This window comes from Rattus norvegicus, chromosome 5 (genome assembly GCF_021556685.1).
Source record: "Rattus norvegicus strain SHRSP/BbbUtx chromosome 5, alternate assembly SHRSP_T2T, whole genome shotgun sequence".
In the NCBI taxonomy this organism is placed as follows: domain Eukaryota; kingdom Metazoa; phylum Chordata; class Mammalia; order Rodentia; family Muridae; genus Rattus; species Rattus norvegicus.
Genome location: NC_141538.1, coordinates 79,604,259 through 79,892,500, shown reverse-complemented (window position 1 = coordinate 79,892,500; position 288,242 = coordinate 79,604,259). Strand labels below are relative to the sequence as shown.

The 288,242-nt window shown below is 43.5% G+C and overlaps 4 protein-coding genes, 1 long non-coding RNA gene and 2 other non-coding genes across 15 annotated transcripts in view; 1 reads left to right on the top strand and 6 right to left on the bottom strand.

The window, feature by feature from the left end:
- The window catches only part of Snx30 (sorting nexin family member 30), a 127,039-nt gene extending 123,061 nt beyond the window's left edge, over positions 1-3,978 (bottom strand). For 2 of the 3 annotated variants that reach the window (XM_087547969.1, XM_087547968.1), the window contains exon 1: positions 3,597-3,978. In XM_087547969.1, coding sequence (XP_087404095.1) covers positions 3,597-3,752 — 156 coding nt within the window. In that variant the 5' untranslated portion in view covers positions 3,753-3,978. 3 annotated transcript variants of the gene reach the window in all.
- Positions 3,979-4,568: 590 nt separating this feature from the next.
- LOC148005818 (uncharacterized) lies at positions 4,569-26,641 on the bottom strand. 3 transcript variants are annotated; one of them, XR_015620909.1, is made up of 2 exons: positions 25,354-25,820; positions 4,569-4,717 (listed from the first exon to the last, which is right to left on the bottom strand). It is a non-coding gene; the product is annotated as an uncharacterized LOC148005818 (long non-coding RNA). The 3 variants fall into 3 exon arrangements; XR_015620910.1 differs by lacking the exon at positions 4,569-4,717 and adding an exon at positions 23,484-23,858 and having other exon boundaries at positions 25,354-26,641; XR_015620911.1 differs by lacking the exons at positions 4,569-4,717; positions 25,354-25,820 and adding exons at positions 23,484-23,858; positions 26,519-26,641.
- On the top strand, positions 25,412-39,655 carry Inip (INTS3 and NABP interacting protein). Of its 2 annotated transcripts, NM_001305282.3 has the most exon segments (5): positions 25,426-25,554; positions 26,969-27,049; positions 34,386-34,488; positions 35,466-35,556; positions 36,793-39,655. In NM_001305282.3, coding segments are annotated over 4 exon segments (315 nt in total). In that variant the 5' UTR covers positions 25,426-25,554; positions 26,969-27,024; the 3' UTR covers positions 36,889-39,655.
- A 10,448-nt stretch (positions 39,656-50,103) lies between these two features.
- Kiaa1958 (KIAA1958 homolog) lies at positions 50,104-196,272 on the bottom strand. 4 transcript variants are annotated; one of them, XM_087659930.1, is made up of 7 exons: positions 195,999-196,272; positions 129,825-131,019; positions 88,172-89,827; positions 83,179-83,279; positions 76,847-76,942; positions 72,037-72,209; positions 58,502-59,565 (listed from the first exon to the last, which is right to left on the bottom strand). In XM_087659930.1, exons 2-3 carry the CDS (start codon positions 130,993-130,995, stop codon positions 88,785-88,787), a joined length of 2,214 nt encoding a protein of 737 aa, XP_087516056.1. In that variant the 5' UTR covers positions 130,996-131,019; positions 195,999-196,272; the 3' UTR covers positions 58,502-59,565; positions 72,037-72,209; positions 76,847-76,942; positions 83,179-83,279; positions 88,172-88,784.
- A 3,580-nt stretch (positions 196,273-199,852) lies between these two features.
- LOC120103243 (U7 small nuclear RNA) lies at positions 199,853-199,911 on the bottom strand. Its single transcript, XR_015621533.1, has one exon. It is a non-coding gene; the product is annotated as a U7 small nuclear RNA (small nuclear RNA).
- A 4,609-nt stretch (positions 199,912-204,520) lies between these two features.
- Positions 204,521-204,580, bottom strand: LOC120103353 (small nucleolar RNA SNORD75). The gene has a single exon (XR_015621622.1). It is a non-coding gene; the product is annotated as a small nucleolar RNA SNORD75 (small nucleolar RNA).
- Positions 204,581-208,927: 4,347 nt separating this feature from the next.
- On the bottom strand, positions 208,928-244,069 carry Hsdl2 (hydroxysteroid dehydrogenase like 2). Its single transcript, NM_001025697.1, has 11 exons — positions 243,938-244,069; positions 235,516-235,679; positions 234,531-234,629; positions 233,134-233,248; positions 229,921-230,024; positions 229,528-229,626; positions 225,524-225,718; positions 220,880-220,951; positions 218,624-219,091; positions 217,017-217,145; positions 208,928-209,362 (listed from the first exon to the last, which is right to left on the bottom strand). Exons 1-11 carry the CDS (start codon positions 243,952-243,954, stop codon positions 209,250-209,252), a joined length of 1,575 nt encoding a protein of 524 aa, NP_001020868.1. The 5' UTR covers positions 243,955-244,069; the 3' UTR covers positions 208,928-209,249.
- Positions 244,070-288,242: the final 44,173 nt, after the last annotated feature.

The window sequence follows — 288,242 nt, the reverse complement described above, 5'->3', positions numbered from 1 at the left end:
CTATATTAGTAAGCTTTATTTATAATATGTATTTATTATTGTTGTTGCTGTTGTTGTTGTTGATTGGGCTTTGGTGGTGGTGGTGGTTTGTTTTAAGACAGGGTTTCCTGGCTGTTCAGTCCTGAATTCATTGTATAGCATTGGGTTTAAAGGTTAAAGATTTAGGGGTTAGAAGAGATGGCTCAGCAGTTAAGAGCACCGGCTGCTCCTCCACAGCCCAGGGTTCAACTCTCAGCACCCACATGGCAGCTCACAACTGTTCACAACTCCAGTTCCAGGGAGTCTGACACCCTCGCACAGACATACATGCAGGAAAAACACCAATGCACATAAAAAAATATAATTTTTTTTTAGAAAGTTAAAGGTTTAAAGAAAAGCTGTCAAAGAGGACAGAGGAAGATCTGGAGTCCCATACCCAGGGATTGAAATGTAAAAGAAAGACACATTGGTGGCAGGAAGGGTCAGGAAGTAGGTGGTAAAGAAGGTGGGGGTGTGAGAAGTCCTAACCAAGGACTGGAGGCTGAGAGGGATCAAGTATTTCGTTTCAGAATGAACACCCAGGCACGAGGTTGAACCACTGAAGAAACTGCTCAGAATACGTGGACAAAAGTAAATCAGCAGAGAAATAGGTCAAGTGGTTTTATTTACATTTTAGCTGGAGAGGAATAATGAAGGGATACCAGGCCTGGTGGGTTTGGGTAGCACCAGGAGAATGCTTCCATCCAGCCCTCGGTAGACAAAAATTTATCCCACTGTACCACCATTTGGACAGTATGAGAAGACGATGGACGGAACATCACCACAGCCGCTCTTTCCTACGCCCAGAACAAAAAAGGCCATTTGGAGCTGTCAGCTACGCTGCTGGCAACACCATCTGAAGCCAGAGAAAGCAATTCCCTTCTGTGCAATAACCTGACAGTTTCTGGCCTGCCAATGCCTTCGTGCCCCTTACCCAGGACCAACCCTAAAACCTTGTCCAGGATGAAACCCCACGTCTAAAGAGGCAGGGAAAAAGCCCTTTGCGCAAGACTGAGCACAGCCCCTGACTCTACTCCTGCCCTCCAAGGGCACTTATGCTACCTAAACAAGGAAAAGACGGGCAAGAGGAGCTCCCCACAACTATCCCCATGTTTGCAGCTCTCTAGCTTCTCTTAACAAATGTTTGGGAGGGGTTGGAGAGATGGCTCAGCAGTTTGAGTACTTCCTACTGGTCCAGAGGAACTGAGCTGGGCTACGGGCACCCATGTCAGGAGGCTCACAGAGCCTGTGACTCCATCTTCAGGCAAACCAACATCCTCTTCTGGCCTCCCAGGGACCTGCGTACATCCAGTATCCATTCACACAGAAGCACACATCCACACGCATACAAATGCAAAATAAGTCTTTTTTAAAAAAATGCACGGGAACACATGTATGTCAAAATAAGAGAATAAAACCACAGAGAGAAACTGTAACGCTGAGCCTCGAAGGAAAAGTGACTGACTGTAAATTGGGCCCTGGAGACTTGTGTCATTTTGATGCTCTCCGCAGTTGTTGGGATATTTATTAAATGTTAAATAATTAACCATAGTGCCTTCAAGACTCTCAAAGAATAGATCATGTGGAGGAAACCATTCATAATTAGGTAAGGGTCTCACTGCCAGCCAACCAGATCTCAGTGAGACAGAACAGTTACCTTCCCAAGTACTTATTAGTAAAATGGCTGTAAGACTGGATCATAAGGAAATACTCAAAACATCTATACAGCCCAGTGGTAGAGCACTTGCCATGAGTTCAATTCACAGCAACACATACACACACACACACACACACACACACACACACACACACACAGTAGGTTAGAAGCAAGATGGCCACTCCATTCCTAGTATTCTCTAGGATTCACACCCTCTTTTCGCACTGTACCAGTGTCCCTCTATAAGCAATAGACACAGCAGAGGTATGTCACTTTGAGGATCAAAGTGCTGGAGACTGGGGCTGCCTTGGATCACCTTCTCTGGCAGAAACCAGTTACTATGTTGTGGTTTGCGAAGAACCACACGAGAGCCTAGTATTGATAAGAGTACTCCCAACCCAGCCTTCAGATGATGGCAGCTTCCTAAAGGTCTGACTCAGAACCACCCAGGTTCCTGACTCACAGATAGTATTTTCAGGTGCTAAATTCTGAAATAATTTCTTACACAGCAGTAAGGAAATAATTCAATTTCCTATGGAGAACCGAGACAGCAACCAAAGATTTAACCTTAGTTCTTTCTCATTCTACATCCATTCAAAATCAATTTCTCTGCTAATACGGGAAAAAATTATCATTCAGGCATTTAACGATCACTTTTTGAATGTCAAATATAAGGAAGGGTTTGCAAGCTGCCTATGTATTCACATAGTCTAAAAATCTATAAAAAGCAATGACCACAGAGGTATGGGTATGAATGCAAGAACGTATTTTGTGCTGTTCAATTAATCCATTTCATTAGCTTATGCTTTATAAACCCCTATCACTCCCTGATCATTCTGAGGGCTCAGGGCCAGCAAGTCACACTCTCCCACAGGAAATGTTACCTCCCATATGCCCTCCCATCTAAGGGAAGAAGTTAAGTCTCCCGGTTCCATTGATTCCATTAATACTAGGGAAAGGAAGAATTCATTTACCATTTTAGTAGGAGGAAGAAACCCTGATCTCAAGTGCTAAGAACAATCGGAATGTCTGCAACTCATGACTAAGTGGCAGCAGGAGCGTAGATACAATCGCTGCTCAAAATCCTGGTCATAGCCGAAATGGCGATGGGGGCGGGGGAGATGCTGTCTCTTCCTTCTCCTCACTGGACTTTGCTGTCTCTCAATGCAGCAGGAGAGTAGTATACCTCAACCACCAAGAGCCTCCCTCTGCACAAAGAAGGTCAAAGGGCGAGCTTGCTTTCCGTCAACCACAAAACCAGCCACTGCCAAACCTAATCAATGTGGTCTGCAATAGGAGGTGAATGAAGCCCTAGACCGAAAACCAGAGTCTCTCCTCCAGCCGCCGTTGAGGTCGAAGTCAGGTGACTCCTGGGGCAAACAGCAAACCTAAACAAAGATCACTCCCCACATGACCGACTGGGGAGAAGAAGAGCAAGGCTACTCAGACCCACCCCGGAAAGTCATTAGCCATTAACTCTTGTTTGTTTGTTTGGTTTTTTTTTTCAGCCCGGAGAAACTGGAGGCACCAACAAGTTATTTCTATTCTGCAGCTCCTCTTCAAGGAATGCACCTGGAGGGTGAGGGACCTCCTTCCCGGGACACAGAAGCGAAGTACCGCAGCACACGCCTCGGGTCCCCACATGCTCCCTGCCAACCCGAACCCCTCCCCACCAGCTGTCACCCGCGCTCAGGGCTACTCTCAGCCAGGGTAACACATGCCCTCTGGCCGCTCAGCCTGCAGCTGCGACCCCGCGGGGGCAGTGAGAGGACAAGCTTTGGCCAAGGGCTGTTGGGGCCAAAACACGCCTAACCTTCGGGAAAGGGGTTCCAGGGTGAGCGCGGCCCAGTGTCAGGGGTGGTCCTGGATCCATCCTCGTCTCCCGCTCCGCCCCAGGAGTCCCCAGCCCCGAGCGCCCCACCTTGTCACCGAAGCTGCGGGCCATCAGTAGGTCCGGGCTGGGCGTGCTGTCGCCTCCCACGGCCTCCTCGCTGCTGGAGCCCGCTAGCGGGTGGGGCATGTCGCGCAAGGACTGGGGCCCCGTGGACGGCAGGGCCTTGGGGGGCCCGCCCGCCATGGCGCGCTGCGCTCGGGACCCGCCGCCGCTTACTCCCGTAGCTCTCGGCCCTACTCGGCCTGAGGCCCCGCACTAGTCGGTGGGGGCAGCCTTCGCCCGATGCTTCTCCTGCCCGGGAGGATGAGCTTTCCTGAGCAACACACCGCAGATCCGTGGGCTAAGTCGCCGCGATCCCCAGCACCTACGGCCCTGCGCCCTGGTAGCAGCGCCACGCCGCCCACGGCTCGCAGCCCCGCCCCCACGGAGCCTCTGCGGGCCCGGAGGGAGGGCGGGACGCAGGGTGGGGCGGGGCTTAAGGGAGGAGGTGGCCCGCCCCGCCCACCTCCCGGCAGGAAGTGCGCCCACCGGCAGCTGCTCCCGGCAGCGGCGTGAGTTAGGGTCTTCGAGCCACACTGCCCGCGCAGGAGGAAATAAAAATGTGGAGCGTATCTTAGTAACGTAAAGGGTTACGTGGCTCAGAGGAACTAGAGAGCACTGAGTAGAAAAACTACAAGGACATTTAAAGAGGCAGCGTCGTATGTCTTCAAATCCACACTGAAGTCCCCATACCGGCTGGCTTCTGCAGCTAAGCTGGGTTTATGTAAGGCGAAACCTCAGAAGCGTGAGCATCCGTAAATAGCGCGTGCTACAAATGATTTATGGTCCTTGCATGCACACTTAGCCAACCAGTCTTCTGAAGAACCGTGAGGTTCTAGTCGTTTTTCATGCATGGATGGTTCCTATACTGGCCTCGAGCTGAACTGAATTGTTGGCATGGTGGAGACAGACCAGGCTTTTTTACTTCCAGCTCACTAAAGTGTATGTGCGTCCCTTTTTCCACTTACCTGTCACTGGCGCTTCTGTCTCAAAGGCCAAGTTAGAGGGTCATCTGCCCATCTAGCAAACACTTAAGAACTGCGTGTGGCTCACTGTGAAGAAACACATTTTTTTCCGATCCTTGAACTTCTTAGGTTTGTCCAGTGTACCTGTTTAAAAACGATGACAGGTTTTAACACTGAGATTCACAAAGGGCTCTATCTGTCACACTTTCTCTGGAAACAAGTCGTGTAGAATGCAGAACTGAAACCAACCCAAAATAACTACCAGAAGTCTCATGTAACTCCAGTGGTCCTCTTCTGACATAGTCCAGAGTTGAGTCCTTAGTACAGTAGCTGTTGTCTTTTATCTCCTTCAGAGCAGTCTGCCTTGGTTGAGAAAATAATATTGAAAGGGCACTAAAGAGTAATTTTAAATGCAACATCTGTCTCAGTGGGAGTGCTAGGGTCTGACCCCCCTGAGTTGGGCAAAATTGTCACTTCATTTAGGAGCTGCTCAAAGCTATTATATACCCACAATGTCTTCATTAAAACAGACGATACAAATATAACTAGAAATGACTGATCTATAGATATCTGGCAGATCTTCTTCTTGAATGTTGTTATTTATCTAAACAATTAGGCCACCTCAACTTAACGGTGCTCTTAAGATTTCACAGAAGTGGAGCTGAGGAGATGGCCCAGCGGTTAGGAACACTGCTTTTATAGAGGACCTAGATTTGACAACAACAATAAAATAAATATCCAAAGAAAACTCCATAAGAAAGCAAATCTTGTGGTTCGGTAAGCAAAAAGACTTGCCACCCATTCGACATGCCGCGCAAGGACTGGGGCCCCAGAGTTTGGTCCCCAGGATTCACATGAGAAGCCAGATGTGAAGGCAGATGCAAGAAAATAACCCGGAAGCTCTCTGGCCTGCTAGCCTAGAGTACCCAGTGCTGCAGCATCAATAGAAACATAAGAAACTGCCTCAGTGAGGTGAAATGAAAGAACCCAACCCCCTAAAAGTTGTCCCTCTCACCCCACACATGTGCATGCAATAAAATAAAACTGTCTCCCAGCCTGCCAAGTAGGGAGAGGGACGCAGAGGGTCGTACATGAGACGGCTATGGGAGTTAGATGGGATTCGCAGGATCACGGCCTTTGCTGAATGTTAAGAGCTCCTCAAATGTTAACTCCCTTCCTTTTCCCTCAGGTTTTTCTCTACTATTCTTATGAAACAACAACCACAGAAGAGCCATAATTATATGATGCCTTCCGAACTCCATTTCCTTAGTCTGAGTCAGGATGAGACTCTTTTATGCCTCACCACAGAGGAAGGGGAGGAAGAGAAGGAGAGAGGAGAAGAAAGAAAGAAAGAAAGAAAGAAAGAAAGAAAGAAAGAAAGAAAGAAAGAAAGAGAGAGAGGAAGGGAGGGAGGGAGGAAGGAAGGAAAGAAAAAAAGAAGAGAAAGAAAAGAAAGAACGAACAAACCCTGGGGCTGGAGAGATGGTTTAGTGGTTAAGAGCACTGACGGCTCTTCCAGAGAACCTCAGTTCAAATCCCAGCAACCACATGGTGGTTCACAGCCATCTATTCTGGTGTGTCTGAAAACCGCTACAGTGTACCCATATCAGAAAATAAATAAATAAATAAATAAATAAATAAATCTTTAAAAGAAAGAAAGAAAAAAGAAAGAGCTAATGAACCAGGGCTCCTAAAGGGCCATATGAAAGTTTTTTTGTTTGCTCTCCTGGTGCATCAGAGGCGTCCGGCACAATGATCCTAGAAGAGGTAGTCATCAAAACTAAAGAAAGCGAACGATGGAAAATATTTTGGTGGAAAGTTCCAGCATTCATTTTCAGCTGAGGCCTGCCTGTCCCGTCACCATTTCCTGATTCATTGCACTGTTCCTTGCAATGAGGAATAGTTCCTGAAATAACCCAAGTCCCAGAGCACATGACTCTGTGTCTGTGGCAACAAGGTGGCGAAGAGGAAACTCCATCAGAGCAAAGGGCTGTGATCTCGGTTGGAATTTATGGAGGGAAATTTGAATTTCTAAGGCTGAGCTCCGTGAAAGACAAGGAGTTTGTGGGATGTCCCCAGGGTCATGACAGTCCCCAAACATCTTGGGAACTGCACTTCCCTGGAAAAGCCTATTTCTGTTGAAAATTCCACAGAGTAAATTTTTACAACTTTGTGGTGTTGGAAGGTTGCAGATCACTTTTGGCTGCCTTTAGCCCCCTTAAATAGTCATGTATTGCTGGGTGTGCTGGCTCGGGCAGAGGCAGTTGGATCTGAGTTCAAGGTCAGCCTGGTCTACAGAGAGTTCCAGAGCAGCCAGGGCTGCACAGAGAAACCCCATTTCTCTCTCTCTCTCTCTCTCTCTCTCTCTCTCTCTCTCTCTCTCTCTCTCTCTAAAAAAAAAAGGTTGCATTACTAGCCTCTGTATCTGACCTAACGTTCTTTTGACTATCAAGTAAAAATCTTTAGGATGTATTAAGTCTCCAGACCACTAGCTTCACCACCCCAAAAGCTGAAAAAGAGAGCCCCTGAGGCCCATAGCAGAAATGCCCCTAAGTTTACTATAGCCTGCCTAGCTGATATCACCAGCTTGGTCTACATAATTCCAGGACAGCCAGGGCTACATAATGAAATCCCGTCTCAATTAAAAAAATAAAGTCATCTATTAACGTCCACAGTAGGACATGTCACTCAGAGTACCCTCAACCCACGTTGTTCCTCGGGACATGGCCAAACATATTAGGCCCAGAAAAACTACCAGTGAAGCAAGAGCCGGTCGCCCGGGCCCTTTCCCACCCACGAGGAATGTCAGGCTCTTAGCCTGAGACCTATCAGGATTCAGGGCCCTGGGCTCACAATTTAGTTAGTGTGCCAAAGAGGAACCCTGTCACCCTTCCTAGCAACTCTGTCAGGGCTGAATGTGAGTGCTGAGTGCCCGGTGCCAACAAGGCCTTGTCCCATTTTCTCCCTTGGTACAGCAGGTGCTTGTATTAGCTGCTTATCCTCCTCTGGCTGTTAATACAATCATAGCTTTATTCTATATAGCACCCCAAACCCTGCCTCAAAATAATGCCACCACTTCTGAAGTGGACGGCTGGCGAGGACAAAGGAGGTTTTCAGAGGACATTCAGAGTGACATGCAACAAACCACAGAGGGCTGTCTCCAACAAGGGGAGGGGGAGTGTACCCAGCTGAGGAGACGCAACCCCAACAGAGAGAAATTTGTGTGGACAATTTAATTCAGCTGGTGATGTCCCCGGAAAGAAGCAAATTCGCTTGAAGCCAGAATCTGAAAGAGTTTTGCAAACAAGAAAATTAGATCGCGCTTCAGAGGCAGCAGATGAGCATTGGGGTAAACGGCAGGATCATTTTACCTGTCCGGGTCAAAACACCCTGTGGCAGGGTAGGTCAGCATGCTATACAAGCATGAAGGCCTGAGTTCAGATCCAGCTCTCCCAGATGCAGGCGCTGGAGCGATGGCGCAGTAGTTAAGAGCACTTGCTGCTCTTGCAAAAGACCCTCGATTGATTCACACACCCATGTGACAGCCTATAACTGCCTATAACTGCTGTTCCAAGGGATCTGATGTCCTCCTCTAGTCTCCATCGGTGCCAGGCACACACACAAATATAAGTGAATCCTAAAATAAATAATAAATAAATAAATAAATAAATAAATAAATAAATAAATAAATAATCGGATGAGAGGGAAACAAGGGGAGGCTCACTGGCAAGCCAGGCTAACCAAATCCCTGAGCTCCAGGTTAAAGTGGAGATCTTGTCTCTGAAGAAGGAGGGAAGGAAGAGGAGGGAGGGGGAGGGGAATGGGAGAGGAGGGGGAGGGGGAGAGGGAAAGAATCCTATGGTGGTGGTGGTGGTGGTGGTGGTGATGATGATGATGATGGTGATGGTGATGATGATGATGATGCAAGGGCTTGTAGACCAACGCCCATCATCCACCTCTGCTTCATCCATGCTCACACACATGAGCACAGGGTAGGGTGGGGAAGGCTGGAAGTCCCCCTCCATTTGGGTATATGTGTGAAGGTTTACATGTATCTGTGTGCATGAGCATGGAAGCCGGAAGAGGACATCAGGTGTCTTCCTCCTTACTCTCTTGAGCCGGGTCTCTCAGGGAACCTGAAGCCCATGTCAGCCAGGCTAACTGAGCAGCATGCTCCTAGGATCCACCTACCCCCAGCACTGGGGTTACAGGCACTCAGACCACCTTTAATGTGGGCGCTGGGGCTTTGAACTCGGGTCTTCCAGCTTGCACAGTAAGTACTCTTCCCCACTGAGCCCTCTCCTCAGCCCCTCCCACTCTACATTTTTTTTTTTTTGAGGCAGGATCTCAACTGTTCCAGGATGGACTCAAACTTCTATTTAGCCAAGAACTTCCTCATACCTCATACCCACCTAGTGCTAGATTACTTGAACCATACGTGGTTTAAGAGGAGCTGGAACAGAAGGCTTCCTGCATGCTAGGCAAGCTCTCTACCAACTGAGCTGCATCTCCAGCCCACCTTTAAACCATCACAGTTTGTTTTGGTTTGTTTTGTTTGAACATTTATTAGGTGCGTAAATTTTAGAAGAAGTCAGGTGGTGGTGGTACATGCCTTCAATCCCAGCACTATGGAGGCAAAGGCAGGTAGATCTCCATGAGTTCAAAGCCAGTCTGGTCTACAGGGCGAGTACCAGGACAGTCAGGGTTGTTAAACAGAGAAACCCTGAAATCCTGTCTCAAGGGGGGGGGGGCAGGATGGATGGGCAGGAGGGGGAGGGGATAGGGAGGAAAGAGGAGGGGGGAGAGGGGAGGTGGAGGGGGAGAGAGAGAGAGACCATATCTCAGGCTGTGAAGTATATCACAAAGGGAAGGAGAGTTTCTAGAACTCTGCTGTAGACTTAGTAGCTGGAGGCCTCAGCTGGCCATAGAAATGAAATTTGCTGCCATGACCTAAGGATGTCTGCTCCCCAGCTTTATTCTCAAGCAAGTGTTGGCTGGGAGTGGGGTAGGCGTGGCTGTGTGCTCCTCGGCTCACCATAGACCAGGCTGGACAAGGTGTGGAGCTAACAAGCATCTGGAAAGGCTGACACTGAGTTGTATTAGCAGTGACTCTCAGGCTTGGATGGATAAGCCTTATGATGACATAGGCTGTCACTAGGAAACGTAGAACTAGAAAAGGCATCTCAAAGTTCAACTTTTGCACATTATAAGACCCCTATAAAGCAGAAAACATAAATGCATATTATAGCCTGGTGTAGCGGATCAAAGCTATGATCTCAAGGGCCTGAGGCTGGTGGACTATGAGTGGGGGAGCGGCCTGGGCTACAAAGTGATGTTCGGATCAGTCTGGGCTATATATGGAGATGATGTCTCAAAATGGAGAAAGTTCTGGGTCTTGGGCACACGCCTTTAATCCCAACACTCAGAAGGTGGAGGTAGGAGGCCTGCCTGGTGGTCTACATAGCAAGTTCCAAGACAGTCAGGGCAACATAGGGAAACCATACATCAAAAATCTAAGGAGGGGGGCTGGGGATTTAGCTCAGTGGTAGAGCGCTTACCTAGGAAGGGCAAGGCCCTGGGTTCGGTCCCCAGCTCTGAAAAAAAGAACCAAAAAAAAAAAAAAAAAAAAAAAGCTGGGCATGGCTGTGTACTGCCGATAACCCTACACTACAGGCGTGAGAGTGAAACAGGCTGACTGCGACTGGCTGCCAGCCTAGCTCGAAGTTTAGTGAGAGACCTTGTCAGGAGAATCAAATGAGAACTATACAACAGGGACACCTGATGTCTCCCTGTGGCCTCCGTATGCACATGCACATACACGCTCTCATATACCGCACGCACACACACACACATATGCACACCTATGCACATACTCGCATGCACACTCAAAGAGGGGTAGCTAAAACTAGAAAAAACCTCACACGACTTACCAACACTGGAATGCATAAGTAAATGTGGTGTATTAGATTAATAATGTATTACTCATCCATAAGAATAAAGGGATACATCATGAACGGGTCTCAGGAACATCATGGTAAATGGAAGAGGCCAGGCACAAATGAATATCTCCTCCATGATTCTACTTACATGAAATTCAAGCCAGGCAAAATGAACAGAAAGTGTTAAGAGAATACTTTTTACACCTATCGGGAGTTCTGGGGATACTGCTAACATTCAATTCCTGAACCAACAGGTTGTTATCTGTAAGACTCCAAGTAGAGCATTTATGATTTGCAAACCTTGATGGTCTAATGCATTGACTTTATGCTTTAGGCCCAGCAGGACATTGTAGGGGGTAAAGACACTTGCTGTCATAACTGATGACCCAAGTTCAATCCCTGGGACCCACATGGACCGTGGAGAGAACTAACTCCTGCAAACTGTCTTATAGTCCCCAGTATACACGCCGTGGTACAGGATGCCCAATGAATAAACTCAATGAAAAAGGTTTTGTTTTTAAAAGGCATCTACTCTGTGTTCCCAGCCTTATGAGTGAGGAGATGAGACCATCCCAGAGGTGCTAAGCCACTCATCGGAGGTCAATCGGCCAGCTCTCTTTCCCGCTTGGTTCCATGATGGTGAACGCCTGCATTTGAGAGCAGGCTACGTTAGGTAAGGTAGGAAGTTGGAGCGATGTATGGCTCAGTGCTAAGAGTATGTGCTTGTTCTTCAGCAATGTACCCCGCCTCCAAGAGGCTACCCGCTCACACCTAGCAGCACTGAGTGGATTCAGTGGCTTTCAAAACAAACACACAAACAAACCTGGGAGGGGATGGTGTGAGGGCGATAGAGGATGGACTGGAGGGCAGTGAGTGGGGCGGACTTGATCAAAGCACATTATAAGCATATATGAAATCCTCAGTTTAAAAAATGTTCTTAGCGTGTGTGAGCCTAGGTGCCATTCCCTGCTAAAGCCTAAAGCCACCCCTCAGCCTTCTGTGAGGTTTCCTTGCCTTCTTGCTCGTCTCCTGCCCTATCTCCTCCTCTTCTGCTACAGCAGTCACCCTGTGGTTCTGGGCACAGCCATCCCTAGGACCCTGAGGACAGCTGTATGAGTAAGTGGGAAAGCTCAGTCTTCAGTGATATCTCCTTTGCTTTCTGTTGCTATGGCAAGAGCATCCTGGGTAAAAACAAACTGGGGGAGAAACGGTTATATTTCATCTTAGTCTTCTAGGTCACAATCCACCCTTGAGGGAAGTCAGGGCAAGGAGCTCAGTCAGAATCCACGGAGGAATGATGCTCATTGTCTAACCTTTTGGCTTGCTCTCTCTGCTAGCTTTCTCATACTGCCCAGACCCACCTACCTGGGGACGATGTCTCCCACGATGCACTGGACCCTCCCACTTCCCTCATTCACAGTTATGGATGGCCTCAGATCACTTTGATCTGGGAAATTCCTCAATTAAAGTTTCCTCTTCCCACGTGACTCAAGGTTGTGTCACATTGGCAATAAAAACTAAGCAGAACAGATGCCCCATTGTACCAGCGCAGTTAGTGCTATACAGGCTCATTAGTGTGTGCGTGTGTGTGTGTGTGTGTGTGTGTGTGCATGTGTATGTGTGTGTGTGTGTGTGCGTGTGTGTGTGTGTGTGTGTGTGTGATTGTGCCACAGTACAAATGTGGCAGTCAGAGGACAACTTGTGGGGACTGGTCCTCTCCTCCTACCGTATGGGTCTCAGGGTTCAAACTCAGGCTGTCAGACTTAGCAGGGGCTGCTTTTATTCACTGATCCCCTGCTCACACCAGACTTCTTAACCGCTTAGTTTCAGAGGCATAGCCACTTACCAGCATGGCGGAGAGCATGGTACCGGAGCTGTATTGTGAGATAATCTTGATCCGTACGGGAGGGAGCTGAGGGGGGTTTGAAAGCTAAAGCCCACCCCAAGTAACACACTTCCTCCAACAAGACCACAGCTCCCAATCTCAGACAGCTTAGCATTCAAATGCATGAGCCTGTGGCAGCCATTGCTCAGACTATAGCAGATTGTACTAAGGAAAAACTGTAAGTGTACAGGAAAAGTTCTAAAACAGAGAAGGAATGGCATCTCTGGGTTCTGAGGACAGAGTCCGGCTTCTTCCCCCAAGCTTCTGAATTCCTCATTCTCGGAGCCACTGTGCCTGTTCCTGTCAGGCTGCCCTGCTCACCCCCTCATGAGCGTTCTAACACAGGTGACAAGACTCTGCAGGTCCACAGATGAGCCCTCACTACACAGACCAGGACACTAGATTTGACACAAGTCCTTACTCTGTGTAACTCAGAGCAAGGGGTGTAGGCCACCAGAGAAACCAGAGTCAGGGGCTGAGTCAGTTGGTAGACTGCTTACCTAGGATGTCCAAGGCCTTTGTTCCATTCCTAACACTGTAAACCAGAGTGGTTGGTGTACATCTGTAACTGCAGCACTCAGAACGTGGAGGTGAGCAGATCACAAGTTCAAAGGTCATCCTTAACTACTTAAGGAGGAGGCCTCCCTGGGTTAGAGAGAGACCCCTAGCTTGAAAATAGTTGCCTGATTAAAGATTCCAGCTAAGGCAGGGCTTCCCACATACTCATATGAGGTCGTTATGCAGGGGTTTTAGGAATCTTTGACTTGGTGGGAAGCTTGCTTTGCCCTGTCTCCTCCACAGAGGGTGTCCTGTTTTGTGGCAAGAACAACACCTTCACCCTTGCAGAAAATGGGAGGGTCAGGAAGCTGCCTTACCATACACTCACTCATTTTGATCGCCTCTGCTTGTTGAAACAGTAGCTTTGAACTTAGGCTAGTAAATGGAAACTTCCAGAAGTTTAATCTGATGAAATGCTCATATCTCCAGAACCAAACCCAGGCCTCAAGACGTTGTAAACTGCCCAGTCCTTTGCTAGGATGTGCACTCTGCTCCCAATTTTGAGGGCTGTACATCCTGGATCCTCCAGGTTAGCATAGTAGTGAGGTTGTCGTCTCCCAAATGTATTCATTTGGCAACTTCTTGGCATCAGGTCAATGTAGGCTGAAGTTCTCAGGAAACATCACATATCCTGGGGCTTTTGATACTAACAATTTAACACTGAGGTAGGAGCAAGGTTCTAGTTTCACTGGGACCAGGGGGTTTCTATAGCCTCATGCAGCAGCACCATTGCTACCCAGAGTTCTTTGCCAGTATTGATACACGGTGTGGTAGTTCGAGTGAGAATTGTACCCCACAGGCTCAAATATTTGAACACTTGGCCCCTAGTTGGTGGCTCTGTTTTTGGAGATAGTTAAATCTGTTGAAGGAAGGAAGTTCTCACTCCCATCACGTGGGACCAAACTTAGTCTGGGCTGTAAGCACTTTGACCCACATATTTGTCGGAGTTCTCTACTCTGGAGTCAGAGAACTTATGGAATGAATCTCTCTGTGTAGAATCTATCTCTATCACTATCTCTCTCTCATCTCTCTCTATCTCTCATCTATCTATCTATCTCTCTATCTCTCTATCTATCTCTCTATCTCTCATCTACCTATCATCTATCTCTCTATCTCTCTCTATCTCTCTATCTATCTCTCATCTATCTATCTATCTATCTATCTCTATCTCTCATCTACCTATCATCTATCTCTCTCTCTCTATCTCTCTATCTATCTCTCATCTATCTATCTATCTCTATCTCTCATCTACCTATCATCTATCTCTCTATCTCTCTCTATCTCTCTATCTCTCATCTATCTATCTATCTCTATCTCTCATCTACCTATCATCTATCTCTCTATCTCTCTATATATATCTCTCTATCTATCTCTCATCTATCTATCTATCTCTATCTCTCATCTACCTATCATCTATCTCTCTATCTCTCTATATATATCTCTCTATCTATCTCTCATCTATCTATCTATCTATCTCTTATCTATCTATCTATCTATCTATCGATCTATCGATCGATCAAGGGAAATTATTGGAATGACTTACAGGCTGTAGTCCAGCTAACCGAACAGTGGCCAGCTGTGAGTGGAAAGTAAAATTCTAGAGTTGCTCAGTCCCACCAGGATGGATGTTTCGGCTGGTCTTCTGTATAAGCTGGAATCTGGAAGAGGTAGGCTTCATTAGAAGTGCTGGCAGAGTACGTGCAAGCAGGCCAAGAATGGAGGAACCCTTCCTCTTTCCATTGTCCTTACCTAGGTCTCCAGCAGAAAGTGTGGCCCAGATTAAAGGTGTGCGTCAATCCAAATTAAGAGTGTGTGTCCACCATAAGGTCTGGACCAAAAGCTTGTGTCTTTCAGCCTCAAGATCCAGGTCATAAAGTGTGCCCTCCATTTCTGGGCCGTCGCCATTCCAGATGTAGTGGAGTTGACAACAGGAATAACCATGAATTGGTATCTCTCCCAAAGCCCAGCTACTCAAATCTGTACCAGCCCAGTATCTTTCCAGTTATAGAGAGGATGTTCTTTATCTTTGATAAGACAGCTGTGGCTGTAGATGTGAATAAGCTGTAGATAAGACAGTTGTACATGTATGTAAAAGCTACACGTCTACCTTTTCCAGTTAAATTCCAGCAGGGCTTGGGCTAGGAGGACAAGCAAAGCAGGGTGTAGAAGGGATGTCATCCACCTGCAGCTCCAAGTGCTACTGAGATCAAAGCTGTGGAAAGCTGAGGAACCAGAACTCAGGGAGTCGAAAGAAGAGTAGAGACAGCGGCAAAGATATTAGAAATGAAAAACAGAGCCTGGGTTCAAGAACCAAGAGCAGCAGCATCAAGGTGGGCACTGAGACTACTGAATACTGGGATAGGTAGGTGGTGTGACTTGGGACCATTGAGTGCTGGGAGTGATACACGGTGGGGTCAGGACAATTGGAATCCACAGTCACAGGGAGTATCTCCGAGCTAGCTGTGGTGGTGGCAGTAGGTTTTGAGGAAACAACTCCTCAAAATTCCTTCCTGACTATCCGTATAATTTGTTCAAATTAAGCACTAGGTTGTAGGCGCATCGACTATTTCTGAAGGTCAGGCTTTTGGCTAAGCTAGGTTCCCTCAGGAAGGATGTGGTTAGCAGAAGGAATCGAGCCCCTCCTCCTTCTCTCTTCCTTCTGGCTTAAACCTTTCATTTTAGAATGCTTTTTAGATGCCCAGGAAAGATTTGAAGTTGGTGCAGAGAGGTTTTTCGTGTTCCTCACTCAGTTTTCCAGGGTTGACATCTGTCATTGTTATGACACATTCATCACAGCTAAGGGACCAACGTGGTACACTGCCATTAACTGAACTTGATTCTCCATTCAGACTTCACTAGTGTTTTATTAATTTTTTTTCCAATTCAGTATCACATCTAGGATACTCCATTACACTGTGTGTGTGTGTGTGTGTGTGTGTGTGTGTGCACGCATGCATGCACTCACACAATGCCTGTCATATGCATACGTGTGCCCACGCTCACTCAGAAGAAGGCTGGAGGTTGACATTGATGTGTCCTCCTCTATTGCTCTTCACCTTGGTTGTTTTTTAAGACTTCTGTATTTATCTTTATTTTTTGTTTATGGATGTCTTGCCTGAATACATGACTGTGTACAATGTGGGCTGAGTGCCCGTGGTTCTGGGTCATTGTATACCTAGAACTAGAATTATAGATGATTGTGGGCAGCTACGTGTCAGGTGTCTGGAAGAGGGGCCAACACTCCTTTTTTTTTTTTTTCTTTTTTTCGGAGCTGGGGATCGAACCCAGGGCCTTGCGCTTTCTAGGCAAGCGCTCTACCACTGAGCTAAATCCCCAACCCCCCAACACTCCTTTTTGAGACAGGGTTTCTCTGTGTAGCCCTGGTTGATCTGGAATTCACTCTGCAGACCAGGCTGACCTCTTGAACTCACAGAGATCCACCTGCCTCCTCTGCCTCCCAAGTATACAACCACCACCTGATGCAGCCAGAACTCATTTACTCTTTTTTAAGATATCTATCTCTATCTATCTATCTATCTATCTATCTATCTATCTATCTATCTATCTATCTATCTACCTGTTAATTTATCTATTTATTTGTTCATTTATTTTATGTGACTACACTGTAGATCTCTTCAGACACACCCGAAGAGGGCATCAGATCCCATTACAGATGGTTATGAGCCACCATGTGGTTGCTGGGAATTGAACTCAGGACCTCTGGAAGAGCAGTTGGTGTTTACCTCTGAGCTGTCTCTTCAGCTCACCACCTCGTTTTTTGAGACCAGGTCTCTCACTCAATGTAGAGTTTACCAACAGGCTAAACTGGCCAGTCCTCAAGCCCCAGGGATCTTGTCTCTGCCTTCCGATGCTGGGACATATGTAACACCAAATGGACTTAGTATTTATATATTCGTGCGTGCGTGCGTGCGTGTGTGTGTGTGTGTGTGTGTGTGTGTGTGTGTGTGTTGCAATATAAATGGAAAGAGGCTGTCAATTTGAGTGAGTGGGGGTGAGAAGGCTGGAAGGAGGGGCGTAGGGGAGGTTGGAGGGAGGAAAGGAAAAGAGGGAAGTGATGTAATTAGATTAAAGAGAGAAATGGGAAAAGGAAAGAAAATGCCCCCCACGGGCTTGCATATAGGCTAATCTTATGGAAGTATTTTCTCAATTGAGGATCCCTCTTCCCAGATGACCCTAGCTTTTGCCAAGCTGACACAAAAGTAACCAGCACAGAGCTCTTGCTGCTCTTCCAGAGGACAAAAATTTAACTCCCACTACACATGGCAGGCAGATCACAAACATTTGTATGTAACTCCATCCCAGGGGGACCTGATGCTATTTTCTTGTCTCTGTAAATATGCACATGCATGTGCACACAGACTTGGAAAAGAAGAGAAGCAGATATGATATCTACACATATGTATGATACACGCACACATATATAAATGTATATGTGTTGGTCAGGCTCCACTTCCCCACCCAGAGTGGTGTCATTGTCTGTGATCACAACTGAGTGGAGGAAAATTAAGGGGGAGGTAAGAACAGCCAGGAGGATGGAGACCTCAGGCAGCAAATGAGCACACTGATTACAGCCTCTTGGGAGGCAGGCTTCTGTGAGACAGCTCATTTGACTGGGAGAACAAAAGCTATTTAAACCTTTGGGGAGTGGGTAGGATCTTTGGGAAGAGTGTAAATCGTTGGCGAGGAGCAGGGTGCCTAGGATGCCTTATATGTACAGCAAAGAATTTCAGATATTGCTGGAGAGGGAGTCCGTCCTTGTTGCCAATCTACGTGACCTTCTCTGAGGGGAAAAGGTGGGGACCCAGGACTGCATAGGCCAGGATATGGGGGGGAGAGGGAATGATTCTACTGTTGCCAATCTCAGGACAAGATTTCCAGGGTTTGGAGACCCCTCAACTCCACCTCCAGGCCAGCTCCCCACAGCTTCCACAGCTCCCCAGACCCACGTATATGTGTAGACATTTACATAGACATAACATGCACCAAACTGTTAAGGTGTAGGACACGGAAGATTGTTTCCTTTCTACAATTTCATATTACTTACACCTATACACTACAATGATCATTTGCTTCTTTTTAGTTTATAAATAGGAATGAAAGCTAAAACAGTAAAATGTAGGAAACTTATGAATTAAAGCTGTCTAGAAGAAGTGCCTTCTACTTCTTTCCCAAGACTAAGCAATATATTGATATTTGAGCTTTTCAGTTTAAAAAAATAATTATTTTGGGTTGGGGATTTATCTCAGCTGTAGAGCGCTTGCCTAGTAAACGCAAGGCCCTGGGTTCGGTCCCCAGCTCCGAAAAAAAGAAAAAAAATAATTATTTTTATTTCAAATTATGCATGTGTGTTGTGTAGGAGTGTTCACGAGTGAGTATGGTTACCTTTGGAAGCCAGGAAAGGGTGTCAGATCCTCTGGAGTTGGTGACTTTGAGCTGCCTGATGGGGATGTTGGTAACCAAACCTGAGTTAAGAGCAGATCACTCTAACTGTTGAGCCATCTCTCTAGCTCCTTCCCTCATTGCTTTCTTGTTTCTTCTTCTTCTTCTTCTTCTTCTTCTTCTTCTTCTTCTTCTTCTTCTTCTTCTTCTTCTTCTTCTTCTTCCTCTCTTCCTCTTCCTCCTCTTCCTCCTCTTCCTCTTCCACCTCCTCTTCCTCCTCCTCTCCCTCCTCTTCCTCTTCCTCTTCCTCCTCTTCCTCCTCCTCCTCTTCCTCCTCCTCCTCTCCCTCCTCCTCCTCTTCCTCCTCCCTCCTTCTTCCCCTTTCTTCTCCTTCTCCTCCTCCTTCAAGTTATTTTTTACTTGTTAGTAGCTTTCAGCTTTCCACTGTGTTACCTAGACTAACCTGGAACTTATAGCCCAGGCTAGCCTTGAACTTGTAACATTCTCTTGCCTCACCCTTTTAAGTACAAACAATGCATTTGTGACTCCTACTCTACGCCTGTGTTTCTCCACTATGAAAGTGAGAGAATTCCCGAAGAAGTATCCATGGCCCTTTTGAGAAACGTGGATTCCATGCTACTGTGTGTTAACAAAGACTGTTGGTATGAAGAAGCCTGGAGCTCCACCTTACAGCTGTGTGGCTTCCTCCTCTCCTACAAGCATCCTTCTGCAACCTCCCTTTGAACAATGTATTTTGAAAACTGTGTTAATGGGCACAGTTAAGTCATAGGGTGTGAAGCCCACTGTAGATGGGCTTTAGAAAAAAGCTTCATTGTTACCTCCAACTAGAATGTGCTCGTTTTCTTTCAACCTCAGGGTTTGTCTGTCATCCTGTTGCTATTTGGATAATTAGCGTGTATTCGTAACTGGAGCCATCTTCAGTGTTTTTACTTAGACCAGTGGCTCTCGACCTTTCCAAGGCTGCAACCCTTTAATACTTTTCCTCATGTTGTAGTGAACCCAACCCTAAAATTATCTTGTTACTACTTCATAACTGTAATTTTGCCACTGTTATGAATCATAATGTAGATATCTGATATGCAGAATACTTGTTCTGCAACCCCTGTGAAAGGGTTCGTGAGGGGTTTGACTCAGCAGATTGAGACCCACTGCTTAGATAATGACTTTCTGGAAATCTGAATATGAAGTAGCAGCATATTCTGAATCGTCTAGATGACCATGATTTTACTGACTAATGAGATTGGTTATCTGTCCTTTATTTGCATAAGATTATGAAATTATTGGGCTACAGACACAGTAAACAATGCTGGGGGAGGAGACACTGGCCAGTCCAGTTGCCAAGAGAAGTCTCTTGGGCCTATGGAGCTCTGTGCAAGCTGTGCCAAGGACTTGCCTGACTGCCGCTTGCCTGGGATGAACTTTTGGTAAAACCCCTCCCTTGAGTCATCTCTAGTCCTGTAAGTAACCCCGACAAAGATTCGTTGGTTCACCAAGTTTAACTGTGGTAGAATTGTTATTTCTGTGTGTTATAGGTTCCCCGCTGGGGTAAGCAGATGTATGTGTCATTTTAAGTCTCACATACAACATCCTCTGACTCTACATGGTTCACTGTGGCATGTGTGCACTCACATACATACAATACATAAATAAATATGTAATAAAAATGTAAAGGAAATCAGGACAGAATTACAACTAGGAAGTTCAATGGCTTTTTGATTGCGGTGGTGGTAGCTAAGTGTATAAAACACGCTCAGTACTGAAAGTGGAAAATTTAAAGTGAAGCTTCGCAGCTTCCGTTTCTAGCGCCGATTCTAACTGTGTGTCACTCCATTAAGCTGCACAGGCTTTAGGTCTGGTTAATTTTGGTGTGTGTGTGTGTGTGTGTGTGTGTGTGTGTGTGTGTGTGTGTGTGTGTGTTTTACTTTATTTGCAAGGATTTAAAGTAGGTCATTTAGTTGGCCAGAACTATAGTTCTGTAGTAGAAGATTTGCCTTACATCTATAAAGGGTCAATACCAAGTATTATCAAAAGGAGGGAGTGAGGAGGAAGGAAAGGGTGGGAGAGAAGAGAGAGACAGAGAGAGAGAGAGAGAGAGAGAGAGAGAGAGAGAGAGAGAGAGAGAGATTCTCCTGCCTTTGCTGGGATTATGGGTGTGTGCTATGTCCACGTCTGGCAAAGGTATCTCTCGGAGACAAGAACACATCATTTTACGTGTGTTTTTCCGGTGCCTCACACAGCATGTGAGTCATTAGGTATTTGTTGAATAAGTGAGTGAGTTTCAGCATTTTTCTTCTGGAGCATTGAACTTAGGGCCTCGGGCATTAGGCAAGCACCCTACTGCTAATGTCCGTCTCTGGTTCCACATGTCAACTCTAACTGGGCTTTAATTAAGCATTAGCCAACACCGTACGTGTCTGGAATTCTTCTAGGCACTTGGATAATACTAGAATAATGGAAACTTGGTTCTCTAGAGGCACTCCAATTCTAAATAGGAATTAGGAAATAATTCATCCGCCATCATGCAGCCCATCCCACAGGAAGCCTAGTGCAATTCAGCAAACCTCTGAACAATCATAGAAAACACCAGGGTTCAACATCGCCAATAATGGGACAGGCTTCCATCTAATTACAAATTATCACACGCTAAAGAGTGGCAGCTAGTAACCTAGAACCATGTGTCTGCTTTTCCTGTCTTTACACAACGTAGGAAATGTTCAAGGCCAACTACATGCTATCTCACAGCCAGGCATGGTGATGGAGGGAGATAGGGGAAGGGGTGGTTACAGAATTACCCACTTCCCTATCAATAACCAGATGCTACGTTGCATCTGGGCTGCTCTTAACTCCAACGGCCATGTTCTCGTGACTCACTGTCCCACAGTGTCCTCTCCTCTCTCTGCCTTCTTCCTTCATGATCCTTCTCAGACCTCAAGCCTGGGAACCAAAACTCTCTACCTCTCTTCTGCACAACTCTAGACTGTCCTTATCTTTATCCAACCAGTAGTTTTTTTTTTCTTTCTACATGGAGAATTTTAATGAGAGAAGAAGAGTAGAAGAGGGGAGAAGTAAAGGCCGGCCATGAGCACGAGGAGGGAAATGGGGAGGGGAATGGGGAGAGAAGAGACAGAGGGAAAGAGGGCAAGAGAGCAGAGAAGAGAGAGGGAACCATTAGTTTTAAAGAGCAAGGCCACATAGCATCCCTTGGTGTATGTGAGAATTTTCTTGTCCCAGAGGCAACCAGGGCCAGCATTTAGCATCACAGTGCATAGCAACAGACCAAAGACGCCCCTGCTTCTGCCTCCATGCTGGGACTAAAGGATGTGCCACCACTTCTCGGAGCCATTAGCATTCTTGGTGGTTATAAACACAAGGAGCATCTTCTACTGGGTCAGTTCTCTATCATAAACAAACACAACAATTGTGGCATTTTGGACAAGTTGCTTTATTTCTCAGAGTCTCAATGTATCGTCACCTTTGAAATAGGAAGGCAACAGCCATATCCTTCTAAAAGGTTAGCCTTGAGAAAATGTATGTGGAGGTTCTAGGACACGGTAAGGATTCATTAAGTGACACCTATTTCCCCTATGGTTTCCAGAACTTTTTCTTCTGCTTCACTGAACCATCAAACCATGTGCCTTTGGAGTTAAGCCCACCTCTCCTTTAAGGATAAGCTTTTCCTGTTTTCATGCAAAGTAGGAAATGTTCAAGTCCAACCACATGTTATCACACACCAAGGCACGGTGATGGAGGGAGAGTAAAATGTTTGGATACAAGTACCCACTTACCAGTATAATCCTTAGGCGACCAACATCCAATACCTTCACAGTCATAGCAAACTATTCGTCTTTCATAGTCTGGTCAAAGTGCCTGGTCTTCGCTCTTGTATGTCCTATGCTCTGCTCTTTGCTGCCATCTACTGGACAAGTCGGTGAAAGTCTCCCCCGCTCCCCCACCCCTCGCTCATCAAATTTAACTATCCTTGTAGAGAATATCTCGAAGATAATTTCATTCTAAAGGAATCAGGCCATTTCCCTTAACTAGATGATCCTCTTCCAAGCCTAACAGTGTCTCAAAAACCAACCAACCAGACAACCAAACCACCACCCCCACCACCACCACCACCACCACCAACAACAACAACAACAACAACAACAACAACAACACACTTTCTGCTCTTCCGGAGGACCCAGGTTCTGTTTCTATACATCCACCTGTACATCCAGACCCGTGGAACCCAACACTCTTTTCTGGATTCCATAAGCACCAGGCCTCCACATACATGCAGGCAGGCAAAACACTCATACACACACAACTAAAACAGATAAATAAATGTAACCAACGCTTTATACATCCTAGGCCCAGCTGCTCTGGAAGCTGAGGCAGTAGAACTTGAGCCCACATGCTTGAGACTAGCCTGGGCAACACAGAAAAAGAGAAAGGAAAGACAGTGTATTCACAGTTTCCTAAGTGGTTCGACGACAGTTCAGGCTCCTTTCGCTTATACAAAATTATTTCAACACCTCCTTCCCCTTGTTTTTGAGACGGGGTCTCCCTATGTAACCCTGGCTGGCCTATAGAAGTTCCAGCACTGCAGGGAGAAGACGAACTGTTTTCAAGAACTGCTATTCACAAAACAAAAGGCCAAACAATTGGTCATGAGTGAAACTTACCTTCCTGCTGGTCATGCTCCCCCAATCCTCACATACTGAACTGGACAAGAAACTACAAAATGTTTTGGAAGAATTTTCTTCCACTCCTTAAACAATGTTCTTTCAGAATGTCCATTATTTTAATGTGTAATGTTTTAATTGTACATATGTAGGCAATGCAGTGTAATAGTGAGATGTATATATTCACCAGGTCATGATTAGGGTAGTAAACACTTTCATCTAATTAAATCTTCTGTTTTCCTGTTTAGGAATTAAAGAGCTTCCTGTGCCCTGTTTCCTGTACTGACTACTTGGGCAACAGGACAAAAAAAAAAATTCTCCTAAGAATATAGAAACCATTTATCTTTTTAAGTCACACCCAGCCTCACTTCGACCTTTTAACTGAAAGAATTTGTTAGGACTTTTAAGCTTGAATAAGGCTGCATTTTCCCAGAAGATCACAGAAGAGACTCAAATGTATTTATTGCCAACATGCTTTATATTTTAATTAAAGTAGTTAGTAGAGCTGGGTATGAGGGTACAGGCCTATAAGTGCCAGGACTCAGGAAGGTGAGAAGGAGTTTTCCAGTCTGCCGCCTGGGCTACAAGGTGAGTTCAAGGACAGCCTCTAAGTACCAAAACCCTGTCTCAAGGGGGAAAAAAAATCACTAAGAGCTGGTTCTAGAGGAATCCCTAATGCTTTGACACTTTAGTACAGTTTCTCTTGCTGTGGTGACCCCCAAACATAAGATTATTTTCTCGGGGTTGGGGATTTAGCTCAGCGGTAGAGTGCTTGCCTAGCAAGCGCAAAGCCTTGGGTTCGGTCCCCAGCTCTGAAAAAAAGAAGAAAAAAAAAAAGAAAAAAAAAGATTATTTTCTCTGTTGCTTCCTAACTACAACTTTGCTACTGCTAAGAATCAGTGTAAATATCTGATATGAAGGCTACCTTATATGTAATCCCTGCACACAAATTGAAAACTGCCGTTCTAGAGCAAAGACAGTATTCGGAAGTTAAGAACCTGGCAGAGTTTGCGGGCTTTAGCTCAGCTCATGGCTGGATACAATGTAGTAACATCTCTGTTTCCCAGATACAAATCACAGGCAGACACAAGCTGATGGACAGCAGGCACCCAGCACATGGAAAACACTCAACTTTTTTTTTTTTTTTTTTTTTTGCTGTGAACTAAGTAAATTCTTGGTGTTGAACTTACCGTTGTGCATCAGAAACAGTAACAAACATTTATTATTTTAGAAATAAGGTTTATGTAGTCAATACTGGCCTCAAACTTGCTATGTACCTATGTACCTTGTGATCCTCTTCCCACCAAATTCCTGAGGCTGGATTAAGAAGTATACACTACCATACCCAATTTTATGTGGTGCGAGGTATCAAATTCAGGGCCTCCTGTATCCTAGACAAGTTCTCTACCAACTTAGCTACATCTCCAGAATCCCAAATACTAATACAGAGCATATGTGCAAGTTGTGGAAAGTGGTTAATAACCATAGAACACACAACACACATCAAAACATGTTTACTTCTTTTAGTTTTTTTTTTTTTTTTTTTTTTTCAAAATAGAGTTTGCCTGGGTAGCCCTGGCTGTCCCGGATCTCACTTTGTAGAGAAGGTTGGCCTTGAATTCAGAGAAATGCTTCCCTCTGCTTCCCTAGCGCCACCGTGTGCCAAACACGTTTACTTCTTAAGGTAAACATCTAGATTTAGCGTGCGGCTACCCAGCATTAGGTAGTTTCCAGTAGCGTCTTGGTGTGATTTTCCCTTTTTTGTTTGTTTGCTTTGGAGACAGGGTCTTTCTGTGTAGTCCTTACTGTTCTGGAGCTCACTATGCACACCTGGATGGCCTCAAACTTAGATCTGTCTCTGCCTTCAAGAGTGCTGGGATCAAAGGCATGCCCCACTACTCTCAGCCGACACTTTCATTTTTAAAATTCAGATTGTGCACAGTAGTGAAAACTTGTACCTATTTAGTGCTCTCCTTGTGTATAATTATTTATTCAGACGGTAGGCAACAAAAATATTCCTAGGAAAGTTGTGAAAACCTGAAAGTGTGCTCAACCTCCCTCTGAGCTCTACTGAAATGGATTAACACCGGGGTTAAATTCTGAAGACAGACAGCTAGTCTCCTGAAAACTCGAAGGACAGGAAAAAAAAAATCAATTTAGGTGCTAGGGACCCGGCTCCATTCCTGCCAATCAGCGTTGGGTTCCGCCCCCAACTGTACGGCCTGCATCTCCCGTGAGCCTCTTCGACTGTCATTCTTCGGAAGGGAAACCCTTTCCCGCCGAAGAAGCGATTAAACTACAAATCACCTTGGGTAGCGTCCGTTGGGTCCAGTCGATAGGCGGGACTTCCGCTTCCAGGGGCTCTGTCAGTCAGGAGGCGGAAGCTGGTGCCGGCGGGAATGTTGTAGCGCGGCGCATTGCTGCACTCTCGCCGGGTTCTGCGTGGGCGCGCCCCCCTGCACAGCGGCGACTGGACAGCGAGGTTTCTCGAGGTTCCTCGCATTCCGGGTAAGTATAAAGGACAGAAAAAGTGTGGCCCTAACGCCGGCCACCGGGCAGCGGCCTCGCGCGGACTAGCGTACGAGGGTTTCTCACTTCCCGTTGAGTTTCGCCCACTTCACCCGCGGGCAGGGACTCCTGGGACATCCTGACCCTTTCTCAGGGTGGCCTTGATCGCCTTCAGTGTTAGCTCGGCTTCGCTCACGCTGTGCTCCAGCCGCAGGAGTCGCGAGTCCTTTAAACCTGGCAACTGCTCAGAGCTCGTGTCTTCGCTCAACAATAGTTCTCTACTTCCGCAACCTTGTTCGCGCCTTGTTTTGTTTTGTTTTGAGTCAGGGTCTGGCAGTGTAGCCCTCGTTGGCCGGGTACTCGCGGTTCTGCCTTTTCTTCCCGAGTGCTGGAATTACCGCGGTGTGCGGGCATATTTTTAAAGAGCGCATTTATTAAATTGGTTTTCCTCCTCCACGCCGTGTGATTACTTGAATGAAACTCAACGGTCGAGGAGTTTGTCTTGTGATTTCGCCCTGGCCTAATACAAAACTTAATTTCTAAACTTAGCGATAAGCAGGCTTGGAGTTGGAGAGGTGGCCCAGCTGGTAAGAGCACTTACTGCCCAAGCATTAGGGTCTGTGTTGGAATCTCCGGCATCCATGTCGGAAGCACAAGGTGTGGCTGTAGCTCCTGCACCCCAGAGCTGAGGGAAGGCAGAGACGGAGGATCGGTGAGGATGGCTGGCAGCCAGCCTAGCTTCAGGCTCAGTGAGAGACCCTGTTTTCAAAGGAACAAGGTGGAGAGCGGTAGCACAAGGCGACCATCCAGTGCCTTTTTCTATCTTACTCACTCATGCTCACCACTGGGCATATACCACACACACAGAGAAACCAGGAGTCTAAGTTTGCTTAGTCGTGTGACAGTTGGCTTCCACATATATAAAAATGCTCATTAAAAACATTTTTTGGGGGAAACATCTTACACAATATATGGTGCAGTGTAGATACTTGTTAGGTTGGTTGGTTGGCTCGCTCGCTCGCTCTTTCTTTCCTTCCTTCCTTCCTTCCTTCCTTTCTTCCTTTCTTTCACCAGCACAGTAGATGACCTGAGAGTGATTTTTATAGAATTTTATTTTTCTTCTTAGCACTGATTATGTGGATACTTTCAAGAGGTTGATCTATTTGGTAAATACATCTTGATGTAAATTAAAAATAATGCTAAATGTTGGTATTAACAACTTCAAGACTAAAAAAAATGTCATTTAATGAAGTGCATGAGGAACTTGCAGAGCTAAGTTTCTGATTTAAGCCTGTGCTTACGTTTATCTTTCTGAAGAGACTAAGAAACCCAACTCAGCCTAGCTGTTCTTCACGGTTTTGAGACTGTAATTAAGGCCAGCGCATTTTATGTGTGCACATAAATTTTTTTACAGATGATTGTAAAGTCCTGATCAGTGGCCACTGAATATAATTGACACAGAATAGGAAGATGGCAGCAAATCCTTCAGGACAAGGTAATGCATGCTGGGATTTCTGTTATTACTAGGAACGTTCTCCCATACAATAAATGTATTTGAAGTAGAGAAAATTTAGTATAGAGCAGTTACTGCGTCCAGAATTATGAGTAGCAAAGTGGAATCCCCCAATTTAAAATCAGCTTAACACTGTATCAGCAGCTTATTTTCTAATATTACTAATTCTTTATTTCAACCTGTTAAGATTAGTGATTCACATCGTGAACTTTTTCCTTCCATTTACTTGTGTATAGTGTGCATCTGTGTATATGCATGTTTGCATGTGTGGGAGCATGTGTGTAGGGGTGGGCATACACACATGTGGAGACTGGAGATTAACATCGAGAATCATCTTCCAGCACTTTGCACCTAACTCACTGAGGCAGGGTCTCTCAGTCAAATCTAGACCTTGCCCATTGGCTACTCTTGCTAGCCAGCTTTCTCCAGGGTTCTCCTCTCTGCCTTCCAAGGCTGAAATTACACAACATGTACGTGGATTTTAGGGAGCTAAACCCTGGTCCTCATGATTTTGGGAACAAGTGCTTAACCACTGAACCACCTCCCCAGCCCGCATCATAAACGGTCTCCTGTCTCCTCTGGCATCTGTTTTCTTCTTGCTTTTAAAGTCAGGTAATAACCATGCTTTATCTTCATTGCTGTAAAAGCTTCATTTCACCTGTTACTTTCTTTAATCCCATCAAGTTAGGGACACGTTTCTGTTAAGACATTAAAAAAAAAAAAGTTTTGTTGAAAAAAAAATTTATTCAATGTTTTTAGCTTTTTGAAGGCTATCTATGTTGTGTTGAACTTGTGATATTCCTGCTTCAGCCTCTTAGTTGCTAGGGTTACAAGTATGCTCCAGATTTTTTTTTTTTTTTTTGAGACAAGGTATGTCTTCTTGGCTGCCTGGAACATACTATGTAGACCAGGCTGGCCCCCCTCATACAGCTCTGCCTCTCCCCCTAGTGCTGGAATTAGAAGCATGTGCCACGGGGCTGGGGATTTAGCTCAGTGGTAGAGCGCTTACCTAGGAAGCGCAAGGCCCTGGGTTCGGTCCCCAGCTCCAAAAAAAAAAAAAAGAAGCATGTGCCACTACACCTGGCTCATAAATGTAGCTATCGTTTTTTAAGCCTTTTTTATGCAAATACTTGAAACTGGTCTCTTTCCACATCAGGCCTGAACTGTTTGACTTTTAAGTATGTTTGACTCATCATCTCAGGTAAACGTTGTATTTACAATCTTTTAACTTCTTTTAAAAATTAACTTAGAGGGGTGAGGGTTTAGCTCAGTGGTAGAGCGCTTGCCTAGCAAGCGAAAGGCCCTGGGTTCGGTCCCTAGCTCCGAGAAAAAAAAAAAGAAAAAAAGAAAAAAAAATTAACTTAGAAAGGTTCAGATTAAAGTAATTTGTATTTGATCCTCAGTACTCCCCAACCTCTGCCAAAACTGAGCCAAAATGAAAACTAAGGGGAGTCCTTTTAGTAAAGGAAAAAAAAATGCTAAAAAAAGCCATCCAATATAGTCACAATAAAAATATTTTAAATTATCTCGTTCTAATGATAAAATCTGCTGGTAATCTCTCATTTTGCAATTGCAGTAAGAACAACTATTGTTAGTGTTGCTTTTGGTTGGCTCATAGTCAGGTCTACTATGAAGCGTCTAAAATCTAAAGAATAATTAGTTGGTAAGTCATTTGACTTTCATTACTCTGAGGAATTCCGTTGGTATCACAGAGCTGCTGCTGTTGGACACCAGCAGAGGGAGTCTGTATCCTGTTCTGTAGGCTTGCAGATTCTCGGTGAAGAGTTAAAAAAAATTAACATTTATTGATGTTCATTTATTTATTTTGAGATAGGATCTTACTGTGTAGACCTGGCTGGCCCAGGGTTTTGGTTTGGTTTGGTTTGGTTTGGTTTGGTTTGGTTTTTGTTTTGTTTTGTTTTTGGTGTCTTTATTTTTGTATTTGTTTTTTAAGACAGGGTTTCTCTGTGTAGCTCTGGCTGACCTGAAATTCACTCTGTATATGCGGGTGGCCTGAATTCACAAGGATATGCCTGTCTGTGCATCCCCAGTGCTGGGACCACCATCATCTGGCTAGCCTGGAACTCTTACTTTACATGTTTGAGTGTTTTGCCTGTATGTATGTCTGTGCACTACATGCATGCAATGTCCTTGGAGGCTAGAAGAAGATCTTAACTCCCCTGGGACTGAAGTTACAGTTGTCAGCCACTGTGTGGGTGCTAGAAATCAAACCTGGGTCTTCTGAAATAGTGACCACTGCTCTTGATCGCTGAGCCATCTCTGCAGCTCCTCAATAAAAATTTTAAGTCTTTATTGTATTTTACCATCTTTAGTATACCGTCTGCACTTCTCTATTGTGTATGTGTATAGACATTAGATGGAGTTACCTAGAAGGCAGTTAAGCACATTGAGTAGACTTGTGAGAATAGTTAGAAGCAGTTAAATCATAAAGGATCCAGCTAATCAGTGGTTTGATCTCTTGATGGATTCAGAATTTAAAAGACTGTTAGGAGGTGGTGCATCTGTGAAAAGATAGGATGTAATTGGAGGATTTGGGTTTGGGGTCAGGGGAGGGCTTTGAGCATCTCGGCCCTGTTTTGTGCTTTCTAGCTGCCCTGAGGCAAACAGCCTCTGCCATATACTTTCACCATCATGAAATTTTGTCTCACCTCAAGCCCCAGATAATGGAGTCAGCCAGCATGCATCAAAACCTCCGAAACAGTGCCAAATTAAATTACTTATATCTTTGTTTTCTCATATTAATAATTTTTTAATGTTTTAAAATTTAGGGACTGGAGAGATGGCTAAGAGTAGTGGATGCTCTTTCAGAAGTCCTGGGCTCAATTTCCAGCACCCATGTGGCAGCTCATAATTGTCTGTAACTCCAGACACTAAGAGGCAAAATTGGTTGGACCGAGTGAGTGCCCTGGTGTAGGTAGGAAGGTTTCCTCCTCACCCCTGGTTTTGGTTTTGAGACAGGGTCTCATGTATTGTGTAGAGCTGGGTGGCCTGAAACTTGCTTTGTAGCCAGACTGGCCTTGAATTCACAGAGATCTGCCTGCCTCTGCGTCACAGGGGTCACCATGCCCTATGTATGGGAGGGAGGGTTTCTGGGGAGATATCAGGACTTTATCCCTTCTTAGGGAAGGATTGGTTAGGGAAGTTGAGGCAGGAGAATCAGGAGCTTGGGGTCATCTGAGTCCATCTTGAGCTTACATGGGGCTCTGCCTCAAAACCAAACCAGCACCAACAGGAACTGGTATTCAAATCTAATCTTGGGGTTCTAGGGCTTTTGTATGTTGTCCCCAAACTCTTTAAATGTGAGAATAAATTGAAATTTGAAATAAATCACCTCAAAATGAGACATGTGGATGTAGGTCACTTGGTAGAACATTTGCCTCTCATATACATGGGGCTAGATTCCATACACAGCACTCAATGAAACCAGGCATGTATTAAACCTCAGGCAAGAATAAGGTCACTACCACAAATTTGAGCCAAATTTGAAGCAAGCTTTAATTAAATACTGGATGATGGACTCTGGCCAGGGCCATTCTGGGTTTTCCAGAAAATGGCCACGAGCTGTGTTGGCCAGGTGCTTCCAAAAGCAAACCAATAAGACTACATACTTCCTTCCTTTGTCCAGTGACGTACTTCCTGCCTGTGCACATCCCACCTAGGTGTGATCAGTTGAGTTAACCACACTTGCTTAGGGAAGTGAAAACGTGGCTTATTAGATACACGACAGCCCCCACTTCTCAAGAATGATCGGTCCTTGGGCAAGGGGCTTAGAGGTTAGAGGCAAAGTTCTCTGGATCAGTAAATTAAAACCTAAACGAGACGTGGCTTTTAATTGTATTCTCAGCACTTGAGAGGCAGAGGCAGGAAGATCAAAAATGCAAGCTCATCCTCAGCTGCTACAGAAAGGAAAAGAAAAAGAAGTTACTACACAGACAGTTTTTCTTGTTTGTTTTGAGGTGCCTTGCTGGGTGGCTTTAAACTGAAGGGATAGCTCAGGCTGGCCTCCAGGTTGTGACAGCATGGCCCTGCCTTTAGTGGGGTTTCAGTGTTGTCTCTATACCCAGCCCAAGGTATCAACTTTCACAGTCTCAATTTTCATTACATTTGAACAACGTATAAACTTGATATTTCTTTTATTTGAAAGCATTCTGGAGTGTTATGTATGATTATGAAGCAGTAATTACAAAGGCAAAGCAAAAATCTTAAACATTCAGTGGATATGAGCCGATTTTTTCGTCACTAGAAGTCCAATGCGCTATCCATTGCGCCACAGAGCCACCTGAGCCGATTTTTAAAATACAGTGCAGATCCTCTACAAATTTCAAAAGCTTAATAGTTGAGTAACCTAACAGTTACTCAAGCTATAATTCTGGGTGTCTCCTCTTGTCTCTCTCCCTGTCTCTCTCGCTCTTCCAGTCTCTTGTTTATTCTTGGCTTATGCTGGCTTAGAGTTCATTCATCACCAGTAGTCCAGGTTGGTCTTGAATTCCTAGCAGTTTCCTTGTTTGAGCTCTTGGGCTGGGGTTATTGGTGTGAGCCCTGTTGACTGTTCTCTTTTTAATATTTATATGGACAGTCAGGTTATCCTAAACTGGCTTTTTTCTCTTTTAAAGTCAACTTTGTGGGTTTTTTTTGTTGTTGTTGTTGTTGTTTTTGTTTTTTTGTTTTGGTTTGTTTTGGGTTTTTTTGTTGTTGTTTTTTGGGGTTTTTTTGTTTTTGTTTTTGTTTTTGGTAACTGGGGTCTGATACAGCATTGCCTATACTGGCCTTAGAACCTTACTATACAGCTGAAGACAGCCTTGAACTCCTGATCCTGCTGCTTCTACCTCCAAAGTTAGAGTGCCCTCGAAGTGTGAGTTGGGTCATCATACCATACCCAGCTATGTAGTGTGTCCTCACTGTGGAAGTTACTCCACATACTCAGTGGCACCATCAGCTTGCTTTGCTCTTGTGTGACCAAACACTAACTGACACTGGGGAGAACAGTACAGATTCCTGCTATGCAGAACTAGCCTGTTCTGTTTCCTTATACTTGGGACAAGCTCGCCTTACCTGGACATTCCATTCTTGGCCTGCCTGACACACTTTTCACGACCTGGGGAGGAGAAAGGGCATTTCAGTGGCATGGCAGTTGACACTGATGCTCTAGTTTCCTAAGGGAGCAGGAAAGGGGTTTAGAGTTAGGATGAAGAACTCTCTGGAAGGCTCATAAAGCCATCTTTTTAGAAATGTCAGAATGTGCTGTTGATGGTCAGCTATTCAAAAGGAGTCTGCTGTTACTAGAAATTGGTGGTGTAACAGGAGCAGAGACAAACTGGGAGAGATAAATTGCTAAAGTGGATACAGCGTAGATGTATTTTCCCAAACTTCTGTCCATAGCCAGGTTGCTGGTGCCTGGTTAAATCAGAACCGCAAGTTACAGCTATGTCTGGTTAGGCCAGTATCTATGAATGTCTTACATCCTGTGCTGTCCTAACCAGTCTCTCCCTCTCTGGGACATTTTCCACCTACTAGTTCTCTCTAAAGTAGTGTAAAGTTCTCACAATCCCTCAGATGTGCCTAAGTGTGCTTAGTTAGGTCTACTCTGCTTGAAAATCTCATTTCATAGTCCAGTCTCTAGAGTTCTAATTGTGTGCTCTCCTCATGTCCTTTGAGGGTTTGTTCTGTTCTGCTCTGCTCTAGCAAGGGGTCATCAGATGCAGACACTTGAGGACACACCCACAAGTCTGTTCAGGATTGTAAGCTTGAGAATGGCTTGCTGGGGGCACACATCCCTTGTTAGCAGATCATGAAATAGGTTTGCATAGAGGCTCGAGATCTGAGGATTTAAATGGAGTCATTCACGTTGACATGTTGGCATTTAATTTGGATTTGGTTTTTTGTTTGTTTGTTTGTTTATGTTTGTTTGTTTGAGACAGGGTTTCTCTGTGTAGCCCTGGATGTCCTTAAAGTCTATAGAGCAGGCTGGTTTTGAACTTAGATCCACCTGCTTCTGCCTCCTGAGTGCCGGGTTCAAAGGCATGTGCCACCACTGCCCAGCTTTTATTTGGATTCTTAAATGTGTAGCTGTCTACCGCCTGTTTCAGACTCTGCACCATGTGCTGAGAGCTTCTCAGTGTGAAGCTTAGGGTCAAGTCAAATACTGAGTATTGATAAAGGAGGCATCTGTAGCCCCGTGAGTTGTGCCCTACCTCTTAGGAGAGCTTTCTGGTCCGCTCATGTAGACATAGTAATTTTCCATGAAAGAATGCACACCTGTAGATTTGGCTGTGCAATATATTGGACCAGTGTTTTTCCACAATACATGTCTAACCCATACCTCGATGAACAAAACTATTTAGCTCAGAATCTTGGCACTGGGATAGTAGTTAGTGGTAGAATGCTTGCTTGGTGTATCCAAGGCCTCAGCCCTACAACCACAAAATAAATCTTAAAAGTCCTCAGTCATTTTTATTTTGCTTATGTACCCATCCATCTACTATGTTCTTTGGGGGTTTTGTTTGTTTTTAAACGTGTATGGGGGTCTTGCTTACACGTATGTCCACACCATGAGCATGTCTGGGGCTACAGAGGTTAGAAGATGGCATCGGATGCCCTGGGACTGGAGTAAGTATTGTGAGCTGCCAGGCGGGTGCTGAGGATTGAACCCAGATCCTCTGGAGAGCAGCCAGTGCTCCCAACTGATAAGCCATCTCAGTGCGCAAATGCGCACACCCCACACCCCACCCCCTTTATTTTTTTAGGGTTGAACTAGTGCTGGTTGGCCTGGGACTCACAGCAATCCACCTGTCTGTCTCGGCCTCCTGAGAATGTTGGAATTAAAGGCATATGCTGCTAGTACCGGGTCTTTTGGGTTTTGTAGTTGTTTTTAAGTCAAGGTGTGTGTAGCCCAGACCGGCCTTGAATGGATGACCTTGAACTTCTGACCTTTCTGCCCCTCACAGGTGTAGGTATGCACCGACACATTTGCTTTATACTGTATTGGAGGCTGAATCCAGGGCTTTGTGTGTTTAACAAACACTACCAACTGACCTATTGCTTTTTTTATTTGTTTGTCTTAAGAGATAGGGTCTAATGTAGCGCAGGCTGGCCTTGAACTCCCTCTCTCAAGAGCTGCGGTCATAGGTGTGCCAGCACATCTGGCTTATGCTCTCAGGGTTGTTGGGAAATAGCCAGTAGGAGGAAAGGACTTCCTAGTGAGTGGGCAGCCATGTCAGAGAACGGGGACTTCACTTTCTGGTTTTTACATGGCCTGGCTCTAAAATGCTTCTCATTCTCTCTCCCTTTTCTTCTTTAGGTTTTCAAAATAAAAACAGAGTCGCAATTTTGGCTGAACTGGACAAAGAGAAAAGAAAATTACTTATGCAGAACCAATCTTCAGCAAGTCACCCTGGAGCTAGGTATTGACTTCTTTGGAAGTGCCACCCTTAATCATTCTTACAGGGAGGGAAAGCACTGCCTCAGAGTCTGTTAGAATCAGGTCTGCGCCCCAAGCTCCCCTTCCTTACAGACTCCTAGCCGTGGTCATCGTGCTCGCTCGCTCCCGTCACACCGTGGCGTTCTGTTTCATCACAGCTGCTGCTGTCTGAGCTGTGTGCTGCAGACCTGTAGATCCCAGCGCCTAGCACAGAGCCAGCTCTCTGTAGCTGCTGTAGACTCTCATGAGTAAGGGACTGTCAGGTTTTCTAGAAATTCACAGTTGATACACTGTGGAACATGGTTGTCGTGTTTACTTATCAGACGGACAGCGGCCTGCAGCTTTACGATTGATGAGCGCCATGCTGTTGGTTAACAGTTTTTAAAGGCCAGTTCCCGAACAGCCAGAGCTACACAGAGAAACCCTGTCTTAAAAACAAAAACAGCCAACAGACTAAAATACTAACACTAATAAGGATGCTGACGGCTGAGTTAGAAGTGGAGGGGCTGTAAATTATGACACCTATAACAGATTACTTGAACTCCCATAAAGATAACATAGGCTTTCTTCATAAATTAATGTAGACGATGGGGAGGGGGTGCTTTTATTCTAGAAGGTCTTTTAACATTTGTATTTATTAAGTTTTATGAGATGATTTTGCTGTATAGCCTTGGCTGAATTTTTTTTTTTAAAGTATATTTCATGTATGTGGGGACACACAAGAAGAGGGCATCGGGTCCCATTACAGATGGCTGTGAGCCACCATGTGGTTGCTGGGGATTAAATCAGGACTCGTAATCACTGAGCCATCTCTCCAGCCCCTGAATCTCAGATTTTAAAAGTAATTTACTATATTAAAAATGTGCCAATCTAATAAATCTTCTTATATAATTATTTTTTTAAAAAAAGATGAGAGTATCTTTGTGCTGGATAGCTAAGTAACCAAGATGTCGGTTTTAGCATCTCCCTGTCCAGGCCCTCCCTCAGTAAGGACTTCCGGGACCATGCCGAGCAGCAGCACATCGCAGCGCAGCAGAAGGCCGCTCTGCAGGTGAGCACAGCAGACTGAGTCAGGTTCTGGAAGGCAGCACAGTCCTGAGTTAGTGTCTCAGTGGAGCAGTATCAATGACTTGTTCCACATACAGCTGTGACGGTTCACCAGTGTTCATTCGTGCCCAGGGGATTGCAGGACCTTACAGTAGTAATGAAAATAGCTTTTACAGTATTAATGCAGTCCTGATTGATTCTCTGCTCTGCCTGACCAAGGCATTTCTCGTTCACAAAATATTTGGACAGAATGATCTTGAAAATTGAACTGGCTAGTTTAATAGCACCATGAATATTTCAAATTTGCCACATTCTTACTTTATTTACCTGTCTTCTGGGTTTACTATTTGGGTTTTTTAATGGTCTGCACTGTTTGCATGTTAAATATTTAAAAGTTCTTCCTGTTTTGTTATAGGTGGTGTTCCAGCTTGGAAACAAAGTAATAGTTTTAGTATTGCGTTCATCTTATCTGATGGCTTAGCAGAGATCTTTGATGAAGCACCTCCTTTTCTTTCTTGCATAGGTTGTCTGTGTAAGCCTCTCGTAGCAGCACGTCAGGGGTGGACATGGGGGATCTCTCTTAGCTCCAGGCCAGCTTAGGCTATGAGCAAAGCCTACATCATAAAACTTAGAAGATAAAAATGTGAAAGGCACAGTGTAATTGCCTCTGCGTCTAAGCAGCATCTAGAATTGGGAAGGGCCGTTATAGAAACCGTCTCTCGCCTCAGATGACTAAAGAGGCTTTTAAAAAAAAAAAAAAATGAAGAGGGAAATCAGTTCCATTCCCGCACTAAGTGTTGGTGAGGTTCAGTCACCAGTGACTCCATTCCCATCCCTTCCCAAGCCGATCCTCTTTCCCAGGCTTTTTGTCTTGTGACCTGACCTTTGCTGCTATTTTTCCTCAACCAAAAGAACAAAGCCATCTCGACTGCTGGTGGGAGAGAGCCCCACAGAGATAGATAGAGAGGCTGCTGAGCAGTGCCTGGTACCCCAGGCTAATCTGAATGTGTCACTGTGTCTGTGTAAACAAAGTTAGCATGAACGCTGCTTCATCAGTAAACTAGATCTCAGGAATTCGGGAAGGGTAAGGGATTTCAATGCCTTGGCTAAAAAATGTGACTCTTAATAACGTAATTGGTTTTTTGTTGTTGTTGTTGTTGTTGCTGTTTTTGGGTTTTTTTGTTTTTTTGTTTTTTGTTTTTTTTTTTCCGTAATTTGTATTTTTTTTTATCTTTCTCAGCACGCTCATGCGCACTCATCTGGCTACTTCATAACTCAAGACTCTGCGTTTGGGAATCTTATTCTCCCCGTTTTGCCTCGCCTTGACCCCGAATGAAGAAAGTGTGATAAAAGGACCTTGTAATATCAAATGTCAAAGTTCTCACTCAGCTCTATACAAACTCTGACTTTCAGGACTTTGGAGAACCTAGCTTTTGTTTCTTTAAAGAAAGGAATAAGTGAGAGTGGGAAGAGAAGAGGAGCTGGGACGCTGAGGCCTTGGGAAGTGGAGGCAGCAGCAGTGGAGGAGGACCTGGCTGTGCTGGCCAAGACTGACTTATTTGTATTGCCATCGGACTTTCCCTCCGACTCAGAGTCGCTTGGTCTCTTGTGAAATCTGCATCACCTCCAACAACTGGGACTGGATATCATGTGGGAAGCCCTGGGTTTGCCCCCATCACCACACAGACAAGCTCTGACAGCACACGCCTGTGACCTCAGCACTAGAGGAATAGAGGCAGAAGAAGTTCATGGCCATCCTTGCCTAGACAGTGGTTTTGAGACCAGTCTGAGGTCTATGAGACTGTGCCTCAAAAAAACAACCAAAATCAGAAAAAGAGCCATTAATAGTCCTAACTTTAAAGAAATGAGGATGCTTTTAAACCTGTGAGGAGGCTTGCATACTTCTTTGTGCTTTCTCGTGTTAAGAAACAAGCTATCGAGGAATAGGCTTAAGCTAATAACTAGTTCTCCTACTCTGAATTTTAAAAGAAAACCCAAGGCAGACTAAATTACCAACCAATCTTAAATCTTTCAAATAAATGCTAGGATGATAGCAAATACATGATGTGACTAAACACTGTTATGAAAGTCAGCGGAAGAAATCTGGGAGTGTAATGGGCGTGTATTCTCACGTCATGCTGCTGCATAAGTGGTGTGCCTGAGTGATTTTATTTTCTATTTTTTATCTAACTGAAAACTTTAAATTGGGCAGATTCAGGCCTTTTAAACCATTTTAAATAAGGTTAAACAAGTTACTCACCAGGGCCCAACTTTAACAGGAACTGAGGTGCTTACTTGTATATGTGCCTCCCACTACCCTTCCTTCGCCCTACAGAATTAGAGTTTGATTAAAGTGTGAAAAGTATGGTTCAGAGAGTTCTGTAATACCTTACACAAAACGTCTTGATTAAAATTAAATTTTATAAGGGAGTTATTTTGTAAGGATCCTGTCATTTTCTGTTCCCAGGGATTGAACCTAGGACTTTAAAGGTTTAGATGTGTTGTTTCACTGAGCCTCATCACCCCGTGTAGCTGACCTTCATCCTCTCTGTGCTGGGGGGGGGGGGGGGGTTGAACCTTTTCAGCTGGGTCAGTATCTAGGCAACCACATAGCACTGTCTGCTCAGTGTCAGTCAGCAGCCTTAGGAGCTTGAACTGATGTCTCCATCGAGGAAGATGGACCTCTCCCAGTCATCACACTGCTCCCTTGTATCTGCTGCTGACCCAGGGACCCTCTTGCTCCTGTCCCTTCAAAAGCCCATACACCATACAGCTTCTCTCTGGGCCTCCTAGTAATCTTCACTTTTTTGCATTTCACGAAGTTTCTGTCTGGTGTGACCCTTGACATACTGACATGGTTCTAAATCTGTCTACTGATGTTAGGAAGATAAAATGTGTGCATACTTTTTCCACTGTTGACTACTATGTGACTTTGTAATCTAGGTGCTTGTTTTTCTTTTCTGTGTCAGATATAAGGCCCCGATGAACAACTTAAGGGAGAAAGGGCTTATCTAGACTCAAAGTTTGAGACACAGTCCATCATGGTAGGGGAAGTCAAGACAGCAGGAGCTTGAAGCAGTTGGTGACATTTCATCCACAGTCAAGAATAAGAACAAAGAATGGATGCTGCCGCACTCTTTATGTAAACCAGTATTCTAGCCAGGGAGCGGTGCCGCTCAACTGCGGGCAGAGCTTCTACCTCAGTTAATGCTATCAGAGAATTCCCCAAGGCATTCCCAGAGGCTCATCTCGTAGGTGAGTCTAGATTTTGTCATGCTGGCAGTACCACCCCACTAACTAGGAGGACTTTCCAGTGGCCCTCTGCCTGTGGGTAAATATTTAGTTCCTACTCTGGTATGGGCTGTGTTTGAGGGACAAAAAGGTCACAGAGACCTGCAGATGGGAAAGTGACATTGTTGAGGATCCCACTCTGGCATTCAAGTCCTAAAGTAAGCCGTTATGGCACAAGACAGGCATCTTGGAGTACATGGCAGTCTAACTAGGTTAGAGGTCTCTAGATGATAGAATTGGCAAGGGACTGAAGGGACACCCAGACGAAGGTCACATTTCCAGTCAAGCCCAGTGAGGTGGTTCATGCCTGTAATCCTAGCACTCAGCTAAGGCAGGAGAATCACTATGAGTTCAATGCCAGCCTGGGCTACAGAGTGAGACACCTAAGTTTCAGGCATGACACCGCAGTGTTAGAGACAGCCCTGGACTCACTTAAAGCCCTGAGTAAAACTCCAGTGCTGGGATCATGGGTGGGTGATTTATGCCATGGCATCTGTAACATGGGGACAGGATCAAGCAGTGGGCACGCACACCTTGAATCCCAGAACTTGGCAGGCAGAGGCAGGTAGAGCTCTGTGAGTTTAAGGCCAGCCTGGTCTACAGAGTGAGTTCCAGGACAGCCAGAGCTACACAGAGAAACCGTGTTTCAAGCAAACAGAAAATTGGGACAGCATACAACTGACTATTGTCATACTTATTAAGGCCAGTAATTTTTAAAGTACAAGTCTCAGCCTGTTTATGAACCGAGAAGGCAGCTTAATGGTTTAATGCATTGTATCAGCATTAAATAAAAAAAAAATAGAGAAAGCAAACCGTGTACTGCATGAGTTAATAGGCACTTTAGTTTCAAGAATGTTCTATGACTGTTCATGTGTGTATTTAGCTTGTTCTAGTACATACATCTTCTAGGGTAAGGAGCGAATGTAAACACATCCAACCTTGGTTGCCACATAAGGATTTTTCTCTGACTTATTTTTAAATAAGGTCTCCCACTAAACCTGAAGCTCACTGATTTTGCTAGACTGACTGGCCATCGAGTCCCAGAGATCCTCCTCCAGAGTACTGGGCTTAGAGGCCAGGCTTTTATGTAGGTGCTAGTGGTTGAGCTTAGGTCCACATTGCTTTTAGTTTTATAATTTGAGCCTTCTCTCTGCCTCCCAAAAAGGTGTTTGTTTGACAACTTTTGACAGCCACCTAATAATTGAAATGATGTTTATGATGCCAGAATAAAACCAAAACGTCTAGTTTTATAATTTGAGCCTTCTCTCTGCCTCCCAAAAAGGTGTTTGACAACTTTTGACAGCCACCTAATAATTGAAATGATAGTATGTTTATGATGCCAGAATAAAACCAAAACGTCTCAGTCGCCTCAAAGGCAGGTATGGTTGTTTCACTCCTACCACCGAATCAGTGAGCTACTTCATTACATCATTTCAGTTCTCGGCTTTGGCAAGAGAGTCAGCCTCATGAGTTCAACGCCTGGTTAGCAAGAGCTTTGGCAAGATAACGGCTCTGAGGACAGAAGATGAACAGAATAGAAGGTGATAGTTTATTCAACCCTCCCAACAGGTTCTCACCAGTGCACACAAGTCCCTTGTGACTGTAACCAGTTAGGAAGTGCCTTCATGTTCTCTGCACAAGTAGTGCTTCACAAACCCTCTGGTTTCCCCTCCCTGCCTCCCTTCCGCTTGCTTTCTTTTATATATTATCTTTTTTTTTAAAGATTTATTTATGATTACATATAAGTACACTGTAGCTGTCTTCAGACACACCAGAAGAGGGCATCAGATCCTATTACAGGTGGCTGTGAGCCACCGTGTGGTTGCTGGGAATTGAACTCAGGACCCCTGGAAGAGCAGTCAGTGCTCAACCGCTGAGCCATCTCTCCAGCCCTCTTTCTTTTTTCTGTTTTTTCCTTCCTTCCTTCCTTCCTTCCTTCCTTCCTTCCTTTCTTCCTTCCTTCCTTTCTTTGTAAGAACGAATAAAGAAGGAACATGGACCATGAGGAGGGAGCACGTCATTGTACTATTTATTCTGTCTTACGGTGTCGGGTGGAGGAAACATACCCTAAGTACTAGTGAGTCTGGAGAGAGAACTGAGGCTATGGACATGGTGGACGCATGAAGGCTGCATCAGAGAACAGCGTTTGAACTTCACCTACAAGATGGAACATTTTCAGACAGGAAAAACAATATTCGAAGCCAAAGTTCTGTCTCAGCAGTGTCTCCATGGAGGCAGGAGGCGGTCAGGTATGAGGAGGTCATCATGGATCAGCCAAAGTACAATTTACCTTCTGATATTTGAGAAATGACTCTTAGGTAGACTGGAACTGGAGTTCATCGTGAGAGCATATTATACGTGAAGTCTGAAATTCTGTCCCTAGCGCTGACGCTTACAAAACGAACCGGAGTCTAGGATGGAGTCACGTGAATTCTAGGGTGAGCCCCTTGCTATAAGCTGGGAGCCTGAACACTTGGGGGCATAGTCAGGCAAAGAGATGAACAGATCTGACCCTAATCTACTCTTAGAAATGATAAGCAAAAGACAGCAAAAGAATATGAATAGTTCGGCTCTCCACTGATCATTGATCTTGCTGTCTTTTCCATTTCACTTTGGACCTTTTCCCTAAATTACTCTGCTCTCCTCCCCTCTACCTATATTCTCTTCAGGTTTCTTCTTTACATCTGTCTCCAAGAACTTTTTAAAAGAAAAGGCCAGATATTGTCAGGGTGTTGATTTAATGTTCACATAGCTCTTCTGTTCTTCCTAACAGTCATTTTTATTGGCCATGTTTCCCTGTGTGGAAGCTGACTCGGCCACATCTGCAGACTTGGGCCAGGTAAGTCCCACCTGAGTCAGCCCTCACATTCCTGGAACACAGGACTGGTTTAGATGAGACTCAGGAGAGTTTGCTGGGGTTTTAGAAAAGCTGCATTTTCTCCTCTGAGAAAATTTCTAAAGGGGTTGCTCTTTGGATGGATAATAGGAAGTATTGCCGTTGACAGCCAGGTAGCCATGGTGCGGAGCCAAACTTAGGAATGAAGGCACCACCCTCACCGGCACAGCAGGGAGATGATCTCATCAGTGACATCCGTGTGCCTGTGACTGCTATGGCTTCGTCAACACCAAGATTCTGGGCTCCCTTCTAAAATGTCCAATCTGAGATGTGATGATGGATCCTCATTAAGTTAGAGTTAGGTTGGGGGTCTGTTTTGTTTGTTTTTGTCTGTCACTTGTCTTACAAAGATCTTAATTCAGACTATGAATTTGCCATATGGGGTAGGCAGTGGGAACTCGGAACTCAACTTTTTTTTTGTTTTTGTTTTGTTTTATTTTTACCACACAATCCTGCTTCTGCCTGCATTAGTATACTATTTTTGATAGCCATCAGCCTCCACCGTACGTGCTGACCTTCCATGACACCCTTTCCTGATCACTTCCCCACTGTGTGGAACTTTTGGTTCAATCACAGTACACATAGACAACACAGCTTTCCCCCAGTGCCCTGCGCCGCCATTCTTAGGTGTGTCCTCTCTTTGGAGGAGCCACGTGTCTTGGACTTCTCAAGAGAACACAGATCATGAGTCTATACCCTGGCTGTAAATTCAGTTAGTCTCACTGTTGCCTCTATGGAGATGTAGACTGCCCAGCACACTCAGCTTGACCACCAAAACTGTATTTTCAAAAGGCCCTGTGTCTGTCCAGTGCCATGTGGCCCTTTACATCGTGGAAGGACTTTGACTGCCTCTCTAAGCCTGTGACTGCTGCTAGTGTAGAGCCACCAGCCGTCCATAGCCACCTTAACTGGACCCGTAGATACTCTGGTCTCCAGATCCCTGATATCTTTTGCTTCCAAGGCTTCCCCAGAAGAAATAACTAGGAATGCATGTCCCTGTCCTCATACCTGTCACCTGCATTGTGTTCCGAGGCCACTTACCCTAAGATTGTAGTCACCACCTCCCTTCCTACCTTTGTCCTTACAGAACCATGTTTTTAGCATGTGTACGTGAACATGGTTAAAGGCCTTCTAATATGACCAGTCCTTTTCAAGCCTGGGTTAACTGTCCTTTCCCTGGGAGACTGTTTTGACAATTTCCACAGCAGCTTCCCACAAAGAATGTCTAATCACTTGTCCTGAGTGGCTACAATCTCTGTTTTTATTATGTTGATTTTCTACTCTTTTCTCCCTACTCCCTGGCCTTCTTTCTGTTTTTTTTTTTTTCCTGTTAAGTATTTGAATTTTTTTAATTACTAAGTTATTTACTTCCCATCCAGTTCTCCTCCCTCCCACTCCCTGGCTTTCCTATTGAGTGTACTTTAAAGACTCTCTACCTTTGCCTTCTCTTAGCTTACAACTACTCTATTCCTACCCCTCCCTCTGCCTCCCCACCTAACAAGCGCCAAGAGTGGTCTGTGCTGGCTGACCCCAGTTCTCTGCTTGAGCCCACCCAGGTCAAACTTAGAATAGCATAAATTCACCAAAATTATTTTTATAAGTTCCATACCCTTAAACCTAGCAGTTAATTTTTGTGTTTACCTTATGCTGTATAACATCTTTACATTTCTGATCATCTGGAACCACAGTTCTACTCTCATGGTTCTTCCTACCTTGGCCAAGCCCTCTGCCTCACTGGCTGGCTTTTCTTTCCAAGTACAGAATATTGGAAAACCCTTGAAGATGCACTTTTTATAGTCTTGCTTATAGTCGTCCCCGTGTCAATCTGTCCAGGAGCATGGCTTTGAGTGATATCATTTGATTAATTCTCAGTTTATACCACTGTTACTCACATCTCCCCTTGTAGTGGTTAGTCTCTAAAGTGAATCTCTCTGTATGGATGCACACAAAGGGGGTGCAGAAAAGAAACTGCCCACACCACTGCACCATTATTAGGGGAAAGTTTTTTATCGTGAATAAGAGACACTATCCAAAGCAGAGAGAAAAAGAAGTGCACCGGACATGGCCAGGGCAAACTGCAGGAAATGAGACAGCATAATTCATGGGTGGACAAACCATGTGCCTTAGAGGTAGCAGAGGAGGGACTCCTAGGGACAGAAAATGGTTTTCACAAGTTCCCAAGGAATGCTGGCTTTTATCTGACTGCCCCACATCCTCCCACATCCTTCTGTAGACCAGCCTGAGCTCATTTCTAGATAAATGTTCTCCCTGAGATCTAAGTTCATGTGCCTCTGTTCTTATGCAAAGGTGGTGTCTCTTTCCTGTCCCCAAACTTAACATCTCCAAATCTGATGACACATCAGATGTCTTCTTCCCAGTACACTTTGCTGCAGGTTCCCCTCCTCAGTTAATGGCCGTGTGTGTGTGTGTGTGTGTGTGTGTGTGTGTGTGTGTGTGTGTGTGTCTGCGCGCGCACACACACACACACAAGTAAGGGAGAGAGAGATTAACAAGGGGAAGAAGGAAGGATGCAGGAAGAGAAAAGCCTTGTCCATTCTGCTAGAGAAGCAAACCTACAGCCGCAGGCCTTCCTACGACTGCCTTGGCCTCGGGTAGCTTTATGCCCCTCAACCAACCCGGAGGAACTAAGAAAACAGGCCCTGAGTGATTTCACTGCTGTTGAGAAGGGTTTAGGTAATTCAGGCCTCTGTGTGCTACCACTGTGGGAGTGGGTGAGATCACCTAACAAATTATGTAAGGTTGACCTATGTAAATGAATTTCAGAGGAGAAGATGCCCGACAGAATCTAGAGATGGAGCTGGGTTTGAAGACCATTGTCTCAGTGTTCTATTGCTGTGAAGACACCATGACCAAGGCAGCTCTTACCAAGGACACCATTTCACTGCAGCTGGCTCACAGTTCAGAGGTTAGCCCATTATTGTCATGGTGGGAAGCGTGTGGCACGTAGGCAGGTGTGGTGCTCCACATCTGGATCCACAGGCAGCAGGAAGAGAGAGATTCTGGGCTTGGAATGGATTTTTTTGAAATCCCAAAGCCCGCCCTCAAGTGACACACTTCCTCCAAGGCACACCTCCTAATCCTTTCAAGTAGTGCCACTCCCTGGTGACCAAGTATTCAAATATCTGAGTTTATGGGGGCCAATCTCATTCAGACCACCACAAGCACTTTGGGAGAGGAAGGAGAGGTGGCATTAAGGCTATTGTGCTACTAAGGATATATATAAGGCAGGGAACCTTACATGTTTTTAACAGACTCTTTTTTTTTTTTTTGGTTCTTTTTTTTTTTTTTTTTTCGGAGCTGGGGACCGAACCCAGGGCCTTGCGCTTCCTAGGCAAGCGCTCTGCCACTGAGCCAAATCCCCAGCCCCTACATGTTTTTAATACAGAAGACTGCTTCTGTGTAGTGACAGGACATGCAATACCACAGATAGCATGTTTTATCTATATAGTTATTGCATATGAGGCCTTGCCCCACACGATAATAGATAGCTAGATCACCTATGTATAACATGCATAATGTATATCTTAATCCTCACAAGCCTACAAGGTAAGATGTGTGTGGTGTTACCCTCATTTTAAAGATGAAGAAAACTTTGGAGCTGGAGAGATGGTTCAATGGTTAAAAGCACTGGCTGCTCTTATAGAGGACCCAGGTTCATTTCCCAACATCCATCAGGCAGATCACAACCGTCTGTAACTCCAGTTCTAAGGGAGCCAATGCTCTCTTCTTACTGTCAACACCACTAGAACCCTGACACACACACACACACACACACACACACACACACACACACACAGGCAAAACAGTCATATGTACGAATCTTTAAATTTTCAAAAAAAGAAATTGAGGCACAGAAAGGTCAGGACCTCAGAGCTAGAAAGAGGCAGAAGTGGAATTTGGCAAATTGAAACTAATCATAGGGGACACTTTTCTTTTTGTTTAAGGCATTTACTTTTGATTTTAACATAAAATTAAGACAGACAGACAGACCTATCTGAGACAGGGTCCCCCTCTATAGCTTTGGCTGGCCTGGAACTTATGGCCTTGAACTCACAGAGATCTGCCTACTTCCACTTCCCAAGTACTGAGATTAGAGGCAGGGAGGTGACACTAGGTTTGGTAAACGAGATCAATGTAAATATAAAACATCAAATACATTGCACAATAAGTGGCCTTGGAAGTGGCACATAGTCTGAGTCCTGGGGACTGCATGCGGGCTGGCACTGAGACAAACCAGAGAGCAACAAAGTGAGGCGGAGGTGAATTACCCACGTCTGCCTAGGACTGCGCAGAGGCAAGGCAAGCTCACACTTCCCTGCCTGAGAGAGGTCAAATTGTATCCTTTCCATTCTGGGCTGTTAGCCAAGGAACAGACAGCAATAACAAAGCACAAACAGAGCATTTCTATTAACTGTCAGAAGTACATTTGTTATTGCTACGTTAGATGTTCTAATGCTCTCATAAAAATTGACTGGGTCCTTTAAATTTGGCCAAACTCTTAACGATGATTACAACAGCTTAGTGTGTTAGAAACAAGTTAAATTGCTTCCTTGATTGCATGCTGAGCATTTTAGCAGCTGAGTACACTGTAAATACTCCAGCAGGAAATTTTGTTTCTCCTCTTTATTTCTTTGGGATCCCATGAGAAATATAAGAATCTTGTTTATTGTTGAGATGATTCTTGTTTAATGTCGCTCACATCTGTCCCTGGTGTTTTACCAGCAAAAATGGTAGTGAGAATGCCACTAAGGAGAGGACGGAATCAGAATCCACAGGAGGAAGAGGAAGAAAAGGGAAGTGTACTGGGGAAGGGAAATGGGGCCACATACCTGAGAGAAGCCCAAACATTCTGGTCAGGAGAGGCTGTAGGCACTGGGAAGAATAGTTAGAAGCATGGTGGACAGCAGACAGCCCCCGGCCCTCATGCCTGTACCCTGGACCCCACATCTGGCTTGTGCTCTCAGAGAGGCAAGGCAAGCTCACACTTCCCTGCCTGAGAGAGGTCAAATTGTATCCTTTCCATTCTGGGCTGTTAGCCAAGGAACAGACAGCAATAACAAAGCACAAACAGAGCATTTCTATTAACTGCTTATCTACAGCAGCAGCTCGGTGACCTGCTCTCCTTGGCCCTCTTGCATAGCTTGCCAATCTGTAGGGGACATTGGCACAAAAGCAACACACATCTGTGTATCATAGCACATCTGTCTTAGGGCTACTGAGTAACCCACAGATCTGTAGTAAAGGAACTGTGTTAGAAGGCACAAATAGGGCTGTCCACAGGAGCGACTTTCTTCACCGGATGTTTCCATCACAATACAGCTGAACCCTGCTCCAGTTTTCCTCCATGTTGTTAGTGGCACTGCTCCCTCCCATGTCTCTGGGCCTCTCCTTTCAGCTGAAGTTACTCACCTTTGAGGCTGCGCCATCTCTAGTACAGCCTTTTGGTCGTCTGTGTTTGTTTATAGTTGTTCTTGTGGCAAATGTCAGACACATAGAGAACAGAGACAGATAATGAATTTCACAGACCCACACTGCTTTGACAATTACCGACTCAGTTTGCAGATCACCTGAGTCTTCAGTTACCTCCATTACCCTTCGAGAAGTATTTTACATGATGTGTCTCCAAGCAACTCTCTTTGAAAATATCTAGTACGAGAGTCCTTCCTTCCTTTCTTTTTTTGAAACATGGTCTCATAGTCCTCTATCTATCCCAGGTTGGCTTTGAACTTACTGATGTACCTGGGGATAACCTTGAAATTCTGACTCCACACTGAGTGCTGGGATCGCAGGTGAGCACCAACGTGCTTGGTGTGCACCATGCTAGGGATCAGATCCAGGTCTTTGGGCTCTGGAAGCACTCAATCAATTGTTCCATCCCCAACCCCAGTGCTGGGGGAGAGGTTTTGTAAGAAAACAGATTTTTGTGTGTAAAATATGCACATACGCATTTTCTTAAAGGAAAAAAATATCCAGAGCTTACACACACACACAAAAAAAAAAGTTTTTAATTTTGTTTTGATTTGTGGTACTGAGGATCGAATCCAGGGCCTGGTGCGTGTGAGGCAAGTATTCTAACCCTGAGCTACATCCCTTTTCCCCTTGGTATTTTTAAACCTAAAAGATTATGTGTATGTGCGGTGTGGCTGTGAACATGCGTATGTGGGAGCTCCTCAAGGGCTGGAGTCAGACTCCCTGGAGCTGCAGTGGTGGACTTTTGGGAGGCACCCATGGGGACGATCAACAAGGTGTTCTCACAACGGAATTCTCTCCAGCCCCAACTACTTTCCGTTCTCTTTCTTCCTTACTTTTTTTAGAGACGGAAAGAAACGGTCTTAGGGTTTCTGTCTGTTGCTGTGATGAAACATGACCAAAAGCAGCATGAGTAGGAAAGGCGTCCTTCATCCTACAGCTCCTGGCTCAGACGCCATCACTGAGGGAGGCCAGGGCAGGAGTGCAGTGCGGGAGACGAGGCTGGAACGGAAGCAGAAGCCATGGAAGTCGATGCTTACCTCTTGCTCCACCTGCTTTCTTATCACAACTCACTTGCCTGGGGTGGCACCACCCTCCGTGGGCTGGACCCACCCACGCCAGCCACAGTGGAGAAAACACTCCTGGGCCACTGCCTGTGGCACGTTCCTAGGACGTTTCCTTAACTGAGGTTCCTCTTCCCAAACGTGTGTATGTTTGTGTCAAGTTGTCAAAAAGCAACCAGCACAGACCATTTAGGTAAAGTCTTCCCTGCTTCTTCCCAAAGACAGAGCAGCCCTCTGACAAGGGAGTCACAGCCAAGCAGCCTGAAGCCATTTTCACGCTTAGGCGATAGCAAAGTTTTAAAACTTGAGTTCAGATGATTATTGCACAGTAGAGTTTTTAGTTACTTTTCCACTTCTTTTAAAGATTTATTCATTTATTATGTGAGTACACTGTAGCTGTCTTCACACACACCAGAAGAGGGCATCGGATCCCATTACAGATGGTTGTGAGCCACCATGTGGTTGCTGGGATTTGAACTCAGGACCTCTGGAAGAGCAGTCAGTGCTCTTAACCGCTGAGCCATCTCTCCAACCTCTTTGGTTACTTTTCTTTTTTTTTTTTTTTTTTTTTTCTTTTTGGAGCTGGGGACTGAACCCAGGCCCTTGCGCTTGCTAGGCAAGCGCTCTACCACTGAGCTAAATCCCCAACCCCGGTTACTTTTCTATTGCTGTGATAAAACACTTTAACAAAGGCAACTCTCGAAGGACAGGTTCAATTGGCTTATGGTTCCAGAGGGACGTGCGTCAGTCATGGCGGGGAAGTGTGGCTGGAGCAGCAGCGAGAGTTCCATCTGCCAACAGGAAGCCAACACGGTGCACTGCAAATGCTGGGTGGCTTTTGAGACGTCAAAGCCTGCTCCAGGTGATATATTTTCTGCAGTAAAGTCTTATCTCCTGAGCCTACCCAGTGTCACCAACTAGGGACCAAGTCCTCAGATGCCTGAAAAAGTGAGGAACTGCTCATTCAAACCATCACGGCAACACGGAGAAGACAGTTAACTTGTTTGAGGATCGATAATTCTTGAGAAAAGATCTTCATCTTTTTACCATTACATGTGCTGGCTGGCTTTATGTCAAAGTAACAATCTAGAGTCATTTGGGAAGAGCAAACCAAATGAGAAAATGCTCCCATGAGATCATCCTTTTCCTAAGCTTGTGGTCCGTTTTCTGGATGTGAGAGGGCCTTGCACACGCTGGGTGACGCCATCCACAGGCTGATGGTCCTCTCTACTATGAAGAAGCAGGCTGAGCAAACAGTAAATAGTGTCCTCCATGGCCTCTGCTCCAGTTCCCGCCTCTGCTTGCTGTTCTCATCTCCCTTCTTGATGTACTGCAGCTCTAATCCTCCCAAAATTGCTTCCGGTCGTGACATTTACCATAGCAACAGAAACCTAAATAAGACTCCAAATTCTATTCTACTGGAAATATTCATGAAATTTTGTTTCTTAGAAATGAGTTTAGCTGTTGTAACAGACAGACTTCTACTTGGAAGTTCTGAGGACTAAACGCCTTCAGAGTAACAACACTCAAAGAGCTTTAAATCCATTAGTAAGACATAAGGTAAAGGCACGAACAGCAGCTGGTATGTGATGGGCACACCAAGGGACTGAGTCTGCAACATTTTCAAAGGACCAGCAGCTGGGACAACATGACTCCAGGGGCGTCAGACGCGGGCAAGGGACCAGTCCTCATGTGCCGGCATTGCGAGACACCGCTTACAGGGATGTGACAGGCCGTAAAATTGCTCAAGCCCAGTGCTGCATGTTGTGTATGAATAACTAGGCTACTTTAAGAAAACAGACATAAAATGTACATTATTATTTTTTATTATTTTTAAAATCTGGGTTAAAGAGTAAAGCTGCATATCCAAGAATAAAACCAACCAACATCTTAAAGCACAAACAAACAAACAAACAAACAAACAAACAAACAAAGCCTGAACATTCCAAATTAGTAAGAGATTCTACTAGACCAGAGGGTAAGAACACCTTCCAAGGCAGACACCAGACAGCTGCAGAGCCCGCAGCTCCCGGGCTCCGGTGCACATCCCTGTGTTCCCAGATGTGGCCACCAGGGGAGGAACAGTTGGAAAGGGTACAATAAAATCAGACTAGTGAATGAACAGTAGCCAGAAAGACCTTTCTAGTGTGTTTAAAAACACCCAGGAGAATAAAAAACGTTGCAAACACAGTTTTGTTACAAAAAAAGGGGGGGGGGGACAAAAGAAGGAACTGTCACATAGAAAACACTAAAACTTTAAGACAGCAGATTACTTATGTAAGTGGTAAAGTCAGACTTGTCAATCACAGCTAAGCAAGAGAAGACCTGGTCTCCACCCGGAAGGGATTGTAGGTCTCTGAGGAGAGGGTTTGTAGTACTCCAGATTCATTCAAACACAAAGTGATCTGAGAACTCCTGTGTTGCTAAGTTAAAGGAAACATCTGAGGTCACTGAAACTCTAGTTGAGAGCTTAACCTGGCCAGACAGCTAGGAGCACACACTGCTGTGGGGGCTGAGTGAGGAGGCTGAGGGCACCCTCACTCTTGTTCTCAAGTCTGCCCAGGGCAAGCAAATGAAAACAAGAAAACCCAGCTTTACCGCCAACACTAACACTTGGGTTCCAGAAGGAATGTGTCTTCCATGTTTCTGTTCCTACTGTGCTCCCTGCTGCCACTCCAAGCTGGGTGTCAAAACTAGGGCCTGGCTGGGCATGGTGGCACATGCACTTAGTCCCAGCACCTGGAGGAGTCAGGTAGGTGAATGTCTATGAGTTCGAAACCAGCCTGGTCTACATTAGTTCTGGGTCATCCAAGACTACAAAGTGAAACCCTGTATCAAACAAAACAAACAAACATAACAAAAAAAAAAAAAAAACCAAAAAACAAAAAAAAAAACCCTAGGGCCGGTGCTCTACCGCTGAGCTACACCCACACCTTCACAATACTTGAACTCAGACAGACGTCTAGAATTTCAGGTATTTAGGAAAGCACCACCACCCTGGCCAGCTTCCTGCGATTAAAATCCAACTTACGTTTCCACTCTAGAACATTCCATTCCTCCTGATCCAGCTTTTTAAGAATTTATTTTACAGATGTTTGTGTGCAGGAAATAGCTGTGCACCGTGTGCATGCCTGGCACCATGTGGAGGCCAGAAGAGGGCATCAGATGTCCTGGAACTGAAGTCACAGACAGTTGTGAGCTCCTATGTGGGTATTGGGAATTGAACCCACATCCCCTGCAAGAGCAGTCAGTGCTTTTCACCCCTGGGCCATCTCTCCAGCTCCCATGTATTTAGTTTTAAAAGGGACATATACCCATTCGGTAACCGTCAAATGCTGTACCTGTTGTTGCTGATTTGGGGGAGAGCAGAGCAGCACACAGGACACAGCAGTACACAGGACACAGTGAGCAGGCCCAGCTCAGGTTCTGTGACTCCAGGACAGAGTGGGTGGGGGAGAATCCCTGGCTTTGGCCGCTTGAAAACTATGGTCTTTTCCACGAGAGTGTTTTAATTGTTGGTAGGAAAAGTCTAAAATAGATTTTACTTGAAAAGTTGTATCTGAGTTTTCTACTTCTTTTTTTTTTTTTTTCTTTTCTTTTTTTCGGAGCTGGGGACCGAACCCAGGGCCTTGAGCTTGCTAGGCAAGCGCTCTACCACTGAGCTAAATCCCCAACCCCGAGTTTTCTATTTCTAAGTGCCATGAGTTATTCAGTAATAAAATTCAGCAATGCAGCACTGAATTTACTTTCAGACACAACAGCACATTCAGGAGAGGACTCTGGGCATTTTCAGATGTACGACTTCTACCCTGTCTCTCCTCTAGTGGACAATGACCCAATGTTTATCACTCCGCAGACACTGAAATTAGAGACTTATTTATTTTAGATGAGGTTTTGTGAGCTGCAGGGTAGCTGGACTTTATCATAACAAATATTTTAGATATGAACATATAAAACTCCAAAGGCAAACCTTTCTCTTTAAAATGCTGTTTCTCAGCACTTGGTGCTGCAGAGGAGTGGAAGCCAGACGCTCGTTTCCGTAGAGATGGCTTCCTGCCTTCATTGATGCGTTATAAACACAGACTTGGTCAGGTAAGTTCTTGTTTCTCTGTAGTCTTTCCATGAAAAGCAAATTCAAGCTTTATCTTCATCAAAAACTTTCTATGCAGAAAAAGCTCATTTGTCCCTCACATTAATTGCTGCTTTTAAGGCTCAGTATTGTTTTCTTCCCATATAGGTTTCAACCTACTCCTGCTTTAACTTTCTGTTTTTTATTTAAAGATTTATTTATTCTATATAAGTACAGTGTCGCTGTCTTCAGACACCAGAAGAGGGCATCAGATCCCATTACAGATGGTTGTGAGCCATCCTCTGGTTGCTGGGATTTGAACTCAGGACCTCTGGAAGAGCAGTCACTGTTCTTAACCACTGAGCCATCTCCATCCCCGTTTTAACTTTCCTTAAGAGTCCTTCTTTCTGATCCATTTGTTTCCATCCCATTCTGCTGCCTTTCTCCCCTAACCGTGTAAGATAACTTAGCATTACATAGAAACAGATTATGCTCTTACAATTATACAAGAATGCTCTCGGTCAGACATGGAACCTGAGGCAGGAGGACCGTGTAAGTTCAAGCCAGTGACTACATGAAGTCTTGGGGTGCTTTACTGCTGAACTCTTCTACTGCCTGGTGTTCTGGATCTCTAAACCAACAATGAACAAGAAGTCATAAAAATATGCCTTCCTGCTACCCAGTCATTGACTGTTTATTCTAGAGCACTAGCGTCTGTATGTCCCCTCTGCTTTCTAGTCAGTCAGGGAGATAGATGAGGTTGTGTATTGGCAAAGGGAAGGTGAGCTCTAGACTCCTCCCTTCATGGTGTAGCATCAGTTAGAGGGGCTACTCAGCACCTCTGGCTTGGGGGCCTTATTCTGCGTGAGGAGCCATCTTGGGGTGGGCACAGGCATCAAGCAGTATTCACAATTTTTTTTTCACAGCCAGATAAGTGTGCTATTAATGTTTAAGTCCCAACCTCCCCAGCTATACTCTGGAGGAACAAGTCATCTAGTTTCCCAGGCCTGATTCTGCAATGTGCCCCATGGCTGGTTAGTTCTTAACTGATCTCTTCAGACAGAATCTCAAGTAGCCAAAGCTAGCTTATGTAGCCAAGGATGGACAAACACCTGATCCTCCTGCCTCCCGCTCCCAACTGCTGGGATCGCAGGTGTGTGCCACCATGCCTGGCTAAAAGTTCCAAAATGAACTTTTACAAAGTTAAATGGACTTCAGTAGGCCTGAAGGAGGGAGGTTTTTGATTTCTTGGTGAGTATTAGATTTGGAATCAAGATGTGACGTTGGTTAACTTTTTCCAGCTCTATGAGAACATGGAAGTTAGAGTAACTTATCTGAGTCTTGGTTGCTTAACAACTACATGGGTATAATTAGATGCACTCTGCAGAGCGGTTGTGAATGTTAAGAGAGGGGGCGGCAGCTCGGGGGCATCCTTCCCAGTGGAGGTCTGACTGGGGTCTTCATTTGAAAACTGGGTGGATATAGGAGTAGCCCCTGAGGCTTAGGAGCTATTCCATTTCTGTGGGGGAGGAGGAAGCTATGTAGTCTGTATGAGTAGTGATGGGGCTACTGTGTACTTACCAACACATTAGACACTCTTTCTTTGGGGTTGGAGTGGTCCTAAGTATTTCCTGAAATGGTTAATTTCCATACCAGCTGCACCAGATAAGCAATGAGGACCTTGAGTGAAATGAACAACATGACTGTGCAGAGCGACAGAGGAAAATCTCCTGGACGGTGGGCACAGAGCCGGACCTGCTCAAACTACTGTGGGTAACAGTCAAACGTGGCTGACATCCTGGTCGGGATTTCCCAGGATAGTCCTCAACCTCCTCCTGGCCTCTCCGCAAGGAGGGGCAGCTGTGCCCCACCATTAGGCTTCACTAGCCTTGAACTTGCAATCCCCCACCTCAGCTCCCAGGCTCTGAGATTCGAGGTGTGCATGACCACGGTTAGCTTAAATCCACTCATTCACGTAGACAAGCACAAGAGACATCTCAGGAACAAGGCTTAAGTAACACAATGTTTCTCTTTTGACAAAGACTTAACTTTTGTTTAGAAGTGAAATTACTTAAACTGGACACGGGTTTGAAATTTTCACTAGGCTGCGCTCACAGCTCTCTGTTAACAGCGCCACAACAGGCTGTGCTCAGACTGCAGCAGGGCTTGTCCAGGGCAAAGCGGCCAGCTTCCTTGGGGTCTTCTCACTCATATTTACCCATGCATAAAGTAAGCTCCCCTTCTTTTTAGAAGAGCGATTGTCTTATAAAAGCAGTAAGTGACAGCCACCCGAAAGCATGAGATGTAACCATTTGGTTCACTTGGGTGGTAACAATATGGCCACTGTTAGTTTCAACAGACAAAAATGGCATTGTTGTCTAGAGATGACAAATTAACTATAGAAACTCTGAAACTTGAAAATTAGGAAAAAAATTTATTTTCAGAAAGGCATGCTAGTATACGGAGAAATTCTAGCCTAGCATATGACTTGTGTGAGCCCTGGCCATGAGCTGGCCCAGTGATACCACAGCAGAGTCGCGTGAGCTGTGAAGGAGCGCCTAGGATCTGCCAGGACATTTCAATTTCCGCATAAATACCATCTTGTTCAGATCTTAACGAGCATGTCTATGACCATGCTGAAATACTCAATGCTTTTAATAAGACTGAATTAGTATAAAAAGTAGTAGAATTTCACATTTTCTTTTTCAAACAACATTTATGGGTCTGAGCTGACAAAGTAGAATAAAATCCAGGGAAAGGGGACCATGCCACTTGGCCAAAGAGAACATTCCTTTCACAGCTTTGGTTAGATACAGTATTGTTTTAAAATACAGAAAACAATGGAAAAACTTTAGCCCCTGAAGACCCCTCTGGTCTTCCTTCTCGCTTTTTCGTGTGTGTGAGGTATCAGGCTTGGCTGTGCTGGAGGTAGAAGTCACAGGCACGGGTGTGCTCACTGCACCACACTACAGGTTTGGTCTCCTCTCCAAGTTTAGAAATACAAGGAACAGAATCTCAGCAACGGAGGAAATGAGTAAAACGTGTTACTAACATTTTTAATTAAAAAGAAAGAGCAGAAAGAAAAGAAAGAAAGAGAGAGAGAGAAAGAAAGGAAGAAAGAAAGAAAGAAAGTAAGTAAGTTAGTTCACTGCATGCCCAAAATACAGCTTCCTGTGCAGATAACCTCTTCATGTCCAGTGGGATCTCCTGCACCAGGATGATAACCTATTACCTGGCAGACTGTTACCAGAGAGAGGCTTGTAGGCTCTAGGTAGGCAGCAGCTACAATTCTTTTATTTATGGTTTGGTGTGGGTGTTGTACCTGCATGTATGCCCGTGCTCTATGTTCGTGCCTGGTGCCTGGAGGGGCCAGAATCGGGTGTCAGACACAGTCTGTGAACTGCCATGTGGGTGTCTAGAACTGAACACAAGTCCTCTGAAGAGCAGCCAGTGCTCTGAAAGGTTGAGCATCTCTAGAACTCTAATTAATGAAGGTTAAGTTTTTTGGGACAGACTCACTCTGTATCCCAGGCTGGCCCTGAACACATAGCCAGCCTCCTGCCTCAGTTTCCTGAGTGCTGAGATTGTAGGTGTATGCCACCATGCCTAACTCAGCTCCTGTTAGAACAATACAAATGGTGTTGTGGAATGATCTCCCCCAAGATCTAGGGGTCCTCTCAGAACACAGATGGCTGCCTCCCTTATGCAGGGCTCAGAGGCAACTTGCATCTAGGTGAACCAGTGAAAGACTTTCTTTCTTTAGTGCTGAACCCAAGCCCTTGCACATACGAGGCAAGCATTCTACCACTGAGCTGCTGCCCCAGATCCAGATCCAACAGACAAGTCATTGATAACCACGCCAGTTGTGGAGCCCAGAAACCTGGAGGTGAGTGGAGAACAGCTGTAGCTGCTGCCTCCCTTCTCCTGTGGAGATGGTATGGAGCTGACTAGAAAGACAGAATGACTGCTTCATTTGAACCTCAGCCACACGCTCTCTGGCTTCCTCCCAAGCAAGGCCACCCATGCAGAGAGTTCCTTTGCCATGCTAGTGGGTTCACCCAGCTTGACCACACACACATTGATTTAAAGCGTGTTTCACATGCACACGTCTGTACAAGTACAAAGGTGTACACGGCATATGGCGGTCCTTGAAGCACACCTGTTCTTTACTCCCATGATCCTTCTAACTCAGAAGAGTTCAAATTCTGCCAGGTGTAAGTGAAAATCTGACCCCTGAGTTTTTAGAATTGTTCCCCTCTGAATTCTGAGAAGTTACAGTGTATCCAGGAGGTGATGGGCAAGCAAGCTGAGGCAGAGAGGTTAGGAGATGCTGAGAAGTTACAGATAAGAGGAAGATTAACAGCCTCCGGTCAGTTATTGCTACTGTTATTGCTACTTATGGAAACGTTGAAAAGATCCCGGCACACCTGATGGCGCCATTTTGAAGCTATGTAAAAGAAATCGAAGGGGTCCGTACTTAAGCTGCAAGCTGTGCAGCTTGGCCATACAAGTCAGCTCCACCCTCCATGCAGAACTGACAGATGATTCTGCTTGCCACAAACAAAACACCCTCTGGGTGTTTAGCAAACCAAAGAAGACTAATGTTTTATGCCTCTCTCTTCTTCTCCCCCCCCCCCCCCCCATCAGGGTTTCTCTGTGTAGCCCTGGCTGTCCCGGTACTAGCTCTGTAAACCAGGTTGGCCTTAATAGAGATCCACCTATTCAGCCTCCCAAGTCCTGGGATTGACAGTGTGCGCCGCCCCACCTGGCTTGCCTATCTCTTCTCAACCAAAACCTAAAATCACAATTGGAAACCACTACAGACCGAGACACGGGATCAAGTGAGAACACTGGTTATCAAATCCTGTTATTTACACACAGAGTGAGATACTAAAACTTATTGCTACCCGGGGAAAGCCACCTAGTACACAGAGCTCTAGACATGTAGTCACTAGAAAGGGAACAACATGAGACCTTAAGGCAGCATTGGCTGAGTCTTCTCTGGTAAAGAGTCACATACTTGAGTGACTAGTGACTTTAACTGGTTTTAAGTAAATACTAAAACAATGCTTTGAAAGAGACATAACTAATTTAAAGACTTGTGCAATATGAATGTGCATTGGAATTTTAATTTGGATTAGAAAGCACACACAAGAACATAATGGTACAATTAAAGAGGTCTTTCCTGGAATAGAAAATAGAGTAGAAATTACTATTATTAATTAGCACTCTTTGGGCTCCTTTTTAAAAACATATATTCACAGTAGTTACTAGAAAAGTCTGCTTTTTAAATAACACATGGTCAGGTTGACTTTTATCAGTGTGAAATGATTTTTAAATGCAGGAATCACCTCCCTCCCGTGACGCTCTGATCCAGTAACTGTGTCCCTGTGCTGGGCTTGCTTTCCAGGCAGGCTGCCTAAGTCAGGGTCCCTACTACTACTGCCAGCTTACAGGATTCCCAGGGTCCTTACAATGCCCAGGGAGTGTTTTCCTTGTGGCTTACTCTGTTGATTCTCCTAGTCAAGCATGGCTCACAGGTCCAGGGACGCCTGCCAACACAACTTTGAGATGTAAAAAGCAGATTAAAGAACAAAGCAAACAAAATGGAAATTCAAACAGCAACTGTTCTCAAAGGAGAACCGACAGACACAGGCACTTCTGCTTCAGGAGGTTTTCACATCTGGGTCACAGGGGGCTTTCCAAGTCCACCCTCCACTAACTAGAACTCCTCGAGGTGCATACACCGAATCCACAGCACGCAGTGTCTCCCACGCACCCTTTCAGAGGCTCAGCTTCCTTTCACCAAACTGCCTCTATGGACAGCACAGCAAACGCATCTTTTATCTCAGTGAGCAGCCAGCTGCCCTGGCAGAGTACCCACGGGGTGTTGAAGGCAAGCTTTCTCTATGTCTGCCTCTCCTGCTCTAGGTCCCTATGTGGGGGGAAAAACAAAACAAAAACCAAACAAACAAAAACCCAACAAAGCATATATAATTCTATACCATTCTAAAGCTACCGGGCTACTGGGATATTTAAGTAACTACTCCAAACATTTTTTTCCTTTTTCTTTTTTTTTTTTTCCAAGAAAACCTGTGCTAAAAAGGCACTAGATAAAATGAATTTCTTCACTCTTGTATATAGTAATTTTATAATGTGTTATATTCTATTGTGTTGATTTAACAAGGTGTCTCACATTTAGATAAAACATCCAAATTATCCAGTCATCTACTTTTATGTAAAAGTGAATCTCAAGTCTGAGGAATGGCCGGCTGTAGTAACAGAGGCCAGCTGGATCATGGAGCGAAGACATCAGCCTCTGTGGCTTCAGAACCTGCTTGCTGAGGCCCAGCTGTGGCCACTGAGTAAGCAGGACTGTGACCTGGCCCTGAGGGCTCACTGGCAGCAGCTATGGGAGCCGAGTCGCCTGGAGACCTGAGTGAAGGAGACGAAGGTGAAGTTCTCACAGTTTTCCAGCTTGATCTTCCTGGCTAAATTTGGGACAATTCCCCGGAGAGAGCGTAAGCCCATTCGCTGCTCTTCGTACCACACGCTGCCCATATCGGTGGCCTCCTTCCGTGCTGTAAGGTAGAAGGGGGACTTGGCTTCCATTTGGGTGGGTGGTCGGTGGATATACATGTACTTGTAGAGGAGGCAGTAAGGACACTGCTTGTGTCCCCTGGAGTGCTCATGGTAGATTTTCCCATGACACACTCTAGTCGAACCACTCCGGCTCTCCCGCTTGACACTGTCTGTCCGGGCGAAGTAGGGCTGGTTTTGTGGATCTTTGAGCAACTCGATGTCACCATACATCAGATCTGCATGCTCCTGCAGTGTCCGCATATTCAGATACTGGCTGTTGTACTTGACCACTGTGGACAGGAGAGTAATTGGGCTGTCATCTCCTAGACACCCTGCCTGCCACATCTCCTCCTCATCAGAAAGGGAGAAGTAGACAATATTTCGAGAACGGGCACCGGACATCCCTGCCTTACTCAGGACCCACAGTTTCTCCTTGAGTTTCTTGGTGGAGGAGCTGAAGGTACCGCTGGTGATGGAAAAGCCCACACCAGCGTTCTTCAGGATGCGGTCCAGGCCGCGGCGAATGGCGTGAAGTGAGGTAGCCAGGAAGTCTGAGCCGTCACTCTTCTTGACAGTAACATAAAAGTTCTCAAGCAGCTCGTTCAACTTCACTGCAGGGATCTCGAATGAGACAAACACTGAAGTTATACATTGGAGGACATCTGAACAGCTGACCCCTTTCCCCCCAACCCTCACTAGGGGCTGTACTATGGAGAGGATGGTTTCTTGACCTCTAGAGGATGGAACCCTTCATGCAATGTAGTAGAAAAGCAGTGAATTTCAAACTGGATGATCTAGGTTTCATCTGTAAAATATACAGGTAGCCACTGTCTCAAAGTGTACAAGAAATGCTTATGGTGGACATGGACCACGAGTTTCTAAGGGTTTGTGAGCAGCAATGGCTGCTTACAAACTTGTCTCAAGCACATATGTGGACACAGATTACCAATGTGACACTGACCATTCCTCAATAGAAGGCCCTTTCTTCTCTTTGCTTGCAAACCATTTGTTTTCCTCTCCTTTAGCAAAGTTCAGGCATCCTCTCTAAAGGATTCCGTAACTGATCTCTGAATCATCCCCACACTGATGTCCTTGATGCCTGCCCACACTGTTTGGTACCCACTGCTAAGCAAGGGCTTCACTGGAAGAGAACTGACTCATCTACTCACACAGAAACGTCCGACTCTATGATCTTCCCCTTGGATTTACCTGACTACATCCTAACACACCTCTAGCTTAATAACCAATACATTTTCAGTATCGGTCTTAAGTCTTATGAGTTTATGAGTTTGACTTTGTGTTCGAGATGAAGAGGTAAAGAGTACATTGCCTTGCTCTGTCAGGTCAGGCTCCACTACACTCTTTGGACAAAATGGAAATTCTGATAAAAATGTTTGAGTAGAGACTATCATTAGCCCTTCTCATTTTGCTGATAGCCCAAGAGTCAAAAAGAAAATACAAGATTAGTTATAGATTAAAAATTAGTCAAATTAGGGCTGGAGAGATGGTGTCAATTAGGTTAGTGTCCTTGTTACTCAAGCAGAGAAAAGTTCTCAGTGCCTAGAACAGACGTCAGGCAGGGGCTTGCACCTGTAGCTTCAGTTCTAGGCATCAGAGACCCTCTTCTGGCCTTTGCAGACACTCAAATGTACACACCCACACACACACACACAGACACACACTCACACTCACATGTACACACACAGACACACACACACACACACCCTGCTCAGTGATGGGATTAAAGGTGTGTGCCACCACCACCTGGCAAAAAAATAAATCTTTGCAAATGTAATATCTATGAAAAATTCAATTTAAAAACAAATATTGACTCCGCTATGATTAAACATAAATATACTCTATTGTATTATTATAATATATATAATATAATATAATATAATATAATAATATATATTGTATAATTAATATTATAGTATCATTAAATATATTCTGACAACATAAACTAAAATGATTTGTTAGAAAACTTTATTCTCAGTAAGCAAACTGATTATATACTCCCAAAGATAGAAAAGTAAATCAAATTCATAAGTCATAAAATGAGCCAATAAAAACAAAAATCTAAATTAATGAAGAATGAAGGGGAGGACATCAACCTTTGAAGAGACAAGTTAACCAAGTCCTCTCAGTCAGATGGGAGGAGAAAAAGCATAGAGGTGGACGTCAGAGTATTCAGAACAAGGCCAACATAAAACGAGAGGAAAGAACAGGAAAGACACCGTGCTTCATGTGCATGAGTTTGAAAATCTATAGTCTGAATGATTTTGTTTAGTGTGCATGCGTGCATGTGTGTATGTGGGCATATAAGCCGCTACAGTTGTGTGACTTTACTCAGTGTCACTGTAGTGCTAGGAGTCAAACCAAAGCCGCCTCCTATGTGCTGGGCAAGCGTTTGACTGCTGACCCACCACTTCTTTTGAATTTAAACAGTTTAACAATATGGGGGGGGGGGTCACAAAGGCTCTCCGTTCTTCTATGACCCACATCTATAGTTATCATAAAAAGCCAAGCCGTATTACAATAACCCTACAGGCACCTTTCATGCTGCATAAGGTATATCCAGTTTACTATAACACCAAGAACACAATGGCTGGGGTGATGGCTCAGCGGGTCAACGTGCTCCTCATACAAGCCTGAGGCCTGCCACGTGCCAGAACCCATGTGTGTGGCAGCATGGATCTGCGACGCCAGCACTTCTACAGTAAGATGGGCGGCAGAGACTGGAGCATGGGCTGCACGGGCCCAGGCTGGCCAGCCCAGAGGACTTAGCCAACAGAAACAAGAGGCCCTGACTTAGAAACAAGGTAGAAGGCAAGAACTGACTTCCACGAGCTGTCCTTTGACCATCACATATACACCATGGTATGTATGTATGTGCATGCACACAGAGACAGCACAATAAACAAATACTAAAGAGCGTGTTGCAAGCACAGTGGCTCTGGTGCACACAAGTTCCGGGCAACATGGTACCTTGTAAGACACTGAGTGCCTGACTGTTACGTCACAGTCAAGATGACAGTCGAAGTCACACTGCATCACACGTGCCACCATTACAGTGTATGGATGACCCAATCTTAGTCAGTATTACATGCCTGGACACTGACGTGATAGGGGGAAAACAGGACTCTCACAAATACTGAAAATTATTTTAAAGTTGTGGTATCTACTTTAAACTTTTTAGGCCCAACTTTAAGCTGATGTTGCAAGAAATCCACTTAATAAAAATGAAAGTATTTTGTAGGCAAGAACTATAAAAATAGACCCACAATGAAAACTGGACTTCTCCTTACAAAGTTAGGGGCAGGATGGCATGCTAAATTGAAGAAAGGAGGAGAGAAGGAAGGAAGGACATGAAAGTTCATTTCCTGACAACTGGTTAGATCTGTTAGTTGATTAGTATACAGGTTAGAGTAGCAGTGTACAAAGCATAAGATAAACTTTCTTTTTATTTATTTATTTTTACTTTATGTACGTTGGTGTTTTGTATGTGTGCCTGCATGTATGCCTGTGTGAGGGGTCAGATCTTGGATTTACAGACAGTTGTGAGCTGCCATGTAGGTGCTGGGAATTAAACCTGGGTGCTTAGGAAGAGCAGCCAGTGCTGCTAACCACCAACCTCTCCAGCCCTGAGACCAGCTTTCTTATTAACAAAACAGCACTGACTGGGTTCCTTTGGTTGTAGGAAAACAGTCGAACCTGAACAAACCTGGACCTTAAAGAATGCTACAATAGGGGACTCCAAGGCATTAGATATTCTCCGCCCAGCCCCAATCTTTTTTTCTCTGGCACAGGGAAATTAAAACTGCGTGGAACTGTGCTCCGCCCCAGTAGGATAACTAAGATTAGGAAGAAAAGAGGTGATAACCAATGTGAGTCGGGATGTAGGGACTGCCATTCCCTCAGTCCAAGCCTAAATCCACAAGGACTGACAGCGTATGCCCAAACAACAACAGAATGGCACATGCGGCTTTACCGTAGTGCTTTTCATAATGACCAAAGTGTGGGGAAGACCCAAGTGTCCACTAGTAAATAGTAAAATGAGGCACATACATACACATGATATTTTCTTCAGCCATAAAACGAAATCTTGAAGTGTTATGCTAAACAAGGCTCGCTTTTCCCACTTCAGACACAGAGAACGAGTTACTCATAAAGGACGGTGAAGATTCTACTCATCTGCAGAGCCCAGTGTAAACAGAGTCACAGAGGCAGGTGGCAGGATAGGAGTGGCCAGACTGGGACAAAGAGGAAGTGAGGGCTGCATTAGTTTAGTGAGTAGAGTTTTTATTGGAAGGATGGGAAAAATCCCGGGAATGAGTAACAGTGATGGCTTGCGGAACAGTGTGAGCACAGCAAATGCTACTCAGCTGTATGCTTAAGCATCGGCCATCGTGGGAAGTACCTGGAAGGGTGCAGCAGTGGCCCTTCCTCTGGTGACTATGCGAGAGTATCTAACTGGAGCTAACGCCAGCTCAAGGGAGAGCGTTATGCCCACCGCTGTGAACCTAGCTGACAGCCATGGCTGGTGAGGTTGCAGACCCCTCAGAGCACCCACTACTGTGACTTTCCTAAACTGGTGTAGTCTCTAACCAGTCCACACACTCATCCTTACAGCCACAGTTAAGCACACCTCTCATCCCTCATCAAAACAGCTTCTCTTTGCAGCAGATACAGACCATCACAGAAATCCACAAAAACAGGCTGGAGAGATGGCTCAGCGGTTAAGAGCACTGGCTGCTCTTCCAGAGGTCCTGAGTTCAAATCCCAGCAACCACAAAAACAATGGGAGATCTGCCTGTGGGGTCGCCAGCCCCAAGTGACACATCTACAATACAATCTCTATGCTTTAGGCTCTGGGAACATCATGGAAGAGGGCAAGGGAAGATTCTCAGAGCCAGGGGGCCAGGATGTCTGTCTGCTGTGAGATAAGTAATGTCTTCTATATAGGAGAGTAAAGCTGCATCCATGAAATCTCAAATAAATGGTCATCTAACGGAGACCTGCATAGTGACACCAGTTGTCTTGCCAACGTGGATGGGAGAAATCCTACAAGACCCCTCCCCTAGAAGGAGAAATACAGGCAATGACTGCACAGAGAGGGATGAGCCCCGAGATAGGTCATCTAATCTCCTTCAGTCCTACACACATGTGCATAGAAGCAACACTAAACCAACTCAGCAGGTCATGTATGAGTGTGTGACATACGTGTGCTAAAGACAGGCACAGAATTTGGGTTCATTTTGTGAGAATTTCCAAATATAAACACACAAAACACACATACTCATGCACGCACACACACACCCTCATACACAAACACACACACAAATAAAACAATCATAAAAATCACTATCGAAAAGGCCATGAATTTGAGATGGGGTTGGAACATGAAGGAGCTGCAGGGGCATGAGAGGAATTACAGTAAGGAGATAGAAATGATAAAACATTTATGTGTGAAATTTCAAAAAAGTAGCAACATTTTACATTAAAAATAGTTCTTTACCATAATTTTAAAAACTCAAATAAATGATTGGTTATGGTGGCACACGCCTTTCATCCCAACACTGTGGAGGTAGTTCCCTCTGAGTTCAAGGCCAGCCTGGTGTACATAGCAGATAGCACAGGCTAGTCAGGGCCACACAGTAAGACCTTGTCAAAGAAACAAAATTAAAAAAAAAAAAATAAAAAGAAGCAGCAGACACTTTCTCCAGGTGGTTCCGCGCTCAGAATGCTGTGATTACACGTGTGTGTCACCATGCCTTGCTAGGTAAGAGCTGCTAGTCAGTCACAGTGATCCTTACATGACAGAAGCCGAGTTCATAAGCTGCTGCCAGCCTTCCCTCATACGACACAATAAGCTGACTTTCAACAGTTGAAATAAAAATACTTCTTGAAATATCTTTTAAGAGACTGGACACCTTGGAAATGGGAAATATTTGATAAGCAAACCAGTTTAGGCACAGGCCAGAATAAACTGCTTCTTCTAGTGCAAGCAATACACTCTGTAGATAGATGCTTCTGGAACTGCCTTATTGTAACTTAATTTTGGAGTGTGTAGTATACTATTTTATGAAAACCAAGAAAAATGTTCTGTATCTGTGTGTGTGTGTGTGCTCCTGATACTTGGATTAAGTCACTGACCTCACATGTTCATCACCACATCTGTATCTCTCTCTCTCTCTCTCTCTCTCTCTCTCTCTCTCTCTCTCTCTCTCTCTCTCTCTGTGTGTGTGTGTGTGTGTGTGTGTGTGCGCGCGCGCGCGCACTCCTGATACTTGGATGAAGTCACTGACCTCACATGTTCATCAGCACATCTGTATCTGTGTGTGTGCTCCTGATACTTATCTAAGTCATTTCCCTGACATGTTCGTCAGCACACAGGCTACCATCATCCACCCAGGCTACTTGCTGGTGTTGGAGACCCAGTCATGAACTCTGCAGCTCCCGCCTTCCAGAAGCCATTGGACCATCTTCGCCAGCAGGCAGGCGATCTGCCAAGACCGTGCCACTGGGAGGCACAGTGGCTAACCTTCCTCCTCCACTGGACTAAGCTACTCCATGGTGCCACAGTGTTTCTAGGGCTTTGTAGGCAGCTCCAATCATGGGGTCTAGGACTGAATAAAAAGGGGGGAAGGGGGGCTGGGAATGGAGTTCAGTAGGTCAGTTGCTTGCCTAGCATGTGAAGCTCTGGGTTCTGTCCCCAGCACCACATACACCAGATGTAGTGGCACATCTGTGAGGCCAGCACTCAGGAGGGGACGACGGGCTCAGAAACAGGAAAAAGGGGGAAGGAGGTGGGGACTCCTCTAACCCCGAATTCACACAGTTGTAAGCGAGAAGCTTCTTGCCTGTTGCCATTCCTTAACATTTCCTACCTCAAGTGGCTTCTTGTGTGGGATATGGTCACAGTGACCAGAAACATAACTAAGACAGTGACAGTATACTCATATACATAACACAAACAAGTCTTTAAATAAGAAGTAAGTTTAAGACTGACCAGGAAACCTCTTCCCTGATGGGTCGTTTCCAGAATGCCAGAAGGTTCTATACAGCCTACTGGGGGAGAACAGACTTCAGTGGTTTCATGTATAAAATCCTCAAGTAATAAAAATTATTTTTAAAAAGATACTTGAAGATTAGGTAAAAGAATGAACTCTTCTCAAAATTAAGTCTTCTCAAGACGAATTATTTTTCATATGTAAATCAGGAGAAACCCTCAGAGTTCAGAGTTCACTGAAATTTAAGTTGTTGCTTGACTGATTTCTATTCTTTCTCATGAGGCTGTGGGGCAATGGACTCAGAAAACGCTGTGAGACCAAGTAGCCATACTCAGCTCTCTTACTAGTCTATAGCCACAGGCTCACTGTGACTGAACATTTAGCCACAGACTTGAGAGAAGCAGCTAAACTAGTTACATGCCTTGAACTGATGCTTAACAAACCTGGTTATAGATTCCCCTCTTTCCGCTCCTCTCAGTTCTCCCCAACTCCCCTCACACCCAGATCTACTCTTTCTGTCTCTTTATAAAACAAATGGGCTTCCAAGGGATAATAATACAATAAAATAGAATAAAACAAAAAATAACACATTGGAAAAGACAAACTGAAGGAAAAGAGCCCAAGGGAAGGCACAAGAATCAGAGACCCACTCATTCACCCACTGAGGAATCCCATAAAAACACTAAACTGGAAGCCATGATGCATATGCAGTGGACGTGTTCAGATCCGTGTGCTGCCCCAGGCTCTGAGTCTGCTCACGCTGACTCGGAGGACCTTACTTTCATGGCGTCCTGCACCCTCTCTGGCTCGTACACTGTCTGCCTCTCCTCTGCAGGGTTCCCTGATCTCCGAGGGGAGGGAGCTATGGAGATGTCCCATTTGGAGCTGAGATCTCTCATTCCCTCATAGTGTCTGGGTATGGTCTCTGTACTTGTCCCCACCTGCTGTAGGAGAAAGCCTCTAGGCAAATGGTTAAGCCAGGCACTTACCTCTGCAGAGCAGAGTATCGTAAAGAGTCATTTCATTGATACCTTTGTTGTTATTATCATTGTTTCAGAACAGGAGCGTTTGGTCTTACCCTATCTACTCGTCCCTGGGCTATCTAAGGTTCTTGGTCAGGTTCTTGGTCATCTAAGCAGCGTCAGTAAGGGTTTTTCTGTCTTGTGGAGCGAGGGGGCCTTGAGTTGAATCAGGTATCAGCTGGTTGCTCCCACTTGTTGCCACTGTTGTACTAGCACACAGGCAGGACATCATTAAAGGGACTAAAGGGTTTGTGACTGGGTTGGTGTGTGTGTGTGTGTGTGTGTGTGTGTGTGTGTGTGTGTGTGTGTGTGTGTGTGTGTGTGTCTTGCAGAGTAACTTCCTATACCAATCGAGTTAGAAGGTAGGGATAGTCTATATATGCACCAGGTCAACTTCTCCATGTCCAATGCACTGTCAGGTGTTGTCTTCAGCAATGAGGCCTTGCTGACAGTCTGTGCACACAACCTATAGTCTTGGCAGCAGCCTGGGCTGGTTAGGGACAAAAACTCAATCAGCTGTAAGCCAGTAACCTCAGGACTAGAGGCTTCACGTGGTGCCAAGAGATGCCCAGCTAGGACCCTGTCTCCCTCATTACTTGGTGACTTCATTTAGATTGCCTTCACATACGTATAAATATTTTAGGACGCTTCTACTGTAATAGGTTTCCACACTACCCCTTCACATGGTCCTTAATTTTAGCAGTCTCTCCGTGTTCCTCGCTCACCCATTTCTCTTAGGTTTTCCTTTAGCAGCACACAAGCTTTCACCATGCAACCTTGTGGAGTCTCTGGACTTCCTTGGCACCTGCTGTTATGTCCCCTTGTCACTTCTAATTCTATTTGGATCCCCTCTCCATCTTTCAGTTCATTTGGACATAAGTTTGCCAATCTTATTTTCTCAAATGACCAATTTTTGCCTCACTGATTTTGTTCGGTCGTTTCTCTTTTATTGATTTCAGCCCTGGGTTTCATTATTTCTTGCCATCTACTATATTGGGGTGTGACTTGTTCTAGGGCTTTCGGTTGTGCTGTCAGGTTACTGTATGAGAGCTCTCTGTAGTGTAGGCACTTAGTGCCACGAGCTCACCTCCTGGAACCATCTTCCCTGTGTCCTAGAAGTCTGGACGTGGTGTGTATTCCATTCACTTTCATTCAATTCTAGAAACTTTTAATTTCTTTCTGGATTTCTGTCTTGGCCCAGTGTCCCTTCAGTGGTGAGCTGTTCGGTCCCTGTGAGTTTGTAAGCTTTCTGTTGTCTCGGTTGTTGCTAATGTCAGTTTTGGTAAGTGGCGGTCGGACAGGATGCAGGGTGTTGTTCCCATTATTTTGCCTTTGTTGAGAATTGCGTTGTGTCTATGTGGTCAGTTTTGCAGAAAGTTCTAAGTGGTTGTGAAAAGAAGGTATATATATTCTTCTGTGTTTGAGTGAAATGTTAGGTAAACATCTCTGAGGTCCATTTGCTTTATAACAACGGTTAGCTCGAGCATTTGTTTCTATCTGGATGGTGTATCTATTGGTGGGACTGGGGTATTGAAGTCTCCCATTATCAGTGCACGAGGGTCAGTATGTGATTTAAGCTTAAGTAGTATTTCTTGTACAAGCTTGACTGCCTTTCTGTTTGGGACACAGATGTTAAGAATTGCAATGTCTTGGTATCTCTGGGTGGATTTTTTTCTTTGATGAGTATGTAGGGTTCTTCCCTATCTCTGCTGACCAGTATTGGTTGAAATCTATTCTGTCAGATGTTAAAATGGCTGCATCAGATTGCTTTTTAGGGCCATTTGCTTAGATATCTTTTTCCATCCCTTTATATTGACATGATCTCTATCCTTCATATTAATGTGTGTTTCTTGGATGCAACAGAAGGATGGATCCTGGTTTCACATCATTTTTGTTAGTATGTCTTTTTACTGGAAAGTTGAGACCATCATGTTGAGAGATATCAATAGTCAATGACTGCTGTTACCTGTTATATTGTTGTTGTTGTTGGTGGTGGTGGTGATGGTGGTGTGTGGGTGTACTTCCTTTTTATGTGCAGGTGTGGGATTATGTATTCCTTGTTTTTTCTCAGGTGTAGCTCACCTCTTTATGTTGGAGTTCCTTTTAGCACCTTCTGTAGGGCTGGATCTGTACACAGATATTGCTAAAGTTTGGATTTTATTGTAGACTGTCTTGTTTTCTCCATCTGTTGTGACTGAAAAGTTTGCTGGGTATAGCAATCTAGGCTGGCATCTGTGGTCTCTACAGAATATCTGCCCAGGTCCTCTGGCTTCTAGAATCTCCACTGAGAAGTCAGGTTTAACTCTAAGAGTCTGCCTTTATATATTCCTTCTTGTTTCCCCTTGCAGCTCTGACTGCTCTCTGTCCTCTTCCTTTTGTGTTTTGATTGTTATGTGCTGAAGGGATTCCCTTTTTTGGTCCAATCTATCTGGTGTTCTCTATGCTTCTTGTACCATGATAGGCATCTCCTTCTTTAGGCAAACTTTCTTCTACGATTTTGTTGAAAATACTTTTTGTGCCTTTAACCTGGGAATATTCTCGTTCCTTTATTCCTATTATTCTTAGTTTTGGTCTTTTCACAGTGTCCTAGATTTCCTGGATGTCTTGTGCTAGTTTTTCTAGATGTAACTTTTTTGGGGGGAGGGAGGTTGAGATATTCATTTCCTCTATTTTACCTTTAATGCCTGGGATTCTCTCTTCCATCTCCTGTATTCTGTTGATGAGGCTCGCCGCTGATTGTTACTGTTCTAGTCCCTGAATTTCTCACTTGCAGATTTCCCTCAGTTTGGGTTTTCTTATTGATTCTATTTCCACTTTCAGGTCTTGAACCGTTTGATTTATTTCCTTCTCCTGTTTGTTTGTGCTTTCATTGATTTCTTTAAGGGGATATTAATTTCCTCTTTAAGGAGCTCTATCATATTTTAAAGTCTATTTTAAGTCTTTGTCTTATACTTCAGCTGTGTTGCAGTAGTCGGGGCTTGCTCTGGTAGGGCTGCTGGGCCATGGTGGAGACATATTGCCCTGGCTCTTATGCATTTCTACGCTGGGGTCTAGGCATCTGGGACTGGGAAGATTATCATTCTAGCTGTTGATATCTGGTCTGGTCTATGTGGGGTGGTTGTTTTGATGGTTTCTGATGCACTAAGACGGTAGGAAATCCTTCTGGGATCCTGATAGGTGTGGCCACTGGGTTTCCAGGTAAAATCTGTTTCTGGCTATTGGGAGCTGACCCTCAGGGATGGAGATGGCCTAGGGAAAGGATGAGGGAGTCCACAGGAGGCAGAAAAGCAGGGGGTTCAATCAGGATCTCTTTAGCCCCCTGGGAATGGGGAGAGTGAGGACAGGCCACTGCTACAGAGCTGGGACTGATACTTAAGAGACTGGACCTGGAGGACTGGAGGGAGAGGTGAAGATCTACAGTTAACCTTCCTGCTTCTCTGCTCAGAGTGGCCTGTGGGTTCCCCAGGAGTGTCTGGTGGCAGCCAGAGCCTGCTATTTACCATGCAACCAATCAATCTTCCTGTCTCAGATGTGTGTGTGTGTGTGTGTGTGTGTGTGTGTGTGTGTGTGTACACATACACATGAGGTAGTGCATGCATGTGGAGGACAGAGGTAGGTATCCGCTATCTTCCTGAATTACGCCTCCATCTTTTGGAAGCAGGGTCCCTCACTGAACTTGGAGCTCACCGATCCAGCTCAGTGACTAGCCACTGAGCTCTGAGCCACCAGACCAGCCTTTTCTGTGTGGATGCTGGGGATCTCAAGTCAGGTCTTCCTGGTGAACACTAACAAATGAGCTACCTCACCAGCTCCCTGGCTTGGAACTTTTTTAGGAACCCAAAGGTTCCTCCCCTAGCCAAAGGTCATGCAGTCACCTGCCATTTGCTGTCGGTCCCTCCTTGACATTACCGGTTTTGCCGAGAAGGAATGGCTGTCAGTGTCCCCTCCTTTCCTTCCTTTTGCCCCACCCCAGGGTGCTTTCTGTCCTCATGTGTAATGAATCTGATGTGCCATGCTGCCAGAAGGAAAGACCCAGGCTTCCGTTTCGGCTTTACTGATCTCTAAGGACATCACCCACACTCTGAAGTCTTACATGCTGTCAGGCTTCAACTAATGGGCTCTGGCTGTGAGACCTTCAGATCCATGCTTCTGCCTCACCACTGCCACTGTCTCCAACCTCACAATCCCAACTACTTGATGGCTATGCCCATCTGGACCCTGGCTTAGAGGAATGCATTCAAGGCAGAACATTGTCTTTCTAGTCAACCTCCCTTCGTTTGAATCTTCCCCCACTACTCACAAATCTCAAATAATTTTACAAAGGGACTGGGGCTAAGGATACTAGATAACTAATTTGTTTATAACTCCCAATTACTTTCTCTAAAACACCATTTTTATTATGTTCCTTCCTGCCTGAAAAACTCTAATGTAGTCCTTCCTTCCTGACCCTAGAAACTTACAGCTCTCACAATCCGATCATGCAGTACGGAAAACCAAGAGACTTCAGTGGTTTCCCAGTGTTTACTAGACCGAGCTTGGTGGTGGTGGTGCACACCTTTAATCCCAGCACTTGGGAGGCAGAATCAGGTGGATCTCTGTGAGTTTAAGACCAGCCTGGTCTATAGAGTGAGTCCCAGGATACCCAGGGCTACACAGAGAAACCCTGTCTCAAAAAACTCAAAACGAAACAAAACAATCCAAAACCAAGACCCTGAGCTTGTCACCTGAGAGTCCTTGATGTGCTAGTCCAGCCAGACTGAGGCCAAGTGGCTCTGCCTTCCCATTCTCTTTCTCACATCATCTGTTCCACTGACCTCTCACCTTCTAGTTCTATCAACCCCTATCTCTCCCTCGAAATGTGCCTGAATTTATTCTCCTGAATATTTTAACAAACACACACTCATTAAAACTCTCTAAATTCTACTTGTTCTGTGGATAATTTTCTTTGTATTTTATGTTCCTTCACCTAGGTTCCCCACAGCAGTTAGCACAATGGCTGGCAACTGGAAGCTCAGTGCAGTTAGCCAAGAGAATTAGCGAACTCACGCGTCCCTTACCTTGGTGATGTCGGTGTGGTCTTTGAGCCCGTTGGTCATGCACCAGTAGCGCCACACATTTAGGGCGTACCTCGTGGCTTTGGTGGTGTTTGGGCTCACTGCACTGGTACACAGACCATTCAAGTCATCATTAATATTAAATACAGGAAATTTGTTGAGCTTAGTAGAATAAGCTAGAAATAAAAACAATAGAGACATTAATGTGCCATCCCCTCCTTTAGCGAGTTTCATCCTGGGATGATATTAAGTAACAAAGAACTCCATAAAGACAGCAAAGGAGTGAAATTTCTAGCCATTTCTAGTGGTGGGGCACACCTCTAACTCCAGCACTCAGGAGGCAGGCAGATCTCTATGCCACAAGGCCAGCCTGGTCTACATAGTGAATTCCAGGTCAGCCAGGGCTACACAGGGAGATCCTGTCTCCAAAAACTATTTACATGTACGAGAATCTATGCCTCATCTCTAACCCTGATCATTTTGTCATTGGCTAACACACTTCCAAACATTTCAATAATAGGATGGAGTCAATACTAGAAAATTCTAAAATTACCACTAGAAAAATCAGCATTTCTACCAACAGTAGTAGCAAAAGATGAGAAGAAAGGAAGTAGTTAGAAAAGATTAAAAAAAAAAAAAGATAGGAGGGAGGAAGACTGAAGGAAACTCATCCTTTGTTAACACAGCTTCAAGTTACTTGGGCGCCATCAGGAGCAGCCTTGAAGTAAATGGAGCTCTCAATCTCTTCCCCCAAGTAATGATGCATACACACTTACACCTCACACTCACGTCTGTACACGGGCATTCGTGGAAAGTAGATTGATGTAAGCCTTGATTACACAAACCACTGACCAGTTTCAAATTTGAGTAGAAGGTGAAATGGAAGCAGTGTTAAGGAACGGAGGGGTAAGCTCATCTTCAGATAAGAAGACAGTTTAAATTGTCAAAAGAAAATCAAATCCATACCCACTAGCTGCTCTTTCCTTACACTCTAGAGGATAAAACCAAGTGTCCCACTGAGGAATGTATATTCAAGCACAATCTGGCCAGGTCCTGGAGAGACAGCAGGACGATAAAGCAAGTGCAGTCTTGGAGTTCACTCTAACCCGCCTTGATTTTCATGGCTCCATGGAGGGTCTCCTCTGAACCAAACTCCCAGAATCCTCTTGTACCCAGAAGCAGCACACATGCACCAACATGTGTGTGTGTGTGTGTGTGTGTGTGTGTGTGTGTGTGTGTGTGTGTGTGCTATACAATCAATACTTAATAATATGTATAGGTGTTTGTCTGCATGTCTGTCTTTGTAGCACATGAATGTCTAGTGTCCAGAGAGGTCAGAAGAGGGCGTCAGATTCCCTGGGACTGGAGTTACAGGGGGTTGTAAGCTACCATATGTGTGCTGGGAATTGAACCTGAGTCACCTAGAAAAGTAGCCAGTGCTGACCACTGAGCCATCTCTCCAGCCCTTCAACACACTCATTGATTTCAACCTTTCTTCTAGAAGTTGTCTGCACATGTGAACCTCCCTTTTCCGTGTTTCCACATCTGCTTTCTCTTTCCTCAGGTATGTGCCCAATGGTGATGATCTCTGTGCTTCTCACAAACCTGATGTCACTTCTGACAACTTGATCCTGCCACAGCCCTGGAACGCACGAACTGTTTTACCATCTGGGTTCTGGGAGGAGTGAACAACACTGTGCAGGCACGAGCACTGTCTGAAGCGCTGTGGAGTGATGTTCTCACCACCTCCAAAACTGGTAGGACTTTCTTGACATTAATAAGATTAACATCAACGGAAGCCAATTTGTAAAGCTGGTGTGTGATCTGTGAGCAAGTACACTATCACACCTGTTTACAGACAAGGAAACAGCACCAGACATCTCGGTAGCTTCATACACTCATCGGATGTATCCCACAGAGCCATCACTGTACAAGAAGTGTGCTGCTGACGCCACGAGCTAGTCACTGGTAGATCCAGTTCTAGACTCGAGTTTGATGGCACTCACTGATCATGACACCAATGGTACCAGGTACCGTAGGGACACAATCTCAGTGAGAATAATTTAGTGAGGATGACAGTCACCATCTGGGTGCTGGGAACCAAACCTGGGTCCTCCGAAAGATCAGCCAGTGCTCTGAGCACACTGAGCCTTCTTTCAAGCCCTATCAGGGGAAACCTATTTATGAGAATTTCAGCCACTTGCTACTACCTAGTGGTTAACTCACTAGAACAACCTTGAGTTCAATATTACCTGCAGACGTGGGTTCTGTCCAAATGCATCAAATGGGAACCCTCAGAGAAACTGAATTCCTACCAGTGACTACTGATAGCCTAATAACCTAGATTTGAATCTGAACACGTGAGTACACAAAAAACAAATAACATCTTGTTTGCCAAGATATACAAGCACAGCAGAGGTCCCCCACCCCCACTGATCCCCCAAAGACAATGAAAGCACAAAACAGGAAAAAAAAAAAACCCACATATGTACCGGTGGATAACTGGGAACACAGGACATCCTTACACAAAGATGAGCCCTGGGAAGACGTGGGAACACAGTCAATACTACACACAGATGTGCAAGCACCACACACACGCATATGAAGACATGGGAACACAGTCAATACTACACACAGATGTGCAAGCAACATACACACACATCTGACAAATACTATCTTCTTTCTGAGGACAGACAGAATTCATGGGACAAGAAGGCATTTTAAACTGCATGAGGAGGACAGTACAGCATGCCCCAGATCTAGGAGGCAGCTACTGTGGGCCACAGAGAAACGGATAACATCAGCTGTGTAGACCCAAAAAGAAACACTATCAACTATTCCAAAAAGGAAATAGAACTAAACTGAGTGATGTTAAGAGAAGGAACAAAACCAGAAAGCAGTGGAACAGCGACCTACAGTAAAGAGGAAATGCCAAGACGAACTTAAAAAGACAAGATTTTTAGATACTAGCAAGGGAAAGTGGAAAAAGATGGGTTTTACACCAGAAATGAAAAATATCACTAGAGCTTACAAAGAGAAGAAAGATCATGAACAGCACGAGGCCAGTAGACCTAGAGCTTGAGTAGAAAGCACACAAGCCAAGAAGATACAACTTGCTAAAACACAAGGAAAATTTATAAAGTTAGAAGAGTCTTCCACAGCTTACAGAAAGTGGATCTGAAAGCAAACATCAGGTTCAGATGGAATTCACTAGCAAATTACCCTACCTTTAGGGAACAAAATGATAAAACTACTCTTTTTCTTTCCACCCACCTCTGCCTCCCAAGGACATTCACCAGCACATCTAGATATCTTCTGTAAGATTTAGTTTTAGTTTTAGTTATGTGTATGTTTGTGGTTGTGTACAGTGCAAACAGACATCAGAAGAGGGTGTCAGATCCCCAAGTTCTCAGTTACCTGATGTGGGTGCTAAGAAGCAAATCCAGGCCCTCTGTAAGAGTAGAAAGTATTCTCATCCACAGAGCAATTCCTCTACCTACTCACAACTACTTATAAGGCAGCGTACCTTTCCCATAAACACATAACAAAACAAAGAAACCTACAGACCAACTCAGTTACTAAGCAGACACAAAAGTCTTTACAATAATATGAGGGCTTTAGAGATGACTCAGTAGTTAAGAGCATTTGTTCTTGCAATGGATACAGAATTCAATTCCCATGGTCACTCACAATCATCTGGAACTCTAGTCCCAGGACACTTTCTTCTGACCTCCCTGGGAACTAAGCATGGATGTGATATACACGTGATACATGCACACAAAACACTCAAACACATAATAAATAAACAAATAGAGCTAAGAAAAATTTTAAAATAAAAAATAAAAGATTAAAGGGCTTAAAAAACAAATCTTATTTAAAAAATAAACAAACAAGAAAACTGAATTGCTACCTCATACCATGAACAAGAACAATACAACAATTTCAAATTAATCAAACTGTAACCCAGATAGTGAGTTCAAGGCCAGCCTAGTACAGGAGGCCTTGTCTCAAAACATAAACATAAACACAAAACACAACAAAACCTTAAGATATCAGCTGTGGAGTAGCCAGACATTTTTAAATGAGAAAGCCAACAGACAGTTCAATTAGAAATGGTCAATACTTGGGCCTGGAGAGAAGGATCATCCATGTTTCACTCACCGCTCCTACAGAGGACCCGGGTTCTATCCTAGCACCCTGCAGGCACCTCACACTGGAACTCCAGTTCCAGGGAACCCAATGCACTGAGCACTTGGCCTCTGAGGGAACTACATGCATGCACATATATGCATGCACAACCCCCCCCACACATATACGCTCAGAAAACATCCTCCTCCCCAACACACACACAAAAAATAAAACTTTAATGAACTTCATGTAAAATTAGTAATGGTCCAAGAATCATCCATGAATGCACAAGCGAAACGTCTTCAATGAAGAAGAAACACCAGATGTTAATGAATTCTGCTGGGGCGAGAATACAGCCAAGGCCACTTTTGAAACCCATGGGCAGCATCTGCTCATGTTGGTCATGTATTTATGATATCCATGATATTGCATCCCAACATACCCAACATACATGTATACATACGTATCAACAGCACATATGAATGTTTACCAAAATCTAACAGCATAATAGCCCCAAACTGAAGACTGTCCTTTGTCTATAAAACACCAACTACACTGACATTGCAAAACCCTTAACAACTTATTCTCATGGTGCAATGGTGAGCAATCAACTACTGGAATAAACTGCAAAAGCACGAGTGAATCTGGTAAGCACGATAGTTAGAAAGTAAGTGAATGGTCATACAGTAATAGCCTTGTCGATGACGCCAGGAGAGCACAAGAGACTTCCAGGTTCAGGTAAGGTTCTTATTCCTCTGTGTGGGGGCTGTGGAAACATTTGCTTCAGGGAAAAAAAAAAATCAATTAACAGTCTGTGTGCTTTTCTGTGTAATTCACTTAGGAAAACAACCCAAAACTCCTTAAGATTAAAAATACTTTGATTGCTCTTCCAGAGGGCCTGAGTTCAATTCCCAAAAACCACATGGTGGCTCACAACCATCTGTAATGGGATCTGATGCCCTCTTCTGGTGTCTGAAGACAGCTACAGTGTACTTACATATAATAAAATAAACAAATACACCTTTAAAAAATACTTTCTGGATAAAGTGTTATATACTACTATATAATGTGGATAGGACGGGTCAATTAGGTATTTTATTCAAGTAATCTTTAAGTAATTCCTTTGTGATACTCCCTTTGTGATAGCCTAATCTTAAATATACATTTTAGAAACATATTTATTTATTTGATGTATATGAGTGCTCTGTCTTCACACACACACAGAAGAGGGCATCAGATCCCATTACAGATGGTTGTGAGTCACCATGTGGTTGCTGGGAATTGAACTCAGGACCTCTGGAAGAGCAGCCTGAACCACTGAGTCATCTCTCTAACCCTACTCAGGCTAGTTTTTTTTTTTTTTTTTTTTTTAATTCTTTTTTTTCGGAGCTGAGGACTGAACCCAGGGCCTTGTGCTTGCTAGGCAAGTGCTCTACCACTGAGCTAAATCCCCAACCCCCAGGCTAGTTTTAAAGCTTAGTTGAGAGAATAAAAATGTTTTATAAATGAATTTTAAAGAGGAAGACAGTCATAAACGTAAACTTTGGGAGGCCAAGCCCTAAGATATAAATGTGTTACAAGAATGTGACAAACCAAGCATGGAGTGGTGGTTTATGATTTTAATCCCAGCACTGGGGTGGCAGAGGCAGGTAGATGTCTGAGTTTGAGGCCAGCCTGGCCTACAGAGCAAGTTCCAGGGCTACACTGAGAAACCCTGTTTTAACAAACAAAGAAAAAAATTAAAAAAGAAAAAGAATTAATTGATTGACAAGTCAGAAAAAAAACAAAATTGATTCATATTTTAATGCACCCCCCTCACTGCACACACATTTTTAAGTGGTTCTTGTTTAAAAAGCTGTTCTCACACAAGAGATGATTTGCATAATCTGGGGAGTGCAGATATAAAGCCTTTGTCACATGATCCAGCCCACAAGGCACAAAGGCAGGTGAGGTCAGATGTTGGTGCTGAAGGAATTCTAAAAGGCAGGGAGTCCACTGGGAGAAAACGTTCATAAGATGTGCAGCAAAGGACATGAGACAAGGAGGCTTCTGGAAACCAACGAGGGGAAGACTCACTAGGAAACAGACTCAGAAGGCACACCAGCACTGAAACACACTGATAACAGTCAGACATTAAAATTAAAACAAGACCGATTTCACTTAACAAATTGGCAGAGACTTAAAAACAAAACAAAACAAAACAAAACAAAAATAAAATTTAAAAAACCCTGCATCTAAACATGGGCAGAATATGGGGAAGAAGCTGCAACCTTGGCCAACATTACATGGTGTCTACGCCTCAACTTTCACGGAGCCTTTTTAGCTAAGTGCAGAGATAAGGATGTCTACCAGACCTCATTAATGGAGAAGCAATTAAAGGACGAGTGTTTACAGGCTGTCATTAAAAGCTGTGCCACCCTTCTACATGCTTATGGAAAACAAGCCACAGGATATAAAGTTAGAAAGGGAAATTTGCTTTCAGATAACATGTGCAGTACGATGCCATTTTGACACGAAAATAAATTAAGGTTGTCTATTTATAATTTCATTTAAAAAGTCCGGAAGGATGCATATCATGTTGTTGATTCCACAGTACTTTCAGTCCTGTAGCAAGGATGAATACATTATTTTTGTACATTGTAAAAATCCCTAGGGCTTTGGAACTATGTAGGATAAAACAAAACCTTCCTTTTTATTTGATCTAAGACTTTCTCTTCAAAATGTCTAAGGGATCTTATCAGAAACACAAAAGTGTATGCATGAGTTAACAGGAATTTATAAAAGTAAAGAAATAGAATATAATTGAATTAAGGTATTTTAAAACAGACTGTGGCGTATTTGTACGAACAGTTAAGACATACTTTAAAATACTAAGGTCCACCCAGGTGTGGTGCTACACACCTTTAATCCCAGCACTAGGGAGGCTGAATAGGGAAATGCTCTGAGTTCAATGCCAGTCTGATTTACAAGGAAAGTTCCAGGTCAGCCGGGGCACAAAGTGAGACCCCAAATCTCCAACAATCTCCCTCCATCTGCTGCCACCATCTGGGGATCAAACAGTAGACTATGCCTGTTAAAGCAGGTATCAGGGTTTTACCTACATGTATGTCTGTGCACATGTATGTACCTGCAGACACCAGAAGGAGTGTGAGATCCCTTGGGACTGGAGTTAAAGGCAGTTGTGAGCTGCTATGTGGGTGCTGGGAATAAACCCAGGTCCTCTGGAAGCCCGTGCTAACCTCTGAACCATCTCTACAACCTGCCACTATGTGTTTAGATCTGCACAAAGTTGTATATATTTAAAAACTGTGGGATCCTTTTGTGGAGATAAGAAAAAAGGGCTCACAGAGGGTCTACATGCAGAGAGAAAACACACACACACACACACACACACACACACACACACGCCCTCCACAATCAATACACAAATAAACAGTTAAATATCTGCTATGGAGTATTCTGTTTCATAAATTAGCCTGGAGCTACACCAAGCCCATGAATAAACCAGCTACAGAGCCATTACTAAAGAATTTTATTACCTGTTTCTGTAAATAGCTGTGCACATAAATGCTTCCTCTTTCTCGGGGCTGTTCCCTTCATGGTTAGATACACATATATGGAATACCTGGCTCTGTACACAGTGACAACAACCCAGGGCCACTGCAGTATACCAGGCCAACAATTTGATTTTTTCTTCAAAATTGACTGCTTTTTAAGTTGGTAAAGTTACAAAAACAGCTACTTTGCAGAAAATAATTTATTAATTGAAAACTGGTTGTCATGCCCAAATACCAAAAAGACAGTGTGAGCGAACAGGCCCTCACTGGAGATGCCGTCAACATGCACTGACTGAATTTATTGGACTGCTTATTTCCATAAATTTTAGGCTGTTCCAACAAATATAAAAACCAAAAGAAAATCTCACTACCTAAGAGGCAAACATTGTATAGACGATGGAATCGACCACAGGGACACAAAGCTAGAGTTTTATTTAAAGCACAAGTACACAGACAGTAATGAAGCCAAACAGTGAGGTGAGCAGAACAAAGCATCTTAGTATAAAAAGTCAGTGAGCAGTGAAATAAAAGCGAAAACGATACCATATATACTTAGTCACAAAAGCTTCATATTATTACAAACACCGACAGGTAGAGATCGCCTGCCTAGAGAGCATCATACATCTCACACGTTAATACAAGTTTCTGCCACTTGGACTCACCCTTCTCTACTTCCTGTCACAAGTTATAATTGTAGCAGCTTGAAAGAAACTTTAAGAGTATGACTTGAGCGACAGAGACACATGTTTTCCCCCCACATAAATCATATAGAAAGAAGCCAGGGGCTACAAAACACACAGAAGATGCCAATCGACCATCTCGGGCAAGTCACACTCCCAAAGCACGGCACAGCCCTCTGTGGTTTCATGACATTCCCTAAGCATCAACTGTGCTTACCATAAAACTACAATGATAGTCTGTCTTTTTATTCCCTAAGTCCTCAGTGATGGAAGAAAAGGAGCTACAAAACATGTCTGTAGTTTATAACCAGAGCAGAGGACCTCACTGGAGCTGAATGCAGCCTCCGTCCCACTAAGGCATGAGGTTCTTCTTTGTCGTCCACACTTGTGTCACATACTGACTCCGGTCTCCTCAGCAGCCTTTGGGCCTCTGGGATTTTAGTGAAATGTTTGTATAACCGCACAGGAGAGGGAAATGATCCCTAGCACAAGGTTGATCCGGCAACTCTATGTCCAACTCTAGCAACAAACATGTTTACAGTCACAGGGGAAATAGAGACAATAAATTAAAAACCTACCAAGTACATGTGTTTGTTCAAAAAACTACTCTAGACATAAAGGCCTTAGCATAAAGAGATACTCAAAACAGAAGATCCAAGAGTGGGAAGGACAGCCGACAGCAGGATCCAAACGCACGCCCACTGTGAACTCAGACTGCGTCACTGGGACCACCAGGCCAGTCTTTGGTGTCTGAAATCCCCCAGTACCAGAATCAAGAAACACTGCGGTGTGGCTCCAGGGCTGGGTGACCACAGCAAAGCTGCACCATGTAGAACTCAGTTCCTTTATTGCTTCATTATCTCATGGAGGGGTGAACATTTAAAGCATATTCTGTCTGCCATGCTCAGTTAAATCTGCCTTTCTCTCTACTCTAAGCCAGTGGCTCTCAACCTTCCTAATGCTGTGACCCTGTAACACAGCTCCTCATACTATGGTGACCTCCCCTAACCATAGAATTGTTTTTATTGCTACTTCCTAACTGTAATTTTGCTACTGTTATGGATTGTAGTATAAATATCTGATATGCAGGATATCTGACAGTGAACCATGAAGGGGTCATTCAACACCCCCAAAAGAGTCTCAACCCAAGGGTTGGGAACTGCTGCTCTAAGCAAAGACATGGCAGGGGCCTTGACGAATTAGTTTTAATAATCCTAGAATTGGATCAGTAATTCTAGCACCAATGTGTCTAAACATAGCATTGGTTGTCACTATGCCACTGACAGTCACACAAAAAGCCTCCATGTAATAAGGAGATTATTCCTTCATGAAAGGAATCTTGTAATTATTACCTATTGAACTGACGGGGAACCTGCAGCAAGTGAGGGGTTTTGGCATGTTGGTGTAAAAAGGCTCTTTCAGAAGCAGCCTTCTTTGCTTAATATTTTATGATAGTTTAACCACTGCTGTAAGAGAATAAGTAAGAGTGTAATGATAGTTTCCCCTGTGCTGAATTTTGAGCGAATACAGTAGACAGAGTTAATCTGTTAAAGTAGCTTTGTTCCAGTCTTTAGTGTCTATGGTACCACCAAGGCAAGAGGAAAACACTGGGGACTGAACGGACAGACAGGCAAAAAGACCTGATGGGCGTAAGGCCACAAAACACCTCACAACCCTAAGTAAACGCTCAACACAAAAGCTGACACTAGGAACTATAAAGTACACATCAAGTTCTTCTTCAGATTCAATTTTTATCATCTTTAATTACGTGTAAGTATGTGCAGAGGTTTTGGCCTGGCGCTAGATTACAGATACCTGACATGTTAGCTGGGAATCAAACTCGGGTCCTCTGGAGGAACAGTACATGCTTCTAACCACTGAGCCACCACACCTCTCCAGCCCCTAGACTACTAGTTACTCTTATAGACGCAATTCCAGCAGGGAGCCATGACACCTAAGACAACACATCCACCTCGCAGGCTTCGGCTGTTACACCATTCAATCTACAAATACCTAACCAGGGAGGCCGTGCTGCCCCACTGTCTTCTACTGGACTTTACAGTAAAAACACTCAAGTTTAAAAGAAGAAAATTCTCAGTGACAGAATACTTAAAAACAAAACAGAATTGCTTTCTTTTCTTTTTTTTTTTTTTGCAGGTGTGTGGCAGGAAAGCTCTCTCTCTGGAATGGAATGACACACATGAAACAGTAGTTTGGCACTACATGACAACTACGTTTCCCTCCGAAGAAGCCACTAAGTGCTGGCTCAAAATACTGGACGAAGCACTACTTTCTCAAGTCGCACACAGCACACACACGTGGGCAGCACAGCCTAACTACAGTATACAGTGATAGCAGCGATGGTTAACAAGCCCACGACGACACCATAAACACAGTGACAAGCACCTACAACAACATGCAAAGCCTTCGAGTCAGTCAGTCATCACACGATGCATAGAAAGTGTAACAGTTTTTGGCAAGTTTTTTTTTTTAAACAAATGCGTTATAAAGCAAAGTTTTTAAAATTATAAATGCTATTTTAAAAGTTGTAACATATGGATTATAGGTATAAAAGTTCAGTTAGATAAGGTTAATCTGGCTGGACTCATACTAAGTATGGACACCCAGTATAAATAATCAATTATAAATTAATACTAAAGTGTTTAAGGTACGTGATTTATAAAATGCTGTAACACAGAAAACCAACAGCCACTATTCACACTGTAAGCACAGTAACTGTTAGGAGTCTAGATCAGCGATGCCTTCCTAGTTCTACCTACCACAAACGAGAAAACTAGCCAAAGCATTCTTAAAGCTCCCACTTGAAACAAACGCAGAATAGTAGAAATGCTAATTCCAGTGTCACGCCAAGACAGACGGTCTGCAAAAGACAAGTAATTACACTGCATATTTTAAAAATTCAAAAATGTCATATTGTCTCCACTGATTCTGATAAGTTTTTAAATTGTGTCTGGGAAATTTCTTTTTTTTTTTCCCCCGGAGCTGGGGACCGAACCCAGGGCCAAGCGCTCTACCACTGAGCTAAATCCCCAACCCCTGGGAAATTTCTTATGCTTGAATTTCTTTTCTGAAGAAAAGTCAAGCTAACACAAGAAGCACATTTCTGTTTCTGATCTCCCTGCTACCGACCTGTGTCATCGGCTACCATTCCCTCTTCATTATCACTAAGCAGATTCACTTTAGAAAATCTTAATTGTGTTGATAAAATGTAATCCTTTCAACTGAAGGTCTGTCTCAAATAGTCAGATTGTACAAACTATGTCTCAGACCAGTAATACGGCTACTGTACAGTCTGATCCCCAGAGAATGCCAATGGACAGAAATTCCCTTTTGGTCCATGGTCTACAACTAGAATCCAATACTTAAGATGCGGATAGTCTGCCTCCCCAAGTGTAACCGAAAACTAAATGTAAGTGGAACAAACTGACGTTTATTAAGAGCCAATTAAGGGGGTTGGGGACTGAGCTCAGTGGTAGAGCGCTTGCCTAGCAAGCGGAAGGCCCTGGGTTCGGTCCCCAGCTCCGAAAAAAAGAAAAAAGAAAAAGAAAAAAAAAAGAGCCAATTATACTAGAGGTTACCCTAATACATTTCTCAATGAAGCATGGTTAAAGTCAGGACATAATCCTGTACAGTGAAAAGTGAAGTTTCACATTCAAACAGTCTATAAAAAAACGTGAGGGCTAATTCTGGGCACGGTGGTGCACACCTTTAATCTGAGCACTCCAGAGGCAGAGGCAGTCAGATCTCTATGAGTTTAAAGCCGACCTAGTCTACACAGGGCTTCCAGCCTACCAAAACTACACAGTGAGATTCAGTCTTTAGAAAACAAGACAAAAAACATGAGTTGAAAATAAAGTTTGGAAAAGAAGACATACACATTTTAATCAGGGATAACGTCCACGTAGGTGGGAATTCTCTAAATTCTACCAAGGTTTTATATACGGACAGGGAGTCTGGGTGCCTGGGTTCGATAGCTCTAGTCCCAACAAGATGGTCAGACTCGGGTACTGACCTCATCTGTCTGTGGTGTGGGGGTGGGGTCTGTTTCCTGCTGTGATGAACACTGGAAGAGTGTCTGAGGAAACTTGGACCCACTCAGCACAGCATCTCAAAGGAAAAGAGGTCCAAGGAACTCCAGTAAGTGTGAAGTGTGCATGCGTGCGTGAGTGCGTGTGTACGCGTTCTGAGGTACCCAGTGAGTATGTGTGAGTGTAGACATATGTCCTTTCTGAGGTACCAGTCTTCCTTATCACCTCAATGCAAGAGGGTTTCCTAGTCTAAATCCTGGCTATCACTAGACTTCTTAGGTCCCTTCTAGGGGTAACCTCTGAGATCACAATTCAACAAAGACAATGGTTTTATTAACAAGACCTAACTAATATTGATTCTAACTCATCATGGATTGCACTAAACCTCAACTTAGTATATTGAAATGGTATAGTTTTAAGAAACCACAATCTTTAATACCAAATAGGATCTTTCACTCAGTTCTAGCAAACCCAGTCAATTTTTAAGTTATGCTGGACCTTGAGCGATCCATCTTCCTTTTCTCTGCTTAGAACAGTAGTTCAGAGTTGTTGGTAATCTGTTACCATAGGAACCTAGCAGTGATGGAGCACGGCATCTGCAGAGGCCTGGGTTCTCAGACCTGTTTGATGGTGAGAATTGCTTAAGTTTTCATGGCAGCCCCATCTCTCTGCTGTAGGAAACGACAGCCTAGCCTACCTGTTGGGCCCCTTCTCAAAAAAACTGTCTTACACCAGGGAGTTTATCTTGAGAGAGCCTCCTGCAGGATTATCAGGAGCACAGGCAAGCCGCACCTGGAACAGCAGCCACAGAGGACAGGACTTGGGACCCAGATGTCCTTCAGGGACAGTTGCTCTTACCTATTCGCTCTGTGACCCGGGCAACCTATCTGCTTTTCTTCTTCATGAAGAAGGACAATCACTCAAAATGGTTACCAGTAAAGACAAGTAGAGACACCCGTTACAGAGGCACACTGTGTTCTTCTATGTGCATGTGCTATGTGAACACAGGGACCACCCCACCACCCAAGGGCTTCACCGTATTACTGACGTTCGGAGAAGCTCTAAGGAAAAGTCTCCATAAAATACTCAAGTGGGATACACTGCAGCAAAGTAGAATGCTCAATGGCTTACGTAACAGCAGAAGCGCAAAGCTCGGAAGACAAGACAGAATGGGATCAGTACAGAGACTGGGGGGTGGGTAGGCGCTGGGTTCTCAAAATTAAATTTTCATTACATCATTTTATATTTTCTTTGAGAGCAAGAAGAATTTTATACAGCTTTACTGACTTCCCACTGACTAAATATTCAATAAATATTTGCCTATGTGGCCATAAATTTTCATCCCAGTAAATTCTTTATTATCACAGATCTTGCTGTTAGTTAATGCCAGGTTTCCACTAATAAGAATCTAACTGAAAATAGAGAGTCATCCCAATAAATTCTTTATTATCACAGATCTTGCTGTTAGTTAATGCCAGGTTTCCACTAATAAGAATCTAACTGAAAATAGAGAGTCATCCCAATAAATTCATTATTATCACAGATCTTGGTGTTAGTTAATGCCAGGTTTCCACTAATAAGAATCTAACTGAAAATAGAGACTTAACCTATGCCAGAAAAAAGTGCAGGCAATATATTACAGATCAGGTAATACATTAGGGGAAAAGCTGTATATAGTGTTGCTTGTAACCACAGTACTCATGTAGAGGGATGGGGATTGGGAGTTTAAAGCCATTTCAGCCTACGTGGTGAAATCCTGTACCAAACTGAACTAAATACAACAAAAAACTTAAGAGAAAAATGAACTAACAGGTAACGTTTAAGATAGTAAAAATTATGATATAAATATTTAATAGTTGTCATACCTTATGTATGAAACATTCCACAATAGCCCTAATACCCACAATAAACCTTGGCATGTGCCTCTGACAGAGCGGAATAATTTAAGTTAAATTCCAAATAATAAAAACAGCTTCTGGCAGTGGTATGTCCTCAGTATTGTTTAGATAAAAACACAGAATTTCGAGGTAGTCACAGACTCTTAAAATTTAATTAACGAGATTCTAAACTGGCTATGCTTCTTCTAGTAAGCCATTTTTCAAAAGGTTGTTTTAATCTAAATATCACAGTGTTCCTGTTTGGTTAGTTTTCACAGAAAAATATAAAGAAATAAACAGTTCACATTGTTGATGTACTATTGTCTGGATGTATGCAGGGCAGATTTCCCGGCCAGTCCTCAGCACACACCATCAGGGACTCAGCACTGCCAGTCTGCTCTCTCAGTTCAGTGCTGTGACAGGCCGCCTTTCTCAAACACTCTGCTGCCAACACAACAGGATTTACAGACTGTGCCTTAGATAAGAGCTTTACAGAAACCTTAAAGATGGCAGGCATAGCACATAAAAACGGCCTTCCAAAAGCTCCCTCATGACGGGCTCGTCATGAGCGCGTGGACCAGCTCCAGAGGAGGAAGGCGAGTGGGAAGTTCTGCAGAGGAGCCGGGAGAGAGGCCTGTGACACACTGTCCTTTAAAGCAGACAGCCTGCAGCAATGGAAGGCTCTGCTCTCAGGTCTGGCTCAAACCAACAGCTAGCGCATACTGAAAAGGGTGACTAGAAAAAGCTTGGAGTGGGAAAGCAGACTTCTCCTTCTTCATCTAACCGACTTATAATTTCATCCTGAAATGAAGATAACTTACTTTCTCCTTAAGATTGTTCAAAAGATGTAGACAATACTTGTATAGAAATTAATATACACCTTTTCTTACCAATGCTTCTCTTGGAAGGACAAGTTCATGGAGATAATCTCCCCAACACTGGCCCAGGCAGACCTGCCACTTCTGCACTAGAAGGCCACAGCCTAGAAGTCCTTGTGTGCTTATTGCTTATTGATGCAAAGAGCCACCTAGCCACGGGTAAGCTTGGTTCTGTGACAACTTAGCAAAGCAAATAAAAACATTTGCCTTTTTATTATAACATAAAATCCCACCTACCTTCCAAGCTAGTGTGAGTTACAAGGTTGACTTGAAGGATAAACACCTGCCCCAGCAGGGCACTCGGACATGACAAACCAATGATGGTTTGCAGTCCTTTATCTCACTGACTGCACAGGATGGGGAGGATCCTAGCTCAGCTCAGTTTAGCTCTATTTTACTTGATTTTTGAAGTTCTTAACTAATAATTTACTGCAGTCTTCAAGACTTGAAAACAAAGACTAAAAACATGACAAATGCTAAACCAGACAGAATACGACAGGTGAACGCATTTCTAGTGACTGAGAAGAAACTAAGGGATGCTTTGGATTCTGCTAGCCCTGGTAACAAAATATTGTGGTTTAAGATGGGTGTTAATGCTCCTTTGACCCTAAGCTCAGAGTTAAGTAACCCCCAGGGAACAGAGTGGAATTTAGTGCTTAGACATAGTAACAGGACACTGTAGCTTCAGTCTGCGTGGCTCTGCTAATGCGTCAGGTTTTTTTAGTGGGGCCTCTATTCATTCTCTTCCTTCTCCCTTATGCTTGATATACAATCTAACACTCGAATATCCCCAAAGTTTTTGGTAGTTTTAGATTTCTTGTAAATCTGATGATCAAACTCATTTTCACTGACAACATTCTACTGAGGTCCGAGCGCCACACTAAGAATGAGCTCGGGAACAGCACCCCCCACCCCCGGCCCCCCGCAGACCTTGCATATTATTTTTAATGAGACAAAAAAGAATGGCACCTTTATTCCTCTTCCACACCCCACCTCCCCAAAGGAAAGTTCTTTACGTGGTGGGATCTCCATATCCGGTGAAAAATGAGGCACAGCTAAGACTCTATACTAAAAATATACGCAAATAACTTCATGTTGAGCTTACGGCGCCACTTTCTCATCTGGCTCAAAACACTGCGTGAGCAGGAAAGCGGTCTCCTGATTCATATGTAATCTTTAAAAATTAAAAAAATAAATCCATCTATGAAGGAGACTAAAAGCGGGAAGTGAGGCAGGAGGAGGAGCTGAGGACACAGTGTCTTGAATGACTCTCGGTTTCCTTTCTGACTTGTTTGTCTGTCTGTCTTTTTAAACGGAAATCTTTCTCTCCAGTTGCCTGAGAACCACTATGGTTTGCCAAGTCTGTAACAGCAATTATGTCATCTCCCACAAGCACACGTGTTGGTCTCAAGCCTACAAATACTGTTAGTAATACTAAACTATTTCCACTGGCTTATCTGTAAAAAGAAAAATAGAGATTTGCATTTTATAAAGTTAGCAGTGAGGGCAGGCTGAAGGGACGTGATGCAGTACGCGGAGGGTTTCCTGGGACACAGAATCCAAAGTGAGGTCTTGACCGAGCTCAGGCCGTGTCCGAGGACGAGTCGTAAGAGGAGACAATGAAATTGCCACTGTTGGCGTGGCCAGTCACGGACTGGGCAGCCTGCTGGCTCAGGTTGTTGCAGATGAGCACCAGCTGATTGCTCTGGGCCTCAGACAAGGTGCTGCAGCTCTGATAGACACTGAAGTTGGTCTTCCTGCCGGGGATGTTGCCCTTCTCACACATGGTCTTCACCATCTTGGCTAGCTTGTTCTTGCCGAGGGCCTGGCAATTGTACCAGTGAAGAGCTGCCAAGTTCACCACTGGCTTGATGGACAAGTAGAAGGGGGCGTCCTCATAGCGCATGGCAGGAGGCCTCCGCTGCGCATACTCCTTATAGTCCTGCACCGGGCAGGTCTGTGGGGCATGCTGGGTGGCATAAACTCGGGAGTCTGTCCCACCTCTCTTGGTTTTGGCATTCAAATCACCAGTGTCCTGACCCATCCACTCCAAGTACTCAAGCCCAGTTTCTGTGACGCGGAGCCGGATATCACCCCATTTCAAGGTGGATCCATGGAAACCTGTGCAGTGGCCGAAGGCTTTTGTATTGTTGAGCCAGACGAGGTTGAGCAGACCCTCGGGGTTGTACCTGCTCAGCAGTCCCCTCTTCCGCAGGATGAGCTCATCGGCAAAGGTGAGCTTCATGGACTTGTGCGGCTTGTTTCCCTTGCCTTTGCAGCGAAGCTCGATCTGCTTCTGTTTCAGGGCCTCCTGGGAGCGCTTGAACTCCTTATCCCTGGTGATGCTGTAGCCATACCTGTGCTCTTTCAGGTACCGTTCCAGCCCGCACTGGTAATTCGCCAAGCTGTTGGGTTCATACTCAGACCCATCCTTCTGCCTGGCGTCCACGAAGAAGGAGGCAAGGTAGGCATCTAGCTCCTTGCAAGGGATGACATAGATCTCTCTGGTTTCTGCCGGGTACTTGGAGATGAGGAACTCCCGGAAGTTCCGGAGCGCAGTCTGCGTGCTCCTGATGGTTTTCTCATTCTGCTCCCTGCTGAGCTCAGCCGCCCTTTCATCCTGGTCTGCAACAAACGGGGGAGGGGAGGGACAAAGAGGGCGTGGGTGAGTTCAGACAATGCACTCGCTACTCTGAAATACAGTTTCCTCTTATAACCAAAAAAGGGAAAGAAGGATCAATGTTTCAGATTGGCATTGATGGGCTGGGCTTTTCACACTATTGAAGCCAAACTGATTCACAAATGTACGGGACGAAATGTGACAATGAGAGAGCACGTCTTTTTAAAAATGTTTTGTTGTTACTGTGCGGTGTGCGCGCATTATGCATGTGAGTGGGTCTAGGTGCAGATCCTTCCACTTTCGTGCAGCTCCAGGGATTGACCTCAGGTCCCCAGGCTGGCGTGGCCATCTTGCTAGCCCCGAGTCATGGAGCTTAGTGAGTGAAGGTCTATAGTAACGGGGACACTCAGGGTAGTCTCTGAGGAAAACCGTGGGCAGAGATGTGCATTCTGTCCTATGTGCGTGTGAGGCACCCCTCCTCCACTGAGACAATCACTCCATCTGTGAACTGGAGGTAGCCCTGGCTCCACTGGCGGCTCTGTTACCGTCACACATCATGGAACTCAGCTCAGAAAGGGCTACATGCATTCCATGGCAGTTTGCTTGGACGCCTGCTCTCCTGTGGGAATGCAGGCCAGTGCAGTTTCTAAGGATTCCTTATGGACAGCCAAAGTTTGTGATGAAGTTATCAGAATGTATCTACTATTTTAAAGGAAAATCAGGACTAAGCTTCATGATAACGAGGAAACACTAAATGCAGACGCTATGACTGAGGCGAAAAGAGGGGGCCTATCCTGGTTCAGTGATTTGTTTTCTTGATTTACCACCCACTTTCTGCAGGAAGGACTGTGGCACAAGCTATGGGTCATCCATTAAGCAGCACTGTCCAAGGTGGCAGGCCTCACACTTTACTATGCTTCAGACTTATTTATGGTGCTAAGCAAACAGACTACTTGGCAGCAAGCCTAGGAATCTGCATTTTAATCAGGATGTCTATGCTCCTGGTGAGACTCGAAAGCAGACTTGGTAAACCAAGCTTTGGTGACTTAGCCTATAATTCCTGCTCCCTAAGAAGCTCCTCAGGAGGCAGGGGTCTAAATTTAAAGCCTACCCAGACTCAGAAAGGCCAAGTTCTATGCCTATATGCTGTATAGGAAACTCTATTTTACCCATTTTTTTAAATGTCTAAGACTCGCTATTTAAGTGGTTTCCTTTCAGTAACATTTAATTTAAACTTGAGACCTTAACTTTACTAATAAAAATACTTGGTTTAGCCAGGTGGTGGTAGCCTTTAATCCTAGAACTTGGGAGGCAGAGACAAGTGGATCTCTGTGAGTTTGTGGCCAGCCTGGTCTACACAGATAGTTCGAGGATAGCCAAGACTCCACAGAGAAACCAAGTCAATGAAAAACAAACAAACAAACTACTGAAAACAAAACAACTTGGTTTAAAAAAAAAAAAAAAAACCCCGTTCTGTGTATCAGACATGGTCTGGACAAAACTCAGAATCACACAATAGAAAACCAGCCTATTTGCTGATATGCCATGAAACTGGGTTTTCTATTGTCTTTAAGAGGGAAGCACAGAAGTTAATTTAAAACAAAAGAATACAACTCAGGACTCTTGTTTATAAGGCAATAGCATTTTGTTTATTGGAAGCATTTATAAAGGAAGACTGTAGATTAATTTGCAAGACTGCTCAGTGATAGTCTTTGTAATTATTAAATCAATAATAGAGTTTTAATATGCAGGCTTTCTACAGAATAAACTACTTTTTATAAAACATTATCATACATTACTGTGTATCTAGGAATAACCATCTCTTTAATGACAATTCTAAGACAGATTTCCAGATTTCTTATGTACATAGGCACACCTGACATATGACATTTCTAAAATTCAAGCACACACAGACTTCATGCCTCAATAGCCGAACTTTCAGTCTCTTTGTGTAGTTGAAACTGCTTATATATTAACAAAGACGCCAGCTTTCCTTTCATTAAAAACAAAGAGGCAGGGGTTGAGTGTAACCTTTCACCAGCTGCTTTCCCGGAGTCCCATATTCACATGGAGAGGCCAAGGCCAGCACGTGTTTACTTTGGCTGCTACGCAAATATCTAAAAGCAGTTTTCAAACTTCAAAGGCTTTCCAGGAGATAAACATTCACAGGCAACTTCAGGGAAAAAAACTTCCAGCCCCTCACGTTCATCTGGGCTTTGAGACTGAGTCTGTGTACCTGTCACCTGCATCCATTACACCTGTCACACCTGTGAGTGTGCGTGCTCATGGCTACTCAGTAACTCCATTGAATCCCACCGGGAGGTACAGACTCTACTTGGCCAGTGCTCATTTTTAGTTTGTAAAGTATTTAATAATGTTACTTCCTTTTTACCAAAACAAAAGAAAAGAAAAGATGAGGAAGAGGAAGAAGAGGTGTAGAGGAAGAGGAAGAAGTTGAAATTTGATTTGAAAACCTTTTGGGTATCAATTTAAAAACAAGGGATGATTTCAGGACGTGTGAGCATATACCAGGTGCATGGCACTCAGAGAAGCCCGGGGCAGCTGCTGCAGGGCAGCTGAGGACAGCTGTGAAAGGGCTGATGTGTTGCAGGAGTCACACAGGATCCGGACCCCAACCAGGTGGCCAGCTCTCCTACATCTGCCTCAGCCATATTTGCAGTTCCAACCTACTGCACTGTGAGCTGACCTCCTCAAGGCATTCTCAGCCCGGTCTTTCTCCAAAGGCTTTCCCTCTCTTCTGCTGGGTTTCAAGCTTACTTAAGTACATGTTGCATGTGCTGGAGGCCAGCCAAGTGAGCTGTGGTAGCCTCTCTTTTCAAGCAGCTTGGAATGCAGCTGGAAGGGAAGACAGACACTCTCCCGCACTCTGCATGAATAGAGCAAAGAAATGCTTTTCAAACCCTGTACAAGTGAGGCATTATCAGCTGATAAGAAAATCAAGTAAGGCCAGAGGAAGCCAACAGTAAAACCAAACAACAACTATCACACATTTGTCTCCAGTTTTAGAAGTTTGCGCTCCATTCCTTTTAAAAGTGTTTTTTTTTTAATTACATATAACATTCAGAATATCTGTGAACCTGTGAACCATATCAGAAAAATTCCATCTTCCATCATTCCCTAGCACCTACTTGAAATATGGTAGCTTGGCTGGCTGGCCAGCCAGTGCTATGCTGATGAACAGAACCTTGGGCCTGGCTTCTTTTTGTCTCAGCTTCGCCCATGGCTGTGCATTTGCAGCCGCTTCACGCTCTCTGCACTGTGACGTTCCACTAAATAAAATCCAACATCTCAGCAAACCCCAAAGGCCAGGGTAACAAAGCAGGGTATGGCAGCCAAGAACACAGACACAAATCATTTTCTTCCAGTGAAACCAAGTGTTTTCTGTGTCTGTGTGTGTCCCTGTGTACCTGTGTGTGCACTGAACTTGGTATGGGTCCGAGGCTGACCATGGGTATCTTCACTGCTCCCCACCTTACACTTGCATGTCATATGTGCATACTCACTTGCATGAGTGTGGGTGCACATGCAGAGGTCAGAGGACAGCCATCAGTTTTCCTTCCATCCCGAGGCAGGTCACCGATGCATAGACTGGGTTAGCTAGCCTACAAGCATCTGGACCTCTTCCTCCACTTCACCGCAAAGGGCCTGGGATTCTAGATCATCACACCTAGATTTAGTTCTGAGGATTCAAATTCATTCTTGCACGTCAACCCTTTATCATTTACCGGTCTCTCCAGCCCTTCCACTTAATTTTTTGAGAGAATCCCTCACTGAACTTAGAACTCACCAATGTGCTAGCCTAGCTGACCTAGTCACAGGGATCCTCTTGTCTCTGCCTCCCCAGGAATGGAATTATGAGCACACAATACCACACCCAGCCTTTTATACTGGTACCAGGGATCTGAACAGGTCCTCATGCTGTGATGGTTTGCACATACTCGGCCCAGGAAGTGGCATTATTAGAAGGTGTAGCCTTGTTGGAGGAAGTGTGGGGTAGACTTGGAGACCCTCCTCCTAGCTGCCTGAGAATGCCCAGTCTTCCACTAGCAGCCTTCAGATGTAGAACTTTCAGCTCCTTCTGTACCATGCCTGCCTGGATGCTGCCATGCTCCCCAGCCTGATATTGGTCTGAACCTCTGAACCTATAAGTCAGTCCCAATTAAATGTTGTCCTTTATAAGAATTGCCTTGGTCATGGTGTCTGTTCACAGCAGTAAAGCCCTAACTAAGGCACATGCTTACGTGGAAAGCACTTTGCCAACTGAGCCATATCCCTAGCTCCTAGATCAAGTTTTTGAATCCTGTAAACCTGCAGGGGTGAAAATAGTGTCTCCTGCTGTTTCCACCTGCCTGTACACCCAACAGCCTAACCACTGGGGAGACCTAGCATGTAACTTAGGACCTAAGGAGCTACCCTGCAAAGCTTCATCTTCCCCTCAGTGTCTGCCTACCCACCTGGGCAGCAGCCTGAAACCTTAGAACTTTCTCCCTTTTTCTACAGCTGAGCTGGGTCACCTCACCTATATACCAAGTGACAGGCCAGGACCGAAGTGGGCTAGTTGACAAGTTTTGGGAGATTTATAGTAACTGAAGTCAATCTTTAGGACACTAGTCCAAATGATGTGAAGAAAACCAGCATTTTCAGCAAATGTCACCAGCCGCCCAGAACACTTCCCAGCTCCCCACAGCTCACTGTCTCCATGCTCCATTAATCCAATTATTCCCTTCCTTGTTAGGAGATGACATGGAAGCACACATAATTAGTGCAGTATCTTATGTTCTCATTTAATTTGAGGAGATCTATGTTAGATTTAGATCCAGGCACATTTGCTTCTGCTGCTGCCGCATTCGATTTAAAACAGGCACAAACTTAGCTATGGCATCCCTGTGCGCTGATATTAAAGCCGTACATCTGCAGCGATACACAACGACTCCCCTTGTTTAACTTCTTTACTGTTTCCATGTACAACAAGGAGTGTTCTGTCTTACCTTTCACTTAGCAAAGGAATGTTCTAATTCTCTATAAACTAACTAGTGAACGATAAGTCCATGAGCTTATTAATAAGAATGCATTTTACATTTGAAAAATAAAATATCTGGTGAGCAGATTTATATGCAGGAAGCTAAGGCTGGAATCAGCAATGACTCCACACGTATGGGTACCATTAGCCTGGAGCATTTGTAGAACTTCCGTGGGTAAAACGACAAATCCTTAACCACCGTGAAGATGATGCCACAGCTAGGGAGATCGGCTATACACAGAAAGCTAGTTCAACAGGCCAAGCCGTGAGGTGCTGCGGCCTCTGTGGGAGTTGAGATCTCCAAACTTGGGCTGTAAGGGAGCTTCATCTGTCTCTGACCTATGGAGGGAGGGGAAGATGTTCTGGAAGGTCGGGTACCATTTGATTAAGCAACAAAGGATGGTGGGGCTGAGTGTAAAGCACTGACTCTTGTTTAGGGGACAGTCAGACCAGGAGAAAGCTAGACCAGTGGGACGACCAGACAGACAGCGCTAAAGGCAAAGAAGCCCCAAATGTCAAAACTCCGACAGAGGTTACATTCTAAACAAACAAACAAACGTGCAGCCATCCTCGCCTCTGCTATCCCCCCTCCCTCCTTCTCTGCCGTTGCTGCTTCCAGCCCCTATCATCACCTGGCTCGTGCTGATTATTCTACATCCGTCTCCCTCTGTACAGTGGGCCCAAGAGACTCAACCCCAAGTCTGGAAAGGTACGAGGAGTAGCAGTGCTGACAAGCCCTGGCTGCTGAGTCAGCACTAAGGTTAAAGGGCAGTTACTGACGTATCTGGTAGTTACTTAGTTCACTTCAGAAACTGTGCCAACTGCATTTAGAAAGCATTAAGAATAAGGCAAGGGCCAGGAATTTAAATTTGTGGTATCACAATCAGACTTCAAAGCCTCACCTGACCCATTTTAAACACTGTTAACAGTCAGCTGGGGTCAGCTGGCAGTCGACTATATATAATGACGTATGAAATGGGTGTTTCTCTAGGAAATTAGAATTACTAGCCATCACAACAAACTGCTTGCCGGGCCCAGTATTACAAGCCTATGTATACACCTAGCCCTTCGGAATCCGCGGCCAGTCTAGCTTCATAGCAAAACCATATCTCTCTCTCTCTCTCTCTCTCTCTCTCTCTCACACACACACACACACACACACACACACACACACACACACACACCCCAGAATAACACAAACTGCTACAAGATAGCATCTTCATCCTACTAGGATAAGAAAACAAACAATGCTTTAACAAAAGTCTGTATCAGAATCTATGTATCTATAAAAGTAGAGGACAGCTCCCTCTTCCTTTTCTGATCTTTACTAAGATAATGCACTGACTGATAATGTTGATGAGATACTTCTTCACAGACATATTTTGCTTGAGAAAACAAATTTCTTATGACTTTCTATGTTGGAGAAATAAGATTCCTGTTTGACAATCTTGGGAAACAGGCAACCTAAATTTGCTAGTGACCATAAAAACTTATGTGGCAACATTTATGCTTCATTTTTGAAAGTAGCAACAGCTCTTAATATCTACAACAGTAAGCTACATTTGCCTTAAGCATAGGGAATTGTGAAAATTTTACAATTGCCATAAAATACACTAAAACGTCACTGGCTTTCTTCTCTCTTAAGCCTGTGCCTTGCTGGCTTTCTGCCTTTTGCTAGAACTTTAAACCCACACTATTTTTTAGGACTAAGTGAAGCCAAGTGACTCTGCTACTGTTGTCACCTGACCAGTAAATTATTCCCAGTTGTAGTATAACACATCACACACACACACACACACACACACACACACACAGAGAGAGAGAGAGAGAGAGAGAGAGAGAGAGAGAGAGAGAGAGAGAGAGCATAAAACTAGGAATAGTGCAGTTCATCCAACCAAAATTCACTCAATGACATCTGTCACCTGCTTTAATCCTGGATGGGTACACCAGGTGACTACATAGCCTCTGGAGAATTTCCTCAGCAGGAGGAAAAGTAAATAGACCACAAAATGTCGTACCATTTACTAATCCAACACGTGGAGTCTCAAGTGCAAGGAAAGGGCTGCTTCTTCACTATCTGTGCCACTAGCTATCTCTCTATCAACTCACTCAGACCACAAAGCTGAGAGGTGGGGGTGAGACCACACAGCATGGAACTAATCTATTGCTATCACTGTACAGGAGTCTACATTTTTAACAAGTCCAGAGATGGTTATGACACAGGTATGGCCCATTAGTGCAGAGTCTGAGTGCCTGCAAAGGCCTCGTCCTCCTTACAGGAAGCCCACGCCCAGGCTGTCTCAGATCCATTACCAATGGAGCAGGGTTTATAGTCTGAGATTTTCACTTCCCAGGCAAGACACTTGCTAAACACTAGGGCGGTTTTGTTGGGGTTACTTTTCTTTTCTTTTTACTTTGTATGAAGGTGTGCCTCTGTATTTTCAATAGGTAATTCTGTACTGGCAGAGAGCCAAGTGCAGGCAGGATTCTGGTATTGTCATTTCTATGGCCAGTCACTGGGTTTTCTATTTTGTAAACATTCTTTCTTCCTCATCTGCCTAAAGGCAATCTAGAGAGGCATCAGAAGCTGCGTTGCTGCTGATTGCTTATAAAAAAGAGCTGCTGACCAATAGCTGGGCAGGAAGAAGAGGCAGAACTTCCAGGTGAAGTGGCCCAGAGAGGGGAATGCAGAAGAGGGAGAACTGACAGCAGACACACAGGGGAACAAACAGGGCCGGAGGGGAGCAGAGAGCAACAGAGCTGCCACCAGGTGGGTCTTTCAGGTTACATTTAAATGGCAGACTGCCCCAGCAAAAGCCTAAGTTTTAAACTGTGACAGAAGTCTGGTGTCATTATTCATACCACAGGCGGGTCCATGAAAGTCCCACTGTAAGGCTTGTTGTTGTGTTACTAGGTTTATGTATGTGATTGTGGTGGCCAGAAGAGGGGTTGGGGCTTTCAGAACTGGAGGTATAGGCAGTTGTGAATCATAATATGGGTGCTGGGAACTGAACTCTGCAAGAACAGTTAAACACCCTTAACATTGAGTCATCTCTCCAGCCCCTGGAATCATTAAGTTATTAACACTGTTACCTAACTGCAAGACCCTTTTACAATCTTAATCTACATCTGACATAGGCAATATGGCCAATGGTCAATAGATCTTTGCCAACATAATATCCTTTTCAAATCTTAGAAGCAATGCTTGAGCTGAGCTAAGTAAACTCATGTCTGTCTTAAAACCTAAGCCTTAGTTTCTTCAGCTGAAGTGGTTATAATTGTATCTCTTAAAAGCATTGTATGGAAGTCAGGTAAGATAGCAAAGTATACTACTTAGTTCAGTGTTGGGTACACAATGTATCTTCTGCCCTTCTGCATCACTGCTTAGAAAATGTGTTCCGACTCACTGAGCCCGCATCTCCCTGTCCCAGCTGGCAATGAAGCTCAGTGACAGAGCCAGACTTGCCAAGCCTGAGTCCTGGGTTTGATCACCACCAACAAAAAACAACAATCTTTCTGTCTCAACTGAGTCCCACGGTTGATGCTTGTTCATAGCATAGCACAGCATTTGCTAATTTCCCCAAACCTTTATAAGTAAACCTTTATAAACCTTCATGTGTAAGAAAATACTTTGTTATGGGCAGTTTATATCTCAAACAGCTTTTTGGAAACTGTATCCACTTCAGATCTATGGTGTCACTATGAGCAATGGTGGCTGAAGGAGTTCAGTACAGAATTACACAATGGCACAATTGTGGGTTTTCTCTCAAAATGCTGGCCTTTTAAATTAACAAAATAAGACACTAAACGCCAAAAAGGAGATCATCTAATAGGTTTAAAAATAAACTAGAAAAAGCTTAAATCTCAAGGTTAATTCGTACTTAGGGAAAGAAATTAAGCATTCCAAAGCAAAGGCAAAAGGAGAACAAGAGAATAAATATTGTATGACATTAATCACAATAAGGAGCACTTTCATCTTGGCTGAAATATATTCTTAAATCAACTTCAAAATGTAGCTGCATTTGTAGGCTTAACAGCATGAAAGCCACACGCCGGTAATTAACATAATACATCATCTTGGGGACTTTTCATAGATTCTGACAGGGCCTGTTGAGATATTGCTTATTAGAGACCATAGAACACCCCTACCACCACCGCTTTTTTATTACACTGCCAGGCACTAAATCAAGAGTACCTTCTGATGTGTCTGCATATCTGCCGCTGGTGTAATACATAAAATATACAGTGTGCTGCTGCCAGCAGACTCTGAAATACAGCAGAGCATATACAATCCAGAAACAATCCTGCTTTTCACTCTTGCTTTCCTTGACTGGAGGCAGGGCTGAAGACACATAAATTCATTACGGAGTCAACATTTACATTTCCCACAGACTCCGTGATGAAGCCGCAGCTGCACCCCGGTGGCTAGCCCTTGTACAGTTCCTTCTTTACTGATTTAAGTGTACGGTGCAGAGTATCTTACACAGGCATTTTCAATCAACCCATACATGTTTCTCCACTGCTTTTAACATGATCCCTAAAAGAAACATTGAAAGACTCAATAGTAAATCATTTCCCAAAGTAAAAATTAGTTTCCTCATAGTCAGGAATTTAGCCTCGACAGCACTGCACCTCAGTGAGCTGACACACCCCTGACTTTGCTGTGTGTACCTAACTTTTAATTTCTAAGTAGCTCAACTTTAAAGAAATAGATGGTTTAAAAGGGCAATTATTCATACATGAAAAAGGGATTTCTGGATAATAAAAATCCCATCCAGGAAATAAAAAACAGAGCAAAGGTTAAAGCAACAGCAACAAAATCAAAACAATCCCCCTCCCAAAACAAAACCCCACCCATAAGACCATCACTCAATCCCCGAGAGATTGTCACAGGATACATTTTGGTTTTCCAATTACATTCTCCTTCCTTCAGTGAAGTGGAAATTTCTGGGTTTGTCGGTTTTGTTTTGTTTTTTAAACAGAGTTATGTCAAATGCTGGTTTGCTGGGGCACACGGGTGAAAGGATGCTTTGCTAAAGCAGACACAGGTGGAAGGACGCATGATGTCAAGGAGGAGTATAACTACAACTCAACAGATGGTGGATGACACTGGGTGGTGTTTGTATGCCTTGCTATTCCTTACTGGTCACTGTTTGTCATGACTTCATAGAAAGAAATGCACCAAACACCCCTGGTGGTGTTCTGGCAGCTTCTTGCTCCTTCCGTGGCCTTGGGCCGACTGGCAGAGTGAAGTGGAAGTTTCTGGATATGTCAGCTGATACAGACTCACTGGATGTTTTGCTGAGGCAAAGGACACGTGATGTTTGGAATACAAACAGGGCTCAACAGATCATGACGTTGGGCTTACATAGCTAGCTTTGTGATGCTTCATTGGTCTCAAGTCTTTGCTGATCTTCACTTTGTTGAGAGAGGCAAGATAGACAACTCCTCCTGGAGCCCACGCTGGTCCTGGTTACTCCTGCTGATTTGTGCCCATTTGGCACAGGCCTGGCTGTTTCTCCTGGGTTGTGCCAATGCTGCTGATTCCTGTTTGTTTTCCAGCCACTACTGAACTAGACTGCTGGTATCCTGACAATAGGAGATTAAAACTGTCCCAAGGAACGACTTCGAAGCAGCATACAGTAGAGCCTCGAGGCTTCTTCTGGATGGACCTGCTGTTGCTGTTTTGTGAGTGGTGTGAGTGGATCGAGTTACCACTGCTGATTCGTGTAAACCAAACTGCTGATATGCTGACAGAGCAGACTGGATTTGCTCCAAAGAACTATTTCTAAACAGGTCACTTCACCCACATCCTAATAACCTTTCTTTTCCACTACCCTTGGTGGGCTAGAAGGGAGGTTAAAGCATTTAAGAACTCTTATTAAAAGTAGGCTTTAGAGCAGCTCTCTGCTCCCAGACACCTTGGGAGAGAGACCCGACCGCCTGGTCAGGTGGGCACTCCTGAGGCTGCAGAGCGGAAGAGACCACCAACACTGCCCACCCCTGCCCACATCCCTGGCCCAAGAGGAAACTGTATAAGGCCTCAGGGTTCCCGTGGGGGAGGGCCCAGGAGCTGCAGGACCGCTGCCTCTGAGACACCGCCGGAACCTGAAGGAAACAGACCGGATAAACAGTTCTCTGCACCCAAATCCCGTGGGAGGGAGAGCTAAACCCTCAGAGAGGCAGACACGCCTGGGAAACCAGAAGAGACTGCACTCTGCATACACATCTCAGACGCCAGAGGAAAACACCAAACGCCATCTGGAACCCTGGTGCACTGAAGCTCCCGGAAACGGCGGCACAGATCTTCCTGGTTGCTGCTGCCGCGGAGAGCTCTTGGGTAGCACCCCGCGAGCAAACTTGAGCCTCGGGACCACAGGTAAGACCAACTTTTCTCCTGCAAGTGACCTGTCTGGTGAACTCAAGACACAGGCCCACAGGAACAGCTGAAGACCTGTAGAGAGGGAAAACTACACGCCCGAAAGCAGAACACTCTGTCGCCATAACAGGCTGAAAGAAAACAGAAAAACAGGTCTACAGCACTCCTGAGACACAGGCTTATAGGGCAGTCTAGCCACTGTCAGAAATAGCAGAACAAAGTAACACTAGAGATAATCTGATGGCGAGAGGCAAGCGCAGGAACCCAAGCAACAGAAACCAAGACTACATGGCACCATCGGAGGCCAATTCTCCCACCAAAACAAACATGGAATATCCAAACACACCAGAAAAGCAAGATCTAGTTTCAAAATCATATTTGATCATGATGCTGGAGGACTTCAAGAAAGACGTGAAGAACTCCCTTAGAGAACAAGTAGAAGCCTACAGAGAGGAATCACAAAAATGCCTGAAAGAATTCCAGGAAAACATAATTAAACAAGTAGAAGCCCATAGAGAGGAGTCACAAAAATCCCTGAAAGAATTCCAGGAAATCATAAATAAACAAGTAGAAGCCCATAGAGAGGAGTCACAAAAATCCCTGAAAGAATTCCAGGAAAACACAATCAAACAGAAGAAGGAATTAAAAATGGAAATAGAAGCAATCAAGAAAGAACACATGGAAACAACCCTGGATATAGAAAACCAAAAGAAGAGACAAGGAGCTGTAGATACAAGCTTCACCAACAGAATACAAGAGATGGAAGAGAGAATCTCGGGAGCAGAAGATTCCATAGAAATCATTGACTCAACTGTCAAAGATAATGTAAAGCGGAAAAAGCTACTGGTCCAAAACATACAGGAAATCCAGGACTCAATGAGAAGATCAAACCTAAGGATAACAGGTATAGAAGAGAGTGAAGACTCCCAGCTCAAAGGACCAGTAAATATCTTCAACAAAAACATAGAAGAAAACTTCCCTAACCTAAAAAAAAGAGATACCCATAGGCATACAAGAAGCCTACAGAACTCCAAATAGATTGGACCAGAAAAGAAACACCTCCCGTCACATAATAGTCAAAACACCAAACGCACAAAATAAAGAAAGAATATTAAAAGCAGTAAGAGAAAAAGGTCAAGTAACATATGAAGGCAGACCTATCAGAATCACACCAGACTTTTCCCCAGAAACTATGAAGGCCAGAAGATCCTGGACAGATGTCATACAGACCCTAAGAGAACACAAATGCCAGCCTAGCTTACTGTATCCTGCAAAACTCTCAATTAACATAGATGGAGAAACCAAGATATTCCATGACAAAACCGAATTTACACAATATCTTTCTACAAATCCAGCACTACAAAGGATAATAAATGGTAAAGCCCAACATAAGGAGGCAACTATACCCTAGAAGAAGCAAGAAACTAATCGTCTTGGCAACAAAACAAAGAGAAGGAAAGCACACAAACATAACCTCACATCCAAATATGAATACGACAGGAAGCAATAATCACTATTCCTTAATATCTCTCAACATCAATGGCCTCAACTCCCCAATAAAGAGATATAGGTCAACAAACTGGATACACAACGAGGACCCTGCATTCTGCTGCCTACAGGAAACACACCTCAGAGACAAAGACAGACACTACCTCAGAGTGAAAGGCTGGAAAACAACTTTCCAAGCAAATGGTCAGAAGAAGCAAGCTGGAGTAACCATTCTAATATCAGATAAAATCAATTTTCAACTAAAAGTCATCAAAAAAGATAAGGAAGGACACTTCATATTCAAAGGAAAAATCCACCAAGATGAACTCTCAATCCTAAATATCTATGCCCCAAATACAAGGGCACCTACATACATAAAAGAAACCTTACTAAAGCTCAAAACACACATTGTACCTCATACAATAATAGTGGGAGATTTCAACACCCCACTCTCATCAATGGACAGATCATGGAAACAGAAATTAAACAGAGACGTAGACAGACTAAGAGATGTCATGAGCCAAATGGACTTAACGGATATTTATAGAACATTCTATCCTAAAGCAAAAGGATATACCTTCTTCTCAGCTCCTCATGGTACTTTCTCCAAAACTGACCATATAATTGGTCAAAAAACGGGCCTCAACAGGTACAGAAAGATAGAAATAATCCCATGCGTGCTATCGGACCACCACGGCCTAAAACTGGTCTTCAATAACAATAAGGGAAGAATGCCCACATATACGTGGAAATTGAACAATGCTCTACTCAATGATAACCTGGTCAAGGAAGAAATAAAGAAAGAAATTAAAGACTTTTTAGAATTTAATGAAAATGAAGGTACAACATACCCAAACTTATGGGACACAATGAAAGCTGTGCTAAGAGGAAAATTCATAGCGCTGAGTGCCTGCAGAAAGAAACAGGAAAGAGCATATGTCAGCAGCTTGACAGCACACCTAAAAGCTCTAGAACAAAAAGAAGCACATACACCCAGGAGGAGTAGAAGGCAGGAAATAATCAAACTCAGAGCTGAAATCAACCAAGTAGAAACAAAAAGGACCATAGAAAGAATCAACAGAACCAAAAGTTGATTCTTTGAGAAAATCAACAAGATAGATAAACCCTTAGCCAGACTAACGAGAGGACACAGAGAGTGTCCAAATTAATAAAATCAGAAATGAAAAGGGAGACATAACTACAGGTTCAGAGGAAATTCGAAAAATCATCAGATCTTACTATAAAAGCCTATATTCAACAAAACTTGAACATCTGCAGGAAATGGACAATTTCCTAGACAGATACCAGGTACCGGAGTTAAATCAGGAACAGATAAACCAGTTAAACAACCCCATAACTCCTAAGGAAATAGAAGCAGTCATTAAAGGTCTCCCAATCAAAAAGAGCCCAGGTCCAGACGGGTTTAGTGAAGAATTCTATCAGACCTTCATAGAAGACCTCATACCAATATTATCCAAACTATTCCACAAAATTGAAACGGATGGAGCACTACCGAATTCCTTCTACGAAGCCACAATTACTCTTATACCTAAACCACACAAAGACCCAACAAAGAAAGAGAACTTCAGACCAATTTCCCTTATGAATATCGACGCAAAAATACTCAATAAAATTCTGGCAAACCGAATCCAAGAGCACATCAAAACAATCATCCACCATGACCAAGTAGGCTTCATCCCAGGCATGCAGGGATGGTTTAATATACGGAAAACCATCAACGTGATCCCTTATATAAACAAACTGAAAGAACAGAACCACATGATCATTTCATTAGACGCTGAGAAAGCATTTGACAAAATTCAACACCCCTTCATGATAAAAGTCCTGGAAAGAATAGGAATTCAAGGCCCATACCTAAACATAGTAAAAGCCATATACAGCAAACCAGTTGCTAACATTAAACTAAATGGAGAGAAACTTGAAGCAATCCCACTAAAATCAGGGACTAGACAAGGCTGCCCACTCTCTCCATACTTACTCAATATAGTTCTTGAAGTTCTAGCCGGAGCAATCAGACAACAAAAGGAGGTCAAGGGGATACAGATCGGAAAAGAAGAAGTCAAAATATCACTATTTGCAGATGATATGATAGTATATTTAAGTGATCCCAAAAGTTCCACCAGAGAACTACTAAAGCTGATAAACAAGTTCAGCAAAGTGGCTGGGTATAAAATTAACTCAAATAAATCAGTAGCCTTCCTCTACACAAAAGAGAAACAAGCCGAGAAAGAAATTAGGGAAACGACACCCTTCATAATAGACCCAAATAATATAAAGTACCTCGGTGTGACTTTAACCAAGCAAGTAAAAGATCTGTACAATAAGAACTTCAAGACACTGAAGAAAGAAATTGAAGAAGACCTTAGAAGATGGAAAGATCTCCCATGCTCATGGATTGGCAGGATCAATATAGTAAAAATGGCCATTTTACCAAAAGCGATCTACAGATTCAATGCAATCCCCATCAAAATACCAATCCAATTCTTCAAAGAGTTAGACAGAACAATTTACAAATTCATCTGGAATAACAAAAAACCCAGGATAGCTAAAACTATCCTCAACAATAAAAGGACTTCAGGGGGAATCACTATCCCTGAACTCAAGCAGTATTACAGAGCAATAGTGATAAAAACTGCATGGTATTGGTACAGAGACAGACAGATAGACCAATGGAATAGAATTGAAGACCCAGAAATGAACCCACACACCTATGGTCACTTGATTTTTGACAAAGGAGCCAAAACCATCCAATGGAAAAAAGATAGCATTTTCAGCAAATGGTGCTGGTTCAACTGGAGGTCAATATGTAGAAGAATGCAGATCAATCCATGCTTATCACCCTGTACAAAGCTTAAGTCCAAGTGGATCAAGGACCTCCACATCAAACCAGACACATTCAAACTAATAGAAGAAAAACTAGGGAAGCATCTGGAACACATGGGCACTGGAAAAAATTTCCTGAACAAAACACCAATGGCTTATGCTCTAAGATCAAGAATTGACAAATGGGATCTCATAAAACTGCAAAGCTTCTGTAAGGCAAAGGACACGGTGGTTAGGACAAAACGGCAACCAACAGATTGGGAAAAGATCTTTACCAATCCTACAACAGATAGAGGCCTTATATCCAAAATATACAAAGAACTCAAGAAGTTAGACTGCAGGGAGACAAATAACCCTATTAAAAAATGGGGCTCAGGGGGTTGGGGATTTAGCTCAGTGGTAGAGCGCTTGCCTAGGAAGCGCAAGGCCCTGGGTTCGGTCCCCAGCTCCGAAAAAAAGAACCAAAAAAAAAAAATGGGGTTCAGAGCTAAACAAACAATTCACAGCTGAGGAATGCCGAATGGCTGAGAAACACCTAAAGAAATGTTCAACATCTTTAGTCAGAAGGGAAATGCAAATCAAAAGAACCCTGAGATTTCACCTCACACCAGTGAGAATGGCTAAGATCAAAAACTCAGGTGACAGCAGATGCTGGCGAGGATGGGGAGAAAGAGGAACACTCCTCCATTGTTGGTGGGATTGCAGACTGGTTCAACCATTCTGGAAATCAGTCTGAAGGTTCCTCAGAAAATTGGACATTGAACTGCCTGAGGATGCCTATACCCAAAACATGCCCCAACATATAAAAAAGACACGTGCTCCACTATGTTCATCGCAGCCTTATTTATTATAGCCAGAAGCTGGAAAGAACCCAGATGCCCTTCAACACAGGAATGGATACAGAAAATGTGGTACATCTACACAATGGAATATTACTCAGCTATCAAAAACAATGACTTTATGAAATTCGTAGGTTGGAACTGGAAAATATCATCCTGAGTGAGGTAACCCAATCACAGAAAGACATACATGGTATGCACTCATTGATAAGTGGCTATTAGCCAAAATGCTTGAATTACCCTAGATGCCTAGAACAAATGAAACTCAAGACGGATGATCAAAATGTGAATGCTTCACTCCTTCTCTAAAAGGGGAACAAGAATACCCTTGGCAGGGAAGGGAGAGGCAAAGATTAAAACAGAGACTGAAGGAACACCCATTCAGAGCCTGCCCCACATGTGGCCCATACATATACAGCCACCCAATTAGACAAGATGGATGAAGCAAAGAAGTGCAGACCGACAGGAGCCGGATGTAGATCGCTCCTGAGAGACACAGCCAGAATACAGCAAATACAGAGGCGAATGCCAGCAGCAAACCACTGAACTGAGAATAGGACCCCCGTTGAAGGAATCAGAGAAAGAACTGGAAGAGCTTGAAGGGGCTCGAGACCCCATATGTACAACAATGCCAAGCAACCAGAGCTTCCAGTGACTAAGCCACTACCTAAAGACTATACATGGACTGACCCTGGACTCTGACCTCATAGGTAGCAATGAATATCCTAGTAAGAGCACCAGTGGAAGGGGAAGCCCTGGGTCCTGCTAAGACTGAACCCCCAGTGAACTAGACTGTTGGGGGGAGGGCGGCAATGGGGGGAGGGTTGGGATGGGAATACCCATAAGGAAGGGGAGGGGGATTTTTGCCCGGAAACCGGGAAAGGGAATAACACTTGAAATGTATATAAGAAATACTCAAGTTAATAAAAAAAAAAAAAAAAAAGTAGGCTTTAAAAATTTAAGCCAACACCCCAGCTCCGAAAAAAAGAAAAAAAAAATTTAAGCCAACACTTTAATGCTAAGGATGAATGAAGGTGTTAAACATAACTAGCAAAATGTTCTAAGGCTTGACCCACACCCTCAGACCTCCACTTAAACTCTAACTACAGGTTGGGGATTTAGCATAGTGGTAGAGCGTTTGCCTAGCAAGCGCAAGGCCCTGGGTTCAGTCCCCCGCTCCGAAAAAAAAAAAAAAAAAAAAGAAAAAAAAGAAAAAAAATCTAACTACAAATACTACCCTTTAGTTACCAAGAATAGAACCCATTCTGTTCTAATTACAGTCTTTGTTTTCCTTTTGTGTCCTATTTTATTTTTCCCAGGAAATACAGCTTTCTCATATATTCAGAAGGCAATCCGCTGCTAACACAGCCTGGTAAGATAGCATTCCTGATACATTCCTTCCCGCCACTCAGGATTTGGAATTGAACTTACTATCCACAGTTACTGAGAAATCAATCCCTTCCTCACTTGTCTCTAGAGCACTCCTAGCCACTACCAGGCTAGTTTAACTGCTCACACTGCAGCGAGAACAAGACTCTAGGGAAGACACACAGGGAGCCACTGTGATGAGCACCACAGTGTGCGATGGGCAGATTGGAGAGAAAGAGAAGGAGACCATTTGTGAAGACAAGAGGAACTGGAGATGCTAGCGTAGATGGGAACAGCAGGGTCTGTGTCAGTGTGTCTGGCTCCTTTTACCACCAAAGGCCATTCAGAAGTCACTGTCTGGGCTGCCACTGTCCAAGAGCTGTGCACTTGGGAGAGCAGGTCCTGATGGCCAGGGTACAGGGGAGCTGGTCCCTCACATACTATGTGGGGCACGAGCGAGGGAGAGACGCCTGCAGCACTTGGGCCCATACCTCTGCTGGGCAGTGTAGCAGAGCTGGGTCTGGTGGCGAGGGTGTAGGAGAGGGCAAGGGCATGAGGGCAGGAGCACTGGTCCTGCCCCTTGAAGGTTGCAGCTTTATGTGAGCTAGCCTGGGCAATGCTGAGCTAGCCTGGGCAATGCTGGAGACCATGTCCTGTAGTATGGGTGTGGGAGAGCGGTGGGCTGACCAACCCTGCTACCACCCAGGTCCAGATCCATGGCTTTCAATCGGCCCAGCCCAACATCTACCCCACCCACGAACTGCTAGCTGCTGGTCCTACAAATCCAAACCTCAGGATCTCCATGGCACAGGGCAACAACAGGGTATCTAGAGGAGTCCCAGTGAGGATCCAGTATTGATGGTGTTCGAGAGGCCTCGAACTACACCAACGACTCACTGCAGTGAACATTGGCAAGTAAAGCTGTTTGGGCAGAGGGCACACTGTGCGAGGGCACACTGTGTGAGGGCACACTGTGTGGGGGACATGGAGGTGAGTGGGATTGGAGTGCATAATGTGAAACTCACAAAGAATGGGGGAAAGGTTAAAAAAGAAAAGTCATCTAATTTCCACCCCTGTCCAGGCTGCTCTCCTGCTCGGCCTGCATGAAATTCTACCACCAGCCCTGATCCACGGCACCAGTCCCAGCCTTCACTCCCGCCCACAATGGCGTCTGTCAAGTTTTCAAACATCTTCCTTCAGTGACTTAGGAGTGTGTCTATTTAAAGGGTTTGTACAAAAGTCCTCCTCCAGGAATACAATCTGCCCTCCATTTCTCCTGGTCTCTTCCTTCACTCACAGCCAAAGGCCATTCCTCAGAGAGCTTCGTAAAGCCTCCCCTGACCCGACTGGTCCTCACATCTTTCCCACCACGGCGTCTCTAACAATACGCATGGCGTACCTGTATGATTATCTGGCTGACACATGTGAAGGACCTTAGAGCATAAGCTTCATGAAGTAAGGGGCTTTACTTACACATGGATCCATCCATGACTGAAGAAGTGAGGAACAGGCATTGATAAACACGTAAGTGAATTAATGAGTATCAAAACAAATAGTAAAACTGTTAAGAAAAACAGAAAGCTGCAAAACAGAAAGTCATGTCCTATTCTTTTAAAAGTGATTTATTATTACTTTTTGCTTTTTGGTGAACGTGTGTGCCACGGTGTGTGTGGAGGTCATAGAACAACGTCTAGGAGTCAGTTCTTTCCTTACAGCACGTGAGCCTTGGAGATTGGACTCGGGTGTCTGGGCTGTTAACAAAGTGCTTTCACCTGCTGAGAGAGCCACCTTGAAAGCCAATGTCCTCTTCCTTTCTAGAGGTCTTACTGTCTGTATATCTGTTTCAACTTTCAGCGGATACATTCAGCGCCTCAGCTTGAGAGGCACAGCTTCCAGCGCCTCTGTGCTGTGCACCACAGCTGTCAGACCCTGACTTTCCCACTTCTGTGAGGACAGACAGAGGAGTTGGAGGCTAGAAGTAGGAAAGAAAGAGGAACTTTGGCAGTGAGGTGTTTGGAAGACACAAACAGAGAAGACGCTGCTATTAGGTGTAGAGCACTGCTTTGCAAGTGAGGAGGCTGCGAAGACTCAAGAGAACCATCACCTTGGTCAAGAGTGTGACCCTGGGCACCAGACTCCCAGGGTGGGAACCATACACCCCACCTGATTATTACAGTATGACTGACCTCCAGTAACTTTCGTCTTCCTGTGACTTAGCATCTTCATCTGTAAAGTGGGGTTTGTATCATTCCATTATCACCGCATGTGAGAGCTGAATTACCGATAGGTAATTTTACAGTCATTAGAGATAATGAGTGCCTCTGCAGTGCTGCTATTACTGCTGCTCCTACACTCCCTGGCCAGGGAGCTAGCCAGCAATGACCCACATCCTCAAAGGGGCTGGGAAGGGAAGCATTGCTCTGTCAGGTGTGTGACACTTGGCAGGAGGATTTCCGTTAGTTCAATGCTGGCCGGGTCTATGAGGTAAGTACCAGGATAGCTAGGGCTATATGGGGCAACCCATCTCAAAACATCCAAGAGTTATCGATGTCATCAGTTCATTAGCTCAACAGAATTGAAGAATGTGACGGTCCCTGTCATGAGCTTGTTCAATTTCTCTGGCTTTGGCAACTGAGAGCAAACATAACATGAGGTATCCTACGACAGGCATGAAATGAATCGTGATATCCACTACACAAGTTACCAGAACTTTGCAATCAGAAACCACTTCCTCTTTTCTGTTTACACCTCATTTTATGACTGCATATTTTAGTCAGTACAAATAAAAATATGAAGACATCTTATATAGAAAATGCATAATAATGCAAAAAACAAAAAGCAGCTATTAATCAACCTGAAGTAAAAGACGTATGGTACATAAAGCACAAGGAAAACAAATAACATAAAAATGGAAATGTGTAAGACTCTAATAAATTACCTCCTTCTGAATTGAGTTATTAATATTCATTAAATTCCACCCAAGAAGCAATAACCTAATGGACAGAAGGAAGATGCTAATTTCTCTAAGTGGGTCAATGATGACAATAGAGCACATTCTAAAAAACCTTGCTGCAAAATAAAAAACGTTTCCTATGTAGCTCAGTACTGTAGCACCCAGTCATATGCACAAGAGAAAAGCAAGGCCTTTGACAATGAGCTGAGTCCTCTGTAACAGGGAACCATCACCCAGTGACCATCACAGAACGTTAGACAACTACAGTTATCTGGAAATAAAGATTCTAGACACTGTTTTCAAAAAAGACATAACTGTGTGCTTCGAATCAAATCTCGGATTCACAGAAACAATAGCTAGTATAATTTTTATATGAAGTCATTTTTTTTCTTCTTGAATGAAATTTAGTCATTAAAGTAAGTACTCTAAGTTACTTTAACTCTCAACTACATTTAACTACTTTATTTACTAACCATGTTAGAGGCCTTCAAACTTTCTTGGTTGTACACCTCTATATGGAAAAGCTTTAACTTTTCTAGTTGGCATACAAAATAATGGGCTTCATTATGACATTTCAACACACATAGATCATTGGTAAAAATTATTTTGAGTTAACTCCTCCAAAAGTGGTGCTCCACCTCACCGCCTTTCCATCCACCCTGCTGTCGTTCAATATATTAAGAACCAATGACACTGAATTCTTAGTACAAATAAAAAGCGGCAAATCTAATCTTTTCTTCATGTACTAAGACAGACTGTGTGACTATGTTGCAGACCATTGAGCTGTGTTGCTCAAAGACACTGCTTTGCTACGACAGTATTACTTTGTACTTATATGTTGTTATTCAATTATTATGAGCTATATGTACTTCTATAGGGAAATCAACAGTTTTGTTCCTGTAAATCACTGAGATGAAGAAAGGTGAATAATGGTTTACTGACTTGTACACACATACTTGTACCCAAGTAGCAAGATTTACTAGTCACTGCTGAACTGAGTGAGAAACATACGGGTGCTTATAATGTTCTAAAATTATTGTATTAAATATGGCCACACGATGAAAATAGGCTCATGATCATCATTCATTACAGAAATGTAAACGCAAACCACAATGAGATACAGCACTTCACATCCAATTTTGGTTTAGTTATAATTAAAGGCAAAATGCAACATAAGTTGGCAAGGATCTGGAAGTTAGAGCCACGTATGTTGATGGGAAACAAAATGGCACAAGCATTTACGGAAACCATTCAGCAGTCCTCAAGATGGCAACACAGAGGTACTGTGTGACTTGCCAAGCTCACCCCTGAGGTCCATGTCAAGAGAACTGGAAACATCTGTCCACATGAAAACCTGAACCTGTGTGTTGACAGATGAGGTAGGGGAGTGTGTGTGTGTGTGTGTGTGAGACTGACTGAACTGATGAGTTACTGACAGCAAAAGGAGGCTATGAAGTTGGGAAGTAGACAGTTCAGAGGGGAAAGTTGGGGAAATAAAATACACATTGTGGGGCTGGAAAGATGACTCAGTAGTTAAAAGCACTGGCTGATCTTCCAGAGCACCCAACTCAGGTTCGATTCCCAGCACCCCCATGGTGGCTCACAACCATTCATAATCCTGTTCCGGGGGATCTGATACACTCCTCTGGCATCCATGGATGCAAAGACATAAATACAAATACCCATATACATAAAATTAAAAATATAGTTCACAAACATGGATGAAAATCTTAAAGAATAACATTTTTAAAAAATCAAAAAGAGCATAAATAAAAATTAAGGACTGAAGGTAAAGGTAGGGGGTGGGGGGAAGCAAGAGGAATGGAGTTCACAAACACTAGACGGCAGTGAGAGGGGCACAATTCTGGGACTATTATTAGAAACCATCACTGGACCTAGATGGGTCAATTTCATGTACATGAATTGCCTGTAAAAGCTGCAGGGCTGTTCACCAAATCCATTGTCCTCATTTCCAGAACTTGCCAGTTATACATGTCCAAGTCTCACAGGTGGGGCTTGAGTGGTTCTCTCGCTCCAGTGTTATCTGCGTCTAGTCCCACTTGGCTCTGGTCTGTGACGACTCATTTGGCTTGCTACCTCGAGACATAGCCCTGTCCAACCTGCAGACTCACAGGGCCTAGTCATACAAATTTCTTTCATTCCTTTCAAAATTTGTCAGTTCTGAAACTAATAATTGAAATGAAGAAAGGATGGGCTTCTGGGTGCCACTGAATCACTCGTTCTGTATAGAAATCATTTACAGCTGTGTTGATTTTCCTCAGCCTTTGAATTTGTGTCAGTGAGTTAGTTATGGGCTGGCTAAGCTGTCTGAGTTCAGAGCAGCTGGGAAAAGCCTAACAGAAAGAGACAAAGTTATCACTTTCTCAGTTTTTGGGTTTTGTCATTTAAAAACTTACTTTAAATTTAAAAAGAAATACATTGTAAAGAATGAAAGTAGAAAAATGTTTCTACTTGATTTTTCTCAAAAGTCTGTCCTTAGTTCTCATTTTTCAGAAGTACCCACCATAAATAAGCCAGTTGAAAGTTGGGAGGTAGAGAACGCCCTTTAGTCTCAGCCTTCAGGAGGCGGAGGCAGGCAGATCTCTGCATCCTGATCTACACAGTCAGTTTCAGGACAGCCAAGAGCTGCATAGTGAGACCCTGTGCGAGAAGACTTTAAAGCCATAAAATGTTAGAATCTGTAAATTGCAATATTAAAAGCTGCTTTTTAGGAGCTAGAGAGATGGCTCTTGCAAAGGACTTGGATTAGATTCCCCACCCACACAGTGAGTCACAAGCATGTAACTCCAGTTTCACGGGCGCTCATACCGTATCCTGGCCTCCCTGGGCACCAGGCACACATGTAGTATATAGGCATATATCTGGGCAAAACACTCATATGCATGAAATAAAACAATTGAAAAAAATTGAAATTGCTTTATACTGAATTAAGAATTCAGCTACAAACACCAAAAAGATTCATTTCAACCCATGCTGCTTTGACCTAAGAATTATAGCCCCTGTGAAGCATGGTGCTGCGTGTCTTTAATCCTAGCACTTGGAGGCAAAGGCGGGAGGATTTCTTGAGATCCAGGCCATGCAGGGCTACACAGTAAATGATATTATTTTTAAATCTTAGAGCCAGGTTACCAGTTGGCTGCAAAAATAAATTTACAATTTTAACATAACCAGGCTCATTTGTAGCCGAGGAGAAAGAGTCCTGAATAAATTATGAGCACTGGCTCTCATTTATCAACGCAGCTTAATTGCTCATCTAGCCACTCCCTCTTAGTCGTAAATCACCCTAAAACACTCCTAATAAATGTGTTATCCAAAGGCAACCAACTTAGTTTTACAAAGTCATTCAATTCGATTAACAGAATCACACTTTAGCAATTATTTGGAACCAAGTTTGTTTTTTTTTTAAAAAAAAAAATGGTTTTAATTATTTTTGGACTGGGGTTTGACATGTAGCCCGCACGGTGCTCTTGTCATCCGCTTACTTCAGCCTCCCAAGCGTTGGGATCACAAGCAGGGCCTGGAGCCCACTCAGAACCACCCAAGTGATCTAGAGAGGGCAGGACTGGGAGTTAGTGCCATCAACCTGAGCCTCCCCCCCTCCCCCACCCCTCCTCCTCTTCCAACTCCTCTTCCTCCCCTCCTCCTCCTCCTCTTCTTCTTCCTCCTCCTCCTCAAAGTGGGCCTTTGCTTAATTAGCAGGTGAATGAATGGCTGTAGCAGGCCTTAGAACCTCGTCCACCCAGAGCACTGTACACATGGCTTTGCTGAAGATTTCTGTGTCTTGGAGACTTTGGTGCTGTCTAAACTGTGCTGTGCCTTTAAACAGGGGATGTGTAGTCAACAAAGATCTACACTCTGCCCTTGACAATGATCTGTCTCTCTTCTCCAAATGCCTTCAGTGTGCTGTGAGCAGTCACTCTTACCTGCTCTCTAACACCATGTTCTTCTAAGATAATGAACTGTGAAGGCACTAGGACGTCATAGGCACAGTTTTCACACCTGCCCCCAGCTTGTCTTTCCGCACTAGCCTCCCATCTCCCTTGAATCTGCTCTTGAGCCACACTTAACCCCTTGCTGTCTTCGATACTCCTCGTGTGTTCACAGTCCTACCGTCTCTGTTCGTGTTGCTTGCAATGCTCTTCCATGAGTTCTTGAAAGCCGAATCAACTGTCCTACACTGTATCTCACTACATCTTACGCACAGAAATAGGTGGTCTGTCTGCCCCCTTTAAATAACAGTATCTCCAGACAGGGAATTAGACATTCATCTTTGATTCTTCACCACCCCAGCACAAGTGTTTTTCATATCACATAGCTAGCTGATCTCGAAAACTGTCAAATGCAAATGACTTGTTTAGATGCTTAGTGGGGAAACTAAGACACACATGGCTTCCTTGCTCCTGATATATAGATAATCTTTAAAGTCTAGCGCCTTTCAAAAAGGATTCTCAGAAAAATAAATGATTTCCTTACATCTTTTGGGGATATAATCTAACAGCCTAACCTGTGGACAAGGAATGGGCATAGCCCGGAGACAAAAGGGGGAGAGAAAGCAAGAGTTCAGGCTACAATCAGAACCGACTTCACTTCCTAAGGAGTGCAAATGAACGAGCGAGCAAGCCTGCAGAACTTTCTAAGGAGGACACAACGCCAACACTGGCAGGAAGTTCTGGTGCCTCAGTGTTCACTGGAGCTCAGGCCCTCTCCTCAGTGCCTCAGCTTACAATTTTGCATTTGGTTTTTAGAAACGTGTTGTTAATTTGTAAATGTGGTTGCTAGCCAGCAGGAGGCATCGATTAAAAACTATCTTATTTTAAATTCTGTACAGCCAGGCTGCCTGCTCCATAGTTATCAGACAAGGACTCCTTCACAGGGAAGATGATGGTAAAAAAACTTGAATTTGTTGACGGTCTCTCATCGTTCAACACTTCTATCTCACACTCTCCTGTAAGAAAGTGTGAGAAAGGACCTTCCTGCAGGAAGACACACAGACATCTTGGAGGAATGTGGATCAGGGGTTAGTATGCATGCTGTGGCATGGGTTCTACACTGATTGACTTGACAGCAGCTACTACAACTACTTCCACTGCACACATAATCAGCTGTTGGAGACTAAGCGAGTGCTGTAAAGGAAGCCCAGGTCAAGCCAGCAGAAACTAGATGGCACCTGCACGCTGGCGAAATGCTTGCCTGAAGATCTATAAGGCAATTAATTTTTCCCTCCGGTTTAACTCAGTTTCTATTTCTGACAAAAGAAACCATTAATTAATGTGTCATCAGGAACCAAATAACAGGAAGCAACATACACCTTTATTAATTTTTAGAAGCTCATTAAACTCAATTTTACATTAGTAATTTTTCAAAAAGGACAGTGACCAGTTGAGCCTATAGCACTTCCTTCTGAACATGGTGTGTTTCCTAACAAAGCCTTAGGGTAAAGATGGTAAGAGAAATACACAGAGAACAATGGAAATGAAAACTAGAAACCAATTCAACTGTAAACAAAAATGTGATACATTAATTCACTGATAATGGGAACTATTCAATAAATTATTCTAGAACCTTGCAGAAAACAATATCAAATCCCATCCCCCAACATATTCTACTTTAGAGTTTTAAATGTCAGAGAGAAGGGGGCATGGGAGAAGCAGAGGTGCAGACACTTAAGTGTGTGTCGGCTACACATTTGCAGAAGGTGCCGGATCCCGTCGGCTGTGGTGTGAGCGCCGTGTGGGTGCTGAGAAGTACACCGTAGTCTGCAAGAGCAGCCAGTGCTCCTAACGGCTGGGCCACCTCTCCAGCCCCACACAACCATTTTAAATGTTCTTTTGAACCATTGCAAATGTCTGGGATCTATGCCAGCTCTACTACTGAGACACACCAAACTATCTGATCTCAAGGCATGGAAAGGACTTTCTGAATAAAATACCAAAGGCAGAAAAGATGTCAGATTAAACAGACAAGAAGGAAAGAGCTGTTATCACAAGAAAGTTTAAGAAAATCTAATATTTCCTAAGATAGCACCAACAAAATTAGGACCAATATATTTTCAACAGACATGACAGACTGGGCATTAGCTCTAACACATTCAGGTTTCACATGTCAACCCCTCGGCCAATGGCAGGCTGCATGTAACAGTGTCTCATGATTACCACACAATAGGCAACTCTGTCTTGCTCAGTGGTCATCAGACCTCAGGATACCGCAGCGTAGTGCACTGGATGCCTGTGAGGCGAGGCAGTGTGTGAGGGCCCTGGAGTGCGGCACACACCCAATACACAGCAAAGCATTTGGAGGTGACGGAGGAGTGTACCCCTTTATATGCTAACTAAAACTCTCTAACCAGTTTAATGTACGCCTACACATACACACAGTAAGATGAAGAAGACGGCCTTAGGTAGGCAGGTCCTTTAACAGGTACTGAAGAGGAAGGTGAAGTCCAGCCTGACCAGGAGACAGCAGCTCCTTTAACAGGTACTGAAGAGGAAGGTGAAGTCCAGCCTGACCAGGAGACAGCAGCTCCTTTAACAGGTACTGAAGAGGAAGGTGAAGTCCAGCCTGACCAGGAGACAGCAGCTCCACCTCTTTTTATTTTTTTTTAAAGATTTATTTATTTTTTTATTTATATATTAGTACACTGTAGTTCTCTTCAGACACACCAGAAGAGAACATCCCTTTACAGATGGTTGTGAGCCACCATGTGGTTGCTGGGATTTGAACTCAGGACCTCTGGAAGAGCAGTCAGTGCTCTTAACCGCTGAGCCATCTCTCCAGCCCCGCAGCTCCACCTCTTATGGCCACCCCGAAGATCTTCCAAAGATACAAGATGTGGAGGAGGAAGACAGTGAAGTTAATGATTCTGACTGTGAAAGCCTCTGCTAATGTGGTGTTTATTTATTGGTTTTTAACTAAACTAGCTTAAAATGCCTAGAAAAAAGAAAAAAGAGAGAAAACAAAAAAAAACCCCACTTCAGACGAAAAATAATGAAAATTTAATGAAAGAAAATGTTTTTATCTTTCTACAATGAATTGTTTTTAAGGTAAATGTTATTACAAGAGTCAAGAAGCTTAATATTTCTCTAAATTTTGAAGTTAATAAAAAAAAAATCTGTTAAACTGTTAAGTTGTGAGACCAAAACAGGAAGAATACTCCTTGCAGGTTAATGGGAAACCAGGGGAAACAACAGACCTGCTGGGCAAGGGTTCTGTGTGCAGTTAAGAAGGCTGAGTAAGCTGTTTGCTCTGTGTCCAGTCCTTACAAGTAAAGGTTTCCACTTGTAATTAAGACACGTTCCCAATTTTTGGGTCTGTGTAAACTGCTTGGGTCCATTTACAAGCTGCTTACACTTTGTTTGTTCCTTCTCTTTTCATTGTCTCTTTCTAACAGTGTGTAACAGCCAGCTCTCTCTTGCTGGGAACACCTTATGCCTTCTATAAAAGGGACTTCAAGAGGCCAGCAGGGGCTGCTCTCTCAAATCCTGGCTTAATGTGGAGCAGTCCCAGGTGCACCTCAAAATGCAGCTTGCTTTAAGTGAATAGTAGATTTGGTCTTTTCTCCTCGAGATTCTCGGGTTTAATGTTGTAAGCTGAGGTTAAGTTTTCACTGAGGACCATTTTAAAGCGAGCTGAACACAGCTGGAGTAGAGCTTGCAGGCTCAGCCGGAACAGCCATCTGCTGTGGCCTGCGGCCTCGATCCTGCTGACATGCTTCAAAGCCTTGTTAAGAATGCCTGGGTCCAGGGGTTGGGGATTTAGCTCAGTGGTAGAGCGCTTGCCTAGCAAGCACAAGGCCCTGGGTTCGGTCCCCAGCTCCGAAAAATAGAAAAGAAAGAAAAAAAAAAAAAAAAAAGAATGCCTGGGTCCCCATGAAGCCTGCTAGACCCAGGTTTACCAGAAAATTGGGTAGGAATCGGGTTAATGACCTTCATTAAAACAGGAGTACTGATAAAAGCCATACACTGTTAACTAAACTCAGATAGTTTAGTTTAAAGCCAAGCAATAAACACCCACATTAGCCCATCCTGCACCTGTCCCTGGACATCATTAACTGCTCCCTGAGTTCACTCAAAACGAATCATGTCGGCCAAGCTTAAGCAAACTATGACCCCAGAATATCGCTGTACACTTATCTAAGTACCATTTACAAGATGGCATCAATAAATGTATCCGAGATACTCCCCCAAAAGAATATGCTGATTCTTGGCCCCAACTCATTCACCCAAAACAACTTCAGGTCCTACCAACTCCATGCATGGTGTGTGATCTAAAAAACATACTATTTATTTTTTATCAATTATACTTTCATGGTCCTTTTGTATTTTTAGCTATGTTTAGACTCAGAAGCCCCTGCCAATGTTCAATCACCCCATCACTCATGATAGTAGCATGTTATACAAGTTTGTAGCTTTGGAGCCGTGTGTGTGTGTGTGTGTGTGTGTGTGTGTGTGCGCGCGCGCGCGCACACACACACACACACACACACACACACACACACACACACACACGCTAAAATTATTTTGTAAATATAAAAGGGAACCTGAGAGGAAATATGTTATTATTCTTACTGCTGTGACCAAATACCTGGTAAGAAACAACTTCAGCGAAGAGGCTGGCATGCTCGTCACGTGCTCCTTGGCAATGGGAGCCTGTGACAACTACTTGCAGAACATGGAGCCGGGGCAATGCTAGTGTGTACCTGGCTCTCTCTTATTAAGTCACCCACAGCCAACGGATGATACCGCCCACTTCAGAGTAGGCCTTCCTTCCTTAGTCCTCTCTGGACAAGTGTATCTCCTGGGTTGTAGAGAGCGGCGCAGCGAAACAAAGATGGCGCCGACATCCAGCCTTGTCTGGATGTCGACAACTTACTGCGCATGTGCAGGCTTGTCCCCTTGCTAGGGCTCCCTCTAGTGGTGAACAGCGGTACTGCACATGTGCGGTTTATGCACCAGGTGTCAGTTGACCGTTAATATGCTAATGAGGTGATTCATTCTCCGCCAATCCCTGGAGGACAAGTAGTGGGGTGACCCAGGCCCCACCAACCCCTGAGAGATAATTAGCATACTGTTGTCTATATAAGTCAAGTGATTTTGCTGCTCGGGGTCCCTGTTCAAGAGAGCTGTAACACTAAGAGAGCTGTAACACTAAGAAGAGCTGTAACACAGTAAAGGCTTGTTCGCAGAAGAATCCTGTTGCCGAGCGTCATTCTTGCTGGCGGGACATTAGGCGCGCGACAAGTGGTGCCGAAACCCGGAAACCAACATCGCCAATGCCGAGGGGACCCTTCAGTGTGCTGAAGAGGATTCAGAACTGCGAGAAGGTAAATTAAAAGGTAAGCTTCGAGAGGCATGCCCCTTTTTGGAAGAGAGCATGTCAGAAACGGAGCAGAGTGAGAAATTAGGCTTCCGAGAGGCATGCCCCTTTTTGGATTTAAGAGAGCATGTCAGGAGCAGGGTGAGAAAAAGAAAAAGGTTACTAAAACAAAAGTGAAAGAGATACAAAAGGCGGAAGAAAGGCCACTGGAGGAAAAAATAGGCGTACCCTGGAGGATGAAGTACAAGTCATCCGGAGAGGATACTTTGTATCCATTAGAAGAATCAGAAGCCTTAGAACTGGCTGGCAGTGACTCTGAGCAAGAGTTGTCAGAGTCGGAGGAGGAGGAATTAGAGGAAGAGGCAGCCAGATATGAGGAAGAAAGATATGGGCCTAGGTGGAGAGCCACTGTGAAGAAACCGAAAGTTATGGATCCTATGTGGGCAAGGCTGGTAATTTTGTTTCTTTTTTTCTTTGTGTGGGATAGAGAAGCCACAGACAGCAAGCTTAAGCCCGGACCAAAACCTCTTTGGCGAATGGTCCCTGCCTGCTTAGAGGATAAACGATGTGAGGAAGCTGTTAGGACAGGTCAGAGGGTCCTTGCAGAGCAACAAGAAAGTATGTCAGAGGGAGAAAAGGTCTCGAAAGAAAAAAAGAAAAGAAAAGGAGATAAAAGGAACAGAGAGAAGGCAGAGATAAAAAATGGGGTCAGTGCAGCTTTTGTTGTGGCTCAAGTTGAGGCTATTGCTAGGTATATGATTAGGCTCTGGAAACCTCACAGAGTCATATTGATCAGATTTGATAGAGGTAGACCACCTGAAAATTTATTCAGGAGAATCAAACAAAAAGATAAACTTGAGTGTGCCTACTTGGATTCCTGGTCTCAAGGAGATTTAGCAGGTGACAAGGTGCTTCTCTTAAAAAAGCAGTTTCAATCGGCCCTTGGAGCCTTGCACCTGTAGCTAAGATATGTGTAGCCACTTCAATTTTGTTTTCTGGTTGGTTTTAAATGTATAAATATTCTCTACATGCCTTGGTTATGGACTATTGGCTTTTAAGTTATTGGATATGGTTTAAAAAAATGTAACATTGATAACAGAAAGTTGACATAAAACTGGTAAATTTGGATGGAGTCATGAGCCAATCTAGGGAAACAGGTCTAAATTGGGATGCCTTTGCTACAATTTTTTACTGAACATCCAGTGATTTTTCCAAAGGTCACTGCCTCAGAGCCTTTGTCTGGAGCGTTAAATATTTATACAGATGGCTCCAAAACAGGTGTAGGTGCCTATATGGTTGATTCTCAAGAACCAGTATCAATTCAATATAGTCCAGGCACCCCCCAAATTACAGAATGTAAAATTGTATTGGAAGTTTTCAAAAGATTTCATGATTCTTTTAATTTAATTTCTGACTCTGCTTATGTAGTTAATGCTGTGCGCTCACTTGAAATTGCAGGGCCAATTCGGTCGACTAGTACCATATGTTAAATTCTTTTAGAATTACAAAATTTGATTTGGGCCAGAAAAAATAAATTTTTCATACAACTTATTCGAGCCCATACTACTTTGCCTGGTCCCATGACCAGTAATAATGCCCTGGTGGATGCTAGTACTCATAGAGTTTATTTTTCATGCCACTCCGGTTGATCACGCTAGAGAATTTCATCAAAAGTTTCATGTACCTGCCTTTACTCTTCAACAAAAATTTAAAATCTCTAGAGCTGCAGCTCGTCATGTGGTGCTAAGTTGCCAGAATTTTGTTCAATTTCACCACCCTCCTCATGTGGGGATTAACCCTCGTGGTCTGATCCGGCTAAAACTTTGGCAGATGGATGTCACACACATATCTCAATTTGGAAATTTAAAATATGCTCATGTTTCTGTTGATACCTGTTCCGGTATTATATACGCTACTCTGATGACTGGTGAAAAGGCTCGTAATGCCATTAGCCATTGCTTAGAGGCATGGGCAGCCTGGGGAACGCCTGATAGTCTCAAGACAGACAACGGGCCTGCCTACACTGCAAAGTCCTTTCAGGCATTTTGCCAGACAATGCAGGTCAAACATACTACAGGATTGCCATACAATCCCCAAGGTCAAGGAATTGTGGAAAGAGTACATCGTACCTTAAAAGAGCTTATACAAAAACAAAAAGAGGGAATTGCCAGCAGCCGAACACCAAAAGAACAACTTTCTTTAGCTCTTTTTACTCTAAATGTCTTAATTCTGGATGCGCATGGCCGCTCTGCTGCGGATCGCCATGCTACTACAACACCTATAACTAATCCAGAAGTAAAGTAGAAGGATGTCTTAACTGATGAATGGCGTGGCCCAGGTCCCGTGATTTCGAGATATAGGGGAGCGATTTGTGTTTTTCCGCAGAATCAAGAAAATCCAATTTGGGTACCCAAGCGTTTGACTCGAAGATTGTCTTCTGCTCTTCCTGAAGATGAGACTACGAACCCTACTATTACTACTGGGAATGGTAATATGGGTTAACTCGCTCACCCTGTGGGCTATTGCCAGATCCTGGCCAGTACCCATGCCAGTTCATAGCAATTCTACTGCTTTGAGAATAAGACTGGCAAGCATAATCTCTGGCCTTGGTTTCAATGGGTGCTGTCCAATGAGCAAGGGGCATATACATCCCTGACCCCCTTTGCTAGGTTGATGGGTGAGAACTTCGTGCTGTATAATGTTTCAGCTACCAGAAAAAATGATACCAGGTTGACCAATATTCAATATAATAACCTCTTGGCAAATAATACTGCCACTAGTACTTCAGTATGTGTTAGATCACCTTTTTTCTTTCTGATAAGCACTAATATAAACAGTGGTGCTTTAAATTGTAATAGCTCTGATGTAGTCTGCTATTTAGCTGAATGCTGGGATGGCACTAATGACACCGCAGTGATGGTTAAGATTCCCTCCTTTGTGCCAATCCCAGTGGAGGCAAACCCAGATAGCTTTCCTATTCTTTTTTTTTTTTTTTTGGTTCTCTTTTACGGAGCTGGGGACCGAACCCAGGGCCTTGTGCTTCCTAGGTAAGCGCTCTACCACTGAGCTAAATCCCCAGCCCCAGCTTTCCTATTCTTAATTTGCTGAAGAGATTTTGGAATTACGGCAGCCATAATTTCAGCCATTGTGCTGTCTGCTGCTGCAGCTACCACAGCTACAATTACTATGACCAATCAAATACAGACGGCTGAGACTGTCAATCAGATTGTGGAAAGAACTGCAGTGGCGCTAGAGATACAAGAAGAATTTAATACCCATTTGGCATCTGGCCTTCTATTAGCCAATCAAAGGATAGATTTAGTTCAAGAACAAATTGAAACACTGTATCATATGACACAGCTGTCTTGTGTTTCCTCCCTTAGAGGTTTATGCATTATTCCTTTGCGAGCTAACTTTTCTCAGCATTTTCAACAGAGCAAAGAAATCTCAAATTATCTGAAAGGAAACTGGTCCATGAAAGCAGAGCAACTATCAAGACAATTGCTGATGCGGATTGCTGTCCTCAACAGCACTAGGTTGGACCCCATCACAGTTGAAGAATTGACCTCATGGATTATCAATGCTTTCTCCTTTTTTAAGGAGTGGGCGGGCATGTTTGCCTGGGGAGCTATTGTCCTCCTGGGATGCGGAGTATGTCTCTGGCTTATTGGACGTTTAAAAAGGGAACATGCCAGACACAAAGCGTTGTTTACCAGGCTATGACTGCTACTGACGATGGTGCTTCTCCTAATATATGGCTGGCCTCTTTGAAAGATCAAGAGTTCACCCTAGATTGTTTTTGTCACAGTCATGTGGAGTCATTGTATCCAGAGACGGGCAACTTTCCTCGAGCTCGGACCAACCCAAGACATGGGGCCCGGTGGCGATAGGGTAACTCTATGACGGGTAAGGCCGAGTTTGGATGAGAACGACCTAAGACAGGAGCAATGACAAGATTGACGTGACACCCAGATCTAGACCAGTCATTTTATTACACAAAAAAAAGGGGAGATGTAGAGAGCAGCGCGGCGAAGCGAAACAAAGATGGCGCCGACATCCAGCCTTGTCTGGATGTCGACAACTTACTGCGCATGTGCAGGCTTGTCCCCTTGCTAGGGCTCCCTCTAGTGGTGAACAGCGGTACTGCACATGTGCGGTTTATGCACCAGGTGTCAGTTGACCGTTAATATGCTAATGAGGTGGTTCATTCTCCGCCAATCCCTGGAGGACAAGTAGTGGGGTGATCCATGCCCCACCAATCCCTGAGAGATAATTAGCATACTGTTGTCTATATAAGTCGAGTGATTTTGCTGCTCGGGGTCCCTGTTCAAGAGAGCTGTAACACTAAGAGAGCTGTAACACTAAGAGAGCTGTAACACTAAGAAGAGCTGTAACACAGTAAAGGCTTGTTCGCAGAAGAATCCTGTTGCCGCGCGTCGTTCTTACTGGCGGGACATTAGGCGCGCGACACTGGGTGATTCTAAATCCTGTCAGATTGATAAATCTGCTTTTTTGTCCTAGTCAGAGTCACTGTTGCTGTGATGAAACACCATGACCAAAAGCAAGCTGGGGAGGAAAGGGTTTACCTGGCTTACACTTCCACATCATAGTTCATCACTGAAAGAAGCCAGGACAGGAACCAAACAGGGCAGGAACCTGGAGGCAGGAGCTGATGCAGAGGCCATGGAGGTGTGCAGTGTACTGGTTTGCCCCTTCCCTGGCTCGCTCAACCTGCTTTCTTACAGAGGACCAACAAACAGCCCAGGGGTGGCCTCACCCACATGGACTGGGCCCTCCCACATCAATCACTAATAAAGAAAATGCCCCACAGGCTTGCTTGCAGCCCTATCTTACAGAAAACTTTTCTCAACTGAGGTTCCCTTCTCTAGGGCTACTCTAGCCCGTGTCCAGTTGCATAACACTAGCCAGTACAACTTCACAGAAGGTTACACATGAGTATATTTAAGAAACAAACATGAAAACGTAACTCACGAGACGATAGGGCTTTAAATTTCGCTCAAATGAGCTATAGTCAAAGAAACCTTGAATGAATAAAAGCTACTGCTAGTAATTCCACTGAAGTCTGCCCACTTTCCTTACTGCTGAAGTCCACTGAGTCAAACAACAGGAAAGACGTGAAAGTCACAACTTTAGGAATTCAGTTCTGAACAGAAACAAGGATGATTTCCTACCAGGGAACGGACTCTAAGGAATTATCAGTACCGTGGTAACTAGTTACAGCAACATCTCTTACACTCTAAAAGATCAGAACTGGAACTGTTGCTGGACTCCACAGACAAAATTAATAATACACCTCCAGGTCACTAAGACTGCCACTGAGCACATAGCTTGTTTAACCTGCCTCTAAGAAAACAATGTAACAACCAACCTTATTGTCTTGGATTTTTTATGTAATCGGCCTTTACAACCTAAGTTAATGCACAGCTGTATTTTTTTTGTGTTTTTTTTTTTTTTTTTTTTGGATTATTTGTGTTTTGCTCTCCCAGAACTCATTAGGTAGACCAGGCTGGCCTCAGACTTAACAAAGATCTGCCTCCCCTTGGAGCTGGAATTACAAGGCGTACACCCCCATGCCTTGCTCCTAGAGTAATACCTGTATGGTTTAATAATCATTTGACAAACACATCAAAAACAGAGACGAACATCATCATATAAAATGAGTGTCAACCATAAATGCTGACCGCAACAAGTGGATATTGCTTCATTAACAGTGACATTTGAAATACTACTGTTATCTGGATCAGCTGGGGTTAATTCCATGTAAAAATCTGTTAAAAGGTTTTTGTAAAGTAGCCCTCATTCTTTCCCTGTATAATGCTTTGTGCTGTTCAGTAAAATTGAGAGTGAAGCCATTTGTTAGACACAGAGACGAATTCACAGAGCCACCTTCAGGTGGGTACAGATGCATACTCGTAAAACGGGCAGAGATGTGGAGAGTGAAGCAGAGTTCCTATCTCAGCTCACTTTTAGTGAAATAGCACCAATGGAAGGGGCTCTGACTTCCTTAAAGCCATACTGTGGTGACTCAGTTTACTATTAATGTATTCAAATGGACTACACAATACCACTAAAAATGGAATAACTTCTCATTGTTTTAGGCTGACTCCATGAGTCATTTATCAGTTATCAGTCATTATTAAATAGAATTTATAAAGCTAAGAGGTATTATTGTAATGATCTGATAAAGACTTAAGCTTCCACAGTGTTCAAGTGCCTGTTCTTAATTTTGGCTGCCCTCCCGCCCCAGGGCTTTTCTCTTTTGTTTAGTCACAATTGTGCTTTATACATTAACAGTGTAGAGTCCACTTATACTGTAACCACACAGTTTTGTATATGTGTATGATCAAGTATAAATAAGTACACAAACACAGATAAGTAAGTTAAAATTAAAAATTTAAGATAAGGAACCTAGGTTGGACTCCAGGAAGTCACGGTGAATTATGCTGTTTATGTAAATCTCCCAAAAACAGAAGTGTCAATTAGATTTTTATTAATCTCACTGCTATTTCAAGTCTAGTTTCTCTGAAGCCAACACCATGTTGAAATTTGGTATCTTTCCTCAGAATGGTGGGCCAGAACATGAGAACCACCTTGGAAACCTGCCATTACTGATTCTCCAGAGTGCTCTTTTCGAACATTCTACTCTAGGCCAAACGAATTCTCCTGTCAAATTGTCCTCGTGAGAGTAATGCCAGATTAGTTCATGGCTGGACGCATTACATGCTATCTTTGGTCATGCCTAATTTTTACAGCTGATACAAAAGGCACAATTTAATAGGAAAAAAAAAAGAGCCCTAATGTAACACGTGTACTAAAGAAAAAATTAAAACTGCTCCTTTGTTGGGCTATGGTGATGGTGGCCACGCCTTTAATCCCAGCACTGGGAAGGCAGAGGCAGATCTCTGAATTTGAGGACAGCACCGTCTATAGAGTGAGTTTAAAGCCAGCCAGGGATACACAGAGAAACCCTGTTTTGAAAAACAATACAAAACAAAAACCATGTCTTCTTCAAATAGGTTGAATGTCTTTCCCAAATCATTATACACTGACATTCAAATGTGGTTTACAGCTGGGTTCCACAACTTGCTTCCCGGGTTAGTGTGGATCAAAGAAGCAGTCTTAGTACACTGGTGAACACATCAGAAAACTCTGAAAATGTATTTCTGAATTGTTTCATTAAATGCACTTTGAGAATATAGAAAGCTCTGCCAGGCTGTCTCCTATTTAAAAGAATGAGGGGCTAAACCAACCTTTTAAGTGACAAGTATTATCACACCCTCCACGTATTAACAATCACCCTGACCAGTATAAAGATGTTTGCTGCCTGATAAACATGTGCTGTTGTTGCTGCAATATAAAGACTGGCCTATGTCTACAGGACTATACAATAATCAGCATATAAAATACTGTAAAGAAAGAAAGAAAGCATAGTTGGGCATGGTCATGCCTGTAATTCTAGCCCTTGGGAGGTGGAGGAAAGAAGATCAGAAGTTCAAGACTTTCCTATGAGAGGTGGGTGGGACAAGAGGGGGAGAGGGAGGTGAGGAAGAATATATGAATGAATACATAATGAACGAACGAATGGGTGAGCATATGAACCTAGAGAATAGGAGAAAACACTTGCAAACCACGCAAGGGACTTTCATCCAGAATACAAAGAACTCCAGAGAACTCTTGCAACTCAAGTAGAAAAGAGAACTGAACTTAAAAATGAGCAAAGAATCTGAAAACTGTCAAAAGAAATATGTGTGTGTGTATGTGTGTGTGTGTGTGTGTATGATGTGTGTGACCAATAACACGAAAAAATGCTCAATATCATTAGTTATTAGAATAGTACAGATACAATAACAGCAATTTTTTGTTTCTAAGTTTTAAGACAGGGTCTTCTTACGTAGCCCTGGGTGTCTTAGAACTTGTTGTGTAACAGGGTTAGCCTCAAATTCACAAAAATTTGCCTGCCTCTGCCTCCTGTGCTTTGGGAGTAAAGGAACAATTTTTAAAACACAGAAAATAATGTGTTAGTGACATCATAGAAACAGAAACCTCTGTGCATAGTGCTAAGACTTTAAATCAAATCTTGAGAAAGTAGGTTAGTGGCTTCTGGAAACTTACAACATGGGTGCAGCAGTCCCACACTGAGGTCTAATTACAGGCATTACCATGCGCACACGAAAACCACAATAAATGCTCACAGACTGACTTGTCTATAAATGTTCATAGTAGCAAACAGACCAAAGGTGGAAATAGCCCAAATGTCACCATCAGTTGAAGAAAAATAAAAGTATGACATACTTGTAGTAAAATGCTACTTGGCAATAAAAATTCTCTAATATGGACTAACCCTGGAAACACCACACTAAATCAAAGAAAAGTCAAAAAAGGTCACAGTTTATATGAAATACAGAGTAAGTAACCTCACAGAAAGCGCATTAGCTGTTGCTCTCACAAACTGAGGAGCAGAGAGTGGCTGCTGTGGGACAGGGACTTCTGGGGGGCACAAGCACTTAAAGGGCAGGAACTTCTAGTGTCAGAGGTGGCTCAGCAGTTACAGCACTTGCTGCTCTTGCAAGGTTCAGTTCCCAGTACCCATGATTCACAAGCCAATGTTCGTTTCTGACGTCCTGGGAACTGACCACGCATGTACACATACACACATGCACAGAAACACTTGTAAAATACATTTTAAAAGGAAAAGGACGTCTTTCAGAAAATGTGAATCACATTTCAATAAAACTGTTAAGAAAAGCAACCAAATAAAAAAGTATGATTTTTCAACTAGCATACTTTTCAAAGCAACAAGACACACTAGATGACGCTCTCAGCAGGAGCCATCACTGAGTGCAGGACTGTGATAGAAAGGTGCTAAGCTCCCTTTGGAGACCTCAGGCGGACACTGAAACTGTCAATGTATACTGTAAAAGCAACTTAATTTGAGGAAGTCGTTCCCCGCAAACACACGGCTCTTTCGAAAAGAATGAAATGTGCTACATTGCTCAGCTTTCTACGTTCTCTGTGCCTGCTCACCCTTTGTCCGTAAAAGGACTCGTGTCTGTCCTTTTAGATTTGTAGACCCCGAAGTATGGGCACAAACCACCTTCACATCCTAGCTCTGACGATCAACGAATGCGTAAACTAACGAGCATGAGCGTCAGAACTGTAGAGGCAGCCGCCATGGATGGGAAGCCTACACTTCTGTCAAAGAGAATGCATTGGGCCGAGCTGGCCTACTCCAGAGATGTGTGTTACCTGAGTCTTTTACGCTTTAAGATAGGATCAAACCCTTGTTTTAAGAAGTTACCTGTTGCTTTTTTAAAAAATAAGTTATGTCATCACACTAACTAAAATGAATGGCAATAGGAAATTGGTTCAAATATCACAGACCTTATTCAACATCAGTTGGCCTAACTGCCTTGATACTAATAGGAGAAAGAACTTTTTCAAAACTAAATTTACTGTAACAAGTTCAGCTAAGGCTGGATACCAGCCTAAAGTCTGGCCATCAACAGCACAATCTTACAGTTGCCGCCTCAGCTCTAAGGTGCGTCTGCTGAATGGAGAGTCTTCTCAGATGGCGTTCCCTCATAGTATTCCTTACATGTAGCTTATGTCATTGTTTCTGTCTGAGAATGGAAACGACTGTACTCTCGCTGACTAAACCAACTGGCTTAAAAGTGCTGACGGCGCAGAACTCTTAGGGACGCGGATGAGGGACTTACAGTCACCTCGAGTTCCATACCTGGAATGCACTGTGCAGTGGCTTCAGTGGTTATGGTTGGAGCAACAGGGGGCTGCTGTTGGCTGGAGCTCACTTCAGGCTCTGTGTTAACAGAGGGAGAGAGGGCTACCTCACAAGATGAGACCTGGCTAGGCAAATGGGGCAGGAAGTCCTCCGAAGCAATTTGCTCATCCTGTCCAGGCAGCTGCAGGGCAGACAAAGGGATACTGATCTGTTTGTTAGGATGTGATGTGCTCACAGGCGTCTGCATGGCCACCTGGTGGGCAGTGCCGTGGGCACCAGGGGGTCCTCTGCTTGGTGAAGCCAGAGATACTCTAGCAGTCTTTGGGATGATGGGTCTGGAGATCACGGAGGGGGATGCTGACATAATGTGTGGGTCTAATTCCGTGTTGATGGCAGATGTTACATGGGGAATCAGTTTAGCAGACCCTATACAGGAGGGACCAGCATGAGTCTGGGGCTTGGGTTTGGCCATCTGTGTCAGTGAAAGGGCTGGTCCATCCACTCCTCCAGTCAGCTCTGCATTTGCCACAATGTAGTAATCTTCTGGGATCTCTTGCTTGATTTTCTTGATGATGACATCATTACTACATTCATCGACCATCTGTCCCTGGGAACTTGAATGGATGGAAGACGGGACTATTCCTGGCCTTTTGCGACCAATGCTTTGAGGCCTCTGGGTTTGGGGTTCAAAGTCACTGTCCTCATCTGTAACAGAAGACTCGCAAACCATGTCAAACAGTGTGTTTTCGTCCTCATACTCCTCGCCAGCTTCATCCAGTTCAGAGGGCTCACTGCAGTAAGAGAAGTCACAAGAGTCTCTGGTCCGGTTACAGTCCAGCTTTGCCTTCACAGGTCTCCCAGGGTACCTTTCCACAGGGCTAGTCTGTGTCTCAGAAGGCACCCCAATTATACTGGGACTATCAGAATTAAAACTTCGGTTGTCCTGGAAACAAACCCTCTCTTGGGACCCAGCTCTGCAAGTAGCTGTTAGTGGCCAGTGGTATGCATGGCCAGCACTGCAGCCCCACATTGCAGTCAGGTTCCCATGGGAACCTTCAGACAGCAAGTGTTTCAGGTTTGGAATGAGGCTGCAAATGGTCCCATGGCTGTGGGCCCAGCTGACCAGTTTGGACAGATTCTCAGATGAGGTATGAAGACAATCCTCCATGTTACAGGATCAGCAGTGTCTTTCCTGAGGGAAATAACCAGAATGAGAGACTGTTATTACCCAAGACATTCCCACATCGCAATTCATTCTTTTCCAACTATAATCATTTGGAATAAATAAAGGAAGCGTGCTTGTAGGCTGCACGTAGAAATCACCACTGCATAGGAACAGGGTGGGAAAGGTAAGACATTGGCTGTCCACACAGGAGAGAGTTTCAAGAAAAGTTTGTTAGTTTCCTTTATTGCTACAATTCCTGCAAATAAAGAAACAATGAAGAGAAAGAAGCAGGGCTGGAGTGGGGGGCGCCTTTCTTCATGCTGTATTCTCTTCCAGCGTGACAGGATTGCTCAGTCCTTCAGGAAACGTGGCACTATCTGCATTAAGCAAGAGGGCTGCTCTTCACCACCATCATCTAGTACACGGCATTACTGGAGACAGACTGAAAGCAAAGTGTGGATCCACTGCAGGGTGACCGTGAGAGTGAAGGTCAAATCTGCTGGACGCTAGAGAACAAGGAGTTGAGATCCAGGAGGGACTGAGGCACTAAACTTAGCAGGTGAAGAAGAAAGTCTGAGGAAAAGGAAGAACATAGAAAAGGTGTGCAAAGCAGCAAGAACAGGCAGCCTTGGGTTCTTGAGCCACACATCACAGCCATTCTAAATTCCTGAAATGACACCGTTCATTCCAGATAGAGGTAAAAAGCCTTCTGAGGGCCCAAGGATAAACAACTGAAACAGGATTAAATCATTCCTTAACCACTAGGTGGAGTCAGAACCAGTGGCTGCAAGCCCTGGCTGGGCAGTCAGTAGGACAGAAGCATGGGGAGGGAAGTGGACACAAAGGCCTGTGGAGTCTTCAGATGAGAGGAAAGCTAGACAGGGAGACACAAAGGCTTTCAGCGTGCTCTATCTGCCCTGGTCACTCTCAGAGACTGAAACTGTCTCCACACAGTATTCCTCACACCTCATATGGCTGACAAAATAGATCACACAGTTACCAAGTGACACGCCACTAAACATCAAAGCCAAAGGACTCCTGCTCTGAGAGACATCTACGTGTGAGATATGATTACCCTAAACTAGTGAACAAGCGTCTAATGTTTTAACATAACCCTGCATGGTAAGCAAGAGACAGTCCATGTACCATTAAAATCTGAAACACAGACACAGATGTTCTAACATTGAGACCAGCACCATCTATAGATTTGGTTTTTCTTTCCTTTTTCTTTTCTCCCTGTAGCCCTGGATGTCCCAGAACTCTTATCTGTAGACCAATCTGGCCTCCAACTCAGAGATTCACCTGCCTCTGCCTCCCTGGGAGTTCTGAGATTAAAGGTGCACGCCACCCCCACCCGGCAATACTATTTCTTTTCTGTTTTTGTTTTTTTGTTTTTTTGTTTTTTTCCCGAGACAGGGTCTCTTTGTGTAGCCCTCCGAGTCCTGGAGCTTGGTCAGTAGACCAGGATGCACTGGGACTTACTGAGATTCCCCGGCTCCTGCCTCCTGCCTCCTGCTTCCATCTACAGGTCTATACACCAATGATGCAAACACTTATTATTAGTATTTAATGGTCAAGTCCTGCTGTCAGGCACTGTTGTGGGCTTGACGTATAAACAACCTAATTACTTAAATATAATTTGATTCAGTGAATTAGATTAGTGCCTTAATTTTATAAATGAGAAGAAATTAAGGTGCTCACACAAAGTAAGCAGCAGACCTAATGTTTGACCTTATGTTGTTCTCTAGAGTCTGTGCTCTTTATAACATCCCATCTCCGGCATTTTTTAAACTTACATGTGTGCCTGTGTATAGGCATATGCATGTTGAGTGATGGTGCCTTGGAGGCCAAAGGCACCAGAATCTCCCACAGCTGGAGTTACAGGTGCCCGAGTCACCTGATACAGTGCTGGGAACCAAATCTGGTTTCGCTCTGAGAGTAGTGCAGACTCTTAATCCCCAAGCCACCTCTCCAGCTCACAGGTGTAACCTGACCGGCTTCAGACTCACGATCCTCTAGTTCCTACCTCTTCAGTGTATCTACCAGTGTCTGCCAACATAACCAGCCGGGAAAATGACAGCAGAGGGGTTTTACCTCAGGTCTGGGTCACCGTCACAGTAACGCTGACTGGAATTTGTTTGTTTTACAAAGCTGAGTTTTACATTTGTTGAGGTTTATACCTGAATCAGAACTATGAGCTCCTACTGTTAGATTTATTTTGTTATCATTTTTCTTTTCAATAAACATATTTTGAAGCACCCAACCCAGACTGGGTCACTAGCCCATTAATTTTGCTCTCACCATAGTGAATACACACCACAGACCAAATGGGCTCACCATTGCTTCTCCTGTGAGAAGTAATACCAGACCTGGAACTAGAAACTTCTGTTAGGAGCCTACTGGGAAGGAGGCAGGCAACCAGAGGTCAAACAGAATCCTACAGGTAATTGCAGCAGTCCTCATCCTCAGTGTAAGGCTACCACCCAGGAACTCACAGGATTTGAGCTGGGTAAAGAAGGGCTGAAAACATCTAAGAACTTTCAACGTAAAGTTTCAGACAAAACAGCCTGGATAGTCAGTTACACTCCACAGGAAGCAGCTGGGAAGAGGGCAGGGCTTGTGGCATAAGCAGCTCCTACAGGTAGACCTGACTAGCGAGGATTACTGCTTGCATTCTGTAGGGGGCGCCAAAGATCCTGGCAAGGAACCCCCTGTTGGAGCAGAGCCCATCGTCAGGCTCTCAGGCAGTAACCAGAACTCCTCAGGCAGTAGCCAGGACTTGTTCCCACCCTCCAGCCTGACTACCTTCTGGAACTTCAGTTCCTGCTCAGTGGAGCATTAAGCAAATGCCTAGGAACCACCTGGGTCAGCATTAGCTCAAAGATCCCTGCTAGCATTGTCCGCTGAAGACTGAAGTCAGTCTCTAGCTTTTGCTTGGATGACCTGCGCTCAAAAAGCAAAGTGCTCGCTGAAATGGAACCAAGTAAAACGGTGTGAATGCCTGGGGTTCCATAGATCATCCTGCAGGAGACTGTGTCTAGAGAACCCAAGGACACTGCCTGCTCCTTGCTTGGCTATGCACTGTGCACTTGTCCTGCAACACCACCCAGCCTTCAGTGCAGTCCGTACCATGTTTAGACTCTCTCTTCCCACAAGGCAGTCCTGAGCTACAGGCATGGTAGAACCAATGAGACCCGGGTGCACACTGCCCAGCACTACCCACGTCTTGCGGCCTCTGGCTCCTCCTGCATCCCTCAGCCTCTGCGTCTCTTCATGGTAGCCGATATATGGGAAGCTCATCTTCATTTTGTGAATGTGCATGTCTCTGCATGTATGTGCCTGGTGTATGTGTTCATATGGACACGGGTGTACTGCATGACTGCGGGAGATGGAGACTGACCTGAGGGTCCTCCTTAGCTGCTTCCCAATCCTACTTATTGTATGTATACTGTCATTCTGTCTGCATGTGTTATCTGTACCACAGTGGAACCTAAGTCCCCTGAGAGAGCGGTCGGTGCTCTTACCTGTTGAGCTATCTCTCCAGCTCCTGTCCCCTCCACTCCTTTGAGACAGACTCTCTTGCTGAACCAACACGTTCATTTGGCCAGGCTCTCCAGCCAGTGAACTGCAGGCAGCCTCCCGATCTAGCACTGGGATTATGGGTATGAGTCATCATAGCTGGGTGCTGAGGATGCAGACGGAAGGCCTTATGCTTGTGCAGTGCACTTTACCGGAGCCACTGCCCCGCCCTTTACAAGCATTTAAACAGCAATGGAACTGAACTATCAACCTTTAATTAAAGAGTCAGGGCAGACCACAGGAGTAACCTTTTCAATAGTTTGAGAAAAACTGTTTTAAAGAAAATAATAATCAGATCTAAAAGCATTATGCCACTTTCCCCAAACCCAAGAAAACCAGCTAGTAGTCAACCTGAAGTGAAAAGCTAGCTGGCTTCCAGTTGGCATTGGATGCCTCAACCTGCTGGACAGTCTTTACAAGTCCTAACTCTTCAAAGCCTTTTTTACTGCTTGTTTTAAAACTACCCAATCTCAGGTGCTCACATATAAGATTTCTGTAACAAACTCATTTTTTAAATGCCCTTCAGTAAAAGGTCTGATAGTTTTACTGGTAAATTTTGTTATGCTAGGGGGAAAAAAAAATCCCAGGAAGCTGGGCACTGAGGCACACACTTGTGATACCAGCAGCGGGGAGGCTGAAGAATGAAGGTTATGAATTTGAGGCTAGCCTGCGTGTATGGCAAAATTCTATTTCTACGTAAATAAAAAGGGGAGTGGCACACACCTTTAATCCCAGAATTCAGGAGGCAAAGGTAGGAGGATCTCTGAGTTCAAGGCCAGCTTGGCCAATAGAGTTAGTTAAAGGGTAGCCAGGGCTACAGAGAAAACTTGTCTTGAAAAACAATAAATGGGGGGGGGGGGGTACTCACTAGCTTTAAGGAGGAAAGCCTAACCCTTACAGATGACATTGTTGTAATAAACTTATAACTATAACTACTTCCAAATGCTTATGTAAAGATCCCTCGCAAATCATTAACAAAAGGAATCCAGTAATACAGATATAGGTAACATCGTCACCAAGCAAAACATATCCCAGAAGTACAAGGCAGAACATTCAAGTCAATAGATAAGTAAACAAACAAAATGCAAGGTACTAACAGTCTATAGGAGAAAATCCAAAAGATCACTTCAACAAGTGCAGGGACAAAATCCTCTTAACAAACTGGTAACAGTTGTGAAAACTCCCCAAATGGACGAAGAACACCTATGAACACTTGTGGCTAATATTCATATTTTAATGCGAGAGAATGGATCATTTCCTCTGAGTGAATGTGACATGAACGTCCGCTTATTCTCACTTCTACTCAACACTGCCCTGGGAGATCCAACCACTGAGATCGGTCAAAACAGCGGAGGTCACTGAGAAGGCCTCATGTGGGAGGAGGAAATCAGACCCTTCCTATTCGTAAGGGGCAGGCAGGCCTGTTTAGGTTTAAAGACCAATAGAGTTCACAAAATACTGCTGGAAAACACTATTAAACCTTGCAAAAGCAACAGGAGCAAGTCTAACAAGAGACGCTGAAGACTTCTATTCTCAAAAGTACAAAGCAGCTGGGATGGCAGCACACACCTTCTTCAATCCTAGCACTTGGAGGCAGAGGCAGGCGGCTGGTTCTCGGAGTTCATGGCCAGCCAGGTTATAGAGCGAGTTTCAGGACAGCCAGGGCTACCCAGGGAGAGAAAAATTAAAGTACAAAGACATGAGAAAAAATAAGCATGTCACAAATAAGTGGGTAAACCATATTAGTGTATTTCAAAAGTCGATATACTTAGACTGTCTCCTAATCCAGCTGTAGATTCAATGTAATCCTAACCAGGTCACGGAAATATTTCGTTGTGGCGATGACAGCAAAGCATTACTTAATTAATACTCAGCCATTCTGAGAAGCTGGAATTCACGTGAGACAGAACAATAACCCCCTGGAAGAGTGGCAGGTGGGCGGGGGTGGGGACAGCAGCTCTGTGCTGCTCCTCTCACTCTCACGGAGACACAGTCACACTTTGTTAACTAGTTATGCTTTTCTCAGAAACAAACAAACAAACAAACAAAAAGCAAAGAACCCCCAAGGCTGGGTCGCAGCTCCAGAGGATCAAGGTTGGATTCCTGAAACCACACGTGCCTTACTCCAGTCCTTAACTACAGTTCCAGAGGATCGAGTGCCCTCCTTCTGGCCTTCACAGACACCAGGCAAGCATGCAGTGCAGTTACATACACATAGATGCACATAGGCAAGACGCTTACACACCTAAAAGTAAGTATTAAAAAATCTCAATATTTCAAAACTCTTAGCAAGTCTAATTATTCACGGTCTTAAGTTTTCAGTTTACACTGAGTAGAGGTCATTCTTCAGCATAGAGAAGGATGAAGGCCATCACGAGAGGGGCATTGATTGCACTGCACCAATCTCTCCACTGGCTGCACCACCAGATCACATTTACATGTTGTTCTACACTCTCTGATACAGGACCAACAGGGAGACAAGAGTCTGACCCAAAGGCCTCCCTGAGGCCTAGCTTTCTTTCACCTAGTCAGAAGGTGCTACCCAGGAGGGAGAAAAGGAATCAAAGGTCCTACCCAGCTGTGAAGGCCATAGATCACAATGGCTAGCACAGCAAGGTATCCCCAAAGGTGGGGGTAACCAACTGCTGTCTAATTGAACTTAGGGCCCCATTCAGTAGGAATGTCTGGTCCTAAAATCTTGGTCAACTACCAGTGGCTGGTGAGGCCTAGGAACCTGCTACCTTTCCAAACCAGTATAATCTCCCACTGCATTCTTAATACTTATCCTTATAGGCACAGTAAGTGAAGCTCTGACCCCCTCATCAACAAAGCGACAGAATCCATTACAGAAAGCCCCGATTGGTCAAAAGTATAGAGAACGACTCACAGGGCGCCTGATAGAGCCTGATAGAGCCCTGCAGTATCTCCAACACAGCCTCTACACCTCAGGCTCAGGGAACATGAGGAACAGGGAGGAAGGAGTCTAAGAGCCAGAGGGCTAGGAAGACTGAGTCTTCTAGGTTTGACAGGGAAACTACACTCATGTCTCAACAATATAGCTACTTAAACAACACCAGCTGAAAAGCAACACGGACAGGAGGGCTCTCACAAAGCACTGCAAAGAACCACAGTCAATTAATCACTATTGAGAAAGGAAGAATCAGTCTTCCCCATACTAAACTCTCAGCAGGTTATGTAATATCAAGTGGTCAGGCCCTAAAAACATATGCTTACAAGTGACAAGAAATAGACTCAGCAGCCATTACATTTATGCATAGGTAAAATGCATAAATGCAATAAAAAAAAAAAGAAAAGGAGGCCATGAATTTGAGAAGTGGAGGATTTGGGAGAGGTTGAAGGGAAGAGAGGGGTAAAATATATGAAATTTTTAAAAAATGGTGTTCTATCAACAGGCATATTTGACATGATGCTTCATGCTTTTATAGCCCATGTGAAGAAGTACGATAAGCATGAAACATGAAAATTCCTTCTCACAGTAAATGATACTGTATTCTTACACTGCCTCATGTTCCCCAACATTCACTGCCAAGAGAGCAATGATATCTTTCAAACAAAGAGTCTGTCCTAGATGCTAAAGACCCCACCTTAGGAGTGAGCTAAGCTGGCTGGGTCTAGACTTCTGAGAAAAGCATGAGAATAAGAGGCACCCTCTCCAGTCCAAAGGCCTTGGCCAACTTCACTGGCATCCTCCACAGGAAGAAAGCCAGTCCCCAGGTCTCTGGTCTCCCCAGCCCTGAGCTTCTCTGCTGTCTGTCCCTTTCTTTTGACTCCCGGGGTACTGCCTCTCCCATTCTGCTTGGTTTGCTGCGGCTCCTCGTTTCTTTCCTACCTGCTGTTAGCAGTGTTTTCTTCCCATGTTATGCTCTCTCTAGATAGTGTTCTCCACCCATGGAGATCTGGTTATCACGTACAGACTCTTGACAGTTAATACCCAAAGCAATCTTAATAATTGATGTTATCCTCTCGGCTGCTGAAGTTCAAACTCTAGCCAACACCCCTCCCCAACACCCCCTGACTCAGACATAAGCTCTTATTTGTCCAAAGGAACCAACAGGCCTGGTTCAATTCTGGAAACTCCAGCCACTGGCTCTCAAAATTACTAAGTGTTAAAAGAGTTTATGGTTTGTAGCACTGCAACCTTCTGAAACTCACAGAACTGATAAAGCAGTCAGACAGAGGTGTGTTTTCTTTCTTACGCAGTTGCTGACCTTTTAAAAATGTGGTAACACTCTGCCTACAAGTCTTATATAAATCACTGTCTCTCAGGAAGGGAGGATGTATCTGTCTCATTACCGTGACATATTTGCTCATGGGAGTGAGACCTGAAGCTACTCATATCTCCTTCTAATAACTTCTCTCTTCTGACTCATTTTAGAAACAAAATGACAAGTGCTGAACACTATGTTAATTGTTCCAGAAGAGAAGGGTAGGGTAGGCAATGGCAACACTGGGGTGTGAGTAACCTATTTTTACTCATAACAAACTCTGAAATAAGTTCAATAAACATCAAGATGGTTTGACACTTGAAAATATTGAAGATCATTTTCCTCACAGATGCAAAAAAAATTTAAAAATCAATTGTTTGTTTGAATATTAGGGTCCCTTCGTAAAAGCACAAAATTTTCCATAGTTTCTCATTCAGATTTTATAGTCTGATCATTTCTCTATTGTACATCACTTGAGCTAGGGAGGACTTAGTGAAGGCCTGTGTCGCAAGCATGAGAATCTTAAATCTAACCCCAGTACTACACAGAGCCAGATGTAGTGGCATCTGTCTGTAACCACAGCCCTGGGGTCACACAAAGGAGACAGCAGATTCCTGAGTGAGTCCATCAGCCAGGCAATGGAGGAAGAGTGCCAGGGTTAGTGAGAGACCCTTCCTCAAAGCATCAGTGGAGAGAAACAAGACACTCAAAGACAACTTCTGGCCTCCACACCTGCCCTCCCATGTGTGTTCACACAAACACACACACACACACACACACACACACACACACACACACACACACACCACCTTGTCTGAAATTCCTCCAACTGTGTTTTTATTTCTTGAAGGCAAATCTTTATTTCCTTGAAAACCATTCTAACTTATCTATGCTTAAGTATTTTTAATTCTAATTTTCACAGTGAAACTTCCATATTAAAAATGATATTCCATACTTATTCTGAATTAATTTTCTCAGCTATATTAAAAGTATTTGAAGTTTCTTAATTCAAAGGCATATCAATTTTGTCGAATAGCGAACAATATGTTACTGAATAAAAAAAGAATAAAAGGGCTTGAGGTTTTTATTATAGATACAAGGGAAAAACACAGGCAGAGGCAGAGACATGTGGGGGAGTCCAGGGTGGACATGACCAGCAGACTGGACTGGGCCATGTGAGGAGAAAGGGGAGAGGGGAGAGCCTGGAACCAAGAAGCAAAGAGGCCAAAACAGCCAAAAGGGGCCACATAACCAAAATGGCTGGCTTAATAGGAATCAGAGAAACTGGAGAAAGGTAAGGCCAGGGGTAGTAGGTAGGATATGCTACCCAAGAAGACCATGAAGAAGGTAGGGACTGAGGGATGCTGGGAGAAGCATGTGGCCAGAGCTTGCTTTAATATGGTAACATATTAACACCCACCTTAGCCCTCTGTCCAGGGTGTGAGACCTAACAGTTATATTTAGAGAATTCTCAGCATCTACAGATCTTACACTGCCCTGCCAATGTCCCTGGGTCTCCATTATTCATCACTGGTCCTGGTGTTCCTCCTGTCTCCCGCTCCATCTCACTAGCTCCTCTGTGGATCTGGTCAGCTCTGAGGCTATGCACTGCCTTAATGGCTCGCTCAGACCTCAGTAAAGAGTGTCACTATCTTGTTGGCTGCTAAGGGCTGAACCCAGAGTTGAGATTTTTAAATATGTTTATTAAGATTCAGGAATTGGGGATAGAGAGAATGGCTCAGAGGTTAAAGATACAAACTTGAAGCCAGGCAGACTTGAAGACCCAAGTGCAATCCACAGAATCCACATAAAAAGCAGGACACAGTGCTACCCATCTGCAGTCTGAGCAATATGGACAAGAGCAGAAATGTAAGGTTGGTAATGCAAGTTATGAAAATTAGAGGACTTAAATGCTTGAGATGATAAGGAAAAGAGTTTAAATACAAACCTCTGAACTCGCCGAGGTAGGATAAATGATAGAATATTTTCCCCTAAACTGACAAATACAAATGGACTGGACATTATGAATGTAACTATTATACCACAGATTTCATAATAGTTCCTACTGTATATTTTTTAGTTTTATAAGAGAAAGAGCCTTTTGATTTAAACAAAAACGGAGAACGTAGGGGTGAGTCTAGTGCTGTTTGTATTCAAATGCTAAACTCTGTACCCAAGATCTGGTTGCTCCAAGATGAGCAGATCCTCATGTACACCAGCTTTTATTGCATAACCTCGTTCCCACGTTATCCACAGGTGCCTACAGTCTGGGCTGGGCAGAAGAGGGGCTGGAAAGAAGGTTCCCAGGCTTGGGGTTGGAGGCAGAGACCACAAGTGAGGGGAGGAAGAAGGAAGCCACCATGGGGCAGGGGGATAGAGCACATGGCTATGAGGGCCAGCCTGTTGGAGTACGAGTGGCCCGGGCAGGACGTGGCAAGGTGGCAAGTGATACCTCAGGGTTACTGACAGGAAGTAGACAAAATAACACAAAATAATAAGCTCTAGAGTTTTAAGACTTCTTATAAGCATAAAGGTTTGTGTCTTTTATTTGGGAACTAAATGATCTATAGTGGGGTGGAAATATTCAAACAATATTTACCACTACCCTATCCTTTCTCTCCCTCACTCCGTGTGTGTGTGTGTGTGTGTGTGTGTGTGTGTGTGTGTGTGTGTGTGTGTGTGTGTGTGCGCGCGCTGTGTGGCTGGCCTTCTCCCTCTTGTTTCTGCTCCTGGGTGCTGGGACACCAGGTACAAGGAGCACACCAGCTTACCCAGCTTCTGTGTAGCTTATGAAATCTACATGGTGGCATAGTGTGGTCCTCTCCAAAATCACACTGAAGTTTAATCCCCACTGTGACAGTATTAAGAGAGAGCCCTGAGAAAATGGCTGAATCATGGTTCTGCCTTCATAAATGTACCTTGTAGACAGAAAACTGTTGTGCATTTCTGCTTTGGTGTCTGTGAAGACACAGAGGCCTCTGTTCTCTCCCATCTTCTGTCATGTGAGGACGCTGCTAGAGGAAGACTATCAGTGAAGCCAGCGCTCCTTACCAAACACGGAATCTGACAGCACCTTTCATCCTTACCTTCCCAGCTTTCACACTGTAAGAATACACTTCTGGTCTTTGCAAGCCATGCAGTCTCACGTGTTTTGTTACAGCAGAGTAAGCAGCCCCAGTACTTGGCACTAAGAGGTACCTAATAAAGCCAGAGGGTAAATACTACGATCACCCACAGTGTGGCATAAAGCCTCAGTTTTAGCCTGACCCCCAACTTTCCCAGTCTATTCACAGTGTCCAGAATGTCTCTGGTGGCTAAAACTACAAATCTGTTCATTTCTTCTCCTTTATGAACTTTTTGTTTGTTTCATTGGTTTTGTGTAGCCCTGTCTGTCCTGGAGACCAAGCTGTCCTTGAACTCAGAATCCTTGACCCTGCCTCCTGAGTGCTACAATTAGAGGTATGTGCTACCACTGCCTGGCTATAAAATTTTTATTAATTAAAAATATTTTTATGTATATGAGTGTTTTACCTGCAGGTATGTCTGTGCATCACCTGTGTGCCTGGTGACAGCAGAGACCAGAAGAGACACTGGATCCCCTGGAACTAAAGTTACAGAGGTTTGTGAGCTGCCATGTGGTTGCTGGGAATCAAACCCAGCAGTGGAAGAGAAGCCAGTGCTCTCAACTCTTGAGCAGCTCTCCAGCCCAAGTTCACTTATTCTTAACACCATTTCAAAATGGTGCCTGGAGGTTGGCTCTAATCTGAAGGGTCGGTACAAGGAGACACAGCAGCAACTCCAAACCAGGCCCCTCGGCTCTGATTTATGGGGCAGTCTGAGTTCTTTTTTGGAAAGTTCACCTCTAATTTGTCTGGGAAATGGTGGGGGGTGGGAAGGAGAAAGATTTTTCTTTGGCTCAGGGCTAATTAGCTTTCTGGGTCATCTTCCATTCTGTGTACATCTGTGCGTGTGTGAAATCTTCCTTTCTTAGTTTCCAGATTTCCTACAGATTTTGATTCTTTTTTCTTAGTGGGCCCTCCCCTCCACTTGGTTTTTAAGAGTCAGTGAAATGTCTGGCTTGGCTGACTATAGACAACTGGAAAGGGAGCACTGACGCTTCTCAGATCACGCCAGCTGACACCACCTAGGGCTCAGGTTAGAACACATGACCTGCTTATTAGGGCATCCCTAGACACTGACACACGTTCTAGGGAAGATGTGTTTGTACCAACATTTTAGCCAATACTAAGAGTTTGCATTAGAACACCATAACTGCATAATTTTTTAAAAAAGATTTGTGCCTGTGTAGGCACACGTGTGTACAAGTGTGTGCCCAGGGGCCAAAGCAGGTGTCAAGTTCTCCGAAGCTTGTAGCAGTAGAAGTGGCGGTCAGCTCCCTTGCATGGATACTATGAACTGAATGAACTCCGGTCCTCTCTACGAGCAGCAAAGGCTCTTAACTGCTGGGCTGTCTCGCCACCCCAATCCTATAGGATTTTTAACAATACAGTAATTCTAATTAATCAGGCCTTGAATTTTGATTATTTTTGCTTAGTTTGGTTTTTGGGAAATGGTCTCAAGATTCAGAGCATCACTGACCCATCTCTCCAGCGCCAGATCATCTTTTTAATATACTTCTGTTTTGTGATAAGTACTGAGATACAGCATAAAAATAGAATTCTTTAATTCTTTTAGTCAAACTACCTTCAGAGCAGATCCACCTGACTTCTTTTACAGCATGTGTCTGTTTCCTTTCCACTCTAGCCAATTGCCCTATTTTAAAAACTTTTGCTAGCTTTAGAAGTACAATGACTTCTGATTGTTGAGTTATTTTATAAATGTACAAAGTCTCATTCTCTAAGTGACTCTTGAACATTTGTAATGACTTGTGAAAAATATGAGCCAAGTCCAAAAAGGCTGCTCCGTCTTTTGTAGGCCGCGTCACTGATCCAGTAGCTGGACACACTGACTAATGCGCGGTCCTTCTCATCAATACTATGTTGGTTATGCCAGTCCATCTTCTTCCCGGACAGCCGGGACCACACAGAAAAACCATGTCTCAAAAACCACACCAAAACAAAAAGATCTAATGCAAAGCTAACTGCTACAGTGTGATACATCCTGAGACATGCTCCTGAACCCTGTCATTGTCCACACCCGTCATGGTACTCCCAACCTGAGCCCCAGCAGATGGGAACTGCTCCAAGGGCACACGGCCCCGTGATGACTCGGGCAATTAAGGAACTTTGGTTTTAAGTCGTTATAATCCTCATTTCTAAAGCTAAATCAGCTTACACTGTTGAAAGTAACCTACCCATTGTGCACAGACCTAGTGTTTAATATACGTAGAAAAATAATGCTAGAGTTTGGGACCCATATTGTGGCTCCAGTCACAGATTAGTGGAGAGGTTAAAGAGAATATAAAGTGGTGAGAGTTTCTCTCCCATCCTGGTGAAACAGTGACACTTCACATTCAGATATGTTGAAACAAGTCCTGAGCCTAAGTGCATTTGTTTTCGCCATTTTAAAAACAAGGAAACTTCTCTTCCCTCCCTAGTGCTTTGGTCAGATGATGGCCTAGGCTGTGCAGGCTGCCTGAGGCCCTGACAGAAACATAGCCAGCCAACCTCACTCACATATCCATATTTATAGAATTAACTCACAGAAGCCAAGAAATGGAGCCAGCCTAGGAGTCTCATTAAGGAGCTGTAGAGACAGTGGAATCGTGGAATTTGAGGGAAGCAGGTGGAGCTGGGAGTCATCATACTAACCAAAATAAGAGAGAGAGAGACAGAGAGAGAGAGAGAGAGAGAGAGACAGAGAGAGAGAGAGCGCACACGTACAAATCTATACATCTATGATGAGAGCTCCAGCAGTGAGCGGTGGGAGTGGAGACTGGGAAGGGCAGCAGGAGAACAAACATAAGCAAAGAAAAATAATACAAATGAAACATCCCAATAAACACACTACTGTGTGCACTAACTGAAGATGTTAGCTAAAAAGGAAAATGTCTGAAAACGGGAGGAGAGTCTAAGAAGTCATTAGGTACACAGAAGAAAAGAAGGTGCCTTTATCATGACAAAAGACACACAAAAGGCTTAGTGTCCATATCCTGTGTTAGTTAACAGACAAGATAGTGGCACAAACATAAGAAATGATAAACTATTATTAAAAAAAACTATGCTCAAATGATTCTTATGCTTCAGCTAAATTTTCTTATAAATACTAATCATTTATAAAGAGATTAATCTAAGAATCTAAAATATAGTCATTAAAATGTAAACATTTAGCATCTGTTACATACAATAAAGTATGTTTAATCAGAAATGGTAATTATTACTACATAGGCAATATAAATCAGACTGCAGAAGATCGTAGTTTTATGGTAAAGTCCATGAAGAGGATAAGTGAGTCTGTCGTTCTTTGTATAAACATTAGACAATATTATACACAAAATCTGTAGCAAACATGTGGGCTCTAATAAACTCAATATCCACTTACATTTAATCATTATTTTTTTTTTTTGGCTTGGTGAAATAAATGGTTACTTTTGGGACCCATAAAATGTTAAGAGATTTAATAATATTTAGGTCTTTAAATGGGCTGAGAAATTTGGAATGTTGCTGGCAAGTGTTCAAGCTGCTCAGAGCTTCACCCAGGGTAGAAATGAGCTGTGCAAACCACTTCACACTGATCTCAGGGCAACAGACTGTCTGAAGCCTTGGGGTCTCTTTCCGTGAACTCCTGAGAACTAAGATGAAGTGGATGCAGAGCCAGCCACGTGACTTCCCAGCTCGCTTGTTCAGAGTAAGATTAACCCATATCACCGTGCGGATGGTGACTACACTGAAGTCCCTAGCTCCTACAACCAAATACCATCAGCAAAACAGTGAATTACAGAAGATCAAGAGCTAGATGTGAGAAATAAATTATAGGACAAACAATATATATCTATACTTATGCAAATACTTATTTTATAAACCTCCTGTTTTACTACTGTTGTCTTAAAGCAGAGCAGATCTATTGCTTAAGATGGATTGGGATATCTGCACATGCCAAACGCCGAGAAATAAGCATGCGTAGCCCCAAACACACAACAACATAAATAGTAGTCTTACTCTTGACAAACTGCAAAACACTGTACACATGAGAAGAACAAACTAAACTGTGTTGTCTGTTCAGACGCTAGCATCATAAATACACTGCTAATACATTTCAGAATAAATACTGCATAAACCACACATACAAATTTCAAGAACAGACAGAAGGTCCCATGTGACAGGAGTCAGTTTTGTATCACCAGGGGGCGAAGGGCACGGTATGTGTGCATCACACACATGTAGGAATGTAGCAACTTACATGTAAATCATACCTCACTGGGGACAGGGGAGGTCAGCCAAAGGGTCAGTGGTGGCGTCTGCTCCCAAATGCAGGCATCTAACCCTGGGAGCTACTGCCCATCAGAGATAGCACAGGGTGAAGAAGGCCACACAAGGACGCTGCCCCCACTTCCCATGGTCTCACTGTGCTCACGTAGCCTAGCTGTTTACAAAACCCTTCCTTCTGTCTTTGTTGTTCTAGAGTAGATGAGATAATAAATGATGATTCCTTTGATGCTGAGAAAGCAGGCTCTAAATTAATTTGCAAGGCCATTTGCTGGGAGCCCATTCATCAGCAGCCCAGTTTGCTGAATGTGTCAAATTTAACTCTTCCCTTTTTGAAGACTTCAGTGAAATTTTAGTACAGTGGTTTTTTTACTCTGCTTTGCAGCAGCTTTTAGGAACTCTCTGGATTGCAAAAAAAAAGTGAAGGGTTTTAGGATAAGCTAGCATTCCTGTGAATATATTCTTTGTGAATATATTCAATAAATGTGAATATATTCTCTATAATGATTATGTTCATGAATATATCCTCCTTATGAATATATTCATTAATACATTCTTCCCTGCCCTGTTGGGAAAACTTTTTTAATACAGTTTAAAATTAATGAACATGAATATATTCATGAACATTTTTATAAGTTTATATTCATATTCATGAACTATGTTCTTGACCATATTGGGACATTTTAAAACCTAGTTTAAATTTTAATGAATATCAATATATTCACCAAGAATATATTCATGTTTTCATCAGCATATATTCATATTCATAGCCTATATTCTTGACCTATTCTTTTCTATATTGGAAAAGCTTAGAACTCAGCTTAAAATCTGATAAATATTAATAGATTCATTAGGAATATATCCATAAGAATGTACTCATATCCCCTGAATATATTTAAGAGCCACATTCTTACAAGTCAACTAATACGTTTAATTGACAAAATGAATGCTCTATAAAGCAGAGCTATGAGCGTCATTTGCTTCTATCTGGTAAACTGTTGTACTTGCAAAAAGATGGATTTTCCAACTACACGTCAGCCAGACCTGGAGAAAGCACACACAGAAGGCAAACTGGTCTCTTCCTTTCTTGGCTTTGGACACTACACATAAGCTCTATGGATGGATGGACTTGAGTCTAGGGCTTGAACAGCAGCCCCGGGTTCTCCAGTTTTCAGTCTTGACGTGAGAATTCCATCAGTTTCTCTGGTTCTGAAGCCCGCAGGCTGGATGCACCACATCTCTCTCTCCAGAGAGCCCTAACAGACTTTCCTACCTGGGTGACCTATACTGGGAGCCTAGTTTATATATCCACATATCTATGACATATCCATATAATTCCATTCACACACATTCTATGCAGTATCGTCGTTTTACAAACTCATCCACCATACAGTTTCTCTATCTTTAATATACGTATGCATATGTGCACATGTAAACATAGCTGTGCTCCTGTGTGGGAACGCGTGAAGGCAGAGGTTAGCTTTGGGGTGTCTTCCTCCATTACTTTCTCACCTTTTCTAAGACAGGAGTCTCACTGAACCTGGAGCTCACTGTTTTAGCTAGACAAGCTGGCTAGGGAGGCCCAGGGATCTGCCTGTCAAAACTGGCCCCTCCTCACTAGCACTCGGGCCACATAACTAGTGATTTTTATGTCACTGCTTGGGATCCAAACTCAGATCCTCCTTGCGCAGCAAGTACTTTGCTCACTACACCATCACCCCACAAACACACAGTAGTTAACTCATTTACAGTCAATGAACTAATTAATTGTATTTTGTCGTCCAGAGCAACTATATCACGATCTATTTCATATACCATATCTCACATACTATAAATACATCAATTTCAAGCATATAATTCAATAGTTCTGGTGTATGTTTGCAAAACAATCACCATAATCAATTTTGGACTAGTGTTAGCTGGATGTGTACGGCTATACGTTCTACAACTACAGCACTCACTCTGGAAGCTGAGGCAGGGGAACCCTAGGTTTCAGGCCAGTCTGAGCTACACTGTTTGACCATCTCTAAACAAATAATACATAACAGCATTTCACCTCCCTTAAAAGAAACTTCCTATTCTAGCAACATTTACTTCTGTTCCACCACATCACTTAATGCCTACACATTTGTTCACCTGCTTGTGCAAATGAAATGTGTAATTCTTTATGACTTCGGTCTTTCATTTAGCATCATCCTCAAGATACATCTGTATTACAGTTCACATTCTTCTATAAGCAAACAATACCCCTCCCTCTCTACAGAAACTCCACGTTTTAATTACCTGTTAGCTGACAGGCAGTTAGATGGCTTGGCTTTTGTTCAGGATTTATTTAGTTTTATTTTATGTGTACAGTGTTTCAGCTGCATGACTGTATATACATGCCATGTGTGCCTGGCATCCATGAAGCTAGAAGAGGGTGTCAGATCCCCTGGAACTCAAGTTACAGACAGCTGTGAGCCAGCGACTGGGGGTGGGGAACTAACCTGGGTTCTCAAGAAGAGAAGCCAGTGCTCTTAACCATAGCCATCTCTTCAGCTCTGGCTGTTCTACTTTATAAATTACACATTATAAACATGCATGTACAAGCATGTTTTATGTAATGCTAAGGATCAAATCTAGGGGCCTTACATAGGCTAGGCAAGTGTTCTATGACTGCACTCCTGGCCATATATAAGTTTTTATGCACGCGCGCGCACACACACACACGGCACATACACACGGCACATGCACAGATTTGCAGCAGTCAGTCGTCTTCCTTCATTGTGTAGGCTATGGGTGTAGACTGAACTCATGTTGACATGAGTTGGCAGCAAGTACCCAAACCACTTGTGCCATTTTACTGACACCTCACCCCCACATTTGCTTTTAATACTCATAGAAAGTAATAATCTAGGAGTGAAACTTGAATTATACAGCAACCCCAAGTTTAACCCTCTAAAAAAGGGCCAGACTGTTTCCAAAGCAGTTGTATTATATTACACTTCTAAGAGTAATAAGTTTTAGAAAAGTTTTAGAAAGATCAACCACTTAACAGTGTGAAGCAAAAGTAAGAGTGGGCACCAAATATAGCCCAGCTGATGTACCTGATCGTAATTCCCAACTGCATTTAGTACCTGAATCCCATACGGACAGCGTACACAAAAGCAGCATGCAATCCTGGAATGATACAAGTTCCCCTGTGCCTGTTGTTTTTGCCTAATACACTGCACACTCATATGTGATTATGCATTGAACTGTCTAACTCAAGAGCATGAACTTGCAATTTACTGATTACTTTGTTTTGGGATTTACTGTGTTTTCTGTCCCTATACTTTTTTTAATTCTTCTTTATTTCTCCTACTCAGTTAGGTTCCAGGAGTACTTTAACACTCCTCCCTCCCCAGTATCTCTTCAGAATGAGTCTGGCCTCAAACTCAGAGATCCACCTACTTCTGTCTCCCCAGATCTGCCTCCCCAATGTTGGAATTAAAGTCTGCAAACACATATAGGGTGATTTACGTTTTAATGGGAGAGTTTAATCTGTTCACATCTAGCCTAATAACTAGCACACAGCCCAATTTCTTTTACTTCATTTTTATTACTGCAGTGTTTCCGCGTTTCCCTTTCTCTCTATTTCTGTTAAGTTGCTTATACTTCCTACCATGGTTTTCTTTTTCTTGTTATTATAGAAGTTTTTCCTATATCTCTCTGTTTGAAGGACAACTTCTTTCATTTTTTTGCTTTGGGTGTAATTTCAAGACAAATTTCATTTATCCAACTGTGGAGATGTTTTCTATCTATACTTGTGGTGACTAGAGTTTTCCCAAGAGACTGTAACAGAGTCTCCTGCCTACCTGCAGGGTTTCCCTGCCATGTCCTCATTAACTAGTCCTGGGCCATACACTTCTCAGCTTCTGATCGTTAACTAGTCCTGGGCCATACACTTCTCGGCTTCTGAGAGCTCTTTCCATAGCACTGCCTATCTTATCTGGCTGCAGGAATCCACTCCACTAAGGCTCAGATAGGAATCTCTCTGTCAATTACAAGTGCTGAAGTGACCTGCCCCACTGTGCGGCTTGTGTCACACTTTCTGGCAACAAGGTAGTTCTAACACCAAAGCGGTCCTCTATGTTTCCTTGATGATCATGGCTTCCTGTTATTGTTTCAAATGTCTGTGCCCCTCTCCTAAAGCAGGGATGTCAGCTTCTCGGGTATTTACCTACCTCACACCAACACTTAGATCTGAAACCTCACTCAGACTCTCAGTGCTGTGCTCATGCTTAGTGTTCATTTTTTCCATGTCTAACTGCTCAGCACAATCCATTGACGGGATCACAGATGTCTGGGTTGTTGTTCATGGTGTCCCACTGGCTTGCTTATCCATTCTTGGCATTTCTCCTTCATTATACAATTTTACAAGCCTTGATCTCCTGCAGAGCGCAAGATCTTATAAGCTCCAAGACACATGTCTGTAAATCTAAACTACAGTTACCTTGCTCGTTAGAGGGAAAGTACAGTGACCCTGCTACAGTCTAAGTCACTGACTGTCAGCTTTGTGCTTCGGCCTTCACTGCTTATGGTCATTTGTACAGCCATATAGTTTCCATAATAACAAACTCACTGATATCTCTCTCTCTCTCTCTCTCTCTCTCTCTCTCTCTCTCTCTCCACACACACACACACACACACACACACACACACACACACAAACACACACACACGAAAGCATGACGCGCATGGACACACACACCTCTGAAATTAATTAAGATAATTAGGTATACAGTTGAATCTGAGAGAGTCTGTCTCTACATACAAGATCCACTATTTCCTGATCCAAAATGTTCGTGGGAGAAAAGCCAGTTTCTCTTACATTCACTTGTAATGGAGCCAAAGGCTCCTCCTTACATCCAGCTCCTCACTGAAAAGAGCAGTCAACTTGCAGATAGAATGGGACTGTGAGGAAAGGAAAGCGGCCAAATCCCTTTACGTTCCGTATGTTCACAAATGCTCTCCTGTTTGGTAGCCAGCACCCATATCAGGTGGCTCACAACCCTCTGTAACGCTAGCTTCAAGGGATCTGCTACCTCTGGGCTATGGCCCCCATACAGAGCCATGCCCTCTGCCTGTCTGTCTATATGTCTGTCTGTCTGTCTGTCTGTCTGTCTGTCTGTCTATGTGTATTTTTTGAGACAGGGTCTCACTCACAATGTAGTTTGTTGGCTGGTCTTGACTTTACTATGTAGACCAAGCTGACCTCAAACTCAGAGAGATCCACCTCTATCTGTTGGATGTTAGGGTGAAGAACATAACGATATTATAACTATAAAACATATACATAATTTTTTTAAAATTAAGTGTGGGCCGACAACATAGCTCATTCAGCAAAGGTGTCTGCCCTGAAGACTGACGACCTGAGTTAGATCCTCAGAACCAACATACAGAAGAACAACTACTCTGATCTCCTCATCCTCACTCCAGACACACACTGAATAAGAAACAGGGAGGCAGAGGAAGAGGAAGAAGGGGAGGAGTAGGAGGAGAAAACTCACTTGGAGTTGACAGGAAGGCTCAGCAGGTAAAGGCATTTACCACTGAGCCTGACAACCTGAGTTTGATCCTGAACTCACATGGGAATCCACATGGTAGTCAGAGAGATCCTATTCTTACAAACTGTCCTCTGACCTCCACATATGCATCATGGCATGAACACAATCATGCATGCATAAGCACAAATAAGCAAATGTCATACAAATGTTAAATAAGATAATAATCAGTGCTGAGAGCAAAAGTGAAACCAGAGGCCTATGGTTTACTGTTGGCCTGCCAGGCTGTCTAGCACGCCTCTTTTGATGCTATAATCATATGGTGAGAACACCCCTGAAGAACACACAGCTTTATGAAAAGTAATCTTGAGATATGGTTTAATAATGTGACTGGAAGCCACACTCACTCAGAATATCATAAACATAAGCAAAACAACAGCAGCTAACCATGTGTGTCTACTAACCCATTACTTAAAGTAGGGAAAGCTAACCATGATAGTACATGCCTGTAAAGACCAGTACTTGGTGGGGAGAGGAAGGAAGGCCAAGAGTTTAGTGTCCACCTGGGTTACATAGCAAGTTCAAAGCCAGCCTGAGTGGCATGGTGAGATGCTGTCGGAGCAGGGGAAGCAAGAGCAGGGGAAGATGCTTGCCACTGAGCCTGACAACCTGAGTTTGATCCCGGGAACTCACACGTGAAAAGATTTGTTCTCTTTCCCAACACAAGCTCTGAGACCAAGCATGACCCCACTCCACATCAGACTAAAATCGATGGGAGGACATAGGAGCTATTTTATAATCACCTGTTTAGTGGAAATGCAGTTACATATACTTTAATATCATATGAGCATTATTTTATAAATCTGGAAGTTATACTTAATTTTGGAGAAGGAAAGTAAGATTATTTAGGGAGATTTATAAAATCTTTTTGTTATACTATCTGTGTGTTTGAATTTTTGTTATACTATCTGCATGTTAAAAAATGAGTACTAGGGGTTGGGGATTTAGCTCAGTGGTAGAGTACTTGCCTAGCAAGCGCAAGGCCCTGGGTTCGGTCCTCAGCTCCGGGAAAAAAAAAAAAAAATGAGTACTAGAAAATTTTCACTTAGGGCTGGGAGACTGCTCAGTGGGTGAAGCAGTATGAGGACCTTAGTTCAAACATCCAGAGACTGCAAGGCTGAGAGCAATAGCTAGCACCTTTCCAGTCTTGATGCTACTGGCAAGGTGAAGGGCAGAGACGCTTGCCCCACCCCTAACTCACAAGCCAGCTAGCCTGGCTCACACAGGACATAGGCAAACAACTAGACCTGGTGAGGAGCCACACCAACGCTGTCCTCTAGCTTACAAACGCATCCTGTAGGGGGGCACGACACACACAAACAACTAAAAAAGAATTCGCTTAGATTCCAGGTTATGTTGTTTTATTATATAATATGCTATTTTTCAACTTTGGGACAGTTTTGTGTACAGATAAGACAAGTGGCTATACTTGCTTTTAAAGCCTACCTTGGTGGCTTCAAAGAAAAGAGGTGCTTTGTCCAGTTGCAGGTTAGCATGCTAGTGTACTGACACGTCCCACTCTGAAAATGTCACGAGCACTCTGCTGACGGGAGCACTCTCCTACTTATGCTGCACTGCGGCACTCTGTAGCCCACAGAACCTAATCCCATAACCCCATGAAACAAGACTGCTCAAACGCTGACCCAGTGCTTAGTGTTACAATCCTAACTCCAGCTGAGACAACCAGATGCTACAGTAATCCCTCACTGTTCTACACACGTGGTAAACCATTACACACCAGTACATATCCAAGGAGATGATCATCCTGCCACCACTCTCTGGCATGTATTTCCCAGTTAGAAAGAAGAGACAGGGTATTGGTCATTAGTGTCAAAGGTCATTTTTATGAGGTGTGTCTTTAAATGTTTCTAAATGTTAAGTCAAAAAGTATTGTTCATTAAGAGAAAAAGAAACAAAAGTGAATGAAGAGAAGTTTAATTTACTAGGAAATTTAAAATCCATCTTTAATTGCACTAACTTGAACATATCTGAAGAATAGAACATAGCTCTTTAAACCACCTCCCCCTCCTCTCTCTCTTCCCCCACTTCCCCTCTCCTTCTCCCTCACTCCCTCTCTCTCTTTCTCTCTCACTTCCCCCCCCAACCCCCACACAGGCACACACTCATAGCAAGGATTAACAGCCTGAAAAGGCTGCTCTTCAAATTCCAAGCTTGAGTCATGAACTTTCCCACACCACCAGAAGCTGAAAACCTAGAAGCAGCTAAACAATGAGGTGTTTTTACTACTAAAGGCTCCTGGAATATCTCTCAGGGGCCTTGAGGCCCCTCAGAGAGGAATGTGAGATTATCTCCATGGGTGTCTGACAGCATTGCAGTAGTGACAGACTGTGACCTAACTGGAGTGAGGTTTACCACCTCTGCTCCAGTGAAGCCGACTCTGGAGCCTTGGAACACATCAACACAGGATGCTAACCTTTCTACTGACCTGCCTTGTATGATAGCAGGGGAGAGCCATTCAATACTAATTTTAGTAAACAAGATCCAGAGAAATCGGAAAAGATTAACATATTATGAAAATGAGTTAGTGAATAATACGGAAAACCAAGTAGGATTGTTTTGAGAAGGCCTCTTAACTTTGAGTATCTGGAATAAAACCCAAAAGAGGAACCAAAGACTGCTCTATCCCATAACTATCTTTAAAAAAAACAAAAACAAAACAAAAAAAAAAAAAAACCCTCTTTACATAGTAATACATGATGATTCGTTTCTACTTTAAAAACAGAAGAGAGGTGTTCTACTATAAAGGACTCACTATTGAGACTTTGGCTTTTTTTCTTCTAGTCCTTCACTTGTTCTTGGAACCAGGTTCCTGGAAGCAAGGCTGTGGTCAAGCCAGAGTTACATGGTACGTCATTTACTAGAGTGTCAGGAGGACAGAGCCTAGGTGTATAATGGAATTGTTGAGTTTCATAACAGATTCGGAGAGATTTAGCTAGAGGATAAAACATTAAGAATTATAGGCTTTTGAAAGCTAAACTTAATTTCTGGCAAGTATGACTGGTAATTACAACCAAAAGCCAAATATTGTGGAGTGCATTTTTAGCCGAAGCAATCTTCCCGCTCAGCACGGCCGTCTGATGCATCTGGAGAGCTGCTGAAAGCAGAAGGCACATCGAGTCTCTACTGTGACCTGGAAACCTGTATCTCAACAAACTGAGGAAGCACAAAACTATGGCCAACCACTTACAGCAGGCAGGAGAGCAGAGTCCCCACCTGCTGCAGCACAGAGCAGGCCTTGCACCTTGCCTGGGCAGCACAGTAGCGCTGTCCCTGGATGTGGGAGTTGCAGGCTAGCCGGGGCCCCAAGTGTGTGAGCACAGAAGAGCTGGCCCTGCCTCTTGTCTGCTGGGCAGTGACAAGGACAAGGGAGAGATGCCTCCCGCCCCCTCCCTCATCACTCACCACTTACAGCAGATAAGAGAGCTGGCCCCAGGACTGTGAGAGTGGGAGAACTGGCTGTGATTGTGCGCCCCAGAATATGCTCTGCACCTCGCCTGAGCAGCAGAGTAGAGCTGGGGCTGATCTGCAGGGCTTTGGGGAGTCAGTCCAGAGGTCATGAGAGCCAACGGGCCGACCATCTCTGACACCTCTCAGGCTCAGATCAAGGGTTTTGAATTGGCCCATTCCAATGTCTACCCCACTGATGAACTGCTGGGGTGCATGAAGGGGCTGGTCCAAACTACAGAATTTCTGTGACATAGGACAACAACAGGAGGTTTCAGTATTGATAAAGTAGCAGAAGCCAAAGGCCTTGAGTCATTACACTGGACATTTGCAAGCAAAGAAGTGTAGACAAAAGGGAATGCTGTGAGGTACACTGTGACATTAAAGTTTCTACGAGATTACTTTTTTATCCATTGCAGGGGAGATTGCAAAAGTGGCGGATGGGTATGAGAGGAGAGGGGGTTAAGTGGGATTGGGGTGCACGACGTGAAATTCACAAAGACCCAATAAAAAGTTGAAAAAAAATTATTTAAAAGACCTGTGGCTTGGGGCTGGAGAGATGGCTCAGAGGTTAAGAGCACTGACTGCTCTTCCAGAGGTCCTGAGTTCAATTCCCAGCAACCACATGGTGGCTCACAATCATCTGTAATGGGATCCGATGCTGTCTTCTGGTGTGTCTGAAGAGAGTGACAGTGTACTCATATACATGAAATAAATAGATTTTTTAAAAAATAATAAAGTTAAAAAAAAACTGTAGCCATACACACAATATTTAGCTACACAATCACAAAAAAATTTCAAAATTGAAAAAATTAATTTTGTTTTTTGTTTTACAAGACAAGTTTTTTTTCTACATGTCCTAGCTATCCTGGAACTCACTCTGTAGACCTGATCAAACTCAGAGATCCACCTGCCACTGCTTCCCAAGTTTTGAATTAAAGAAATACTTTTTCATACCCAGCAATATTGAAAGTATTCAGATCTGTTCACATCCTGGTTCATTCATGCCAATCCATATCACTGAGATTATTTAAATTTTCTAAACTGACAGCTGAAAACCTTGTGGTGCCAGAAAATTTTAAAAAATGGTTAAAAAAAAAAAAAAAGCAAGAGTGTAATGAAGGACTCAGAGACTCTCAAAAGCTGACAAAGGTAGGACAATCTGAGCAAGAAAATAAATATTGGACTCTAATCCAGAGTATGTGTTATGTGACTTTTCCTAGAGACATGAACGAGCCTCAATTCCCACCAAACAGAAAATACACAAACAAAAGAAATGATTCTATTCAAGTATTGATTATTGAATCAATGAGTTTACCAGGATGACTCAAAAGCCCAAACCAACATCATTACAGTTCCCTAGGCAACTTGCAGGCAGCCCCACCAAAGAGTCTCTCCTTCCCTAGCAATTACTTACTGCTTCTGTCACCTTCAAGCAGAGCTCCCAAGCCTTGTTCATTTTGTGAACTTCCCGATTGTAATTCTTTGAATGACACACCTCCTTCAGCAAGGCCACAACTCCTAATCCTTCCCAAACAGTTCCACTAACTGGGGACTAAGTGTTCAAACAGCCAAATTACACAGGCTGTTTCTCATTCATGGGTGTTTTGTCTGAATGTAGGACTGTGCACAAGCATGTTTGGAGTATGCAGTAGCCACAAGAGAATATCGGACCCTCTAGAATTACAGATGGTTGTGAGCTGCCATAAGGGTATTGGAGATTGAACTCTGGTCCTCACAGGTTCCCTAAAAGAGTAACCAGTGCTCTTAACCTCTGAATCATCTCCATGGGTTCATTCAATATGCAATTTAGGAACAAACAAATAAACAAACAAACAAATAAGCAAATACTGTTGTAGCACCGCTGTTATTCCTGCTACTCATCATTATTCCTTTATTTGCTTCATTCACCAAAAGACGCTATCAAGAAAAGTATCAACTAATTGTGGTCAACAAATTAGCAATGACTGAGGTCAGAGGTGCCCTAGCAGAAAGGTGCTTGTCATGAAATTTCTATGAACTGAGTTCAATCCCTGAAGTCTCAAAGATGTAAAGAGAAAATGACCGCAAAGTTTTCTTCTGACTTCCATGGGCACACTGTGGCATGTGCCACCCCACCCCACGCAATACAGTATAACTGACAAGTATCCAACGAACATTTACTACATCTTTCCCATAATCTAAAAGTGACATGGCACTGGGGACACTAAAAACAACCTACCACATTGAATAAAATCTAATTTGAGGAGGGGGAATCAATACAGAATACGGAATAGTAAGGGAGTGTAAAGTTCTTGTTTTGGGTAGCACAGGGCAGCATATCAGCATCTACAAAGCATGCACCCCAGGAATGGTAAGGACAAAGGACTCACAAGCAAAGCAGGATAAACAGGCACCGAACAGGTAAAGAGGGGGTAAGGGGTGCGTGTGCGTGTGTGCGTGTGTGTGCGTGCGTGTGTGTGTGTGTGTGTGTGTGTGTGTGTGTGTGTGTGTGTGTGTGGTATTTCTGTCACATGGGAAATTAAATGCTAAGCAGAACACAGTGATGGGCACAGACTGAAATGCAGGCAGACACCAGGCCTTCAGGAGGTTTGGGGAGTCACGGGGGGCGGAGGAGGGGCGTGTTAGGGAGAGCAGCGGAATAGTAAGGTGATGACTTCAACAGATCGTAGCCCTCTGGACTTAGTGCACAAGGACAAGGCAGAATGACCCATAGACATACAGAAGTAGAGTGGGGCGGGGTGAGCAAATACAGGCAGACTGAGCCATTGCTAAATTATAGTAACACATAATTAACTTCTAATTCCATACCACCCTTCTCCAAACCGCTCCCCTCACAGGAGACAGACTGTCTTTCAGACATGTAAAGCCAATCACCTGGCTCCCAGTTTGAAACTCCCCAGTGCACTTCCATTGCGTATTCCAAGCTCCTCAGCAAAGCCTCTGAAGTCATGCAGTCCAGTTGCTGCTTCCTCTTCCAGTTCCATCCGGTGCTAACAGGCTAACAGCAGCAAGATCACACACAGAGCAGGGCTGGAAATGTGGCTCAGTGGGAGTGCTTGCTGAGGACAGGATTTGATCCCTGGCACTTAAGGGAGTGGCATGACTCATGACTAAAATGCTTCATTATTTTACAAACCTTAAATGAAGACATTACTTCCCAAGATTTTGGTCCTCAGAGGCCTCTGTACTCCACAATTAAACCATGCCATAGCCTCCTGTTTTTCTTTACACTTACACAGCATACAAATGGCATTCACCCCTGTGGTAGCTACATCCTATGGAGTCACTGTGTCTAGCTGGCCACCGCTCCTACAGCAGACACTTCATTAGCAGACTAGCACGTACCTTCCACGGCTCTAGAGGGAGCACTGAATTATGTTCCTACTAACATCTGTTCATTTAGCTTTTAGCAGCCAATCAGTGCATAACCTTTGTTTCAAACACATCTATATATGTTCACTGTTGATTCATGTAAACCATGGGCAAGCACTTTAAACAATGCCAGAACAGAGTTTATCAAACATGTAGGTACATCATAGCCTGCTTCTGCTCAGGACCACTACGACATGTTAACAAGTACTCGGAGCCAGTGTAAGGAGCAACAACAAACACATGAAGTACAAAGATGTCAAAATCAGCAAGCGAGGTGGCACACGCCTTTCATCCCAGCCCTCGGGAGGCAGGGGCAGCTGGAGCTCTGAGTTTGAGGCCAGCCTGGTCTACAGAGTGAGTTCCAGGACAACCAGGGATACACAGAGGAAACAGAAAAACAAAACAAATGAAGTGAAAATAATGGGAGTACACAGAGCACAAAAATTATACTTGTTTATAATGTGAGAACCACAGCAAGAAGCAGCATGTTTTCCTGCTGTAACTCAGCTGGGAATAATGAGGACTGACTGTGTTTGACTAACACTGTTTGCTTTAAAATTATAAACCCGTGAGGTCAAGGGAACAGGCCAGGACTGCTTGTACTCTAGCGTTGGGTGAAAGTAGACAGTCAAGAGAGTAAACATGGGCTGTTAAGAGTGCAGAGTCTTCCAGAGGACCATGCTCCAGTTCCTAGTACCCACATGGCCCCTCACAATCATCTGTACCTCAAGTTCCAGGTGCCCCAACACCCTTTTCTGACCACACACGGTGAACAGACGAAACACCCATTCCCATAAAATAACAAAATTAAGAAAAAATTAAAGAGAGAAAATAAATGTGTGAATGTGTGAGAGGTAAGTGGCTACATATGCCTAATGGTCAATCATGGGAGAAATGTAGATGTAGTTAGTGTTATGGCTGATTGGGGAAAAACATTTCTAAACCAGGCACAGACAGAAAGAGTTACATGGAAACATAATTAGGCTGGCCGGGGAGGCCATTCTCAAAAGGGAGTGCCTAAACTGAAAACCAAGAACTACAAAAGGCATATGACAACCGGGGCACAGGACATTCCAGACAAAGCGTTAAGTATGAAAGTGCTGGAAAGTGTCTTAAATGTCTGATAACATCACCAGAAACTCCTCCGGAGGCTTACAGAAGGAGCGACTTCTACCTCTTTAATGCCGTCCCAGAGATGTCACTGCAAGCCACAGAAAACTGCTATGGCTTGAATGTCTGTTTCCTCCACTGATTCAACTGTGAGACCTTAAAGGTCACTGGCCATGGATGCTGTATCTTCACAGCAGCTGGCTTCTTAATGAAGGGAATGTTTGCTCCTCTCAGCTCCCTCACCTACTCACCTTCTGCAACATTTCGAAGCAGTCAGGCCTTTGCCAGTCCCCCCCCTCTGCCTTCCCCTGACTCTACAACTGTGGCTGACAAATTTCTGATCATTATAAATGGCCCCGTTTCAGGTATTCTGATATACTGTACATAAGGGACTAACATGGATGCCAAGAACCTGGAAGAGTCAATAACACACATTAACTACTTAATGGAGAAATAAAATAATAAAGAACACAGAAGGAACTTTTCAACTTACATCCAACAACTAGGGTCACAGCCACCCCGAAACCTGTCTTTTCCTCTCTGTACTCCACATTACTGTTAACTGAGATGCTCACACTGTGGGCACGCAGTGTAGTAGGTGGGCAAAACCACAATAATAATCAAGGACTCGGGTTGTGTCATTCAGAGTCCATAAAGTCGCAAAGCCCTGTGAAAGCTAGAAAACTAAACGAAAAACGTGATAAATTCTGCTTTATATAATAGGTACTAGACAATTCCTTCTACATATGAATAACCGCGGCCAATAAACACCGGCAAAACAGGAGTAATGGCACCATTATGAGTAGGAGTCCCTCAGACAATGAGCAGACCACCAGTGGTCTCCAGAATCAAACCACCTCACCATTACTGGAAACATACCGTTACTAATAAATGAAAGCCACAGGAAACGCGTGCTTCCTCAAGACGGGCAATGCTTCCAGGGAGGTCAGCAGCTGTGGGCTCCAGGAGAGAACAGTTTTAGTGCTTATAGTCCTAAGAGAAGGGTAGCAGGCAGCTGATTAGGCACCAGAACCTCATCAGACAGGAGGAAATGCATCAGGTTTGAACTCTAGAACTGCACAGTAGCAACACCATCTGATCCGTCACTGAGAAGAATACCTACTTAATACCTTAATACCTATTTCTCTGACAAAATTATATCTGCCCAAAATCTGAACGCGTGTGTCCTTATTCACACTGGTTGCGATCTCCTGTGTGAGGAATTCTGAGAGAAAAAAATGCAAGGTGAGTCTGTTCAAACAATCTGAGGTCCAGGAGTGATGGATAGCTTGGCAGTTAAGTGCCTTGGCCGCTCTCCTGGAGGACACAGGTTAATTCCTAGCACTCACATGATGGCTCAGAAACATCTGTAACACCAGTTTCAAGGGTACCCAATACCCTCCAGTACCAGGCATGAAAGTGTTGCCCAGGCATCCATGCATGCAAAATACCCATACACATAAAATAAATGTACAAAAAATTTAAAGAGTCTAAGGTCTAGAGATGGTCAATAACTGGTTTAGAATATTTAGAATATTAATACAGAGTGATTCTCAGACCACTCTTATGACCAGAAGTATAAAGCTAAAATTAATACATAACAGAATCAGTCAGAGATTTATTATCTCTGAGAAAATGCAATCCTCATTTACTAAAGGTTATTGACCGTTTGGAGGCATAAAGATACAGTCCGCCTTCAACTATAAAAGTTCCAGGGTCTTATGGACTTTCAGGATTGCTAAAGGCTGGGGTGAAGCTCAGTGATGTGTACGTGCCCAGCATGTACCAGGCCTTGGATTCTATCCTTAGCACCCCTCACCCCAACACATAACATCAAAAATCTAACTAGCTGGTCCTCTTCTACAGTGAATACTTAAATATATATGTATATATACATACACATGTATAATTAAGAGTTGGACTAGGGAAGTAGCTTGGCTGGTACAGTACTTGCCTAGAATGCATATACCCTGGCTTCAAGCCCCAGCACATGTACCAGGGTAGTAAAGGTATGGTGACATACCTTTAATCCCAGCACTCAGGAGGATCAGGAAGTAAGATCTCTTTAGTGCCTGGTAAATTAGAGGCCGCCTTGAATTATGTTATCTCTGCTCCTCCCCTCCTCTAAAAGGAATACAGATGCAGAGAATGCACTAATAGTTTAGGTTATGTATAGTTTAAAAAGCATCTCTGTTATACTGTTTGAGTGTCCTAAGGTACAGCTTGTCTGTGTCACTCTAGATACCTTTGGAGCACAGAGCAGCCAAAGGCAAAGATTTGTGAATGGTTATAACTCGACAAAAGACCTAACTCCTGTGATCCAGCTATCCTGCCTGCACTCTGGTTTTCTGTGTTTTCACACATCCGTGAGGGGTCTCTGCAACTACAGAGGACAGCACAGTATCATCAGAAACAAGAAGGAAGTCTGGTTCACCATAACCCAGTAGCCAGGGCTGGTTCAAACTTTGAGAGTGAAACCAGGCAGTTTATTTTAGGCATATTAAGTTCAGCACAATTGGGAAAAAAGTTTCCTGATATAATCAACTCAACCCCATGTGTACAATAAAGCTTAAGGCATGGCTCATCAGAACTCTTTGTAAAGTTCATGTGATCTCTTCCATAAAGATGGGTTCTGTGGACTGAGTACATGAGACATCTTAAAGGTCTGGGGAGGATCTGGTGTGATCTCTGTCATACAGATAGTGCAAAAGTCACCAGGCTATTAACCACATCCATTTCAGCCTTCTGGGCAGAAAACAGGTCATATATCTCTTCCTTGGAAGAGACAACCCTGTATGTTTAACATCCCTGGTTTCCTAATACTCATCTGTGAGCACAGGGACCTCGTACCCTCCTCACCCATTCACCTTTGTAAAACAATGTTATGCTCAGAACTTCTTAAACCTTTCCCATATACAATTCTTTTAGAACTGTGTGTATCACTGAAACATTAACTTCAGGGCCTTTCTAATACAAGAAAGTATGGATGGGAAACACTCAGCCAACAAAGAATGCAATTAATAAAACAGGTATCTTGTGTGCACCCCCAGTGTTCTACCAACGGTTCTCTGCCCCAAGCATGTGTGTCTGAGTCACTTCTCAGATGAGGAGCTTTGTGAGGAGGGAGAATAAACAGTAGCTGCGAATAAATGGGTATCTGAGGCGAAGGTGGTGACTGCCAATGGAAGCAGCTGTGCTGTGGCACAGAGACACTGCCCAGCTATCACCAAATACCCTGGACCTCGCTAAGAATCCAAGCCATCTATGTCCATTAACTTGCTGTGTATGTCCCCTGCCCTCACCATCCATTGTAAAAGCAATCCAGACCACGCCATTTCAAATTTCTATTCTACCCACTGTGAAGAGGCAGGTGCTAGATGTTGGTGTTCACACAAGATTAAGCTTCGACAACTGCCCCAAGTCCTCCTCTGTTAGATGCTGGGCTTTTAGTCTCCAGTCTGGGTAAGGATGTTTAACTTTAAGGCTGCAGGTAAACATAATAAACAGAAATAAAATGGGCCAAGGAAGGTCTGGGCCTATGGTCAAAGCAAACAAGAATGTCTCCCTTCATCAAACCAATTGTACCCTTGGTGTAAAACTAAGCCAGGAATTGTAGACCGCTTGAAGGTGCCAGCACTAAACAGACAGTCAGTATAGTGAAGCCCAGGGACCAGAGAGACACCAAATGTGACACAAATAAAAGGAAGAGGTGCTCAGAAGCCACTGTGAGAGGGAACAGAGAATGTATTTCAGTCATATGAAAAGTTAAGTTAAAACAAGAGCTTAAGAAACATAAAAAGCATTGAATAATTAAACTAAACTGGAATGAATGGACTACACAGGATATATTCCATTTTCTAAAACTTTAGGGGCACATTTCTCAAAAAAAAAAAAAAAGTTTATGCAACTCCAAATTCCCAAAGGCAAAAACCATACAGGTTTATGACTAAAATGTAATAAAACTAAAAATTAGAATGAGACATTGAGACATTCTTTTAAAATACTATTTTAAATGATTCAGATTATTTAGAAAAAAGCCACAGAAGTCTTTAGGACTTTTGAGACAGTCTCTCTACATAACTCCTTCTGTCCTGGAACTCCCGATTTAGAGCAGCTTGCCCTCAGAACCAGAGAGCTACATGCTCTGCCTCCTCCACCAACCAGCTTAAGACAGGGAAGCTAGGCAAGGCAACATCCCTCCAGAAATGGGACTGCCAAATCCCTTTGTGAAAAGGTTAAAGAGGGGTTGGGGATTTAGCTCAGTGGTAGAGCACTTGCCTAGGAAGCGCAAGGCCCTGGGTTCGGTCCCCAGCTCCGAAAAAAAGAACCAAAAAAAAAAAAAAAAAAAGGTTAAAGAATACACAGATTAAACACGAAGGGCGAGGAGTCTGCAAGATGATAGAAAACAAGGCAAAGCGCTACAGAGAAGGGTTTGTGAGTAACATAAGGATGGAAATTACTGATGCGGCATGGACGTCCTGTGAAGGAAAGTGGACCAAATGTAAACAGAAGTCAGTCAACATTTCCTAACTGCAAACACTGCATGCCACATGCAGATGTGGAAAGGGCCAACAGGATGTCTTGACCCAAGCCACAGGTGGTCTAGAGATGGTTTCCACAATAAAATCTCAGGACACGAGTATGTCTAGTTTCCACTTTTTATTCCTACTTATGAGGTGTGTATATATATATTTTTAAGGCAGGCTCTCTTCACCACCAAACCAGGAGACACCTGACTCCTCTGGCTGCCTAGTGAGCTCCTGGGATCCAGCACTGTCTCCTCCCAAGCCCTCCCCGACTTTCCCTGGAGCTTTGTAGTGGGTGCTGAGAGGGGAGCTCAGGATCTCATGTTTGTGCAGGAAGCACCTTCCCACAGGGCCATATCTCCAGCTACCATTTCTAGTCTTCTTACTTTGATGTCTTGTTTTTAAAAATTAAAATTTGGAGCTGGAAAGATGGCTCAGTGGTTAAGAGCACTGACTGCTCTTCCAGAGGTCCTGAGTTCAAACCCCAGGAACCACATGGTGATTCACAACCATCTGTAATGGGATCTGATGCCCTCTTCTGGTGTGTCTGAAGACAGCTACAGTGTACTTACATATAATAAATAAGTCTTTTTTAAAAAACTAAAAATTTATACTGATTTTGTCAGAATCACGTCTAGTGTTTAACTATAGTGGAAATTCCATTCCCCCACAGTGGCAGAGTGTTTATCTCTGGTCTACACTTCTCTCTCACTGGTCTTCCTTCCTCCGAAGTTTAGGTCTCTGAATGGTAATTCATATAGAATGCCAAAGCTCTTACTGTAGAAGAGTCGACGTAGGACCTATAACTCCTAGAGTACAGAGTATCACATAGGGAGAGGTAAAAGCACTAAACATATGTTGCTGCTTTATCAGACACAAAAAATAATGCACAACTTATGTGAGATAGCAATTTCATTCTGTACCCAGCTATCTGAGGTCAGAACATTCATATGCTGCCCTCAGCTGAAGGCAGCACTTCCACTCCAAGCCACCGAGGGAGAATGAATTAGACACCCCTGACTAAATGCATGTGGCATGCTTATCTTCCTGTGTCTTCTCTCTTACACCTAGGGTTGGAATGCAAGAGCATTTAATTCTCTATGCCTTTTCTACTAACCAATCTAATCAATGGACCAAAGTATTCAATAACCAACAGCTGTTTCACTTGGCCACTTTCCCAAACAGAACTTAAGTATTCTTTGATCTTAATTAAGATAGTATCTATCCAAAAAATGCTCCAACAAATAACAAGAACACATGCTCCACTATGTTCATAGCAGCCTTATTTATAATAGCCAGAAGCTGGAAAGAACCCAGATGCCCTTCAACAGAGGAATGGATACAGAAAATGTGGTACATCTACACAATGGAATATTACTCAGCTATCAAAAACAATGACTTCATGAAATTCATAGGCAAATGGATGGAACTAGAAAATATCATCCTGATTGGTAACCCAATAACAAAAAGAAAAAAGAAAAAACACACACACAGTATGCATTCACTGATAAGTGGATATTAGCCCAAAATCTCAGAATCCATAGACCACATGAAGCTCAAAAAGAAGGATGACTTAGAAGAGGGAAAACAGAAGAAAAAAAAAAGAAAGAAGTCCTTCTTAGAAGGGGGAACAAAACTATTCATAGGAGGAGATAAGGTGACAAAGTTTGGAGCAGAGACTGAAGGAAAGGCCATTCAGAGCCTGCCTCACCTGGGGATCCAGCCCATATACATACAGCCACCAAACCAGACACTATTGCTGATGCCAAGAAGTGCTTGCTGACAGGAGCCTGATAAAGCTGTCTCCTGAGAGGCTCTGCCAGAGCATGACAAATACAGAAGCGAATGCCTGCAGCCAACGATTGAACTGTGAATGGGGTCCCCATTGGAGGAGTTAGAGAAAGGATTGAAGGAGCTGAAGGTGTTTGCAATCCCATAAGAACAATACCAACCAACCAGAACTCCCAGGGACAAAACCACCATCCAAAGAGTGCACATGGACAGACCCATGACTCCACCTGCATTTGTAGCAGAGGATGGCCTTGTTGGGCACCAATGGAAGGAGAAGCCCTTGGTACTACCAAGGCTGGACCCCCCCAGTATAGGGGAATATTAGGGCAGGGGGTGGGAAGGGTTGGGTGGTTGGGTGGGGGAACACCCTCACAGAAGAAGGGGGAGGGGAGATGGAATGTGGGAGGTTCTGGAGGGGAAACCAGAAAAGGAATAACATTTGAAATGTAAATATAAAAATATCCAATAAAAAAATTAAGATGGTGTCATAAGAGGCTGAACCCCTCCTTTTCTTGTACATGATCAACTTTCTGCAACATCATATAATTAGGAACAAGATGATGTTTATCAATACTTATAGAAATATCACTATAATAATCTAACAATTACATTAATACAATTCACTGCCATCAAATTACATACTGTTTGTTTCATTAGAAGCAAGTTATTACTTTTTTAAAAATTATACTTTACCCCTTGAGGGGAATTAGAGGAAGGATTGAAAGAGTTGAAGGAGCTTGCAACCCCATAAGAACAACAATGCCAACCAACCAGAGCTTGCAGGGACTAAACCACTACCGAAGGACTATACATGGACTGACCCAGGGCTCCAACTGCATAGGTAGCAGAGAATACATTATTATTGAGGCACCAGTGGAAAGGAAAGCCCTTGGTCTTGCCAAGGTTGGACCCCCAGTACAGGGGAATATGAGAGAGGGCAATAAGGGGGATGTATAGAGGGAATACCTTATGGGGGAGTGGGAGGGGAGGGAATGGGGGCTTATGGACAGAAAACCAGGAAGGGGAATAACCTTTGAAATGTAAGTAAAGAAATATATAATAAAAAAATTATACTTTAAAAGGTATACCAGCATTCACTCACTGAATGGCTTGCAGAAACATATCTCTGTTGGAAATGCCTCAGAGAACTAAAGGACCCTACATTGCTACACCTAATTTGCCTCAGACAATATTTCTTTATCCTTTAAGCACTGAGCATGCATGACCAGACCCTAAGAAGAGCAAATTCAGGTATGTGATGTTCAGATGAACAAGGCAATTTAGAACAAGGTCCAAAGAGGGGCCTTTGAGAAGGGGTTTCTTTGAAATTAATTTTATAAGTAATAAAGCATGATATCCTGAAGATAACAAGGAAAATTACAGAACTTCAAGTAGACCCTAAAGCAGTTCTGAGATGTCGTAACAAATCCAGCATTATAAACATCCCATGTATGTTAGACTGCATGTTGGTTAACAGACCTTATTAATAACACAAAATGCTTCCAAGAACTAGAGAGAAACCACAACCAACAACAGCCGCCGAGAACGGGCTTGGTAGCCAGTCACTCAGGGTTAACATTTTAAATTCACTGTTGTTTTTGCCATTCCTACTACACTTTCTCTATTTTAATTTTTGAAAAAAAAAAGTTTTATTGGGGTAACACAATTAACTGTAGAGTCTAAAGCTGTAACTTCCTAAGTTTTAACATGGTTTTCTTGGGTTGTTGCTGTGTGGTTTTGTTGTTGTTGTTGTTGTTGTTGTTTGTTTGTTTGTTTGTTTGTTTTTAAGGTTTTTTTCTTATGTTTTATTTTGCTTTGGTTCTTTTTTCAAGACAGGGTTTCTCTATGTAGCCTTGACTGTCCTGGAGCCTGCTCTGTAGACCAGACTGGCCTCAAACTCAGATATCTGCCTGCCTCAGTGTCCCAAGTGCTGGGATTAAAGCCGTGTATGACCATGGCCTGGCTTGATACAGAGGATTTCAGAGATGGCTCCATTGCCAAAGCGCTGGCTGAGTTCAGATCCCCAATACCCAGGTAGCCAGTATGGAAGCACTGGAGAGGCAGGCATGGGAATCTCTGGGGCTCGCTGGCCAACCCGTGTAGCCTGTAGCCTGGCCAGTAGCTCCAGGTTCACTGAACAACCTGCACTGAAAAACACGTTTGAAGGTTCTGTGGGTGGGCTGCTGTCCTTACCCTCCACTGGGAGTCCTGCGGGACATGGCCACTTTAGGCTCCATATCCTGACTGTTTGGAGGCAGCGTCTCTGCATAGTTCTAGTTGCCCTGAGGCTCTCTATGTAGACTTCAATTCAACTCTATGTAGAGTTCAATTCCCAGCAACCACATGGTGGCTCACAGCCATCTGTAATGGGATCCGATGCCCTCTTCTGGTGTGTCTGAAGACAGGGACAGTGTATTTATATATAATAAATAAGTAAATCTTAAAAAAAAAAATCTGTTACTGTCTTTTTAGTACCTTCTGGTACTAAAGTTGATGTTCTCTCTCATGTCCAGTCTGTGTCTCTTGTTTTTCTAGTCGGATTGGGAAATGTATTTCTAAAATTTTCTAAAATTATCAACAGGCTTCTCAAAGAACACATCTTTTATTTATATATTTATTGGATGTGCATGACTATTTGCCTGCATGCACATATGTGCACACATGTGCACCTGGTGCCCATGGAAGTCAGAACAGTGTCCAGGGATCTTTGTGAGCACTGCGTAAAGGCTGCCTTTGTACTATTCCAATGCTGACTTCTGTACCAGCAGAGACCTGATTGCAGGCCGGACTTTAGTAGTGTTATTCTTATGGCTGCATCATACTTTGTAAATGCTCCATCCAACACCTTCTGACTGGTTTAATAAAGCGCTGATGGACGATAGCAAGGCAGGAGAGGATAGGAAGTAGGATTTCTGGGCAAAGATAGGAACTTTGGGGAAGAATGAGCATGGAGGAAGTGGGATGTACGAAATGGAGTAAGTAGCAATCCACGTGACAGAACATAGGTTAAAGTAAGCGGGTTAGTAAGTACAAGAGCTGGTTGGAACAAGCCCAAGCTAAGGCCAAGCTTTCATAATTAATAAAAGGTCTCTGTGTCATGACTTGGGCAGCTGGCAGGCCAGGGACCGTCCACCGATAGGAGAGGACCTCAGACTCTTTGTATATAAAGTTACACAGTCATAGGTCACCAGCTGTATAATGGAGGACGCACCAGCTCTCTGCGTGAGCAGCAAGTGCTCTTACTACCGAGATCCCAAGGACTAACTTTTGATTGCTTTTCCTCTACTGTTTTCTCTTTCAGATTTTAGTTCCGATAGTCTACTGTTTCCAGTCATCATTTGCTTTCTTCTTGGTCGTTTTCTTTTTACAGGAAAAGCTAGACGACTGTGTCTATTTGCTACAGATCTCTCCTAAAGGGCTCTTCTAGCTGCTTCTCACAACTATTTGTGTTTTCATGTTCTGCTTAGGTTTGCATTTGCTTTAGTGTTTGATTTTGAGATTAGGTTTGATCTTCCTACCTCTTCTTCCCAAATTCTGGGGTTACAGTGATGGGCCACTCTGCCTGGTTGTGATTTCATTTTCATTTGGCTTAAAATACTTCCTGCTACCCCACACCCCAAGGCAGGCCTCGTGTTCTCTAAGTTAGCTACACCAGGCTCACACCTTTGTAAGTATCTGAGGATTTCCCAGGTCTTTCACCATCCTCCACTGCTTCCAACTGTGGTCACAGAACCACCCTGCACAGTCCAAACGTTCCCAATTTACCAAGTCACACTGCGTCATCCTTAAGGCCAGGATGTAGCTCCTTCTGTCAGTATTCCACATAAACTTGTACAAAGTGTCTCACTAAGACTTCTCGAGATGTTCCACAACTATCAATTAGTTACATGAAGTTGGTTGATGGATTTTTTTTGTTTGGTCTTTTGCATTCTTACTGACTTTCTGGCTTATATATCAATTTTAGTTGTGATATTTTATGTTCTAAAATTTGATGATTTCTACTTAGTTAACCCCCATCCACTAACCTTTAGTCCTTGCGCTTTTGATGTCACATCTAAAGTCTGCACAAATCAAGGTCGTGAAGATTTACTCCTTTCTATTTTCCAAGCTTTATGGTTTTGACTCACATCTAGGTGGCTGATCTATTTTGAGGTACAGCTTATATAAGGGCGAAGGACAGATATGAGTTCATTCTTTTGAATGCAGAAATACAATCGCTCCAGCATAACGTGAGGAAACTTTACTTCATGGAGTAGACGTGGCACACACTCTGAAAGCCACCTGGACACAGACACTACTGTACTCATGGCCTGTCAATCTTAGACTCTCGTGTCTCTGACTCGTGAGTGCTGGGATTGAAGGCATGCGCAACCACACGCATCTTACTGTTCTTTTTTAAGGCTATTTTGGCCATTTAGGGCCTCTTGCAACTCCAAATTAATTCAGAGATGTCATTTTCCATTTAAAACTGTTGTTACAGTTCTGGTAAGAATAGCTTTGGAGAGTCCTGGCATGTTAACAATGTTACATTTCCACTGATGAGCACAGGACATATTTCCTTTCATTTAGTGACTCTTTACTTTGGCAATGTTTTGTAATATTCGCTATACAAGTCTTTTACCACCTTGGTTAAATTAATTTCAATGTATTTTATTCTCTGAGATGATACTTTAAAGAAAACTTGGGCTTTGTGTGATGTAAAACACAACTGACCTGTGTGTTCTGATCTTACACCTTGCAAGTTTCCTTCCTCCTTTCCTTCTGAATCTCTTGATGTTCTTCTCTACTGGACCATGCTATCTGTGAGCAAATATGGTGGTTGAATATGGCCCCCAAAGGCTCACGTGTTTAAATGCTTGGCCATAAAAGTGGCTCTATTAGGAGGTGTGGCCTTGTTGGAGGAAGTGTGTCATTGTCATTGTGAGGGCGGGCTTTGAGGCCCCTATGTTTGTTATGCCCAGTGTGACACACGGTCGCCTGCTGCCTATAGATCAGGATACAGAACTCTAGGCTCCTTCTCCAGCGACGTCTGCCCGCATGCCTCCATGCTTCTCACCATAATGAAAATGGACTCCAATGAAACTCTAAGTAGCCTCAATTAAATATTTTCCTTTACAAAAGTTGCCCCACAGGCTAGAGAGATGGCTCAGTGGTTCAGAGCACTGACTGATCTTCCAGAGGCCCTGAGTTCAAATCCCAGCAACCACACGGTGGCTCACAACTATCTGTAATGGGATCTGATGCCCTCTTCTGGTGTGTCTGAAGACAGCTATAGTGTATTTATATATAATAAATAAATAATCTTTAAAATTAAAAAATAAAAAAAGTTGTCCCGGTCATGATGTCTTTTCTTTTTTTTTTTTTTTTTTTTTTTAAAGATTTATTTATTTATTATATATAAGTACACTGTAGCTGTCTTCAGACACACCAGAAGAGGGCATCGGATCTCTTTACAGATGGTTGTGAGCCACCATGTGGTTGCTGGGAATTGAACTCATGACCTCTGGAAGAGCAGTCGGGTGCTCTTAACCACTGAGCCATCTCTCCAGCCCCTATGATGTCTTTTCAAAGCAGTAAAACCCTAATGAAAACAGATAATTTCATTTCCCATGAACTTGCTTTGAGCTTGGCCTCCACAGCTCCCAGGTCCACCTTAACTCTGGCAGCTATTCAGCCTCCACCACAGTGAGTGTGGTGAGGCAGCCACTGAGTCTGTCACATGTTTGTCAACTCTCAGAGACCACTATCCTGGTTATCTGACGTCCATTATCTTAAAAACACTGTCAAAATATCATCATTCTGATGGGATGATGGTTAAATTTAGGTGTTCTCTTGACTAGTGGGTACTTGGACATTGGTCACACATTACTGTGTATGTGTACAAGAGTAATTCTGGATGAAATTAACATCTAAACCAAGTAAAGCAAGCAGCTCCCCACCCCCAAAATGTTAGACTCATCCAAACAAACAAACAAAAAGAGTAGGAGGAAACTCAATGCTTCTTACCTAAGACATCATTCCCTGTCTTTCGACAGGGACACCTGTCCTTCTTAAGCCCCAAGTCTAAAGTTTCCAATAAGAATTTATACAATTGGCTTTCCTAGGGCTCCAAGATAATTGTGATTTCCCAGTCTTCATAACCATGTAAGCCAATTCTTTATCACAATAAACCTGTTCCCCACCTCCCTCCCCCCCAGACACACACACACATACCACACATGCACACGCACACACTGGTTGAGTGTGTGGGTACAGTGCTGCTGCTTGCAGTTTAAGTCAGTACAGTTCTAAGACAGAATTTTATTAAAAGGCAAGTGACTACAATAGTCACAACACCTTTTCCACACTCTTCTCCAAGATTTGTACTTTTGTCATAGCTATGAGGCAAAAATACCTCATGAATAAAATACAAGCTATAAAAGGCGAAAAGTAGTATGAAAATGGTGTTACACAGACTCAGGCAAAGCACGTCATAGTTCACAGAATGTCTCCATAAATCTATTTCACACTCTGAACAAGGCTCAATTGCTAGGCACATAAGTTGCACAGTGATTCCAAAACTGGTTCAGAGGTTACAAGACTTACCCAGACTAGAAAAAAATAAATGCTATGTTGCACACAGCTTTATCCCAGTACTCAAGAGGTGAAGACAGGAGAATCCTAAGTTCAAAGCCAGCCTAGACTATATGGGAGAAAAAGCAATCCAAGAAATAACAAGCTCTCAACTAAATATTCTTCCATCTGTTTCATTTTTTAAAAAGATTTATTTATTTTTATTTATATGAGTACACTGCAGCTGCCTTCAGACATACAACAGAAGACTGCATGGGATTCTGTTACAGATGGTTGTGAGCCACCATGTGGTTGCTGGGGAACTGAACTCAGAACCTCTAGAAAAGCAGTTAGTGCTCTTAACTGCTGAACCATCTCTCCAGCAAATACTGTTCCTCCTAACAAACCATTCTACAGTCTAAATACACAGGTTAGGAAGCTGGGGGAGCCTGTGACTGGGTCGGTCAGATCTATGTCAGAGTTCCTGTCATGGACTTATTCTGACTCAGCTGACCCTGTCATTTGATCACTTAGAACTCACAGCACATCATTTATAACAACCCCATGTACACACTCCTCTTCCTCTCCCCTCTTGCTTCTACAGAACCTAAGGATGGCTTGCCCACAGAGACCACTAAATCCAGGTGAGTCCTTTGTGTTACTGCTAATTGTTCTTCCTCTATCTAGTGCCTCTCAAACCTTCTGGGCACCAATGTAACCCAGTGGGCTTAAGTAAACAGTTTCACAGTCCTTAGACGGGGGAACAAAATACTCACAGGAAATACGGAGACAAAATATGGAGCAGGCACTGAAGGGAAGGCCATCCAGAGACTGCCCGACCTGGGGCTCCATCCCATATGCAGCCACCAAACTCAGTCACTATTGCTGATGCCAAGAAGTGCTTGCTGACAGGAGCCTGATATAGCTGTCTCCTGAGAGGCTCTGCCAGAGCATGACAAATACAGAGGCTGGCAGCCAACCATTGAACTGAGAACAAGGTCCCCAGTGGAGGAGTTAGAGAAAGGACTGAAGGAGCTGAAGGGGTTTGCAATCCCATAGGAAGAACAACAATTATCAACCAACCAGACACCCCAAAGCTTCCAGGGACTAAACCACCAATCAAAGAGTACACATGGAGTGACCCATGGCTCCACTGCATATGTAGCAGAGGATGGCCTGTCCAGCATCTATGGGAGAAGAGGCCCTTGGTCCTGTGAGGGTTCAATGTCCCAGTGTAGGGGAATGTCAGGGCAGTGAGGCAAAAGGGAGTGGGTAGATAGGTGGGGGAGCATCCTCATAGAGGTGGGGTGGGATTGGGGGTGGCATAGAGGGTTTCCAGAGGGGACCCTGGGAAAGAGGATAACATTTGAAATGCAAATGAAGGGGGCTGGGGATTTAGCTCAGTGGTAGAGTGCTTACCTAGGAAGCGCAAGGCCCTGGGTTAGGTCCCCAGCTCCGAAAAAAAAGAACCCAAAAAAAAAAAAAAAAAAAAGGAAAGAAAAGAAATGCAAATGAAGAAAATATCCAATAAAAGAAAAGAAGAAAAAGAAGGAACTCGGAAAAGGGGTCAAAGGTGATTTTCTTCAGCTCTGCTTGCAGACCTGTTTAGTAGCTAAATGACACATAAACAGCAGAAGAAAAACTGAAAAGTGTTCACTCTTGAAAAAAAGAAAAGAAAAAGAAAAACCAGTTTCAGCCTCAAAGGGTTTGAATCAGCAGACTTAGGCTGGCCCCTATGCATCTTTAACTCTCAGATCCCATGAACTCAAGTAAAAGCAGACTTGATAGGCTAAACATCTATAATCTCACAATAACACTACAGGGAGAAATACAAGGGGAGGCAAGAGACTTTTCAGAGGCTCAAAGACTTCAGCTTGGCTGACACAGCAGCAAAAAGAAGCTGTCTCTAACAAGGTACAAGATGAGGACTGATGCCCAAAGGCTGTCCTCTGAACTCCACACGAGCACCACAGCACATGCTTATCCCTGTGAATAGACACACACGCGCACGCACACACACACACACAGAGAGAGAGAGAGAGAGAGAGAGAGAGAGAGAGAACTGAACAACAAAACGGCTAGCTAACAGCTAGGTACTAAGTACTCTATAAGGTACTGTAGAGAAAGTTTATAAAGTTATCCAGGCCCTCCTGTACATAGCCAAAAATATCCTGACAGATTTGCCCAGTACAGAGATATCATCTAGTGGTCTACACTCGTGCATATTTGGACCAAACTAACTGGACTCACTGGGGGAGTTGGGGAGACAACAACAACTGCATGGAATTGGGAGGAAAATATAGAATGGCATCTGGGAGGAGTTGGAGAGAAGTGTGTATATGGGCTGAATATAATCAAAATTTATTGAATGCATGTATAAAATTCTCAAAGAACAAATAATATTATAATTAAAATATCATCCAGTCTTTTTCTAAACAAGTTCAACCTTTCTTATCTTACAAATAACTAGTGCTATAGAGCCTCAAAATTCAGGGTCTTACACAATCAAAACGTCAGCTTTCAGGAGCAAACTTCTAAGGAAGAGGTGGACCTGCTTAGTTACCATGCAGGTGGCTGTTGCAATGCACGCAAGGGAAGCCACCTTCTGAACTAACTACTGTGTCTTCTTACAATCTGCCCTCAGTCGAGCTCCTTTTCACAAAGCGCTGTTTACAATCCGTTCTCACTAGTTTTATTAGTTGTTCAATTTCACCCTCACCCACTCCCCTCCCTATGCTTAGCAAAAAGTCTTCACTCATCACACATGTGGTGGACACACTGTGAAAGAAGTTTAGCCTCCTCGACCTCCACTTCAAGCTTCCTTCTTATTCTCACAAATACTCTGCCATTTCTTTTCACGAAAATGTAATCGACCTATTGTTTCCTGTCCAAGATTTCTATCTCCTTCCTCGCCGATCTTTCTTACACAGAGGGTCTTATGGCCGTCACAGTGCTGGCATCCTTCTCTTTTGCTGACTTAGCCTGCAGGACTTCACTGTCTCCTCCCTGACACATAAGCTCAGTGCTTCCTTCCACAGTAAGAATGGGCCTGGCTACCAGTTTCTCACAATCATTTTATTTTAAATGTCTCAAAGACTAAATATCCACAAGGAGTCAGTTCCAGGCTCACCCAAAACCTTTTCTCTATTTAGAGGAAGAAGGGGAAGCGGAGGAAGGGGAGGAAGGAGAAGAAGAGGGGAAAGGGGAGGAAGAGAAGAGGGGGAAGAAGGAGAGGAGGGAGAAGAGGAGGGGAGGAAGAAGAAGAAGGGGAAGGGGAAGAAGAGGAAGTTTTTTGTTTTGTCTTTTTATAGACCAGGCTGGCCCTGAACTTGCAGAGATCCACCTGCCTCTGCTTCCTGGATGCTGGGATTAAAGGCAGACCCCACTATTACCCAGTCAACAATCTTTTTGACAGGGCTGGAGAAAATGCTCATCATGTAAAGATGTTTGCAGCCAAGCCGGACTCACAAGATGGAGGGAGAGCACTGACTTCTACAGGCTATCCTCTGACCTAGACATCTGTAAGGAGAGAATTATGCATCCACACACACCAAGACCATAAATCAAAATAAAAAGTACATCTTTAAAACTTTACAATATATTATCTTTCTGGACATTTTAATCACACGTCAGCTAATTGCTGAAAAGTTCATTCAGTGCGTTTTTTATTACTGAATAGTTTTCTTTTTGTAATAACTATGAATACTGGCTATGTTTGATCAATTCACAATAACATAATATAGATAAATGGCCACATAAAACTCAAAAATTTTTAAATTGAACCATATAATTTAACTAGTGACCAAAAGAGGCAAATAATCTTATATAAAAATCTTATTAGGAAAAAAAACCAGCCATCAGCTTCACAGCACAAACCAGCCAACAGAAAACTGATTCCAAAACCAATCTTGGGATGTTTAATAATGTATACTTTTATGACAGGACATTCAGCTGCTGTTTTACCTTCCAGCCAGACTGAATCGAATTTTAACCCTCCTGATGACACTGTACATGTGCACGCAGCAAATACAATCCACTGAAGTGAAGCCGTGTGTGGAAAGGGCTCAATTAAATGGCGGAATGTTTCTTGTAAATTAAAGCCCTACTGAATAACCACCTTCCATGCAAATTATCTTTCTTGGTGGTTCGACAATACGCCATCATCATATGTAGCTGCTTTAATACATGCTTATTTGTAATGCTTTACATAATGAATTCTCCCTCTTTATACCCTTAGAAATGAAAATGAAAATGTAAGCTTTTTAATTTTCCTTGCTAGATCCTTCCATGAACACACCAGTGGGAAGACACTGTATCTTTATAACATATAATGCAGAAGAATAATTTAATCACATGCACACTACTAGTACTTTTATCTGGATTTTTTTTAAATAGATTTCTTATGAAAAAAATACCATGTTACTCTTTCTTCTCTCACAAGTCCATTTTCCCAGCAGCCCAGCTCATTCCCTTCTCCTTCCCTCACACCTTAAGTTTCTATTCTTAGACAAAAGTCATATGCTGAAGTACAAGCAGAAACCAGAGCGTGTTAGCAGGACAGGCCCGAGTCCACACACATCCTAAGCTCCATACACCACTACAATGTAGGGCTCAGTGGCCAAGCACTTGCCTAGCAAGCAGAAATTCTGGCCTTGGTTCTAGCACTAAAGCAAACTGTACATCCAGCTGGATGTGATGGTTCACGCCTGAAATCCCAGCACTAGGGAGGACTCTTGTGAATTCAAGGCCATCTTGGGCTACAGTGATTTCCCCAGTTAGCCTGGGATAGAGTATGCCTAACACAAAGTTGTTGACCAATTCTCTAAGGGGTTTAAAAACACAGAATAATTAAGTTACAAATGAAGCTAAGAGATACAGTGTCTCTGGGTAACACTTTGACACTGCCAGGGCAGAAAGCAGGACTGGTGTCCAGAAGCTCTGCTGGAACTAATGCTTCTTGTAACACACAAGAAAAACTCCCCAAAAAAATTAAGCCAAAACATTCATTCATAGTAATTTTCTTATTTCCACACATCCTCCTTAGCATTCTTATGCACACATCACCAACCCAAACCCAGAAGAAAGTAACATCAAAGGTGTTCTTGAGGAATCTAAAAGTCACAAGCCAGTCCTTGGACTTGAGCCTGGCTTAGCAGGAGAGCTGGGGAAAATGCTAATCCTATGTCCTGCTTTCTTGATGCATGAGGGACTTTGGTGATGCATGCCTGCCTTCCTTGTTTCCTTCCTTCCACCCCCAAATACTAAAACTTTAGATTGCCTACTAAGTCATAAATATTAATCACACCTTAAAAATAATTTCTCAGAGGCCTGTGATAGGGCACAAAGAAAATTCTAAGTGACCTCTAGGTTCAATTAAATACCACAACCATTAATAAAAGCAATAATCACTGAGTGTGTAAGTACCTGAGATCTGTTAGAACTCACTACAAAACCACCACACTTAATAGCTGAGTCCTCTTCAGGTCTTAGACACGGTTAACATGCCCACAGAAAGCCTGCATTACAAGCTATGGTTCTGCAAAGAACCATAAGCATGTCTGTAGTAAGCTAGTGTAGTAGAAATACATAATGTCTCCTGACATTTGTCCTGTTACTCTTTCAGGGTTAAACTGGTGCATTGTGGTCTACATATAAAGTGCCCCCCCACCCCCCCACGAAATGCTCATGCACTGAAGGCCTGGTAGCCAGATGATGCCTTTCTGGAAGCGTCTGGACTCTGAGGGCTCTGGACTCCATGATTAAAGCGTTGATGGAGGGGGCTGGAGAGATGGCTCAGTGGTTAAGAGCGCTGACTGCTCTTCCAGAGGTCCTGAGTTCAAATCCCAGCAACCACATGGTGGCTCACAACCATCTGTAATGGGATCTGATGCCCTCTTCTGGTGCATCTGAAGACAGCTACAGTGTACACACATATAATAAATAAACAAATCTTTAAAAAAAAAAAAAAAAGCGTTGATGGAGCTATGACTTGAAGCATTCTTACCAGGCCATGATGGAGACTTAAGAGACGAGGTCTGCTGAGAAAAGGGAGGCCACTGGCAGCTTCCCTCTGAAGGGGAGTGTTGTGTCCTCAGAGCTCCTCCATGCTTGGCTTCAAGTCTGCCCTCATGCGATCACTCTGCTCACCACAGCCTTAGGCTGCAATGTTCTATCTCACCACAGGGGCTAGGAAACCTCTTAAAGGTATTGCTCCCACTTTTCTTAATAGAAACTAATAGAATTCTACACACTGCCCCAAATAGCCACAAATACAAACTAGATTAGAGACAGCCTCTGGATATAAAGTTATCTGTCCGTAACTACAATGGAGACAAATAATCTCAAATTATTTTCCACACACATTCATAGTACACAGAGTTAAATTTCATTTTCTCCATTCTTCAATTTCACCAAACCACTGTCATATTTTGAAATGTTTTAAACCTGTAAATGACGTGTCCTTAGGTTACAGTCACTATGTGAGGTCAGTGGTCTTTAGCATCTGGAGTTAGAGAATATGCAAATGCCAGGATTGTGGTAGCATGTTTGGAGGGTGGTTACATCTCCACCACTGTCCACTGGTCGCTCCTCACCGCTGTGTCTGTTCACCAAGCTCTTCACCACGCTGACCTACATACGCACAGAGCGAGTCCCTGCCCGCTCCAGCAAACGAGCGGCCTTTCTAGAAGCTGCCTCTTGCCATTCAATCCTGCCCCACATTTCAGAGCACTGTCACTTCAGAGAACATCACAACATCTAACGCCAATAAAACAAGCGTCCTTCCCTCAGAACTCAGTAACTAACTGAGAAGGCTGCACTCAGCCCACAAATGTGCATGACTGATACTACTGCATTAAGAGGGCTAGCTTTAAAATGTCCACAATAAATCACCTGTGTGACCTGTGAAAGACACAAACACAATGCTTTAAATAAAAAATGCTTTAAGGCATATATCTCGGGGGCCTGGAGAGATGGCTTTAAAGACATAAATACTTGAAGATTTCAGATTTTATTTACTTTTATTTTATGTGTATGAGTGTTTGCCTGTATACTCATATATGCACCACCCCTGTGCCTGGTGCCCAAGGACACCAGAAGAGAGAGTTAGATACCCTAGAACTGGCATTAGAGATGTTAGCCACCCTGTGGTTACTGAGAGATGAACTTAAGGCCTACAGAAGAGCAGCCAGTGCTTTTAACCACTGAGTGCTTAAAATTTTTCTTGAATTCAATTTTCTGAGCATCAGGGGTATGGAGGGTGGGGTGGGGTGGGGGCAGGGAAATAATGGAGTCTTCCAGATATTTAAACTTCGGTAATAATTTCCTTTGTGCCTGGCACTCTACCCACAGGAGCTCATTTAATTCTTAACTACAAGTCTCTGAAGCATGTACTGTACATGAAGCATCATCACTGTAAATGTGGGAACGAAAGCACAGTCAAACATCCCTACAGCCAGAAAGTAGTTAACAGTGACCAAGAATAAATTCAAAGCCAGTAAGACTGAGGCCAAAGCTTGCTCTTAACCAGGAAAGCTTGCTCTTAACCAGGCCAAAGCTTGCTCTTAACCAGGCCAAAGCTTGTTCTTAACCAGGCCAAAGCTTGCTCTTAACCAGGCCAAAGCTTGCTCTTAACCAGGCCAAAGTGCCTGTTACTGAGGCCAGCGCTGCTGTGGTGATTTCTGAAACAGACTTAGATTTCTTTTCTTCACAAAGACTTTATTTTTTCAATGAAGACTAATCAAATTATCAATCACAAAAGCCACTCAGGTGTGAGAAAGTCACAGATTAAATGATAGAAGATGTAAACTATCAAAAGGAGCCAGAAGCCTGCTTGCTTCACTTCTCCAGATCGATGGCTGCTTCATCGAGTAAAGCAAGGGTAGAAAATAGTTTCTACAGTCCCTTGGTTCAAACGCATGAAGATCAACGTAAGAAAACCTAACTCCTTAGACAGCTGAAGGTACTGTCGTTGTCTGCTCTCGGTAACCACATTACATCCACCTTGGGAAGACAGAAATACTTAATTTCAAAGATTTTCAAAGACACAAATATACAAAACCTTTTGTGTTTTTAAAAATCCTTTTTTTTTTTAAATGCTGGTGAGATGCTTCAGTGAGTAACTGAGCTTACCGACGACCCTGACAACCCTAATTCCATCCCCAGAACCTGTGTGAGAAAGCTGTGTGGGAAAGGTGGGAAGACAGTCCATGGAGGGCTAGCCTGGGGTACATAGCAAAGCAGCAGAAACAACAAAGACTTTGCCTCAAAACACAAAATGAAAGGCAAGAACGCACTCCTGGAAAGCCAGCCTCTGAGTCAGGTGGTGGCACATACCTTTGATCCCAGCACTCAGGAGACAGAGGCAGGTGGATGTCTCAGTTTGAGGCCAGCCTGTCTACAAAATGAGTTCCAGGACAGCAAAGACTACACAGAGAAACCCTGTGGGGAGGTGGAGAAGAGCCCTCTGACCTATACACACACTTTTAAAATTGCATAATAATAAATAAAATACAGCAAAATTCTAGAAGTATAGCAAAAGAAAAAAATACGTAATGTACAGTGCCAGATCCAAAGGAAACTCCAGCCCTCCGAACTCCAAAAGGCAGTTCCTATTCCAGAAATGAGTCTTGTCCCACCTCCTTATCAAGGAGTCACTTCCCTCGTCTTCCTTTGGCAGAAGGGACATACGACTCTTTCACATACACCTGTGGTTGGAGACCAAAGCCCATGCTGGCCTCCAGGCTCCTACAGTCTCTATTCACAAGTATCCATCAGACATTTCAAAGCCCTTCTCACCTCCTCCATAATGGCAAGGTCCCCACACCAACTGTATCTCCACTTTTCTCTCCCTCTCTTCTCCCTTCCATGGAAGATAGCCCTATGTCCAGTCTGTTTACTTCTCTCTTTGCTCTGGAATCTTCCAGAAGCCTCTGGCTTTGTCTCTCTCTCTCTCTCTCTCTCTCTCTCTCTCTCTCTCTCTCTCTCTCTCTCTCTCTCTCTCCCCACCCTCATCTACAACAAAACTTTCCCCCTAATGGAGAAATGGAGAAGCCATTTCAGTAAATTTTCTACTGTGCCCTTCTACACTAACAGCCTATTAACAGTTACTTTTGTGGGGGCTGGAGAGATGGCTCAGCGGTTAAGAGCACTGACTGCTCTTCCTGAGGTCCTGAGTTCAAATCCCAGCAACCACATGGTGACTCACAATCACCTGTAATGAGATCTGATGCCCTCTTCTGGTGTGTCTGAAGACAGTTATAGTGTACTTACACATAAAATAAATAAATAAATAAATAAAAAAAAACAGTTACTTTTGTAAGTTTTTCGATGAATTTTCTGTATGCGTATTTAAGTTAACTGTCAGGATTAGGCAGATGTAGAAAACAAGTGTTATTCCCTTCTCTTTCTGTTTGAAACTTTACAGCAGGAATTTTCTGTTTGCCACAAGCTTCTACATGGTCTGGCCACCTCACACACCCTCTCCACCCCTTCCAATCATCTCCCCAGTCCTTTCCTCTTCCACTCACTTCTGACACTCACTCCTTTCACTCCACTGCACCCTGAGCTTCACCAGACACATTTCTTTTTCTGTTTTTAAGATTTATTTATTTATTTATTTATTTATTTATTTATTTATTTATTTATTTATTTATTTATGTGTGTGAGTACACTGTCTCTGTCTTCAGACACACAAGATCCCATTACAGATGGTTGTGAGCCAACATGTGGTTGCTGGGAATTGAACTCAGGACCTCTGGAAGAGTGGCCAGCGCTCTTAACTGCTGAGCCATCTCTCCAGCCCATCATACATATTTCTATGGACTTGCTCTAAACATCTTGCTTTATTTTTAAGTCTGTACATAAAAGGCACTTTTTCAGTAAGTTCTTTTTTGTTTGTCAAAATAGGGTCTCACTACGGTGTCCTGGCTGCCTGGAGCTCACTATGTAGACCAGGCTGGCCCCAAATTCACAGAGATCTACTGGCCTCTGCCCCATAAGTGCTAGGACTATGGTGTGCCCAGCTCAGTGAGTTCGGTTTCGGTTAACTCTTATCTCAAATGTCAAGCCCTAAGCCTGAAGTATCTCTCATCCCTCTTCCCTGCTATTTTCTCCTAAACACCTATCTCTTACGGGCTCTTCTATCTCATTTGGTCTCTCAGCCCTACTCAAATCAAAGTTTTTATAAAGGCAGAGGGCTTTGTTTTCACTGACTTCACAGGACCAGAAAAGTACCCAACACATAGCAATTGCCTAATAAATATTTTCTGTTCTGCAAGGATTCTATCCTAAGTACTCAACTCTGCACAGCAGCATAGAAGAAACCACAATGCTGGGCATGGTGGCACACTGTAATCCCAGGACTTGGAAAGTGGAGGCAGGAAGAATGCAAACTGTAGGTCAGTATGAACTACATAGCAAATTCAAGTCTACCCTGGACTAAGTAACAAGATTCAAACAAACAAGTAACTACAGACAACAAATGGTTTGGGGATATCAGCTTTAGGTGTGTGTCTTTTTTCTATCCCTTATATTAGAATTCTTAAACTAGTGTGATTGCATTTATTTATGGCTCTTGAAACTTCCTATCATGTCCTAAGGAAACTCCACCCCCCACACCCACACCCACCCCAATTTCTGGGACCTATTCTCCAGCAAAGAGCCATTTTCTTATACTGTCAGAAGGGGCCAATGGCTCTCTGTGGAGCCTATTGGCACACCACAGAGCATGCTGGCCCCCAGGCTCAGCCAGTCTCTCACTTTGTACCTGTGGCTCTTCTCGCCCCATCACCCTAACAGCTTCTCCAGCTCTCGCAGGCTTTCCTGTTTCTCATCCCCTTATAAACCTACTATTTCAACTATACACGCTCTTCTTTCCTCTCTTGCCTCTGTCTTCCTCTCTTGCTCTATAACCATACCCCATGGCCCTGTCTAGTATGTTGATCATGTTCAGTTTATTATTTCCTCTCTGCTCTGAACTCTTCCAAATGCCTCTAGCTGCACTCTCCCTCAAACATACCTTGGAGTAGTCGTGTCCTCAGTTTACATACTGTCAAATTGCTTTCCAAAGGACAGTCAAGGAATACAGCGACTAGAACCTCCTTGTGGGGTGTGAACTCTAAAACCCAGAACTGGTAGGATCCACAGAAGGTGGATACACACATATACATACTCAACACATACAAAACAAATCAAATTTAAAATTAAATAAGCAACACAATGTTGAAAGACATCAACTCTTGGCCAGGTGGTGGTGGTGCACACCTTTAATCCCAGCACTGAGGAGGCAGAAGCAAGTAGATCTCTGTGAGTTCAAGGCCGGGCCAGGTCTTTAGAGCAAGTTCCAGGACAGCCAGGACTACACAGAGAAACTCTGTCTCAACCCCCCACCACATCAAAAAGACATCAATTCTTTATTATAGTATTACTTCATTTTCTTGATTGTTCCTTCTTTAAAATTGGATGGATGGATGGATGGATGGATGGATGGATGGATGGATGGATGGACGGACAGATGGATATGTATCTGCAGTGCTGGGGGTAACACTGGGGGGCCTTGTGCATGAGAGGGAATACTCTACCTCACTGAGCTAACCCCAGAGCAACCGTTTTCCTACAATGGCAAGTTTAAGTATATAGTCAATTGATCTTTTTATTGGTGAACCTTTCTCAAAACTATCTAGAATCCCATATTGTTGCTTATTGTATGTAAGAAAATACTTGCTTCTCAGATCAATAGTATACTCTTAGGAAGACAGGTATGGGCTAGGGAAACGGCTTAGTTGGTAAAGTGCCTGCCTTGCACTGCAGAGACCTGAGTCTGAGCCCCAGAAACCACATTTTAAAAAACAAACAAAAAACTGGGAGAAGGTGGTGGATTTCTCTGAGTTTGGGAGCAGCCTGACCTACATAGTGAGACTGTCTGAAAGACAGAAAGAGAGGCAGGTGGGAAGAAAAAGAGAAGGAAAGAAAGTGCTGGGCATGGCCATGTGTGTGCTCGAGTGACTCTATACACAGGCACAAACAGGCAGGAGGGCCCTTGCGTCCCATCTTAGTCACTGGGAAGACACCACAACCAAGGCAACTCTTCTGAACGAAAGCAAGCCCCCAACTAAATGCTGCTCTAGTCCCAGGTCTCAACACCCTCTATATTCTGCCAACGAACAGCATGGACAGTGAAACCCTCTTCCCTGGTACCTACCTCTGTCTTGGTCACTGTTCTACTGCTGTGAAGAGACACCATGATCAAGACAACTCTTATAAAGGAAAGCATTTAACTGTGGGCTTGCTTACTGGTTCAGAGGTTTAGTCCATTATCATCATGGTGGGGAGCATGATCATAGGCAAACAGACACAGTGCTGGAGAAGTAGCCAAGAGTTCTACATCCAGGCAGCAGAAAGACCGGACTTGGCAAGAGCTTTTGAAACCTCAAAGCCCCACCAGCAGTGACACACTTCCTCTAACAAGGCTACACCTAACCTACATGAGCTTATGGAGCCATTCTTATTCAAACCACCCCTAGTGTGGCTGGCCTGCCAGTCTAGTCTACGTGCAGGCCAAGAGTGACCTTTCTTGAAACAAGGAGAGAGAGATGGTGGAGGAGCCTAAGAAATGACACCCAGAGTCATCCTCATCTCTACCATGCACACGCATCCGCGTGGGGCTCTCTCAATGTCACACACACACACACACACACACACACACACACACACGAAGCACACCAATGTCAACAGCAAAATGACCTAAAAAAGGAGAGCAACAGGGTAAATTTATAAAATTACTACTTACTTTTTTAAGGCAGGATATCTCCTTATGCAGCCCCAAGGCAGCTTCCAGCTAGAAATCCCCCTGCCTCACTGTCCTTAATGGTGGCATTACAGACATGTGCTACCACACCCGGCTTCAAAACTAATTTTTAATATGAAAGTCAACTCCTTTATGGGAGGTAGAGGTTTTATATCAATGTATACATCATTAAAGAAGTGTATATAGAAAACATACTTTGTGGTAAGACTTTTGACTGCCAGAAAGAACATAGCCAGTTGGATAAAATTTAAGTAGGATACATACAAATCAAAAATTCATGTATCAAATATGTTCACAAGTACAATATATTCATGGAGAAATGCTATTTATAAGACTACGCATCTTTCCTTATGTTCAAGAGAGAAGACACTTGCAAGACTAAGATATCAGACAATGCTTATCTTTCAAGGGCTGCTCTGCAGGGAGCACAGGGACATTTCAGCTAACATTTCATAGGTATATCTTCAAAGACTACTCAAATAAGACGGGTAAGTCAGTCAATTTAATGGACTTGTCAGTAGGGCTGATTGATGCTTTCTGGAACTAGGACTAAAGATACAAAACTTCAAAGGTAAGACACTGTCCAGAGAAAGAAAAATAATTTTAAAGGTTTCCGCTTGTTGACCTCCATTTCCAAAGGCAAACACAGGCACGCCTGCTTTACTTAAACTCATCAAGGAAATATGTCCACAAAAAAGTTAAACAGTGAACTTCCCCAAAATGTTAACCTTCACTATTGGAGAAACCCACTAATGTTGAGCTCCTAGTTTTCTGAAAATGGCCAGATAAAGTGAATTTCTAAACCAAAACTGCCATGAAAACATTAGCAAACCTGTCATTGTAAAAGAATTAAACTACCTTCAGTACTGGCTTATCATTTAGATATTAGATGTGAGATCTATATCGGATATCTATTTAGATAAACAGAAAAACTGATCATCTAGGTAGGATCAAAAGGGTCTATGTGTATGAGAGTTTAGTTCTGCTAATTTTAAAAGACAGAAGACATGAAATTTCCAAATTTTACCCTTAACAAGATAGCCCTCATTTCAGTAAAACTGTATCAACAAACAACTGATCGAGTTCTCAAGCTTCCAGGCCATCACAAAGCACCCATTCCACTAGTTCTGCTGCTGCCCTGACCTGAGAGAAACAACTCAAGGGGAGAGGATTTATTTTGGCTCGGTTTAGGGGTCTGTCCATCATGGTGGAGAGGGTTTGGCACAGCAGAGCAGCACACTTTGATGCAGCCAGGAAGCAGAGAGAAGGAACAAAGGAAGAGGCCAGAGCAGAAACACAGCCCCAGTGATTCACTGCCTCCAGCCATCTTCACCTCAAAAGTTCCCAGAACTTCCAAACATCACCATCGGCTAAGAACCAAACACTAAACACACCAGCCTAAGGCAGACACTTCATGTTCCAACCATAACACTGACTTAAGAGACCCTGGGGAAAAAAGCTGTTCATACAAGAGTCAACTGACCAAAGAGGACTGGGTGACACAAAGGAGGGACAGACACCGGGAAAGGGCAACCTCAGACAGGAGGAGAGAAGAGGCTATGTGAAAGGCTCAGTTTATCTTCCACTGTGTTCTAACATGATATGCAATCAGGAAACAATGAGTAAACATCTTCCTACTACTTCCCAACTGTTTATAACAGCCTACAACCAGATCATGGAGCATTCCAGGCATTCAAGGAGCCCCCACTACTTCCTCTAGGTAGTCACACAGACACACATACAGACACACACACACACACACAGCCTCTGGCCTGGGCTCTGGCTATAGTCTCAGGACAATATTCCCCTCAATGTCTATGCATTTATGAACTTGCTATGGCAGTAAGGCTTCCTAATATCCAGCTGACCAAAGCGGAGGAAGGAGACAAAGACATCAATACTATGAGATGTGAGTTGTTTGGTTAGCTCAATGTGACACTTTACCATGTACTATAGTGATGGTCACTGTGAAGATTCTGTTCAGGGATATTATAAATCGCGCTATACCAGTCATTCCAGTACATTTACTTTGGCAGTAAACATGTCCAAGTGGAATCGCTGAGTGCCGTGAAGCAGGCAAGTGTTTAGTTTTAGGAGAGACCACCAAACAGCTTTCCAATTTGTTTGTTCTAATTTACATTCTCGTACCAATGTATAATTCCTACAGCAATGCAGAGTATCAGTCGCTGCATTTTCTCACTTGCTAAATTTCCATCTTTTTCCATTCTAATGAGTGTACAATAGTATTCTGCTTTGACTTTTGAGTGGCCATGTTTAAAGGTACTTCACAAGGGCAATAAGGGGAAAAACCTTGAACCATGAATCTAAGACAACTTCCTATCCCTAGCACAGCAAGCTCATTCTAAAGTAAAGGCACAGCCATCTTATCTAATCTACACAAGAGAAAGAGCCAAGCTGTCCCATGAAAGGCTCCATGAGAACACTGAACAAGAACCAAATACTGAAGCCAGTAAAGGCGCACCCCAGACGCGGTACAAAGCAGGTGCCCCTGCTTACATAGGGAGCTCAAGAACAGCTTGGGCTACATGCGACCAGACAGACAGAGACAGAAGGAACAGCACAGCTGTGGTAGGGAGTGGAGGGACAGAGAGACACAAAATGCTGGAAACATTCACTGTCTAGAGGACGAAGGATGCACAAAGAAAATTCAGGATAGACTAAGAAGAAAAGGACAAAGACCAGAAACACTGAAAGGAACACGAAAGCTTGGTAGGTGGATGTCACAGAAAGACTAAAGGGACGAAAGACGGGGAACAGCCAGGCACAGTGGCTCACACCTGCTACCCCAGCACTCAGCAGAGACGGGAATTTGACTCCACAAGCTGTCTGCTGATCTCTGTATGCACAGTGTCACTCACACACACACGTGCACCTTACACACATTCAAGAATAACCTATTTATTTTTGAAGTAAAGTGGGGTGGGAGTAAAGAGATGGCATAGCAGTTAAAAGCACTTGCTGCTCTTCTAGAGGACGACTGCATGTCCCAGAACCCATGCCAGGCTGCTTACAAACTGTCTGCAACTGCAGAGCTCCAAGGGAACCAACTGTCTCCTCAATCCTTGATGGGTACCCTCACACATGTGGGGCACATGCGCGCGCGCACGCACACACACACACACACAAATAAATAAATAAGTTAATTAATTAATTAATATTTTAAAAGAGAAAGTAAAGGAGGGCTGACAAGGTGACTCAGTGGGTGCAAGCTGAGTTCAATCCCACAGTAAGAGGAGAACCTATCCCAGAAAGCTGTCTGTCCTCTGACCTCTACATGTGAAGGAACACTTCACACTTAAATAAAAAGTGTATTTTTTTTTACAAGTAAGCAAGTATGAAGACATTATTTTTAAAAATGTAATTGGCCAGATATTACAACATATTCAATCTCTGCTCAGACAGATTTGTGATTTAAAGGCTAACCTAGTCTACATAGCAAGTTCCAAGGTAGCCTTGGCTACATACTCATGCCCTGCTTTAAAAATAGAAAAGGTTTATGTTTAAAAGACAAGCCAGGGGTTGGGGATTTAGCTCAGTGGTAGAGCGCTTGCCTAGCAAGTGCAAGGCCCTGGGTTCGGTCCTCAGCTCCAAAAAAAAAAAAAAAAAAAAAAAGACAAGCCAGGATGATCTAGCATGTATAACACAGGAGCTCCCCAAAGAAAATGAAAGCGATGAAATACAACTAACACTAAAGGTTATATAATAGATTAACATAGTTGGGCTGATATAGTAAAATGCATTATATACCTGGGGGAATTAACAAGAAGCAGTTAATACTCTGACACATTCCAGTAAAAGCATTGCCCTTTCAGAGTGGGAAATGCCTTTAGGTGTATAAGCAGAGATAAAGCTGCCTATAAGAAAACCCAAACCGGAGCTAGAGCTCCATGGCACACTGCCCACACAGCACACAGGAGCGCTGGGTTCAATCCTCAGCCCTCTGTGACAACTGTCCACTTTACCCAATACAGTGGCATAAGATTCTGTAAACTATGATTTGTAACCAATTGCAATTCACAGTCTGGCTGGCCAATCAAACATCTCTTAACAGAGCACAGACAGTGCTTGTGTGTGTACATTACGTATTCCCCTGACTGCTTCTGAGATGCTCAGAAACTATAATTCAGAAGCATGACCTGAAAACCTAAGAGGGTCACTATCTGACCTCTCACACAAGTTGCCCATCACTATAGTAAAGTAACTTTATTTTAGAAGATACTTGAGCAGGGAAATATAAGAAATTAGTCAATACAAGAAATTTTATTCAATCTATACCTTTAAAGTATAAATGCATAAACAGCTTTACTTATAAAAAGCAAAAAATAGGGCTGGAGAGATGGCTCAGTGGTTAAGAGCACCCGACTGCTCTTCCAGAGGTCATGAGTTCAATTCCCAGCAACCACATGGTGGCTCACAACCATCTGTAAAGAGATCTGATGCCCCCTTCTGGTGTATCTGAAGACAGCTACAGTGTACTTATATATATAATAAATAAAATAAATCTTTTAAAAAAAAAAAAGCAAAAAATATCTTTCACATGAGTCATCTATGAGGATGTGATGACCTTCTAACCACCACAGTGCTGTCTAAGGGCTTGTGTTACACATGAAGAATGCAAACACTGCTTGTGCACATCCATGCTAGAAAGAGACCCAGGGCCTTGTGCATGGTAATCAAGTGTTGTGCCACTAGTTACACCTCACTCCCTGTAGGTATTTAACTGTAGACTTTAGAACAATTGCACAAGTTACATAAAATCTTGGAAACCGTAACTATGAATCCAGAGACTTGATTATGTACAGGAGACAGGAGTGAGGATGCAGAGAACCACTTCCTAAACTCCCGTTTAACTTAGGCGACTAACTGCAGGATGGTGCGTAACTCCCTAGAGAGCAGCACGATCGATCGTACCAAACAGCACCAAAGGAAGCATGTCCTCAGAAATCATCAATCAGCAGCATTCACACTTTCACTGACCGTGGTCACGCAGTCCTCTGGTATTCCAAAAATTTCTAATTTAACCATTAATAACAAATATGAAAAGTGTGAATAAAATAAAGCCTTTACCTACTTTACTTTTAATAGCAGAGTTGACACATTGCTCCGTAGTTGATCCTGCTACTCAGTGACAAATCAATAGGTTAAAAAGACCCTGACCCATGGAACCATGTACATTCAGGATCAAAAGTGCCAGCATGCTGGAAGGCACGTGAATGATTCAGGGGGACACCTACTCGGACATCGAAGGTATACAGCAAGAAAAGAACACTACTGTTACAACACAAAGAAATTTGACAAGATGTACAATCCCCCTGGCAGTGAGGCCCAGGGAGCAACTCTGGTCGTTAGCACAAAAAAAGCCAAACACGTCATCAGCTTCTACCTGAGCCAAATGTCCATTCCGCTGTTCAACCTGACGAAAGCCCAAGACTATGCCACACACTCAGTGATTCATTCAAATGTAAGGGCTACAGTCAGACTCCACACATCAGAGGCTAAACCAGCAGCCTTGCTATGAGAAGCCTTCGCATTTTGTAAAGGGACTGTGCTGTACTAGTCAGTTATAAAAGCACCTAGTAAAACATCTTATATTTGTATTTATTTTCAATCCCACACTCCTGTCTTACGTTTTTCTCCCCAACCTTAGACTGGAGAGAGAGAGCGCAAATATGAGGGCCTGGGCTCAGAGCCCGAGAAGTCTGGTGCAGCAGTGCACAGCTGTGATGCCGATCCCTGTGATGACGCAGAGACAGCAGGATCATGGAGCACACTGCCCTGCCAGCCAAACTGAATCAATTAAGCTCTAGGTTCAGCAAGAAATCCTACCTCAAAAAGTAAGGATGAAGAGTAACTGAAGACGACAAGCAATCTCAATCTCTGGCCTCCACAGGTGGACACAGACAGGTTCATGTCCACCTGCATGTGCACGCGCACACACACACGCACACATCACTAGGAATCACTAAACAGAACAAAGTGAGAATGTGCACAGGACTCCCAGTAAGTACAGGTAGAGGCTATGCTATGGACACATTGCATCCTCAGACCCATCTTTCAAGTCCTCACCACCAGCACCTTAGAAAGGTAACTTATCTTTGGAGCTAAGGCCTTCAAAAGAAGTAATTAAGGTAAAATAAAGTCGTATAGGTAATCTAATCCACATAATCCTTCCAGTGACTGACGTCTTTACAAAATAAAATGAAGACATAGACAGGAGAAAGAAACCAATCTAAGGAACTCAGAAGAACCCAACCATGCAGAAACCCAGACCTCCTGTTTCTACCATGAAGGATTATCAGAAATAAGCTCTTGTCTAAGCCACCCATAGTGTGATGCTGTTAGGGAAGCTATATAGAGGGAGGCCAAGTCCTGGCAGAGCAATAGTTCACAGACATCCTTAACTGGGACTGACATAGCAAGTCCCACAATAGAAAAAGAGGGGTTTAGGGGGCTGTTTGTCCAGAGACAGGGTTTTTTCATTTTAGCCCTGGCTGTTCCTGAACTCACTTTGTAGAGCAGAAAGAAAGAAAGAAAAGAGGGAGGGAGGGAGGGAGGGAGGGAGGGAGGGAGGGAGGGAGGGAGGGGATATTGGCAGTGGTTTTAGTGGAGGTCTGGCTCTCTGTAAGTTTCTTGTCTTTCCTTTGCCTACCGGCAGCTGCACTATCTGCTTCTTCATCCTGTATCTAGAGCCACAGAAGCCAGAGTTCCAGAGGGGAGTAAAAAAGAGAGGAAAGGGGTTGGGGATTTAGCTCAGTGGTAGAGCGCTTGCCTAGCAAGCACAAGGCCCTGGGTTCGGTCCCCAGCTCTGAAAAAAAGAAAAAAAAAAAAAAGAAAAGAAAAAAAAAGAAAGAAAGAGAGGAAAGTCGGTCTCTAACTTGCAGTTCTAGGGCAAAGTTCAGATAGATCAGAAGAAAATAAAAAAACAGGATTATAAATACATCAGTGTGATTTTAATGTATTTTTATAGAAGTTCCTCTAATTCTTTTAAGTTTTTAAAGTTCTGTTTCATGAGAAGTTGCATAATTTTTTTTGAAATATACATGTTACTTCCTTCTAGGTATAAAAATATTCCTGATGTTCTACACCCTGCCCCTTTGTTCTCTACATGATTTGAGAGTGTAAGAACAGGTTTCTGAAATACATTGCTGTTGTCACTTCAGCAACAACCTCAGGTACCAGCATCTCTAGTATGAGATAACAAGATCTCCCAACTGCTTCAAGTGTAAGACTTTGCAAAACAAACGAACACTACTGGGGAGCCTGCCTTTCTCCAGAGAAGCCTCGGTGGGTGTCGCACTGGATACAAAACAAAATCCCCAAATTTGCATTTTTCACTACTTTTGCTTTCTTGACCTTTATTTGAATTTGAGACTAAGCTTTACCAAACAACAGAATTTACACAGTCACTAGCCAACCACAGTCCTCATTATGGAATCTATGCAGTACATTTGTTTCCTAGGAAACCGACCAGAGCACAGACAGAGTGCAATTTCAGACTAGCCAAAGAATTCTCCAATCATGCTGGTAAATAAAGTCCATAAATCAACTAATCAGAAGCAAACTCAAGAAGTATCACAGAACAGCTAAGCTCTGTGGAAACTCAAAAGGGGGGGGGGGGGAGTGGGAGAGCCAGCGGGTAAGAAACCTGTGGGGCTTCTTCGGGTACCATGTAGATCCCTCAAGTAAATATTATGAGCAGGTTTCTTTATAAACACAAACTGTCATAAAATAAAACTGTTCCAAATAAATGGCTTCTCTCCAACCTTCAGCTTCTTTATTTGACAGTATTTAGGAGGGAAAGCGTCTTCTGAGCCAGCCTCATACATCTGGTACCAGGACATTAATCCAAGAATGAATTCTGCATGTCAGCAAGCAGCATGGGCTTGTGCTCTTAGCGCAAAATGACAAGACCTGCAATGAGTAGTTCTTATCACTCCTCTCACCAGGCCACAGAGGATTGGGGGGGGGGGGGCCTCGAGGAGGTAGGGGGTTGGGGGGGGAGGTGCGGAGGTAGGGGGGGGGGGTGTGTGCTACCGGGACATGGACACAATCACACCAAAAGTCATCATAGGAAAGGGCAAGACCAAAAGTTACAGGTCTCTAGAGAGCAAATCTGTTACCTCCCAGTTTTCTATTTTATTACCATAGTACCAAGCATAGGGAAGTTCTGAAAAAGCCTGTAGACTTTTAGGTCTCCCAGATTTAACTAAGGACAGCTTAGTATAGCTTAGGAAAACAAAAGCCAGCTAAATGGCAACTTTGTTTTAAAGGCCAACTGATACAAAATTTTTGCAAGGAGCATTTATTTGTTGTAAGGTTAAAAAAGAAAACGAAACCCATCAGGATAAAGAATTAATGTAAGCGCCTGCACAGACATCAACTGAACAAAAGGGAAACAAGTAAAAATACATATAAGCCACTCTGGAATGCTTCTGATTACACCACTGTTAAGTTAAACAGAATGAAAACATTAACATGGACACACCAGTCAGAAAGAAATGAGAAGGCAAGGTATTGTCTCCCAGCCAGCACAGATAAAGGCACTGAGTGCTGATCCCAGGCTTTCCCTGCACAACCCTGGCTCTGTTAACCTCCCCCCATCTCACAGAGATGCTTTGTTCAGTCTTATCACAGCCACTGACCACTGACTGCCTAACAGATACACAGAAATCAATTCAGTTTGCTAGCCTGTCTTCTGCAGTATTTCAACCAGTGCCAAAGAGATGCAACTCTGAGGCTGTTCTCGAACTCCCTGTCCCTGATGATACCAGACCCAATTCAACTCCTCTTTAACCTATCTATAAGGGAGGGCAGAAAGGTTTAGGCCAGGGTGGACCAGAGCAACAAACACAGAGTTGATCCTTTGTGTAGTTTAAATCCATTTAACTAATCTAGACCGGAAGTCACAACAAAACCTGATCAACTATGGTTAATGTAGCTGCCTCCAAACATAAATCCTGTACAAATGTATAGTCTGATAACTTATAAAAATTCAGTATACAATATCATTAACATAATGTAACTGGGGCAGGAATCTAGGATAAATTTTTTTCTCACAAAAAGTCACTTTTTAAAGCTTATTAAAGTCTTTTATAATAAAAATAGGGTACTTGAATAAAGGTGCATTGAACTATATTTTTTTTGAATCTTTAACAATTTAATAGGAATTTAAAGAGCTTTCATCTATATTATTTTTCCCTTCAAATTTAGATTTTTTTTTTAAAGGAATCTTCCACTTTCTCCAAATGGCTAGCATTGTTCAGTGCTCCTCAAAACTACTAAAAACGAATCCAAAAACCACTCCCAGGTAACAGTCAGACTTAAGTATGCCAATATGAATTCTCACAGTCGACAAAAATAAAGTTTCTAAAAGTGAGGAAAAAACAGATTAACATAGGACATAAACCCGTATCTACATAGAAAACATGAGTCTATGAAATGAACTTTATGAATGCTTCCTGGACTTCATTTATCATTTGATCATATATGAACATATAGCAGCTGTTCACGAAGTTAGCCAGCTAATCAAATAAGAAAAATCAGAGCTGCCACCTAACACCTTTCAAAACACTGTATCTAACAAGCAACCAACCCAATCCTTGGTTTGTATGCACGGAATACATAGTTGCTTCATGTAAAATAAGGAAATACCGGTGGGAAAATCACTTCTAACATCACGTTTTCTTCACATGCTATGAAAGAAAAAAAAATCTCTCTTAAAACGGAAAACAAAGGTTTTAGCCCGCATGGAAAGACTATCATTGTGTTTTACTCTCTGATGCAAGCCCTACCGTAAAAGCTGTCACTACAGGGCACTCCGATTAATTGTTTAATTGGTAGACTACTCTATCAGTGATAATCCTAACGACCACGAGAAAAAAACTTTACTCCAAAACTTCAAAACAAAAATAAATACAAGTGGTTTTTTTAAATCAACCATGTTCGATTTTCTCCATTTAAGTCATTACCTGACCTTTACATTTTTTAATTAAAGACAGCTGTAAGAAAACCACATAAACCACATATTTTTGTTTGTTTGTCTGTTTGTTTGTTTGTTTGTTTGATCTGACGTGTTGCTGGTCAGCTCAACCTCCTCTCTCCAGGACACTAGATATCTTGATCTATTTGATAAAAACACAAATCACTGTGCGCAGCCTCAGACTCGGGGGAGCGTTTGGGAGAGAACCCTCCTCCGTTAGAAACAATAAATAAGGGAGCAAAGCGCCGCACGTTCCTTTACACGCCCCACACGCACCTCCCGGTAACTCCCGACAACCAAGCTAGTCCGGCAGAGCCCCGAGGCGCCTTACCGGTCTGCAACTAGCTGGACAGACCGTTCCTCCTCCGTCCCGCCCTCCTGCCCGGCTCCGGGACGCCGGCGCACCGACAGTCCCCGCCAAGACGCCGCGGGCCGCGAACCCGTGCGCGCCGGTCTCTGCGCCCGCAGACCCCTCCGCCCCTAGCGCCCTCCCGCCTCGCCAGCCCGGAGCAGACAAAAGGAAGGTTCTGAGGGTCACGGCGCGGCCGCCCACACACAAAGGCCCCGCGCTCGCCTGCTCCCCAGCCCTGAGCGGGCTCTCACCCACCTGCAGGTGTCTGTGCGTCTGTCCATAGGAACGCGGGCGGTGGGGCCTGCGAGAGCCCGGCGGCCCGAGCTGGACGGGGAGGGACGGCGGGACGGAGGACGGCAGCACCACGGCCGGAGGCCCCGGGGCCGGAGTCGGTGAAGCGGGAAGGGTGCCCCGCGGGCTGCGCGGCGGGTGACGGCGGTGGTGCGGTGGGGGCGCGGGCGCCAGCCTGGCTCGGCCACCGGCGCGCGCCGCTCCGTGCGCCCCGGGCTCCGCGCGCCCGGCTTGGAGCGCGGGGGCGGGGCCGCGCGGGGCGGGGCCGGAGAGGGGCGGGGCGGGGGCTCGGACCCCGGCTTCAGCCGGCACCGGAAGCGCTCCGCAGGCGGCGGGACCTACAGGAAGTGTGTAGCGACGCCCGCGGAAGGCACTCGACCCGCGGCGCTCGCTACCCTACCAGGGCGCGGGCCAAGCTCTTGCCACCGATGCGCGCAGCCCGGAGCCGGCGGAGTTCAGCCCCCGCCGCTCCGACAGGTACAGAACCCACGGTCTCTGCCACTTTCCACGCATGTGGGCTGTCCCGGTCTCCAAGCACTTCCTAAACACTTGAAGTAAGCATAGCCTGATCGCTTTAGAGGTGTGTGACAGACACCTCAGCCAGAGCTGTGCCAGGTGGCCTGGGACCCACAATGTACTTACTCCATAGTATCCTAATGCCCCACCGCATCATACCTACACACCCGAAATAAACTGGAATTCTCGGGGAAAAAAAAAGAATGCTGCAGGGTGTTAAAGATTCTACAAGGCTTAATAATTTAACTTCATGACTGTGAAGAGTTAAAATGTTGCAGACCAGAGCTAAATTAGCTTGGGCATTTTTAGTTCCTTTGGGAGGCATGTATTGCCTACCCATCAAACTTAATACCCTCATGCCTTAGGAAAACCTTTACTATGTCTTTTTAGCAGTGGCTGGAGGGACAGCTCAGTGGTTAAGAGCACTGGCTGCTCTTCCAGAATACCCAAGTTTGATTCCCAGCAGTAGTTTACAACAGTCTGGAGCTCAGTCCCTACAGTACTGAGACAGTGGTGCACAGACATACACGCAGGCAAAACCACCATTAATAATAAGAAGAAATGTATTGTCAGCTGACTACTGGCTTCCACTGAGTCGAAAGCTACAAGTCTCATCAGTACCTGAAACCTGTGGCCCACTTTGCTGTAATCCACTGACCTGCAGTCCCTGCATTTGATAAATGCCTTGATTTTAGGGACTTTCTTCTGTAACTAATTTTTAAAAAGCTAATGTAACTACTTCCACAGTGGAGCACGACTCTCAGGGCAATATGAATCCATGTTGCTGGACCACCTTTCTTATTTGGCTCAAGAATAGACTCAGGGCTGAAGTTTCGAATCTACACACTCATCCCACCTAGGGAGTGGGGCCGTTGTAACAGCTAAAACTCTCAGACGGATGCTCTGGTACACAAGGGCCTGAAGGCTACTTAACACATGTCACTACTGAGGCAAGGCTGTACGTTTAAAAACCTTTTCATAGCACCTACCTGCTACGTTTGTGTCAAGACTTAGTGGGTTGTTAATTCAGGTAATCCTAAGAACGCCACAAAGCTGGTGCTAGTAACATTGCTCTTCTATGGAAAATTAGCTACAAGTTTTAATTGTTTTTATGTGTGTGGGTGTTTTGCCTGCATGAGTATCTCTGTACCAGGGATGCCCTTGGTGCCCTCCCAGGCCAGTAGAGGGTGTCAAATGGGAGCTCCCTTGTGGGGGTTGGAAATCAAAACCCGGTCCTCCTGAAGGGCAACTAGTGATCCTAACCACTGAGCCATCTCTCCAGCCCTGTGTTTTCAGGTACATACTGAGAAGTGATATTGCAGTTTATAAGATGATTATAGTGTTAGTTTTCAGAAACCGAGGCTTAGAGAAACTAAAAAATCTTGAGTACATAGATTGTTATTAGAGCTCAGATTCATCCAAAGCAGTCTGGCTCCAGACTCCCTTTTCTCCTCACAGCCCTGAGTCCTTTCTGAGACATTTATAATGGCAGGAAGTTATTTAGAAATAACCTGGTCAGCCTTAGGTGCTATCCACATGTTGGGCTCACTCCTCCTATGACAGGAAATCTCAGCCATTCCTACCGCTGGGGTAGGTGAGAGATGAGAATGTAGGAGATTGTAAATGAAGGATCCAGGGTCATCCGGACATCAGATAACTTCAATTGCCCATTAGTCAGTTCTTTCCTGCACCGCAGCCTCCACCAGCCCTCACAATCCTGAAGAGTTTAAGGCTGACATTCCTTTTTTAAAGCAGCAATTATCGTTATTTTTTTAAGGATTTATTTCCTTTTATTTATATGAGTACACTGTAGCTGTCTTCAGACACACCAGAAGAGGGCATCGGATCTCTTTACAGATGGTTCTGAGCCACCATGTGGTTGCTGGAGATTGAACTCAGCCCTTTGAACGAGCAGTCAGTGCCCTTAACCTCTGAGCCCTCTCTCCAACCCGACATATTTTCTTAATGTAGTTTATTTTACATGTATTTTGCCTGTGTTTGTCTGTGTACCCTATGCAGGATGGCCCACTGAGGTCAGAAAAGGCATTGGACCTGGAGTTAGAGACCTTTGTGAGCCGCCATGTAGGTGCTGGGATCAAAGCTGAGTCCTCCCCACAGCTGAACCACCTCCCCCACCCCACAGGCTGATGACGATCTTAAATCTGTACATTGTCAACGCTCTGGTGCCAGCTAAATAAAAGCATTTATGTAAATGCTGTGACTCAGTGAAATGTACACGAAGTAAGGCAGAAGGCCTCACACAGTTAACTGCTGCATCTTCCTAAAATGTGCTCCTGTGGAGAAATCAGAACCCTTACGTGTTGCTGATAGAAGAAGGTACAGCCAGTACATAAAACAAAATGGCAGATCCTCAAAAGACAAAAAGTTAGAGTATAGGAACTAGTGATCTCACCTCCAGGTATGTGTCCGAAAGACAGAGTCTTAAAGAGGTGTCGGTGTCAGTGTCCCAAGATGTGAAGCAGCCTAGATTTCCACTGAGAGATAAGGAATAATGAAAATGCAAATATTATCCATCTGTTAGTCTTGTTCCACATCCAGTGTGAACCTGGAAGACAGTGTTCTGAGTGAAATAAACCTATTACAAATGCTGCACACCTGTAATTCCAGCACTGGGGAGGCAGAGACAGCCTGGTCTACAGAGTGAGTTCCAGGACAGCCAAGGCTACACACACACACACCTGTCTCAAAAAAACAAAAATCAAAACAAAAGTGTGCAGAGGACTAGGTCCGATTTGGGGGTGGGGGGAGGTAATCTGGAAGCAGTGAAAACAAACAACTCAAATTCAAATTGTGGGGCCAAGATGGCGGCCTGTGTCCAGCTAAAATGGCTTTCCAGTATGCTTTCCCTCAATATAGATGTTGTGCTCAGCTCTAAACAGCTTTTTCTTGCTATTCAAAGAAAACTCTCTGGTTGAGACAGCTAGCTTTCTGCTTTCTCTTTGCTAGTAAATAATTCTAGAAGCTCTCTGGGGTAGCTCAATGGGTTTTCTGACCAAAGTCAAAAACACTACTATAAAAAAAAAATCTTGGATCTTCTAACCAAGTCAAAAATCCTGTTAGAAAAATTCTTTTTTTTTTAGATTTATTTATTCATTTATTATATATAAGTATACTGTAGCTGTCTTCAGACACACCAGAAAAGGGCATCGGATCTCTTTACAGATGGTTGTGAGCCACCATGTGGTTGCTGGGAATTGAACTCAGGACCTCTGGAAGAGCAGTTGGGTGCTCTTAACCGCTGAGCCATCTCTCCAGGCCTAGAAAAATTCTAAAAGTAACTCTTGGGTTTTCTGATCAAAATCATAAAGCCAGAAAAATTCTTAAAGAGCTGTAGTCACTCTTCAGACAGCCTTCTCTGGCTAGCTGCTAGAAAACATTCTAAATGCTTGGCGGCTCTCTAAGTAATTCTTAGGATTTCTTTTTTTTTTTTTTTTTTTTTTTTTTTTTTTTTTTTTTTTGGTTCTTTTTTTCGGAGCTGGGGACCAAACCCAGGGCCTTGCGCTTCCTAGGTAAGCGCTCTACCACTGAGCTAAATCCCCAGCCCCAATTCTTAGGATTTCTGACCAAAATTGTTAGGGAAAAAAACTCTAAAAGAGCTACAAAAATTCTAAAAGAGCTGTACTCAATCTCCATGGATTTTCCAACGAAAATCAGAAATCCTGTTAGAAAGAAGTCTTGAACTGTATTTGTTCTCCAGAGATCTCCAGATAGCTCAGCTCACACTAGAGAAAACATTCTAAAAAAAAAAAAGAACTGTTATTGCTTTGTTAGCTCACCTCCTGCAGACCAAAATCCCAGATTTTATTTACATATCAATTCATTTATCCCAGGTTCCCTCTTGACCATCCGGTGAATCTGCATTCTGTGACTTTAGTCCCTTGACTCTTAGGAAAAGGACAAGTACATTTTTTTTTCCTTTTTTAACATTGCAAAAGAATTCAGAGATCACCGGCTTTTGTAAATTTAGCTGGTGGGAGCTTATCCTTAGATTACCATTCACACCTGGACTAAATTAGCTCTGTCCCAGGCTGATCCAGAACCCCCGAATCTGCCTGCATTTGTAATCATCAACACCAACAAAAAAATTTAGTGGGTGGGGTCTCACCTTTCCATCACCACTCCCTAACTCTCTTCATCTCATCCCTTCGCATCTTCCTGACACGGTGGCCCATAGCACAGCTGCCTCTGTTCCTTTACATCTGTGAAGCTCCTTATAGAATTCATATTGCATCCTTATAGTTTAGCACAGTTGAGAAATTATATATTTTCCAACTCATGTTTTTAGGGTTCTTTTCCACAGCCGTAGAGGCTGTCCTAAAGGTTCCAGGTGTTTACCATTTTGCTATGAATTTAGCCACACCTTTGCCTCCTGGACTTACTCTGTCTCTGATTACCATGGAGTTATTAATGTTAACAGGGAGGACATTCCTCAGAGGATCATGAAAACATGTACATTATTATACAAACAAGCCTTATGCCCACAACAGCCATCAGCACTTGTGGAGGCCCATGACTGCTGGCCCTGTCCCAGGGGCAGGAACTGAGAGGCCACACCTACTTCATCTGTGACTAGCCTCCATCTTAAAAGAAAAAAAAAAAAAAAGACCTGAGAACTTGGCCCACAGCCTTACCCAAGCTGCACCCAGGAAGGACCCCATGGCTTGTCCTTGGCCAGAGTCACTCCCTAGCTATTTCCTAGCAACAGTCAACCAAAGATTAGTCTGATTGTTTCAGATGTACTTTCAGACCATTTGTGATTGTATACGGTCTTGCTTCAGAGCACCCACCTTTCAGCTCACAATAGACATTCAACTAAATGCTTGCCAGAATGGACACCCCCTTCACTTGCTTCCATTTTCTATAAAACCTTGTCCCAGTGAGAGTTTGCTTCACCAAACCATCCTGTGGGCTAGTGGCTAGTAAGCCCAAATTATAATAAAGAGACCCTAATGTGATTACATTGCTGGAGTCAGCTCCTGGCTGGCCTTTTGTACTCTCAAATGAGGCACAACAGAACCATGTCATTCTATCCCTACCAAAGCCATGCCAGAATCAACAAAAATGGACAAATTCTAAATGATCCCATGTTCCTGAGAGAGCTGACATTGCCCAAATCGTGTGAAAAGGCAAAATAGGAACTTATAGGTCCTACTCTCAAGCATAGTTAACATTGACATTGCAATACAATACTGCCTACAAAATCCATGCTTAAGAATGCACAATTGAGTGTGTGCGCGTATGCATGTGCGTGTGTGTGTGGTGTGTGTGCGTGCGCGCATGCAATATACATATATACATACATACATACATATATACATACATAGTACAGATTGCATTAAAAACAAAATCTCAGGTTAAGTGAGTGAGTGAAGGTGTTTGCCTTTAAGCATGGCAACCTGAGTTCAATCCCAAACCCACAGGGTGGAAGAAGAGATCCAATCCCTTTAAGTTGTCCTTGGACCTCCATATGCATACCACACACGGAACACACAAAGTAAATATTACAAATGTAAATCTCAGGGCAGGAGGGGGGTGTAGTGGTGAGGAGTACTTCCTACACTTCCAGAAGACCCAAGCTCAGTTTTAAGCACCTACATCCTATGGCTCACAACACCCGCAGCTCTACTCCAAGGGATCCAGCGCACCTTTCTAGACTCCATGAGCACCCAGCCACACCAGAACATACATATGCAGATGCATACACATAAATAAGAAATTTAAATATATTTAACACAACCAATATATCTTAAAAGTAATTGAGAAACTAAGTTTTATATTCTACTTTTGCCACAATTAACTGTATGCATTTGCTATTAAAAACAGTCATTCTATATACCTATTTGCCCCAAAGCACTTGTGGATTCCTGACCTGCAACATAAGGAACAAGAAACCAAGCAATGAGAAGCTGCTGCTTCAGAAAATATTGTAAAAGAGATTATCTTTAGCTCTCTCACGGTACTGGATAGTTTTATGTCAACTTGACACAAGCTAGGGACATCTAAGAGGAGGTAGCCTCAATTGAGATAATTCTTCCATAAGACTGGAATGTAGGTCAACTTGTAAGACATAGACATTTTTTTTAAAGATTTATCATTTATTATATATAAGTACACTGTAGCTATCTTCAGATACACCAGAAGAGGGCATCAGATATCTTTACAGATGGTTGTGAGCCACCATGTGGTTGCTGGGAATTGAACTCAGGACCTCTGGAAGAGCAGTCGGGTGCTCTTAACCACTGAGCCATCTCTCCAGCCCCAACATTTTTTAAATTAGTGATTGATGTGGGAAAGTCCAGCCTACTATGGTAGGGCCATCCTGGGACGGGTGGTCACAGGCTCTGGAAGAGGCAGGCTGAGCAAGCCATGAGGAGCAAGCCAGAAAGCAGCACCCTCCATGGCCTCTGCATCAGCTCCTGCCTCCAGATTCCCGCCCTATTTGAGTTCCCATCCTGACTTCCTTTAATGATAAACTGTGGTGTGTGTGTGTGTGTGTGTGTGTGTGTGTGTGTGTGTGTGTGTGTGTGTGTGTGCCAAATAAATGCCTTCCTCCCTAGCTTGCTTTTGGTGTTTCATCACAGCAATAGTAACCCTAAGACACCAATGGAAAGAGTTAGGTGGTTCTGGTCAAATACCTCTCAGTGTCTCAACTGAGGCTGTTTATGAACCAAATTGTCTTGAGAAAAATCAGATCAAACTGGTCCCACCAATGTCTACAACTCAGCCTTGAACTACTTCCATCCCTGGTTGATGAAGTTCCAATATTCTGTCTGCAAAAAATAAATCTTTGGTGGAGGAGCTTTTTAAAAAAATTTAATACATAATATCTGGTACCATATATATGACAAGGAAAAAAGATTAAAAACCAAAATGAAAAAGAGGACTATCAAAACATATACACGTCCCAGATGTCCTAGTCATTAGATAGAACCCTTAGAATAGCTGTGATCAATATACATACATGACAGAATGGAGGCTTTGAGTACATTAGGACTTTAAAATAACAAAATAGAGTCCACTGGGGACATATAAACCAAAAACCACAATAGGATGCTATGGTAGTTTTGAATATGCTTGGCCCAGGGAGTGGGACTATTTGAAGATGTGGCCTTGTTGAGGTATGTGTGTCACTTTAGTCCCAGATCCCTGGAAGCCAGTCTTCTAGCAGCCTTCAGATGAAGATGTAGAACTCCCAGCTCCTCCTGCACCATGCCTACCTGTACACAGCCATGCTCCCACCTTGATGATAAATAATAGACTTAACCTCTGAACCTGTAAACCAGCCCCAATTAAATGTTGTTCTTGTAAGAGTTGCCATGTTCACAGCCGTAAAACCCTAAGACAGAAGTTGGTACCAGGAGTTGGAGTACTGTTATAATAGACCGGACCATGCTTTTGTGCAGAATGTGGATTTGGGAACTTTGGATTTAGAAAGCAGTGGAATCCTTTAAGTGGGGCTTAATGGGCTATCCTAGTGAAAACATGGAAGACTTTGTTGCTGAGAGTGATTTGAGTTGGGTAGACCTAGCCCAAGAGGTTTCAGTGGAGAAGAATTTCAGTATGTGGCATAGAGACTGTTTTTGTCATATTTTGGTGAAGAATGTGACTGCTTTTTGCCATTGGCAGAAGAATCTGCCTGAGAATAAGTGAAGAGATTTAGATTAATTGCTTTGAAAAAGGAAGTCTCAAAACAGCCTGGTGTAAATTCTGTTGTGTGGTTACTAAAGTCCTTTTTTAATTTTTTTTAAGATTTATTTATTTATTATATATGAGTACACTGCAGCTGTCCTCAGACACACCAGAAGAGGGCAATCAGATCCCATTACAGATGGTGTGAGCCACCATGTGGTTTCTGGGATTTGAACTCAGGACCTCTAGAAGAGCAGTCAGTGCTCCCAACCACTGAGCCATCTCTCCAGCCCCTAAGCATCACTCTTTTTTTTTTTCAAAGCCTCAGAAGTGTTTTTCAGAAATCCCTTCTGTCCACTATTCTCATACCATCATTGGCTTTATGTGCATTATGTTTTTGAGATACACCACTGACCTACCTGCCTGTGAGATTCCACCAGATGTCCCATCACAGAGGTCCACAGAGCCATTCCTGCTCAGCTTCACCTCACAGCTCCCAAAGCAAGCATCACTCTTTTTTTTTTCAAGTGTTTTTTTTTAAATATTTTATTTATTTATTATATATTATGATTACACTGTCGCTATCTTCAGACACACCAGAAGAGGGCATCAGACTCATTTCAGATGGTTGTGAGCCATCATGTGGTTGCTGGGATTTGAACTCAGGACCTTGGGAAGAGCAGTCGGTGCTCTTAACCACTGAGCCATCTCTCCAGCCCTGCAAGCATCACTCTTAAGAAGAGCATTTTAATGAAAAGGAGCAAGTTGAGAAAGGAAAAATACAAAATATATGGTTTAAGTATTTAAGGGACAATAGGAAGTAGAATGGAGCTGAATTCTATGTTCTAGGAGATAACAGATTAAGGGAGTGGGATTTTGGGACAGGATCCACCCAGATAAATTTAGTTGTACACAACTTTAATCCCAGGAAACAAAAGCCAAGGAGATCTCTTGAGTTTCCAGCCTGGAACAGAGCAAGTTCTAGGTGACAAAAAGCTTAAGTCCAAGCATGGTGGTAGACATCTTTGATGCCAGCACTCAGGAGACAGAGTCATGCAGATCTCTGAGTTCACGATCAGTCTACAGAGCAAGCTCCAGGACAACCAAGCTTAGGTAGTGAGGGAGTTGGAAAACAGAAAGCTGGTAATAGATAAAGGGAGTCATGCTCCAGCCCCAGCAAGCAGGAGAACTTGGAAACTTCAACCATGTGGCTCTGGCTTTAGAGTCAAGAATAGAAGGGACTACTGGGACAATTGGTGGTGATTAGCCAGAGCTAAGAAATTAGCAGTAATTAAGAAGAGACCAGCATCACTGAGGTGAAATCTGGGAAGTGTTTTCTGAGAGCACAAAGCAGCTGTGTTCCAGAGATCGCCAAGGTTGTATCTGTGCTGCAGCTGTTCTTGGTAATGCGTAAGAGTCACCCAGATAGTACTGGTTTTGAAGGTACGAATGGGATATGAAGAGGAGTTGAGGCTTGGCACTGTGAGAGGCCAGGGAAGGCCACTGGTGCAGGTGCAGCCTCAGCTGTAATTGATGGTCCAGGACATATAAAAAAGTTGAGTCCAGGTCATATAAAAAAGTTGAGTCTTGGCACCATAAAGAGAGCCTATGAGAGGCTATTGGTGAAGCCTAGTTGCAGAGGAAGACCTCAGTGTATTGGAAATGACAATACCATGGGATGATCACCAAGAACAGCAGCAGCAGTGGAGTGGATCAACCTGAGCTTAGAGTGCTACAGAGAGCAGAGCTGGAGAAGTGACCCAAGCCCTTTGGAGGAGCCCAGATGATTGTGAGTGGATCCCAGACATTGGAACAAGAAGCTGTAACATTGAAGTTGCCTTAGAGACCCCAAGATGTTAAAGATGACAGAGCCGTGGGCTATCTGCTGAGGAAAGCTACTAATAGGGAGTGGAACTAGCCCAGGAGAAAGAATTTTGTGGCAGTCAACAAAGATGAAAAAGGAATGGCGATCTGGAAACTGCTTTAACATCAGACATAGAGATGTAGAGTTTGGAGTTTGCCCAGCTGATGTCCTGTCTTGCTTTGGGGATTACTGTTAAGTGATTGGATGGATCTCAGAAGAGACTTTGAAATTTGGACTTTTAACATTGTTGAGACTGCTATAGACTATGGGAACTTTGGAAGTTGGAATAATTGTACATTTTTATTATGCTATGGCTGGGTATGGCCCTCATAGACTCATGTGTTTGAACAAGTCTTTGAGGACCACAGAGAGGAATGTGGTAGTTTGAAGATGCTTAAGTCAGGGAGTTGTACTATTTGAAGGTGTGGCCTTGTTGGGGTAGGTATGTCACTGCGGATATGGGTGTTAATACCTTAGTCCTAGCTGCCTGGAGGTTAGTATTCTCCTAGCAGCCTTCAGATGAAGATGTAGAACACTCAGCTCCTTTTGTACCATACCTACCTGGACACTGCCATCTCCTTGATGATAATGGACTGAACTCTGAACCTGTAAGCCAGCCCAAATTAAATGGTGTCTTTATAAGAATTGCCTTGGTCATGGTGTCTGTTCATTGCAGTAAAACCCTAAGACAGATGCCAACTGTGCATCCTCTAAGATGAATATGACAAAGGCGGGAAACACTCTCTGATGAGGATGTGGGGGTATGAGAACTCCATTTGGTGCTAGTGGGATTGAAGGGTGCTATGCACTTTGGAAATGGCAATCATGCCAAAGGTTTAAAAAAATTACTTACAATGCTGCAGAACTTCTAGCTATATAACCAAGAAAAATGAAAATATATCATCACAAATAATTCAAATGAACACTCACAGGCAGCATTATTCCTAATAGCCCCAAACTTGGAAAAACTCAAATGTCCATCTGTAAAGGGATAAATGTATAATTTAGTTGACAGTAAAAAGGAATGAAATGTTCCTTGTGATTTTGTCATGTGTTTTATTTGTTTTGACTGTAATCCACAATAGTGACTTTCTAGACTGATGACCAGAAGTTAGATCTTGTTCTTACAAAAGACCTAGGATTAATTCCAGCACCCACATGGTGACTCACAACCATCTGTAACTTGTTCCAGGAACCTGGTTCTAACCTGTCCATGGGCACCAGGAACACACATAGTATACATATATATAGCACTCATAAACATAAAGTTAAATAATTTTAAAATGAAGTGAAAGCTTTTTGGAAAGTGTTTGAGTCACGGGTATGAAAAACAAGTGAACTGTATCATAAGCCACTGAGGCAGAATTTTACAGAGCCATACCTGGCATGAATCCTGAATCCCTGAGCGAGAAGGAAAGGTTTGAGTCCGCCAACGGTGACAGGGCATAACAGGGTTTCAAGTGACTTATGTAAAGCCCCAAAACGCATGTCAATGCAACAAATGTATCAAACAAATGTTGACACATATATGGCATGAATAGAGCTTGATAATATTACACCAGGTGAAGGAGCCTATTAGGAATGAAGCGTGGCTCTCCACACATGCCGAGCAGGCGAGTCAGTAACAAGAGGAAGTTGCTGAAATCTTTTGTGGACGGGGACATATACTAAGGTGTATGTGGGGCGGGTGATAAAATATTCTGATTGCGGCCAAGGTGACTTGGTATGTTAAGCGCTTGCCTCCAGACTTGATGACCTGAATTCAATCCTGAGGACCCACATGGTGGAAGGTGAGAACTGAGTCCCTACAAGTGGTCCCCTGACTCCACACAGGAGACAAAGGAAAGAAGGGATGGAGGAAGAGGAAGACAAGGGAATTTTTTAAGGTTCTAATTCATTGTGATGCTGGTCGGTTAACTCTGGAGGGAAAAAGCTTGTATATACATTTAGTGAATAAATTATATAGTGATTTGTGTATTGGATGACATTAGTTTTGTTCTTATTGTTCTGGTCTTGAGACAGGTCTTCCTTTATTCCTCAGGTTCTTACCATTAATATTCACCATTATATTGATGGGTCAGCGCAATATGATGAGAAAAAGAAATCAAAGATGCATAGAATGGAAAAAGAGATAAATTCATCTTTATTTGAAGATAACATGATCTAAAGAATCTGTTTTTAAGAAGCTGAGAAGGTAATGAATAGATCTGACTACTGCAGGGCATAAGCCATACTCAAAAAATTAACTGGGGTTGGGGATTTAGCTCAGTGGTAGAGCGCTTGCCTAGCAAACGCAAGGCTCTGGGTTCGGTCCCCAGCTCCGAAAAAGAAAAAAAAAAAAAGGAAAAGGAAAAAAATTAACTATATTTTTATATGTTAGCACTTGAAAACTCAACATAGCCAGGCACTGTGGCTCACGTCTAGAATAATAGCACTAAGAAAGCTTAGGCAGGAGAACTGTCCTGAATTTAAGGCCAGTCGGCTTAACCCATTTGGAAAAAAAGTGAAAAGCTGAAAATTTTAGGTATGTAGAATAGTATCAATAATATAAAATGCTTATGGTAAGTTAAGCAAAATTTTGCCTGCACGTATTATGCTCCGAAGTCTATAAAACACTGCCGGGCAAAACAAAAGTCCTTTAAAAAAAAAAAAAAGAAAGAAAAGAAAAGCCAGGTTGGGGAGGGGCACACCTTTAATCCCAGCATTCAGGAGGCAGAGGCAGGCAGATCTCTGTGAGTTCGAGGCTATCATGGTCTACAGGGTGAGTTCCAAGCCAGTCAGAGTTACAGAAATTACATTCCCTCACCCAACTCTCACCCACCTGTCTTTGTGAAAATAAAGTAGCTTCATTTTCCATGAGAAGTTTTGTAAACAGCTAATTTTATTCCTTGATACCAATTGGTTGTTCATGATACATACTTTTCTGCAAGAAGGCAATGAATGAAATAAAGGCATAGAGGGGAAATTGGGGAAAAACCACAATGTAGTAGGATGTCACTTAATTAAACTCGTACTTGATTGGCTAGTTGTTTTAGTTACAATTTCAAGTCTTATAGATACAGAATTCTACTTTTTTTCCAGAACAAACATATATGTCCTTAAAGACAGTGGGGGAGACAACAGATTTTTAACTGCTGAGCTTCTTACTTCTAAGGAGAACAGTCAACATTGTTACTTCTTGTCCTTCACAGTCTGGAATTCATGTGGGTCATTAGCTTCTCCAATTTGATTGCTAGGGCTATGTTTCCTTTAATCTTCAACTTTCCTGACATAAATGCCATGGTTGGCTTTAACTTCCCTAAAATGAGAAATGAGACAGAGAGCAACATTAGTGTCCTAAGGAATGAGGCACTTGAAGAACATGCACTCTAGGAAGAATTCCAGAGTTACAGAGATGTCTACACAGCAGGTCACATTACTATCTAGGGACTCTCACTTCCTGACTTGGATGTCAACAATACCCTACAATACAAAAGATAATGGAAGAGACAGTCAGCAGAAGGTAATGGCAAGAACTAAGGATGCTACATTTATACATATGCTGGTCACAGTACTAAAGAAACATAGCAAATACTATGTTATTTAATTTTCCAATCTGTTACAGCTCATTAAACTCTTTAACTGTTTCAAGTTTAAAATGAAGAAATGAAATGGTATAAAAATGTACAAAATATTTACTGAATGATTATTAAGCTGGGCATGATGGCATACATCTTGTAACTGTTGCACTTGGGAGCTGAGTCAGGCAGATAGTAAGTTCAAAGTCAGCCTGAGCTAAACAGTGACACTGTGTCAAGACAAACAACTGAGACCATTCACCTACAGTGGTTAGGAGCTGGGCAGATAGCTCAGGGGTAAAGTACTTGCTGCACAGGTGTTAGGCCTGCAGTGCAAATCCTCTGAGTCCAAGGAAAGCTGGGCACTGTAGTGCACATCTGCAATCCTAGTGTTCCAACTTTGGGATGGGAGGCAGAGACAGGAGAATCCATGAAGCTTGTGGACAGTTAGCATGGCATATACAGTAATGAACAACAAAGATGCCCTGTCTAAAGCTGGACAGTGAGGACTGACACCCAAGGCTGTCCCTGACCTCTACACATGCACAGTGGTACCCGCATGTGTGAACTCATATAAACATGGAAACACACATACACTAAACGTTTTTATGTTTTTTTGTTTTTTTTTTTTCTTTTCTTTTTTTTTCGGAGCTGGGGACCGAACCCAGGGCCTTGTGCTCACTAGGCAAGCGCTCTACCACTGAGCTAAATCCCCAACCCCTTATGTTTAGTATAGTGTGTAGGGATGGAGACATGGCTCAGTGGTTAAGGGTTCTTTTAGAAGATCTGACTTTGTTTCCTAGCATCTATGTCCAGTGGCTCACAACGCCCAGCACCCCAGTTCCAGGGAGTCTGATGCTGCTGGTCTCTGAGGATGCTTGCACACACCGGGACATACCCACATACAGACACACAGACACACAGACAGACATACACACTATTTACAAAATTATTTAAGTATAGTCTATGAACACAAAAGTTCATGTTAGCATTTTCAACCAGAGAAATGTAGACACTACAAATAGAATTATAGCTATGTAATCCCAACACTTGGGAGGCAGAAGCAAGTTGATCTCTGAGTTTAAGGCCAGCCTGGTCTACAGAAAAAGTTCTAGGATGCCAGGGCTATACAGAGAAACCCTATCTCCAAAAATTGAAAGAGGGAGAGAAAAAAAGGAAGAGAAGGAGGGAGGAAAGAAGGAAAGATGGAAGAAAGGAAGGAAGAATTGTAGCAACTAACAAATAATACTGGTCTACAGAGAAAGATACCGTCCCTTCTTGTATTTACTACTAACTCAGTGCCAGTTCAACCTGGAGCAGAAGGTTAATAGGAAAACTGAGGCTCACAGAGGATTCTAACTCAGCCAAAGCCACGCAGCTCATGGATGACAGTGCTTCAGGTATGCCCAACCTTTATGACTTCTAACATTCTGCCAATTTAGACATTGCTCATCTCTCCAATAAGGAACAACATATGTCGGGTACATTAGTGGCCTATCCCACCTCTCAGCTCTGTGACATATGAAATGCAGGTGCAGAAGCAAAAAACCGAAAATATTCCATGCTTTTGGAGGTTAGTAGTAATAATAAATAAATAACAATATTGAGGCTGAAGAGATCGCTCAGCCTAGAGACCTGAGTTCAATATCCAGAATCCATATAAAGGTTAAAGGAGCAAACAGAATCTACAATGTTGTCCTCCGCCTCCACGGAAGTGCCATGGAATGCACACCCACCCACCCCATACACACACCTCACACACACACTTCACCCCCCCCACAGACACAGTATAACATTAACTCAAAATGGATCTAGACTTAAATTATGAAGAAAATTTTAAAGTCTTAACACAGGAGTATTGTGTGTTAAATGGAGATGTCCCCTGTAAGCTCCTATATTTGAACACCTGGTCCCCAGTTTGTGGTGTTGGTTAGGTATGAGGGTACAGAATTGGTCAGATGTGAAACTCACTGGAGGAAGGACACCATTTCAAGATGGCTTTGAGAATTTACAGCCCTGTCCACTCCCAGTCCTCCTTCTCCCCTCTCCCCTCTCCTCTTTCCCCTCTCCTCCCCCTCCCTCTCCCCTCCCCTCTTTCATGTGTAGCTGAGATGTGAGCTCTCAGCTTCTGTGCACCTGCCCCATGCCTTCCCTATGGACACTTCCTCTGAAACCAGAAGGCAAATAAACTCTTTGTTATGTAAGTTGTCTTGGTCATGGCATTTTACCTCATTTATCAACCGAAAAGTAGCTGATACAAGTGGTACAGCTTTAACTCTGTATCCTTGAATTTGGCAGGAAGTCTTAGATACAACATTAAAAGCATAAGCAACAACAAAAAGGTAAATCTATACTCCTATCAAAACTTCTAAAATGTTACTTCAAAATACATCAAGAAAGTGAATAAGGGGCTGGAGAGATGGCCCAGGGGTTAAGAACACTGGCTGCTCTTCCAGAGGTCCTGAGTTCAATTCCCAACATCCACAAGGCAGCTCACAACCATCTGTAATGAGATCTGATGCCCTTTATGTCACGCAGGCATACATGCAGACAGAGCATTTATAGATAGATACATACATACATACATACATACATACTTACATACATACATACATACATACATACATACATGGATGGATGGATGCAGGCGTACATGCAGACAGAGCATGGAAGCATGGATAGATAGAGAGATAGAGATAGAGATAGATAGATAGATAGATAGATAGATAGATAGATAGATAGATACATAGATACATAGATACATAGATAGATACATAGATAGATACATAGATACATAGATAGATACATAGATAGATACATAGATAGGTTAAATAGATGGATGGATGCAGGCGTACATGCAGACAGCATTTATAGATAGATATAGATAGATAGATATAGATAGATGGATGGATAGATAGAATAAATCTTTTTTAAAAAATGAATAAAAAAGAGGTATTTATATATAGTATACCTGGAAATATAAAAATAATTCTTAAAGTTCATGGACAAAACAACTCAATTTAAAGGAGGGAACTAAAGAGATGTCTCAGTGGCTAAGAGCACTTGCTGCTCTTCTAGAAAACTTGAGTTTCCTCCCCAGCATTCTCATGGGGCTCACAGCAGTCTGTAACTCCACTTCAGTTCAGGGGATCTGACACCTTCTTCTGGTCTCCATGGGCACCAGGATGCAAGTGGTGCTCAGACTCACATGCAAACAAGACACCCATATGCATCCTACTAAAGCGTGTACAGAGAAAGACTGAATAAGCATTTCTCTAAGACACTACAGAAATAGGCACCAACAAGCACATTTTTAAAGGTTCAATACCATTAGCAATTTGGGGGAATCTAAACCAAAACTTTAAGATTCTAGTAAGACGGTAATCATTTTTTAAAAACAGCAGAACTATAGAGAAAAAAACTTTCAAAGAAAGTTACTAATCACAATGTAATAATACACACATATGCACGCCTCCTCAGATAAGGTAATCTTACTTTATTTTCTTTCCTTTTTCCTTAAGTGATAGAGACATCACCTTGTTGTCTAGACTGGCCACAAACTTCTAGCTCAAGCAATCAGCCTGCCTCAGCCCCCTAATAAACTGGGAGTGCAGGCATGTGCCATTGAGCCTATCGACAGTTTATTACTTCCTGTTTGCCACACAGTGACCTCTACTGGCCAAAGAGAGGGATTTGTTATCTTAGGTTTTTGTACTTCTGGATAAATAGACATAGAAATGGCTGCGATCTCTAAGAGAGACATCTTAGGCTCCAGGTCTTATCTGTACCCATTCTAAGGAAGGCATTCATAAATACAATGAAAGGGCAAAGGCGGGATGTTCCCAATCTAAACGGCCAGTATAAAATGTGCCTCCCATAACTCGTGACCTGGGGAATCCGTCAGCAAATGCAAGAACACACTCACTCACAGACCGAAGCGGAAAGCCCACAGTCTCAAGCTTGTAAGGAAAGGTTAAAGCAGCCACTGAGCCATGAGTGGTGGTGCCAGCTCTGAGGGGAGACAGGAGGGTTAGTTCATCTTCAGCTATATAGTTTTCTAGGCCAGCTTGGACGACATGAGGTCCTGTATTAAAGTAATGCAAAGGAAGATGCTGGTTCACCAACCCATTGATTAGAAGGTCAGTCAGAGCAGCAGAATAATTAAGAGCAAGCGGGGCCTTCAAGATGGCTCAGCAGGTAAAGACCTTTGCTGTGCAAGCCTGACAATACAAGTCAGATGCCCAGCACTTTTTCTACAAAATTATCCCGACCTCCACCAGTTCACTGTGGCATGTGCATGCCCCCCACACCCCATCACCCAGCTACCTCCCCACACCTGAATAATAAGCTAAGTTTAGAGAATAACTATGGAGACATATAGATTCATATCCTACCTCCAGTATCTAGTCACTCAGTATCTGATCTTGGGATGATTAGTTAATTTATCAGAGTCTTGGTCACCACCTCTATAAAATGACGAAAATGATTTTTTAAGATTCACCTATATCTATTTTATGGGTATGGTTTTTGCTGGCATATATGTCTATGCAGCATGTGCATTTAGTGCCTGCAAAGGCCAGAAAAGGGTTTGTCAAATTCCCTGAACTGGAGTTACAGAAACTTGTTAGCCACAAGGATCTGTCCTCAGAAAGAGCAGCTGGTCCTTTGAACCACTGAGCCGTCTCTCCAGCCCTAGTGAAAAACACTTTTCTCTCAAGCTAAATTCATTCTTAAACCACAGCAATTACACAATAGATATTAGGTATATTTAACTTATTCAGTTTAGACACTGTCAATGACTTCTTGTTTCATTTTGTTTATTGAAACAGGGTCTTAATAGATAGTTCTGAATGACTTCAAACTACATAGAGGCTTGAACTCACAATCTCCCTGCCTTAGCCTCCCAAGTGCTGGGATTATAAGCTTGTGCCACCTTAACCAGCATAATACATTTTTAATTGAAACTGACCTTAATTTTTAAAAAAAATCTACGATTCATTTCTACCAAACATTTAGGCTAGCTGTGGTGTTACACATCATTAATCCCAGTACTTAAGAGGCATTGATATCTGTTAATTCATTTGCCAGCCTGTTCCCCATAGCAAAATCCAGGACAGCCAGGAGTTCATAGAGAGACCCTGTCTCAAAAAACAAAAACAAACAAATATTTACTGATCATTATTAAATGCATAAAAATGCTATTTAATCTCTAATAAGAAAATAGGGTTTTGGTTTGGTTTGGTTTTTCAAGTCAGGGTTTGTCTGTGTAGCCTTGGCTATCCTGGAATTCACTTTATAGACCAAGCTAGCTTCAAACTCTGAAGCCTCCAGAATGGAGTTAAAGGCATGCACTACCACTGCCCAGCTTAAACATAGTTTTTGATACTCCAAACTATTATAAATGACAGGAGGCACAAATTAATTAAAATGTTATAATGTACAGTTTAAAAAGATCATCAAATGATGATATAATTTTGTTTTTATAAACACACACAAATATATAAATATATAAATATATATTTGTGGACATAAATCCATATAAGATGCTAATCCAAATGAATTGATGGTTGTCCTTTCAATAGTGTAGTAAAAAAATAATTTTTATTTGTTTAATTGCTTTTTCTAGTTTTGTTCAATAAACAGGTAATGCTACTGTAGAAGCTGAAGAGGGTAGGGAGATGGTTTGGTGGGTAGGAATGCTCGCTGCACAAGCTTAAGGGCCTGAGCAAAGAGCTGAGTGTCTACACACATGCCTGTAACTCCAGCAGAGTGGGGATCCGAGAAAGGAGGATTGCTGGCCTTGCTAGCTGCCAGCCTAGCCCCAGGATTCAAGAGAGCGCATGTCAGAAGGGACTATGGAAGAGTATGGTAGAGCAGACATCCTCATTTGGCCTCTACATGTGTGTATATGCTTGGGCATTTGCACCTATGTGTGTGTGCATAGAGAGCACACACACATAGAAAACACACCTCATAGAGAGCACACACACAGAGAACACACACGCACAGAAAACACACATGCATAGACAGCACACACACACACAGAACACACACACACAGAACACACATGCACAGAGAACACACAGGTATAGAGAGCACGCACACACACAGAATACACATGCACAGAGAACACACATGCATAGACAGCACACACACAGAGAGCACACACACATAGAGAACACACACACAGAGAACACACATGCAGAGAACACACATGTATAGAGAGCACACACATGCATAGAGAACATAACTCATAGAGAGCACACACACAGAACACACACACAGAGAATACACATGCACAGAGAACATACATGCTTCGAGAACACACACACATTAGAGAACACAATGCATAGAGAACACAAACACACAGAGAACACACATGCATAGAGAGTACACGCAGAGAGTACGCACACATACACATAGAGAACACACACACATAAAGAGCACACAGAGAGCACACAAACACAGAGTAGACACACACACACATACACACACACACACAGAGCACACACATATAGAGAGCGCGCACACACTAGTTCTACTTTAGTCATTGAAACATCATATACAAACTGTACAGTGTACATGAGCATCCCTTATTAGATCTGAAAAAGGGGGTTTTAGAGGGCACACACTATACTTTGATACCATTTAACAAAGATATGAGTGATACTTTATAATTCCTTACATGTGGGGTTGGGGATTTAGCTCAGTGGTAGAGCACTTGCCTAGCAAGCTCAAGGCCCCGGGTTTAGTCCTCAGCTCCGAAAAAAAAAAAAATTCCTTACATGTAAGATTTTTAGGTTAGAATATTATAATGCCTTAGTTGAGAGTATTGTTAACTTTTTAGATTTTGTGTTAACTTACCAATTTGAATAGTATTCTAATAGAAGAAATAGAACAAATCACCCTTAAAATTATTTTGGTATTTTTAGAGCTAACTGGGCAGAACACAAAAATCATGGGAAAGGTTCCCAGGATAGAGATCCCACATAAGCAGGTACTGGGGCACAAGACAGTCCTGTCTCCTTTATGGCATTTGGTGAGTGAGGTGCTGCTGACTTCTAGCCTCCAGTGACCATACTGAAAATACAGTGTGTTCGTTCAGGTAGAGTGAAGCCTACTTAGTAGTCCTTGTGGATTATTGTTTCCAATGTTACATCGTTAGCTTCTCAGTGATGAGAAAAGAAGGATCTACCTCACTTTTCTGTTTGTCAGCTGAGGGAGAGGTGAGGCAGAGGCAGCCTAAGAACAGCCTCTCAAGACCACATGCATTCAGCACAGGGCACTCCCACTGTTGGGAATGTTTCTGAACCTTGATTATCTAGAAAAGGAACAAGTTGAATATCCAAAATTATCCACTTAAAACAAGTGAACTAAGAGAGTTGAAAAACTCACCTGAAAACATTTTGACAAAATCTTCAGTGGCCATACTCATCACTACGTCTGCCCGGTCAGAGGGCTCTCCATGTCCAACCTTCCCGCCTTTACTCTTCAGATCCAGAAACCACGTGCCCCCATCTTCACCTGCACAGACAAATTACGTGGAAACCCACATCGGCATTACTACAGTTACAGTAATCCCCTAGCATGCTGTCCTGGCTAAAATCCTCACGCCCCCATCAGACTCAGCACTTACTATAGGCTAAGCACTGTGCTAGGTTCTGAAGATCATTGAGTAACAAAAGGAAAAGCCAGGTTCTTCTCCAAAGAGGAAACAGAGGTAATGTGGGTGTGTTGATAGAGGGACAGCAAAGCTGGAGCAGTGAAATTCACACAGAAGTGACAGTGCCCAAGCACCTTGGATCCTGCAGAGGGGCTGCAGGGAGGGCTGACAAACCCACTGGTGCACAGCCCTCATCTAGGACCACTGCAAAAGCAAACCCTGGGGAACAAAGGAAACTGGAAGGAGAAAACTCTGTTCAATATAATGGGCTTCAGATAAAAGTAAGTGTGGCTCTGAAAGAAAAAGACAGGGAGCATGGTTTGGGATTACTGTTATGTTCTGTTTTAAAGATGGACTACAGTTGAGAACATTACAATAACCGCTGGAAAGGAGGCTGCATGTGCACAAGTTCAAACCAAGGCACAGTTAGCAGAATAGTTCCTGAGGAGACCAGAGGAGGTACGGCTAGGGCTAGTGTCACTCATGGACTACTTCACTGTCACTGTCTGTCAGGTCCAACTCTACATGTGAGGAAGGGTCTATGTAAAGTTCATCAAGCTTGGGAGGCAATGCCGGGAAAAGCTCCATCCACCTGGGAGGAAGAGGAAGGCCTATGATGACTGATTTATGTCTGATGCAGGAAGCTCAACTTGCAGGTTTCTGAAAGTAATCTGCCATGGAAAATGAGGCAGTAAGCTAACGAAAGGAAGTCTAAGGTGCTGCTCAGACCTATTTGAAGAGGAATCTACCAGTCCGCCTGATGTTACTGCTTTGGTTTTTGTCTAACAAGACTTGGTAGCTTTGCTGCAGCTCTGGGGAAACCAGGCAGTTAGATTAATCCAGAACTAAGCCTTTGACAGATAGGTCACAGCAGAAGCATGGAGGGTTCAGCGAGTTTAGGACAAAAAAAATAAAGAGTGAAGCAACAGACCGTGAATTCAGAAACAAAAAGGAAGAAGGGAAGATTACAATTAGGCAGAGAACAGCATAAAGGAGAACAAAGTTTACATATAACAGAGCTATAGTAGTTCTTAAAACTACCATTAGTGTATATTACTTTTATTATATAGGAAAACACAAAGAGTTGGTTTTGGCTTGGTTTTTTGAGACTGTATCTCTAACACTGAAAGTATATGGTGGGACAATGTAGTCTACAGCTGTTTCCACATAAACAAATCTTTACTTGAAAATATGAATCGATAGTTACTTGCTGTTTTTGAGTATCTATATTCAGTAGTCCTGGATCTAGCTAACTATCTGGGTACCAAAGGCTGGCTTTCTTCCAACAAAAATGCCCTATGTTTTCTAAAAGCTCCAGATGGTGGGACACGGTCCTCACCTGAGAGTTCAAACTGATAGACAGCTTGTGTGGCTCTAACAACTTCATCACTGAGAGAATCCTTAACAATTCTAAATGTCTCTTCTACAGCTCCAAAGTGTGGTTTTGGTGGTAGCACTGACTGCAGCAGTGGCTGTGGCTGTGGCTGTGGCTGTGGCCGCTGCTGTGGCCGCTGCTGTGGCTGCTGCTGTGGCTGCTGCTGTGGCTGTGGCTTCTCCTGCTGCTGTGGCTGCTCCTGCAGCTGTGGCTTCTCCTGCAGCTGTGGCTGCTCCTGCAGCTGTGGCTGCTGCTGTGGCTGCTCCTGCAGCTGTGGCTGCTCCTGCAGCTGTGGCTGCTCCTGCAGCTGTGGCTTCTCCTGCAGCTGTGGCTGCTCCTGCAGCTGTGGCTTCTCCTGCAGTTGTGGCTGCTCCTGCAGCTGTGGCTGCTCCTGCAACTGCAGCTTCTCTTCTTTCACTTCTGGCACAGGGTCTGTAAGGCAATTTGCATAAAGAGCCTTAAAGTTTTGGCAGTATGAGGCCAAATGATTTTAAATGCATTAGGTGGCATCTGAAGCATAAACACAACTGATGGGAAAGGCAGCCAACCATGTCAGTTATGGCTGTGAATGCTGAAAAGCTCTCTCTCCTAAGTAAAAGGTCGGGTTTTAAAATAGGTTACAAACACCCAAACCAAACAAAGTCACTCCTAAACAATAAAATGTTTGCACAAAGTAACTGCAATTGGAGGGATATTAATTACCTTTTTGGATGGCCCATCTGAGTTATAAAACCAAATGAAAAAAAGAAGACGTCATGGTAAAAAAGAGATCTGCAAGACTTGGCTTGAATTAGTAGCCAAATAAATATTACTTTGTCTGTAAGTAAAATATATCCACCTAATCCTTCCCTCACATCATGAACCTAAGTTCTATCTCTAAATCCTATAGAACCATCTCCCAAGGAGTCTCCTACTTCCACATGTGTGCCACACAATGTGCATACCCATGTGTGAGAAGAAAAATTATTCTTATAAGCTTTTTTAAAAGATGTATTTATTTAATGTATGTGAGTACACTGTCACTGTCTTCAGACACACCAGAAGAGGGCATCAGATCCCATTACAGATGGTTGTGAGGCACCATGTGGTTGCTGGGATTTGAACTCAGGACCTCTGGAAGAGCAGTCAATGCTCTTAACCACTGAGCCATCTCTCCAGCTCAGGTGTTATTTTAAATAGATCACAAAGATTAAAATGTAACACAGGCACGTGTGCGTGCACGCACACACACCAATTCAAGACTTCTTGTCTCTGAGTTACAAAAGAAAAAAACAAAAAACGAGGCATGCCCAAAACCTCCTTTGAAATGAATTCCCTGATAACATGGCCAATAGGACCAACTGTGAAGACTGTGCTGGATAGGACACAGTTCCTCCAAATACCAACATAAAATATCTAAAGATGGCTGTCAAGGAAAATATAAAACTTGGGACAGCTACCAAAATAAAACAAAACATCCTTTTTTAGAATTAACTAAGAATTTTACATAATATGTATAAGTTCCAGAATAGTTTAGAGCAGTGGTTCTCAACCTGTTGGTCAAGACCCGAGGGAAGGGGGGAGTCAAACAACCCTTTCACAGGGGTTACATACAGATATCCACATATAGGATATTTACATTCTAATTCATAACTAGCAAAATTACAGTTTTGAGGTAGCAACAAAGTAATTCTATGGTTCGGGGTCACCACAGCATAAGAACTGTGTTAATGAGTCAGCATCAGGAAGCTTGAGAGCCACTAGCTCAGAGGCAGAAGACAATATTGTTATAACATCAACTCTATGTTTTACACGAAACAGTAAGTTTACATTTGTATTTTCTTGTTTAAAATATGATTTACCTAGACATAGTGGTGCCTGTCTTTAATCCCAGCACTTAGAAGGCAGAGACAGGGAGATCTCTGTAAGTCTGAGGTCAGCCAAGGTTACAGTGAAACCTTGTCAATCAATCAATTGATCAATCGATACCATGCTCTAGAATGTTGGTGCTGGAGAGATGACTTAGCAGTTAAGAACACAAGACACTTTCCTAGAGGACCCTGGTCTCCGTCCCCCACATGCCGGCTCCCAACCATCCCTAACTCCGTCCACTTGGGAAGCCAACGCCTCCTTCTGGCTTCTGCGGCACCAGGCACACTTACGGTTCAGAGACAGACATGCAGGCAAAATCCACACACACACAAAAGAAAGAATAAAGTAAAATATGCTCTATATTCTTACCATAGGATTCTTTTTCCTCCATAACTGCATCTGGGTGTTCGTCTAAGAAGAAATCTGGTAACAAGGGGTGACCTGAAAATTAACCCCCAAATAATCAAGTTACAATAATTATACAATAAGGATTTTTAAAATATTTTTATCTTTAAAATAAATTTTAAATAGTTTTAATTTATAAAACTAAAATTATTTTTAAAAATAAATATTTGTATTATATATTATTTTTTATTAATTACTTCTGCATTTACATCTCAAATGATATCTCCTTTTCAGTTAGCCCTCCACACACCCCCATCCCATCCACCCTCTTCCCCCTCCCCCACCCACTCCCACCCTGCCGTGCCAACATCCCCTACACAGGGGCATCAAACCTCCACAGAACCAAGGACCTCCCCTCCCATTGATGTCAGACAAGGCCCATCCTATGCTACATATGCAGCTGGAGCCATGGATCCCTCCCTGTGCACTCCTTGGTCAGTGGTCCAGTCCCTGGGAGCACTGGGTGGTCCAGCCAGCTGACATTGTTCTTCCTATGGGGTTCCAATCCCCCTCCGCTCCTCCAGTCCTTCCGCCAGCTCCCCCACCAAGGTCCCTTGAGCCTTTTAATAAAATTCTTATCTCTTTTAAAAAACCCTTTTGTGTCTATGGGAAGAGCCCCCAGGCAACTAACTGTTAAACTACTTGATCTAATATGTTGGATTAATTTATGTAAATCAGTTATAGCTTCCCTTATGACAGACTTCATCTTAAGATCTAATTTTCTGTTTCATTTTGTTTTCTGACAAAGCCTCGCTAGTTCTACCTAGCCTAGAACTCTCTATACGGATCAGGAAACTAGCAGCAATCTACTTGCCTCTACCTCCCAAGCACGGTATTACAAATCCATAGAACAATGGCCAGATATCTATTTTATATAGGGATATATATATATATATATATATATATATATATATATATATATATATATATGCATGTGTGTCTACATGTATGTGTGGCTGTGCACAGCCCTTTATCTGCGTTTGTAGAGGCCAAAAGATATCAAGTGTCTTCTTCCTAGGGTGTCCACCTACATTGCAGACAGTCTCTCACTGAAGCCTGAGCTCACTGACCCAGCTAGTCACTGTCTCCCTGTCTCCCAGCTCTGGGATTAGAAATATGCAAAACATACTCAGCTTTGTACATTGAGGCTAGACATCCAAACTCAAATCTTTTGATTGCACTGCAAGCATTTTACATGTTCAACCATTCCCCAGAGCCCTGAAGGTCTGCTCTGCTCTGCTCTGCTCTGCTCTGCTCTGCTCTGCTCTGCTCTGCTCTTCTCTTCTCTTCTCTTCTCTTCTCTTCTCTTCTCTTCTCTTCTCTTCTCCTCTCTTCTCCTCTCTTCTCCTCTCCTGTCCCCTCCCTTCCTTTCCTTTCCTCTCCTCTCCTGTCCCCTCCCTTCCCCTCCCCTCCCCTCCCCTCCCCTCTTCTCCCGCTCCCTGTCCCTCTCCCTGTCCCTCCCCTCTCCCCTCTCTACTCTCTGTTTTATGAAACATAATCTCTCACTGTGTAGGCCAGGCTGGCCTTGAACTCACCCACTGCCTCCTGAGTGCTGGAAGTAAAGACATGTACCACCATCCTGGCTGGAGATCTGATTTGTACAAACTAAATTGTCTCCTCTTTTCCACTGTCCACTCAATTCATCAACCCATTAATTAAGGGGGGTGTTTATTATTTTCTAAGCACCATCTGATGAAGAGGCTGCTTTTCTCCACTCCTAATTTTTACAACCTTTGTCAAAAATTAGGTAACTGCAGCCATGTGGACTCATCCTGGGATCCTCAATTCTAGTCTCCTGGCCCACATGTCAGCTGCTTCACCAGAACCATGATATCCTTGTCACTACTGTTCTGCAGCAGAGTTGGAGGTCAGGTGTGTAATGCCTCCAGCACTGTTCTGCTATTTGGGGTCTTTGTGCTTCCCTATGAATTTTGGTGCTGTACAGAGTGATGGGGAAAGGGTGTGGGCAAGAACACCAAGAACAAACTGTATGAAAACACCATATTTAAGTCATTACTTTATATGCCACTGTAATTATTGTTGTTGATGCTATTGTTATTGTTTGATTTTTTGAGATAGGGTCATTCTACATAGCCCTGGCTATCTTTGAATTCACTATGCAGAACAGGCTGGTCTCAAGCTCACAGAGATCTGCCTGCCTCTGCCTCCTGAGTGCTAGGATTAAAGGCATGTGCTATACGATTATTTTTAAAACTACCTGTCATGTTGCTCATTGGCCTTCTAGCTAAGACTGACCATAAACAAAACGAGTAAGAGCTGTTATTTATAGTCCCAGGAGCCTGAGTTTACCATCCGTATGACCCTGTCGTCCTACAGCCCTCCAACATGCTTAAGACTAGCTTCTCTCTTGACCCTGACAGCAGGGCTCTTGCTTCTCAGCATCCATGTCTTCGGGTCTTTTCTCCATTTCTCTGTCTGCCATCATGAGAACTAAGCAAAGCTATTTTCTTTCATTGGGCCTTTTTTCAGCTAACAGTTGTGGTTAGAAAGTAAGTTAACTATCAAAATATTATCTTAATATTAACTGACATCTATATGGCGCATGCATGAAAGAACTGAGGGTCAGAGAGCTTTCAGAACTATAGGTTTCTCCTCCCTGACCTAGGGAAAGAGTAAGCTCATCTTTGTTATATCTCCAAATCACAGCACCTCATTATGGTTAGTTCTTGGCAGGATTTTGTGGGGAGGAGACAGGATCTTGCTATACAGCTGAAGCTGGTCTCAAACTTGCGTTCCTTCTGTTTCTACTCCAAGTGCTAAGATTGCCAGCCACAAATTTAAAAATCTATACATAATAACATCACATCTCAAAACCTAAAGTGACCCAGGTCTGGTGCGACACACCCGCAGCGCAGAGCTAAGGAGCATAGACAGGAGGATCATGAGTTCACCAACCTGAATACACAGTGAGACCCTGACTCAGAAAGCCAAGAGCTGGAAATACACTTAAGGGCAAGAGTGTGTGTTTGCTAGCATGTGCAAGGCCAGAGGTGAACCCAGAACACCCACCACTGACACGAAAGCCCCAGAGGGATTCTTACCATGCTCCAAATCTGGGGATCCTGAGTGTGTCTCATTTGGGTTCTCCCACACATCCATCTACCCACAGGCAGAGAACTAAAGCAGCTATAAACTTGTTTTACTACTTGCAAATATTAACTGTTGAATATTGCATGTGCCAGGTACTCTGCCAAGAACATTTTTGCACATAGTTCTGAAATCCCATATAGAAAAAATTGTTTTCTTATTTTAATAATAAAGAAATTGAGACTCAGAGAAAGCAGGTGGCACACTAAACCCCACTGAGCTGGTGAGGAGGAGAGTTGCATTCTCAATCTGAGCTGACCTGCCAAGTGTTTTCTACATTTATTTTAAAAATTTTTAATCCTTTTTTTTTTTTTCAGAGAGGGTCTTACTATGTAGCCAGGCTGACCTTAAACTCACAGAGATCTGCCCAACTCTGTCTCCTGAGTGCTGGAATTAAAGGCAGGTTCCACCACACCCAGCTAGATTTATTTTCAGTGTGTATGTGTGTGTGTGTGTGTGTGTGTGTGTGTGTGTGTGTGTGTGTGTGTGTATGGGTGGTGGTCTGTACATGTATGTGAGAGCCCACAGAGTGCAGAAAAAGATATAGGATCCCTGAGTAGCTGGGAGTGTAGTGAAGACCACTGCAACCTGTTTAGTATAAATATATTTCACATAAAGAAAAAACCCATTATCATAGTCATCTATAATTTTGAAGGAAATTATTTTTAAACAGTGGACGTTGGAGAGTTCTAGAAGTTCTCAAATCAGACCACTATGTTTAAGAAGGAGCTGTTCATCCATCTTTATAGTCTAAGATAGTGCTCTTAAAAAACAAACATTTTAGCTGGGCGGTGGTAGCATACACCTTTAGTCCTAAAACTCAGGAGGGAGAGGCAGGTAGATTTCTGTGAGTTCCAGCAAGGCCTGGTCTACAGAGTGAGTTCCAGGACAGACGGCCAGGGCTACAGAGAGACCCTAATCTTGAAAAACCAAACAAACAAAAAGGGAGCTGGAGAGGTGTCTGTGTTTAAGAGCACTGGCTGCTCTTCCAGTCTTCCAGAGGTCCTGAGTTCAAATCCCAGCAACCACACAGTGGCTTACAACCACTATTGGGATCGGATGCCCTCTTCTGTCTGATCCCATATTTTGTCATGCAAGTACACATGCAAATAGAGCATTCCTATACATACATAAATAAATGTTTAAAAAGATTTTATTAATTTTTTTAAAAAAAGAATAATCTACTCCTGTATCATCTGTCATACATCTGAATAAAGTCCTCACTCTGACTTCTAAGACTGACTTTTAGACATTTGGTTTTCTACTTTGGAAGTGGATAATAACTGAAACAACCTTCTACATCATCATCATGTCATTTTCAAAGCCCTAATCCCACTTCTGTTAGTTCCCTATCTCTTAAGGTGAGGTTTTCTCTATGATGAAAAACTGCTTGTAAAAGAATATAGTCGTTTTATAATTGCACAAACACACACAAAACAGGTATGTTCACTGTATAAAATATGGAAAAACATTAATACTTTCAACTAGTATAAGTATTACCTGGTGTAATTGCATAGATATCAAAATCCTTTATTCCTTCTTCTTTTAAGATATTTTCATCAATAATAAAGTTGCCAGTAAAACTTTTTGGCCTTTTGAAAATGGAATACGCAGCATCCGCAATGATGTCAACTTTTCTACATTGGCTTTCAACACCAGCTCCTCCCAGCATATCCATAGCAGCAGTGTGTATGGCTGTGGAGAAAACATGTACACACACAACTCCATAGGACATGGAAATAACAAGCCAGTACCATGGGTCAAAATTACTAAGGGGATGAAAAGGAAAGTAAGGTCGGGGAACTAAATGTTCTATAGACCGAACAAGGATGGGGAGGGCGACAGAAACAAACACAGCCCTTCCTCCATACAGAACTGGGAGACAACAAGCAGACTCTTTGCTACTCGACAGACCACACATGCAGAAGTCCTTCGTGAGCCGCACAGCAAACATGCTTTGATTTCTGCTGCGGAATGGTCAGAATTCGTACAGCAATCTTGCAAGTTGAAAAGCCGGTTACGGCTAACAAAAAGCACTGAGGTGAAAGGTTAGTGAGTGGAATTTCAGCCATTATCAAATCAGCAGCCGACAGTCTCATCCCTGCATGCGTAAATCTGCTCCAAAGCGGACTTTCCTACTGGTCTAGACCAGACAAGAGTGAAGAGGCAGTCGCTCCCTTTACTCAGCAGAAACTATGAAAAGATCCTATATGGGGGCAGAAAATAAGGCTCCTTGTCCCTTCTCAGTCTGTGTTGAATTCATCAGAGTCAAAGTACTAAACCCTGAAGGGCACAGCTGCCAGGGTGCAGAAGCGACCCTCAGTCCAGCCAAGGCAAGCAGGCTGCTCTTGCTCTGACTTACTGTTACCAAGGATCCATGCTACTAATTAGGATGAATCTCCTTTTCCTTGAAAGGCAGTGGCAGAGGGAGCTTGCTCCTGATGTACATAGTCTTTATTCAGGAGGAAATGTTTTTAAAAACAGATATCTCGAAGCTGCCAGTCAATCCTGGCACTTGAGGGGCAGAGGCAGGTGGAGCTCTGTGAATTCAAAGCCAGTCTGGTCTACAGACAATTCAGGGCTGCCAGCCAGGGTTATTACACAAAGGAACCCTGTCTCAAAAAACCCAAAAACAAAAAACAAAACTAACAAACCAAAACAGAACCAGACACCACCCCACCACCCCGCCCCACCCCACCCCTGCCTTGAGCTCCGCTACCCTCCAGAGTCTACTTTAATTTTCTCTCAGGAAGAATGCGGCAGTCTAGCTCCTGTTCCCACCTCCTCTCTCTCTAATCACCCACGTGTCATTCAATGTCCGACATAAACAAGGAATGGCTTCATCACTCCTGTTTCCCCCTCTGCTTATTATCACTCTCTTCTTTTTAAAGGCGTTCCAAAAGCTCTCTACTGAATATAGTTTGCAATTCCAGCCTCCAGGCTACGAAGGAACTCTAGACTACCTGCCTAGCATATGTGAAGCCTGTGTTCCAACCTCTGCACACGAGTGAGAACAAAATCTGGTTGGTTAAGCTGGCAAATTAGACTGCAGCCTGAGTTCTCATGCCCGTGCCCCCTACCCAACATTCCAGTGAGCCTGAAGCTCAGGTACTGGAGAAGCCCAGGTACAGTGGGAAACGACAGCCAAGGCCTATCAAATCCACCCCCAGTCTCCTATGTCCACCACACACAGGTTTCCTGCACTGCATGTCATTGCCTGTTGTTCCTGCTGTCCATGAACAACGAGCCCAGTTTTCTCCCTGCTAACCCCAGCCTCCTCTGGAGATCACATTTCAATTTCTATCTCCATTTGAAACTTGTTCTTAACTCTTTAACATGGGCTACATGGCCCTCCTGCTGTGTTTCAGAAGCACTCTGTATGTAATTCCTCGTTCCATGCATCACAAGGAATTCAACTGTGAATTCAATATTATCAAGTCTCGGGCCTAATAATAACCACTGGCTCTGAAGTGTCAGGTAAAACACCTAAAACAAATTCCTCAGAGCAAAAGCAAGGCCTCAGCAAATCCTGCCAATCCTGATAATCTCCTCAACCCTTCTTGTCAAAGTCTACCTATTACATAAGCTCGTGCAGAATGTCTAGTTTAGAGCTAGCAGAAGGCAGGCACACTATACACTCAATCACCACTTACTATTTATCAATATGCACTGGAATCTGGGACTAAAGAGATGGCTCAGTGGTAAGAGCCCTGGCTGCTCTTCCAGAGGTCCTGAGTTCAATTCCTAGCACCAGAGGGCAGCTGATAAATGCCTATTGCTGTAATCTCGTGGGATCCTACGCCTCTAGTACAGATGTACATGTAGACAAAACACCCACATACACAAAATATGTAAATAAATCTTTAAAAACATATTCACTGAAACCTACAATAAGACTGACTCAGAAGACACCTGAAACTGGAAGGTTTTCATTCCAGTAAGGAAGACACAAGACAACCTTACTTACACACTACGCACTGCATGGTGAATGTTGTACATGACATGAGGAGATGGGCAGATTATGGAAACAATGGTGAGTCCTCATCTTGTATGAGCTAGTAGTGACACGACACAACTGATCGTCTGCTCCCACTACATTTCCTGGAAGTGGCCTGCCTGCCTTCCAGACTTCAATCCAAACCACATATTGTAATGACAATAGCCCTATCACTACTTCTCAGATGTCAGCTAATCTCGAGATTTGTTTTATCATTCATGGCTGATAATCCGCCAGAGCTTACAGCTAACCTCAGACTCATGAGTTCAGTTGCCTACCAGCAGTCTCTACCTAGACGCTCCAACAGTCAAGTTCTAATCTTGCTCATCTAAAGCTGTCTTCATCTCAGTCAAGTAACCCACTGCTCTGGTTACTCCAGTCTTGCAGTCATCATGGACGTCATCTTGTCTCCTATCACATCCAATCCACCAGTAGATCCTGCTGGTGCTACCTCAGGATTACCTCAGCACCAGACCTCTCCCCACCTTTACTGCCACTGTCCTGGTCATGGCCACCAGCATCAGTAACTGTTATTTCAGTCACCTCTAAGTGGTTTTTCCTTTTGCTTCTTCAGAATCTAGGTTTAACACTCATTTCACTCAGTAAAGTCCCGTGTCTGGCCCCCATTTCCTCACTGACACCAGCACATCATTTCCTGCTCTGGCTTCCTTCCGTACGCTGCATTCTCCCTGCTCTTGGATCCTGACACCAGGCATTTCCACCCACAGGATCTTTCATCAGGCCGCAGCCTTGAACACTTTCCTCTCAGCAGCAAGGCTGCTCCAACCACTTCCAAATCTATGCTCAAAAGCCACATTCTCCAAAAGGTGAAACCTTCCTACCCTGCTGGAAGTTATCCCAGCCTCAGAGATGGAGGCAGGTGGATCTCTGTGACTTTGAAGCCAGCCTGATCTACAGTGTGCTCTATGAAAGCCAGAGCTACATAATAAAGAGTCTGTCTAAAACAGAAACAAACAAACAAGCAAACAAACATTAAAAGCTTTTTCTCTCCAGGGTTAGAGATATCATATTTTCCTAATTCCACTTTGTTTATACAAGCATTGTTACCTTCTGGCGTACTATTGAACTATGCTCAAATGGTCATTCTGTGGCTGGGACTACAGGTGTGTCATATGCCCACCCACAACTACCATTTCTTTAATAAGCCTTTCCACCTAAAGATCCATCAGAACTTGCTGGAAACACTTCTGTTGGTTTTCATGAGACTCTGCATATGTTCTAGTGTGATGTTCCCATCATGCATGCTGCCAAGCAGTCAGCCACTAGTCCAAGTAAAGGCGGGGAGACAGCAAGGCTGCTACGGTGCACAGTAAACAGTTGGCCTTGTTTCCCAAAACTCAGGTGGCCTGAGATGCTTCACAAGAGTCAGTGATGAGGCTGGGGACGAGCTCACTGACAGAGAGCTCACCTCACATGACTAAGACACTGGGTTTGAGCAAGGCACGGAGGAGGGATGCAAATCCAGTTAAGTGATTTAAGTACAAACCTGTTCTAGGCCATAAGGCATTGACTGCAATTTCACCTCTAAATTCTTCTGCCATTCCAAGCACACACATAGACATGCCGTATTTGGCAATGGTGTACGCTAAAAGAAACAACAATAATACTTTAGTTGAGAAACTAATTTTTGAGTAGAAACAATCAATTTTCTGTTTTTGTTTTTGCCCTGATAAATTTTTTTCTATTCACTTTACATCCTGCCCATGGCCCCCCTCCGAGTCAGCCCCTCCCACAATCCTTCCCCTATCCCTTTCTCCTCTGAGAGCATGCCCCCCACTAGTTATCCCCCCACCCTGGTACATTAAGTCTCTGCAGGGCAGGGCAGGGCGCATCCTCTCCCACTGAGGTCAGACGAAACTCCCCCTTGGCTAACACTTACCGCAGTGCTGTTTGAACCACATGGGATTCAGGTTCAAGGGTGGGCTGAGATTGAGAATGTGAGCTACTTTGCTCTTTTTTAAAAAGGGAATACATGCTTTGGATCTGAAAATGAGAAAGCACAAGTTAATTCAGTAGCTTATGTTTCAGAGGACTTCTGCAGAGAAACTGAACTCGCTCCGTGGTCTGTCTGGTATAACTTGTTTGTGGAGTTCTTTGTTTTCTAGAAAGTATATAATGAAAGGAACTGACTTTTATGCTTTGAATCCTGCTTCGTGTCCTGAGCCCATGAGCTGCTTGATGGAAAAAATCCAATGTTCTATATTAGCTTTAAGTTCAACTGAGGAGATCTTCAACCATAACTGTCCCAAATTCTCCCACCTCAACACACACTCAATTTCCAGAAGCAGTTAATATACTTGTGAGGCAGTCATAGGTTCAGATCCTGCTTCTGCCCTGTTATATGTCACAGCCTTCTAGTTCTCAGAATTGTTACTGTGAAATGGGTAATACCCACTACCTCTAGGACTGATCCAAGGATCTAAGAGATGATTCAGACAGTGCATAGGATGCACATGAAATAAAAAGTTGCTACGGGCACCATAGCATATGCTAGTTATTCTACCAGTACAAAGTGCAATCAACATGCCTTTGGTATGTAATGTAGAGGAGCCTGTCTGACATGAAACAACCGTGCTCAGCAGGCCAGAGATACGCGCTCCTCGGAGCGTGGTCTCCTGGAGACACTTGGCCACTTCCTGCTCGACTTTCTGCCTAGCTGATTGGAATAGGTATGACCGGGAGTTACATACTGGCTCTTTTGTTTCTTTCTCTACTAACAGGAACATGGAGACCCTATTTGGTCTTTATGGACCATGCCTCTTTTGAAAGCACTAGCAAAAATTAAGTAGAAACAGAATGAAACTCTAAAAGTTGTGATCAATAACTTACAACAGGAAGAATTAACTGTGGAAAATCCAGACCTCCTAGATTGTGAAAGAATTAAGGCTATTAGAGGGGAAAGTCCCGTCAATTAAAATCCAAACATTTAGGAATTCCTATCAAGTAGTTACATGGAAGAAAACATTATTTAATTAGAGGAAGGTGGTGGGCCCCTCCTTTAGGTAAAGACAGCATGAGTGGATACAGGACCACTGCAGAGCCATTGCCCTACACAGGGACATACGATGAAAAAGGTGATAGATGGGTTAATATTGATGGAAACAGAGTATTATATTATTCTTTAAATTTTATAGAACACTTGGCCAGATCACGTCCCTGTGCTTGCCTATTATCAAAAGGAACTATCCTATCTTTAAAAAGACAATTACATAAATTTTGGCTAAGAAAGAATAAAAGACTAAAGATTCCTTACAGCCGGCTGTCCTGTTGTTATCCGAGAGATGATATTTAGAGATTGAGGTAAATGAGGTGTATGACCACTGTCTGGCACCAGTCTGATTCTCAGGAAAATTTATTTCCTGTCTTGCTTTCTGTTCTGTACTTCATGTAAACTGTTAAACTTTTTCTTGGTTATTGTTTGAGTGTACCCTGGCAAGGGACCAAAAAATTAGCTCCTGTTCAAGCATTGTATATAACCACAAAGCAGATTTCAGTAAAATTGCAGCAGATTCAAACCTCCCTGAGTGTGTTGTGTCTGTCTGTCATTGCACCGAACCTGTGCCTTCCTGAGTACCAGAGCCCTGCTTCTCCCACAATGTCCTCTGTCTGAGTGGTCTGTGGCAGTTGATTACTGTTTTTTTGTTTTGCTTTTTTTTTTTTTTAAAGATGTACTTATTTATTATATATAAGTACACCGTCCGTAGCTGTCTTCAGATACACCAGAAGAGGGCATCAGATCTCATTACAGATCCCGTGTGGTTGCTGGGACTTGAACTCAGGACCTCTGAAAGAGCAGTCAGTGCTCTTAACCACTGAGCCATCTCTCCAGCCTCCATTATTAGTATTATTAACTATTATTTCCAAATACAAAACTCTGTTACCAATTCCAACATTTTTCCTTCTTTTTGGTTTTTTGAACAGGTTTTTTGCTATGTTACTGTGGCTGTTTTACAACTCATTCTGTAGACTAGGCTGCCTTGAACTCAGTGATGCGCCTGCCTCTGCCTTCCAAGTACTGGGATCCGAGTCGAGTACCACCATGCCTGACACCTTCAGCATATTTTTAACTTTACACATCAAATACAATCAATGCCTCCTCAGAGTTTTTGTGTAAGTTGTCTTTCTCTCCCAAGGGTGTTTCACTTTTGCGTGGCCGAAATGAGAACCGGCAAACTATAGCTAATTGCCATTAAAACTGAAATTGAACCCAACCAATCAATAAATCAGGAAAAACTGAGTCCGTTCTGGCAATAAGACCAAACTTCGCCCTCAGAGGAAGGAGCGCCTCTCTCTCACTTACGTTGAAAGCATCTATTGGACAAGACCTTACCAGCTTGCTCTGCTAGTGAGCTGTGCCATCCACATTACAAACCCATCCCACTTTTCACAAAAACAAGCTCTGTCTTATACATCGTATTGAAAACGCCCAGCACAGCACTTAGGTATTGTGCTGGCTAGTTTTATGTTAACTTAGCACAAGCTAAAGTCATCTGAGAGGAGGGAACCTGAGTTAAGAAAATGCCTCCACAGATCAGGAGGTAGGCAAGCCTGGAGTGCATGTTCTTAATTAGTGACTGATGTGGAAGAACCTAGTCCACTGTGGGCAGTGCCACCTCTGGGCTGGTGGTCTTAGTTCTGTAAGAAAGACTGATAAAGCCAGTAAGCAGCACTCTCCATGGCCTCTGAATCACTTCCTGCCTCCATATTCTTTTTTTTTTTCCTTTTCTTTTTTTTTTTCGGAGCTGAGGACCGAACCCAGGGCCTTGCGCTTCCTAGGTAAGCGCTCTACCACTGAGCTAAATCCCCAGCCCCAACCCTCTTTGAGTTCTTGTACTGACTTCCTTCAATGATGGAGTACGATGTACAAGTGTAAGCCAAATAAACTCTTTTGGTCCAACTTGCTTTTGGTAATGGTGTTTCATAACAGACATGGGGCCCTAATTAGGACAGATACTAATATTATTAGCTTAATCAGAGAGGTAAATATGCCAGCTAGCTTTTAAACTGCTGTTTGATCCCCCTCTGTTTCTAAGTAGTAAGTTCTCTGAGAACACATCGGGACTTCCTTCCCCATGTTCCTACTGTGACTCACGTAAGGTAGGTGCCCCTGGTGTTCACGCTCATCATCAAGTCCACTCTCTTTGTCGGAGTTTCCAATGTGTTGGTCAGGCTAATAGCACTGGCATTGTTCACCAAAATATCAATTCCTGTTACCAAAGGAAACACTTTCATTTTAATGCAAGTCAGAGTTTTTATCCTTATCTCTATTCTTCTCTTCCCTCCCCTCTCCCTATCATATACACAAAGCATTTCCTTTGTATGGTTGACCCCTCAGTTGATTCACAAACACACAGATACACACACATAAAATCATATAGGTCTATAACACACACACACACACACACACACACACACACACAGATATAATTAGACTCTATGACTGATCAATATACCGATGCAGACTCAGTAACTCTTTCAAAACAGCAGCTTCTGATTTTCATCGTCATGGGCACAGTGGGGATACAGCCAATTACAGGGCTCCAAGAAAAGCTGCAAGGAGGCTGAGTCCTTACAAGTTGTAGCTTCAACCCTTATGTACCAATCTGCTCTCCCAGGACCCTGGGGCCAAACCCTCTCTAGTACTCCTCAGGACCCATGCCCTATGCAAGCACTCTAGTCTCCCTCTCCACAAGGCTCCCGTTTCTTTTTTTTTTTTTTTTTTTTTTGGTTCTTTTTTTTTTCCGGAGCTGGGGACCGAACCCAGGGCCTTGCACTTCCTAGGCAAGCGCTCTACCACTGAGCTAAATCCCCAACCCTAGGCTCCCGTTTCATAAAGGGAAGGGCTCGTTTCTGGTCTTAGAAACTGGGGAAAGAGAATGATCTTGAGTTTCAAATCCCAAACAGAAATACACACACACACCCCTAAAATAATCCCAATTTCTGTGTACTCTATCCAGTTTCTGTGTAAATGTGATATATCTTGTTTTAGATAAGATTAAATGAAAACATCACTGAAAAGGTAAAAGTTCTCTACTTCAGTGAAAATACTGCTATGCAGAGGGCGCTAATTAGCTCTAGGATGGGAACAGCTGTTTGTGACTTGCTACATACCAGTCTGCTTCAGTGAGTTATGTACCCCAAACTGTAGGTGGCAAGAGAGAGGAAGAGACTACAGCCTGGTGACCTTCCCTGCACGCTCACTGCTCTGATGTCGCGTCTAACTGGGCCTGGTTTATGAGACAGTTACACAGGGAAGCAGGGAGAGGAGAAGAGCACAAATGCGGTCAGGTACTACCCGTGGTTTCCGGCATCAACCGGAAGTTCTTCCTTCTATATTTTATCAGGTACTACCCGTGGTTTCCGGCATCAACCGGAAGTTCTTCCATCTATATTTTATCAGGTACTACCCGTGGTTTCCGGCATCAACCGGAAGTTCTTCCATCTATATTTTATCAATGTCAAGTGACTCTGTCAGAATCAAGGGCCTACCTCCAAATCTCTCCACAGCTTTCTCCACTGCACTGTTGATTTGCTGCTCGTCCCTCACGTCAACAACACATGGCAAGGCCTTCCCTCCAGCTGCTTCAACTAAAGAGAAGCAAACGAAAAGCATTCAAGGATTTAGAATTACACCTTCATTCTAACGTCACCATAGTAAAAAGAGAAGGTTCCCCTTTCCAGAGAAATAGAGATAAATTACAAGGTCTTAGAACCACAACAGACTGACTAAATAGAGCTTCAGACCAGCTCGGGCTCTGCAGGAACCAGGAACAAACAGTGTACATACATACACACAGGCTTTTGCTACTGTGCACAAAATACACCTAAAAACAACTGGCATGTTCACCCGGCTCTACCTCAGCTGTCTCCTCTTCACTTCCAGTCTACCTCCAGCTCCCACAGTGCTGGGAATGCGACCCAGGCCTTTCTATCTCCAACTTACAGTCCCAGCCCTAAGATATGATTTAATTAGGCTCTCTCTCATATTGCTCAAGAGGCTAGAGGTGAAAAGTAATCAGAACTCCCTCTCTCACATAATAAAATAAATAGTTCTTTAAATGTACCTTTTTTTTTTTTTTTTTTTTTTGGTCTATGTAATCTTGGTTGGTCTGGTTCTCACTCTGTAACCAGGCTGGCCTGGGACTCACAGATATCCACCTGCCCTTGCCTCCAGAGTGCTGGAATTATTTCTTTTGTTTATTTTAATGTACATGTACATGCCATAGCATGCGTGTTGAGGTTGGAGGACAATTTGCAAAAGCCATTTTTTCCTACCGTGTGGGTTTAGGAACCTAACTCAGGTTGTCGGGCTCGGCAGCAAAATCCTTTCTTTACCCTCTGGCCCATCTCGCTGGCCCTAGGTGCAGCTATTTTTAGAGTAACTTTCAAAGAGCTTACACTAAACTCTACAGGGAATTATGTATTGAAGCCACTGTGAGGGCAGCCCGTATGAAATGTTGGTGGTCACACTCACTTTCTTCGGCAGCCGTGTAGATAGTGCCAAGGAGTTTCGGGTGCCTTTGGGTGGTCTTTGCAGCAATGACGATGTTGGCTCCATCCTTTGCTGCTTTCAGGGCAATAGCTTTGCCGATGCCTCGGCTCGCCCCTGTGATAAAGACTGTGCATCCCGCTAGCTTCCTAAACAGAGCAAAGGTGACCTATCAGAAACGTCGCTGTTTTACTTATACCAGCTCACACGCACTTTCATGATTTCCTCTATACCTCCACCCACTATGTTGCCACTGTACATGACTGATAAATTCTTTATGACAACTGCAGTTGGCCAATCTTACTGAGATCTACAAACAAAATCTGCTCAAATACAGAGTAAATCTTAAGGAGAAGATATGTAAGGTTTTTTTTCCATAGAAAAAGTATTAAGAAGGCTGTGTGGTGTATAGGATGTATGTGTGTAGGGGATGCATGTACTAAGTGGATGCGCAGAGAGCAGAGGAGGACCAGGTCCCCTTCTCTAATCATTCTCCAACCCAAGCCTCCTGAGGCAGGGTCTCTAGTGAGCCTGCAGCTAGGCTGTTCCTAGCCTACAGCGAGGGAGCTAGCTGTGGCCTTAAGGATCCCACTCCTACCCATGACAGGGCTATCAAGTGTGTCAGGGTTACAAGTTAGTATGCCCACGTCCAGCTTTCCTTACAGAGGAGCTGGGGATGCAGCCCTGAGACAAGCACACAGGCCAGCCTTGATCCTCTAACCCTACTGCTTCTTTCTGCCTTCCATGTGCTAGGATGACAGGACTTACCACCATGCCTGTTAGCACTTGATCTTTTAAAAAAATTCTCTAAAAATAGTAGCTAGAGTGGAAAAATCCCAAATGTGGATCAATTAATGAGTGGATAGATTGAGTGGTTGACCCTCAAAGTGGAATAGTGCTCAGAAATGAAATGGAATGAATTACTAGGATATACTACGGTATGGATAAAGGGTCTAAAAGTAAGCAGTCACACACGTCACGTTATCAAGACTCAATTACACGGATAGAACAGGCAGACCCATAGAGACTTGAGATCAGCAGCTCCTGGAGCAGGAATGGGAGGGTTTGGAAGTTGACAGCTCAGGTAGAAGCTTCTTTCTGGGCTGACAAAAGTTTTAAAATGCAAGGAAGTGGTAGCATATACCTTTAATCCCAGTGCTCAGGAGGCAGAGGCAGGTGAATCTCTGAATTTGAGGCCAGCCTGTCTACAGAAGTCCAGGTCAGCCACGATACAGAGAGAAACGCTGTCTTGAAGAAAAAAAAAGGTTTTATACTGGGTGTGGTGGGTGTGGTGACAGTATTTTCTGTGCAGACAGAGCCACAGACTTACTACTGTACAGATTACATCTCAGTAAAGCTGTTAAACAAGCCTAAAGGAGCAAGAATAGGCTGACTAGAAATGGCCCTGATCCAAATATCCTGCCATCCCTACATCTCATTTCATTCTGAGGCAGTTGGAATGAGACGGCCCCATAGGCTCATAGGGACTGGCACTATTGGTAAGCGTGGCCTCACTGGAGTAGATGTGGCCTCACTGGAGTAGATGTGGCCTCACTGGAGGAGGTGTGGCCTTTCTGGAAGAAGTGTGTCACTGTGGGTGGACTTTGAGGTCTCAGAAGCTCAAGCCAGGCCTAGCGTGTCCCATTCTCTTCCGGTCAATCCAGATGTAGAGCTCTCAGCCCTCCTCCAGCACCATGTCTACCAGCAAGTGGCCATCCTTGCCACGATGGACTGAACCTCTGAAACTATAATTAAATGTTTTCCTTTATAAGAGTTGCCATGGTCATGGTGTCTCTTCACAGCAACAGATACCCAAACTGGTACACCTTCCATCTTAACTTTCAATGTTCTACCTACTCTGCTGTTAGATGACAATAAGGTAGGCGACTTGGTTAACAAAGGCACAGAAGGTCCCTGCTGGTTTCGCTGAGGTAGACAATCAGTGTAGGTGCAGGCAGAGGTGGTTTTGAAATATGGAACAAACATGTCTTAGTTACTTTTCTATTGCTGTGATAAAATACCATGTCAAAGCAGCTGGTAGAAGACAAAGGGTTTATTTGGTTTTATTGTGCCAGAGGGAGAAACTCCATCACCATCCCAGCAGGGATGGAGAGGCCGCAGGCAGGCCTGCTGAACAGGAAGCTGGGAAGCCACTTCTTAGCTTCGAACAGGAAGCGGAGAGCTCGGAGTGGGGCCAGTGGATTGGCTTTGAGGCTTCACACTTCTTCCACACCACCAGTGAACCTGCTCCTTACGCACTGGTTTCTGGTCCCACTAGTCTGGTAATGCCTTTCAAGGGCAATGAGGGGTGCTGGAGAGTTGGCTCAGTAATTAACAGCGCTAAGTGTTCTATCAGAGGACTAGAAATTGGATCCCTAGACCCACTTCAGGCAGCTCAAGAATGCATGTAACTCAAATAACCCTACTCCCCATTCTGACCTCTGTAGGATACACAGCCACAGAAACCCAGCTACACACACATAAAATTAAATTAAAGATGTTTTAAATTAATGAAGAGTCTATTTGGGCTTCCAGTTTGAGGGGATTCACGGCAGGGAAGGCATGGTGGTGGGAAAGGGAGGTGGCTGGTCACAGTGTGACTGCACACAGTGTGACTGCAGCGACAAACTCTGAGGCCAATTTACTACTCTTCCTCCCCCTTTTTGCTTAGTTCAGGGCTCCTCCCCCTTTTTGCTTAGTTCAGGCCCCAGCCCGTGCTCTGGTGCTTCTCGTCGTACTGAGGGTGGGCCTTCCATCTTCAGGTCAGCCCCTCAGACATACCCAGAGGCGTGCCACCTAGGTGATTCTAAAGCCAATCATAATTGAAATGGGGGAAGGGGTAGGGTGCTGCTGAAATGTCTCTCCCTTCACATACCAAACACCATAGCTTATATGACACTGTTATGGATAGATGGAAATCTCAAAGGTGACCACAAATTCTGGGACACTCCTTCCATCAAGAAAATGAGCATATTTTCTCCTCCCTGAATTCTGGTTTGTCTAAATTTTGTTGACCAAAAGACTGTGATAGAAGTGCCATCCAACTCTTAGACTGCCAAGCCATAGGACATAACACAGATGGCTGTGCTGGCTGATTGTAAGTTAACTAGACATCAGGCACACTTAGGAAGAGGAAGCCTCAGTTGAGAAAGTGCCCCCTCTTTCTCAATACCGCTTCTGGGCTCGTGGTCCAGGGTGCTACAGGAAAGCATGGTGAGCAAGCCAGACAACAGCCCTCTGCCATGGCTTCTGCTCCCTCCTGTTCCTGCCTGGAATCCCTGCCTGACTCCCCTCAGTGATGGGCTGTGCTGCACTGAAATGAACCCTTTCCTCCTGGAGTAGACGCTGGTCAATGGTACTTTATAACAGAGACAAGAACTTTAACTGTGACAACGGTTTCTGCTACCTCCCTTTAAGAAGCCAGATACGCAAAGTGACTGCACGGCTAAATTATAAGGCATGTGCGAGTGTGTGTAGGGGAGGACAAGCCGTGTGGTGAGACGTGTGTTCATACATTTGACCTTGGCATACTGTACAAGAGGTAGAAAACTCCAAGTATCCCAAGAATTGTGAATAAGTTGTTTTAATCCTGTGAACTTGGGGTACTTTATTATACAATAGATAAATGAAACATACACTCAAGTCCAGTTTTGCCAAGCAATGCTAGAAGTTACTTTAGCTTTTTATGCAGAAAACTGTATCATCTACATATGATGACAGCCTCCTTTATTTCAGTCCAATTCACATACTTTCTCCTTTCTGATACTTACTTTACTTTAGCCAAAGTGTTCCCAAATAGAATACTGAAATACAAGAGTATAAGACAATCAAACATAGGGGTTGGGGATTTAGCTCAGTGGTAGAGCACCTGCCTAGCAAGCACAAGGCCCTGGGTTCGGTCCCCAGCTCCGAAAAAAAAAAAAAAAGAAAAAAAAAAAAAAGACAATCAAACGTTGTCAGACATGGGAGTGCCTGCCTTTAAGCCTAGTATTTGAGAGGCAGGGGACAGAGGAAGGTAGATCTCTGTAAATTCTAGACCAGCCTGGTCTATATAGCAAGTTCCAAGCCAAGCAGAACAAACAGGGCATGTTTTACTGTGTATGAAGCCCTAGGTGTTTGATAATTAGTACCATACAGGAAATAAAAACCAGCTAGTTTAGACATGTGGCAATAAAAACTCCTTGCTGGCATGGTTACATGCCTGGAATCCTAGCTCTCAGAAGTTAAGGCAGAGTTAAAAAAAGAAAATTCAAGGCCAGTGTGGGATATACAGTAAGTTCCAGGCTGGGTTAGAGACTCCACCTGAAAGAAAGACATAAAGAGAGAGAGGAAGAAGGGAGAGAGATGGGGAGGAGGGAGGGAAGAGAAGGAAAAGGAGGACAGAGAAATCCCCACCATTGAGATTTCAGATAATGAAATCTATATACTGACAGAGGTATGGGTCTTCTAAATGAGGACAAGGGCCCGGGAGCCGGATGGGAAAATATAAAAAGAATGTCATCTCCTATCAAAAGTCAGAACGAAGATCCTGTCTATTCTGTTAATAAGAGAACAACACAAGGCAGATCTGTAGAGGCCTGAGGGAGATGGCTCAGTCAGTGAAGAGCTTGCCACACAAGCATCCAGATCTCAATTCCATACCTCACACCTACATACAAAGCTAGCTGTGGTAGTGCACACTGCAAGAGAGATCGTTGTGAGTTCAAGGCCAGTCTACTTATCCAGTCCCAGGCTAGCAGTGAGACCCTGAATAAAAAAATGTACACACACACACACACACACACACACACACACACACAAGCACACCACACGCACACGCGCACACACACACAACTAAAGAGATGTTTAGAAGCCAGAGAGATGGTTCAGAGGTTAAAGAGCTCTGTGCTCTTGCAGAGGATCAGAGTCAATCCTGGGCACCCACACCAGACAGCTCATAATCATCCATTATTCTAGCTCTAGGAGACCTGACACCCTCTTATAGCCTCCAAGAGCACTGAACACTCATGATACACACACATGAAAATAAAAACAATATACAAATACAGAGATGTTTAATGTTAAGTCGTCATGTGAAAATGTCTGACAACTACTGACTTGCAGGGCTTGTCCCTTTGCCTGGTATCCAGCTGGACTGAATCCCAGTAGGATAAAGGGCATACTCCTCATCCAGAGTCCAGGGCATTGGAAGCAGGAGTGGCAAAGGCAGCCAGATCTAAGAAGACCCTCTCATGTGAGGATCAGAAGACCAATGGCAAGGGTGTTCTCCTCAACGTCACTGGCAGGTAGCCAGGGCTCGCAAATGCAGAGACAGTCCAGACTTTGATTTACTAAGTCCCTCTCAAAATTAGAGGAAATGGGATGGAAAATGTAACCACTAAAAAAGAAAATAATTAAAAATATAGGCAAGCAAGTCTCAAGCTCTAGTTTCAAAATCTAGATATCCAAGAATAGAAAAGAAGCGTCTAAAGCATAACCTAAAAGGAAAGAATTGGCTTTTCTGGATTTTAAAGGTTTATAAAGCTAGAGTGATTTAAATTACTTGATTCTAATACACGAGTAGACAGAGTAGGTAACACAGGACAGAGTCTAGAAACAGATCCCTATGTACATGAAATCTTCATTTATGACAGTGGTACAAATAGAAAAAAAGAAAAAAGAATGGTCAGGTCAATGTGGTTGAGATGGTGGGGAAGCCATCTGAGTAAAGCGAAGTGGGCTTCCTAACTTATTTCCTAGGCCAAAATAAATCTCAGGTGGTTGAGAAAAGATGAATACAGTACATATGTGTACACATTCACCATAAAGTATGAAATGTTTACTAAGAGTATAAAAGTAAGGGCCAGGGGTGGGTCGCTCAGGAGAACGAGTCTAAAGCAGGCAAGTTCAGTGTCCAGCATCATGAAATAAGTAAATAAGACCGTGTAAGACTGTAAGAGATCAGACAGAGAGGTTGGGGATTTAGCTCAGTGGTAGAGCGCTTGCCTAGCAAGCACAAGGCCCTGGGTTCGGTCCCCAGCTCCAAAAAAAAAAAAAAAGAGATCAGACAGAATACCACCCTGAACAACAGATCTTAGTGTGGCACGCCACAGAAACAATCAAGTCTTAGAGAACAGACCGATGACTCTGACTCCGTTTATTCATGCTCTCTGAGTCCCGTAGTCAAAGCCAAATGCTATGAGAAAACTCAAAAAGGAGGACTTGTGAATCACAATAAAGAATGAAATTTCTCAAATAAGTGCGCAAGTTCTCAGAGGTCAGACAAAAATCTTGGTGGTGCCAGCTCTGTTGGGGCCGAGAGGCTGAAAGGGTGCTTCCCTAAACATGAGCCCTGGACTCTGTCCCAGGTCTCACAACACAATGACAGAAACACCTCGCTGGTTAAACCAGGTCAGTGAAAAGACACAGCAATGGCTTTAAACCACCCTGTCTCAGTCCCTGCAGAGCTGACGCTTTGGACTGGACAGGGGCTGTTTACTGCTTGTAAGAAGTTGACATCCACCTAGGGCCTTCGCCACTCAGCACTCCCTTTCAACTCAGTCTTCTCAGATATCGTCAAATGTCTTCTGGAGTCACCTTCGTGAGTGAAGAAAATAATACAAATTTTAACTATAATAAAGAGCCCTCTCACCCTGCCACTGGATTTGTGTTACCAAATACTTTATTTACTTAATCTGTAGTAGAACTATTTTAATTACTCTTGTTATGTAAACTATTTTAATATCTGTAGAAGTCAGTTCACTTCATTTGTTTTGTATTTTTTTTTCTTTCTGACTATTCTCAAGTCTTCAGTTTTTCAAACTTTGGAACCTGAGACTGGCTAGATTGGATTCAGTACTCTCAATCATGCTTTTGACGGTGCAATTCCTTTGGTGGTGAATATCTGTCTGTCTTACAATATCAAAATTTTAAAAAAAATTCTCTCGGTTCTAGCAATTTCACTTTCAAGAATTTATCCTAGATGGTACATTTATCCTATGTTTAAACAAACACATAGAGGGATAAGAAAGCCAGGCAAGGTGGCACAGACCTTTCATCCCAGCCCCTGGGAGGCAAAGGCAGGCAAATGTCTGTGAGTTCAAGACCAACCTGGTCTATAACCAGTTCAAAGACAGCCAGGGTTACACTCAATTCAAACCAAAACAAAACAAAAGAATAATAATGGAAGCAAAGATGAAATAAAAACACCACCAACAAAAAGATACCAAAACAGCTGGAAATGATTCAGAATCTAACATTAGGGAACAGGTCTTCAATAATAATTTGCAACCATTAAAGAGGACAAGGTCAGGCTCATGGCAGGAGGAACTCCCTGAGTTCAAGATCAGCCTGGTCTACAGAGAGTTCCAGGATAGTTAGGTCACAGACAAACCCTGTCTCAAAAAATAACAAAAAACAAAACAAAAAACAAAAACAAAAACAAAAACAAAACAAGAGAACAAGGACAGGCTGCATGTTCTGGAAGCCTAAGAATACCCCAAGACATGTCAGGTAAAAACAGCAAACCCAAAACGGAGTTTGCTACTATTTTCTAAAACGACGTTGTCCCTGTAAGTTATACAAAATATGTTGATAAGTGCAAAGAATACAAATAGAAGAAAACTGGATTTTTAAATAGACATATCTTTTTGAACGATTTAATGTTTTAGCTGTCTATACATGTCAAACTAACTACAGAATGAACTTACTTGTCCCTGCGCTGAAGATACTCAAACTTTATAGAACATAGTGGATCTACCTGAGTTTAGCAGGAACTAAGGGCAAAAAGAAATGGGAAGAACATTATTTAATGGGTATTTGTTTTAATTTTGTAAAATCCTAGTGACTGGCTGCACAAATATGTCAATAAATAAATAATTGGGCTTGAAATCAATAGATCCTTCTGACCCTGCCTCTGAGTGCTGGAATTAAAAGGTGTCACCGCACCTGGCTAGGCTGGGGTAAAAACACTTCATTTTTAAGTAAAACAAACAAACCATCAAACATAAAAATCCTTTAACTCGCTATTAACTTGAAAAGCGTTTCAAAACACGATTCTTTATTTTTAAATCTACAATCAAGCATATAGACAAACAGAAAATCTGAAGTCATTGTCCCAAGTGAACTTTCACCTAGAAGCTGAAAGCAACATTGTCACCAGGCCAAACTGACGACGGGGAACACCTACCCTCGTAACCTTTCCCTGTGAGGTATCTGACACCGCTGCCCCCTGTAATGTACAACTTTTTGAGTCCCTATAGTACACAACTTTGGGGTCCCGTGCACGCGCAGGTCTCAGCAACTCTATCTTTTCGCGAGCCGGAGTTCCAGAGCGCGCGGCAGTTTCACCGATCCCCTCCGCGCCCTCTGGGTAGCGCGGGCGACCTGCGGACTAGTCCTTAAACCCAACCTATCCCCGTCCTCTTACCCGGTGTTGGGCAGCATGACCTTCGCAGTTCAGTGAACTTGGTGGCAGTGGAACAGCAGCGACCTGTGAGTGACAGGAGAACCTTCCCTCCGCATTTAGCCGCGCCCCCGGCCCCGCCCCGAGACCCGCTCGGGAACCCGCCCTCCTACAAGACAGAGATCCTACAAGACAGAGACCCTACAAGACGGTGTGCGCCTGCGCACACCGGGCGCTGGGCGGGTCTTCCCGCAGTTCCACAAACGACACCCAGGAAACCAACGCCCTGCGCAGGCGCTTTGGAAGACACCTCCGCCCCGCCCCTTTCCCGGGTCCGTCGATGACAATCAGTTTCGCCTGTGGGCCACTGGCGTGTCTAGAGCATCAGTACTACGTAGGCTTTTCCTTGCTTGCCTAAGTTCGGCGCGTCGCCGGCTCCGGGCCAGCAGGATGGCCGATTGAGGGGCGCTCCGAGGACTGCCTTGAGGGTGCTGGGCGTCGTTTTCCCCGGTCTATCCCCGAGCCAAGGCTCTCGCTCCGAAGAACACTTGTAGACATCTGAAAAATGCTTTTGCGTAAGCCGGTAATCGTCGCATTTTCGCTGCCACTGAATCTGAACCTAGCCTGACCTCCAGTGTCTGGAGACAGTCAATGAGCTTCTGGAAGAGATCTTTGCAAAGGTCTCCCACAAGAATTCATCATATATTTGGGCCACAGAAATCAAATTTGGAGAAGGAATCCTCAGTCCTGGAATGAATGCTGGAATGAGGTCGATTCTGGGATTCAGTTTCGTTCTTGGAGTTACACCTAATTGAGCTACCCTGGAAATGAAATTGTTTTGTATTTCGTAGCGGTAGAAAAAGATGTTAAAGAGGTTGTTATCTAAAGCCTAGTTCATAAAAATAAGACATATGTACGCTCCTATTTGCCAAATCCTGGATCTTTTGAAAGAGCAGCAACCAGTGCTTTTAACCACGGAACAATCTCTCTAGCCCTAAATTAAATCTTCAAATTAAAAATCATGTATTATTAACCTGTGGCTATCAAACTATTAATTATTATTAACCTGCGGCTGTTTACTCTTTTATCACCTTAACTATCATCTATTGACGTGTGTGAGTTTGTGACCTACGATAATGATTCTTAATGAGTATAGAAGAATGGACTTATTCAACAAATATTAGTATCTCTTAAGTGACTTGAGAAACACGGCAGGTAGAAAAGTTCATAATCTCAGTGGTTACATAGGAGGTGTGAGTAGCCAGTTTGTAAGTTCCAGATGTTTCAGAAAGCTAGCGACAGATGACAACGCTCCATTGACCCTTGGCTGCTTTGACTGGTTTGTATATTTGTCTGTAACAGAGAATTCTTGGTAGAGAGAGGATGCCTCCTCATGCGTCTAAAGTGTTCCTTACTCTTAAAGGTGTTAATGTCCTGTGCCCCTCAGATTCCTCTTTCTCCAATAATGTTGCTTTTATTTCCATGTATTCTAAAAGGGGAGAGAGACAGAGAGAGAGAGAAATAGAGACAGAGACAGTTCAGCTAAGAAGCAAACTAATAGAAAAAAGTGAATAAAATAAAAGTCATAAAATGTATTTTGTAAATTCAACACTTAAGACTTAAGTTATTTGGCTGGGGCAGGTGTTCATTAGGGGAAAGTTTATTCCTAAATTATTAGAGGTAATTTTTCTAAGCAAATGTAAATTGAATTATCATCCTCCTCCTCATTATTATTAATGTTTATGGGTGTTTTTCCTGCTTTTTGCATGTTTGTGCACCTCCTGTGTACACTACCCAAAGAGGCCAGAAGAGGGTGCCAGGTACCCTGGATCTGGAGTTAGAGGGTTGTTAAGATGCCTTGTAGATTTTGAGATTCAAACCCTGGATCTTTTGGAAGAGCAACCAGTGCTCTTAACCACAGAACCATCTCTCTAGCCCTAAACTAAATCTTCAAATTAAAAATAAATAAGGACTGGAGAGATGGGTCAGTGGTTAAGAGCACTGACTGCTCTTCCAGAGATCTTGAGTTCAAATCCCAGCAACCACATGGTGGCTCACAACCATCTGTAATGAGATCTGATGCCCTCTTCTGGTTTGTCTGACAACAGCTACAGTGTATTCATATATAATGAATTAATAAATCTTAAAAAAATAAATAAATAAGCAAATGAATGTCAAAGCGAAGAGAAGGCTTTGTGGTTAAGAGTGAGTGCTGCTCTTCCTGAGGACCCAGGTTTGATTCCCAGCACTCATGTCAGGAGGCTTACAACCATCAGTAACTACAGCTCCAGGGGACCACAATGCCTTCTGACCTCTGCAGGCACCTAAACAGGCATACACAGACACACAGACACACAGACACACACATAAAAATAAATAGCCGAGCACAGGGACACACACTTTTGATCCCAGCACTCTGGAGACAGAGGCAGGTGGGCATTACATAGTGAAATCCTGTCTCAAAGAAATTTAAAAAACATTAGGCAATTAAATCTTTTGACTGATGTTAAACATTTTGACAGGTATTAATGTGTGATTTGGAGATATCTGCAACCTTCCATGTTACTAATGTAACATACAAGTCAGCCTCGGGGGCCCATGCCTCTACCTAGCCTTCAGGAGGCTGAAGCCAGCTTAAGCTGCATTGTAAGACCCTATTTCAAAACAAACAGAAGCAGTGCTAGAGGTTGGGAATGGGTAAGAAGGAGAGGACATATTAAGTATGGGCTTACAATGTGGACTTGGTTTAGACTTTGGGGTTTCTTCTGGCTGCTGTATGAATAATAGCTTTTGAAGAAGATGGAGGCACAGAAGCTTATAATAATGTCATGAATAAGAAAAATATCAGATAGGCAGGAGATATGGCTCAGTGATTAAGAGCACTGATTGCTCTTGCCAAGGTCCTGAGTTCAATTGCCAGCAACCACATGATGGCCCACAACTATCTGTAATAGAATCTGATGCCCTCTTCTGAAGACAGTGACAGTGTACTCACATACAATAAATAAATTTTAAAAAAAGAAATAAGATACCAATTAAAAGGAAAAAGAAAAATGTTAGATGATGTGACCCGAAGGAGTAATGGTGGGAAAGGAAAAGATTTAAGAACTAGAACCAACCAAATCTAACTAATGATATACGCAGAGTGAAGAAGAGAAGATGTTGTTCAAAATGACTGCCAAATTTCTGTTATAAATTCCTGGGAATACAGTGGTACCATAAACAAAACTGGAAATATAAGAACAGGAGTTCATTCTATGGCTGGGCAACACCTGTTTCTACAACCACAGTGATAACATTGTATAGGAAAGTGTTGTAATGAGATGACGTTCTTGCCAGTGGCACATCAGCAGAAGTTAGACAACTTTTGTGTTACTATTATGATTTAAACAAAGTTAACCCCCCCTCCTTGCCAATGACTCATTGTGTTTGAGCCAGCCAGTAGGTGGTACTGTTTGGGGAGGTTGTGGGACCTTTAGGAAGGTTCACCTCTGAAGAGGTAAGTCACTGGGCTACTATTGGACTTAAGATTTATATGCTGACTCCACTTCTCTCTTAGATGCCTATTTTTCACTGTCTAGATGTTGTAACCAGGTACCTCATGCTCCCTCTGCACCAGCTGGGAGCTTCTCCAAGATCTCTAGGTTGCTTTGGTCAGGTGTTTTGTCCTAGGAACGAAGAACAGCTACCATACTTCCTTACAGAGCCGTGCTTGCCTCCATTTCTTTTCCCTCCTTCCTCCTTCCTGTAGGCTGGGACATGGATACAGACCTTAGCAAGATTCGTGCAAATGAAGATAGAACCGCATGCAGGACTGTGGTTCTCAAACTTTAGCAGGCACCACAATCGCCTGGAGATTTTATGAAAACACGGCTGGCCCACTACAGTGGTTCTTCAAAAAAAGTAAAAATAAGCCCTTCCAGTCTGAACCATTGCCCTCTGGGGCATAGGCTCTGCACCATTCCCACAAGACTCAGAGGAAGCCCAACTCCCAGGTGCTCTGAAATGTTCAGGATCACAGGAGAGATAACATCTACCTCAACAACCGGAGTAACTGGGTCCCCCAGGATCCAGGGATGCATGAACCTGCATCCAGCCAGTGGTATAGGGCCCTTCCTGTCTGAACCTGGACCCTGCGCAGATCTGGGTGCTGGCTCTGCACCCACTCTTAAAATAACCAGAGGGAGCCTGACTCCCAGGTGCTCTGAAATGCCCAGGATCACAGGATTACAGAGGAAGCTCGACTCCTAGGAGAATAGACACAACCAAGAGGAGCACTGGACCTTTGACACACTCGAGATCACAAATAAGGCCACAACAACTTTCTCAACACCCAGTGTAACTGTGTCCACCACAGGAACCAGGGAAACCCAAACCCCTCCAGCCAGAGGCACTGGTTTCTTCCACCTTGTACCTGTGCCTGGAGCAAACCCAGGGCTCTGGCTCCCCACCCACTTCAGCAATACCCTGAAAAAGCATGACTCCCAGGAGCTCTGACACAACAGGATCTCAAGAGCTTAGTCAAATCAGGATTTCAGGATCACAGAGGCAGCTTGGCTCCCAGGAAATCAGACACACCCAGGATCCTAGGATCACAGGATCTCAGGATCATAGGACCACAAAGACAGCTGGACTCTTGAATTCTGACACAACCAGGATCACAGGAGGGACAGATTTCAGTCAGAGACAGAAAGGACAGGTAGCACTAGAGAGTACCAGATGTCGAGAGGCAAGCACAAGAACATAGGCAACAGAAACCAGAGCTACTAGGCATCATCAGAACCCAGTTCTCCCACTACAGCAAGTCCTGGATACCCCATCTCATAGGAAAAGCAAGATTTGGATTTTAAAAATTTCACGATAATTATTGAGGACTTTAGGAAGGACATAAATAACTCCCTTAAAGAAATACAGGAGAACACAGGTAAACAAGCAGAAGCCCTTAAAGAAGAAATGCAAAAATCCCTAAAACAATTATAGGAAAACACAACCAAACAGGTGAAGGATTGTAGGTTGATGTCTATATGCAAGTAAGAGCTGGCACAAGTTAGGTCAAGGCCATGACTGGATGGTAAAAAATAAGGCAGGGACAAAGCTTTTGTAAGGCAGGAGAGAAAGAGAAGAGGAGAATCAAGATGGAGACAGAGAAGGATGACCCAGATCTGGGTGGCCTTTAATTGCCAATTTCTTAAGGGATGGATTGCTTGTAGGCAAATTTATCTTATCCAGGTGGGCAGTTTATATCCTTATCAATTGGTTGTGAGTTTATGGTGTGGATGTATTGTGGATTGAGAATTTAACATATAAATCTGATTGTTGGGTTGCAGTTTGTTGAGTCTTGATTTTACCGGGAAGCTGGAATCAGAGAGTTCAAGGCTAGCAGAGAGCAGCCAGGAGAGATACTAATTAGAGATAAATTATGATTAGTTCCATTTGGCCCCACGAGTGCCAGAACTAACACTAGAGACCAGCATGGGAAGATGCCATGCTGGAACGGCCTGTGGAGCTGCTAAGACAAAGATACCCTGCAGTCCCATGGGGCCCAATGGGTGCCAGCACTAGCTCGGGTTAAAAAGATTTAGACTTTTTTAAAAAAATATTTACTGTAGCAGGTGGCAAACCAACGTGTTAGGCAAGAATCCACTAAAAATTAAAGATTTTCAGCCTGAAAAAGTTTTATTTCCTAATAGGGGGGTATCATAATCACAAGAACCTTAAACAAAAGAAACACAGAGGCCATCTGCTTGCAGGGGCTAGGTCCCTGCTGTAGGTTTGGTTTATTTGCTTTAAAGATGCTATAAAGATATAATGTTTTCTTAAGTTGTTCAGGACACCCATATTCACTTAATGAGGGCTCCACAGGAATTTTGAGTTAAAATCCTGGTTAGGCAAGCTGCGTGTTAGTCACTGACTCCAAGCAGAGAGCGGTGATATTTGCCAGTTATAAAACTTACTATAGGGGGGCTGGGGATTTAGCTCAGTGGTAGAGCGCTTACCTAGGAAGCGCAAGGCCCTGGGTTCGGTCCCCAGCTCCGAAAAAAAGAACCAAAAAAAAAAAAAAAAAAACTTACTATAGGGCTGGAGAGATGGCTCAGCGGTTAAGAGCACTGACTGCTCTTCCAGAGGTCCTGAGTTCAAATCCCAGCAACCACATGGTGGCTCACAACCATCTGTAATGAGATCTGATGTCCTCTTCTGGTGTGTCTGAAAACAACAATGTACTCATATACATAAGATAAATAAATAAATCTTTAAAACTTACTTTAAGGGCTGGAGAGATGGCTCAGTGGTTAAGAGCCCCGACTGCTCTTCCAGAGGTCCTGAGTTCAATTCCCAGCAACCACATGGTGGCTCACAACCATCTGTAAAGAGATCTGATGCCCTCTTCTGGTGTATCTGAAGACAGCTACAGTGTACTTATATATATATAATAAATAAATAAATCTTTAAAAAAAATAAAACTTACTATAAAATAGAAATCTTACACCAAGCAGAGTGAATACAGACATATATTATAGAAGTTATTAATAAGTAAAAGTCTGGTGCTCCAGGTAGAGAGCTTAACAGATGTATTTCGGGCTAAAATCTTAGTTTGACAAGTTGCTTACTTTTTTTTTTTTGGTTCTTTTTTTCGGAGCTGGGGACCGAACCCAGGGCCTTGCGCTTCCTAGGTAAGCGCTCTACCACTGAGCTAAATCCCCAGCCCCAAGTTGCTTGCTTTTTTGTTGGTATTGTTATTCATACAAATGTGATTAAATTGTTCTATGAATTATCCTGCTAAGGCCATGTGTCTCATCAATGCTGGCTATTGAGGGTTTGTGGTTAACTTGAAAATTACCATAGCAGGAGGCTCAGATTCTCTTAACGTGGGCTCCACAGGCATTTTGAGTTGATTTCCTGACTTGACAGATTAAAAGGGCCTAACAGGATAGATCATACAAGTTTGTTTAGTTTACTCCAGTTTCTTAAATTGTTTTAATCTTCATAATGGGTGTGATTTCAAGTCTTGAGGTTATATTATTTCTCTGGGAGAGTGCAAGATACAAGCTTTTCTGGTTACAGACTAAAGAACAAGTTGTTCTGGGAGAAAGGTTTTGTCTTTGTGTTTTTAAAAAGGGTGATTAGACTTTGGACACCTTCCAGAGTTCTAGTGATTAGATTTGATAGAGTTCTTCCTGAAGAACTATATTCAAGAAAATCAAACAAAAAGATATCTTGATGATACTAAAATTTCGTTTTGAGATTTATATATTGATTGAAGAATATTCAGCCTGGTGAGACTTATCGTCAGAATGCTGAACTGGCCCGCTTGGACTTCCGATCAGGGACTTTCAGCCCAGATCCAGTCAAGACAGACAGCAGAGACTACAGTAATCGTTGGTGTGACCTTCTTTTTTTTTTTTTTTTTTTTTTTAATGTTTTCCCCCCCCTGGTGTGACCTTCTTAAGGGCTAACCCACTTCCTCATTTCCCCTACGTCCACCCCAGGATATCTCAATGTCCATCTACAGCTTGAAGAAGCTATTGAAGAGTCATCACCCAGATTCCCTAAACTTTGGGAGACTCAAAGTGGTTATTCTAAGGTTGTCTTTCTAGAGAATTTAGAAATAGTCATAATTTAACAGGAGGAATTAGGTCAAATTGATTGTACAGCCTAATCTCATTTGGTAGAAATCCTTATATTTTTACGAGGTTAAAGTTATAATCTTTTACACTGGTACAGAATTTGTTGATACAAGTTTAGATTTTTCTTTGATATGAATTTCTTATTCATTTAAAAGTAAAACTAATATTATTCTCATTATAGTCACATTTAAGTATACAATACATTTAAGTATACAAGGCTTATACCTAGTCCTTTACCGCTTTAAAAAATAATCTGAGATGATTAAACCTGTGAGTTAAGGGCCAGATAGCAAATTGATGGCTCTAAGTTTATGGTTAGAGTGCTTTCAAGATAATTTATTAAGATAATTGATGGACAACAGTCCAGATTACTTACATAGATGGTTTTCAAAAACGTCAGAAATCCACAAAATGTGACATTTTTATTATTTATCATCTGCTCCTAACAGTTCCATTTTGGTGGATTCAAGGAAGGAATTGAACATCTCCACCTCCAGGTTAGGTAATACATTGTGACTAGATAGCCACTGGGCAGAAATTGCCTATTTCTTGTACAAACTAAATACTGTCCAGAAAAGGACACGTTGCAGAATAGTCGACTGATAATTTCTGCTGACCCAGAATGATCAGCCCTTCATAATTCTGCATTTCAAAAGTTTGTCAGATGATCCTAGGCCAGAAGGCTGAAGATGAAAGGCAGAAGTAAGGGTCTTCCATCGTGTCTGGAACATTTTTCTGGCCTCTAGTAGGATTCTGTCTTTCCTGTAACAGCTACTAACTGTAGTGCCATATTGGATTTGGGCCTGGCCGCTTTGTAACTGCATGGCCACAGTTAAGAAGTCATGGGATTGTTGGACAGAGGCCTCTCCCATGTATTTACGGCACAGGAAGAAAAGACCAAGTAGTAACACCCAATGTCTCCACTGTATGACCTCTGCTGAGCCCGGCTGATGCACGTGGAACCGACACACCTGGACCACACCTGGGTGGTGGTCAATTTACTTCTGCCTTTTACTTCCTCAGCCTTTATCCTGGAGATTTAGGCTGGACTTCTGGGATTTCTCCCTAATTAATTCAGGTCTCGTAGTTGGTCTTTTGTTACCGAAGTCACGAGCCAGGTAGTCATGAGCCAGGGTTTCCCCACTGTGCTTCCCAGTTATTTTCTACCTGGAGACTTGGGTATATAAGTGGTGAATAAAGCTACAGGAGTCTCTCACTCTTCTTCCTCACTCTCACTCTTCCTTCCGCTCTTCCTTTCTCTCTCTCTCTCTCTCTCTCTCTCTCTCTCTCTCTCTCTCTTCTCTCTCTCTCTCTCTTCCTCTCTTCCTCTCCTGGCTTGACATGATAACCTGTGTGTGTGTGTGTGTGTGTGTGTGTGTGTGTGTGTGTGTGTGTGTGTGTTTCTTTCATTCTGTAGGCTTTCGCCCGATTCTCGGTACTGTGTCGGTGCTGGCGCCAACAACTAACAAGCATCTCAAGTGGAATGGTGCGAAAACTAGAAGAGAGTCCAGAAAATAGAGGTCCGCCGATTCAGTCACACAGAAAGACAATCAAAAGATTAACAGACAAAAAACCAAAAGTGCGCACAAAAACACAAAAACAAGCAGCCGCAGTGAGATCACCACAAAACTGAACTGATTCAGACAGGAGCTTCCGTGAGCTCACCAAAGACAGATGAAGGAGAGCAGATTCCACATCACTTTTCCTTCTCAACCACAGACAGATGAAGGGGAATGGATTCCACTTGACTCCTCCTTCCCAAGGTGACACCAAAAACATATATGAAGGGGAGCGGATTCCACATCACTCCTCTTTCCCAACCAGAATCTGTTCTAACACAAAACAAAGACCTAAGACACACAAAGACCACTCTGGAAATACAGACGGCCGGGAGGGAGGGTCTCTTCTCCAATCCAGGAGAATCACCAAATCCTCACCGGCACCCAGACAGGAATCTCCCAGGCGTCCCTGGGGTTTCCCCAGACCTCCTGGGACGTCTCCCAGGGCAGCACAGTCGGTGAGGCCCTGGCACATCTACTGCTCACACTTGAGTCTCTCCTGAGATACGAGCCTCCCTCTCAGCCCGAGATGGGAGCGACTGCAAAACCAGAACTCCAGAACTCGCAAGCAAATACAGACCCAGAGTAGCAAATACAGACCCAGAGTTTAGCCGGCACAAACACAGACACAAAGACACAGACGCTATCTCACCTCCAAGTGGGTCTTCGGAGATGAGGGTGGTCGCTGATCTCGGACGAGCCTCCAAATGAAAGACCCCCGGAGCGGGGAGACCTTCACTCAAGTCTCGGGATGATTCGGCCCCCCCAAGAACTCATGTGAGACCGTCCTTGCTGTAATAAACATGAGGTTTATTGGTAGGAACCAGTGCACTGGGGTCGAGACTCATATCCCACGCAGGGGCACAGGAGTTCAACCCCGAGAGGCTGGGAGAAAGGGTATTTAAAGGAAGAAGCCACAACTCAAGTGGGCAGGGATGCCGTCATTGGAAAATCAAAAGGAGAAGCTTCCTGTCTCTCAAGATTGCTTAACTTTATGGTCCACTAGTTCCTAGAAGCTTCCTGCTTCTCAAGGTTGTTCTCTAAGATTTTAATCTAACTTTATGGTCAGCTAGTTCCTGGAAGAAGCTTTCTGTATCTTTACTAGGTCTGGAATTGCATATCTAAGGACCTTATCTTAAGTCCTTTTATCTAGTTCCTGGGAGAGCAGGCTCAAGAAATGTGACCTTTTACTTACTTACAGGTAGAGGGCAGGGTCTGGAATTTGAGGTATTTAGGGCTTCTTAGGGGTGAGGTTGCATTTTTAAACTTCTGACTTCTTGGCTGCACCTTTTATTCTTTCAAAGACTTGCTCTCCTGTGTCGTTGACAGGGGACTGTGCAAGTAGACAATTGTCTCTTCAACCTGTCTCAGTTCAGGAAGCTGTGTTAGGCTTCCTATATTTTCAGGTAATATTCGTCATTCGCAGATTTCTGATGGGATTGAAACTAGTTATAGTCTCATAGCCTACCCAAGCTGTTTAACTTTGAGAAGACATATTTAATTAGATAGTTATAAGAGACTATACATGCCAGCCAGGGCATAACATGGATTTTAAGTCTTTCTTAAACAGGAATAGATAACTAAATGCTCTGTTTTACTGATAAAATGTTGGACTGGGTGTTAGGTATAGTTTATACTTTATAAATTACAAAATGAGCGGGTTGGAGATTTAGCTCAGTGGTAGAGCGCTTGCCTTGGAAGCGCAAGGCCCTGGGTTCAGTCCCCAGCTCCGAAAAAAAAGAACTAAAAAAAATAAATAAATAAATTACAAAATGATAATAGTTGTGCTCAGCTTACACTTGATAGAAAAGTATTTTTTTTAAATTAGACAGAAAGGGTGAAATGTAGTTTGATGTCTATATACAGGTGAGGGATGACACAAATTAGGTCAAGCCCATGATTAGACAGTAAAAAGTAAGGCGACTGGGACAAAGCTTTGTAAGGCAGGAGAGAAAGAGAGGAGAATCAAGATGGAGACAGAGAAGGATGATCCAGATCCAGGTGGCCTTGAATTGCAAAGGTAGTTATGTATATTTCTTAAGGGATGGATTTCTGTAGGCAAATTTATCTAATCGAGGTGGGAGTTTTATATCCTTGTCAATTGATAGTGAGTTTATTGTGTAGATATATTGTGGATTGAGAATTTAACATATAAATCTGATTGTTGGGTTGCAGTTTGTTGAGTCTTGATTTTATCAGAAAGCTGGAACCAGAGAGTTGGGGGCTAGCAGAGAGCTGCCGGGAAAGATACTAATTAAAGATACATTATGGTTAGTTCCATTTGGCCCCATGGGTACTGGAACTAACAGTAGAGACCTGCATGGCAAGGTGCCACACTGGAACGGCCCGCAGACTGCCTGGGTCAGAGACTACTTGGGAGCAGCATGGAGCTGCTGAGACAAGGATACTCCGTAGTGCCATGTGGCCCCATGGGTGCTGGTGTTAGAGCAGGTCAAAAGGGAACCAAGTGCCATGTGGCCCCATGGGTGCCAGTACTAAAGACAGTGCAAGATACCCTATGATGTCATGTGGCCTTATGGGTGCCAGCGCTAACATGGGATAAAAGGTTTAGATGTTTTTAAATATTTACCTCAACAAAAGAATTGAACAAAACTATCCAGATTCTAAAAATGGAAATAGAAAGAATAAAGAAATCACAAAGGGAGACAACCCTGGAGATAGAAAAACCTAAGGAAGAGATCAGGAGTCATAGATGCAGGCATCACCAACAGAATACAAGAGATAGAAGAGAGAATCTCAGGGGCAGAAGATATCATAGAAAACATCGACACAACTGTCAAAGATAATGTAAAATGCAAAAAGCTTCTAGCCCAAAACATCCAGGAAATCCAGGACATAATGAGAAGACCAAACTTCAGGATAATAGGTATAGAAGAGAGCAAAGACTCCCAACTTAAAGGGCCAGTAAATATCTCCAACAAAATTATAGAAGAAAACTTCTTTAACCTAAAGAAAGAGATGCCCATGAACATACAAGAAGCCTACAGAACTCCAAATAGACTGGACCAGAAAAGAAACTCCTTCTGTCACATAATGGTCAAAACGCCAGATGGACAAAACAAAGAATATTAAAAGCAGTAAGGGAAAAAGATCAAGTAACATGTAAAGGCAGACCTATCAAAATCACACCAGACTTCTCAACAGAGATTATGAAAGCCAGAAGATCCTGGATAGATGTAATACAGACACTAAGAGAACACAAATGCCAGCCCAGGCTACTGTATCCAACAAAACTCTCAGTGAACATAGATGGAGAAACCAAGATATTCCATGACAAAACCAAATTTACACAATATCTTTCTACAAATCCAACTCTACAGAAAATAATAGATGGAAAACTCCAACACAAAGAGGGAAACAACATCTTAGAAAAAGCAAGAAAATAATCTTTCAAAAAGCTTTCAAGAAGATAGCCACACAAACATAACTCTACATCTAACAACGAAAATAACAGGAAGCAACAATCACTTTTCCTTAATATCTTTTAACATCAATGGACTCAATTGCCCAATAAAGAGATATAGACTAACCCACTGGATACATAAACAGGACCCAGCATTTTACTGCATACAGAAAGCGCACCTCAGTGACAAAGACAGACACACCTCAGAGTAAAAGGCTGGAAAACAACTTTCCAAGCAAATGGTCCCAAGAAGCAAGGTGGAGTAGCCATTCTAATACTGAATAAAATTGACTTTCAACCAAAAGTTATCGAAAAAGATAAGGAAGGACCCTTCATACTCATCAAAGGAAAAATCTACCAACATGAACTCTCAATTCTGAATATCTATGCTCCAAATGCAAGGGCACACACATTCAGAAAAGAAACTTTACTAAAGCTCAAAGCACACATTGCACCTCACACAGTAATAGTGAAAGACTTCAATAACCAACTCTCATCAATGGACAGATCAGGGAAACAGAAACTAAAGAGAAACACAGTGAAACTAACAGAAGTTATAAACCAAATGGATTTAACAGACATCTATAGAACATTCTGTCCTAAAACAAAAGGATATACCTTCTTCTCAGCACTTCATGGTACCTTCTCCAAAATTAACCATATAATTAGTTACAAAACAGGCCTCAACAAGAAGACTGGTTTAATCCTTTGCATCCTATTGGATCACCTTGGACTAAGAGTGGTCTTCAATATCAACAAAAACAACAGAAAGCCCACATACACATGGAAGCTAAACAATGTTCTACTCAATAATAACTTGGCCAAGGAAGAAATAAAGAAATTAAAGACTTTTTAGAATTTAATGAAAATGGAGGCACAACATACCCAAACTTATGTGACACAATGAAAGCAGTGCTAAGAGGAAAACTTGAAACTCTGAGTGCCTCCAAAAAGAAACTGGAAAGAGCATATATTAGCAGCTTGACAGCACACCTGAAAGCTCTAGAACAAAAAGAAGCAAATGCACCCAAGAGGATTAGATGGCAGGAAATAATCAAACTCAAGGCCAAAATCAACCAAGTAGAAACAAAAAGAACAATACAAAGAATCAACAAAACCAGGAGCTGGTTCTTTGAGAAAATCAACAAGATAGATAAACCCTTAGCCAGACTAACCAGAGGGCAAAGAGACAGTATCCAAAGTAACAAAATCAGAAATGAAAAGGGAGAGATAACAACGGAATCAGAGGAAATTTAAAACCTCTTACTACCAAAACCTATACTCAACAAAACTTGAAAAACTGGAGGAAGTGGACAATTTCCTAGACAGGTGCCAAATTTAAATCAGGCTCAGATAAATCATCTAAACAGTCCCATAACTCCTAAAGAAATAGAAGCAATCATTAAAAGTCTCCCAACCAGGGCTGGGGATTTAGCTCAGTGGTAGAGCGCTTACCTAGGAAGCGCAAGGCCCTGGGTTCGGTCCCCAGCTCCGAAAAAAAGAACCAAAAAAAAAAAAAAAAAAAAAAAAAAGTCTCCCAACCAAAAAACCCAGGACCAGATGGGATATAGTGCAGAATTCTATCAGACCTTCAAAGAAGACCTCATACCAATACTTTTCAAACTATTCTACAAAATAGAAACAGAAGGAACACTACCCAATTTATTCTTTGAAGCCACAATTATACTTATATCTAAACCACACAAAGCCCCAATAAAGAAGGAGAACTTCAGACCAATTTCCCTCATGAGTATCGATGCAAAAATACTCAATAAAATTTTTGCAAACTGAATCCAAGAACACATCAAAGTGATCATCCATTATGATCAAGTAGGCTTCATCCCAGGGATGCAGCGATGGTTCAATATATGTAAATCTGCACGGAGCCATATTGGATTTGGGCCTAGCCGCTTTTTGACTGCATGGTTCAAAGTGACTCTGGGCTGTTTGGCCACAGAGACTCAACCCTAAGATGACTGCCATAAGTCTTAAGATTGTTGGACAAAGCCTCTCCCATGAATTTATGGCACAGGAAGATAACATTCAAGGGATGCCTCAGCTCCCTTAGCAGATACCAGTTATCTCCTCAGTCAACACCCAGTGTCTCCACCACCTGACCTCATCGCCTGACCTCTTTGCCTCCAGCTATCACTACCTGTATCCGCACCTCCCCCTCCTCTGTGTTTCACAAAGGACACTCCCCCTACCTGAAAGCCTTAAAAGCTGTAACATTCATCCCAATAAACGAGACCTTGACAACAGAACTTTTGCTTGGTCTCCTTCTCTTCACCCCCATTTTGGCCCACAGGTAGAAAGCCTCTTCGGGACCCTGAATAACTGGGTTGAACCATGCAGTCAAAAAGCAGCTAGGCCCAAATCCAATATGGCTCCGTGCATAAATCCATCAACATAATCCACTATATAAACAAACTCAAAAACACCACATGATTATCTCATTAGATGCTGAGAAAGCATTTGACAAAATTCAACACCCCTTCACGATAAAAGTCTTGGATAGATTAGGAATTCAAGGCCCATAAATAAACATAGTAAAAGTTATATAGGGGTTGGGGATTTAGCTCAGTGGTAGAGCGCTTGCCTAGGAAGCGCAAGGCCCTGGGTTCGGTCCCCAGCTCCGAAAAAAAAGAACCAAAAAAAAAAAAAAAAAAAAAAAAAAAGTTATATAACAAAACAGTAGCTAACATCAAACTAAATGGAGAGAAACTTGATGCATTCCCACTAAAGTCAAGCACTAGACAAGGCTGCCCACTCTCTCTCTATTTATTCAATATAGTACTTGAAGTCCTAGTCAGAACAATTAAACAACAGAAGGAGGTCAAGGGGATACAATTTGGAAAGGAAGAAGTCAAAATATCACTATTTGCAGATGATATGATAGTATACTTAACTGACCCCAAAAGTTCCACCAGAGAACTACTAAGCCTGATAAACAACTTCAGCAAAGTGACTGGGTATAAAATTAACCCAAACAAATCAGTAGTAGCCTTCCTCTATTCAAAGGATAAACAGGCTGAGAAAGAAATTTGGGAAATGACACCCTTCACAATAGTCCCAAATAATATAAAATACCTCGGTATGACTCTAACCAAGCAAGTGAAAAATCTGTATGACAAGAACTTCAAGTCTCTGAAGAAAGAAATTGAAGATCTCAGAAGATGAAAAGATCTCTCATGCTCAGAGATTGGCAGGATAATATCCTAAAATGGCCATCTTGTTGAAAGCAATCTACAGATTCAATGTAATCCCCATCAAAATTCCAACTCAACTCTTCATAGAGTTAGGAAGAACAATTTGCAAATTCATTTGGAATAACAAAAACCCAGGATAATGAAAACTATGCTCAACAATAAAAGAACTTCCAGGGGAATCACCATCCCTAATCTCACGCTGTATTACAGAGCACTAGTGATAAAAGAAAAAAAAAACTGTATGGTATTGGTACACAGACAGGTAAATCAATGGAATAGAACTGAAGACCCAAAAATAATCCCCACACATCTATGGTCACTTAATCTTTGGCAAAGAAACCAAAACCAGCTAGTGGAAAACAGACAGCATTTTCAACAAATGGTGCTGGTTCAACTGGTAGCCAGCATTTAGTAGAAAGCAAATCATTCCATTCTTTTCTTTTTGTACAAAGCTCAAGTCCAAGTTGATCAAAGACCTCCACATCAAACCAGATATACTAAAAATAATAGAAGAAAAAGTGAGGAAGAGTCTCAAACACATGGCAGAGGGGGAATTTTCCTGAACAGAACACCAATGGCTTATGTTCTAAGATCAAGAGTCAACAAACGGGATCTCATAAAACTGCAAAGCTTCTGTAAGGCAAAGGACACTGTCAATAGGACAAAACAGCAATCAATAAATTGGGAAAAGATCTTTTCCAATCCTACATCTGATAGAGGGCTAATATCCAATATAGAAAAAGAACTCAAGGGGGTTGGGGATTTAGCTCAGTGGTAGAGTGCTTGCCTAGCAAGCGCAAGGCCCTGGGTTCGGTCCTCAGCTCCGGAAAAAAAAAAAAGAAAAGAAAAGAAAAAGAAAAAGAACTCAAGAAGTGAGACTCCAGAGAATCAAATACCCCTATTTAAAAAATGGGGTCCAGAACTAAACAAAGAATTCTAAACTGAGGAATATCAAATGGCCATGAAGCATCTAAACAAATGGTCAACATCGTTAGTCATCAGGGAAATGCAAATCAAAATAACCCCAAAATTCCACCTCACACCACTCAGAATGGTAAGATAAAAAACTCAGGTGACAGCAGATGCTGTCAAGGATGTGGAAAAAGAAGAACACTCCTCCATTGTTGGTGGGATTGCAAGCTGGTAATCAATCCGGAGGTTCCTCAGAAAATTGGACATAGTACTATTCCCAAAAGATGCTCCAACACACAACAAAGACACATGCTCCACTATGTTCATAGTGGTCTTATTTATAATAGCCAGAAGCTGGTAAGAACCCAGATGTCCTTCAACAGAGGAATGGATACAGAAAATGTGTTACATTTACACAATGGATTACTACTCAGCTATTAAAACCAATGACTCCATGAAATTCTAAGGCAAATGAATGGAACTAGAAAATATCATCCTGAGTGAGGTAGCCCAGTTACAAAAGAATACACATGGTATGCACTCACTGATAAGTAGATACTGGCCCAAAAGCTCAGATACAATTCACAGACCACATGAAGCTCTAGAAGAAAGATGACCAAAGTGCAGATGCTTCACTCTTTCTTAGAAGGGGGAACAAAAATATTCATAGGAAGAAATACAGAGACAAAGTTTGGAGCAGAGACTGAAGGAAAGGCCATCCATGTACTGACACACATGGGGTTCCATCCTTCATGCAGTCACAAAACCCAGTCACTATTGGGGATGCCAAGAGGTGCATGCTGACAGGAGCCTGATATAGCTGTCTCCTGAGAGGCTCTGCCAGAGCCTGACAAATACAGAGGCAGATGCTTGTAGCCAACCACTGGACTGAGCACGGGGTCCCCAATGGAGGAATTAGAGAAAGGACTGAAGGAGATGAAGGGGTTTGCAACTCCATAGGAAAAACAAAAATATCAACCAACCAGACACCCCAGAACTCCCAGGGACTAAATCCCCCAACCAAAGAGTACACATGGAGGGACCCATGGCTCCAGCTGCTTATGTAGCAGAGGATGACCTTATTGGGCATTAATGGGAGGAGAGGCCTTGGGTCTTGGGAAGGCTTCATGCCCCAGGGTAGAGAAATCCCAGGGCAGGGCGGTGGGAAGGAGTGGGTGGGTTGGTAGGTGGCTCGGGAAGCACCCTCATGGAGGCAGGGGATAGGAGGATGGATTAGGAGGTTTCCAGAGGGGAACCCGGGAAGGAGGATAACATTTGAATTGTAGATAAAGAAAATATACAAGAAGATAGAAAAGTAAAAATAAAACTGATGTATGATTCACCAGCTACAACTCCAGCAAATTAAAGAGAGGCTCGTGCGCCTGCCACTGTACTGGTAGCAGCATTATTTACAATAACCAAAGGTTACAAGTGTTTGTTCTTTGGTGGGAATGGTAAGCCTACTGTAGCATGTGCATGTCGTGTAGTATCAGTCTTGTTTGCTTGCTTGCTTGCTTGTTTGTTTGTTTGTTTGAAACAAGGTCTCTCTATGTAGTCCTAGCATCCTGGAACTCACTATGTATGTATACCAGGCTGGCCTCAAACTCACAGCGATCCTCCTGCCTCTGTCTCCCAACTTTTGGCATTCAAGGCATGCACCACTACTCCCCATGGGGAATCATGGAGTTGACCCAGTCTAGCTGCCTTGAGAGGCATTATAGAGTTTTCAGGTTAGAGTACATGGCTCCTGGGGCACTATGTGACTTCATACTCCTCAGTCAGTGAAGCCTTCAGACCAATCTGTGTTTCTCTGTATGTTTCCTTGGTAGCCAAGGAAGGACAGAAGTCTGACGGGACCATTGGTCTTTGACATTCATCTTTTTTAAAGAGTTATTATATATAAGTACACTGTAGCTGTCTTCAGACACACCAGAAGAGGGCATTAGATCCCATTACGGATGGTTGTGAGCCACCATGTGGTTGCTGGGATTTGAACTCAGGACCTCTGGAAGAGCAGTCAGTGCTCTTCCCTTAGACGTTAATCTTGTGTGCCCTGCACAGCTTGCATCACTGTATCCTGGCAACCATACCTGAATTGATCCTGGCAACTGCCATTATATTTTGTTTCTAATAAGGGTATACAAAGTCTGATTGCTATCAATAAAACTGTCACAGCCTCTGTCTTGCTGTGGCCCCTCCAACCCAAGCCTGGTTTAATTTTTTGCTGGCCATGTCAGGTGACCTCAGCTAGGTAGGTAAGCATGGGTGTTCATAATTCCCAGTCATGCTACACAGTTTTAAGCAGTAAGGACGTGCTAGCACATGCTGCAACATGAATGAACTTGAAAACCTTAAGTTAATAGGGCCATCCATCGTAAGAAACAAATGCTATGTAACTGCAGTTATATGAGACATGTAAAGTCATTAAATATAGAAAGGAGACAGAGAGATGGTGTTTGCCCAGCATTGGTGAGAGGCGAAATGAGGAATCATTGCTTAATGGGTACAGAATTTGAGTTTTAGAATTTTGTTTTTTAAAATACTGTAGATGGATAGATGATGGACTTGCTCTCATTCAGCTGTGAACTTAATAAAGGTCAAGATAGGGCACTGAGTATGAAACTTAGGGTTAGAGCCATTCCAGGATGTATGCCACCCTGGGTGAGTTTAATTCCCTGCACTGGGAAAAATGGGTTTTTATTTAATACATTTTCTCACTTTTGCCACCATTAAAAGAATAAAGTAATTTTGAAGTGTTTTGCTCACAAGTTGTTTGCTTGCATATTGTAATATACTCCATGCATGCATTTTTCTTGGAGGCCCAAAGGGGGCGTCAGATTCCCAGACCTGGTGTTAGGATAGCTGTGAGCCACTGTGTGGGTGCTGAGAATTGAACCCTGGTCCTCTGTAAGAGCAGCCAGTGCTCTTAACCACTGAGTCGGCTCTCCAGCCTCCCCAAAATAAAATAATTAGAAGAAGAGGAGGAGGAAGAGGAGGAGAAGGAGAAGAAGGAAGAAGAGGAGAAGGAGGAGGAAGATGAGGAAGAAGAAGAGGAGTAGGAGGAGAAGAAGGAAGAACAGGAGAAGGAGGAAGAACAGGAGGAGGAGGAGGAGGAAGAGGAAGAGGAGGAGAAAGCAGCAGCAACGCAGTCGTCTGTCTCGGTGACGTATCTGTGATCCCAGTTTCTTGGAAAGGAGAAGAGTTACAAGACCAAAAGCCGCCTGGGCTACGTAGGGAGCTCAAGGGCAACACTGAGCAACTGAGTAGGAGTCTGTCTGAGAGCCACACAACATGTCCCAGAACACGACCAAACCGTAGAATGTACAACATCACACAGGAAAAGTGGTGTAAACCTCAGACTTGGCAGCCATGCCAGTGTCGGCTCATTGATTGCATCGACTCTGACACGCCAGTTTGGGGTGTTAATGATAAAAAGGACATACAGGTCAGTGACTGATCTTCACTGCCAACTGACTTCAGAATCACCATGGAAACATGTCTCTGAATGTTGCCTGTGAGGCGTTTATAGAAAAGTTTAACTGAGGAAGAGGGACTCACACTGATTGGGTAGCCCAGTTTCATGGGCTGGGCTCTTAGGCTGAGTCAAAAGAAGAAAATAATGCGAACCTCATCGTTCCTCTCTCCTCTTCCTGGCTTTGGATACAGTGTAACCAGCTGCCTTCCCCACGGGCATGGACTATGAGCCAAAATAAACCTTTCCCCGGATGTTTCTGTCAGGCCCAGCAACAGTTAAAGCATCAGCGCAGGAGGAAACCTGTGCTTTCTGCTCAGCTTTCTGATGAGCATCAGACCGCTCTTTAAATGTCTATTCTGTTAAACAACAGCAACAGAAACTAATAAGGGGCTGGAGAGATGGCTCAGCGGTCAGGAGCACTGACTGCTCTTCCAGAGGCCCCGAGTTCAAATCCCAACAACCACACGGTGGCTCACCACCATCTGTAATGGGATCTGACACCCTGTTCTGGGGTGTCTGAAGACAGCATACTCACATACATAAACTAAATAAATCTTCAAAACGAAAAGACAAAACTAATGTAGTGCTAGCATAAAGGAGGCGTGTGGACCAGTGCAGTGGACTTAGAGCAGAGAAATAAACCCATCTGTGCAGTGGACTTAGAGCCGAGAAATAAACCCATCTGTTGGCAGTTGCTTTCATAGAGTATACAGGTATCATTTGGTTTGAACCAAAAACATACTGTATTACAAGGATGCTAAGATAACCAGAAACCCACGTATATAAAACTAGATCCCACCTTCACACTCCATAGGGGGAAAATTGGCATACACCGCTCAAAACCCTAAACGTAAGAACTAGAACTCTGAAGTTCTTAGAAGAACACCCGGGGGGGTTGGGGATTTAGCTCAGTGGTAGAGCGCTTGCCTAGCAAGCGCAAGGCCCTGGGTTCGGTCCCCAGCTCCGAAAAAAAAAGAAAAAAGAAAAAAAAAGAACACCCAGAGGTAAACACTCATAGCCTGGAGTTGTTTTGACTCAGCAACAGAAGCACAAGCCAGAAGAGAGATAGAAGGTATAGGGGTCAAGCAGATTAGCACTTCTTAGGTAGAGGGGCCTCAAGTTACAGGATTGTCAACCCGCTTGCTGCCCCTTACCTGGTACTAAGTAAACTTATTTTCTCCCTAACAACTGCGCCCCCCATTTTCATGTCTGTGTGAGTTATATGTTCTTTTTTTTTTTTTTTTTTTTTTTTTTTTTTTTTTTTTTTTTTGGTTCTTTTTTTCGGAGCTGGGGACCGAACCCAGGGCCTTGCACTTCCTAGGCAAGCGCTCTACCACTGAGCTAAATCCCCAACCCCGAGTTATATGTTCTTACATGTGTGGTGGTATAATTATGTGGTGCACATGTGTTTGTGTCCATGTGGTGGCTAAAGGTTGATGCCCTTGAGGCAATGTCTCTCAATCAAACCCAGAGCTCACCAGAAGAACAGGGCTAATCTTCCTAGTCAGTTTGCCTGGGAACGAAGGCTGGAATTACAGGCAGGTTACCATGCCTGCCTGAGGCCTCTGAGCGACTTTTTCAGCCACTCTCAAAACGTGCTATCAAGGAATGGAAAAACAGCTGGGCATGGTGGGACACAGCTGTCCTTCGAGCACTAGGGAGAGGAGGTAGGTGGATTGGGAACTCAAGGCCATTCTTGACTTCACAGTGAGTTTGGTACCAGCCTGCTCACATGACACCCCCCACCTAGAAAAGAAAAGAGCAAATTGGAAGATCAATCTAGGGGCTGGGGATTTAGCTCAGTGGTAGAGGGCTTACCTAGGAAGCGCAGGCCCTGGGTTCGGTCCCCAGCTCCGAAAAAAAGAACCAAAAAAAAAAAAAAAAAAAGATCAATTTATAGAATACCCAACCAGATTTAACATCTTCTACCAGATAAACACCTAGAACCTAGCATTTATGAAAAAACTGGCAATGTAGCAAGAAAGATAACTGGCCGTATAGTTTAAAATGGGCAAGGGGGGGGGGGCACTGTAATGACTTCATGGGTAAAAGCACTCACTGCCAAGCCTGACCACCTGAGTTTAAATGCACCTGATGGAAGGGGAGAACTGGGCTTCTGCAAGCTGTAGTCACTGTGGCACACAGGTACACGTAGTTTCAAAAAGTGATCAGTGGGTAGGTGGGTGGGTGAGGGAGCACCCTCATAGAAGCAGGGGGTGAGGTGGGATAGGGGGTTTCTGGAGGGGAAGCTGGGAAAGGGGATAACATTTAAAATGTAAATAAAAAATACAATAAAAGAAAAAAGTGATCAAAGGGGCTGGAGATATGACTCAGTGGTCAGAACACTGGCTGCTCTTCCAGAGGCCTCAAATTCATTCCCAGCACCTATGCAGCCACTCACAACTGTCTATAGTACCTGTTTCAGAGGACCCAGGGTTCTCTTCTGTCTCTGTGAGCACTGCACACATTTGTGCACAAACACACACGCAGACAAAACACATACACACACACATAAAAAAATAAAGCTAAATTTTTAAGTTGGAAAAAAAAATCAAAGATCTAGAAACAGTGCAGTTGGAGGCTGAGGCAGGAGGATCGTTTGAGACCAAAAGTATGGTTTCAGACTAAGCAACTCAGGGACACTCCAAAAACAAAAGCAAAAAACCCCATAGGATCTGAATAGAAAATTCTCCCCAAAAGACATGCAAACAGGCAACAGACGGGACCGGAAACTCCTAGCAGCATTAATACATCTAAATACCACGAGATTGCGTCACTTTGCAGCCACTAGAACGGCTAAAATCGAAAGGATAGAACATAACCAGGGTTCAAAGGATGGAGACATTGCAGCAAGGAATGTAAAACTGAAAGAAGCGTTAGGAAGCAATTTCACAATCTCAAATAACGGCCTCAACTGCTCCTGGACGTCCATGCGCACACCAAAGAGAAATGAAGGCAAACAGTCAAAACTACCGCTAGGTGGCGGTGTTACTTTAAGACTCAATTTTGTCCACTAGGACACTGTTAGCATCGGAATAGACAATTTATAATTAGAGTTAAGGCAAAAAAATACGAGGTTCCCTATAGGACTGCCATCAAGAGGCGAGAATACGTATAAATTAAAAGAAACCTTTAAAAAATTGTTTTGAGAGAACAAAATAGGTTATATAAAATTTAAAGCCCTAAAAGAAATGTTTTGGCCTCGAGCGCTCAATGTTCCTGCTTCTGCCTCTCAAGAGCTAAGATTACAGATACTGCACCCAGATCATTATACTTTGTCATTAAACGCTCCTCCATCTGGTGGCTAACAACCACCTGTAACTCCAGATCTGAGAGATCTAAAGTCCTCCTCTTTTGGACTCCATGGGTACCTTCATGTGCACACACACACACACACACACACACACACACACACAAATATATACTTTTTTTAAGTTAAAAAAATTTAGGGGCTGGAGAGATAGCTCAGCGGTTAAGAACACAGACTGCTCTTCCAGAAATTCTGAGGTCAAATCCCAGCAACCACATGGTGGCTCACAACCATCTGTAATGAGATCTGATGCCCTCTTCTGGTGTGTCTGAAGACAGCTACACTGTACTTATATATAATAAATAAATAAATCTTTTAAAAATGTAAATAAAATTTTTTAACTTAAAAAATTTTAATAAAATTTTTAACTTAAAAATTTTTTTAAAAGAAAAAAATAAACTGTATGTTATGACCAAGAGCAGATCTTTTCAGTGACTTTACAACAGTCAAGGATACCTTGAAAATGTTCATTTTCTTTTCACACAAGACAGGTCACTCTGCCCCAGAGTGGCCTTCTGAGAAATCCCTGGGATTTTCAGAGTGTGGCAATTGCTTCTGATACGGTACCAAACCTTGCCCATAGAATTCCTGTGTCTCCTTTTGCTTGCTTCATTACTGCCAGTGGCTATGCAATCATTGTAAGATAATCTCATCGCTGGACTTTCATTTCTATTTTCTCTGGTGATATGCAATTTCGAGGACAAAGGGGAGGCAAGCATCCTCTTCTAACACTGGTCTTTGCTTATCATTACATTTTCCGTCTTTTTTAAGACTGAAACATTTACATTAGTTCTGATAAGAATTTTAAAGCAGAGGGAAGATTTTATATCTGCTACATTGTATTGAAACATAGTTTTGTTTTTGTTTTTTTTATGTTTAAAATAGGGTCTTCCTATGTAGCCCAGGCTGACCTGAAACTCATATTTCTCCCATGTCAGCCTTTCCAAATTCTGGAGTAGCAGGCATGTACTAGCAAGCCCACTTCTGGTTTTGTTTAGGTAAGTGTATCACAGAGCTCATGTTTATACCCCCCCCACAAACCTACCTTAACTGTGTGTGTGTGTGTGTGTGTGTGTGTGTGTTAATTATATATATTACTTTGTGTGCTGGGTACGTGTGTGTGCTGTACTCTGTGTGTGTGTGTGTGTTTATGTGTGTGTGTATGTGTGTGTGTGTGTGTGTGTTAATATATATTACTTTGTGTGCTGGGTACGTGTGTGTGCTGTACTGTGTGTGTGTGTCTGTGTGTGTGTGTGCATCATGTGTACTTGACTGTGAACGTGTATGCTACGGGTGAGCATGTGAAGGTGGAGGACGACCCTGTGGGGTTAGCTCTCCACCCCACCTTTCAGGGAGTTCCAAGGATCAAATTTAGGTAGTCACGCTTTTGTGACAAACACCTTTGCCTGCTGAGCCATCTTACTGGTTCCTTATAAGGTAGCTTTTTAAAAGTAGCTTATAGTTTTCCTTCATATGAATGTTCTCTGAGTCAATGTAATCCTTTGTACCTGTGGTGAAACACAAAGTTAAGACATTTAGGTATTTTCAAACTTGTCCCTATGATAAAGTATCGCGGTTAAAAAAAACATTTGGGCATATACGTACTCTTGCTCAGAACCCATGTTTCCCTAGAATTCATTTCTGAAAGTAAAACTGTTTGCTCAATGGATATCCTCAGACGTATTCTTCATGACCCAGCTAGTAACTGACAGTAAGATTTCCCAGCCTCGGGATGGTTGGCCTTTGTGGTTAACTAGCCCATTGTTGTAGAAGGCTGCCACAGGCATTCTATAATAAGATCAATAGCTTCCTGGCCTGTAATCTGTAGATGCCGATAGCACCCCTTGTCAGTTTTTCCACTTACTATAGTAAAATACTCCTAACACAAAGTCTATCCCTTTAACCCAGTTTACAAGCAGGGCTAGTATACAAGCAGGGCTAGTATAGCGGCATCAGACACTGTTGTGTGACTTTTCCTCATCCATTGCCAGTTCCCAGTTTGAACAACCAAAAATGTCCCTTCAAATTGCTAAAAGCCTCCAGAGGGCAAGTTGTTGTGATGGTTTGCCACACCACAGGGATGACAGAAAATTCTAGAATGTAAGTCATGAATGACAGTAGCAACAGAAAGCAAAACGATGGCTGAGGTTGGTTAAAGGAAAAAACCAACAACATGCTGACCAGGATCCCCGGTCTTGCTCCTATAAAGAAAATACATGACTGTAGAGAACATTACTGAAAGTGGGTTGTGGTGGTCCATGACTGTAATTCACCGACTGGGAGGCTGAGGCGAGAAGGCAATGAGTACCAGGCAAGCCCTGGACTGCATAGCAAGATTCTGTCTCATAAAACAACAAAAGGAAGTTTGCTTCTAAACTTGTAGTGCTTCTTAGTTTTTGGTTTGAGGATTATTTTCCAGGCCCAGGCTAGTCTCAAATTGATGGCAACCCTTCTGCTTCAGCTTTCTAACTGCAGGCGTGGACCACTACCTGGCTGTAATACGAGGGAATACAGGTATATTAAACATACACATTGATCTTTAGTATGCTGGATATTAAGTGGATCGCCAGATCATAGAGGACTTCAAGTTCTAGTTATCTGTAGGTTTAGATAATTTTAAAACCTACTTTTTTTTTTTCTTCTTTTTTTCGGAGCTGGGGACCGAACCCAGGGCCTTGCGCTCGCTAGGCAAGCACTCTTCCGCTGAGCTAAATCCCCAACCCCAAAACCTACTTTAATAAGGGTTCTCAAATGCTTTGACCCCCACTTCTAGCCCACCATCCAAAGGTAGAGGAGAAAAGACAAAAGGACAAGGGGGTGTGGACCTGTTTAGAAGCAGTTCTTTGGGGGCGATTTCAATCTCCATTTGTCAGGATACCAAACAGGAATCAGCAGTGGTGGCACGATCTAGCAGAAACCGCCAGGCCTCCTGCCAAATCGGTGAAAATCAATGGAAGCGACCAGGACCAGCTGGAGGGCCAGGAGTTCTCTGCTGCGCCTCTCTCACAAAGCGAACACCAGTGGAGACTCAAGACCAACAAGGAGCTATGCAATCATCCTGTCACTGTCTGCTGAGTCCTATTTACACTCTCGCCAAACATCACATGCCCTCTCACGGGTCTTGCCTCAGTAAGACACCATGTGAGCCTGCACCACTTGACACAACCAGAAACTTGCACTCAAGGATCTGAGATACTTCAGTGATGTTACCCATAATGGTATCACTATTAATTCATATTCTCATCAATAGCATATGAGTGTCTTCCTTTCTCCTTACCAGTTATTTGGTATTTTTTAAAAATCTATTATTTGTGTGTGTGTGTGTGTATGTGTCCTATTTGCAGGTTCCCACAGAAGCTAGAAGAGAGAAACAGATTCTTTGGAACTGGGGTTTCAGATGGTTTGTGAACTCTTAGACGTTGGTGTTGGAAACCAAATTCTGGTCCTCTAGAAGAATAATTGTGCCTCTTAGCCTCTGAGACAGACTGAGTCCGAGCTATCTCCAGTCCCCCAACCCCATTTGTCGCTTATTTCAGTGGCACTCAATCTAACTGGGATGTTATAACTTCTAAGTGATGTGCATCTCCCTGTTGATAAGTGATATTGACGATGTTTTGTACACTCCTTGGCCATTAATATACATTAATACATTTTGTAAAGTATCTACCCAGGTAATCCACTTTTTTTCTGATTCCCTTCTCTGTCGAGATCCTTATTGATTCTGGAAACAAATCCTTGTCAGAAGTCCGTAAGTCTTTCCTGCCATCCTGCACTTCGCTCTTTGATTCCTTTCAGAAGCAGGACCAGCTTCTTAGTTTGATGCGATCGCATTGGTCAATTATTGCTTTCATGTCGTGTGCTTTGAGGGTCAGACGCAAAAGATCTCTGTCATACTGTTGTTCTAAGGCATTTCTCTTCTACCTCCTTCCAGTGGTTGCACAGTTTGAGGTCTTAAATTGAAGCTCACTGGTTAATCTAGCTGAGCTGGCCAGGGAGCCCCAGGGATCCAGCTGTGTCTGGCCACCACTCAGGGCTCGTTGTGTGTGAGTTCTGGGAATTAGCTCAGGTCCCAGTGTTTTCAGTGTAAGCATTTTACTACCTGAGCCTCCTCCGCTGCCACAGCCCCAGGACTGTCACAGGGAGTCTTATTTGTAATTCTTTCCTTTTACTAAGTTCCTGTTTGTTCTTATCTTCTAGTTCCAAATGATACATTGTTCGGTTGTGCGTCTGCAATCTTTGTACTTTGTTGATGCAAGCACTCTTTCCTGTAGACTTCCTCTGAACACCGCTTCGTTTTGTTCTTTAACCGAATCCTGGCGGTTCCAATACGCTGTGTTTTCATTTTCGTTCCTTTCAAGACATTTTAAACTTCCTTTTTTTTTTTTCTTATTTTATTTTTCAGTGGCTGCTGGTTCATTCAAGAGACTGTTGCTTAATTTACACGTATTTGTACAATTTCTAAAGCTTCTCTTGCTGACTCTTATCTCAGAGAAGATAATGCCATGATTTGAATTATACTGAATTTGCTGAGATTCGACTTATGTATAGCCTTAGACTATGGTCTACCCTAGAGGACGGGCTCCCTTGCTGACGAGAAGGAAGTATACAGCCTGCAGCTCATTCTGCAATCTGCTGGAGGTCAGGCAAGGTCAGCGGTCTGTTAGACCATGTAGGCCTGCAGTATAGATTTAATGTTTCCTTGTGGATGTTTTGATTTGGATAATTATACTAATAGAGTAAGATACAAAAAGGGTCTGAATATATTCTAATTTGTCTCCCCTTTTATAGCTAATGGTGTCTGTATTCCATAACTGAATGCTGCTGTATTCATTGTATATTTATTTAGAATAGCTATTTAGAATAGCTATTTCTTCCTGTTGAATTCTCCGATTTATTTATTTTATTCAGTCATTAATGAACAGCCCGCTTCATTGACTCTTGGATTTTTTAAAAATAATTTTTTAAGTCATGGTCTTATGAATCCAAGGCTGGTTTTTCAAGACAGGGTTTCTCAGGGCTGGGGAGATGGCTCATCCTTTGAGAGCGCTGGCTGCTCTTCCAGAGGTCCCGAGTTCAATTCCCAGCAGCCACATGATGGCTCACAACCATCTTTAATGGGATTTGATGCCCTCTTCTGGTGTGTCTGAAGACAGCTACAGTGTACTCATATACATAACATAATAAATAAATCTAAAAAAACAAACAAACAAACAAACAAAAAAACCAGGGTTCCTCTTTGTAGTTCTGGTTGTCCTGGACTAGGCTCACAGAGATCCACCTGCCTCTGTCTCTTTCTCCTGAGCGCTGCAATTGAACTACAGCCCAGCAACACTAGCCTTCCTCCCTTCACCTCCTTAGTGCTCAGATTACAGACACATCCAGTTTATTCAACTCTTATTTTTCTTTTTTGAGATAAAGGTTTCACTATGTAGCTCTGGCTGGCTTAGAACTTGCTATGTAGACCAGGCTGGCCTCGAACTCACAGAGATCCATCTACCTGCCTCAGTACCTGCCTCTGCTGGGATTAAAAGAGTATGTCACCACACCCAGCTCATTAACGTCTTAAATAGAATTTTTAATCCAGCACAATGAAATTATGAATTAGATTTAATACAATCACAGAGACTCCTGTTCCCTTTTGATTCATGTTTGCTCAGTGATCTTTCCCCGCCTCTCCCTTTCCTATCCGTGTATACCTTTCCAGTGAAGATGCTTTCCTATGGACCACATGTAACTGTGTCTGTGTTGTTTCTTTTTTTTTTTTTTTTTTTTTTTTTATTTATTATATATAAGTACACTGTAGCTGTCTTCAGATACACCAGAAGAGGGCATCAGATCTCTTTACAGATGGTTGTGAGCCACCATGTGGTTGCTGGGAATTGAACTCATGACCTCTGAAAGAGCAGTCGGGTGCTCTTAACCGCTGAGCCATCTCTCCAGCCCCCCTGTTTCTTTTTTTAAAACACCCATCCAGTGAGTCTTTCCCACTGATATCTTTCCTTGAGTAAATAGCCTGTTTGTATTGAAGAGTATTGTGGCTAAGAGAAGACAAGCTTACTGGTTTTTTTCTCCCAGTGCTCTGTGTACATTTTGCTTTCTTGCTCATCTCCATGGTTTGGTGGTTTTTCAGAAAGCTGAGGTTTGATTTTCTTTCTCCCGGGTGTGTGCTCTGCTGCTAGCTTTCACACACGCTCACACCTCCCCGGGTGGATAGCAGCCTTTCACTGCTGGGGGAGGACACCTTTCACTGCTTCTATGGGGCTGGTTTGGTGGTGGTGAATCCCGTTCATTTCTGGCTGTTTAAGGATGTGGGGATGTCTTGATTTCTGCTTCACTTCCGAGTGTACAAATGTAGTTTCTATCCCCTATCCTTCACTGTGGTTCTCCCGCATTCTCTCCATTTGATGAAGAGTTTCAAGAGAAGAGACTTTAAGCTCAGAAGTTGCTTGCTTACTTGTTGTTGTTGTTGTTTGGTTGTTTTGTTTTTTTTTTTTCCTTCATGATTGGGGATGCTCCCTCTCCCTCCTAGACAGACTGGGTCTCACTGTGTAGCCCTGGCCGGTCCTGGAATTTACTGTGTAGACCGGGCTGTCATCAACCACATAGAGATCCTTCTGCCTCCTGAGTGCTGGGATTAAAGGTGTGAGCCACCACAGTGCTTGGCCTACTGTAGTAATTCTTAACCTTGAATGCAGATTAAAATAACTTGGGAGAATTTTAGAACATTCTGCATTCTGAGTCCAGTTCTTACATAAAGGGATTCTCGTGAAATCAGTAGGGGGTTGTCCTGGCCACTTTTACTCTAATGAATGCCTGAGCCAACCAGCTTATCCAGAGGTCTGAAGCTTCCGGTCAGTGCTTTTAGTCCTGTGTTAGGAGGCACATCCTGGTAGAACAAGCCCCAGAGCCTTCCTATTTCATGAGTAAATTGAAGCTTATTCATGACCTGGAAGAAGACAGACAAAGGAAGGGATGGCTCCCACAATCTAGTGGGAGGAAAAGCTCCCGACAGCCCAAGGCCATCCTACTAGGCCTTTCTTCTACATTTCCTACCATTTCCCAATAGTCTCTAACTGGGGCAAAGCCTTCGTGGACCTTTAGGGAGCCTTTCCAAAACCAAATTACAGCAGGGATGACCCAGGAAACAGGAGCTGGGGCTGAGAATCCCTGATCTTGGTCAATACAATCTTTATCCCTTTGCCGTTGTCTTGTATAGAAATGGGTGTGTGATCAGGTTTGAGCCACGTCCCAGATACTATTCCTAGGAAGACGTCTCTCCAGAGTCTTCATGGATCCCATGTAGAGAAGGACAGGTCAGACAGTCTCGACGTGAGGCAGTGTGGGACGGCACAGTGTATACAGCATAGCATGGCTTGGGAGGGCAGGCCCTGACTCTCTCACATGTGTGCAGATAATGCCCTGCTTTACTCCTTGTTTCATTGTTCAGTCTAACACTCATACCGTTGATTCCACTGGGTTCTTGCCTCACCTTCCCTCCAAGAATGGAGTGACCACAGCTGAAGAAAAGTGAGGAGAACTTTTATCTGCAATGAAGGATTAACAATTTAAACAGGAAAGACTTGCATAGGACCCCACACAGGAAAGTTCTCAGTAGAGGGGTACCCAGCACTGCACAGGCTGCTGGCACATTACAGCTCTCGGCTCTTAGCTGGTCTGTGGAAGGCAGCTGAGAGCAGTCCTCTGCAGAGCAAGTGTGTGGAGAGCTAGAGAGCAGCCTGCTGAAGTGGCAGGGGTCAGAAGCGGCGGTCTTAGGCAAGTCTATCTCTGGAGGTTTTCCAAGGCAGGAGCAGTCTTCCTTAGTAAATCCTGAGACTGACTTTGAAGTCTTCAGTCTTTCTCTGAAGTCTGGGATCTGACCTCACTCCTCCCCAAGCCAAGCTGGCAAACCTCTCTATTGGGCTCAGACCAACCCTGACTCCTTTGGAGTGTGTATACCATACTGGCTAGTAGGTCATTCTTTTTCTCTGTCAGCTAAAGAATTAAATGACAGAAAAGAGTTCAGAGCAGTGCATAAGCAAAATGTATTTGTAAGTGTCACAGACTCTCTGAACAGAGAGGGGTCCCAGAAATGGATGCCTCCGAGGACAAGGAGGTTTGACTCTTCCTTTGGGCTTCCAGTGTTCTGCCTGGTGACTACCTCCTCTCTTTTGGTATCAGTCTAAAGGTGTTGATGAACTCTTTCCATAGCCAGGACTGGCTCCCTGTCTCTGCCCATAAACACAGAAGTTGGAGTCTCTGCCTTGCCATGTATCAGTTACTTTTCTGTGCTGTGATTTAAAAAAAATAAATAAATAAATAAATACCACCACCAAAAGCAAATCACAGAAGGAAGGGTTTATTTTGGCTTATGGTGCTGGAAGAAGAGTCAGCAGCTGTAACCTGAGCAGGAAGCAGGTCACATCCCCTCACACAGGAAGCCAGGAGAGTGGACTGGAAATGGTAAGGCCACATACCTTCTCAAAGCTTGCCCTTAATGATATCCGTCCTCCAACAAGGCTCTAGGTCCGGAAAGTTCCCTCACCTCTCAAGCCTCCCCCTAAAAAGGAACAAGTCTTCAAATACATGAGCCCATGGGAGGACATTTCTTTCAAACTACCACAGTGCACAAGGGTGGAAATAGCTGTGATAGTGTTCCTTGTCCTGCGCAAGTACACAAACAGTTATGAGGCTGGGACTTGCAGTTGGCTCCAACTCTCTCTCTCCTTTGTGTGTAACAGGGACAGAAAGACTCATTGCAGGTAAGGGAAAGCGACTTGGGGAAGTGGAAACTTACTGCTGGGACCAAAAAGCCACATCATCATCATCATCATCATCATCATCATCATCATCATCATCATTTTAAAATCTCATTATGTTAACTCAAAATGAAGTTATCATATTCCCTTTCTCTTACCCGAGGGGTATGATCTCCTGCAAGTGTTAGGTGTAAAGTAAGGACCAATCCAGGCTGGAGAGATGGCTCAGTAGGTAAGAGTGAGTACAGCTTTTGAAGACAACCTGAGTCAGTTTCCCAATATCCATGCTGGAGGTGGGAGAGCTTGTCGCCTCCCACCTCTCCAGCTCCAGGGGATTTGATACCTTCTTTGGTTTCTGAGGTCACCTGCACTCGTGTGTACACGCCCACACACAAATACATAATTCAAATAACATACTTTTTCTTTTCCTTTTTGATTTTTTGAGACCCAAAACTAGGCTGTGTAGCCTAGCTGTCTTGGAACTAGCTGTGTAGACCAGGATGTCCTTGAACTTACAGAGATCTGCCTCTACCTCTGGAGTGCTGGGAATTAAAGGTGTGCACTACTGCTATCTGGCTTTAATATAAATGTTTTTTTGTTGTTTTGTTTTTGTTTTTAAATTGAGAACTAATTACTAGAGAGTGTCAAACCTAAGGGAGAGCGCGAGAGCGAGAGCGCAAGTCAAGCTCTTCGAAGGGAGTCCTAAACGAGAGTTTGGTGGCTCCAGCTTCTCTTTCCCCCTAGGTTGTCAGAAGAGCATAACTGGACCGTCTGCACGCAGGAAGCTGAACATTGTTCTAGCCGCCAGCAATCTTTGTAGTCTCTGACTCATTACATGTTAACCGGGGGGCCATCAAAGGCAGTCCTAGCAGGCTCCGCGCCCTCCCCCCCGCCCCCCAGGCCACTACCAGGGATCTCCAAACCTTGCCGATCCTCCCTCCTGTTCGTAACTCATCACCCTGTAAGTTTTCACTGTAGAGCGCTTGCCTAGGAAGCGCAAGGCCTGGGTTCGGTTCCCAGCTCCGAAAAAAAGAACCAAAAAAAAAAAAAAAAAAAAAAGAGTTTTCACTGTATACGACAACAGTTTTATCAGAGATTACTCGTGACTTTCTGAAGGACCAGCGTAAGATGCTGTCATTATGCAGCAAGGCAGGTCCAGGATAACGTGAAGAGAAGGGAAGAGTGTGTGTGGGTGGGTGGGGGTGGGGGAGTCTAGGAAGGAGAAAGGAGGAGGAGGGAGAGAAATCAAGATGGAGACAACTGAGCAGGATGATCCAGACCCAGGCGGACTAGGTCAATTTTATCTTGTCTGAGTGGGCGGTTTAAATCTTTATTAATCGGCAATGAAATTATTGTGTGGATGTATTGTGGATTGAGTGTTTAACATATAAATCTAATTGCTAAATTACAAAAAAAATTAAAGAAAAAAATGCAAGCTGCATGCTTAGATTGGGCAGACTTACCACTACACTACTCTATTTCCCAGCTAGGAGATGCCTTAGAACTTGCGGTTTCTACAGGCCACGTGCTTCAGCTCCATCTGCCTTCCGCCTCCTCTTTCTCCTTTCCCCTTCTCTTCAGCTCCACCTTCCTTTCCCCTGCTTTATTTTACAAGTTAAAATGGGGATAAAGTTTTGAAGAAGTCACCTGAGTCCTGACTAGGCACTCCTTCTTGGGGAAGGGTAATTAGCATCAAAATACAAACAGCTCCAGGGCAATCCATAACAGACCAGAGGTTGTTAGTGGCTGCCGGGAGATCCTTTGTCTTCCTATTGCTGGGATTATAGGTGGGCTGCCCCACCTACCTTGTATTTACCTGGGCGTTGGGCGTCTGAACTCAGGTCCCCGTGCCTGTGCCACAAGCCCTTTCTCCAGTCTCTAGACAAGCTTTTCAAAAGATCTCTCAGCCACTGTGATACTGAGAGTCAAGTACTCACATGACAAAACCAGATGAAGACTGGGTTTTTAATGAACATGAAAAAAGTGAGTCTGTAACTTTGACTATTTTCAAAACAAAAATAAAATTTTTCTCCAGTTACTTTTGAGTTTTCTGTTAAATATGGGCAGACCTAATTCTTAATGGATATTCTATTTCAAGGCTAAAGGATCAAAAGCACCCATTACCAGGTTCTTAGGCACACTTCTAATGTGTTTCTTTCTGAGAAAATCTCCTTTGCTCAAATTTCCTTCATTAAAATGGCCTTTCCTATCCTCATCTCCTGCTGGTCCCCACTCCCACGGCTGCTCTCACACCAGGAGCTAGCCTCCTTTCTCAAGTCAAACATTTTCTTGTCTGAATTATTCATTTTGTTTTGAAAATAGCCTTAGCAAGAAAGTTCAGGGGGAGTTTGTGTCGTCCAATTTCCACTGGAGGTATTTCCACCTAATTCTTCCTAGTATCCTGTCGGTAAATATGTCAAATACACCTGCAATTCCCAAAGACAGATATGACTTTTGAGAAACAGAATTACCGCATTTACATGTTGAGAAAGAGAAATTCTTGACATTCCCTTGATCAACACAAGCTTCCTCCTGCCTCATTGATAACGGTAGAATAGGTGACAGTTTCTTTACCTCTGCCTTTCCGGATTGTCCCTGATGTTTGAAATGAGTTTAAAAATCAAGACCCACGGGCTGGAGAGATGGCTCAGTGGTTAAGAGCACCCAATTACTCTTCTAGAGGTCCTGAGTTCAATTCCCAGCAACCACATGGTGGCTCACAACCATTTGTAAAGAGATCCAATGCCCTCTTCTGGTGTGTCTGAAGACAGCTACAGGGTACTTATATATAATAAATGAATAAATCTTTAAAAAAAAAAATCAAGACCCACAGCCTCTTCCTACTAGATCTCCTGATGGTCTGTGGTTTGCTACACAAGGGTCAAGTGTTGGAAATACCGTGCTTCTACTCCCCGACAAGTACATTCCTCCTACGTGTGGTCCTCCTGCTCTCCTCCACAAAATTAAATTTTTGATTAAGGTCTCATCCTCCCTGTGTTTTTGAAGGCACACAGTAAGACGACCTAAGCCCCTGGTGCAAGTGACTTTCTACCACGTGGATGAGAGTGAGGCAGGGAGGTTCAATTTTCCAGTTACATAAATAATACATTCTCAGGGAGAAACTTTCCAGTCAGGGTTCTATTTTCCTGTGTGTGTGTGTGTGTGTGTGTGTGTGTGTGTGTGTGTGTGTGGTGTGTGTGTGTGTGTGTGTGTGTGTTTCTTCTTTTTTAGACTGACCTTCTGCTTATTTGCCTACTCAAGGTTGAACATTTGCCTGGTGTCCTGTGGAATCAGCAGCAGTTAAGCATTTTTTGAGCCACACTGGGAAGGGAGAACAGCTCTAGCCAGTTGTCTGACATTCCAGGAACTTTTCCACTGACCTTAGACTAGAGCCTGCTTTTTGCATAAGGCTATTATTTCAAGGAAGGGCAAGTCTGGGAGAGGAAAATAGGTATATGCTAAGCAACCCTCTTGGCTCGTTGTCAAGGGTGTCTACCGAAGGATTCTACGGACAAGTTTGAATTAGTGACCAGACTGAAGGCTTTGTTCTCATTGCAAAGTAGAATTTGTATTTCCTGCTGGGCTTGGTGGCCCAAGCCTCCAATTCCAGCATTTAGGAAGTAGAGGCAGACAGATCTCTGGGAGTTTGAGGATAGCCTGATTTACCACAGATAGCAAGTTCCAAGCCGATCGCATCTACCGAGTGAGTGCCCCCCCCCCCCCCGCAAAAGATTTATATTTCCTGCTTTTTATGTAGTCTCAGATACCCAAAAAGAAACTATCTTTCTCCCCATAGGACAGTGACAATAGTAACACTATTATGGCCATCTATAATATTTATTAACATTGTACTTCATCAGATGAAAGGAATGGTGAGTCAGTGCAGAAGCCGTCTTGAGCTATTCACATACACACATATGCACAGACACACATGAACACATATACACGTGCACACACACACGCACACGGAAGGAAAGCGATTTTCTGCTACCTTAGAGCAGTTTTTTGCACCTTCTTTTTTTTTTTTTTTTTTTTTTTTTTTGGTTCTTTTTGCACCTTCTTTAAAAGGATTAGGACCAGGCACCGGTCGCTTAGTCACTTAGATGTGGATAAGCCAGGAAGAGCTTATGCTAAGGGCTGGTGAAAGGCTGGATGGGAAGAGTCAGAAACTTAGTGACAATGAAAGTCATTGTGTGCCACAGAACTGAGAGTGATGGCCCAAGACAAGGAGTGAGAGTAACCAGAAATGTCAACAGTAATGATACCAGCACACTGATAGAGCCCACGAAACAGGCGATGAAGAATGCTTGGCATTGTGTTCCCAAATCAGGGACAACAGTGGGGTTTAACAAGAATCGAGTCAGCACCCTTTTTAGCAAGTGAGATATTCCTGAAGGTTCAGTGGCATTTTGAAACTTGAAAGAGTAAAGACTGGGGATAAAGTATGTTGTCTATAAATTAGGAACAACCCTGGGGTCCATTTCCAGAACAGTGGTAGACCTGAAGAAGAGACAATGTGACATAATGGTTTTATTTCCCAGGATTCAGTTTCCTGATCTGCTATTGAAATGTATGGGTGAGGGGAGGCTGAACTAAAGTAAACCAGGGAGTGTAAGTTCATACTGATCATAGCATAGACATCCCACAACAGACATCAGGGTGGTGATCATTCAATTGATAAGGAACCAAACACAAGGACTTGAGTGTCATCCCCAAACTCTGTCTTTGTGTTTTGTTTTCTTTTTTCTTTTTTTTTTTTTTAAATTTACATTTTATTTCTTTTTTTTTTTTTTCTGGAGCTGGGGACCGAACCCAGGGCCTTGCACTTCCTAGGCAAGTGCTCTACCACTGAGCTAAATCCCCAACCCTGTGTTTTGTTTTCTTAAAGAATGAAAGCTGTGTGTGATGGTGCATGTTTGTAATTCCAGAACCAGGGAGGCAGACACAAGTGATCTCTGGTGCTCACTAGACAGCCAGTCTACCTTTATCAATGAGTCCCAGGCCAGCAGGAAAATCTGTCTTTAAAAAGATAAAGCGGGGCCGGGGAGAGAGATGGCTCAGCAGTTAAGAGCACCAACTGCTCTTCCAGAGGTCCTGAGTTCAATTCCCAGCAACCACATGGTGGCTCACAACCATCTGTAAAGAGATCTGATGCCCTCTTCTGGTGTGTCTGAAGACAGCTATAGTGTACTTAGATATAATAAATGAATAAATCTTTAAAAATAAATAAATAAATAAATCTTGAAAAAAAGAGAGAGAGCAAACGCTCCAACTCAACCAAGCTTAAAAAAAAAAAGATAAAGTGGATAGTGCCTAGGGCTGTCCTCTGGCCTGCACACATGCCCGCTCATGCATATACACCTATACACACACATGTACACATACACGTGCACGCGCACACACACACACACACACACACACAAGTATACACATATACACACTACATTACTGACTAGATCTTTGGAAATTCTCAAGTTAAAAACTTAGACGCGGTGGGTACACTTAGTACCCAGATGTTTTTTGACAAATGGCTGATCCTCACACAGAGGCAAAAAATAAACAAGATGACTCTGGAACATCTTGTAATACCATAAAAATGAAGAAGTGTTCAGTAAGACGTAGTTGGGTACAGTAGTTTATGCCTGTGGTTCCAGGACTCAGGAGCTGAAACAAGGAATCCTTGTGTCCACGAGTTTGAAACCAACCTGGGAAATATTTAGAGACCAAACAAAAATCTAAAACACTCCCACCGATGTTATGTAGCACAGAAGTCAGCTTAAATAGCTCCCACTGGCCAATGGCTAGAGCAATTTGGATATTAAGATAAAATGACATTGGTTCAAAATCAGAGTGTAAAATAAATATCTGTGAATCTGCAATGAAAAAATTAAATATGTACAAAGTCATCGCAAACAAATTAGGTGAATGCTGTTCCTTCAAGGAGCGCTTCCTAGGCAAGCGCTCTACCGCTGAGCTAAATCCCCAACCCCAGATGCCCCATTCCTTAAGCATGAGCTGCTCTTGATGCTGTCCTTTCAGAGAATACACTCTGGATAAAGGATGAAGGAAAAGAAAGAGAGAAAGAAGGGGAGAAAGAAATGAAGGAAGGAAGGAAGGAAGGAAGAAACAAAGAAAGAAAGGAAACAAGGAAGGAAGGGAGAGAGAGAGAGAGAGAGAGAGAGAGAGAGAGAGAGAGAGAGAACCACTTTACATAAAGAAAACCATAAACTCTATCTCTATTGGGTGTTCAATCTCAGCCCCAACGAATCACAGTGCTAATACACATCATTTTTATCTTTGTAGTCTTCCTTTCTAATCCGATAATTGTAGGACAAAACCAGCAAATTATAGTTGAAGGAATCTGAATAGTATTGTTCAAAGATGTGGAGGTTTGAAAAACGGATCCTCAGGGGACCTAATAATGTAATTTGCTATGTTAGATAGGATAATAGGTCAGATAAACATTATTAGGTAAAAACTAAGGAACTCTTAGTAACGACTTCAGTAATAACATATCAGAATTATGTAACTTCATTAAATATACTGTCCCAATGTAAGCTACAGTAGCGAAAGTGATATAGGATCTGCATATTTGATATATTTGAAATTTATCTGAAATTCAAAATTGCTTGAAAATTGTTTATTTAAAAATCTTGCCAGCTGTGATGGAGCATGTTAATAATTGTCACATTTGAGAAGTGGGGGAAGAGAGATCAGGAATTTAAGGACAGTGTGAATGGTTCAGGGACATCCAGGCAGAAGAGGTGTATATGGAAAGATACAAGGGTGGAGTAAGAACTCCATGCCCTCTGGGTACACTATCTTCCCAACACCAACATACACTCGGAAACCTGGAGATTCATCAGATTTCTCTATGCAAGAATTTTGTCATAGTGGCTGGACAGAGGACCTAGCTTCAATTCCCAACACCCACATACCTACTGGTTTGCAACTATCTGTAATTCCAGTTCCAGGAGATCCAATGCCTTCTGGCCTCTGAGGGCACCAGGCATGCCAACAGTGCACGGATATCCATGTAGGCAAAACACACACACACACACACACACACACACACACACACACACACACACACACACGCTCCCTTCCCTCCTCTTCTTCCCCCTCCCCCTCCTCCCCCTCCTCCCCCTCCCCCTTCCCCTTCTTTTTTGGTTAGGTGGTTTGGCTTAGTTTGGTTTTCAGAACAAGGTTTCTCTCTGTTACAAAGTCCTGGATGTCTGGATGTCCTGGAGTTCTTTGTGGACCCAGCTGGCCTTGAACTCACAGAGATTCACTTGATTGCCTCCTGAGTATTGGGACTAAAGGTGTGTACCATTACATCAGCTAGAGGTACTAGTTTCAACGACAGGATGTTTAAGGAGAATGGTTCTTTTTAAAAAAAAAAATTATTTATTTAATGTATATGAGTACACTGTAGATGTCTTCAGAAACACCAGAAGAGGGCATCAGATCCCATTACAGATGGCTGTGAACCACCATGTGGTTGTTGGGAATTGAACTCAGGACCTCTGGAAGAGCAGTCAGTGCTCTTAACCGCTGAGCCATCTCTCCAGCCCAAGGGGAATGGTTCTTAAAACATTAGTTTTTATCACTTGGACAGTCCTCTGTTCCAAACTCTAAAGATTTTTCTCTGACTAAAAATAGAAAGGATGATTACATTAAGAAATAGGCAACATAGGGAGTCCTGTGATATAAGATGACAAAAAGACAGGGGACAAAGTCTCCTCCCTCTTTGGAAAAGTGCTTCATGTAGAGACCAGGAATGTCCAAAGCAAGTCTGGCAAGGGCTGGACATTGACCACAGTGAGAGGAGATAACAGCACCTTCAGTGTAGACAGAAGAGTCCTCCGCACCAGGTGCTGTCCACGTGCAGGTGACTGCATTATGGCAGTCACAAGATGAGGAAACAGACATTGTTCATGGTAGTCTCAGGGGAGGAATTTATTAAGGAAACCAGAAGCAAAACACTAGGAAAATACAGTGATAGATTATCTAGAACGGTCTTTCAGAGTAATCTGCTGGGGATACACAAGAAACACTTTGTAGGCACCTCCACCATAATCATGGGGATCTACTCCCTGCGTCCTGTTCCTAATCTCTTCCAAACGCCGATCTGTTTTTCCTCTATTTAATTTCGTCATTTTTGAAAATGCTACAGAAATAGAGTCACACAGTATATAAACTTTTGAAGCGGGTCTTCTTCATTTAGTGAGAAGATCTCACAAGTTTCAATTTTAAGGAATAGACGTCAATAGTTATAATTTTGAAACTGTCATGATAGAAACATTTTGGTAATGACACCCTGAGATTCAACTAGTGGCTGGTATTAATTTTGAACTCCAATGGCATGTACGTTTTTGATTGCTCTGTCTTAAGAAGTCTTACCTGTAAACAGGAGTGCGGGTTAAATGTTAACTAAGCACTGCATAGTAGAGTAGCTTCAGGGGAGCGTTCAAAGGTTATGGGTAAACATAAGGACGAAGGGATGTGCCTCTTATCAGCTAAACAAGGTTCAGGGGGGGACTCCATTAGCAAACCAGAACAAAAACACAGGGGAGATAGTATAAGCTAAATTCTTTAGAACTATCTTTTCAAAGTCTACGGTAACCTGCAGAGGTTATCCTCTTTGGCATGAAGAAGACAGTATAGTATTAAGTGCTTATACCAAAGTCGTGTGTGTAAAATCATTCTGAAAACCCAGAAATTAGAAAAGACCAGGTCTCTTTTATGCTATATAGAGTATGGGAATACCTAAAATCCAGAACATAGGCTTTAAGAAGCAAACTCCATTCTACCCTCTGGCAGTTGTTATTGTTGATGTGTGTGTGTGTGTGTGTGTGTGTGTGTGTGTGTGTGTGTGTGTGTGTGTGCGCAGAGACCAGAGGTTAGCATCAGGAGTTTCAACAATAGCTTTCCACTTTAATATACATAATTTCACTTATTTACTTTTTGGTTTTTCAAGTCAGGGTTTCTCTGTGTTGTCCTGGCTATCTGACTGTCCTGGATACTACTCGCTCTGAAGACCAGGATGGCCTTGGGACGTGCTGGAATTACAACGTTACTATGTCAGGCTGACAGGTTTATTTAATTGTTGAATGCTTTCTCTGCATGTATGTATGTGCACCGTGTGTGTGCTTGGTGCCCTCGGAGGTCAGAAGAGGGCATGGAACACCCTAGAACTGGAATTAGTGACGGTTATGAACCACTGTGCAGGGCCTGGGCGCCGTCCTCCAGAGCAACAAGCGCTCTTAACCACTGGGCCATCTCTCCACCCTCCTCCACTTTTTGTTTTGAGGTCTCTGACTGAGTCTGGAGCTCCAGGATTTGGCTTGATGAGGCCATCCATCATGATTGTGCAGCAGCCCTCTCTCTGACCGAGTCATCCCTCAGCCCCTGTCTACCATTTTGAATCAGAGTGACACTCAAGCTCATAGAGATCACTCCGTAAATTCTTTGACTTTAGGACAAAGGGGCATGGAAAAGAGAACATTTCATCTTGTTTTTGGTTTATAAACTGTTTTCAATGATCTAGGCCTTTGTTAGAAAGCTGGGCTTGTTTAGGAAATAAAGTACAGTTTTGTTAGTTTTATTCGGTGATATAGACTTTTTAGAGTGACTTGGTATGGAGAATGAGGCTCAGGTAGACTGCATGAGTTTTAAAGAGTAACAACTGGGACTGGAGATAGCCTAGTTAATGACGCTTAACTGCTCTTGTAGAGGACCCTATTTTGGTTCTCAGCACCCGAGTCATGTGGATTAGAATGTTAGCTGTAGGGAATCTGATGTCTTCATGTGGCCTCTCCACAGGCACTCCCCACATATGTACATACTAACTAACACATTTTATTTTTATTTTTTATTTTTTTTGTTGTTTTTTTTTTTTTTTTTTCCGGAGCTGGGGACCGAACCCAGGGCCTTGCGCTTCCTAGGCAAGCGCTCTACCACTGAGCTAAATCCCCAACCCCCATAACTAACACATTTTATATACCTAATTTTTTTCTTTCTTTTTTTCCAGAGCTGAGGACCGAACCCAGGGTCTTGCGCTTTCTAGGCAAGCGCTCTACCACTGAGATAAATCCCTAACCCTAATATACTTAATTTTAAAAAAATTTTGGGCATGGTGGTGTAGAACTTGGTATCTCTGTGAGTTCAAGGCCAGCCTGGGCTACAGAGTGAGTTCTAGGACAGTTAGGGCTGTTACACAGAGAAGCCCTGTCTCAAAAAACCCAACATTTGTGATAACTGTTATTTATTTAAAGGTTCAGGGTTAAGAGAGACATGATGTTTTCAGTAATTTTTTTTTAAAAACCTTGTAAACTGGCATATTGTCTTTAAAATTGCCTTCACGGTATTCATCAAACTTGGTGTGCTTATACCTTTTGTTCTGGGATTCTATTTATAATATTCCATTCCTCAGATGTAATCATATGTGGTCATAACTATGAGATGTTCTGTGTGGCATTGTTAATTATTTTGAATAGCTACAAATAATTCAAGCGGCCACTATTTTGGAAAAAAATTAAAATGTGGCACATTAAATTATGAAGCACTATGGAGTATTAAAATAAAGGCAATTAAAATACTGTAATTAAAAATAGTTAACAGTAGGCAAGCATAAGTCCAAGTTCAAGGCCAGCCTGGTCTACAGAGTGAGTTTCAGGACAGCCTGGGGCTATACAGAGATCTCAACCCTGTCCCGAAAAATCCAACCAATGGAAACCAAACACAAAACAAACAAACAAACAAAAAAGGAAACAAAATCTACCTCAAATACAGCAATAGAAACACTTCATCAGCACTTCTCTCTTCCTCCCTTTCTCTCCTCCTCTTCTCTCCCTCTCTTTTCCTGAATGAGTGCTGGGATTAAAGTCATGTGCTATCATCACCTGGTCGGCTGCTTTTCTCTGACATTTTATTATATTTTTCTGTGACCCAGGATGGCCTGGAACATAACACGTAGCTCAAGGTGGCCTTAAATTCGGGTAGGAATTATAGGCACAACTATGTGCCTCTATACCAAGTTGCTATTTTAAAATCCCATATAGCAATGTAGGGTGGAAATGTCTCCAAACATAAGTTAATGTTTAGATTTAACATACGAAATGTTTTTGACATCTTGAAAATGGGAAGTGAAATTTCTTTAAAAAAATGACCTTCTTGAATTACAAACTGGTTATGCTTCTTTTTTAAAAAAATACGTGTCTACTTATTTTAAAGTAGGTAGTCAGGAAAGATAGATTTTAGTTGTTACTTCCTTTGAAATGGTGTGGGCAGGCTCCCTCCTACACTTCAGACTCTGAAGACATGGCTTAAATGGCTCAAATTTCAATGATCTGCGAATTGAAAAAGCACTCTGTTCAGAAGTAGATGTGCTATAAAAGAGGGGGAAAAGCATGTTCTCACGAGTTATACGCATTATATATAGTAAATCGCTGTTTTATGTTTTACATATAACTTGTTTTTGCTCATACCAGAGGAAAAGGCTTTGGTTCAAACAAAAAATTTTCTGGCTGTGAAATTTCAGAGACCTCTCGTTTATTTTCACCTGGAAAAACATCAATCCTTTCCTATAACGCTCCCCCAGCCCCGCCCCGCAGAGGGATGAATAAATAAACTTATAAAATACTGGCAATATGATGGCCATTAAATAGCTATGCGATTAAAGTTTCTTGTAGCATTACACTGTTCGGTAGAAAAGCACTCAGATTAAAACCGTGTAAAAATGAAGATGGACTTCAGTCCAGGGCAGTCTCATTTACTTAATATCTTTCCCAACCACACCTATCCGGCCAGTGCGGGTCTCAGAGGTTGGGCATGGCCCGGCGGACAGGCTACCGTCGCTGCTCTCAGGTTCGGAAAGACCATTGCCCATCCCTGCCCCGTAGCCGTCGCGTGGGTCCCCTGCCGTGCTGCCTGGAGTGTCGCCCGGCAGTAGCAACTTAACGCCGCTTCAAAAGTCCCCTGGGGTCCGGAGGCTTTTCTAGGCAGCAACATTCAGGGCCCTGAGTCTTAGTCCGGGAAGCCGGAAGGCCCGCGGGCTC

Coding starts and splice junctions, on each gene's coding strand:
- Inip (XM_087547966.1), top strand. CDS start 34,451: ATGCAGAACCAATCTTCAGCAAGTCACCCTGGAGCTAG. Junction 34,489..35,465: donor GCAAGTCACCCTGGAGCTAG/GTATTGACTTCT, acceptor TGTCGGTTTTAG/CATCTCCCTGTCCAGGCCCT. Junction 35,557..36,792: donor AGCAGAAGGCCGCTCTGCAG/GTGAGCACAGCA, acceptor TATCTTTCTCAG/CACGCTCATGCGCACTCATC.
- Kiaa1958 (XM_087659928.1), bottom strand. CDS start 130,995: ATGGAGGATTGTCTTCATACCTCATCTGAGAATCTGTCCAAACTGGTC. Junction 89,828..129,824: donor CACTGCACAGTGCATTCCAG/GTATGGAACTCG, acceptor CGTTTGTTGCAG/ACCAGGATGAAAGGGCGGCT.
- Hsdl2 (NM_001025697.1), bottom strand. Junction 230,025..233,133: donor ACCAGGGGCACCTACCTTAC/GTGAGTCACAGT, acceptor TCTCATTTTCAG/ATCCAAAGCATGTATTCCCT. Junction 217,146..218,623: donor CTATCAGTTTGAACTCTCAG/GTGAGGACCGTG, acceptor TTGTCTGTGCAG/GTGAAGATGGGGGCACGTGG.